Genomic DNA, 216,544 nt, shown 5'->3' on the forward strand with positions numbered 1-216,544 from the left:
CCTGAGGCAATTTTCAATGAGAAATTGTACAAGACAAATCTGTAACACAAAAAGACAAGAATGAGGTGCTCTTTTCCATAGGGCATAGTTATAAATCACATTTTGTATACAGACCTTGGATCTAAGAAAAAATGGGAAGGACTTCTCAGAAAAATTCAGAGTTGATAAAAATATGTAGGAACCAGGGGCGCCTGGGTGGTTCAGTCGGTTAAGCGTCTGCGTTCGGCTCAGGTCATAATCCCAGGGTGCTGGGATCAGCCCTACATCGCGCTCCCTGCTCAGCGGGAAGCCTGCTTCTCCCTCTCCCACTCCCCCTGCTTGTGTTCCCTCTCTCGCTGTGTCTCTTTCAGTCAAGTAAATAAATAAAAGTTAAAAAAAAAACACAAAAAACCAGAAACAAATAGAAACCAGAGTTCTCTCAGAAATAACTTAGAAAGAGTGATACTTTCCCGTGTACTTTGGGTACACATTTTAAAATACTGCCCATCGGTGGGCTAAAGTTATAATGCGTGGCCTAGTTTAAGAGCTAACATTTTGGGATCAGTGGTTACGTCTTTAAGCCTAGGATAAATTTCGGGGCCCCTCTGTTGGTCGTCTGACTCTTGATTTCGGTGCAGATCACGATCTCATGGTGGTGAGATACAGCCCCACATGGAGCCAACTTTGGGCTCCGTGCTCAGCGGGGAATGGGCTTGGGCTTCTCCCTCTCCCTCTTCTTCTGCCCCTGCCCCGCTCACGCTCTCTTTCCCTCTCTCAAAAAAATAAATATCAAAAAATAAATAAAACTAGGATAATTTTCAAAGTAGCCTACCTTATTAAAGTTTACCTGTTTTTTGTTTTTAAATTTTGTTTCCAGTTTTATTGAGCTGTAACTGATGTATAACATCTTATGAAACTTTATAAAGTATGAACGAAAACTTAAGAAAACCATTTCTTAAATGAAGAAGAATCTTAAAGTTGAGAAGCAGAGATTTTGGTGGGGTTGTGAGGGAAAACCCACACAGCTGGACAGAAAACGTATCTGTCTGTCTAAATTCAGTACCTTCTCACACATTGGTTTGCCTCATGCTGGCTCTCTCTGTGTGAGCTTGGGGAAGACCTGTCATCTTGCTAGGATGGTCTGGAATCTTTTGCTAGTTTCCATAAGATGTAGCAGAGGTGAAATAGTAGTTGAGTACTTTTCTAGATGAGCCACAATTCGCAGAGGAAGGCCAATGTGGTTGGAGCCATGGGGGCTCATATTGCCCAAGCCACCCAGGATGTGCCAGTGATGACCAGAGGAGCTGGCTGTTGTCGCCATTGTGTAGTGAGGAAACCTTGGCTTTGCCCAAGGTTACGAGTCCCTCAGGGATTAGGCTGAGAGTTGAACCTTGACTGGTGAAGCTCCAAAGCCCAGGTTCTTTCCTATCGTATCACATGACTCTTCTCTCTCTCGTTTAGTCAGTCTAGTGTTTAGTCTCCTGGAGGGGGAAGAAGTGACTCGACTGCTCCGAGTTTCCCGTTTAACGACACCCCTTCCCAGACCCCGCCAGAGTAGCCTAAAGAACTCTGCCACTCCACAGGGGCCTAATGAAAATGTGCACTTCACAAAGTTCCATCCGTCAGAGTTACTACTGCACATGTCCGGTTCAAAGTAGGGATTCTACCCCATGGGGGCAAAAATGAGAGCTCTCATTACCTTTTTTATCAAGTTGTCTTCCAATTCCAAGGTGCCGGAATCAGGTGGGTAAAGAACGCTTGGGGCTATACAAACGGATAAATTATAAGCTGTCATCTGATTGGATGAGGAATGTTGCTCAATGTTGTATAGCACTCCAAAAAGGTATCGCAGGAGAACAACATTTCCTCTTGGCAGCTGGGGTAAAAGCCTAAGGTCAGAAAAATACACATTTAAATTAGGCAAGTGATTCCACTTAGGAGGTTGAAAAAAAAGACAGGGAACAGGATACATCCTTGTATATCTAGCACACAACCCGCTGTAGCAGAGTTCCAGGCATGAATGTATACAAAATTGTTGCCCTGACTTCAGTTCCTGCGCCAGATAAAATCTTCTCTGGTTAGTTAAATGTTTGACAGACCTTTAAGCTCATAGCCCTGGCAATTGATGTTCTTGCATCTGTCTTGGACCAGGGGATTTCCCCTAACAGTTTCATGTATCCAAAAGATGTAAAACGGCCAAGGATTCCACATTAATAAGATAAGGAAAAGAACGATAATGGCCCTAAAGTGTGTCTCCATTATGAACCTGGCCCCCATGGGTGTGAAGAATGGAAACTCTTTGGCATTGGTCATGATTATAGTGAGCAAAGCTGCAAAACGTAAGCCAATGTTTTCCTAATAGTATGTTGGCTGTATTTTGGAGATGTGACCAGAGTAATTATTGCATCATTACCTCTGGGCTGCAGTTATCTTCTCCTCTTCGTTGCCTTGATCAATAACACCGAGCCATTTGTCATAGTGATCAGATAAAAATATACTTCCGTGTATATTTCTAAGAAAATCCTTAGGGAGATAAAAAAAAAAAAAAACTATGTATATATGTTATAGAAAATATGTAATGGAAATATTCCAGAGAAAATATGTAGTTAAAAAATTCAGTTCAGCCCCCACTTCCTTCACAGATACCCAAACTGTGACCCACACGGTGCTCGGCTCTGACTCTCCATTGACTTGCACACGCAGGAGCAGGTGCTTGGATTTTCTCCCACTAAAACTTAGAGGCATAAAGCAGAGCTTAGTCTGTGGTGGAAATGAAGATAAAGCTCCCTTCTATCATCTGGAACTTATTTTGTGTGTGTGCTTTTTTTGCAAAGTACCACAAACTGACAGGGTCTGGCTATAGACCATCCTAAATCCTATTAGCTTCCTGGACAGAAATACACATACTCATGTTGCTTGTTTTAGACACAGCGCCAGCTCTTAATTCTAGCAAGAAAAGGCCTGAAACAATCAAAACACAAACAGGTGGGCTCTTGCACACACATTAGGCAAGAAATAGGTCTTCTCATTCGGGGTATGTGTGCTCCCTGGAAGAAAGCTACTCTCACAATTGCTTCATTCTTCCTTTTCTTAACTGTCTAAAAGTCGAGAGTCTAAAGGCAGACTCACTGTGGTCCTGAGGATAGATTCATTTCTAGTTTAGGACAATTGTCCAGTTAGTTTGCCATGATATTATCAAGGCCAAGGTTGCAGAGTCTGATTCTCCACCAAGATCCGTCAACTTCAGGAAGAGAAAACTTTAGAAATGTCTAAGCACTATACCCAGAAGTGCTCACGCTCCTCCTTGTCAGTGCTTATAACACAGAATCAGGAAAGAACCTGCCAACTCTTGCTAGAAAATCGATTCCATGTGTGCACCTTACAGAGGGCAACACTCATCTTGCTACCTAGTGTATCATCATTCTTCTCCTGTCTCCTGATGCCTATATGTATATTACTACTGGATATCACTATGGCCCCAGTGTAGGAGTGGTTACCTAAGTCATTTATGGACTTTGCTATGGATCACATCTTCGAACATTAATGGGGGACAAGGGAAGACCAAATGTGACTGAGATTCTAAGACTGTAGTCAGTACTACATTAACATAGGGTTTGTCAGAGCTGTTCATAAGTGCCAAGCTGCATGGATTAAATTCTTTCCCTGTTCTATTTCTTCTTTTTTTTTTTTTTCTTATTCATTTGAGACACAGAGATAGAGAGGGAGAGAGCATGAGGAGGGAGAGAGGCAGAGGGAGAGGGAGAAGCAGGCTCCCCGCTGAGCAGGAAGCCCGATGCGGGGCTCGATCCCAGGACACTGGGATCATGACCTGAGCCGAAGGCAGACGCTTAACCATCTGAGCCACCCAGGCGCCCCTCCCTGTTCTATTTCTTTTGGAAAGTTTGCCTTCATTAGGAGGGTGGTGAGGATGTCTGCTTCGGTAAACAGTGTGTTTGTGTCAGTGCGTATTTTGAAATTTAGTATCATGACTGTAGTCATTTCAGTATTAGTATTTTGCATGGAGTCTTCAGGAGTGAAGGTGCGGAGGGCCGTGTGTGGTGAAAACAGAAAGTATTTCTAACACATGGGGCTTTTAACTCCTAAAGTAGCTTCCTTACATTTTGATTTTGTCAAGCGTTTTTTAGCTTGTCAGGTTCTTAATCTACTATGCCCGTTATGGTTCTTGAGCAGTCATGATGAAGGACACCCATCATCCCTTCAGTTACTCACATGTGGATAATGCTAGAACCTTCCCTACCTTTAAGACGGATGCGAACACATGAATAGATTCCCTGTACGGGTTCACTTTGATCCCAGAATTTAGTTTCTCCGTTAGGACTCTGCGGGATTTTATATTGGCTGAGTTTCTGAATATGCCTTCTGCGAGTGGCCGTTTTTGATTAATAAAGGAAAGCATACCGTGTAGGAAGAAAAGAAAAGTATATGGCATCTCATATACCATGCCTGCCTCCGTTTTGAAAGAAAAGGGGAATGTAATGGTACAATGTTTTAGAGCGGGAAGGACTAAAGTCAATTTAGATTGCTGTTTTTTCAGTGTCTCTCTATATACTTTCTACCCATATATCCATTTTACAGTCATACACTGAAACATTTTCAACACTTCTTTTAATCAGATTTTCCACTAAGTTTACACTTTTAAATCAAACTTCTCTGTCTCAAGGCCTTTGCGGAATCACCGTCTGTTTCCTAGTTTCCCATTCTTTTCACATTTTTCCCTTACATACATGCTTTTCCGCAAGTATGGAAGTCTATTTAGGAAATACTCATTTCCAATTTGTTTATTTCTCTTTAAGTGACTGTATATTCCATTCCTACTTGTTCTATTTCCTTCCCTCTTTTAAAGTCAGGCTCAGAAACTCTCTTCCCCTTCTCTGATTACCCTCCCTTCTCATGAGTCTTTCATTGTCTTTTGCTGTATCTTCATGTCCTCTCCCTGCTGTGTAGAAATTTAATAAGGGCTGGACTCAGGGAATCCAACGGATCTGAAGTCTATTATGCTACTTATCTATTGTGTGAGCTGGGTCACACACATCCTGTACTGAGGCTTTTCTGATTCGTTTAGGCAGTGCGGAGGATGATAATCCTAGCTAGCCCCTAAATTTCTGTGATGCAAGGAACTGGGGTAGTAGCTAGCAGGTAACATGCTAGCTAAGATGATACATTTCTTCATAGCTAGCGGAACGTTCCCTACATCCCGTACAGTACTTGCAGAGACACCGAATACTCAGTGAATGTCCACACTGACAATTCACTACAGCAGTTTGAGATAACACAGACCAAACTCTGTGGCTTTCATTTGACATATTCTGTTAGGATTAACAGATTCCTATTTGCCAGAGGATGAGTCTATGCTTGTGTCAGATGTTTACAATTGTTAGACTGAGTAGACTCCGCTGAAGGAGACTTGAGACTCATGTGAATTCAGGAAGGCAATGAAGGGAGAGTGTGAAGATGAGGTGGACTCTCAGAGACTCACATACACAGAGTCCATTTTGACTGATCTGAACAAGCCTCCGCATGTCTTTGTGGAAACAAGACCCAAGTGGAATGGAGAAGAATGACTTTTCCTGTTGTATTTGCCTCATGACTCTGCAGGACCGAAATCAGATTCTATTCTTTGAAATAACAGTAACAGAGCTTCTCAACCAAAGCCAGGAGCTGTCTAATGACATCTTCATTTGGGGATAGATTTGGATGAGGACGCTTGGCCTCTCAGAGTTTCCCCTTCTCAGGAGGGCTATTGAAGACCAAAATGAGATGACCTACCAGAATTGGGAAGGAGAAGTTGTCTTTATCACACACATCCATGAGGGGAACTCCAAAGAGCTGTCCTGGCTTTGCGGAAGATGGGGCTGTGCACTGGTTGTGCTGGGAAGTGCTGGAACCCCGACAAAACGCCCTATCTCTGAAAGAACGGGTTTTCACAGTCTTCAGGCTGGAGTCTAAGGAAGAAGTGAGAGTACTCGTAGTAGTAGTTGTTGTTTAATATGTTGAACCTTCTTTTTCCTTTTTTTTTTTTTTTTTACAGATTTTATTTATTTTTTGACAGAGAGAGAGAGACAGCAAGAGAGGGAACACAAGTAGGGGGCGGGGGAGAGGGAGAAGCAGGCTTCCCTTGGAGCAGGGAGCCCGACTCGGGGCTCGGTACCAGGACCCCAGTATCATGACCTGAGCTGAAGGCAGATGTTTAACGACTGAGCCACCCAGGTGCCTCAGACTCATCTTAATTCCTGATGACTTGTATTTTCCTAAAACTTTCCTCAAAGTATGTGGTACGTGTCATGAAAACAAGAAATGTCAAAAATATGGAGGGATTGATGATACGTGTCTCCAGGTTCTGAATCGAAAGTCTACCTTCTAAGGTGGACTGCTGCCAGTTAGGTCTGATTAGCTAGGCTCAAATCATACTACCTCTAGTGTCAGGGGCACTTCTCCTAGTGCTATTAATGGCTTTTTTTGAATTACATCCATCATCTTATTTATTCTACACCACAATTCTAAGATTTAGACATTATTTTTATCCACATTTTAGAGATGAATAAACTGATGCTTAGCTGCTATAACGGGCCAAAGATAATATAGCTGGTAAATGGGGGTACAGGAATTTACACTCTGGAGAGGTTGTTTGACATCAAGTCAAGTTCTTTTTTCTCAAAGATGCCAATTCTTTTCAACCCATTTCAAAGGGCACTGGAATCCTGTGGTGCCTCAAGAGCCCCTGAGCCAAAAGAGGAGGGAGGGGAAGAAAGGCCCCTTTCTCTGGCTTCAACCAGCGCACATGTAATATACATAAATATATACATTATGTTTATATATTTATATAGTATCAGTATATAATTATGTAATATATATAACTACATAGATATATATATAGCACCCATTTAAATTTTGTGAGAAAAAGTTCCCAAACACTGTGGCATACCATGATGAGTCCTAATTCTGTTATGATCTACACTAGAAACTTCTTGAAGTCAGAGACCTCATCTTATCCTTTCTTTGGTCTCACAACAGTGTGGAACCTCCCTTGACCTGTGAGCCAGCCTTCGGACGAAGGAGCCCATGGAAATCCTTGCCCTGGCGATGCTCTGGGCTCCAGAACAGCTCTGTCTAAGCATCTCCCATGACCCCTGGCAGCCTTGCTGTCTGCTTCTCACTAAAGCCAATAAAATTATTCCTGGTACCTGCAGCCTGCTCGCTGTTATCACGACTCATTGAGTTCTCTCCCAAGAGGGAAGTGATGTCTTCTCCAAATATTTTAAGGCAATTTTCAATGAGAAATTGTACAAGAGAAATCTGTAACACAAAAAGACAAGAATGGGGTGCTCTTTTCCATAGGGCATAGTTATAAATCACATTATGTATATAGACCTTGGATCTAAGAAAGAATGTGAAAGATTTCCCAGAAAAATTCAGAACTGATAAAAATACATAGAGACCAGGAGCGCCTGGGTGGCTCAATCGGTCAAGCGTCTGCCTTCAGCTCAGCTCATGATCCCAGGGTGATGCGATCAGCCCTACATTGGGCTCCCTGCTCAGCGGGAAGCCTGATTCTCCCTCTCCCACTCCCCCTGCTTGTGTTCCCTCTCTCGCTGTGTCTGCCTCTGTCAAGAAAATAAATATAATCTTAAAAAAAATAATAAAATAAAAAACAGAGACCAGAATTCTCTAAGAAATAACTTAGGAAGAGTGATACTTTTCCGGGTACTTTGGGTACACATTTTAAAATACTGCTAATCAGTAGGCTAAAGTTTTAATATGTGGCCTAGTTTAATAGCCAACATTTTGGTATCAGTGGTTACATCATTAAGCCTAGGATAATTTTTGGGGCCCCTCAGTTGAGAATCTGACTCTTGATTCTGGCTCAGATCACTATCTCATGATGGTGAGATCCTGCCCAACATGGAGCCAACTTTGGGCTCCGTGCTCAGCGGGGAATGGGCTTGGGCTTCTCCCTCTCCCTCTCCCTCTTCTTCTTCCCCTGACCCGCTCACGCTCTCTCTTTCCCTCTCTCAAATAAATACATATCAAAATATAAATAAAACAAGGATAATTTTCAAAGTAGCCTACCTTATTAAAGTTTACTTATTTTATGTTTTTAAATTTTGTTTCCAGTTTTACTGAGCTGTAACTGATGTATAACATCTTATGAAACTTTATATAAAGTATGAACAAAAACTTAAGAAAACCATTTCTTAAATGAAGAAGTATCTTAAAGTTGGGAAGCAGAGATTTTGGTGGGGTTGTGAGGGAAAACCCACACAGCTGGAGAGAAAACGTATCTGTCTGTCTAACTTCAGTCCCTTCTCACGCATTGCTTTGCCTCATGCTGGCTCTCTCTGTGTGAGCTTGGGGAAGACCTGTCATCTTATTAGGATATTCTGGAATCTCTTGCTAGTTTCCATATGACGTAGCAGAGGTGAAATAGTAGCTGAGTACTTTTCTAGATGAGCCACAATTGGCAGAGGAAGGCCAATGTGTTTGGAGCCATGGGGGCTCATATTGCCCAAGCCACCCAGGATGTGCCAGTGATGACCGGAGGAGCTGGCTGTTGTCGCCATTGTGTAGTGAGGAAACCATGGCTTTGCCCAAGGTTACGAGTCCCTCAGGGATTAGGCTGAGAGTTGAACCTTGACTGGTGAAGCTCCAAAGCCCAGGTTCTTTCCTATCGTATCACACGACTCTTCTCTCTCTCGTTTAGTCAGTCTAGTGTTTAGTCTCCTGGAGGGTGAAGAAGTGACTCGACTGCTCCGAGTTTCCCGTTTAACGACACCCCTTCCCAGACCCCGCCAGAGTAGCCTAAAGAACTCTGCCACTCCACAGGGGCCTAACGAAAATGTGCACTTCACAAGGTTCCATCCGTCAGAGTTACTACTGCACATGTCCGGTTCAAAGTAGGGTTTCTACCCCTTGGGGGACAAAAATGAGAGCTCTCATTACCTTTTTTATCAAGTTGTCTTCCAATTCCAAGGTGCCGGAATCAGGTGGGTAAAGAACGCTTGGGGCTATACAAACGGATAAATTATAAGCTGTCATCTGATTGGATGAGGAATGTTGCTCAATGTTGTATAGCACTCCAAAAAGGTATCGCAAGAGAACAATATTTGCTCTTGGCAGCTGGGCTAAAAGCCTAAGGTCAGAAAAACACACTTTAAATTAGGTAAATGATTCCACTTAAGAGGTTGGAAAAACAGAGACAGGGAAAAGGATACATCCTTGTATATCTAGCACACAACCCCTCTCTAGCAGAGTTCCAGGCATGAATGTAGACAAAATTGTTGCACTGAATTTAGTTCCTGAGCCAGATAAACACTTCTCTGGTTAGTTAAATGTTTGACAGACTTTTAAGGTCATAGCCCTGGCAGTTGATGCTCTTGCATGTGTCTTGAACCAGGGAATTTCGTCTACAAGGTTCATGGATCCAGAAGGTGTCAAACGGCCAAGGAGTCCACATTAATAAGATCAGGAGAAGAACAATAATAGCCCTAAAGCGTGCCTCTATTCTGAAGCTGACCCCCATGGCTTTGAAGAATTGAAACTCTTTGACATTCGTCATGATTATAGTGGGCAAAGCTGCAAAACGTAAGCCAATGTTTTCCTAATAGTATGTTGGGTGTATTTTGGAGATGTGACCAGAGTAGAGTAATTATTGCATCGTTACCTCCGCGCTGCAGTCATCTTCTCCTCTTCGTTCCCTTGATCAATAACACCGAGCCATTTGTCATAGAGATCAGACAAAAATATACATCCTGGGATATTTCTTAGGAAATACTTGTGGAGATAAAAATAAATATGTATATATATTACAGAAAATATGTATTGGAAATATTACAGAGAAAATATGTAGTTAAAAAATTCAGTTCAGCCCCCACTTCCTTCACAGATACCCAAACTGGGACCCACACGGAGCTTGGCTCTGACTCTCCATTGACTTGCACACGCAGCATCAAGTGCTTGGATATTCTCCCCCTAAATCTTAGAGGCATTAAAGCAGAGCTTAGGCTGTGGTAGAAATGAAGATAAAGCTCCCTTCTATCATCTAGAACTTATTTTCTTTGTGTGCTTTTTTTGCAAAGTACCACAAACTGACAGGGTCTGGCTATAGACCATCCTAAATCCTATTAGCTTCTTGGACAGAAATACGCTTACCCATGTTGCTTGTTTTAGACACAGTGCTAGCTCTTAACTCTAGCAAGAAAAGGCCTGAAACAATCGAAACAGAAACAGGTGGGCTCTTGCACACATATTAGGAAAGAACTAGGTCTTCTCACTCGGGGTATGTGTGCTCCCTGGAAGAAAGCTACTCGCACAATTGCTTCATTCTTCCTTTTCTTAACTGTCTAAAAGTCGAGAGTCTAATAGTAGACTCACTGAGGTCCTGAGGATAGATTCATTTCTAGATTAGGTCCATTCCCAGTTTTTTGACATGATATTATCAAGGCCAAAGTTGCAGAGTCTGTTTCTCCACCAAGATCCATCAACTTCAGGAAGAGAAAACTTTAGAAATGTCTAAGCACTATGCCCACATGTGCATACCCTCTTCCTAGTCGGTGCTTATAACACCGAATCAGGAAGGAACCTCCTAACTCTTTTTTTTTTTAATGATTTTTTTTTTAAAGATTTTATTTATTTATTTATTTAAAAGAGAGAGAGAGAGAAACAGCATGAGAGGGGATAGGGTCAGAGGGAGAATCAGGCTCCCTGCTGAGCCGGGAGCCCGATGTGGGACTCGATCCCAGGACTCCGGGATCATGACCTGAGCCGAAGGCAGTCGCTTAACCAACTGAGCCACCCAGGCACCCGGAACCTCCTAACTCTTGCTAGAAAATCGATTCCATGTGCTCACCTTACAGAGGGCAACACTCATCTTGCTACGTAATGTATCAGCATTCTTCTCCTGTCTCCTGATGCCTATATGTATATTACTACTGGATATCACTATGACCGCAGTGTAGGAGTGGTTACCTAAGTCATTTCTGGACTTTGCTATTGATCACATCTTCGAACATTAACGGGGGACAAGGGAAGACCAAATGTGACTGAGATTCTAAGACTGTAGTCATTACTACGTTAACATAGGGTTGTTCAGAGCTGTTCATAAGTGCCAAGGTGGATGGATTAAATTCTTTCCCTGTTCTATTTCTTTTGGAAACTTTGCCTTCACTAGGAGGGTGGTGAGAATGTTTGCATGGGTAAACAGTGTGTATGTGTCAGTGCGTATTTTGAAATTTATTATCATGACTAGTAGTCATTTCAGTATTAGTATTTTGCATGGCGACTTCAGGAGTGAAGGCAGGGTAGGCGGTGTGTGGTGAAAACAGAAAGAATTTCTAACATATGGGGCTTTTAACTCCTAAAGTAGCTTCCTTAAATTTTGATTTTGTCAAGCGTTTTTCAGCTTGTCAGGTTCTTAATCTATTATGCCCATTATGGTTCTTGAGCAGTCATGATGAAAGACACCAATCATAGCTTCAGTTACTCGTGTGTGGATAATGCTAGAACCTTCCCTACCTTTAAGACGGATGCGACCACATGAACAGATTCGCTGTACAGGTCCACTTTGACCCCAGAATTTAGTTTCTCCTTTAGGACCCTGGTTGATTTTATATTGGGTGATTTGCTGAAGATGCATTCTGTGAGGGACCCTTTTTGATTAATAAGGGAAAGCATATCCTGTAGGAAGAAAAGAAAATTATATCGCATCTCATACCCCAAACGCAGAGCTCAAGCTTGCCTCCGTTTTGAAAGAGGAGGGGAATGCAATGGTACACTGTTTTTGAGCTGAAAGGACTAAAGTCAATTTAGATTGTTTTTTTTTTCAGTGTCTCTCTATATACTTTCTACCCATATATCCATTTTACAGTCATACACTGAAACATTTTAAACACTTCTTTTAAGCAGATTTTCCTTTCCATTGAGTTTCCACTCTTAAATCAAAATTCTCTGCTTCAAGGCCTTTGCACAATCACCGTCCGTTTCCTACTTTACCATTCTTTTCTCATTATTGCCTTACATAGATGCTCTCCGCCAAGTATGGAAGTCTATTTAGGAAATACACATTTCCCATTTGTTTATTTCTCTTTAAGTGAGTGTATACTCCATTCCTACTTGTTCTATTTCTTTCCCTCTTTTAAAGTCAGGCTCAGAAACTCTCTTCCCCTTCTCTGATTACCCTCCCTTCTCATGAGTCTTTCATTGTCTTTTGCTGTATCTTCATGTCCTCTCCCTGCTGTGTAGAATCTTAATAAGGGCTGGACTCAGGGAATAAAATGGATCTGAAGTCTATTATGCTACTTATCTATTGTGTGAGCTGGGGCACATACATCCTGTACTGAGGCTTTTCCGATTCGTTTAAGAAGTGTGGAGGATGATAATCCTAGCTACCCTCTAAATTTGCTGTGATGCAAGGACCTGGGGTAGTAGCTAGCAGGTAACATGCTAGCTAAGATGATACATTTCTTCATAGCTAGCAGAACGTTCCCTACATCCCGTACAGTGCTTGCAGAGACACCGAATACTCAGTCAATGTCCACACTGACAATTCACTACAGCAGTTTGAGATAACACAGGCCAAACTCTGTGGCTTTCATTTGACATATTCTGTTAGGATTAACAGATTCCTATTTGCCAGAGGATGAGTCTATGCTCGTGTCAGATGTTTACAGTTGTTAGACTGAGTAGACTCTGCTGAAGGAGACTTGAGACTCATGTGAGTTCAGGAAGGCAATGAGGGGAGAGTGTGAAGATGAGGTGGACTCTCAGAGACTCACATACACAGAGTCCATTTTGACTGATCTGAACAAGCCTCCGCATGTCTTTGTGGAAACAAGACCCAAGTGGAATGGAGAATGTCTTTTCCTGTTGTATTTGCCTCATGACTCTGCAGGACCGAAATCAGATTCTATTCTTTGAAATAACAGTAACAGAGCTTCTCAGCCAAAGCCAGGGGCTGTCTAATGACTTCTCCATTTGGGAATAGATTTGGATGAGGACACGTGGCCTCTCAGAGTGTCCCCTCCTCAGAAGGGCTATAGAAGACCAAAAGGAGATGACCTACCAGGATTGGGAAGGGCAAGTTGTCTTTATTACACACATCCATGAGGGAAACTCCAAAGAGCTGTCCTGGCTTTGAAGAAGGTGGGGTTGTGCACTGGCTGTCCTGGCTAGTGCTGGAGCCCAGACAACAGGCCCAGTCTCTGAAAAAACCGCTTTTAACTGTCTTCTGCCTGTAATCTAAGGAAGAAGTGAGATTAGTAGTAGTAGTTGTTGTTTTATTCGCTTAACCTTCTTTTCTTTTTTTTTCTAAAGATTTTATTTATTTTTTGATAGAGAGCCAGTGAGAGATGGAACACAAGCAGGGGGAGCGGGAGAGGGAAAAGTAGGCTTCCCACCCAGCATGGAGCCTAATGCAGGGCTCAATCCCAGGACACGGGGATCATGACCTGAGCCCAAGGGAGACGCTTAACAACTGAGCCACCCAGCCATCCCGCTTAACCTTATTTTCACCATTCCCATTCTACGGTACATTCACTGCAATGGCTAGAAGAGGGAAACTGAGGCATTTTTTGTGTAGAATTTTCCATGTTTTGAAATTGGCCAATAGCATTCTTATGGTGTTAACAGTTGTTCCCCAGATCCTGCAAACTGATGGTTAAACCTAGAGACTTGATCAGACTTAGTGTCAATGCTTTCAATCCCATCTACTGCCCGTTGTGCTTTATCACGAGGCACTTCACTTGTTGTTTGTTTCCTATTGGTAAGTATGATTAGTGGATTCATCCAGTGTCAGATCTGATTTTAAAAGCTCAAAAGATCTGGTATTCAAATCAAGCTGAGTTTGTTAATCATCTGCTTTCACAGTGAGTCTCCTTCCAGTCTTAAGTTTCCTCTTTGGCTTTCTGAGTGCTCAACTTTTTTTTTTTTTTTTTAATTTTATTTATTTATTTGGCAGAGAGAGACAACGAGAGAGGGAACACAAGCAGGGGGGGATTGGGAGAGGGAGAAGCAGACTCCCACTGAGCAGGGAGCCTGATGCAGGGCTAGATCCCAGGACCCTGGGATCATGACCTGAGCTGAAGGCAGACGCTTAACGACTGAGCCACCCAGGTGCCCCTGAGTGCTCATCTTTCTATGATCAAAAGGATCTGCCTCTCATGACATGATCCGCCTGACCCCACTTCTCAGGTGGCCTCTGGTGTCTCTGCTCTGGGCCATCCCCAAGGATGACTCCCTGCATTCAGGGTTCTTGGGAAATAGTCATTACATGCTGGCTATGTGGTAAGATTCCAGGTGACTGTGTTTTCTTGTGATACCCCACCAAGCTACCCAGAGATGACTTTTTTTTTTGTAAATTATGTTTGATATTTACGGAAAAGAGTCTAATCCACAATGAATTGCACCCAATTCCTCACACATACTCAAACATACATGTATATACACCATACCAGTACAAGGCTTGAAAGAAAACATACAAAAAGAAAAACAATGAGAGATTATGAATGCCTGATTTATCCCCAATTTCCAGAGATGATTTTGAATTACCCAACATTCCCTATCAAAGGAATGCAGAAGAAGAGCTTTACAAAGAAAAGGTGATCTGCAGTGAAAAGCTGAGTTGAAAGTTTCTACTGCTCAGCTATGAATGTTTTCCTTATAAGATACCTTAACATTTGCTTATAAAATCTGCTTAAATAACTGAATTCTTTAAAAGTCCACAGAGGAGCCAAGCTGTAGAAGGATAAACAAATGAGCAACATTTCACCAAACACCCATAAACACCTGTCCACTGGGCTTTTCTGGGATGTAGTGAGTGCATCACCGTATCCACTCACGTGGGTGGCAACACTCATGGCACTTGACCAGAGAGACCAGGATCTAAGAACCAGAAGCATCCTGGTTCTGCCACCTAGTTAGATTACTCAAAAATTCTTAAGCTTTGGTTTGCTTAACTTTAACATAAATGCTGCTGCCTACAACTCGTTGAACTAAATGTAATGTACTACTCAGCACAAGGCATGGCTCGTGGCAGCCTTGATAAAAGTAATTTCCTTGCTCAGAAGGCCTCAGGCAGTCTAGACGTCAGTCTCTTCCCCCTCCAAAGCAGACATCACTCCCATTCTCTATTTGATTTTGCAACCTCTAGAAGGTAGGCAATCATGAAGGATGGCTACCACTTTACTTAACTAAGGCTCTTTCTTCCTGCTCTGAAATTGATACCGCTACCATTTTAAAAGGAGAGAAGAAAGAAAGCAAACACATTCTTAAATCCAGGAGGAGATTCCTGTACATCAAAATGTATGCATTTGCTGAAGATACGTGTTAATATGTAAGTTGAGTTGTTGTATGCAACCTGGGTTCCCTACTCTTCCCCTAGTTTTATTATTTCTAAAACTACCCAAATATATTCCATTCTTCAGCTTTAATAAGAAGAATGCTCTTAAGAAGAATGTTGTATCCCTTGGTACAAAGCTATATATCTAGCTACTCTATGAGTATACAGAAAATAAGTACACATTGAGTCCTATACTTTCTCCAAGGTATTTTCAGGCTTAGCTGGATGTTTCATAATGTACATTATTTGCTGTTAGAGGTCATGTTGCCTCTATTACTAATAAAAATATATGCTATAGCCATGAAAAATATAGGAATGATTAAACAAGCTAACTTTATGGAAACCTATTCTTTCTTAAACAGTCCTGGCAAGATTTGGGTTAATGTTTCCTAATGCTTGAATTAGGGTATGAATATTAAAAAATAAAATTTTTGAAACTTTGTGCTTATAGAATCACAATCATAACAATAAAATACTTTCTATTTTGGCCCAATACTTCTCAGATGAATAACACATTTTCATCAGAGAAAAAAATATCAATGGGAGAATACTGGAATGGTAGGGAAAAAAATAGCAAGAAGGAAGATGAAAAAGCCCTGACCATAAACATTCAGTCTAGCTCCAGCCTTGACCTGTGTCTGAAGCAGACATGGAAAGTGGGGGCAGAATTGAGACTTGAATTCTAACTGTAAGCCCAAGGCCACTTCAGCCTAAGCCCAGAATAAATCCAATTCAGTTCCATAACTCTTTACTCCACTGGAGTTCTTCCATTCCAGGTGCGTCTAAGCCATGCAGTCATTTGATTCCATCCTGTGATGGCCTGAGATACTAGATAAAACCCTGGAATAGGGAAGACCTGTTTCCAGGCCACAAACAGCTTGTGCTCTAAGAAGACACACAGATGTGTACTCACATAATTATATGTAGAAAGTGTTCTGGGGATACAGAGAAAGGAGCTAACAGTCTACCTAGGAGAATTAAAACAAGCACACAACCTTCCTCGAAGTGAGTTGGGTCCTAAGACCTTTGGGTTTCTCTAAGCTCGATTCTGTGCAGTTTTGGGGTTCTTGCCTCTACTGTTCCTCCCCACCCCCCACAGAGAGAGTGAGCTCTGTGTCCTCAATTTGTGGGCAAGAGTGGAGACATGAGCCAAGAGGAGACACCTGAAGAAAGGGAAGGGGCTCACCTCTCCCTTGCTCATTCTGCGCCGGGTGCCTGGGCTTCAGGATGAACCGGCCTTGCATCTCTGCGAACCCCTGCTCCAGAAGGAGGGACTCCTGGAGGGTGGAAGGAGAGATGGAGTCCTCTGGTGTCTGCGGCAGCAGTGTGGTAGATGGAAGATGGCTCATTTTAATTCCATAGGGATGTTTATGTCCTATATGGAAAAAATATAGATTCAGGCTGATGGTGATGGCTCTGATCAAATCCCCCTTCCCATGAGTGTATGCATCACACTGGTATATGCTGCTATTCTCCTGGGGCTTCTGGCACTCACTCTGTGCCTCCTGAGTGAGCATCATATTCGCTCTTGTTGGAGACACCCTGCAGAAAGCAGGTGCCCAAGGAAAAGATTTTAAAAAGAGAAAAAAAATGTAAAGCATGTTACTTTACTTGGAATACAAAGATTCATCAGTGCATTGCACAATGCTGACTTTCGCTGTGTTTCCATCTGAGAATATTTAAGGCCTTCTAGTTTCTGCCTTGACACTAACGAGATCTGCACATCTTAGGCAAATTACTTGACCCCTCTGAGCCTTACATTCATCCTTTGAAATGCTTGCCCTCACACAAACTTATAAGGATCAGAGTAAATATATTAATATGCATTGGTGGGTAATATTTTTTAAATAATTGAACATATATATTAAGAATTGCTATTCTCTCTCACATAATGTCAGTTGAGCAGATTTTTTTTTCATTTCCTTTTGTCAATTTCTAGAGGCAGAGCTACTCAAGGGCAGTGGGATGGGTTGCCTTTATGCTTTATACTTCCCTCCCACTGCTGCCCTTCCTCCAAGGGGAGTCCTGCCAGGTGATGATCAGAGGGAAGGCTGAACAGTGTTGGGAACCCAGAAGCAAAGTGCAAAACGATGTTTACAGAGTGGAAAACTGCACCCAGAGTCAGTGAGAGTTGCCTGCCAAGTGATTTGTTTTGTTCTTGTATGCTTTAAATTGTTTCCTCTCTATAGAATTCTCAAAGACCCTGTGCTATAGGATATGGATCTCATTTTTTAAGAACAGAATGGAAGTTCTCTTTCTGTCATTTCTGATTTATTATTGAATGTAACTTGGGGAGCTTTTGCTGTTCCTTCTCATCTGTCATAGATGCAGTGTCATTGATGTGTTCACAAGAATCACAGTGACTTCCCTCTTTTAAGGAAAAAGAAGCTTCTACGACAGCAATACAACCAAATCACAAAGATAACCAGGAGATAATCCGCAATTGAGAATTGAGAGCATTGGTAAAAAATGCATTTTGAATGCTGCCAATGGATCATCATGAATGACAGGCTCTCCGGATTCCTTAGAGCTGCCTTGGTGTGTGAAGCTGCTCAAAGTCTAAAAAGTTATCATCTATATTGTTTTACCTAAATTAATGCACTTTATTAAAATAAATATATTTAAGTATTTGACTTTTTTCCTTTTTGTGGTTGGCCGACTTTTACAGAGATGTCAATATTAATATGAAACATGAAATGGTGGGGGGGATTTTTTTCCTCAGCTATGCCCTTGGTGACTCTCTGTATTCTAAGACTGGGAATATACATTTCGTAGAAAGAAATTGGTTATTTAGATTTCTAGATCACTTGAAAATATTCTTTAGATAACTTGAAAAAGAGTAATAGCCTCACGGGATTATTTTCTTTTTAAGATTTTATTTATTTATTTGTCAGAGAGAGAGAGAGAGCACAAGCAGGGGGAGCGGCAGGCCAAGGGAGAAGCAGCTCCCCACTGAGCAAGGAGCCCAGGACCCTGGGATCATGACCTGAGCCAAAGGCAGACACTTAACTGAGCCACCCAGGCATCCCGCCTCACAGGATTATTAAAAAGATTTTGAAAAACGCATGTAAGAAGGAATGCTCTAAGATTTCTAGCAGAAATCATTGTCACCATTACCATACATTACTATACTTCAAGGTCTGCTACAGATCCTCTCTTTTTTCTCTTGTTTTTTAATCCTTCTATTTTTGGTAAGCACTGAACAATTTTGCTAATCCAAAGATTTTTTTTTAGAGGACTTGTGCTAATAACTATTTTAGGAGAGGTGTAATCTGTTTATCAATAACCTTAAGAACAGTGATGGAAAAAGCCTGAGAAACAACAAAGTGCAGGTAGTTTAGTCAGTGAAGACTTGAGGAGTTTAAATGTGATTATCTCATTCTCTTTATGATGCTGAGAAAACTTCTGGGCACAGAGCAGGTGTTAAATACATACCTATACCTGGATTCAGAGACATGATTGGATTTTAGCGGATTCTCACAAAATAGAGGCTATTTAGTTGTTAGGAACTGGAATTCAAGACTGGAATATGAAAAATAAATGTATGGGGAAAAAAAATTCCAATTCTATGCTTTCATACCTAAGTGAGTAAATAAGTAAGTAAACAATAAACAAAAAAATTTTTAAGACAGCTCCGTTTGTCAGGTAAAATGAAGTAGAAACGAAAAATTTACATTTCTCTCCCTAACTAGACCTTAAGCTGATGAATGAAGAGATGTCCTCAGTGCCTGGGAACAAGTAAGCACCTGGTAATTCTTTAATAAACGTGAGAGTGAATATTGCATGTGATTTTCACTTTTAAGGGTATTTAAGCTGAAGACAGAACAACCATTACTTTGAGATGTAGAGTTACAATTTTGAACCTAATCAATCCCATCTTAGATTTTCCCTGACACTTACCAGTGAGTGGGTGTGGGGACGCTTCCTTGCCAGCACTCACCCACAGCTGGTAGTCTTTCTCAGAGCCCTTGGAAACAAAAAGAACTATGCATCATAACAAATCTTTCACAGTACTTGAAGAACACATTTCCTTTGCATTTCTCTGTTTCCAGAAAGAAAGAATTGGGGCCAGTATAAATGCCATTTGGTCCATGGAGGTAGCTACAGTACTTGTTAACTTGTTCCCTCATAGCCTCCAGTGGACCGTCCCAGGTTCTTGTCATTTTTGATAAAGGCCAGGAAACCACAGTACAATCAGCCCCTCACGGTGTGGGTGGCCCATGGCCTAAGAAATCACAGTTGTGCCCCTTCGCTAAGGAGGAACCTTCTAATCTCAGAGTCCTGCCTTCCGCTGTCTCTAGATTCCTTGGATAATGCTGGCTTTTGCCGCCAAATGTCCCTGCCCTGACATGCATATTGTCCAGAGAGCCATATACCCTGCTATGACTATTCCTGAGCAAAGTAACTTGAAAGGCATCAATAGTTCCGCAGCCCTGGGCAAAAGGAGACAAACGCCCAAGAGGCCTTGAGGAGTTAGTGGACTGAAGTCAGCCACTGGCTTTGGTGCAGGCAAGCCCCACTTCAGGGAGAGAAAGAACAAGGACTCTAACCTAGACAACATATCAGATGCAGAAAACAATTACTCCCAGCAGAATTACCGCCCAGTAAACCTGGAAGTCCTACTTGAAACAAACACATCTAAATTATAAAGATCGCTGAACTATTTTAGAGAGTCTTCCAGGAGACTAAAGCAAAAAATGTTTGACATGGAGTTGTTGGTGATAGGTACTATGCTTGACCTGGACTCCTGATTAAAAATCATGGTCTTGCCCTTATGAAGAAAGGTCATAGGTATGGACACAGACACACACACAGACACACGCAGACACACAGACACACACACATAGCTAAATCTGCTCAAAATTGTATTGCAAATAACTCGTGAGAGCTAGTAAGGTAGGGTAGGGTTTGGAAATGCTATGCTGGAATCCCTTAAATCAGGCATACATAAAGCCAAATAACCCCAATTCTTCATTAAAACAGAAATTCTTTGTGTGGTGAGATTGATCACTTTATGCAAAGGAAAATCACAAACATGAAATAAAATGAGCTTCATCATTAATCAATCTCCTCAACTTCATCCCTAAAACCACTCACTCTCTGTCTAAGACTTAATTCCTATTTAGGGTATATATATCATACAGGTTAGAAATCAATGTAGATATGTGCTTTACTCAGTACATATAAATTCAATTTTATTTCAGATATATTATTAAATTTTGTTTGTACAGAAATCATTGATTTCTTATGCTAAATTCCAGTTGCCCTGAATTTTTAAGGGGCTTTATTATACCATTGGGTCAGACAGAATTTAAGTAAGAATCTTGTAATTATGTCATGTCATAATAGCAAGACATTTTTGCATTTATAGAGGATTTTATATAAGAAGCTGTGCTTTACAAGTGCTCCCTTCAGTTCTGTCCATCTGACTATCACTCTCCCTCTCTTTTCCCTTAGAAAACCTCATCCTCAAATATGTCCATGTCTTTCATCAAAAAAAAAAAAAAAATCCAGCAACTCACACCAGCGCCATCAAAACATAAAGGAACAGGCCGTTAAAACCAAAACAAGATGAAAGTGATATGTACGCAACTGCCCCCAGATCATGGTCTTATTCAGAACTTGTCCTCTTTACCAGTTCATAAGGGGTGTGAGCCGCCTCATCCCAAGGAACTGCATCAAGAGGAGGTAGCTTCTAGCCATGTGGTCTTTATGTCAAAATGTACAACAAAACATATAATTTAGGATTCATCTAACTGGGATTGAGTCCTTGGGTGATGACCAGGGTAAACAGGGATGGGGAGGAATCAGGAATGAAGACACAGAAAGAAGAGTCCAATAGAGGAGGAAATATTTAGAAACTTAGAAATATTTTATTGTCTGTGTATAAAATATATACAATAAACTGCATGTTGTTATTAGCACTCTAAAATTATAGCCCAATTTTATGCTATGATTTTGAATTCGCAGAAAATTTAAAATGGGAAGACAAGAAGAGCACCCATGTATAGGCTAATAATATAGCTTTGCTGCCTTCAATTTCTAAATCTGGGGGACAAAATATGACTATGATATGTATAATAATCAGCTGTCTTATAACGGGAGGTACACAACACACACACACACACACACAAATCTCAAAAGTCAAAGATGGTTTTTAAATTAAAAATAGTTTGCAAGGGTACTTACAGTTATTCCTAGCATTGGTAGTGACATGTTGATAATGTCATTCACTGTGTCTGAATTTGTTACTGTTACAGTTACAGACTGTAAAAAAGAAATGAGAAAAATTGCTATAAATTTTTAAAAATTTAAAGCAGGTGACCAAATAATTATTGTCAAATTATTATCCATACTCTAAAGGCAAAGCTTGTTTTCAGTTAATGACAAAGTAAAGCATATGTAGAGCACACACCCTTGATTATATTTTCATTTCTTTACATAACATGAAGCTAGTAGGAAACATTTCAGTGAAACATATATTTCCCTTCAAGGATTTGTGGCTTACAAAATATAGCAGCTTAAGCAAGAAAGAGAAAAACAGAATTCCACGAGGGGACATGAACTGACCCTCAGCTCCATAAGGCTATTCCCAAAATAGAGAGGGGAGATAGTTTAAAAAGGAGGAGCTAGATACTTTTCTCTCTTCGCAATTACATACTCAGTTTCAGCAAAATCAGAATAAGAACCGTCTGTGACAGACATTTAAAAAAAAAAAAACTATTTAGTCAATACTTTCTTTGTGTCATCATGGTTACTAAGATTTCCATTGTTGAAATCTGTTGAGACAAATAAAACCAATGAGTCTAGGAAATGAGACTGAAAATGTTAGAAGTTTATATTCCATTCGCAACTCTGACAGTGAGTAGTTACTTATAATATCTCTCTATCACACCTTATATTGAGAAACTGCTCCATACAACAAGGAAAACAGTTATTGAAAATTATCTGAAAGGGATGGATAGGAATCTGAGATGATATCGATAAAAGTACCCGAATTCCAAAAGACATTTTAAAAGAGGACAATATGTAACCAACCACGCATACACTTTTTATAACATTATTAGGCAATGAGGCCTGTGTTCTTTGAGAAACAGTGCATGAAGAAGACAAGCAACAGAAGTGGACACTCACAGTCCTTAAAAATATTAAAAACAAAGTTAAAAGAAACTTGTTCTTTCATTGTATTTTTCTTCTTATGAATTGAAATGCAATTGCTTGATATGACAGATGGCCCAAAAGTTGCTTGATAATCGAACTTGTATAAACAAAAGTGTTCATTGATTTCAAACTACTTGAGCTTTAAGGATTATAAAAAAAAGTGTTCAGAACCTAGCAGTAGGACTCAGAGCACCCAAACTCAAGGATATCCTATGTTAAATTGTCTAGGAGGGGCTTCCTATGTTAAATTGTCTAGAGGATTCAAGACTGGGTCTTAGCTTGAAATTTAGTTAGAAGTAATGGCTCTGCTATTTTTTTTAAGATGTCTGAAAGCCTTTCAGTACAACTTAAAAAGTTTCCCACAAATTTTTTTTTTTTTTAAGATTTTTGTTTATTTATTTGTCAGAGAGAGAGCACAAGCAGGGGGAGCCACAGGCAGAGAAGACAGAGGGAGAAGCAGGCTCCCCTTTGAGCAGGGAGCCTGATGCAAGACTCCATCCCAGGACCCTGGGATCATAACCTGAGTCGAAGGCAGATGCATAACTGACTGAGCCACCCAGGCATCCCTCCCATGAAATCTTTTTAAAGAAAAAAAAATCTCTTTTGAAATACTAATAATCACTTTTTAATTTATCTGGTCTGCAAGATAATGGTTTTCATGGTATAAGGAACATACTATGTTCAAAATAGTAATTCCAGAGATGTATGTATATTTTCCTGCATGTTGTAGGTTCTCCAAAACAGATAAATTCCAGTAGATAGAGCTCTCTGTAAACAAATGACTTCAGAAAAATAAGCTGCTTTTTGAAATAATTTAAAAGAAAAAGAAATGTTACTTTTTTTTATATGAGTCAAAGTGTTACTTAATATATGAAGAACAAGGAATATGTGATCAATTCTCAAGAGCTGAAGCCAACCCTGAGATGATCTAGATGTTCAGACTGTTAGCCAAAAACAGCTATTACAATAATGCTCAATGATACAAATGAAAATATGCTCACAATAAACGAAAGAGGCATCTTAGCATAGAAACTAAAAATATTTAAAAACAGAAATTTTTTATCTGAAAAATATCTTAAAGAAAAAATTTACTGACTAGGCTACATTGCATAATGGAGATGACAAAAAGAAGTCAGTGATTTGAAAATAGATAATAGAAATTATCCTGTCTGAAGAAGAAAAGGGGAAAAAAAGATTGAAAAAATTAAGAGTCTGAGGGATCTATGAACAATATGAAAGGGTCTAATATACATATAACTGGACTCTCAGGAGGAGAGGAGAGAGAAAATGGGGAAGAAAATATTTGAGGTAATCATGATCAAAATTTCCCAAATTTGGTGAAATTAAATTTATAAATTCAAGAAGTTCAGAATATGCCAAATAGGACAGATTCAAAGAAAACCATGCTTTGATACTTCATAGCCACACTGCTAAAAACCAAAAATAAAGAGAAACTCTTGAAAGCAGCTAGAGAAAAATGACAAATCACCTACAGGGGATTAACGTTTGATTGATCACAGACTACTCATCAGAAAGCACAAAGACAAAAAGACAGTGGAACATCTTTAAAGAGCTGAAAGGAAAAAGTTTGCGAACAAAATTCTACATCCCTCAAAATATCCTTCAAGAGTGAGTGTGAAATAAAGCCATATTCAGATAAGAGAAATTAAGAAAATCTGTTTGCACCAGGTCTGCACAAGAAATGCTAAGGATCATCTCTCTAGGATGAAATGAAAACAGTGTTAGAGGGAAACTTGGATGTTCAGGAACAAGTGAAGAACATTAGAAATGCTTATTTTGTGTAAATTATACATAAATAAAGTTGATTTTTAAAGATTTCAAGGTAATTTTCCATGGAAAATTCTGAGTGTAACCCACTGCCACAGCTGAAATCAAAGCAGGCAGAGACAAGAGTGTGCTCTGCTGCTAGAGAACCCTCTGGCCTTATCTCCTTCATGCAATGCATCTACCTGGTGCTTAGAAACCAATCAAAATATTTGCATGGCTTTTGCTTTGGCCAGGAATAACTACCCCTTTTTCCACCTTCAAATACTATTTTGTGTGACCTAGAGCTACTGTAAAGTATAACAGGAAAAAAAAAATGTCACTTAAAGATACCCAAAGTATCTTGTTCATCATTGCAAATGTCTTGGCTACTGCACTACAATTTCAGAAATCAAATTTTATACCAAGAATGGGCAACTGGTTTGATTTTTTTCCCCCCAACAGCCAAAAGAAAATGAGATAGAAATATGCTGATCCCTTAAAAGTGTCATCCCTCTGAGCTCAATTCAACCCTGATATTCCTTGGATCAAAAGACCTTTCAAAACCCCTCTGCAGTTGATATAACTACTAAGTGAAATACCTGACCCTTGAGTAGATCCTGTACTGGAAAGGAGACATTATTGAGGTCAACTGACAAAATGGGAACATGGAAGGCAGAGTAAAGTATTACACCGATGTTAAATTTACTAAAGGTGATAACTGTGTGATGGTGATATAAGAGGATATCTTTATTCTTGGGAAATACCTAGGTTTAAGGATAAAGGGCCATGGCATTTGTATGACCCTCAAAAATAAGTATAACATACACATAATAGGGACAGAGAAAGAAAATAAATGATAAAGCAAGTGGAGTAAAATGTTACTAATAGCTGAATCTAGGTAAAGGGTGCATGGGGTGTTTTTTGTTTTATTTTTATACCTACAACTTTTCTGTGAGTTTACAGTTATACCAAATAAAGCGTCAATGGGGGGAGGGTGGAGAACTGTGGAAACAATCCAAACCATTCTGTACATAAGTAGTAACCATTGGGAAAAAATGTTTACTTCTAGTAGGAAATACCTGCATGTGAAAATCACCTTATTACAAGCCAGTGTTGTTGCTATTAGAAAGAACCAGGGAAATATTATGGATATTTAACATGCAATATTCTTTTCATGCTTAAGTACTGTGGCATGGATTCCTCTCACTTCATATTACCTAGGATTCACTCTTTATGTATACAAAGACACGTGTAGACAGGAAAATACATTTTCCCACATGGTACTTTTCTAAATACTCTCTCTCTTCTTATCTCTTGCTCTCTCCTTCCTACCTCCCCATCTCTCCCTCCCTCCCTCTCTCTATCTCCATCTCCATCTCTTTCATTCTATCTGAATCAGGAACATGGAATTTAATTTTTGGTCTTAAAAACACTTACACAGGCACAGTTCTTGATGTCCTCAGTGAAGATTCTGAGAGGAATGCTTTTGGGCTGGTCCTTCTCTTTGGCCAGATTGATGTACCTAATCAAATTCAATAATAACCCCAAATAGAGTAGGATGAATTAGCTATTAGCTTACTTTCAAATTGATCTATGTGGCTAAAATTTTCAACATACTCTGTTATTTTTAAATGCATGTAAATAAACTCAGCAACATCAAATTATGGGTTGGAAGAAAACATGCAAAACTATTTCAGGAAAGTAAGACATGACTCAGAAAACAACAGGTTGCTCTTGTCATGTAAGATGTGAGTAGCGGATCCAGTCATCAAAGCTTTCCTGCCTAGACTGGAGGGCCCAGCACCTTCAAGGGTAGGAATGAGAAGGTGCTTTGAGCATCACTCAGGAGAGTAAATTGCACTTAAGAAAATTTAATATGTATCTTTTGAGAATAATGTTAGCTCCAATCATTAGGTCTGAGAGAAGGGGAAGATGAGAGTGATAACCAGAATTTCATCAAAAATAAGCAATATGTGCATGTAAATAAGAGCAGATTATTTGCAGTAGCAGCCAGGGTACATCTAAATAAGAAATTATTTGAGGATAGTCTAACAATTTCTACTAAGTAGGGGAAGCATAGTGTGTGGGGGCACTGCTTTGAAGAGATTTATTCTTTTCTCATGGGTTAAAGATGTATAATATGTATAGTGACAAGATACCTTTGAAGGAAAGAATGCCATTTTTCCTTTTGTTCCGAAGAACTGCAATTTAAAAAAAATGGGAAGAAAAAATTAAGATACATACAATACTTATACTAGCAAAATAAGATCACCATTCCAGAAAAAAAATAGCAGCAGCCAGTTGTTAAGGATGTGGATGCATGTGTTAATATCATACTGTCCTCATAGTTGCGCTTTGGAGGGACCCCACTCTTTTATGAGCGTATTAAAGCAATGGGAAGTAGATCCTAAAGTGGGAGAAAAGTTGGTTTTGAATCTGAACACTTAATTGTAACTATGTGATGCAAGCTATGTGATCATGGGCACTTTGCTTCACTGCGCTGATCTTCAGTTTCCAGAACTGGAAAAGGGTTAATTATACCCCGAGTGTTCCTGCAGCTGCAAGTGCTATTCAGATATAAAGAACATTATTATTCAAATTAAATCATACTTAAGGAATTTGGCATTTGGATGGAACTATCTTGGCCCAGAAACAAGAATAGCTTTTTAGGAAGAAACACCTGTAATATTTTTATTTCTTTATACACATAGCAGATTGGAATGTGTTAAATTAGTTTCTAGAAAACATTCTTCGTTACTGTGATCCTCTGAGCAAGATCGATCCAGCTAGTGCTAAACTACTAAAGGTTAGTCTTTTCTCAACTAAAGTTTTCACAGCATTTAGTACCCAAAGTTGCGAATGTTTTAAGCCTCATGCATACATGGCCTTACCACTTACTAGCGTTTTTTTACCGTGGTAAACTACACAAAATAAAATTGACCATTAGTGACCTTTAGTACATTCACAGTTTTGTGCAACTACCGTGACTGTTTAGTTCTGGAACATTTTTTCACCCAAAAGCAAACCTGTGTCCACGAAGCAGTCACTCTTCCTTCCTTCCTGTTTCTAGCTCCTGTACCATATTTTGTGTATTTGTTGATAAACACGTGGGTTGTTTCTACTTTTGTTTGTTTGTTTGCTTTTTGGCTATTGTCGACAATGCTGCTATGAACGTTTGTGTATCAATTTTTGTGTGGACCTACGTTTCTCTTGGGTATCTATCTGGGGGTGGCATTGCTGGGTCGTATAGTAATTCTGTTTGACTTACTGAGGAACCATCAAACTGTCCACAGTGGCTGCCACATTTTATACTCCTCCCAGCAACACTGCTCCCCAACCCCTCCATCGCTGTTTCAGGATTTGTCCCATCTGGAAAATGGAACGCCCACTTAGCGTCCCAGCCTGCCTATGCGCATGGACACAGCTTCTAGTTAGCCATGCTGATCTGCAGAACAGTAATAACCACAAATAGCAAAAGCACTAGGTGCCAGGAATTGTTATAAATGCCTTCTATATGTTTACACAGCTTTTTAACTAATATAACATGTATAAGCCTGGCTTCCACATTTTCCTGCTTGTTAGGGAAAAAAAGTCTCTTGGAAACTCCCCTGTCAAAGACTTTATACATTCCCAATTGAAACTGTTTCCTTCCATTTGCAACATGGAGAAGACAGGAAGCAAGAGGAACTGAGAATCTTTACAGAAATGCGTCGTGGAAAAGAAGACATGCGGAGAGCATATAAATACATATTTCTTCCCAATAAGCTTTGAAAATTTCTCCTTAAGTCAACGCTGCATTATAGGGCTTAATAAATTAACAACTTGTAAACATTTTCGTTGTCTTCCCTTTGTGATGACGTGGGACATTTTGGTGGAGTGGGGTGAGGAGAAGAAAGAAGGGTGTTAAGTGCATGTGATGAACACTCATTGTGCAAAACAAGAATGAGACTTGGGGTGTGGTTGTTTCAAACAGCAGATGTAAGTGTTGCACCACCCCTGTAAACTCAGGAGTGTCTGCTCAGGATGTCCGGGGTAGAGAGTCACATTCCCCATCCTCGTGTCAGCCTAAGAATGTGTCTTGCACAACTAACCTCTACTCAATGCAATCATACTTTTGTTTTAGATGGTCACCTCTCTAGAGACACCAACTAAGATAATCAGTACACAGCAATTCAGGCAACCTCATATTCAATGACATGATTAATTTATTTGTATAATTCCATACTATTTTTAAAGGAATGACCTTGGGAGTATAAGAGCAATTTTTCAAATTTAATTGGACTCTTTAATAGTACTTGCTCAAGAAAAATATGCCAGTGATTTAGAAACACACATACCCCCTGGGAATTAGGGGGCAGGATATTGGAGAGGGGTTCTAGAACCTCACTCTCTTGATTCTCCTTCCATATGCCTAAAACACCCAATTCCTCAAGTGGCTCCTAGAGCCCATGGGAAAAACCACTGATCAAAACCAAAAGAAATTACTCCAATAGTTCCCACTCTATGTTATCTACTTGCTCCCATTTGTACATACCTTTTGGGGGGAAGTACAAGGCAAATGAGTGTCATTATGGGAAGTCAAAAAGGGAGTCACTGGCTTGACATATAATCAGATTAAAATGTTTTTCTTTTTATCCCATGTAAATACAAGACCAAACGGTCGGTCTTACCCGAAGGTGGCCACAAAGGTCACCGTGGGCCAGCCCAGGATAAAGGACCTCCCAGCACAGATGTTGGCATCCTCCACTCTGTCCATACAGTTGGCAGTCCACATGGTGTTCAGTGGTATTTTCTTTTTTATCTTAAGTTTTTTCTTATACCTAGAAAGATACCCAAACAAGACCTCTGTTAGTTTGTTTCATAAATCTTATGGGAACAGCTGTGCTCATCAGAGACCAGTTCTCACTGCTCCAGGGCACAGCATGCCTCCCTTGTCTCTATTACCCTCTGTGCCCAGCACAGCAAATGGTGACATGACCTTTACAAAGTGTGTGTTGAGCGAAGTCTGGCCCTAGGAAGGCCCTGAAAACACTTCCTCAAATGGCAGCAAGTGGCCATTTTTCTGAATGTTGAGTGTTGAGTAAAGACTATATATTCCAGAGCTTTTTAAGAAAACCATTAATTCATTTATTATTGTTAGAATTTGTTTCTTATTATATATAGTTTTATGGTTATTATTATAGTTAATTATTCATTTATGACTTGCTTACTTCAAAAAGTATTTGAGGGGCTGAACAAAGCTACCTGATACACGATTTATAAAAATAGTCATACAATTTTTTGCTTAAGAGACACAAACCAGGGGGCGTGCCTGAGTGGCTCAGGCGGTTAAGCATCCAACTCTTGGTTTCGGCTCAGGTGGTGATCTCAGGGTCTTGAGATCGAGTCCCCATGTAAGGCTCCCCTCTCAGTGGGGAGTCTGCTTCCCCTCTCCCTTTGCCCCTCCCCCCGCTCACGCTCATTCTCTCTAAAATAAATAAATACATAAATAAATCTTCAAAAAAAAGAGAGAGAGAGAGACAAACCAAGAACAAAAAATAAACTTGGATCAGAAAGATTTTTTTGGGGGGGGGGGATCAGAAAGATTTAAAAGTTATTTTCAACCTTAATTTTAAAAAAAAATACTTTCTAGCCTTTAAAGCATAGGTTATTTTCAATTTCCCTTCTTAAAATTTTATCCATATCATTTTCCCTTAGATTATGGCTAAAACTGAAAAACTGTTAGCCTACAGATTGAGCCCAATTTAAAAATCATCAATCCATCCATCAATCAATCCCAGATCAGCGGTCAGGAGGTCTTATATGTGAGTGATGGATACTTCCCATTTCTCTGAGGAGTCAGAAGGTGATCAACTTTGTCAGTGGTGAAATTGCTTTTTGACAATTTCTGCCTAATCTTCTTTGATCTCTAACATGAAAACCACCATATTGATTGATTTGGTTAATTCACAACTTTAACTCTCAGGTGGGCTTGGGATTTAAATAGTTATAAGCCCTCTGAGGGATGCTTAGGGAACTTGGACACACCACTCTGGAACTCCTTACTATTCAGAAACACATGTGGAAACACTAAACTAAAATGAGATCAAAGACACCTCATGTGCAAAAATCCCTGTGACTCCAGTGATTCATGGAACAATTAAAGCTAAGACTCTCCAATGGGTTTTATGAAATAAAAATAATTTTGCTGGACGCACACTTGAAGGATAATCTAGATTCAAAGTTTATGACACAATGAATAAAGTCATCGGATAAAATCATTATCAGATATCAGATGTCTGATTATCAGATAAAATCATTTTTCTAGATAGTAACTCCAAAGGCATTGTCAGGGTAAAAATATATGGCTAATGGGAAAGATAGACATATATCTGTTGGTTTTTAAGATTTTTTTTTTTTTCTAATGTAGGTATCTGTGTGTATACAGACACCCAAGGTACTGTGTGGGAACTTCCAAATACATTGACCTGGAAAAAGGCATTTCAGTAATTCTCTCCTTAGTTCAAGAAAGCACCAAGATTATCTACTCCAAACCAAGGAGTTATCCCAAAGCCCAGAGCATGGTTTCGACTGTCCTATCACATTTGGAGCACTTATCATATGCCAAGCACTGTTCTAAATATTTTATAAATACAAATATAAAAAATGTAATCCTCAAACAACTACACTAGGTGGTCTTTATTAGCTCCATTTTACAAATAAGGAAACTCACAGAAAGGTCAACTAAATTGCCAAAGGCAAGAGAGTTTGAACCCAGACAGCCTAACTCATGAGCCCATGTTTGTAACCACTTGGCCTCTGTGGCTGCTGACCTATCGTTCCATGAACTACCCTTCTCATGTTTCCTACCCTCACTCAGCCTCACTTCGATCCCCAGAGCCATCAGGCTTTCTCATTGGATTATCTGGGGAGTGAGAGGATAAATCTCAAGACATTATATTAACAAAGCTGGTTACTAGCTTGGAAATATTTAAAGTTTATTACAACAAAGCTTCATACTTCAGTGGATTCTTCTAGGGTCTTACTGCATTTCTTCACTCTCAATCACTGACCCAACTGGATTATCTCAGTAGAAATTAGAAAGTATTAATCTAATGTAAACTGACTTGAGGAGAAGAAAGAGGAGGAGAAAGAACTGTGGTTTTTATTTCTAAAAATAGTCCTTTATTATATTTGTATTAACATGATGGATATCACTCTTGCTTTCTGCTACCTCAACCTTTATACCAGAAGGGAAGCCCCAGTGCACTGTGGAAATTTACAGGATTCTAGGGGGATTTCCCCTGTTCTAAGATAGGGGTATCCTTTTACAGATGTTGGGAGTGGGGGTCCTGTTATATTCTGTAAGTAATTCTTTGTAATTTCACGGATAATGAGTTAATAGTCATCTTCATCTTTTGACCTAATTTAAATTCATTTTTTGTTTCATTTTATATTCTTTAATAACTACATATGAGGGATGTGATGTCTAAAGAACTAAGTTCAGTCCCTTCCTTTTTGTAAATTCTTCATGGGCCTCTACTAGTATTAATATCTTAATATTTATCAAGCAGATACTGTTCTTAAAAATAAAGTAATAATTTTCTTTGAAAAATAACTTATTTAGTATTCTAATGAATATCAAAAGTAATAAGGAAGGTTCCATCTGACCTCAATTCTTGAGAAATTTCTGAAGGCGTATGAAAAGAATCCCCAAACAATTTTCACTATTATTAACATCTTGTACGACTAGAGAAATATAATTTCTTTGTGAAGAAACAAACATTTAAATTCCTTTTATTATTACACACAAACTAAAATTCACTAATTTTGACAGAATACAGAGGTAGCAATTAGTCAACTACTTACCCAATTTGTGTTAATTTCTATAGCGTCAACCTAAAGATGAGAGTTTCCAGCTGAAGCCTGCAGGTGAGCTGAGGTAAAACAGAACCTGGGTCACCCCAACCCCTTCTTATGGCTAATTGGAAAACGTAGGCCCTAAATTCAGATGATTAATTTGAACAGATTGATTCAGGACATAACACAATCCTCCAAGAACAAGGATGACAGGGATGAAACAAGGTTGTTAATGCAGGAGCTATTTCTTTTTAGTTGTTTCCTTCTAGAAAAAAAAAATGTAAACTTGTCCAATATTCACAGTGATCATAAATATACCCAAATGTTTACTATGGGAATGTTCTCATGGTCGTTTTCTAAAAACTGGCAAAAACTTGTACGCGGCCACAGCATGAAGTGCTGCTCGTGACTGCTAGGGACAGAATTGTGTCCCCTCCCCCACTGCTCCCCACAGTCTTACCGTGAAGCCCTCTCTGCCAATATGACCATGTTTGAAGAGAGAGCTTTTAAGCGGTAACTAAGTGTAAATGGGGCCATCAGGGTAAGGGCTTAATCCAGTAGGATTGGTGCCCTTGTAAGAAGAGGGAGAGAGAGCTCTGTGTGTGTGTGTGTACATGCAGGCGCTGAGGAAACCCCACAGGGCATAGGCGAGAGGGCAGCCATCTGCACGCAGAAAGACAGCTCTCGCGGGAACCTGACCCTGATGGTGTCCCGAACTTGGACTTCCAAAAATCTGTGTTCTCTCTCTGTCAAGGGCCTTGGTTTTAGAAGCCAAATTCAAGTGCCTGAGATCACTTACATTTTCTAATATTCCAAATGGATGTAAAAAGTATATAAGATAATCTTTCAGGAGCTGAGTCTCTTAAAGAGAACATTATTAAATACATTGATGTAGATTTTGTCACATCATAAAAACCCTTGCGTAGACACAAAGACCTATCTCAAAAGCAATATGTGAAGAGGAAAAATGTTGCACTTCTTTTGTAATAGTGAACCAATCAAAATAAAAAATTCAGCTCTTAAAAGGATGCAGTTCTCTCATGGGGAAAGAACACTGCCTTTATATAAAATCTTTTCAGCAGAACACCGTAGGTTCTGTAAAACCCGCTGAGAGGTAAGCAGTATCCAGGACAATAAATGGCTCTAGTAAGAAAAGAAAGGTCTTCTCCTCTCCCTAAGTGCTATAATAATTACAAAGATGAAAACAAAGTGAAGGACAACCTGTTCCCCTTATAAATCGAATGGGAGTGGTCTGCAAGGTCCCAAGGAGCAGGAAAGGAGTTTGCTGTTTGTTAGCGTGTCTCGGGCTGAGCATGCAAGAGTAGGTGTGGCATGGTGTGGCAGGAAGAGTGTGGCCTTGGGATGAAGGCAGGCCTGGCTTGGAGTCTCTCCCACCATTTCCCTGTGGATGACAGGTCCATTCCTGAGACTTCCTCCATCCCCACTTTCATTTCTGCAGTCGGTGGATGGTAACAATACTGGCCTTGGAGGGCTGTGGGGAAATTACACGAGGAATCTGTAATGCTCCTCGTGTGGTCCCCAGCATGCATCCCACACATTTTAGTCTCCTGTACTCACCTTGGTTAAATAAAGGGAATGGTAACTAGTCTGCTTTTTTAAAAATAATGATGTGGCCCTCTATCAGGAGGAGCAGAGTGCGTCATACGGACCTCATGCCAGGACCTGGACAGTCTTTTTCTCTCTGTCCTCCTCATGACATCACCACCTCCAAGGCTACATCTGTAGGCAATATCACTCATCTCAAATATATTTTACTATTTCTGTCTTTGCCTCTGATTTTTTTTTTTTTTTTTTTTTGGACAGCTACACTACCTTCATTTCTCAGTTCACTAAGCATTCTGACCTATTTCTTACCAGATACCAAGCAGATTGGAGTTGTTTACTCAACATAAAGGAAAGGTTGATTTCAATAATGAGAGAGAATCTAGGTGTTCATGGAATGTTGTATGAAATTCAGAAAAATAGAAATAATAGAAACAGCAGCACCACACGTAGAGTAAAAGCCTGTACTTTGAAAGAAACGGACCTAATTTCAAATGTAGACTCTACTCATCACTAATATGGTGACCTGGGCAAAACCTTCAGACCTCTGATTTTCAGAGGTCTTCTCTAAAATAAAAATAATCCCATCTCACAGGGTAGTTGTAAGGTTGGAGAAGATTGCATACATGAAGTTCTTAGCATAACACCTGTCATGTAGTAAGCCCCTGATAAATTATCATTAATGTCACTCAGATTGAGTACAGCATTTTGCCAAATTAGTACTTGCATGGCTTACTAATGGCATGGCATAACTGGGAGCTGGTGAGGGCAGCAAAATAAAGGGGGCGTAGTTTTTTTCTGGTGACTAAAAAGCTTCTTGATATTTGGTTGGTTGGAATAGTCTTTGTCTTTCATGATGTTTTGTGAATAATGAAAACAGAGACAGAGCAAGTAAACAGCTGACCTCCCATCCACCTGCTTTTGGACATTTATTGAGCAATCATCAGGTTCCAGGCTGGCTATCAGTTACCTTTGTGTTCAGGGTTGAGAGGAAAGTGCACGCAGTTAGTTCTGTCTCCAGCATATATTCCCAATCTGTCTGCTGCCTCCTTCCTTTTTACTGCACTCCTATCCTGGAGCCCTTGAGAGCAGGCATCAGGACTACTGCCTCCCCTCACCAGTCTCCCTGCTCCCACTCTTGCTCAACCATCCATCCATTACCTACCAACAGTCAGAAAAATTTGCGAGAGCTATAAATCAGATTCAGTCAGTCCTAGTTAAAAATGCTTTGGCAAAATATTTCCACTTTTCACCATGGCCTGTGAAGACCGTGTGTGACTGGACCCCGAGCGCAGTTTCACATCTGATCGCATGCCCCATGCTTTCGGCTCCCATCAAATCAGCCTTCCTGAGCCCCTCCCCCCAGGGGTCAGGTTGCACCCACGTAGCCTGCCGGTCCCTCAGCCTAGAAGGTTCAGGCACCTTGTCTAGGACTGTGGCTGCTTCTCATCCCATAGATCGAGTTTCAGTGCTGCCACCTAGGAGAGGCCCTCCTGGACTACCCCTCTCTCATACGTTCCCATCATCTCCACACGGCCCCCTGCCTACTTTCTATCAGAAGCACTAATCACAATCTATAATTACCCCTCTTATTTTTGTCATTTGTAAGTTCCAGGCAAGAGACACACTGCTTGTCACATTCTCTATTGTATTCTCTGCAGGCGGGGGGGTGGGGGGGAGGGGGGTATGGCACAAAACAAGACCTCCATAAGTACTTGTTGAATGAATGAAGGATCCAAACATGGGCAAAAACAAAAGAAAAAAAATGTCATGTCTTCTTATGGTAAGGGTTAATGGAAATGTAACTTCGTGATCATCACAAGGGCACGTTGCTTAGTATACATACTTGGTATCGGACACCAGCAAGAAATCGCTGAATAAGAAGAGGTGCCGCTTCTGCCTCCTCCAGCCTCTCTTGAGCTCGACGGGGCCGTGGATAAGCAGGGTATGGGCGGCACCCTCAGATGATGTAGTGCTTTTGCTGCAGGCATCCACCTCAACAGAAGAGCTCTTCCTGCAACCCACCAAACACCACGGAGCAGCTAGTTACTAGTCAAATATACAATAGAGTTTTATGCTAAATGTCAAGGTTCGCATAACACTAAAATTTAGTCTCAACCCCGAAAGCAGAGCTCCAGAGCTCACATTCAGGGATCGCTGAGTTATAGAAAGCTATTGAAAGACATGAGGTCGGACGTCTGGGTGGCTCAGTCGGTTAAGCGTCTGCCTTCAGCTCAGGTCATGATCCCAGGGTCCTGGGATCGAGTCCCACGTCGGGCTCCCTGCTCAGCGGGGAGCCTGCTTCTCCCTCTGCCTCTACCCCTCCACCCTGTTTGAGCTCTCTCTCTCTCTCTCTCACATGCTCTCTTTCTCAAATAAATAAACAAAATATTTTAAAAAAGGAGAGAGAGATGAGGTCACTTGGTGAATTGATGCAGATGGAGAACAGTTTCAAGGACAAAGCCCTTGGGCATGCCAACACTTAGACGTGGGGTGGAGAAAGCAGCAAAGCTAATCATGAGCTTTTAGGAAGGGGAGGATCAAGAGGTAGAGTGTATTACAAGAAGGCAAACAAACAACAACAACAAACAGGACAATTGGTGGCCTAATATAAAACAAAATGATACGGTGTGTGTGTGAAGAATTAATTACAATTTGCTTTCATGTTAAGATAAAAATGAAGACAACTGAAGATTCTGGAAATTTACTTATCTAAATCTACCTAAATCTTATCTAAATCAATATTCAAACTTGGGGGAAAAATTCTCAAAGATCGGCAAAAATACTGGAAACATCAAAAAGTTTCTAAACACAAGAGTTTAGCTATTACTTGGCTGAGCTCTGACTGAGCGCTGATAGGACTTTCTGGTCATCATAGGTAAAACAGCTAAATTGAACAGAATGCAAAAGTTCTTTCATAAATAGGACAGATATTTTCATAGACCTGGGAAAATTCTCTCTCGTGGAGCCAAGAAAGTGTCTCCTCCGAGAATGTAAACCCTGCTCTCTTCAGCTCAGCAGCACTGAATCTTACGAACCTGAGTAGCCTTTCACGAAGCTGGTGCTGAAGTTACTCATTAGTGTACACGTATTAGAAGAAACAAAAGAGAACAACACTTCCTGTTATTGTCAGTCTGTTTTGAGGCTCAAAAATAGTATATCAAAAGACTACCTTCTGCAGTGAAGCCTTGAATGACCACCTATAAGTTCTGCATACTTTCTGAATGATGTGAACATCCTTTTGTCTTCAGTTCTCAGGACTGAAAATCAAGTGAGTCTACAGCACTAGGCAGAGTACTGTAAAATGCTTGAAGCCTGAGGATTCCATAGTAACCTGAGATCACTACCATTATGATGTCACGGATCTAAGGCTCATGTCGTAACTGCCAAACTGACATACTTGTTTCCCTGATTTGGCCTGCACGTTTTGATTTTTTAAAAGTAATCTTTTTTATTTTGAGATAACTATAGATTCATATGTATCTGTAAGAAATAATACAGAGAGATTACATCAATTTTCTACAGATAGAGACTTCCAGACACTTCCATCACCACAAGGATCCTTCCTATTACCCTTTTACAACCACACAAACTTCCTTCCACCTCCCCCAACTCTTTAATCCCTGGCAATCACGAATCTGTTCTCCATGTGTATAATTTTGACATTTCAAGAATGGTATACAGAGGGGATCATATAGTATGTAACATTTTTGTGATTTGCTTTTTTCCACTCAACATAACGGGAGAGTCATCCGGATTGCCACAGGTGCTCACAGTTCATTTCTCTGTGTCTCTTAGTAGTATGCCAGGATATGGCTGTATCACAGTTTGCTTCACCACCTGCTGAAGGAATTCTGGATTGTCTGCAGGCTTGGGCGTTCACTAATAAAGCTGCTGTAAACATCTGTGTACAGGTTTTTGTGTCAGCGTCGGTCTTCTCTCCTCTGGGCTAAATGCCCAGGAGTCCAATTGCCAGGTCCTAGGGTAGCTGCTCTGTTTTGTTTTTTAAGACACTAACTGTTTTCCAGAATGGCTCTGCCATTTCACATTCTCACCAGTACTGTGGGAGTGATTCAGTTTCCCCACATCCACACTAGCATCCACACTGGCAACTAGTGTTGTCATTTTTTATTTTAGCTGTTCTGATAGCTGTGTCATGATATCTCACTGTGGATTTAACGTGCATTTCCCCAATGGTTAGTGATGCTAAACATCTATTTGCCGTGCGGACATCTTCTTCAGTGTGACGGAACCTACAGTAGTCTGTTAAAAACATTTTCCGTGGAGACGGTGTTCCCTGTCCACTAGAAAACTGACCATTTTACAGATGAGGAGGTGCTTCACGGACAGGTTAGACGCTTTCAATTCAAGCAGCTGCGACATAACATGAAGGATTCAAATCCAGCTGACTCAGGAGGTCACTCAGCTTCCTGTGAGGGCCCCCCACTCTTCTCACACGGACAGTGTCTTTCCTTTGACAACAGTGGAGGACTGAAATTTGATCCTACTAACAAAGTTCATGGTTTCCCTTATAGGCACCTCGAACAGGTATGTGAATCCCTCTCTTTTATTCCCCACTCGACTCTATGGGCCTCAAGGAAAGAGTCTATGTCTGATTTATCATTTTAATTCTCACAAACATTGGCACATTGGAGGAATTCAAAAATTCTCTTGAATGGGTGAATGAAATAGTTTTCTGGCATGGATGGATGGGGAAAAGGCATGACCTAAACTAGTCTCTCTCTCATTTACTTCATTCATTCAACAGATAGTGTTTGAACCTGTACTAGGAGAAAGACACTTGCTAGGTCTGGGCAACAGAGAGCCAGGCCCAACTCTCACAAAACCAGGATTTAAATGGGGGGGTGGGGGGCAGAAATTAAACAAAGAGTGTCATCAATAACTGTGTAACACCAGACTCTGGAAAGTACTGCAGAGAAAAATTAAAGAGTGAGATGAGAAATTAAAAGAGGGACCTGACACCTGATTTCAGTTGTGAAGAAGTCTCCTTTGAAGAGCTCCTTTAAAATGAGCTTTAAAGAATAATTAGGGATTGATTAGAGAGAGGAGAGAAAAGAGGAAGGCAGAGGGAAGGGACAAGAAGAGAAGTGTATTGGAAGGGAAGATACATTTTTCAGCTGAAGGGACAGAATGCGAATATGTGACGTTTCAGAGACATGGAAGAGTTTGCTAGTTTGGAGATACAGGCAGAAGGTACAGGAGCATGAAATATGCCTGAAAAAGTAGGTAGAGGCAAGAGCACAAGTCCTGGTAGACCTTTGAGACTTTACTGAGGCCTCTCATCTTAAAACCAAACTAGCACAGAAGTGACATGTAGATAGTGGCCTTCAGACTTTTCACCACTTTTATTTTTTTTAAGATTTTATTTATTTATTTGGGTGGGGGGTAGCAGAGGGAGAGGGACAAGCACAAACAGTGCTGAGAGTGGAGCCTGACCTGGGGCTCGATCTCACAGCCCTGAGATCATGACCTGAACCAAGATCACAACCTGAGCCGAGATCAAGAGTCAGAAGCTTAACCGACTGAGCCACCCAGATGCCCCTTCTCACCACTTTTAAAGGGACAAGTGCTAGTCTGGACATGTTTGATTGTATTAGAACCATGGAGGCTCATGGGGCAACACTTTCTGGCCTCCCCTCAAGCATCTGTCAACAGTTATTTAATGTAAAAATGTAGGCAAACTTATCTCTGCACCTTCCCCAATTCCCAGATTATGTCCCATTTCTCTGCCTCTCCCTTCAGAGAGGTTAGAGATTTAGAGACCAGGAAAACTCTCCTTCTAGAATCTAGTATCTGCTTATCAATACTGATATGCATCAGTCTCACTTGGGGGAGTTTTCAGGCACTCCCTCTCTAACCCCCAGAGGTTCTGATTCATCAGATCCAGAAAACCTGTATTTTGAAAAATTTTTTGAGTGATTCTTGTATGTAACCAGGATTGTGAGTTACTAATCTTCAGGAATTAATTGAGAAAGATGTAGTGTTCTGATTCTATCTTCCCCTTGTAGTAAAGCCAAGGAGAGAAAAGTTTTCTTAGAAAGATAAAGGGAGCTTTCCTTAGTCATGTAATAGTTACATTTACAGTAATAGCTAAAGCTTAATTTCTTCTAAAATACCATTGCTACTTATTTTAATTTGATGAATGAGCTCTAAATAGAATCACAGTGATAGGGTTTGTTTTCATCTATTTCATTGAACACTTAACTTTTCACCCTAAATATCAAATAGAAGAGATAGTATAAGGTAATCCTATGCCCATAATACCAATATTTTTAAGCATGTTGCAAAGACAAGACTATTTAAAAATTTTTTTTGAAGATTTTATTTATTTGAGAGAGAAGTGAGAGAGAGAGAGAGCATGAACAGGGAGGGGGGTCGGGGGGAGGGGGAGAAGCAGACTCCCCTATGAGCAGGGAGCCCGATGTGGGGCTTGATCCCAGGACCCTGAGATCACGACCTGAGCCGAAGGCAGATGCTTAACTGAATGAGCCATGCAGGTGCCCCTAGACTATTTTCTTAATTCAATTTCTTTCTTTTAATTTTTTTATATTTATTTTATTTCAATTCCAGTATAATTAAGTGTTATTATTAGTTTCAGGTGTACAATATAGTGATTCGATAATTCTATACATTACTCAGTGCTCATCATGATAAGTGTACTCTTAATCCCCATCACCTACCATCCATCCCCCCACCCACCTTCCTTCTGATAACTATCAGTTTGTTTTCTATAGCTAAGAGTCTGTCTTTTGGTTTATCTCTTTTTTATTTGTTTTGTTTCTTAAATTCCACATATAAGTGAAATCATATGGTATTTGTCTTTCTCTGACTTATTTCACTTAGCATTATACCCTCTAAATCCATCCATGTTGTTGCAAATGGCAAGATTTCATCCTTTTTATTGCTGAATAATATTCCATTGTGTGTGTGTGTGTGTGTGTGTGTATATCACATCTTCTTCATCCATTCATCTATCAGTGGACACTTGGGCTTGCTCCATAATTTGGCTACTGTAAATAATGTTGCAACAAACATAGGGGTGCATATATGTTTTTAAATTAGTGTTTTTCTCTTTTTAAAGATTTTATTTATTTATTTATTTATTTATTTATTTATTTATTTATTTATTTATTTGAGAATGAGAGAGGGTGAGCAGACAGGTGGGGGCAGGGGCAGAGGAAGAGGGAGAGGGAATCTCAAGCAGACTCTGTGCTGAGCGCAGAACCCAATGTGGGGTTCGACCCCATGATCCCGAGATTATGACCTGAGCTGAAACCATGTGCTAGATGCTTAACCGACTGAGCCACCCAGACACCCCACAAATTAGTGTTTTTCTATTTGGGGGGTAAATACTCAGTTATGGATCATATAGCAACTCTATCTTTAATTTTTTGAGGAACCTCCATATTGTTTTCCACAGGGGGCTGCACCAGTTGGCGTTCCCACCAACAGTGCACAAGAGTTCCTTTTTCTCCACAATCTTGCCAAAACCTGTTGTTTCTTGTGTTGTTGATTTTAGCCATTTGGACAGGTATGAGGTGATAGCTCATTGTGGTTTTCATTTGCATTTCCCTGATGATGAGTGATTTGAGCATCTTTTCGTGTCTGTTGGCCATCTGTGTCTTCTTTGGAGAAATGTCTGTTGATGTCTTCCGCCTATTTTTAAATTGGATCATTTGGTTTTTTGGTGTTGAGTTGTATAAGCTCTTTATATATTTTGGATACTAACCTTTTATATCATTTGCAAATATCTTCTCCCATTCAGTAACTTGTCCTCTCGTTTTATTGGTGGTTTTCTTTGCTGTGCAGAAGCCTTTTATTTTGATGTAGTCCCAATAATTTATTTTTGCTTTTGTCTCCCTTGCCTCAGGGGACATATCTAGGAAGATGTTGTTACAACCAGTGTCTGAGAAATTACTATCTGTGCTCTCTGCTCGGACTTTTTTGGTTTCAAGTCTTACATTTAGGTCTTTAATCCATTTTGAATTTTATTTTTGTGTATAGTGTAAGAGAGTGGTCCAGTTTCATTCTTTTGGATGTACCTGTCCAGTTTTCCCAACACCAGTTTTTGAAGAGACTATCTTTTCCCCATTGTATATTCTTGCCTCCCTGCTTGTACATAAAATCATGGGTTTATTTCTGGATTCTCTATTCTGTTCCGTTGATCTATTGTCTACTTTTCCGTCAGTACCATACTGTTTGGATTATTACAGCTTTGTGATATACCCTGAAATCTGGGATTGTGATACCTCCAATTTTGTTCTTTCTCAAGATTGCTTTGGCTATTTGGGGCCTTTTGTGGTACCATACATATTTTAGAATTATTTGTTCTAGTTCTGTGAAAAATGCTATTGGTGTTTTGATAGGGATTGCATTAAATCTGTAGATCATTTTGGGTATGGGACATTTAAAAATATTTGTTCTTCCATCAATAAGAATAGAATATTTTTCCATTCATGTTGTCTTCAATTTTTTTTCATCAGTGTTTTATAGTTTTCAGAATATAGGTCTTTCACTTCCTTGTTTAAGTTTATTCCTAGATAGTTTATTATTTTTGGTATAATTGTGAATGGGACTGTTTCTTAATTTCTCTTTCTGCTTCTTCATTAGTGTATAAAAATGCAGATTTCTGTATATTGATTTTGTATCCTGTGATTTTCCTGAACGCATTTATCAGTTCTAGTCTATTTTTGGTGGAGTCTGGAGGGTTTTCTGTATATATAGTATCATGTCACTTGCAAATAGTGAAAGTTTTACTTCTTCCTTACCCATTTGGATGCCACTTATTTCTTTTTCTTGTCTTATTCCCGGGGCTAGGACTTCCAGTACTATGTTGAATACAAGTAGTGAGAATGGACACCCCTGTCTTGCTCTTGATCTTGGGGAAAAGCTTTTAGTTTTTCACCATTGAGTATGATTTTAGCTGTAGGTTTTTATATGGTCTTTATTATATTGAAATATGTTCCCTCTAAATCTACTTCGTTGAGAGTTTTTATCATGAATGGATATTGTACTTTGTCAAATGCTTTTCTGCATCTATTAAAATAATCATGTGCTTTTTATCCTTTCTCTTGTTGACGTGATGTATGATGTTAATTGATTTGTGAATACTGAATCACGTTTGCATCCTAGGAATAAATCCCACTTGATCACGGTGAATGATTTTTTAATGTATTGTTGGATTGGGTTGGCTATTATTTTGTTGAGGATTTTTGCATCTGTGTTCATCAGAGATATTGGCCTGTAGTTCTCTCTTTTTTAAAAAAGATTTTATTTATTTGCGATAGAGCAAGAGTGAGAGAGCGAGAGCGCACAAGCAGGGGGAGTGGGAGAGGGAGAAGCAGGCTCCCCGCTGAGCCAGGAGCCCGATGGGGGACTCGATCCCAGGACTCTGGGATCATGACCAGAGCTGAAGGCAGACGCTTAACTGACTGAGCCACCCAGCCGTCCTCTTTTTTTTTTTTTTTTAAGTGTCTTTACCTGGTTTTGGTATCAGGGTAATGCTGGCCTCACAGAATGAATTTGTGATTTTGGAAGCTTTCCTTCTAACTCTTCTTTAAATGTTCGGTAAAATCCACCTGTGAAGCCATCTGCTCCTGGACTTTTGTTTGTTGGGAGTTTTCTGATTACTGATTCAATTTCATTCCTGGTAATCAGTCTGTTCAAGTTTTCTATTTCTTCCTGATTCAGTTTTGGGAGGTTATATGTTTCTAGGGATTTATCATTTCTTCTAGGTTGTTCAATTTGTTTGCATACAATTTTTCATAATATTCTTATAATCCTTCATATTTCTGTGGTGTTGGTTGTCCTTTCTCCTCTTTCCCTTCTGGTTTTGTTTATTTGAGTCCTCTCTCTCTCTCTCTCTCCTTTATGAGTCTGGCTAAAGGTTTATCAATTTGGTTGATCTTTTCAAAGAACCAGCTCCTGGTTTCATTGATCTGCTCTATTGGGTTTTTTTTTTAGTTTCTATTTCATTTATTTCTGCTCTAATCTTTATTATTTTCTTCCTTCTTTAGGTTTTGGGTTTTGTTTGTTCTTTTTCTAGCTTCTGTAGGTGTAAGTTTAGGTTGTTTCTTCAATGTTTTTCTTGCTTCTTGAGGTAGGCCTTGATTGCTATAAACTTGCCTCATAGAACAGCTTTTGCTGGATTCCAAAGTTTTTGGACCATGGTGTTTTCATTTTCATTTGTCTCCATGTATTTTTTAGTTTCTTCTCTGATTTATTCCCTTACAATTTTAAATCTTTGATTAAATGTGTATATTGGAAAACATTATGTAGTGTCGAGAGCATGAGCTCTGGAATCCAATTACCTAGTTTTAATCCTTCCTTATGATTTACTACCTACATGACACTGGGTAAACCAGTTATACTTCTAAAGCCTCAATGTCCTTATCTGCAAAATCAAAATGATGATAAAAGCATCTGCTTCATAGGGTTGTTGTGAGAATTAAATGAGATCATACTGCAGAAATGTTAGTATGGTACCTAACAGATTAATCCTTCAAATAATTTAGTTATGCTTACAGGAGACAATGAGACTTTTTATTCAAAAATAGCAACAATATAATGGGTATTCCCCCCATGAATAAAGACAGGGAGAGAGAACAGGTAGTAATGCCAATTGAGTAACTACAAATTGCCAAGTTCTTTGCCAGGCAGTTTATGGACATCATCTCATTTGCTTGCAGCAGATTTGTGAGGTAAGAATCATTATTTCCATTTTATAGATGGAGAAACTGAAGCTCAATAAAGTGAAGTAACTGAGAACCACATACCAAATAATCTGCAGAGTCAAGTTTGTCTAATTTCAAAGTCATATAGTTTTTCCTCACCTAAACAATGTTTTCCTTCTGGAGGAGGAAAGAAAATATATTTTAAGCCACATCCCATTTAGGTCGGCTCCCAAATTATTTAACTGACACATATGTGAGTGTTTTCATCAGCTGTCAGTGTTTGCCTATGGTGCCCCTATCCCACTCAGTCTCTCCTCCCTGAAATGGCTGGTTGAGGAACACTTAGCCACTGCTGGTACCATGTCCTAACTCTCAGTCAGGAAGTTTGCATCAGCTCCCAAGATGGACAGGAGACTCCTGTTATTTTACGGAGCCAGATCTGAGGTTTTAGACAGGCAGGGAGTAGGAGGCGTCAGGACTGGGAAAGTCGAATGATTCCCCTCCTGATGTCTAGTGGTTCACATCGCTAAGATAGATACCAGGCTGTGAATTGTGCCTCCTCAGCTGATCCCCATTCTGGATCAGTATCCCTATGAGTAATTTCTCTCCTGATTCTGGCACTCTGGACTTTCTACTACCACTGATGGGTTTTTATCTCTATAGAGGGGAAAAAAGGGATGCCCAGGCCTTGGCTGCGAGTGCTCACTCCACTACCCTTTGCTGCCCTCTACTGACCATACCTGGAAAGTACATTTAACCTTTCAGGCCCTTGGCCCAAATAGATACTACAGTGAGTGAAACCAGGCACACAAAATTTGAGGTGCACCAAAAAACTAAGTAAATAAGATATGATATTTTAATTTTAATATAGTATTTTAAAAAGTCAATTTGCAAAAAATACATGGTGAACAAAATATCTAAATGTACCCTAAAACAGTACTACTAGCTTATATGTACACAGAACCTGCCATCCATCTTTTCATTCAAGAAAGAGGTCTAATACTGCAGTGGCAAATCATGCTATCAATACTGGTCAACCTTTTTCATCACTCACATATATGGGGGGAAAAAACCCAGAAAATTTAGAGTAAGTGAAAAACAAAAATGAGAAGGTCTAAGTGGAACAGATATTGTAACAGTCGAATCCTAAAGAAAACAAGTAAGAGAACAGGGAAAAAAAAAAAAAAAACTGATTAAGAAAACAAAACCAACTAACATCTTCAGAGTCAAGAAGCCAAAGAATGGGTGGCTATAAAATAAGAACAAAGAAAAAAATTTTTTGGAAATTAAAGATATCATCGACCAAATTAAATGTACTAGAAAGTCTTGAAGATTGAGTTTAAGGAATCCCACTTGACTTTGACACTTGGAACATTCATCTTTCAGTTTTAATGACATAAGATTACCCTTTCTTTCTCAGTAAGTAGAGCTATTTGGTCCTTCGGTAAGGAGTAATTTAATCATTGGAATAATGGAAATGCTATTTGAATTTGTAGAATCAACGTATAAACAAAACTTGGAAGACAACAACTGTAAAAGAATCTGACTAATACTAACATTGATAATATAAAAAAAATGGAAGTCTGAATATTAAGGCAGCAGAGACGTGGAAGAGATAATGTCACAGATCTTTTTCACCTATTTATTTATATAGCAAAAAATCAAGATACACTGTCTAAAATTGATGTAACAAAATACAGACGTAAGCATACTCTTTAAAATGGTAATAACCAGAAAAACCAAAACAATGTAACTGGAAAACGTAGAAGCAGATGGATAAAAGAAATAAGTTTCTCATCTTTCAATAGATGCTATTTCAAGTTCATAAAACAAGAAATGAAAGTATTAACATAGGTTTCAGAGGTATTGTGATAACCACCAGCAGAACAGAAAATATTTAAAAATAGGGAGCTGGAAATGAGGAGTTGGGGAACAGGTTCAGGCAGGGAATTTACTTTTCATTTGGTACCACTCTGTACTGCTTGTTTTTTAAAATGTGTGTATGTATTAATTTTACACTATAAAAGTTAAAAAAAAAAAAAAAAACCCTCTTTGCAGCTGCAGCTCTTGGCATCATTTCCTTCCCAGCTGCAGTCTCTTTCCTTACACCAGTGGTCAGATCCTACTGAGACAGGAAGGAGTAAGAGAGAAAAGAAAAGTTTCTGCCCTTAATTTGAGTGTCTTGGAATCTTTTTTATTTGTTTGTGCTTGTGTTCTGTCTTTTCAAATGGTGCCACTTTTTGGAATACTAACTTTTGACTACTTTCATCTGTGATATCTAGAATCTTCTTAAAGTCTTGCTAAACTTTGGTATCCTTCTGTTCCTTCTTGACAAAGAGTAATCCTGACTCATTGGCTCTTACTGTGACCGTGGTATTTTATTTTCTTAGAATCTTGGTTCTGGTCAACTACTTCCTAGCCAGGTCCAACTCAGCCTGCCTAGGTAGGAATGAAAAGTCTATGGAAGAGTGATGACAATTACTACTATCAGAACAAGTAAGACGTGGCATATTAGGTAAGTTAAACATAGTGCTAAGGGAGCAGGGTGACGTTCATTACCCCATTCCTCATGCACTGACAGAGGAGAATGTGTTTCACTCCACTGTTCTGGAGAGAACACACTCGGAGGAATTTGGGAGTAGACGTTTTCTCTAGACCACAATCTTGCACCAAAGTGCCAAAAGCATGGGACACGAGACACAAGGAAATGAAACCAGAATATCTAAATTTTCGAAGAAGGCAATAATGTCTCAGGGTCACTCTCTAAATTTGAGAAACAAGGCAGAGGATCATAGGGGAAGGGAGAGAAAAATGAAACAAGATGAAACCAGACGCAGACAAACCATAAGAGACTCTCAATCTCAGGAAATAAACTGAGGGTTGCTGGAGTGGTGGGGGGGTGGGAGGGATGACGTGGCTGGGTGATAGACATTGGGGCGGGTATGTGCTATGGTGAGCGCTGTGAATTGTGGAAGACTGATGAATCACAGACCTGTACCCCTGAAACAAACAATACGTTATATGTTAATAGAAAGAAAAAAAAAAAAAAAGAAAAGGTCACTCCCTGAAAGTAGGCAATATATATGGGAGATAACTACACACGAGTCACCAAAACAAAACAGTAACAACAACAAACACAAAGAAATACACACACATATTAAACATAAGCCGTTGTGGAAGCACAACAGTTACTGGGCGCTGTGTGCTCAGTGAATACGGATTCACAGGCTGTGGACTCAAGGCGGGTGCCTCTGGCTGGCTTGCCGTGGGACTGAAACCCAACAGTTCCCAGGTCCTCGCTGTCTCCAATAGAGGGAGCACTAAGTTACCTGCCACGCCATGACCTAGTCACTTAATTGGGGGACCACAGTTTTGTTTGTGACAACTTTTTTTTTTTTTTAAAGATTTCATTTATTTATTTGAGAGAGAGAATGAAAGAGAGAGAGAACATGAGAGGGGGGAGGGTCAGAGGGAGAAGCAGACTCCCTGCCGAGCAGGGAGCCCAATGCGGGACTCGATCCCGGGACTCCAGGATCATGACCTGAGCCGAAGGCAGTCGCTTAACCAACTGAGCCACCCAGGCGCCCCTGTTTGTGACAACTTCTATAGGGGAGATGCAGTTTCTTTGGTGACTGCTGACCCCTTGGAGACTAGAACTAATTCGAGGTTCGAACCAACTTTGAAGAGGCTGAAGAAGCTACGCCCATTCCTGTGAAATCCCCGGACACCGCTACAGCTACCGGAACCCAGGCTCTGCGTAAAAGCCTCTGGCTGACACTGAGCCAACTGTATACGATTGAGAATGAAGGCACTTGGACTTTAATTTCTATGGGCTTTTGTGAGGGGATTTAGTTTGGGGGGAAGTGGAGTCATAAACAAAGAGTGTCCTAGTGTTCAAATCTGGGACATTTTCATGTGGATACAGTCTCTGTGCTCATTTCATCAAAGGCTGGTGAGCCCCTTTGGACAACATGACTGGACGTAATTAGTGATACGAAATGGAACGGCGAGTTAACTTTCAGCCTAGGGCGCTGCATGGCGTTCTACCGGACTCATGGGGCCGGAGTCTTTTGTGGGCAGAAAGCAAGATGCCCTTCAGCAGTTCCCGAAGGACTCTGTGGGGAGGAGGCGAGTTCAGGCGTGTGTGAGCGCAGCAGTAGCGGGAGCAGGCGCGGCTCCGCTAAGGGGACTGCTGCCCTGGCTCCCTTCGGAGGCTGGAGCACCATGGGCTACGACACTGCTTCGCAGCCTTCCATCATGAGTGCGCGGCCTTCTTCCCTTGTCTACATTTGCATCATCCATACAAAACACTGATCGGTTTTTCTTTAAATATTCAGAGTGGACTGTAGAATCTTCGCTCATGGTAACGTGTTAGAACATGTTATACGTTTTTCTGAATACAGACTAAAATACATAGCTACTAAAATTAAAAAAAAAATGCCCGTGAGCATGCTACCTAAAGCAACTCACAGGACGCCTGTGGAACGCACAGTGTAATACACTAAAAAGCTTAAAAAGCTGGCAAATATTCAACGAGAGGGATGCATGCTACTCCACTCTCCGGGTCTCCACTCCAATCCTGATGACAGAAGGTGGTGTTGGGCAGAGATTTGGGGCCCCTCTCTCCACTTTCTCTCTCACACCATCCCAAGCAACAGAGAAAAGACCTTTCTAAGACTTATAGGAGTTCGAGTCAAGTGCTTTCTTATTGTGCCCTTGGCGTTCAGGACGCAGGGCTTCTTGCTCCCACGTTGGAGTGGGCTTGCGCGAGGATGCCTGCAGTTGCCTGGCCATTCCCGGCTCATTTCTGGAGGTGTAGTAGCAAACCCTGTTTCTGCTTGAGATCTAAGCCTCACTCTACCCAGCTTTGCTAGGGAACCCCATGATTTGGATGATAACATACATCTCAATCGCCTTCTGTCTCCTCTTTCTCACTCGTTCAAATTCCAACACAGCATGTAGTTACAAAAACAAGTGAAAGAATGAGAGAAGAAACTGTTGATGGAAGAAGATGCATGCAGCTATCGTACAGCAAAATACTGTGTGTATATAAACATCTAATGATCGCTTGTTATGAAAAAGTGTTTTTTAAAAAATTAATGAAACTTGATACTCAAATACTGTTGAGTTCTCCTTCCCCAACTTGGGGTTAGAGTCATGTAGCAGTCTAGTCTTTTTGGCTGAGTCTGTGCACACTGGAGCAGGGGCACCCTCCTTTGTTCCCTAGTCTCTGAGAAGCAATGAGATATACTAGAAAGAATATTGGCCTTGGGGTCGGGCCTGGGGACAGATTCTGGATGTTTGAAGTTGGGCAAATTACCTAGGCTCCCTGAATCTCAGGCTTTACGTGTGTAAAATGGCAACAATAACCCTCCTAGGGTTGTTGTGAGGATTAAAGGAAATGAGTGTGAGTCAGTGAGACTGCCATTCAGAAAGAAATTCACATCCATGTCTAGGTATCCACTGGGCATGTCCATATCTAGATAGCTTTTAAAGAGGTTTGACATCTTTCCCCTGCATGGAAGTGGAGCCTGAGCGGTCGTGCTTATATTCAGAGGCCTTTTTCAGCACAGATAAAATGCCAAAACAATTAAGATTTTGATAGGATGTGTACCTTTGTGCAAACAAGCTTACATAACAAAATGGTGCAGATAAACGCAGATGACAATGGACTTTATACAAATAAATGAAATTATGTTTCTCTAGTATAAAAATAGATCAAATGGTAAGAGCACAAAAATAGGTGAAATGGTAACATAAACTGACTTGTGTAATCAGAGGGTCAACTCTTGACATTTTTCTCCCTAGGCCTTTTCTAATAGTTTTGTTGCTAAGGCTACAGTGTTTTTGCCAGATTGGAACAGCATTGTCCACTCTAATGAAGCTTAAGTAGCTTTCCCAACTAGATTTTTTTTAATAAGCATCAGTTAATACTGCTGGCTTTCAAAGCCATGTTCGTGATGAATGGAAAGATCTTTAAAGATCTGTTCTTAGAAAATGTAGCTCATAAAATTTGGAATTTAGCAGCATTTCTATTCCATAGTTATTCCAACACAAATTTTTATCACGGTTACACTGAACAAAATAACTTAAAATCTAATTTCACATATTTAATTAAAAAAAGAATAAGAAATTATTATTTACAACTTTAGCCAAAAATTAATTCCCTAAAGAGTAACTGAGGTTACTTAACGAACAATTCTTTTGACTAGTGGGTCAAGTGTCTCACAACTGCTCACAAATGCACACTTGATTTATTCTTTGCACAATATGGATAAGTTACAGGAAGTCATCTGAGGAAAGTGTAAATATAAATGCACCCAAAGAAACGTAGAGTTTTGTAAAGCGGAGTAAATGAAAACCAGTTTGCTCTGGACACTCAATTGCTAAGAGGATGTCAAAGGTAAGAGCCATTAGGAAACGGGTGAAGAAACACTCCTTTTGATGTGCTTGCTGAGGAGCCAGATGAGCTTCCTTGGTCATGGACAGAAGAGACCATCTAAACTCTAAAAAATGTAGTGCAGTTTGCATGCCCGCTGATTCCGCAATTCTACTTGTGCACTAAAGCATGAGAATTAAATTAAATAATTCATGTGAAGTGCTTAGCCAATTACAGATGCTGTATTTCCTTCCTTGGATGTCTATATTTTTGTAGCCAGAAATCCCACTGTTGATTTCCAATAAGAAAAGCTGAATATTACAGCCTTTAAAGTCAAAAGTTCACCTTAATTTGAATATTGCAGCATTAGTGACATCTGGTGGAAAATGAGTTACAATGCGGCATTATAGCTATTCTGATCTTTCCTGTCTAATAATAATATTATCACTTTCATCACATTTTCACATACCCCTTTCCCCAACTCCATGGGAGGAGTATACTTCCCTGCCCCACTGAAGTTTGGCTCAGCCACAAGACTTGGCCAAAATCAGTGGAATGTGGGCAAAAATGTCAGTGTCAAAGTTTGGAAACTAAGCTTTAAAAGTCCTGGCTAGCTATTGCCCCTTCAATGGTAGAATGAAACATGTGACCTGCAGATTTGCATGAGAATAAAACAAGCACCCCAGATAATCCACAGACTTACAGGAAAAAAAAAAAGTGCTTACGGTTATTCTATGGTTGTTTGCTATGAAGCAAAAGCCAACTAAAACATGAGATCGTTATACCTCTGTGTAAAATTCCCATCAAGGCTTGACTTCTCTGTCCAATTGATGACACCGGGAGAAGAGTCCTGAAGACCGGGTGTGGTTCAGTCCCATCTGGGGCTCTGTTTCAGACCTCGACAGGCCCAATCGGAACATGTTGTTTTCATTCCTGTACCTACGGTAAGCAAAACCGAGTCAGAGTCCAGGCCAGGCCTATCAGAGGCCTATCAGACTCTCTTGGAATCTTGGCTTCTCTGTTTAACATGGTATGGAAGTCACGCACGTTTTGTTTTTGTTTTTTGTTTTCCTTCCAAATCTTTATTTAAATTCTACTTCATTAACATATACTGTAATATTAGTTTCAGGAGAATTTAGTGATTCATCACTTACACGTAACACCCAGTACTCATCGGTCATTCACAATTCTTGAACCTGTTGGTTTAAATAGCTCCCTCCTAAGGTGAGCTTCAGGTATAGGAAAGAAGGCAGGACAAGTTTAGTTGGAGCCATAGGCCAAAGCTTTTCCAATTGAGCTTTACCAACAAAGCTCATAGCTTTGTATTTGTATTTCTTAAATGATACATAATCTATAAGGGGGGGAAATTAGCAATGTTAGAAATCACAAATTAAAAGTGATAATATTAGGGTCATTTAATTTGGTAAATAAAAACACAAATGACAGAAATTTAAGTATTACCAATGATATATTAAGAAAGTTGCTACCAGTGAGCTTTTGTGGGGGAAGAACCACATTATTTCCGGCCATTTAGCAGAGGCATTGTGTTTCCTAAAGCAGTTACTGCTTTCTGAAAAGAATTTCAAACTTTTGTCCCAAAAGTAGTTCCAGAATTTTCAACTCTCTCCATATTTTTACTGAACTTCCATTTCTGCTTTCTTTCTCAACGTAATGTGTCATGTTATGAAGGTTATGTACAGCCAAGAATTCAAATGTTTTAATCTTACTAGTGACCACTTTGTACTATATCTCATGTTGGAAAACCAGACTGTTGACCATACCTAATTCAAAATCATTTCCATTTCTGCATAACTACTTTTCTTATTCAGGCAAGAGTTGTGGGTGGACCTCTAAAATTAGATAGCTTCAACTCTCAAGGGAATGGGCTTTCGCAACAGCATTCACTACACCCATCATCAAATACGGGGACCTACACTTGTCTTGTAGTGAGAGAATTGCCCTTTATTCTTAACAAGCAGGCAACAGGATCAAACAGATCATTCAGGTGAAATAACAAAGACAAATACATATGTGATAAATCCGTGTAGTTACTTCTTGGAAGCTTGCCATGTATTTTCCTCTCCTTCATATCTCAAACTTCAGAAAGGCCAGGACCCTGTTTCATTCATCCCAATACTTGGCACGTTAACAGGTGTTCACTTTGTAATTTTTGAAGGAATGGATACAGGCTATGTGTTTTTACTTTATAGTGAAGATTAACGAGTTAATACATATAAAGAGCTTAGAACAGTGTCTGATACTAAGCACTTAATTATTACAAAATGAGATAAGATTTAGAACAGAGATTAGAAGAGACTTTTTAGAAGTCTGCCTTCAACTGACCTTGGCAAAATAAGGAAGACTAGGCTAGCAATAAGGCTAGGAGTATAGAAAAGTTCTACAGCCCAACATATGCTAAAATGAATTAATTCCAAATGACATGTATTATTTTATACAAAGAATGATGCTTATTTTAAGTCCACAGTTATAAGATTAAAGGGGTATAATCAAAGCTTGTCCATTAAATTGAAAGCACCTCCAGACTGACTCAAGTTTGTATTCTTAGGCCCTGGTAGGTACAAGATATTATTTGCTATACTGAATCCATCCTGCTATTTAACTGTGTTAATACCACACCAATATAAAAATATGTTAAGACAAATTAAAATATACATACTTAACTTTATTACATCATTTAAAGCTTGATTTTATAAAACATAAAAAAAATGTTTAAGTGTTCTGTATCACAGGAATTTAAACAGTGGCAATATACATAGCTTTGTAAGTTCAAGTTATATATATAAATTAAAATCAAATAATTGGAAATGCTTTTAATACGGAAAATATACAAATAAAATAAATGGCAAAAGGACCTAACAGGAGCAGTATTTCATTACTTACAGATTATCATTAGATAATTTCAGGATCTAAACAAAGACTCTGAATTTTCGGACTTCTTTTGCTGTATTTTATATTTAAATATCTCCCTACCTATATTCCGAATCAAGGTACTTGACCAAAAGGTTTAAGAAGGCATTTAGCTTTATGGCAAAAGCTTTCCATCTACAGTTACCACCTTTAAAGGAATTGACATTAACAATGCTGATGTAATCTGCTAGTTCCCTTCTGAACAATGTGCAATAATTTATACCAACCCTGTATAAAGTCATACGGGTACCAAAAAATGGAACAATTATGCACAGTTCAATAGAAGTATAATGTTAAGTTTTCCCCATCTAAAAATTAACCAGTGAAACAAAATGTATCAACTATAGTTGACTTGGTTTCAGGAAAACCACATCTGAGAGTTATAAGTACATCACTGTCCTTATCTTATCCTCAGTCATTGACAGGAATTTTGTAGGCCACCATGCTATTGACTTTGTGGATTGTAGTAGTAAATGAACGAAGGGACGGACTTCCTTAGATTTGGTAATAAACTGTGGTCCCGACTCTTCCCATTTTTCAGGTACAACCAAATCTTTGTCTGTATGTATCAGTAGATCAAATGAACCTAAATTGGGGATAAGATCATTAAAGTACAATTATTTTTTTCTAAAGTACAACCACCCTTCCTGTGTCTTTCACATTTGAACCATCTATAGTGTCAGAAAAGCTAGTTTACCTTGATCTCTAATCAATTATATTAACTAATTGCTTTTCCTCAATGGAAATTTTAGTACAGAAAATACTGTACTCCTTTTACTTTATGAAAAACTCAAGTTTTTTTTTTTAAAGAGAAAACCACTAAAAATATTTGCAGAAAGTATACAATTAATCATGAGACAGCATGAATCTAAGCCATAGAAAAGATAATACCTTGGTTCTGTGACAGCTGTATCCCAGTGCCCAGAACAGCATCTGGCATGTAGTAGGTATTTAGGATATATCTGATGAATGAAGGAGTAACTAAGAAAACAAAGACACAATTATAGCTATAAATCTTAATTATATACATAGAAATGTGTAGAAAATAAAAATAATGACAGAAATTACATCAAAATATTCAAGAGTGAGTACTGTAGAATACTTTCATTCCTTTCCTTTTCAGCACTTGTAAATAAAATGCAAATAGCATTACTTTAGCTTTATCACAGTTTTCTCATTCATATAACATGACATTTATAATTAAGAAAAAACTTAATGAGCGCATTAATTCTTAAAGTAGTAGCTTAGTCTTTTCCACAACAAATTTAAGCCAGTGTGAAGTTGTATAATACTTACAAGAAACTTCCAATAGTGGCAGAAATGTCACCGTAGCTGTGATCTGTCTGATCACTGAACGGATTTCATCTTGGATAGCTTTCTGAGACTTTTCTCTGGGTGCACTATCAAAGAAACCAATTAATTCATTTTAAGTTTTAACAAGTTATTTGAAACACAGGTAAGATTATTTATCTGATTAAATGCTTCCAAAATCAAATAAGTAATGCATTCAAAAGGAGGTTTTTTTTAAATGAAAATAAATATATGTCCTTAAGAAACTTAGTAGGCACAATATGTATCTCTATTATTTCATTTATCCTTCCAATCATTTTTTAGGGTTGTTCTTAGTATCAGGTCATTAAATAACAGATGACTAGAAAACCTGCCAAGTACTTCAAGTCAGGAAAGCTTCAGCATGTCTTAAAATAAAGATAACAAGCAGTATCTAAAATATTGAATCGGTATAATCATTTTGGCATTTTTAGTAATGCCTAAATGTCTAATTTCCTATTGCCTCAAATAAGATGTTACTCGTGTATGGCGTTAATAATTAAACATTTTCTAAAACAGACCAAAGGCTTCAGGAGCAAACTCCATCATTTCATTATGAGAGATAGTTCAGAGTTTACAGGTAAGCATGCCTAGGACAATGCTAGAAATTAGCATATAATGATGGGCATCTCCCATCCGGATAATCTAAAAACTTCAGTTTAATGTCTAAGGAGGGGCGCCTGGGTGGCTCAGTTAGTTAAGCGACTGCCTTTGGCTCAGGTCATGATTCCCGGGTCCTGGGATTGAGCCCCACATCGGGCTCCCTGCTTGGCGGGAAGCCTGCTTCTCCCTCTCCCACTCCCCGTTTATGTTCCCTCTCTCGCATGCTCTATTAAATAAATAAATAAAATCCTAAAAAAAAAAAAAAAAGGGAATGTCTAAGAAGTCTGTAGCATTAAATGAAATACAGTAGAGCTGCACAGTAAGCTGGGAGAAAGTCTAGGATAATACTTCATGGTTAAAAGTACCTTTCTACAATTCATGAAATGGCCCACCTAGGACGGACACCATGGTAGCTTTACATATAGCATCATAAACACTAAAGTTTGAAATTTATGGATTTAGCCTAAGCGCAATTATGTTAAAAGTCCGTGATAGGCAAAATTCTTTCGTGAGCACAATTTGTGAGCCCAATCCTTCTCCACAGGAGATTAAAGATCACATCTAACATACTTAGAAACAAACTACTTTATGTGAAACTAGTTCAATATAAGTAGAACTCATCTAGTAAAAGAAAACAGTTTTGGAAAAAGATCTGTAAAAATGGAAGCAATTTACTTCATACTTACCTGTCATCTTTTGCAGTCTTGTCACACTCGATATCAAATTGCCACCTTTCAAGGACCTCACCACTTTCAATATTTGAGATGACAACCACCAGTTTCTGAACTGAACACTTGTATAACCAATCTGCAATACATAACAAGGAATCTTTTTTGTTTCACTGCATTACAAAACAACTCTCTTCCCAGGTCTCACTTTCTATCCTCAGCAAATTCCTACCGCTAGTATTTCGGAACTCTGCCAACCTGTACAGAAAACCTGCCCCACAATAACCTAGCTCCTGTTTTCAAATTCTCAGTATTTGTACCAGATATAGTACTGAGTGCTGAAGACAGAGTAGAAAACATGAAGTACACCCTAATCCAAGTAAGATGCAGGAGATGGCCATTAATCTAATCACTGCACCGATAAATATAAGATTATAATTGTGATAAACGCTATGAAGGTGCAGTATGTGACGCAATGAGAGCATAATAGAGGAAAACTGGACTCACTCAGGGAGTTCTCACTTGACTTCAGTTCTACAAATAAATTATCATTAAATATGCAAAATGATACAGAAAAGGGTACAGGTCTTAAATATTGAAAAGGGAAGAGCATCTGACCAGAGGATTGAAAGAAGGGTAATACAACTGCAGTAAAGAAAGGGGAGAATGAACAAGGTCAGTTTGTGTACGATACACAGGGGTCAGACCATGCAAGGCCATATGGGCCAAATTAAAGAAGTTACACTTCAAGAACCAGGGAAGTCATTACTGTATTTGAAGTATGGTATGATGTAATTAAATTTGTATTTCAGAACTATCCTTCTGGCTGTGATGTGGAAAGTAGAGTAGAGGTAAAGAGGGGATCTAGAGACACCAATTAATTAGCAATTCAAGCAAGAGGTAATGAAGGCTTAGAGAAGGATAAGCTGGTAGAGATGGATCAGTAGATAGATTCAAGAGATTTCATGGTTCAAACTGTTAGGATTTATTGACTACTTATGAGTAAGCAAGAAGAAAGACTGAGATAGCTCCCAACTTCCTAGTTTATATCACTAGTTGGATGGCTGATCCATTCACTGAGAAAAAGAATGCAAATGGGAGATGATGCTTAAGTTTTAAGATTTTATTTTTAAGTAATCTCCACACCCAACATGGGGCTGCAACTTCATATCTCGAGATCAAGAGTTGCATGCTCCATTGACTGAGCCAGCCAGGAGCGCCTTAAGTTTAGTTTTCAGGTATCACTGCGATAGCCAGATGAAGATATCAACGGAGCCACGAAATATATGAGCACAATTAGGAGAATTGGGTTGGATGTACAGTTGTGAGTCAACTACACCAAGGTTGTTAGTGAAGCTATGTACATGTCAGAGATCATCCTAGAGAGAGATTATAGTGAGAAGAGGGCCTCAGGACAAGCCCTGAATTAATCTTGGAAATTGGGATAGTATACTCAGGAATCTGTAGTGGTTTTTTTTCTTTTTTTAAGAGACAAAACAATTTTGTAATATTTAGGGCTTGTGGGCCACCTAGGTCTCTGTTGCATAGTCTTTAAAAAACAGCCCTTTAAAAATCTGAAAACAGGGCACCTGGGTGGCTCAGTTGGTTAAGCGACTGCCTTCGGCTCAGGTCATGATCCTGGAGTCCCGGGATCGAGTCCCGCATCGGGCTCCCTGCTCAGCAGGGAGTCTGCTTCTCCCTCTGACCCTCCCCCCTCTCATGCTCTATCTCATTCTCTCTCTCAAATAAATAAAATCTTAAAAGAAAAAAAAAAATCTGAAAACATTCTTAGTTTGCAGGCAGTACAAAAATAGCCACTTGCTAGACACGGGCTGTCGTATGTATCAACTTTTTCTTGACATATATCGATTTTTCTCAATTTAGCTCTGAAAAGGAAGAAATTGGGTAGTAACTTAAGGATTTGGGGTGGGTGGAAATTTTTTTCTTTTAAAACTGAAGAGAGATCAAAACAAAGAAATCAAAAATACCAGAGAAGAACTAGGATAAAATCCTTAAGGCTAGAGGAATGGGGATTCAGATTGAACAATTTGCCTCTAAGAAGAGCAATTCCTCCATTTTAACTAAAATAAAAGGGAGAAATTAAATAGGAAGGTCTGCATACATCCGAGGTGAAGAAATATCCTCAGTGTAGTCTTAAAGGAGACAACCCAAAAACCAGTAGCTTAGGTGGGGCTTGCTTCTCCATCAAATTAAGAGGACATAGATTATTAGTTGCTTACTAATAATCTTACTTTTTAGCCCTGAATAAAAAAAAAAAAAAACAATTAATCTAATTTTAAAAATAAAGCTACTTGATACAAAGAAATATATATGACTCATGAATTAAGAAAAAAAGATGACTAGTGTTTTTTGGAACTAGTTTTGGAAGATCAAATGGGGAGCTAGGGAGAAACATCCTACAACAGAAAAATTAGAAGTGGGAATCCTAAGTAGAGAAAAATATGAGGGGAAAAAGGAATAGATGGAGAACAAGTATTGATTCAATATAGTAATTTCTTGAGCTAAAGAAAAACAGTGAGTGCTCAGATAGAAAAGGCTTACTGATTAAAGGCAGGATTTTAAAAAAGACAAATGGAAATATATAAAAAATAAAACTCTACTGGGTGCTCTATTACTTAGTAGTTCTTTTCTTTAAGTTTAGTTTCCAGGTTGGATCCAATTTTATTTTCCTTTAAGTAATGATGGCTTTAAACTCTAGGCAGTTACAGAAAATATATGTTAAAAATATACAGTGGATTTTTCTCCAATAGTGAACACCATCATAAGGACAGAAAATTCCAACTTGTTCCATCTGGCTACATGAACTGCAAAAATCATTTCTAAGGAAGTTGATGGAGACAGTTTTGTGAAGCCATATCAGATTCCTAATATCAAAATATTCAACCCACTCAAACTGCAGTATGGGAAGGGTGGACTTTCTTTCAATTTATATATTATTTGCTTCCTTCCAATTAAGAATCACTATATTTGAGGTTGTAGTGTTTTATACCTTTTTGTACAGAGCTGAAAAATGACCACCAAGATGCCAGAAAATATGGGTTCTACAAGGCCTGCAAAACTCAAAATGGTTTGCAACAATTAAATACCTTTCAGCTGTTCCACCACATCATTTAGGTATTTTATGAGCTCAGGATCAGTTGTTACAAGCAAGGTGAGTCCATATTTCTGCACTCTAGTAAAGGTTTCAGATGGATATATGCCACGCTGATATAAAATGCTGTTGATGCCAAATGCTGGAAACAAAAGGAATGTTAAAGAAAAGTCATTATCACTTTGTAACTCTGGAAAATAAAACATATTTAGATGTGGCTACGTTTCATTAATGGCATAAAACCATAAATGCCTTAACGTGTTTGTGGGTGTTTTGCTGAAAGCAGAGTAGGTAAAAAGTGGCATTAAACATTCTTAAAACCTTGCTTCTAATTAAGAGAGAACACGATACCTGCATTTCTGTGGCAAAAAAAGAGAAAAACGCCAAACTGCATTAATCTACTGTCAAAGTAGTACTACAACTCACTGTAATCCAAGTCCCAATTCAGATTATGTGGTTAGAGGGTGTCAAAATAGGCTTTTGCATCTCAGTTAGCAACTGATTAACTGTTCTCTGCAATGCTCTCAGCAAACCTTTCCCTCTTTTTCCTCCTTTTCTCCTCACAAGTCCTGCCAGATCCTATCAGAAGGCACAACTGTCCTGGTCCGGAATGGCGTTTCCTAACTCTAGTCCATCACCGCCAATACCAGAATCAAAGAGGGGCCGAGGGGTTGTTAAAAATATACGTGGCCCCCACCCCGGTCCTACTCCGTCTGAAGTCGCGGAGGCTGGGGGCGGGCGGAAAGTGCCTGGCTCTGTAGTTGAAAGCAACGCTGCAGGTGGAGGGGCTACATCGCGCCGCAGGCCTCAGCAGCACCTAGGCCTCAAGCTCCACCATTAGCAAGGAGCCCGGAGGCGGCGTCTGCATCCGCTTCTTCCTAGATTCTCCCGCCGGGCAGGAGGCTGGGGCAGAGAGAGCTTAATTCGCGGCCTCGCGGCCTCCCCTCCACCCCCTCCCGCTTCCCCCGCCTCCGCGGCTGAGCCCCGGGCCTACCGGGCGGCCTGGCCTCAGTTCACCCCGCCCTCCGGCCTGCGCGAGGACGACTTACAGAAGAACTCGGCCACGATTTCGGCGCTCCCGCGCAGGGTGATGCCTTGCTCCCGGGAGAGCTGCAGCGCCATGGCCAGTCCTACAGACGAAGGAGTGCGCTTCCCCCCGGCAGAGAGCGACAGCAGAGACGCCCACAGCAGTTCCCCGCCACTCGTTTCAAAAGTAACGGCGCAGCACGCCCTCGGGCCTCGGCGCAGGCGCGATGAGCCTCTAGGCCCCGCCCCGTGGGGCGGGGCCTGCAGGTCCTCTGGGCGCTTTTCGGAGCTGGCCTGTCCGCAGGCGCAGGGGGTAGGCGTGGTCGCCCAGTTCTGGGTGGTCAAGCTCCGCAGGGTCCCGGCTGGGCCTGTGTAGTTGTGGTCTACTAGACCGGCCTGAGGGAAGAAGACGCCAAAACCTGGTGTGTTTTTTTGTTTTTTTAAAGATTTTATTTATTGGGGCGCCTGGGTGGCTCAGTCGTTGGGCGTCTGCCTTCAGCTCAGGTCGTGGTCCCAGGGTCTTGGGATCGAGCCCCGCATCGGGCTCCCTGCTCTGCGGGGGGCCTGCTTCTCCCTGTCCCACTCCCCCTGCTTGTGTTTCCTCTCTCATTGTCTCTCTCTGTCAAATAAATGGATAAAAATCTTAAAAAAAAAAAAAAAGATTTTATTTATTTATTTGAGAGAGAGCACATGATAGGGGGGAGGGTCAGAGGGAGAAGCAGACTCCCCGCCCAGCAGGGAGCCCGATGAGGGACTCGATCCAGGGAGTCCAGGATCATGACCTGAGCCGAAGGCAGTCGCTTTAACCAACTGAGCCACCCAGGCGCCCCAAAACCTGGTTTTAATGGCCGCTCCGTAGGCGTGCGGAGTGAGCGACCAAGGAGCACAATTTGTCAGTTTCAGAGCTGTTTTCAAGGTGATATGAACTGTCCGTCAGCTGCATCTTAAGTGGCCCCAGTGATCCCTAGATTGAAACTAGCGATTGAAACTTTTCCTAGATGCTTTGGGAGTCAGTAAAGAAACCGCGTGCGCGGTAGCCAAGCCACAGCTTGAGAGAGCCTGATTACTCTATGGAATCGCGGCTTTTCTTGAGAAATTGGGTTAGGCTTAAAGGGATGAGCCGCGGCCTTTTTTGTCCTGTGTTTTTGTCTATCCTGGGCTCAGCCTATTTCCACCCAGTTCCGCTGTGAGGCAGTCTGGAGCGGCAGGGACTGCAGTCGAACTTAGGCCTGGTCTACCCCGCGCGTACGCTGCACCCACAGACGCCGATGAGGAATAAGATCTCATTCATCAAAAAGGCCCACGTACCCTGAAGAACTTTTCAGGGAATTTTGACTCACAAACTCATTGACTTCCTGTTAGGATGAGAAGTACTAAAGGGCACAATTACTGTTCATGTCAATTACGGAACAACTTTATTCTTAAAGCAGCTAGAAAAATTATTTGTAAAATGAAGTCTCAAAAACTATGTACCAGCTATACTATTGAATTATATGAGAAATGCATTCGTGTTTTATTTTTCTATTAACAAATTACCACAAATTAATGGTTTAAAATAACACCCATTCATTATCTTAGTCATGTAGATCAGGAGTTCCTATGATATAGCTGGATGCTCTGCTTAAGAGTCTCCCATGGTTGAAATAAAGGTGTCTGCAAGTGGAATCTCATCGAAGATCTGGGGTTCTCTTCCAAGCCCCTTGGTTGTTGGCAGAATTAATATCCTTGTTTCTTGGACTGAGGTGGTTTTGCTAGTTGTTGGCCAGAGGCAAATTTTGTGCCTTTGCCAGGTAGTTCTTCCATAGGCCTTCTCATACTTTCAGTCTCTCAGACTTGATGGAGATCCCTTTTAAGGATTCATCTGATTAGGTTAGACCTAGTCAGATAATTTCCTCTTTGATGAATTTAATCCGGGAAGTGATATCCCATCATATTCACAGGTTCTGGCCACACTCAAGCAGAGGAGATTATTTATATAAGATGTGCTCCTTAGAGGCCATGGATTTTGTGGCCATCTTAGAATGCTGCTTATGACAGTGTTACATATCAGATTTTGATCAGTTTGAAGAGTAAAACATAGGTAATAGGCCGAGTAATCCTAAAATATTTTCCTTACATCCTTTAGTCTCTTGTACCTGTGTGTTTGTGTGTTTGAATCACCATCTTTTCACTCCTTCCATCAGGAACTTAGCATCAGAATTCTGGCATCACACTGGTAGAGCATGATGCCCACCTTACTACAAATAAAAATTGTTTCTCTTTCTAAGGAACTTTATGTCAGTACAGAGCACTTCAGGAAAGACTTTCTTCAGTTTCATGGTAATATAGTTTTGAAATTACCTGAAGATACAAATAATTGTTAGTATAATTTTGGAGATTCTAGAGCTTAAAAGGCTGGCAAAATAGATGTTTTCCATATATAGAAGTATTAAATATTTTTTTTGTGCTCTGTGAGATGTAAGAAATAATTATGTTTAGAAGACCAAGTCTGTACTTTTTGAGGAGTTTGTAATCTAGTTTTGTTTAAATATGCATACTTGAGGGGCGCCTGGGTTGCTCAGTCTTCAGCGTCTGCCTTCGGCTCAGGTCATGATCCCAGGGTCCTGGGATGGGAACCCCATTGGGCTTCCTGCTCAGCGGGGGGCCTGCCTCTTCCTTTCCCACTCCCCCTGCTTGTGTTCCTGCTCTCACTCTCTCTCTGTCAAATAAATAAAATCTTTAAAAAAATAAATAAATATGCATACTTGAAAAAAAGAAAAATTGAAGTCTCATAATTTGGCCTTATCTGGCTTCTGCCTAACTCTTCGGCTGCCTTTCAGATTACTTTCCTAATCTGCCCGTTCCTTTAGTCATTTTTCCACCTCAGGGCTTTTCGTAATGTGCTTTTTTCTGCCTAGAAATTTCTATCCATTCAAATTGCTAATTATATTTATACTTTTTTTTTTTACTTAAATGTAACTGTATTCTAGAAATTTTCTTTGACCTCTCGGACTATAAAATCCTGCCCTATGCATTCTCATAGCATCTCAGAACACTATTTCAGAGCATTGTTTTCATTCTTACAATGAAAACAATGACATTGTAATAATTACGTCATGATTTGTGTTATATCTTCCTTGTCACCATGGAGGATCCATGATGACAGTGGCTAGTCCAACAATATTTGTTGAATGAATGATCATTTGAATACTTGCCTAGGAAAATTTCATGGAAGAACCCAAGACATTTTCAAATTGGAGAGCAGGTTGGATGGATGAGGTGAGGCCACATTTTGGGAGCTTTGAATATCCATCTGAAATAAGTTGGACGTACCAGGGATTTCTAGGCTCTTAGAATTGACATAATTAAAGGGGTATTTTTTTCAAGTGTAAATTCAGTAGTGGTTGTAGAATGGATCGTATATAGGACGGTCTCGAGTGGTGGTCCTCAAACTTGAGAGTGTGAAAGAATCACTTGGGTATTTTGCTATATGTAGATTCCTGACTTTTATTCTCCCTTCTCCAAATCTAATTCAGTCCAGTACCATAGCCACTAGCCACAGGTGGCTCTTAGGCACTTGAAATGTGCTTGTCTGAACTGAGATATGCTACAAGTATAAGAATACCAGATTTCAAAGACTTAGTATAAAAAAAAAAGAATGTAAAGTATCACAGTGATATGTCTTTCAATCGATTACATATTGAAATGATATTTTCACATGTATTGGATTTATTTCACTTGTTTCATTTTAGTTTTTTAATCTGACTACAAGAACATTTAAAATTACATGTGTGACTCATGTGAGATTTCTGTTGGACAGTGCTGGTCTACTTTATGGGGTCTAGGAGATGACATGTTTTAACCAGCATCCCAAATGATCCTTACATTACTTTTAGAAAAGCATTAGACCATAATGGATATTTTAGTATTGCAGGCCCAGGAGGGCCTAGGAGGTTGAGAACCTGGACTAGATGGATGCCAAAGAGTTGGAATAATGAATCATGGAACACTACATCAAAAACTAAAAAAAAAAAAAAAAGAAGGTATACATATACATATGTATATATATGAGAGCAAGCTATTTGGAGGCAAGAATTGAATCGATGACTTAAAAGGGAGAAGAATGTACTGGTAGTACAGATAAATCCAAGGTGGCAAGCCTGCACTACAGGCTAGTGTTGGTGAAGTCTATGGGTATGTTAGGAAGAACTGCCCAAACTCAGCCTATTTTATTTCTTACTTATCACATAAACACTTAAGTTTCCAGAAGCTTTGGAGAGATGTCTTTCCTATTAATTTTAATTGCTCCATTCGACATTGACCTATCTTATCTAAACCATCTTATCTTTATAGAATGTTTTTTAGAAACTTGTTTTCAGTTACTTGAGTTTAGATTTATTTATAATTCAGTGAAGTCCTTCTAATATTTGGGGGAAAGCTATTTGGACAGTGAGAAGTATAAATATAAATTAAGATTTATTTCTGAAGAAAATTCAAGCAGAGAGCATAACCAAACAAACCCATATCACCAAAAGAGATAACTATGAAAAAGTGTGTCATAAACAGGCTTAAATTCAATATTAGGATGCTAAAACCAGAAATGAAAATTTCTAAAGCTAGAATCAAATGGAATTTTAGACTGAAAGTAACTTAATTAATGACTTAGTAGAACAATCTTATAGTTGAGGAAACTGAGGTCCTGAGTGGATACATGGTTAGTCTAAGATTCAATATCTAGTTAGAAGATTTAATAGTAGAATCTAGAGTTTCTGACTTAGTCTCTTGTTGAATTTTATCAATTTGAAGACATGCTAATTAATGCTCTTGTTTTTAAAAAATCAACTGATTTTAGATTAAGGTTTTTTTTTTTTTTTAAGATTTATTTATTTATTTTAGAGAGAGAGAGAGGAGCATGAGTGGGAAGGGAAGAGGGAGAGGGACAGAGAATCTCAAGCAGACTCTATGCTGAGCGAGGAGCCCCACATGGGGCTCAGTCCCAGGATCCTAAGATCATGATCTGAGCCAAAACCAAGTGTTGGACCCCTAACTGACTAAGCTACCCAGGTGCCCCAAGATTAAGGGTTTTTATTCAATAAACTGTACATATAACTTGTCAAGAAAACGGCAGTTACAATCCATAATGCATTTTATGTTAATACACAAATTGTTTCAACTGCGCCAGAAGATGGCGCTATTTACACGTGAAATAATACCTTTCAAAAATTCAGTGCATATGTTTCAATTTGTGCTTCAGTTCAAAGTAAAATTAAGGGAAAATGTCTTTAGTGGCTTCTAAGGTATCGGTATATGTGAAATACATCAGAATGAAAGATTGTTCATGATATACTACAGAATTCATATATTATAAACATTTAGTATATGGATGCTCACTATATTTACACTTAATTTACATATTGTTTTTTACATGGAAAAAGGAAACATTTTAGGTAGTTGAATCATTATTCTTGCAGACTTACGAAAGTTTTCCTTCAGATCACTAGGTGTTATTTTATTCTTGAGGCCAACATCTTGACATAAAGCAGTTTGTTCTAAATCTGTTAAAGCAGAGGGATAGTTTATGATAATTTTAATAAGGTGCATTTACTAAATTTTGAAAAAAATTACTGTGCACATAGGTAATAAATTAATTATTAATTATGTCAGTTTGCAGAATTTGCTTTTTTCTTTTAAAAAAAAGGATGTTGTCATAAAGACCTATTTTCCTCACATACTTTCCCGCTAAGGACTTTCTTTGATTGTTGGTCCACATGTTCAAAAAGATAGCACAACACATTTGAATCATGACATTGTATTAATAAGCAATGGCTTAATAGAGTGAACAAATATAACCCCATACTGGTGTAATTTATAATTTTTAATGATCCAGTTGATATACAGGATATTATAATCTTTTCTTTAGTAAAAATTGAGAAAATATTATTGAGAACCAAATATTATTGAGAACATAGTAATAATTCCATAAGTTCTTATAATGAAAAATATGGGCTGTTTCTTATCAGAAAGTATTACTGTGTTTTGTTATGATTTTGTTTTGATATTATAATTCTCTTATGATAATGGCATATAATCACTTAGAAGTCTTTTCATGGCTCAACCAGGATTAGGTGTCAAAGGTATAATTTTAAAGGCAGGTGATAGTCTTATGCATAGTTAATCCCCAGACTGATGGAATGTGTGTGTGTGTGTGTGTGTGTGTGTAACATATATATGAAGAATGGGTTCTGCAATCAGTTGGATTTGACAGCACGGTGTATTTTGAAATGTAATTGAAGCTCAAAACAACTTAGAACAGTTTCAGGTACAGAAACTATCAACACAAAGCCTCTATGAAGAATGAAAAAGCCATGGTTGCTATGAAATTAATAAAAATAGATTGAATTTCTTAAATGATTTTATAATTATATATTAAATCTCATCAAACATTCTATGCCTATCATACATTTTTTGTTTGTTGTTTCTGAATATTCTGTATATAGGGTTATTTTTATTATTGCCCATATGTAAGTAAAGGTGAATTAGTTCTGCTAAATCTGTCAACTAATAATTAGACCAAAATTGTATCTGAGTGAATAGAAAGATATTTTTTGAGGAGTTCTACAGACAAAATAAAATAAACCATAAATTTGGGTCTTTCTCAAATATTTGTGAATACCAACTTATAAAACACTCATGAGAAGACAAAGCTTTGTGAAAACATGGAAAATCACTTTACTTTAAATTTATATTTTTCTATTTAGATAAACTTGGTTCTGTCAACTGGAACTGTTCTCTTATAAGCTGCCTTGTGTTTATAGCTCATTCAAACAATATAGTAGTCAAGCCATATTTATCAGGTTACAGATCAGTCATGCACGTTAATTCTATTATTTCTGCTGGGATTTCCCACTTAAAAATTGATGATGACAGTGGTTTTTATTCTTGAGTAATGTACATAGTCTGTTTAACATCAACTGACAACAAAACGTCTTACTGAACCCTAGAGTTTTTGGTTTAGTGTTGGAGATCAAGTGGATTAAAAAATAAATGGTATCTTTTTATTATTGCTTAGTTTCGGTATAGTTGTAAATAAAGATGCTAACTTTTCACACTGAAATAGATGGCAATTATCTGTTGTAAGGCTGTCTTTTGGATGATCCAGAATATACCTTTTTAAGCCCGTGTTACATTCATATCAAAAGGAGACTTGAAATGAAGTTTCATTAATTTGTTTATCTCCAAGAATATTCTTGCAGACCCTTGTCTGAGAAACAGCAGGCCGTAGCATTCAGATATTCAAAATGTATTCACAGAATTTGGATATTCTTAAAAGTGAGGTGTGGTTATGAGTTTGTATAATTAAGAGTTATTGATGAGATGGGTTCCTTTTGGGGTTTGGAATTTTACATTAAGATTCTTATTAAATTTGAGTTATCTTTAGTTTCCATTGAATTAATAAGAAATTATAATATTTAACTCCTAAAGGCAGCCGAATATACTACTGTAACACTGTTAAGCGTCTTAGGGACTTAAAAAGTTCTGTGCTGCTCTCAGATGGCTGCCTGCCTGAGGAAAAAGATCAGGAGTGTGGGAAGGGCAGGCCATTACTTAATGCCTCAGGTCCCCCTGGACCTTGACGGAAGGTTATTTGAAGGACCCTGGAAATGTGTATACACCTTCCTCTTTTCTTTCTCAAAGATCTTGTTTAAAATAGTGTATCCCATTAGGAATAGAAAAAATGATGAATATACACCAATATAGGTTTATTTATCTCTAAATTATAAACTTTTCCAGACTATTAGGTACATGTAGTATATACTATATATTTATATATATTTAAAATATATAGGTATTTCAAATGTTATATTTTATATATGTTATATTTAAACATAATAAATATGTATATATTTAAAACATACACAAGTTAGAAATTAAAGAAAGATGAGATGAATGTTTCTTTCGTTTTTTTTTTTTTTTAATTTATTTATTTGAGAGAGAGAGAATGAGAGAGAGCACATGAAAGGGGGGAGGGTCAGAGGGAGAAGCAGACTCCCGGCCGAGCAGGGAGCCCGATGCGGGGCTCGATCCAGGGACTCCAGGATCATGGCCTGAGCCGAAGGCAGTCGCCCAACCAACTGAGCCACCCAGGCGCCCGAGATGAATGTTTCTTTTAAAAATGATACTTGTTGGAGCACCTGGGTGGCCCAGTAGGCTAAGCGTCTGACTCTTGGTTTCAGTTCAGGTCATGATCTCAGGGTTGTGAGATCGAGCCCCCACCTCTGGCTCTGAGCTCAGCTCAGCTCTGAGTCTGCTCCAGATTCTCTCTCCCTCTCCAGTCTCTCCCACTCTGTTCCTCCCCCCCACTCAGGCTCGCTCTCTTTCTCTCTAGAATAAATAAATAAAATCTTTAAAAATGATTCTTGTTATATCACTAGAAAATAATTTATTTTTATGTTCACTAAATGTATTAATAACTATTAAAATTTATGTGGTTAATATGCCTCATTTTAAAAAAAATTTGGTTTAATTATTTGTAAATGATTTAAAAGTCTGATACTGAGTTCAGTTTATTTTAATACTTGGGAGTTTTTTGGTTTGTTTTTGAAGTTTTTGTTTTTAGGAGGATACAAATGGAAGAAGTCCATTAATGACTTATTTATTTATATTTATCTGTATTTTTATAGTTTTAACAAATGGATCTAAAACCAAAGATTTAAGCAGTTTTCGCCCATTTCTTAAAAATATGAAAACACATCTTTCTATTAGTTTGGAATTAATTGTTCCCATCTTTTAATTGCCTTTGGAACTAATTTGTAATTTAGAAAAATTACAAATGGATTAGAAAAATTTGTTTCCAAGGTTTGTTTTCAATTGTACAGATGAAGTTTTTTTTAAAAAAATAATCGATACAAACATGCTGTCTCAGCAGCATGACTGTCTTTTGAAAAACATTTGCTCATTCATTTAAAAAAGTCACTTTTCCTTTTTAAGAACATATTGAGTGTTAATTTTTCTGAAATTCTTCTTAGATAGCACAGTACCGAGTGTTGCCTACATAGAGAAAGGGTGAGTAAATTTGAAACAGTTGACCTTCATTTCCTCAATCTACCAACAGTGACCTGTAACTTTCTGATAGGGTGCTGGTGTCAATCTATTTGTTACATTTTAGTACAGTTTAGTGTATTTTCTTAGATTAAAAAATCAATATAAGTAGACATTCTAACAGTTCTTCTTATACCCCCAAGGGACTATTTTGTGCACATATTCCACTTTGGAAACCATTAGTTAAAAGTATGTTTACAGGAAGGATAAGGTACCCTGAGTTGGGGACAGTAGTGTTCCCTCCTTGCCCCCCCTCTCAGGTACACATGGAATAGACAAATGTAGCTTGGATGACTGACTTGCCTGTGTGGAATGTGAGCTCTCATTCTCCATGCCAGCTTCTGCCAGATCAATCCTGTGAGGAAAAGACATGATTTTTATTGGGAAAAGGTGCCCCAGACTTTTGAACACCATTCATTTTCCACTTAAACCTGCTGAAGGCACAGAATAAAAACCCTCTTCGGAGTTTCAACAGATTCTTATATGGTAAAAGTCCACTTGGAACACATGAAAGAACTTTACTACTTGTAGCATAGAGGTGGAAGGTCATGGCATTGTCTAAGGAAGCAACAATGTCCAACCAATCTACCAGAAGCAGAGTTCACAGGCACATGTGCAAGTAAAAGGTGTCAGCCTCGCATGTTCTAGAGAAATATTTTAGAGGTGGAATATCTGGACAATTTAAGAAGAATTCTGTAAGGATATTTTTTCCCTCACCTGTAAAATGGAGGTAACGATAATACTTGTGACAAAATTTTTGTGAGGATTACAGGAGATAATACAACTGAAGCTTTGGTTTATTGTTAATATATTATTCTTGTTATTGCTATATTCTTGTTATTATAAATTATTGTTATTATTATTTAGATAGCTTTTCTTCCACTTTCCCAAGTACCTTTCCTGAGTCTGATACATGTGTAGTCTAGGATAACTAGAGGAGTCCTCAGGTAACGCAACTTCAGGAAAAAGATGAGGACAGACCCTGTCTTACCACTATGGTAAACAAAATACAATTATAATAGCTAGCATTTATTGAGCACTTCCTTTCTGCCAGACACTCTTCCAAGTGCTTTATGTGAATCTACTGACTTAATCCTTTCACAAGCACACAAGTTACGTACTTTAATTACCTGTGTTTTATAGCTAAGAAAACTAACTTATAGAAGGAAGTTGAATCATTTATCCAAGATCACCCAACTCAGAGAACTGAAGTCAAGTCCAAGCAATCCAGATGGTAGCAGGATATGAATCCTGTAAGTATGAAAGGTCTGGCTATATTTTAGATAATCTATCATGAGGTGATGCATAGTGGGTCCTTATGTCCTGTCCCTCCCTCCATTCTTGATGTGAAATATTAAGTGAAGTGAGGAATCACCTTCAGTTTCTCAGTGGAGGAGGAGGCAAGATAGGGGAGCGGGGGAGGGCAAAGATACGCAGACAAGAAAAAAGGGTTGGAAAGATTCTGGGGGCAGCCATTGTGCGGAATGGGAAGAGAATTCAACCAAGAAGAAATAATAGTACAGAGCATTGTTCCTCGATAGATGTTTACTGAGTACTATTTATCTCATGATGTGGAGGTATATGGATGCAAAAAAACAGCCTTTCTTTTCCAGGCAAATGCAGCTGGGGACCCAATATACCAAAACAGCTGCAAAGAAGGAGGGATAAGATAACAGCCAAGTGAATGTATGCAGTAAATGCAAAATGAATTCAAAAACAACTATGGGAATGTGTCTTGGAGGACATTGCAGTACTTGAAGAGTGTTTAGAACTTTAGCAGGCAAAGATGGGTGGCTGTTAGGGAAGGTTAAATTGAGAACAATTAAGTCTGGTGTGGGTCATAAAGAAAAGGTAGGACAATAACCTTTTTGGATGTAGACATAAAGGTAGGACATTACAGGCACAGAACTTAACATCAATAGACCAAAAGTATGGAAGCACCAAACCAGATCACTTTTACCCACGACACAGTCTTGATGTAATTAGATCACATCTGGGTCCTTTTTCTAGAGAGCCTTTGTGTGGCAGGCTGAAAAGTTGGGACTTCTCCCAGGAGACATGAGGAAGCCATTGAAAGTTTGGGAACTTTGGAAGAATTTAATTATAGTGATGTTTTAGTAACATGATGGTAGCTGACATGAATTACAGGTTGGAAAGCTATGTAACAGTCCAGGCAAGAAGCACTCAAGACTGTTTCTTCACTGTTTAAATTGCAGCACGTGCTGTAATCATCAGGAGAATCCTTCCTTTGGCCTCATTATCATAGATTCATCAGTTTCCCCCCTTTTCTCCCTATCTTTGGTGTCTTTGATTTCTGGTTCTTTAATTCCTCCAAATTTTTACTCTTCTTCTTAGCTCCTACCCTTTCCTCTTGGCCTTGTTAACTTGTCTTCCACTGCTCTATGTGTCTGAGCTGTTCTGCTCTGATCTGACTCGATTCAGAGAGTAGGCCTGCACATTTCAGCCCCACCACAGAGATTTCAATCAACTGAGGCCCTAACTCACTCCATTCCTTATGTTACTGCCATATCCCATAATATTTGCTTAGCTGTAATGGTTACTAATGTTTGATGTCATTTTATTATTTAAATTCAGTAAAATATTTCTGCCTTTTTTTCATGGGATTATGACAGAGGAGCATGTTAAACTGTGTTTGTGAATAGAAGATAAGGATAGTAGCTCTAGTAACCCTGTATGTTTCTTATCATTAAGTTTTCACATAATTTTATTCAAATTTGAAAGTCTTTAAAATTAAAGACAGAAAATCATATACATTAACTTGATGTTCCCCTTAAAATACTAAAATATTGCCATTGGTTTCTATTGGTTACATTGTTTTTCTATTTAAGAAATTATCAGTTTCCGCCTTCTCTTACAGTGACTTAGTATCCAAAACATAGTGAACATTTAACTATATGAGGTGAAAATATATTAAAAAAAAAAAAAGAATGAAAATGAATAGAAAGAAGTCTTGAATCTAGAATATGGATATATCTACACACATACACAATATGTCCCTATGCCATTTGAATCCATAATAACCTTCCTTTAAAAGCATCATTGCAGGGGCGCCTGGGTGGCTCAGTTGGTTAAGCGACTGCCTTCGGCTCAGGTCATGATTCTGGAGTCCCGCATCGGGCTCCCTGCTGGGCAGGGAGTCTGCTTCTCCCTCTGATCCTCCCACCTCTCATGTGCTCTCTCTCTATCTCATTCACTCTCAAATAAATAAATAAAATCTTTAAAAAATAAAAATAAAAAAAATAAAAGCATCATTGCAGTAGTTTCTAAGTATCTCAAAATTATTTTTAAGTTAAGGCTTTAGGAAAGTAGTAATTTTGAGTAATTAATGCTTAATACAAATGTACCAAAGGCAATAAGATCAACTTTTTAATTATGAGATATTTTATAAATGATTCAGTCCTACACTTCTGCTTGCACAATTCCACATGAAACCTTTTTTCTTCTTTTTTTTTTTTTCAGTGGAAGAGGACAATCAAACTTGGTTTTATCTTGAGAGCTCAAGAAAGGGTAAAAAATGGGTAGCAAGAAGTCTTTTTTGTGGAAAATGAATCCATTTTGAAGTTCAATGGGAAGAAGCAATTTTTGAATTTTGTATAGAAAATTTATCTAACTTCATAATTAACTTGATTATTTGATTTATTATGTAAACAAAGTATAATGTTTCTTAAAGCCTACAAATAACCACTTTTTCTAACCATGAAAGATTAAGTGAAAACAAAGGGAGTGAACAAAAATGGGAGGGGGTCACAGATCTGTATCTGCATGGAGGAAGAGGGCAGTACTTTGGGGGAGTGCAATTTACATGAGCATCTGGGTCTTTTGTCATGTTTTGGATGGATGACCTGAGTCTGATATATTGGTGAATAGCATTAAGAAAGGTCTGGTTGTCAAAGGCTAGAAAGAAAAATGCAATTAGCCACAGCAATGAGGTGATGTCTGTGTTTGGGGGAAAAAACTGACACCTAACTGGCAATAGAAAACACTGAAATGATAACATCAGTAGAAGGCCAGATTGTGTGTGTGTGTGTGTGTGTGTGTATCTATTATATAATGATCTTAACTCAGTAGGATAGGACAAAATTGTCATTTTTTGGTACTATTTGGCTTATGTGATGAAAGTGAATGTGTACCTGTTACCAAAGAAATGACATGAACTCAATGCATTTCTCACTCATAACACACTGATTTCACCAACCTGACATTCGCAATACTGTTTGTTTCTATTAAAGAAAATTAGAAATAAATAAAAGTGCACTTGGAGTCTAAAAGAAGTTTGCTCTTTTTCGGTCTAATTTTTTTTTTCTTTATAAACCATGCCATCCATAGTAGAGAAGCATATCTAATCTCCCAATTAGGTCAGGCCCCAGGATAATCAATCTCTTTAACAGCAGATGCCTTGTTTTAGCAAATGAATGCTTGGTTTCAAAAGCAGTTTTGTGTTGAGAGAGGAGTGCAGTTGGCACGGGTGATTAGAACTCTTTTAAACCCTATAAAAAGCTTCTGTAGATTGTTTTATGCCCACACTTTGTGAACTGAAGTAAATGTTGTATATCTCCATCTTAAAATGAACATGGTGGGGACTTTATACAGTCTGTGAGAACATCTACATGCATATAAATGGAATTATTTGAAGTCCAACATTTTTATGGCCATTTGAATTAAACTGTGATTTCAATAACATCTAAAACTAGTGAATATGTTTTTAGTAAGTGCTCTTCATGTTAATTAAATATACTCCTTAACTAGTATAACTTAATTATTAGGTTAGCATTTTTTAAACTGAAAATACAATGGCAAGTTAACACGATTCTTACATTTATTGTTTGGCCTACATTTACATTAGTCTGTAAATGCCTTTCTTCGTGTCTGATGCCTTTTCAGTTCATAGTCACATCCATGTGTAAATGAGCAGTGTGCAAGCCAACTTTGAAATCAAGAAGAAATCATTTAACAGTAAAGTTTATAAACTGTATATTAAGTCAAAACTATAGATTGACTTTATTTTGCTCAAAACAACTCATTTAATATATGATAGACTGAAATATAGTGACATACCTTTCACTGTGGTATAACAAAAAAATCTCTAAGACTTCAGTAAATTATTTCAGATAATATTGTTCAAAATCTGATTGCTGGAACTCATCAGTAAGGCCTGAATGTGATACATAAAATAATTCAGAAGGCCACAGGAGTATGTATTTCCTTTTTTAAGAGAGTAGTCACATAATTAAAAGCATTGAGTTGAAACATTTGCAAGGTAGTTAAGAAAAAAAAGCATTCACCTGCATATTTGGGATGTTCTCATTTCAACTTTATTGTATAATGGTTTATTGTATAATGGTCAGTTCTACCAGTTTTTCTCCCCTCTTAAAAATTGTTTCAATCATGCCTAATCTGTGGAAAGTTAATATTTTCCATAGTGAAGGTGGATAGGACATCTGAGGAAAAATTAAAAGCAGATGGCCTTTAATTTAAGAAACATTTGATACTAATTACTTCCTACTTTCACATGACTTAAATGTCGGTGAGTGTATAGGATTACATTACTTTTTTAAGAAAGGTTTTAAGGCTAATTTTGGTAGATAAGGTAGAGATCCAGTGAGATGAGATTTTTAAAATACAGGCATTCTTTTTTTTTTTTTTTTTTTAAATACAGGCCTTCTTAATAATACCAAATACCAGAACAGAACTGTGACAATTTACTTGTGCTTATTCTAACTCATAATAGCATTTTAATATGATTAGTAGAATGGCTTCTGCGTATTAAGATCCCTAAAGTTTTTAACTGGAAAACAGTTTAATGACCAATCTGTTACTCAGCTATATTTTTTTATTTTTTAGAAGATTTTATTTATTTATTTGTCAGAGAGAGAGAAAATGAGTTCTTAGAGGGAGAAACAGGCTCCCGCTGAGCAGGGAGCCTGACGTGGGGCTTGATACCAGGACCCTGGGATTATGACTTTAGCCGAAAGCAGATGCTTAACCAACTGAGCCACCCAGTCATTTCAACTCAGCTATATTTTAGATTTAAAACTTCATTTTATTGCTGTAGCATGTAAAGCAGTTTACATTTGATTTAGTGGAATTAACACTTAGCTTTATATGATAGCTTTCTTAGACCCCAATGATTTTCAGAATCCAGAGATTTCCAAGCTGAAACTTTTTCTGATCATAGAGCTTTCGTAGCTAAGTGTATACATGGATTATTTCTTCCTTAGACATGCACACACATTCACGCGCACACACAAACACTATAATATAAAAAAAAAAAAACGTCAGAAAGAAAACATACCAAAATGTTAACACTATCTTTGGGTGATGGATAAATTTGGGGTTATTTATAGAATTGGCTTCCATTTTTAATGACTTTTTTTATACTTAGGAAGAAATGTAACTATTTTCAGTTTCAAATAACAGACATATTAGGATCCCAGCATAGGTAGTGTATAGTTTGACCATGATTTTCTCCGGTCCTCTGAAATCTCTGCAAGGGCAAATACCTGCAAGGGCAAGTACTCTGTTCTTTCCTTGGCACTACCACTTTGGCCGTGATGTTGAAGCAAACCACTCCGTGAAAGTTACAGTTTAATTCCAAAATGGAAGAAGTAGGTTGTGTTTAAAGCATCCCTGGAATGATCCAAAATAACAACTAGTAACCATGGTAAACAGGAATTGTACCTATTCAGGATCTCAGGAGCACTTTGCAGTTCTATTATTGAAGACCCCCAAAGACATTTTGTTGATATTATATCTATGGGTATTTATCACATTAGATATTAAATCTGAGCTATTTTTGAAATATGTATTAATTCATTTAAAATATCCATTTAATTCATTTAAAAATAACAGTGAATACGCGTTACATGTTAACACACATAATATAGTTTCTTGAAAACAAAGTAAAATATATTGAGAAGAACGGCACTATTTTCCATTTTTGTAAATGTCTTTTATGTATGTCTTAGCAGAAGACCGTTAGATTCTCTAACCCGCTTCTACATTCAATTTCTTAGAGTGTGGTATTTTGATTGAAGTATATGAAGAAAACTCGGCTTCATACAAATGTACAGGAGGAAAAGGGAGGGACATTTTACTAATTTTTTCAGATAAATGTGGGTATTCTTCTTTAATATTACTCCAAATCTCCACAAGTACTAGTTTGTTGAAGATCCCATGCAATGTGAAATCTGAAACTATATCAACAAACTTTTAATACCTTTGAAACTAGCCCCAAGAAGATTTCTAAAAGGAGTCTAATTTTTGCTTTAAAAAAATAAATTGTAATGTTGCAACAATAATAACACAACCCCAAGGTTAAGAGGGTAACATTTTAATATGCACCAAAGTTGTTTCCTAACAAACACTGCTCACATTTCTGAACCTGATTTCTTTTCTTTTTTTTTTTTTTTTAGATTCTATTTATTTGTCAGAGAGAGAGAGTGAGCACACAAGCAGGGGGAGCAGCAGACACAGAGAAGCAGGCTCCCCGCTGAGCAAGGAACCTGATTCAGGGCTCCATCCCAGGACCTTGGGATCATGACCAGAGCTAAAGGCAGACACTTGACCAACTGAGCCACACAGGCATCCCTGAACCTGATTTCTTAATTCTTTAGGTGAATCAACTTTCACGTTTACTTTTATTGCATGGATGAGGTCTTAATGCCTTCGCTTTTTATCTTTTTTTGAGATAACTTTATCTCTATGTATTAAACAGATATGAGCTGCATGGGAATATCAATAAATGTTTGATCAATGGTTGTTGGCATGGTGATCTACTTTCCCAGATTTCTGTCTTCACAGTCAGTATACAAGAAAATAATTTCCAAATAAAACCTTTGCTTGAGCCCTGAGAACCAAAATATTGATTTCCAAAAGAAAATATTTGTTTCAGTGGTGAATTTGTATTCCAGAAATCAAAGCCAAACTACACATTTCCTTTTATGGCACTCATATAATATGTCACATATTATTAAAAATAATTTAGAATGTTCCCACACATTGTTTTGATGATGTCTCTTTTCCTTGTAAACATTGGTACAAAATGTTCTAACAATGAACTAATTATAAAAAAAAAAAAATCTTTTTTTTCTTTAATCTTTAAAATCCCTTTTCTTTTAAAATTGATGTCTGTTTGTTTCCACTAGGAAATGCAGATGATACATTTTCATGTTTTGTTTTTTTTTTCAATGATGAAAACAGTAATGTCACTCTTTGCTTGTGAGTCCAATAGCCACGCTAGAGGATTTCTGCAGATGTGGCTATCAATATATTCAAGATCCAAGGAAACCATCTTTTACCTTTCATACTCTCCCAGAATAGATAAGGTTCCCCTATTGTGCAATCTCATTTCTACAGCCTTGGATTTCCACACACTGCGCTCATTGTAGTTGATAATTATTTATTTGTACAATCAGTTGATTTTTTTATGCCTAATTTTAGCTAGGTTTTTATTTTTTTATTTATTTTTATTTTTAATTTTTTATTATGTTCAGTTAGCCAACATATAATACATCATTAGTTTTTGATGTAGTATGCAAAGATTCATGAGTTGTGTATAACACCAGTGCTCATCACAACACGTGCCCCCCTTAATACCCATCACCCTGTTACCCCATTCCCCACCCCCCTCCCTTCTGTAACCCTCAGTTTGTTTCCTGGAGTCCAGAATCTTTCATGGTTTGTCTCTCTCTCTGATTTCTTCCCATTCAGTTTTCCCTCCCTTCCCCTATGGTCCTCTGCACTATTCCTTATGTTCCACATAGGAGTGAAACCATATGATAATTGACTTTCTCTGCTTGACTTATTTCACTTAGCATAATCCCCTCAGTTCCATCCATGAGGCAAATGGTACGTATTCACCCTTTCTGATGGCTGAGTAATATTCCATTGTATATATGCAATCAGTTGATTAATAACTGTTTCTTTCACTACACTGTAAGCTCCAAGAAAGAAGGGTCTGAGCTGGCTTTTCTATTTTCTGCCCAGGACAAGGGCACAGTGTTGGGCACAGGTTAAGAACTCTGGAAAAGCTGCTGAATATATGACTAAATCAATGCTGTTGAACATTTGATGCACTTTAGATTCCCCAGAATATTTTCTTGAACCTTGTATATTTTGAGATTAGCCATCCTTCTTGAATTAGATTTTGTCATAAATCTCAGTTGCTTCTTTCTCACCTCCTTGACTATTCCTTTCTTATCTTCTTTCATGGTTTTATTCCCCTTATGTATATATTTTATTCTCTTTATTTTTTAAGTTTTTACTTAAATTTCAGTTAGCTAACATTCCGTGAATTATTAGTTTCAGGTGTACAATATAGTGGTTCAGCAATTCCATACATCACCCGGTGCTCAGCACGAGTACACTCTTTTCTCCCCATCACCTATTCCCCCCATCCCCCTGCCCCTCTGGGAACCATCAGTTTGTTCTTTATTATCAAGAGTCTGTTCCTTGGTTTGCATGGCTTTTTGTTTTAATTTCTAGCTCCTTAAGGTAAGCAGGAAGTTCTGTATTGTTCCTTACTATTTTTCTCTTTTTACCTACTTTCTCTCAATTAGCCATAACCTCCGTGATTCCCATAGTTAAATGTCCAATCCCAGTCTCTCCCTCAGACTGTGTTTCTGCATTTTCCAGGTATTCTCTGTACATTTCCAACCAGATGTCCATCTTTTTGCAGCTCACAGGCCTAGGACATCTTCCATACTATATCAGTGATCTCTTGTGCTCGCTTTGTGTACCAGGGAAGCACTGCTTTTCCAACTTTTGTGCTGCTTCCATCCGTGCTCTCACCGAGTCCTCTCAGGTCCAAGTTTTCATCCCAAATACCATCACACTAGCTCACGCCTTGACCATCTCATGTCTGTCCTTGTGATAGCCTTTCCACTCCTCCTTCTACATGCTGGTTTTCTGGGCTTTAATATATCCTGCACACTAGTATGGGAGTAGTCTTTCTAAATCACATAATAATTCCTTTTTAAAAACTTTCAGTCTGGGGTGCCTGAATGGCTCTGTCGGTTAAGTGTCTGCCTTTGGCTCAGGTCATGATCCTGGGGTCCTGGGATCGAGTCCCATGTCGGGCTCCCTGCTCAGCGGGGAGTCTGCTTCTCCCTCTGCTCCTCCCCACTGCTCACACTCTCTTTCTCTCAAATAAATAAATAAATAAATAAATAAAATCTAAAAAACAAACAAACAAAAAAAAAAAACCTTTCAGTCTGACACTCTAGGTAGTCATAATTATCATCAAAGAACTCTCCATAACTTTTCCCTCTGTTTCGCTCACCTTCTTCATCATTTATTTGCTGTGTAGGCAACAGAAAGCTCCGGGATGCATTTGCATCTGCTGCTAAAGACTCTTTGACTGGAGTGGACCTTGTGAAAAGATGTAGCTTCCGCCACCCCCACGCATTCTGCAACCACATGGCTCTTATTCCAAGAAGAGTGACTATATACTTGAGTTCCCAGAGCTGGTGACACAGATCTCAGAACCAAACCAGGCCCAGTTAGCAGCCACATGTTAAGGCCATGCCACATGTCTGCCTTTGGACCTTAAAATGAAGGCCTGAAGACTTGACTCAAAAACACTACAAAAGCTGCAAATATTATTACACCCCAAAATGCCTGAAAACACCTAATCCCTGCCTCAGCCACACCTGCAGGGTCAGCCAGAACTGTCAAGAGTCTCAAGTTACCTGCCAGACTCCATGCCCCACCCAGGACCGAAAGCCCACATAGCCCAACACACTAAATCTCCAGCCCTGATCAAAACACTGTGATTTCCGGGGCAATTTTGTCCCCTCCCTCATCCATCTCTTATTTATTTCTCAAGGTCTCCTGCCCATTTACCAAGGTGTTGGAGTTTGACTGGATCACTAAGTACTACTCTTTTGTCCCTACCCTAAGTCTGGAACCAATCCAGAGACAGATGCAGGATTTTGAGAGAAGAAAATAATCACTTAATACATCACTTTTATTAAAGAGAAAGCTGCTTTCTAGAATCAGAGTATTCTAGCATAGTCCTTTTAAATTGAACTCTTAGCCTCTGGATTCCATATGTTCATTGAGTAGTATTTTTACTTTTCTTAACCCCCAAATTCAATGTGTTCTTCTCATAATATAAGCCTTCACTAATTGTTATTTATTCATTAATAAATTATTTATTCATTAATCCACTTTTACCTGGATACAATGACAATTTGGATTTCTTACAATCCATGGCCAAATAGGTATGTGCACCTCCAATTTAGACAGGGTTACCCTTTTGCCACTGGCACAACAAGCCTCCCTCTCAGGGCAGATCCCTTTCTCCATCACAGAGAGCTGACCCCAAGGCAGACTTTCCAAGGTCAGGTTGCCACTGAGAGAGGAATGGCCCATATTGAACCACCCGGTTTGTTCTAAAATTTCCAATCCGGTAAGTCACTCCTTACCTGGTTGGAACAGAAGTCAGAAAGGTTACTGCAGTGGATAAACTTCCATGTGGAACCTGAAACCAGGTAAGTGGAGCTCCCCTCCCAGTAGATATATTCTCTATCCATATGTGAGAGGTAATTTCAGCACCCATCCCCCAATCTTAACTCTGGGTAATTAGCAAAAAAGCAGCTAATTCAGTAGATTAAGCAGTCCGCAGAGGAAAGTACCAGGAACACATCTAGTCTCATCCCTGAACAGAAATGATAATAGATGATGAAGATAACCTACTAGTCAGTGGAAAGGTTCAAATTTAAATAACAGAAGGTTTAGTTAGAAAGGACCAATCAAATTATTGTTGTTTGACTTTCATTTTGTCTTCTCCAGTTTGAATTACTGAAAAAGAAATGGGAATGACCAGTTAGCATTCCTCATGCCACCAGGAAGCTTCCTGCCAAATTCTGTGGAAGCTAGGTATAACTTGGGGAAAATGTTCTTGTTTTGTTTTATGAGACATCAAGATATCTGTCTTCTATTATTTTTATTCTCTATAGAGATAATTTGAGAAGTGTTGAAGAATGAGAAACATGACAAAAAGAAGAATAACTGATTATATTTGGAAATAAATGTTGCAATTTAAAATACAGTGTGGTACATGATAAGATGTATTGATTTACATTTTTAAATAACTGACTGTGGGATTTGAAGTGATTGTAATATAGGAGGTAGAGAGAAAATTATATTATTGTGACTATAACCCAGTGCATTAAGAGCAAGAAATATCATAAAATTCCAAAATTAATTTGCCATATCGGATATATACAATATTCCTTCCCCCTCTTTTAAATTTGTGTTATTTAATAGATTGCTAATATGCTAGTTTAACTTAATGGGATTCCATTTTACTTCCTTTGTGAGTTTATTAGTTATAACTCTCTGCTATATTATTTTAGTGGTTATTTTAGGGTATATATTATACCTCTTTAACTTCTCACAGCCTACCTGTAAGTGATACTCTAATACTTTACATATAGAATAAGAACTTTAAAGTGTTCTTCCTTTATTTCCCTCTCTGTCTTTGTGGTATTGCTGTCATGCATTTTACTTATACATCCTTTTTTTTTTCCTTTCACTTATACATGTTATTAAGCCCCTTGGACCTTGTTATCATTTTTACTTTCAATAGTTGATTATATTTTTAAAATATTTAAGTAACAAGTTTAAACACTTGGGATGAGAGTGATCTAAGCAAAGCACAAGTGCAAAGTCCTGAAAGGGGAAAAAATCTTGGTGTTATTCAATGTACAGTGTGATGAATACAGTGATGGGGGAGTGTGTCACAAAATGAGATCTCAGATAGAGGCAGGGGCCAAATTATTATGGGCCTGTGGACTTGGGTTACAAAATTTACATTTTATTCTAATTTGGATGCTAAACAGAGGATTTCTATTTTTAAAAGATCATTTGGGGGGACGCTTGGCTGGCTCAGTCAGTAGAACTTGTGACTCTTGATCTCAGAGTTGTAAGTTTGAGGCCCACGTTGGGGATTATGGGAAGACTATACACAACACATATAAAATATAAATATAAATATAAAATATAAATACCATGATGTCCGGCATGTACTGGGCACTCAATAAATAGGAGTTATCATTCTTATCATGTTACTGTAGCCCATCACTGAACTTTCCATGTCCCATGCTCTCTTCACAAACATGTATCTCCACATGGCCACTAGAACTATCTTTATAAGTCACACATGACGTCAGTCCTTTGCTTAAGAAAACCCTCCAGTCCTTCTCATCGGTACACACTTCATGGCACATATGAAGGACATTATTTGTCTTTGCATAGTCATTTCTCACATCATTCTTCTCCCAGTTACGCTTGGCTCTAGAGTAGTACTTCTCAAGTTTTCATGTGCTTACAGCTTTCCAGGGGATCTTATTAAAATGCAAACCCTGATTCTGGGGATCTGGGTGAGGCTTGAGGTTTGGCATTTCTAATAAACTCCCAGGGATGCTTTTCTGCTGGTCTGTGGATCACACTTTGAGAATCATAGCACTAGAGTACATCAAGTTCGGGCAAGGTTATTTTGGGTTTCTTTAAAAAAAAAAAAGTTGTGGGGCTTTTTTGGCTTAAACTATTGACCTTACATTTCTTTATGTAAAATAATCCTACCCTTCTTAAATTTTCTTCAGTGTTGTAGCTGGGCACCCACAACAACTATATAGCCATAACCTATCTATTAATTATTAACAGAGCAATATACCTTTGCCAGGTTGGAAAGCCTCAGGCTTTCTCTTAGCTAATGCCATGATAAAAATTTATAAATATTATACATACTGTGACTTATAATTTCATGATTTCTTTTAACTGTGCTACCAGAGGGTAGCATGGTTAAAAAGTTTTTTGCCTGAAGCTGGTAAGGAATGAGAAAAAGAATGGAAATATAACTGCCTTTTTAACATTTAAATAAAATAAAGAATGGGAATGCTACTTAATTTATATTTTAGTATCTATAGCCAAATCCCCACAAAAAGTTCATTTCAAACTTTTAAAAAAATCCTATTTGTCTAATGGAAAAATTTAGGAATCACACGGATGAAAAGTGTCTTCAGGGCGTACATGTGTAATTACTTCCATTTCTCGAGAATACTTTAGCCTTTATGAAATTTTCTCAAAGAGAGAAATCAGGTTTGTCTTCTGCTTCTGGACAGATACAGCCTCACACCACCAGTTACCAACCAGGGAAAATCTCTTTGGAGTCAATTAGAACTCCTCGCTTACACTGTAACATAGAATGGGAGCAATTCCTAAAATGGCCAAGCTGGAGATAATGTAGAGCTCTCAGCAGATTGGACAGCTCTGTTCTTGGGACTGAGGAATTGTGTTTTCCATATGCACAACTCTTGGTGTTACTGAGTTACTGATTTCAGTTAAGTAGACTTTCAAATTTTAATTTACATAACATTAACACGTTTCCCTGAGAATCGACAGTTTTATGGAGACATTTCCTTGTCTGTTCTCATGAAGTTAAAAAAAAAAAAAAAATCCACAGGGCATTCATTAACACTTCTAAAAGTGACAGGCTGTGTCTTTATGCCATTTTCATTTGCGCTGCTTCTGATCTTGCCATCACTCATTAAAAAGGGAGTTTAGGGTAATATAAACAATGCTTTTTGGCCATACTAGAAGCTATTTCTTGTCTGATAAAGAAGAAAAGTGCACAAGGCCTCTTGGACAAAGGATAAGGATATGTTCTTTATGGCTTGGCTCTCAAAAGGCCTATAGTCTATGATGTTTGAGGTCCCTTCCTTGGGAAACTTTCTTCTAGTGTAGCTTCTATTACTTATCATTCTGTTCTTCTATCTCAGCCTGGGAGGATACCCTTAAACCAATCATTTGGGAGGGAAGGTAGGATTTAAATTTGGCCTTGAAATAGGAATATAATTTTAATACAAGGAAGGAAGGTAGTTAGTTATGCTTGCTCAAGGAAAAATTGTCAGCTGAAGCCCCAAAGGTGGGGAGAAGTCAAGAATATTTCAGGGACAGCTCAACGACCAGCTTTGTTGGATAGTAATAGATAATTGAAAAAGGAAACTTGAGACCAGATTGCTGAGAAACTTCAATTTGGAGCAAGTTGTTTGGACTTTATTCAGTATGTATTGATGTTAATAAAAAGTATTCCTAAATGGCAGGATGATCGTCATATTAAATTTGGATGGGCGTTAAGTTTGAGATATCCTGGGATGAGAGTGATGTTCCATCAGAAAGGAAAAGGAGGAAATAGTGTAGATGAAACAGCCTTGGCAAGCTGACTCCCATGTATATAGTTTGGTCCATGGAAAGGCATAAGCCTAAGTAACAAATGGGAAATTATAGTAACAGGAATCATTCTTTCTGCTGGAGAACAGCAATAAAGAATATTAAATAGCAATTTTGGAAGTCAGGAAAAACAGGGTGCATGTCTCCACAAATCTCCAGATCCCCTGCCATTGGTGGACAAATTCAGAGTATACTAATCAGGTAAAGAAAAGGGCTTATCATAATTGAGGCAAAAGACTAGGGACCTCTTGTTATTTATTGAGGTTCAAGGCAGAATCCCAATTCTACAGTTTGTGTGTGGGGTGGTATGAAATAGGGTAAACATGGGGGCTGGAATTCTAGGCCAGTTATTTTGGCAGAATGTAGAGAGGGAGATAGAGCCAGACACTCAATCTAATGGATTAGGCCAACAGGATCTGGCTACATGAACACCCCAGACTTATTCCTCACTCACTGGGCCCTGGGTTTGGTTGGTGATGAAGGAGGCTGTAGGTTGAGGAAATTCAGCTGTCAGTGATAGATCATTAGATCTGGAGAGGCCAGTCTGATAGCGGTATTGAGGTTTCAAACTGCTATGGGGCAGTCTTGTCAGACTGGTCAGGAAAAAAAAGAGAGGAGACACATATTGCAAGTGTCAGGAAAAAGAGAGGTGCCATCACCACAGATTATACAAATATTTAAAAAGATAATTAGGGAAGAAGACATGCAAATGGCCAACAGATACATGCAAAGGTGTTCAACATCATTAATAATGAGGGATGTGAACCAAAACCACAATGACCTCACACTTGTTAGAATGGCTGTTATCAAAAGGACATGAAATAACAAGTGCTAGCAAGGATGTGGAGAAAGGGAACCCTCATGCGCTCTTGGTGGGAATATAAATTAGTGCAGCCATTTTGGAAAACAGTGTGGAAGTTCTTCAAAATATTGAAAATAGAACTACTCTATGATCCAGCAATTCTACTTCTGGGTATATATCGAAAGGAAATGAAACACTAACTTGAAAAGATTGATGTACCTCCATGTTCATTGCAGCATTATTTACAATAGCTAAGACATGAACATTTCCTAAGTATCTATCGATGGGTGAATAAAGAAGATGTGGTATATATATGTACTTTACATTCATTATATTACACACACACACTATATATATAATGGAATATTACTGAACTATATAAAAGAATGAAATCTTGCCATCTGCAACAACATAGATGACCATGAGGGCATTATGCTAAATGAAATAAGTCCAACAGAGAAAGACATATACTGTATGATTTCACTTAGATGGGGAATTAAAAAAATAAAAAAATTAAATCCATAAGTACATAGAACAGATTGGTGGTTGTCAGATGTTGAGGGTGCAGGTGGGGTATAGAAAAAATGGTTGAAAGAGGTCAAAAGATCTAAACTTCCAGTTATAAGATAAATAAGCCCTGGGGATGTAATGTACAGGACGGTTACTATAGTTAACACTATTATACTGTATATTTGAAAGTTGCTAAGAGAGTAGTAAATCTTAAAAGTTTTCATCCTAAGAGAAAAATTGTACCTAGGTACAGTGATGAATGTTAATTAAACTTATTGTGGTGATCATTTTACAATATATACATATATCAAATCATTATGTTGTATACTTATTTATTTTTTTTAATTATTTTTTTTTCATTATGTTGTATACTTAGAACTAATACAATGTTATATGTCATTTTGATCTAAAAGAAGAAAGATAATAGGGGAATATTATGTATAATTTCATGTTAATAATTAAGGTAACTTAATTGGTATAGACAAATTTCTTGAAAGACATAAACTATCAAAGAAAATTTTTAAAAATCAATTACAGCAAACAATGAATCATGGAACACTACATCAAAAACTAATGATGTAATGTATGGTGATTAACATAATAAAAAAATCTATTACAGCAGTATACAGAAGTGATAATATGTCATGACCAAGATAAACCCAGGAATGCAAGGATAGTTTAATATTTGAAAAATCTATCAATTTAATACCCAATGATAAGCTCAAATATATGCAGAAAAAGCATTTGACAAAATCCAACATCCATTCCTTGTTAAAATCTTTCAGAAAGCTAGGATTAAAAGAGAACTTCCTGAGCCTGCTAAAGAATTATAAAAAACCTTATTTAAAATTATACTCCATGATGAAAGACTGAGTATTTTCCTCTCTAAGACCAGGAACAAGTGAAGGTTGTATGCTTTCACCACTTATATTCAATATTGTACTCCCTCAAAATCCAAAGGCCTACAGATTGGAAAGGAAGAAGTACAACTATCTTTATTGACAGATGGCAAGATCGTCTCTGTAGAAAATCCAATTGAATCTGCAAAAACTTATTCAAACTAATAAGTGAATTTTGCAAGTTTGTAAGACACAAAATCAACACACAAAAAATCAATTGTAAAATGGCCTTTACCAGTAGAGTTTTGCTAAATTGAATTGTTTTAGGATTAGTTGAAAATCAAGTGCCTCCCTATGAGTATATATCACTTTTTCGTGGATGCCAAGTTGTTAATACCCACATAGAAACCAAAATCTACTTTATTTTCTCTCTTGAGAAGTTTATTGCTCGTCCTCTGAAACAGCAGTGATTGGAGTTATACTTAGGATTCTTCAACTCTTCAACTTTGTTCCATTTATTTGTTCTGTTCTTTATTTGTTCTACCTAATGCTATTTTACTGGCAAGTATATCACCTCACAAAAATCAAGGATCTTATCTGATGTGGGGATTCATAATGTTCTTCAACCTTTTGTTTTGTCTAACTTGCTTACTTCACTCAAATATTCTAAATTGCAATATTCTAGGATTTTTTATGTCAAGTATTTAGACGTAGAATAGAATTCCAAGAAGTAAATAAAAATGTTATCTGCATCGCATGATCCTTACCTCTAGACCAATTTGACACAGGTGGGCCTTAAAAAGTTGGTCCATTTCCAAGCCATCTCCTACACAAACATTGACGAAGAAACTGGTTTCAGTGTCAGTTATGGTCCATACGAGTGATTATTCTTAACTGACATTAAAAATGTTCCTTTTTTGTATTTCCATCCAAGCGGTCCGTAAGTACGTGACAGCCTATCTATGCATTTGAGTGAGAATAACACTGATTGATTTGGGTGTATTTTTAGGATGAGAGAGGAGGGTTTTTTGGGGGGTTTTTTTGGTTTTTTTTTTTTTTGATGGAAATATTTCATATTGTGAAATGATGAAACATAGTAGAAAACATTGAGTCAAAGATATAAATACAAAATAAGCCATAAATCTACTTATTCTAAAATAGCTTTTTAGGTTCTTTGACACATGGGAAGTAAGAAACTAATGACAACCATTATTATATGGTAAAGTGTTATATAGTGAAGCAAAGATGTCCCATGTACTCCAGCTTTTTGATATTACCTACAGTTTTTTTCTATGTCCAAATGTAATAGATGAACTCCCATTTTAAGTATTGTGAGAGGCCTATTGCCTTACTCGGTATTTCTATTAATTCTTGGTTAGGGTGGGATGATTTCCAGCCTGCTCTAAATTACTACTCTTGTATATTTCTCAATTCCTATTTGTAATTTTCCTTAGGTTCTGTCCTTTTCCTACTCTGCTTCTTTCCTTTTTCTTTCTTTCTCTTTCTTTCTTCTTTCTTTCTTTCTTTCTTTCTTTCTTTCTTTCTTTCTTTCTTTCTTTCTCTTCTTTCTTAAGTATAGGACTCAGCCTTGGGTTTTTAGTTTCCCCAAGCTATACTACAACAAGGGTATTTATGTAAGTAGCATAGGTTTCATGGTTAATACAGGAGGATTAAACACAGAAAGAATTAAAAAAGCAAATTAAATCAGGACAGTAGTTCCTAAAAGTCCTCTCGCCATGTTGGCTACTAGAAATTTCTCATTAGCCATCTTTCTTCTCTGTTGTCATTTTTCTGAATTCCTTTTCTTCCCTCCCTCTGTTGGATGGTCCTGTCATCTCTAGTAATTCGAGTAACTGGCCACCATATCTCTATCATCTCTTGCCTATCAATGGAAAATGTGCACATTGTTTTCTAAACATTTTGCCCCACATTAACTGATCCAAGAAAATGCAAAAATCTTCTAGTAAGTAAAACAAACAAAAAGTAGTAGACATCTTGCATTTATTTCTCCCATATATTGGGATGTTGAGCAATTGGTGGAGCACATCACAGGCTGACTTGCTGGCTTGGTATCCAGTTGATAATATATATGGTTGTTCCGGCCATTGAGAGCAGTGCCATTCTCATTGATTGGTGTCTGTGCCCAGCACTTAAGATTTTGAATATCATCTCAAGCTAAATCTACTTTCCTATTTGAAATACAGGTACATGCTAATGTAATTTCATTTTTAGCGTTTCGTTGTTATATATATTTTTTCAGTTGACCCATTTTAGATTGCTTTTCTTTCATGCTTTTAACTAAAGATTGATAAAACTTATGTTTCTTAAAGAAGTAATAAACATACATGAAGAAAATGTCTAGTAAAACATATCGTTCGCTCTTTACTTTTTTTCCTAATCCCCCTTTCTCAGAATCTAGTTGCAAATTATGTGATTTTCCCAGTGGCAAACAGATCAGAATTTAGCATTTAAAAACATTTTACATTTAAATTCTAAAAAATATTTTGCTATTTCTGTGTTTTTACTTTCTGGGATATTTGGTAAGTTTGAAAAAAAAATATCAAAGCTGATCTGAGTCATTACCGCTATGAACGCTAAAAAACTAAAATTTCAGTGTACATAATATATTCCGGCATACTATTTGTTTAGATTCATCTTGTAGCTGATTTTCTCTGGTTTAAGTATAAACTTGCAAAAGTGAGCACAGCAATGCCTTAATCATATGTATCATACTAGTCTGACTTCTAGGATGTTTACTTCAAGAGTATTGCTTGGCTCGGTGTTTATAGCCTCAAAAAATTTGAATCTCATTTCTAGAAGTCAGTCTATAACTTGAAATAAGATGACAATGTTTTCTCAAAACAAACAAACAAACAAACAACCCCAACAGAAAACACCATTTCCCTTAGATTTACTTATAACCTCCGAGAAGCAAGGACTTTGCTTGTTTGTTTGTTTTAAAAATCTTGGGAATGTGGGGATAGGATGAGTTCAGTTCTACATAAATTTAACAGGTCCGAAGACGTAAGTCCAAATAGATGGTTTTGCCTTAGCTGGTGAGGATGCCGGGGCTGCTACCTTTGTTGGTGCTGACATCACTGAAGCAGTAGAAAGGCCACTGCTTTCCTTTTTAAAGTTCCAAATTCACCCTTTAGAGTAGGTTAACACTTTGCAAATGTCAGATTTACAGTTTCTGGTGAACAGCGAAGAAAGTCCAAGAGCCTGTAAGAAATTAGAGCTGAATGGTGAGCACAGCACCAGGTGTAGAGTCACTGAATCCCTGGGTCGTACACCTGAAACTAATGGAACCGTGTATCAACTCTACTTCCATGAGGGGAGGGGGTCAGAAATTAGAGCTGTAAATCAAATTTCTTTACTATATCTTAGCTCTTAAGATACATCATATTTCAAAGATTCTAACATTTACATTTCTTTTTACATTTTCACATTTCTGGAAACAGGTTGTGTCTTGTGGTTCTGATGTCCTTGTCATTGCTAGTCCACGTGCATAAAAACTTACAGTATGAATATCAGCAACTTGGAATAAAATTGCAGAGACGATACTGTAGGACCAGCACTCTTGATAGCATAGATGATAGTATTGTGTGGGAAACATGGTCATCCATGACTCTGAGTTGAACATGTTTGGAAATACTGGATTTGGGATGGGAGTAAGCTTTAGGAATACCCTAACCGATTTGTTTTGCTTATACTTTATTGTTTTTCTAAGATTTTATTTATTTATTTGAGAGAGCTCGAGCACACATGCACGTGAACAGGGAGCAGGGGGAGGGGCAAGGGTAGGGAGAGGGACAAGCAGACTCCTGCCTGAGCCTGGAGCTCAATCTGGGGCTGGATCCCATGAGCCCCAGACCATGACCTGAGCCCAAACCAAGAGTCCTCCGGATGCTTAACTGACTGAGCCACCCAGGCGCCCCTCTTACAGTTTCATTTTTATATAGATTCAAGCAGGGCATAAGATAAAAACCTATACCTCAGTAGGTATTATAAAGCTCTTTCAGTAAGTATGTAGTGAAAGTTCTGAGCTACAAAAAACACGTGTTATAACTTGTGTAGCTTTGTTTTTATTCCTTTCTTTGTGGTACATACAATAATGTCATCCTTGCAATCATTATGGTATTATGATTTTGAGGTGAACACAGATCATGAGATTTTAGAATTTTTGATTTGCTAATTTTAAAGAAGTTTTTACTGTTGCTATGTCTTTTAAAGTGGTGAAATGAGTCATATATCAAAGGAGGCATTGAAGCATTTCTTTGAAAAATAAAATTTTACAGGACTTAATCCATCCTTTCATTTTCGTAATTAACATTCTTTTGGAGAACTACTATCAAATACGTTCTTTAAAAGTGAACTTCAAAGTCTAACTTTGGGCCATAAGTAAACTACTCTGCCTTGTTTATTATAGACAATCATCGTTGAGGGTTTTGAAGTTTAGTTTGCAAGAGGATTTAGCACTCTGCAAGTTTATATTTAAGATTGCAATATTGACTGATTGTCTTTCTGAGAATGTAATAGACATAATAAATTGCTTGCAACACTTAATATTTTCAGAGTGTTTGCCATTACCGTACTTGATGATTATTATTAAAAAAAAAAATCTCTCTGATCCCCCCGTTCTGAAAAGGAAACCAAAATTACTTCTCAATCCCTTCACTGTCTACATATAATCTCTGATTTAATATCACTAACCCAATACAGCAACACCTCATTTTCCCAGCATTGCTCAAGAAAAGTTTGTTCCATGCCAGTACACTTCCCAGATATCCGAAGAATATGCATTTAAATGACAAGCCTATTTTTTTTTTACTATTTCTGATAGAAATATTTCTACAACACACTGTTATTCTTATATAGAGAATACTGAAAAAAATCTCTAAAATTTTGTGCTTCGTGGCAATCTCAAGAGACTGCTTTATTCGTTGATGGGTCTTCAGCACACAGTAAAGAATGGAATAAGAGGAAGCAGTTAGTGGACGTGGACTACACTCAAAACTCAATGAACTTCTTTTTCGTAGAACACGGGGACTCATTTTTGCGAATATCAGTCACAGCAGATGGCGTGCTCCACCTGGCCCAGCAGGCTATGTGCACAACCTCGGCGCCCCCCCACCCCCACACCCCCACCTCCCGGGTTCCGTCACGGTGTAGGCGCAGGACTGCATATACTTTTCTCCAGAGGGCCGGGTCCATAATCTCAATGCGCTATTTGAGAGTTCCAACGTATAATGAGTAATAATCGAATTAAGCATCACCTCACTCTAAGTTAGGAAACACGACTTTCTTCTTTCTAGTCATGGCACAACTATTCACTTAGCCATCCAATTTTGAAATCTTGGCATAGTCTCTGATTTTTTCTGTTTCCATCTTCCAGCTAGGTCAGTTGTACTGCTGCTTTTCTCTTTATGTCTCTACTATTAACACCCTTTTGACTTTTACTTTGTATTTCTTACCCTATTACTGCTTTTACCTAGAATATTCTAGTTTGTCATATGCTTGATCTTTAGGCCTCCAGTCTCTTCAATTTCCAGTGTATTAGGTACAGAACTGACTGATCTTTATCAATGAGAGGTGTTTCCCTGTTCAAAAATCTCCAGTGGTTCCCTATTTTTGTTAAAAAAAAATTTTTTAACCAAATAATGAAAGACAATTACCAGCAGAGGCTGAGTTCTGTTGGGTCACATATGGTTAAAAGGATATATAATTGTTTTGACATTAAGCACGACAATCCCTTCTGATCAATCACCTGTATGGCAATCTGCTCTAACATCTCCTTGGTCTTTAGGATTGAATGTATCGAATACATCAATTTTCATTTCCAGGATAAATTATTGGAAAATCTCTACACACTCTTCTGAAACCGTTCAAGAGATTCGTTGATGTTTTGAAATTTATCTACAAATACTGAGGACATACCTGGACATTTTTTGAGCAACTCGATATATCACTGAATTTTTTTGAAGTCCTTGATACTTTAAAAAATATATATTTAAAAAATTTTACCCCACTTTATTGAGAGGGAATTGACATATAACATTGTGTAAGTTTAAGGTATACAGGGTGTTGATTTAATAAACTTGTGTATTACAAAATGATTATGACTAAGTCATAATCCTATGGCTAACTCCTCTGTCCTGTCACATAATTACCATTTCTTTTTTGTAGTGAGAACATTTAAGAGTTACTCTTTTACCAACTTTAAAGTGTATTATTAGCTATAATAATATAAATATAAATAAACATATATAATACAAAGTATTATTAGCTGTAATCACCATGTTATACATTAGAGCCCCAGAACTTGTTAATCTTAGTTTTTTTCAAAATTTTATTTTTTTATTTGAGAGAGACAGAGATAGCGAGAGAGAGCAAGAGCGAGGAGGGAGGGAGAAGCAGGCTCCCTGGCAGGCTCCCCACTGAGCAGGGAGCCCAATGCCGGGACCCCGGGATCATGACCTGAGCCAAAGGCAAATGCTTAACCCACTGAGCCACTCAGGTGCCCCTGAACTTGCTAATCCTGTAACTGGAAGCTTATACCCTTTAATCAATTATCTTTGCATATCTCCCACTTCTAAGCTACTGATAACCACCATTTTGAATACTTCTCAGTGCGTATTCATTGTATTCATTCTTATACTTAGTTGTTTGTCACAAGTTTAACTGAGATGGTATTATGTGCCAATGTGCCCAGTGTCATAGATGTGATGGTACACAAACACAGGATTTTTATCTTTATCTAAACTATGGACTACTAGCTTTCTTCACCATTTGGTGTTGAAATTTACGTTTTCTTTGCATATTCTATTTGTAGAATTTGAAGATCATTTTCCTGGCTGGAGAAAAAGAAATTCTAATGTTTGTTAGCAAATTGCTCTCTTCCCCAAGCAGTACGGTTCTTTTCCTGCCTTGTCTTTTCTCATTGCCTAAAATATGATGGAAGAGTATTTTATATTGTCCTAAGTATTTTTCACAAGTCTCGGCTCATTTTGAACGTAGCACTTTTGACACTGATTTAAAACATACTATATATACGGCTGTGCATGTTTTTTAACTTTACAGTATCTGGTATTTTTCCATTTAATTAAATATATTTTGAAAACATAATATTTAATGTCTGTTTAATAGCCCATCTTATTTAACTATCCCATATTTTGGGCTATTTGGTTTGAGTCCAGGTTTTTTTTTTTGGTTGTTCTGCAACTTTAAATAATGCTTCTATGAACATCCTGGTACATAATTCTTTGCCTGTGCTTCTGATGATTTCCTTATGTTGTACTCTTGCCTCCAAATACTGTCCATGTCTTGGGCCCAGGGACTAAGCAGACTGGCTGTTTTTCCAATCTATGTCCAGTGAATATATTTTTTACTCAATGATCTTTAGAACTCTTTTGATGGCTGACCAGATGGAGTGTTGCCCAGTGTGCCGCAAGATCTTCCATAAACCCCTTTAACTTACCCCTTGCAGCAGGCTAGGACCCCTGTAAGGCCTGGAGAAGGAAGAGAGGGGCCTACACAGCTTCCCAGCTGCTGACGGTAGGACACATAAACTCTAGTCCCCTTTCCCGGGGCCGCGCCTTGTGAGTGCGTGCCTGCGCGAGAATGCGTGCGTGCGTGCGCGAGAATGCGTGCGTGCGCGAGAATGCGTGCGGGCGTGCGCGAGAATGCGTGCGTGCGTGCGCGTGTGCGTGAGTGCACGCCGCGGTGGGGAGAGCTGAACTATTGCTGCTTGCCATAGATTGAATTGTGTCTCCCTCCCACACCAATTCGTAGGTTAAAGTTACAGCCCCTGATGGGCTGTAATAAAAGTATTCCTAAAAAGTGGCATTAAACATTCTTAAAACCTTGCTTCTAATTAAGAGAGAACACGATACCTGCATTTCTGTGGCAAAAAAAGAGAAAAACGCCAAACTGCATTAATCTACTGTCAAAGTAGTACTACAACTCACTGTAATCCAAGTCCCAATTCAGATTATGTGGTTAGAGGCTGTCAAAATAGGCTTTTGCATCTCAGTTAGCAACTGATTAACTGTTCTCTGCAATGCTCTCAGCAAACCTTTCCCTCTTTTTCCTCCTTTTCTCCTCACAAGTCCTGCCAGATCCTATCAGAAGGCACAACTGTCCTGGTCCGGAATGGCGTTTCCTAACTCTAGTCCATCACCGCCAATACCAGAATCAAAGAGGGGCCGAGGGGTTGTTAAAAATATACGTGGCCCCCACCCCGGTCCTACTCCGTCTGAAGTCGCGGAGGCTGGGGGCGGGCGGAAAGTGCCTGGCTCTGTAGTTGAAAGCAACGCTGCAGGTGGAGGGGCTACATCGCGCCGCAGGCCTCAGCAGCACCTAGGCCTCAAGCTCCACCATTAGCAAGGAGCCCGGAGGCGGCGTCTGCATCCGCTTCTTCCTAGATTCTCCCGCCGGGCAGGAGGCTGGGGCAGAGAGAGCTTAATTCGCGGCCTCGCGGCCTCGCGGCCTCCCCTCCACCCCCTCCCGCTTCCCCCGCCTCCGCGGCTGAGCCCCGGGCCTACCGGGCGGCCTGGCCTCAGTTCACCCCGCCCTCCGGCCTGCGCGAGGACGACTTACAGAAGAACTCGGCCACGATTTCGGCGCTCCCGCGCAGGGTGATGCCTTGCTCCCGGGAGAGCTGCAGCGCCATGGCCAGTCCTACAGACGAAGGAGTGCGCTTCCCCCCGGCAGAGAGCGACAGCAGAGACGCCCACAGCAGTTCCCCGCCACTCGTTTCAAAAGTAACGGCGCAGCACGCCCTCGGGCCTCCGCGCAGGCGCGATGAGCCTCTAGGCCCCGCCCCGTGGGGCGGGGCCTGCAGGTCCTCTGGGCGCTTTTCGGAGCTGGCCTGTCCGCAGGCGCAGGGGGTAGGCGTGGTCGCCCAGTTCTGGGTGGTCAAGCTCCGCAGGGTCCCGGCTGGGCGTGTGTAGTTGTGGTCTACTAGACCGGCCTGAGGGAAGAAGACGCCAAAACCTGGTTTGGGTTTTTTTTTAAAGATTTTATTTATTGGGGCGCCTGGGTGGCTCAGTCGTTGGGCGTCTGCCTTCAGCTCAGGTCGTGGTCCCAGGGTCTTGGGATCGAGCCCCGCATCGGGCTCCCTGCTCCGCGGGGGGCCTGCTTCTCCCTGTCCCACTCCCCCTGCTTGTGTTTCCTCTCTCATTGTCTCTCTCTGTCAAATAAATGGATAAAAATCTTTAAAAAAAAAAAAGGAATTTATTTATTTGAGAGAGAGAGAGAATGAGAGAGAGCACATGAGAGGGGGGAGGGTCAGTTTCAGATATTTTAAATACTTAAATATTTAGGTGGAATTACTTTAAAAGAAAATTTTGTTGCACACCATATTCAAAATGCTAAAAATTGTACACCTTGAGGTGTTGAAAACATGATCTTATGAAAATATCAGCCATTTTCACAGATCTGAAAAAAAGCTACTGAATTGTACTATATGCCTACTTAAGTTTTTGTTAGCTAAGCAAATAGATTTATTTTGAGATATGCAACTATGAATAATTGCCACTGCATTAATTCTACCACATTGTTAGGAATCATGACCTTGCATTGCAGACTCTAAAATGGATCTGAATTTGAAACCCTGAGAACACTAGCGATAGAAGGGCAATGGGAAACATCATTATAAGGGCTCCTACAGCTTCTTTTAGGAGGAAAGAATCTGATACACATGAGTACTTTCAGGGCACTAAAAAAGCAGCTTAAAGCTGACCATATGAACCCTGTTTATAAACAATACAAAAAGAAAAGGTCATTCCTGCATCAGAATTACCATCATAAAAAATATTATAAATAATATTAAAGTCACACTGAGTCAATAACCACAGGGTTTTATTATCTTCAACACTACTGACAGCTTAATAAAATATGCTTAACAAATCATTTGTTTGAAAATTGAAAACTATATTCCTATGTAATTACAGAAACAGTGTTTTTAAAAAGTGGATGGCAATATTTATTTTATATCCATCATCTGATTTTAATACAAATATCTTGCCAATAAAAATGTTACAGCTTTTAGAGATAAGAAAAAAATATGAAAGAAAGAAAAGAGAAAAGAAAAAAGTCTCAAACACAGGACCCAGAATGTCAACTAATTCAGCACAGTTTTGCAGTGTCAAGTAAAAAGTCTCTCATAGAAAGTTACATGGAAGTGTAAAACTTCGGTTTCTGGACTTTGATCCAAGCGGTCATAAAAACTGGTCCTCATTAGTAACTCCTATTTCCATTATATGTCAAATATTCTCAAGCTTTTGCCTAGTACAAAACAAAGCAATAAGAAGTCAATCACGTTACCCCTACAATACTAAATGATCTAAAACATAACCCACAATGGCAGAAATGATTAGTAACTAATGAAAGGTAACATTATTTTAATATGCTGTCAAGAATAACAACAGCTGTTAAAGTGGCATTAGCACCCGGAAGCCTTCATTTGCAAAAGCATGAAGATTAGAGCCCTTAATTAACACAGTAGTATCTCAGGCGGGTAGAACTGCAAAGTTGTCTAGAATGGTGAGGGTGGGAGTTTCCGTATGTTGTAGTTTACTAGTCTCCAGTTAATTTTTATGCCAATAGATTATGTTATGAATTGTTCAACTGACACTCAAATTCACATCAACAGGCTGTGATTACTAAAAAGCATCTATGCTCCAAGCTTGTAGCTTTGAACTAGGTGCTTAGCTCTGTATTTGAAGATAGTTATAGGAAACAATGTAATATAGCAGCCGAACTGCTTTCAAGGTCAACCAAAATTCACAGGTATTTAAATGAGAATTTAGGGATGCCAGAAACCTTCATTCTGTTCAGTGACTACTACTGAGTACAGATCATTCAGTTTGGGAATAGGATAAAAAAGCATGCATGAATGTCATGCATGGAAGTAGTTCCATCAACATGCCTGTTTACCGGCACAGATGGCCAATCTAAGTGAATCCAAATTTATTTTAAATTTAAAAACATGTTAAATGTTTCTACAGAACTGTCTCATGGGGTCCTGAATCACACACAGTACTCATTTTACACTTACAGAGTGTAACAAAAAGGATAAAAGCAGAGTAACAGCTTCTAGTTAAAAGAAAAAAAAAAAAATCCTAGCTATAAAGTTAAAATGTCTGCAATAAGTTTTTACCACAACCATATGAATCACACTGGGTTTAGAAGTTTGGAATTTTTATAATCAACTACTGTCTAATCTCTCAATCTTAAATCTCTAGTTAATGCCACCAAATATAAGCCCAAACAGGAACCTCTGACTACACACAAGCTCTTAGGTCGTATTCTTTAAACTGACAACTTTCAGCACTTTATACTTAAGGAGGGCCTGTACTACTCTTAAATATTTTACACTTTCGTTTTCCACGTTTTACTCAACATAAACTCTTAGAAATATATAAGAATATATATACACATACATGTCATAGAAAGTGGTCAGCCTATTGTCAACATCAACTATAATATAAAAACCGTAACTAAAAAAGTCTTTATACAGAGTTTCAGATGATCTGAATTTTACACAGAAAAGTGTAACTTTGAGAAATGAGGACTGTAATCCTGTGCTACTTGGGAGAAAAAGTAATGTGAAAAGAAAATTAAATGTAACCCCTTCCATTTAACTTCCAATAAAATGTTACTTTCAAAGATTTGGCAGGCTCTGAGTGAAGTGTTCTTATGTATGACTACTTAAAAAGATCACCAAACTATCCTAAGTTTCTGTCTTTAAAGGGAGAGAAGGAAAAAAAGAAGAGGACACTGATGTTGACTTGTAAGACAAATCACTTTTTTCTTTCAACTACTAATAATCTGCCTACAGAACATCTCCAAAGAACAGCCTGACACACTGAAAAAAATCAGCCCAGCTCTCCTGCCCGCTCCCCATTCAATGGGGGCAGAAAAGTGGAAGTGCGCAAGGGTGAAAGGAAACTAGGGACAGATGGCCTCGGAGTAGCAGGTGACCTTTGAAAACTGGGGGCCCACAACAATCAATAGTTCCAGATCTAGATGGCCTTCGTGCCTCACCCCGAACTCGCAGGAAACTGTCCTTTGAAAAGAAACCACTTTTCTTTTCAGGGTTTATCCTCTGGTTGCTCCAGATTCAGATTTTGAAGGAAGACAGCCAAAGCGGGGAAAGAGGACTTTAAAAGGAGGGCGGAGTAATTAAACAGAAGAGATAAGATTTGCCCTAAGCTATCGCCTCGGTCCAAAACCCCCGAAAGGGATGAAATCGACACAAACTCGTTTAGGAGAAACTGCCTTAAAAAGAGCCCCTTCTAAAATCCCAAAGGAATACACCGTAAGAGCATAAAGGAAGACAAAAATATCAGACAGTCCATTTTCAATGAAGCATCCCTCTGCCCCCCCGCCCCCCGCTGGGCGCCCCCAAGGTAAAGTGGCAAGTGGGGGGAGGCTGAAGGGACTACCTTGTTTTGTCTCCAAAGGGCAACACAGCAAACATAGGAAGGTCGACGTGCAGACCACGCGGCCTCCGCAGACTCTGGACTCCGGGAGGCGCCGGGGGGCGACGACGTGCCCAGGGGAGGCGGTGACTCGACGCCTGCTCCCTTACCGACCCCGCCACCGGGCCGCCGCCCGCCGCAGCCCGCTCGCTCCGCGCTGCGCCGCCCCCTGGCGGGGAGCGCCCGGCAGAGCGGAGGCCGACCGCCGGCGGGGGGGAGCCCAGCGCCGGGCCTCGGCCGGCCGCTCCACCATCACCGCCTTGAGAGCGCTTTCCTGGCGGCCAAGGCAGCCCGCGCCAGCTGCCCGACGGCCGCTGCCTGGAGGCGGCGGCGGCGGCGGCGGCGGGTTCGGGACTCTTCTCCAAAGAGGCGCGTCCTGGAGGCAGTCGGAGTCCGCGTGCAGAAGCCTTTGCCCGCGCCAGCGGCTTCCCACCAACTCCTCAGGCTTCAGGGCATCCGCCCGCCTCCACTCTCCGCTCCGGCCCCTCCTTCCTCGGCTTCCACCTCAATTCCTCCCCAACTCTCCGGGAGCGTTTCCCACGCGCGCCCCAACTGCCCCCCGGGCAGCCACCTCCCAAAGGACAGGCACCCTCCGCCCCGCCCTCGGCAGCGGCCGCCCCGGCGCTTGGCTCTCGACCGGGAAGAGCTGGCCTCTGGGGTCGGCTGGGGCTGCGCGGGACCCGTCAGCGCCCCGCTGTCGGCTCCCGCCGCGCCTCCCCAGCGCCCTTTGTGTGCGCGCCGCGAACCCCTCTGCGGAGCCCTTCCAGCGGCGCCGCCTTGGGAGCAAGAGAGAGTGAAAGGAAGCGCCGGGCCAAGCAAGGGACTGGAAAGGGGCAAAAGGCGACAGCGCTTACTCTGGGAAGATTCCGGCATGTTGCTGCCTTTGGGCTCCTCGTGGTCTCGCCCCTACCCCGACTTCCCCGCCCCGCCAAGGGCCAGGGCGAGGGGGGACGGGGGAGGAGCGGAGCTGCTGGGACCGAGTTGGAAATGGTGCTTCCGGAGCCGCAGGGAAGGGGCTCAAAACTGTTTTGGTTTCGCTGAGGAGATTTAGGGGGACTGGGAGGCTAAAGAAGGGCTGGGGGAAGGCCCGTGAGCGCGGATGTATGTAAATAATCTTGCTCTCAGGGAATACCGGGGCAGCCGGGCTGTGTGTGTGTGGGGGGGGGGGGGGTCCGCATGTACATTTTTGCATTGAACTTTTTGAGCAAGTTGGATCGAATCCCACGCTTGGGCTTTTCGACTGTACTAGCCATAAAGTCGAGGTGTCTACACCCTAGCAGGACCAAAGACCTACTTCAAAAGCAAAGGGCCTGGGAACCGAGGTCGTTTAATGGTAAAGGAAGAGGAAAGTTCAGTAAGGGAGAGAGATGAGCCCCCAGGTCACTCTCAGCGCCCCGGGTGGGTCTTCCAGGGGCCCTCTTCTTACCTGGTGGCTTTCCTAACAAAGTAAGAGAAGGTAAAGTCCCAGTGATCATCCAGCCACGCTTCCACGGAATCCTGGTCCCGCTGCAGCTTCGACTCCCCGGAGCCGGGGCTGGCCCGCTCCATGATCCGCGCCCAGCGTCTGTGCAGCTGCTTTGTGCCCTTTTCCACCCCAGCTGGGGTCTCTCCCTCGGAGGAGCCGGCCTCTGCCCCGAGACCCTCCCCCTCCGCCTTGCGCCGGTCCGGCTGGCTTTTGGCGAAGCTGCTCCGGCGCCCGGCCAGCCTCTTGCCACGCCCCACCTCTCCTGGTGATCACCGCTCCCAGGTGCGGCGGCTGGGGCAGGCGCAGCAGCCGCGCGGCCTCCCCGGGGTCGGGCGGAGGCGGGGTCTCGCCGGCCGTCGGGGCCCCAGATTCCAAGGCGGCGGCGGAGGCAACTGGCGAGCTCGCCGGCAGCTACGTGGCCGCCGCTGGAAGGAGGCCGCTCGGCCGCTGGGGTGCGCTGTGGGCTGAGCGGGTTCCGGGGAGCGCGCAGAGGTGACTGGGGGTGTGTTCGCAGAGTGCCCCGCAGTAGGAAAGGGAGAGTCGCGATGTGTGCGCCCATCCCAAGTCCTGAAAGCTGGAGTCAGGGGAACCTTCCACCAAAAGTAAGAGGTGCGGCTACCCTGGCGACTTTTCTCAGGTCTGAGTGAACAGTGACCGACCGGCCTCGCTTTCCTCCCCAGGGCTGGGGTCTGGAAGGCGCAGGGATCGACCTTCCTCCGAGCCCAGGCAGCCCGGGGGTGTGTGCCACGGATTTGCGGCTCCTGGTGGGTAACTTCCAACAAAGGCATTTCCGTAATTACTATGTTGTTAATAACCACAAATAATTATAAATTAGGCGTCTTTGCATCAAACATTCCCTTTTTATGACTGCAACAAGATTTTCTGGGAAAAGGAAAAGGTAAAACTGAAATAATCATCATGGTTTGTGTATGAAGTCAGAAGACAAGGGAACCTCTGTACAATTAGGTTAGAGAGCATAGACGCTACCCGCGGATAGTACAGAGCAGACTGGTTAGCCCAAGTTTTATTAGTCATTTATATTTAAATGGAATTAACACACACCCCACAAAAAAGTATCCGTTTCAAAGGGCTCAGCTTTCCTACTCTATTTTGTCCTATCCCAATCATGCTTTCCAAAAAGGAATGGGTGTCTTCCTTTTGCTTTGTTCTCATCTCCATCTCCTTGTCCCGCAATTTGCAGTTTTAATAACGGTATTTTGCAATGACCTAATTTGGGGGCAGAATGAAATACGGAGTTGTATGTTTCACAACGTGTGAACGACACCATTAGCAGTGATATACCCATAGTGATTTAGCTGACATACTTTTAACAAAGTCCTTTCAAACTATTCTTGGCAAGAATGTTAGACATTACTCATAGAATGAGTATTACTACATAGAAATGCATAATTAAATTGATAATATAAGAACTTTAAAAAATGTCTTCCAACCCGCCAATGCAATGGTTTATCCTTCCTGCATTAAATAATTGTCCTTCTATAATTATAGTTTTTCTGAAACTTCACTGATGTATGCAAGTAACCACAAACCAACAAAAAGTAAGCAAAGCAGTAGAATGTGAAATAATGTGCAATAAATTATATCAGATTTTAAAATGCGAGTTCTGTGATCCTGATGTGTGATTACAGTGCTCGTGAACTCGAGACTTTGTCCTCAGTGCTCAGTTTTTCCCTGTGGAAATCCATGCCTTTCTCCTAACAGAGGGTCAGTTATAATTTAAAACTATACTTTCCTACAAAAAATGAAGTGAATTTTTGGCTTGAATTGTTTGCTTCAGCTGGCTGCCTTGATTAAATAAACAAGCACTATCTAACTGTCCATTTTTCTCTTAACCTGAAAGGGTTAAATTATCAGAAACCAGAGAGTTTTCTGAAAAGTTACTGCAAGAAAAACAATCCGTGGATTCTGCCATTAGCGAGTCTGAATTCTGTGTGGTATACATGGCAGATTGGGGGTTCTTGTGAAGGCTGGTTACTTGAAGTGAGCATATCACAGTGGTTTGGGGGATGAGTTATTTCAAACTGTTCTAGTCTCCAGAGATCTCAGATAAAATTTGTAACAAATCTCTGTAACTTTAAAGTTCTTAAAGGTGACCTCACCCTGACCTCTTGTTTCCCAGCTCCATTTTATTTTTTATCCCTATCTGATAGATTTTTTAATGTTTTAACTTACTGGTATGGATTGCCCTAAGCATCCCCAATCTTGTTTTAGAATGAGTTGAAGATTGAGTAAATAATAAACATTATCAGGAAATAACTTTAAAAATGCTGTTAATGCTATTTACAACAAACAAATGCACAATGGAGGCCTAACAGAAAGGCCTCCAATTCCCATCGTAGTAGAATAAAACCCAAACTCTCTAATGTGGCTTACAAAGTTCCGCATGATTTGACTTCTACCTACCTCTACTGTTGAGGTTTTGATCATACAACTAGAAAAAAATAAATCAATGATGATCAAATTCTCAAAAAAAGGAATGTAAATTACAGGAGTCATGAAATCTTTCCTGACCTGCTTTTTTTTTTTTTAAATTTTTTTATTCTTATGTTAATCCCCATACATTACATCATTAGTTTTAGACGTAGTGTTCCATGATTCATCGTTTGTTGCATAACACCCAGTGCTCCATGCAGAATGTGCCCTCCTCAATACCCATCACCAGGCTAACCCATCCTCCCACCCCTCTCCCCTCTAGAACCCTCAGTTTGTTTTTCAGAGTCCATCGTCTGGTTCGTCTACCCCTCCGATTTCCCCCCCTTCATTCTTCCCCTCCTGCTACCTTCTTCTTCTTCCTTTTTTTTTTTTTTCTTAACATATATTGCATTATTTGTTTCAGAGGTACAGATCTGAGATTCAACAGTCTTGCACAATTCACAGCGCTTACCAGAGCACATACCCTCCCCAGTGTCTATTACCCAGTCACCCCATCCCTCCCACCCCACCCCCCACTCCAGCAACCCTCAGTTTGTGTCCTGCGATTAAGAATTCCTCATATCAGTGACTGACCTGCTTTTTTTTTCATTCAAATCCCATACAGTATATTCTGTCCCCTTTGCAACCTTCCAGTGTATTCCAGGCTTGAGAAAATTAATATATTTGCACTTATAATGGGATCCAGTTTCCTCACTATTGAAGGGGGAAGACTAGAAGGTACATTGTGGTGTTGAAATGGAATTGGAGGTTAAAAATTAAATATGTGGGTTTGTGTGTGGGTGTGAGTTGTATCACGGGGAGAAATCCCACATGATGAAGAAATGCAGGCAGTTTCTAAGTGCTGTGGGTACCCTCCAGCTGACAGCCTACAAGGAGTTCCTGTCAGCAAGAGAATGGATCCCTCAGTCTTACAAATACAAGGAACCAAATTCTGCTAACAACCTGTGTGAGTGCAGAAGTCGATATTTCCCCATTCGAGCCCCAGATGTGACCACAATCCCAGCCAATATATAGACTTGCAGCTTTGTAAGATGCTAAGACATTTTCATAATTGACAACTTAATAATGATGAGTCTTATAATCCATGAACATAGTGGATTTATCCATCTATTCTAGTCTTTTAAAATTTCTCCCAGTAATGTAGTTTTTAGTATATTTGTCTTACACATATTTTGTTGGATATATCTCTGTATCTACTTCAGCCCTGTCACTGAGAAGTACTAGAAGCTATGACATTCCAGTAGCAATGAGTACAGTTAGTACCCAGATTTTGGTGTCTAAAAACCATTCTTCACTTTAAAAGGAATCAGAAGTCTGTGGAGAAAAAATTCCAGGTCTAGGACACAGAAAGTATTAGATAAGCCTGGAAAATCTTGTTTTGCTAGAAAATTAGAAAGGCTTGAAAAGATGGCAATATATCAGAAGGACAGAGGATATATCTGCAGGGAGCTTCCAATGGACAAATCTAGAGCAACTTAAATATCAAAATTGGGATACAGTAATAGTAACAGATTTTAACAGCTGACTAAAATAAGAAACTGTAATTTCACTCTGGTATAAATCAATCACTAGATAAGTAAGTAAATAGGAAAGAAGAGAATGTTCCTTACAGTAGAATGCTAACTAATGAATACAAAAGGAATTATGTAGTAAGAGGATCATGAATGGTTACTAAAACTAATCAGTGAGAGTTTGATGATGAATGGAGTATCTCCTCATAAGTTTTTTATTAGTCATCATGGGGAAATAGTATCTTTACAATGGAGAGAACTTATGGATACCTTTCTAACCAAGTGATCAATTTAATATCACTTATAGTGGGACAAACCAAGCATATAAACCTCTAAATAGGATATTCTGAGAAGGACACAACATCACTTCTATGTTATTCCTGAATCTAAATCTAATCCTGAGGATCGGATTGAGGGATTTCCAAACAAACACACCCAGTTTGAGGCACTTTGTACAAAATAGCTGGCCTGTATGCTTCCAAGACTTCAAGGTCAAGAAAGACAAAGAAAGACTGAGGACCTAGTTATTTACTACTTTGTAACAATATTACCACAATGTTAGTGGCTTGAAGCAACACACATTTGTCATCTCCCAGTTTTTGTGAATAAGGGGTCTAGGCTCCGCTAAACAGTGTCTTCTGCTCAGGGGAGGTCTCACAAGGCAACCGGGCGGGAAGCCAGAGCTGCCTCATCTGAGGGTCAGTGGGAGAAGGATCTGCTTCCAAGTGCACTCAGGCTGTTGGCAGAATCCAATTCTTTGTGGTGGTAGAACCGAGGGATTCTTTTTCTTGCTGAGTTCTGGCTGGAGACCCTAACAGGCTGTTGGCTGGGAGCCCCCCTTTGCCTCAAGAAGCCGCCTTCATTATCCCACCATGACTGCCTGCTTCCTTGGAGCTAGCAAGGGAGAGAGACCCCAGCGAGACGGGACTATAATCTTATGTACATAACCATGCAATCACATACACATAATTACATACATCCCATCACCTTTGCCATATTCTGTTTGTTGGGAACAAGTCAAGCTTCTGCCTTCACACAAGGGGAGGGGAATCACAACAGGGTGTGAACACCAGGAGAAGGATCCGTGGAGGCCACCTCAGGAATCCTTCTAGAATAACACTGTCATAAAGCATAGTGAGTGCGATGTAGCATGTGTCCAGTAGATATTTGTGGGGGCAATTTGAAAAAAAAAGTTTTCTTAAATTACTTCGGCAGTTCTTTTGTGTATTGTATGTAAATATGTTAGCAATTGATCTTTGAGGAAGGGTTATTTCTTTTCATGGTCTTTGGAAGTCTTATCACACTTAATAAAATCACCTTTTACTCTTAGCAGCCCTGGCCTCACGTGAAATAGTTTTCTGAGGACAGTGTTGGAATACACGCTTCAAGCTGTTGCACAGCAGGGATCCGCTTAATATCTTAAATGTGTGAATTTAAATTAGATCATAATTTTCCATTTCAAAGACTAAGCCAGCTTATGAATAATAAAGCTGTATAATGGTGCAATTATTCCCATCAGTACAGAGAATTTTCTTTCCCAAATCAAACGTAGGGTTTTCTACCCAAGTCTCTTGTGGCACCCCGGAATTCAGTTTGACATACAAAGTCTGATCCATGTAAAAAGACATTACATAGAAAATGGTGAACAGCTGTTTTTTGTATCAGCGAAGGTCACACACAGAGGAAACGGACGTCCACGAAAACAGGAGGGATTTTGGACAGATACTAGACACGCCTTCCTGACAGAGGGATGCGATACAGATGGATTTATGATATAGAGAATGTAAAGTAACCTAATATTCTACAAAATTAAAATCACATGGATACAAAATACAAACATTCTTAAATGCAGGTATAAATTAACCTTATGTAAGTATTTATATGTGGGAGAGAGATGATGTGACTGGGATGGTGCTGACAGAAATGTATATGCCTGCCTTATATTTAAGCTCTTAAAGAAGAGAAACCATACAGTGCATATTTATAATGACAGGGCAACGAAACTGAAAAGACTCTAAAGGTTTTAGATGTACAATTACTTCTTAATGCATATGCTGAAAAAGGAATTTAGGTTCTGCCTTCAGTTTGGTACTCTGCCCTCACAGCTAAGTACCAATGAGATGTTTGTTTAAAAAGGTATTTGTCATTGTACCATCCACAGGATCACCCCATTTGAGTGTTTAAGTGGCTCATACCTCAGTGTACCAGAAGAGAAATAAAATCATTTCAATACATTGAATAAAGTATGCCTAATCTTTCTAAACTTCTTGTGCCTGCTCCCTCAAAAACAAATGAAATAAAAAAAATTTTTTTCTTTATTTAAATTCAATTAGCCAACATATAATACATCATTAGTTTTTGATGTCATGTTCAATGATTCATTAGTTGCGTATAACACCCAGTTCTAAAAATTTTCTTTAAAAGTTCTTTCAAAAAGCAGCACACTTTTAAAAAGATCAAATCATTCTATTTTTACACTGACCTGCAGAAACCGTTGACAGAAAAATACGCAAATTGTATATATGAAACTTTCTGCCTATCAAAAAGAAAAAGAGAGCATTGAAAAGTGTGCAGAAGTCTTCTTTACAAATGGGAACAGATAGCATAGCCCAGCATTTTGCACAATATTAACTCTGATGAGTGTAGATAAGAGAAAATGGAACATAATACTTTGTTCAGTCCATTTACCATTTCACAGTACAGGCTAACCCATTTGTTTGTATGTGCTGTTAATATTTTAAGTTTCTGTGGTTACTTTTTATACTTTTTATGTGTTAGTTTTTCCCATAACTCATAAATATTTCTCCAAGAATAAAACTTTTAATATTTAATATTGTTTGTATCACTGTTACATTAGTAAAGAGCCTGCTTTTGATTAGCTAGCTTCTCTACATTCCATGTTGTAGGAGGAAAATTACACCCTTTTTAAAATGCTCTGTAGATTTAGTAAAAACTGTTTCTCAGCAACTCTTGAGAAATAGCAGCTGAGAGGTCCTAAATGTAAATTGAGTGAAATTAAAGCACCTTGTTGGTTTCATAATGCTTTATAATTCTAAATGGAATACTGTTTGGTCTTCTGAAATCTAAACTTCCAAGATTTAAGACAGTGATGAAAGGCAAATGGTAACTTGGCTGACTCCTTAGCTTTTTAGTGTAGAGTATGGTGTTTTTTGATGAGAACACACTAATAAAGAACTTTTATCAAGATTGGCTTTAACTGTTGGTGCAGCTGGAGGATGTGAGATGGAGAGGTGAGAACCCAAGGCACACATTTAGTGACACTCAGGTTCCTTTAGTGTATGTAGGATTAGGAAGTTCTGGAAGATGGAAGTACTAATCTTACTTTCAGAATTTTTGCAAGTGAGTCCACTTGCTTTGGCCTCCAGTTTTATGAGAAGTCATAAAAAATGTCAATAATTGCTATTAAATATGATAAAACGAAACTTGAAGCAAGGAATCAATAAAACAACGGTGAGCACCTGAAGTAGCTGAAGGGTGATTCACTTGGTAAGAAAATATGGAATTTAATAATAATTTTTACTCTTTGAAATTTAGAGAATTTTATTCTGCTTTTCTGAATCAAGAAATTCTCATTGTGGTTGTTACTACTAAGCCAGGAACTATGAAGAGTCAGTCTTTTGTGGACGCTGAATATCCTTTTACATGGCCTATCATTACAGATTAGGAGTGCAGTAATTATAAAGGATAGTATTATGCAATCCTAAAAGCCTACACTCCAAAAGCCAGCATTCATTTTGGGCGCTACCTAGCCCATTTCCCAGATTCCTGGCCAGAGACTGGTCCCATTGGTCTAAAGGAAATAAATAAATATTCATTTGACCAATACAGAAGCAGAGCGTGACCAAGAGTACATATTATCCTATAAAAGTTCACGCAAGACCACTTCTACAGAATCTTTCGAAAACATTTAGATGAGAAGCTGCAACTCTTTGCCTCGAATTCATGCTAAGATCACAACTATTTGCATGGGTGTCATCTTTCTCATGTCCTACAGAAACAGCAGATAACCACTGCTCAGTCTTTATCCACACAGCTCTTCAGGCAGCCAACTCCAATAAAACATGTAAAGTCAAGTCTGACTCTTTCTGATCCAGTCCAATGAATTTTATGCTGAAATTGTATGGCCCTAGGATCAACTTAATGTAAACTTACTGAGTGTACTTTGTAGGTTTACATGAGATCACAGTGAGGCATAAAATATGGTATATACCCTCAAGGAACTTTAAATCTAGAAGGAGAGACAAGACACAGATGATCATCCTGAGCTGTTAAGTGGCATTTGGGCAAGATGGCCAAGAGAGTTCAATAGGAAGTCTGGCTGAGAGGAGAGACCTGTATGTAAAAGATTTAAGGAGACAAAGAATAACCTTCAGGGAACTTGGCTGAGGTTAGGGATGAGTAAAAAAGGCCAGCTGTAGAGTAGAAGGGATAGGGGAATTGCTAGGAAGGACTCCAGGGCTGGTAGTGAGTGCTGATCCTGAAGAACAGGTGTTTATTCTCTGCTCCATTCTATGTTATCTAGAGGATATAGGTACCCACTAGCCCATGGTGACTGTCTATAGTTAGAAAGCAGGACTGTTGGGGCCACAGATGCTTCAGTGACTCTGTAATGCCTAATAATAGAAGGAACAATTTGGATTATTTGCAACTATCTCTTTCCTGGTTTTATGAAGAACAAACAGTGAAATCAGACCCATTCTTGAATATTAAGTTTTATAAGATTGAGGGACACTAAGGCATCTTGATAATATTGAATTATATGCTACACATAAAATGTACCTTTGTAAAATATGCCTTATATTTAATTAAGTATCTAATGAATAGCCTTCATGAGTGGATAGCCTTTCACAACTTAAACTAAATATTCTTACTGTATATTTATGAGAGGAAACTAATAGTTCTTTCTATAATTTGTAGAAATGACTTTTGCCATGGAACTCTTCGTGAAGTCATCTTCTAATTTTGTTCTCTAGTACATTCGGCTTGTGCTAGCTATATATTTGATAGTATGGCATAGACAGCCTTATTTCAGCTCTGGGATTAAATTTCCTGAAAGTAACTGTGTTAATTTATGTTAATTTTAAAGAACTAAAATTATCTAATATTATATCCAAAATTATATTATTTCTGTGAATATATCAAAATCTTCTATATTTGTTAAAATGACTTTTCATAATCCCTATTTATTAATTGATACCTTCAACTAATCTCGTATTTTTGCAGAAATGCACAATGTCAAATTGTATGCATCCAGATATCATCTTCAGAAGTGTTTACTTAGATCATTCTGCTTGAAAAGGAAACTTCTCCCAATATAACCAAGGTTTCCCTTTTATTTACTTTTTTTTTTTTTTTTTTAAGATTTTATTTATTTATTTGAGACAGAGAGAATGAGAGACAGAGAGCATGAGAGGGAGGAGGGTCAGAGGGAGAAGCAGACTCCCTGCCGAGCAGGGAGCCCGATGCGGGACTCGATCCCGGGACTCCAGGATCATGACCTGAGCCGAAGGCAGTCGCTTAACCAACTGAGCCACCCAGGCGCCCCCCTTTTATTTACTTTTAAAATAGTTGAAAACATGAAGCATTGGATGACCTGAGAAAGCACATTTAAACAGATTTCCTACTGGGATCTCATAGCTTAAATACTGTTACCAGGATTGCAGATGGTCAGTCTATATGACAAAGCCTATCAAATGACTGATTTCTTCTACAGACATATGGCGAAAGGGCCTAACGGAAGCTCGGTTTTCAAGTTGTAGGTGTGTGTGTGTGTATGAGTGTGTATCTGCTAAAGAACAAAGGTCTTTTACTCTGAAAGGCAAAAATAATTGTGTATGTTACCTAGGCTGTATTTGTCAGTACAATACTGACGACTAACTCTTGAGTTTTGAGTAAAGAATACTTTACCTAACCAAAGCAAAACAAAACAAAAAATTGTAAGGCTGTTGTTTGACCTAAACTATGATCTAAATTTTCCTATGAAGACCAAAAATAAAAAATAGTGAGCACCTGAAATAGCTGAAGGGTAATTCAATTGGTAAGTAAATTTGGAATTTAATATCAGTTTTTACTCTTTAAAAATTGGAGAATTATGTTCTTCATTAGTAAAAGGATAGTTTAGAATGAAAAAATGATAATTTATATCTTTCCATTTATAAGAATCTAAAATACTCCTTTTTATAATCTTTCATTCTCTATCTTTTAAAAAATACAATTCTTTATTCAATTTGAGCTCAACTTTTCTGAGAAATAAATGAAAGACGTCCACGGAATTGTTAGCTGCAGAGCAGCACTTGCATTAGTAGTGCTCCTTTGCTGTATCTGTGTAGGACACTCATTTCATTAACTTCTGGAGCTAGTGAATCTTCTGGAAAGACTCCATGTCAAAAATAACTGTTTAACTTAAAGTTCTTTTGCCATCTGACATAGCTCAATCACTTATCAAGTTGAGATACTGTTTCCTATGTTTCTTCTGACCTAAGATGTGGTGAGTAAGCAACAAATGTCCAGCTTAATTTCTGATGGAACCTGTCCCAGGGAGCAAGATCTTTTGAGAAGAAAATGAGTTGGCACTTGCCTGGAGGCTAGATGTGGATAAACCATCTATCTCCTCTGGAGATGGAAAATAGTTACACATTTGGCAGGGAATACTCAGTCAACTGATAGATCAGGCAATTGACAAAGCAGGAAAAGCACATCTGGTGCATTATTAAGTATCAAGATGACGAACAGAGGTCATAATTAAGCTTGTACTTACCAGCTCATTGACTTGAGTAATAATAACAATAACTTTATAAAAGCACCCTTCCTATCTTTTCTCTCATTGTCCTCACAAAGAAATTTAACAAGGTCTGTGTTGTCATCACCAGGAAAATCTGTCAGCCTTCTCCTTAATTAAAACCTTCCCTGTAGTCTTCACAGTAAAATTTTTATGTTTTCCATTTTTAAAAATTAATTCAACTGATCTTTGGAGACAAATCAGTGTATAAACCCCCACATACAAATAAATAAGTCAACTCAAGTTCATGTTATAAGGCAGTTACTTCATTTATATATGTCTGTTCATAAGGGGCAAAAAATTTATTCGAGAAACTCTATATGAATGCTATATTTTGATGGATGGAAACACTAAAATGAATTATTCAATAGAAATAACATACACAGTATTCTGTAAAATCTATATTATTTCATCAAATATCTTTACATAAAGATTGAGTTATTGTATGTCTCACTTGTCAAATGAGAGAAGAGAGAGGAATGTACTAGCAGATAATTACAAATAATATTTTATAAGACCAGTGTGTCCTAATTTATCAAAAAAAGGGTAAGATTTGAGTTAAGGTTAAATAATAAGGAATTAGAATTCCATATTCAGTGGAAATAAAATGTGTAAGTTTGACTAAATAAGAAACCAATACACATTAGAAAAAAATAGCTGACAGAGGGTGATTTTAATAAGGCAGTGAGTCCCGGACAAAATGGACAATAAAAAATTGGGTTCTGTGAATCTCACTGGATGTAAATTTCACACGAATTTTCAGGGAAAAGTTTTTGTTGTATACCACAGACCAAGCATTGGACAACAGACACATCAGAGTTGTGGATCTCACATTTCTGAACAATTAATAAGTGCACAAATCCATAGTTGTTAATATTGTTATTTTTTGCTCTTATTGTAGTTGTTTAGTTGAAATTCCAATATAACTGCTCCTTCTGTAGTCAAGTAATTTATTTGTCTGGAACAATGCCAGTCTAGTGAAGCATGTGATGCAGATTGAGTAGGTTCTTCTTCCCTGATTATCCTTAGTCCTCGTTGTGTGAGAGCAGGTGTTGGGAAGAATACTGGTTTTACTCGCTCAGGGTCTCTATCTTCACCAAGATTAAAGAGAGCTCTTAAGTGAAATGAATTTACCTAGACGTAGAGGGGAAACTATTCTCTACCATTTCCATTTTTAACTTCTAACTTTTGTTCTCTTCCTTTTTATTAAAAAAAATCTCCACCATTGTAGGAAAATTTTCCTGGTAGGTAAAAGAATCCCTAGAAGACCCCCAAAGATCTGAAATGGGGAATTTTTTGTTTAAGTATAATGGACTTGGATGAACATGTGAATGAGAAGGGAAAGCTAGAATAATCTTCCGTCTCACAATATTTATATCGGTTTCCTCTTGCTATCCACAGCCTATTTTTGTGTATGCATATGATACAGGTTAAGAGTAACGACTTTGGAAAAAGTTCTGGGTTTGAACATTGGCTCTTACTCTTATGGGCCATGTGGTTCTGGGCAGGTCAGTTATATTTTCTGGGCTTCAGTTACCTCATGTGCAAAAAAAAATAGGGTCATAACAATACCTACTTCATAGGCATATGGAGATGAATAAATGAGATAAAATATGTAAGAAATTTGGTGTGGTCTGACTTATATAAACACTTAATAAATGATGGTTATTATGCTTGGATAACATGAAGACTTTTCCATTACCAAGGAAAGGAAAATTATTTTTTTACAAAATCATTTACTCCACCAATTAACAAGGTATATGAAAAAGATGAAGTATTAATAATGGATCCTCATGGGCAAATGAGAGGAAAAAGAACTGCTTATTTTGGCACTCACAGAGAACAGTATTGTCAGTCACTCAGTCAAATATGCAGCTATGGGAACTCTTGTCCCAGCTTTGAGGACACACTATGGCCAGCCCAGATATTTTAGAAATTCAGCTCCCATTAAGCTATGGCAAGGTCCTTAACCTATCATGAAAACTTAAGGTTGTCCTGTGAGCCAGCAGGAGAGAACTCAATTCTCTGAGTTTGAGCTTCTTCTTCATTAGGATTGGGCTCTAAAATGGACCATTCTAACTCTATATTCAAAGTATATTTTGAATATAATTATTTCTCACCGTCTATTCAGCTGCCACTCTGGCTCAGTTCATAATCATTTTTCATCTGGACTACCTAACTTATCTCCCTGTTTCTACTCTTGGTTTTTCTGCAGTCTGTCCTCCACATATCAACCAGGGTGATCTTATTAAAAATTATATTGCCTCATGTTACTACTCTGCTTAAATCTTGGTTGGAATTGTATTCTAATTTCTTACCATGGTAAACAAGGCCCTATATGATCTTCTCCTTACCTCCTTAATGAACTTACCTGCTACTTCCTCCTTTTTTGTTACTCTGCTTCAGCCATACCAGATTTCTTGCTCTTCCCTTAACTTGTTGCTGCTTCAGAGATTCAGATTTGCTATTCCTTCTGCTTGGAATATACTTTGCCCAGGTCTTCACATAGATTGTCATCTCTCATTCTTTAAGTCTGTATTCAAAGGTTGCCACCTCAAAAAGTCTTTCTTAATGAAACCAGAAGCTGTTTTTGGTTTTTTTTAAAGATCAACAAAGTTATCAATTTTGTCGATAAACTTTTAACCAAATTCATCAAAAGAGAGAGAGGACTCAAATAAACAAGATCAGAATGAAAGTGGAGAAATAACAACCAACACCACAGAAATGCAAAGGATTATAAGAATATTATGAGAAATGACATACCAATATATTAGACAACCTAGAAGAAATGGATAAATTTCTAGAAACATATAATCTCCCAAACTGAATCAGGAAGAAATGGAAAATTTGAATAGACTGATTACCAGCAATGAAATTGAATCAGTAACCAAAAAAAACTCCCAACAAACAAACGTTCAGGGCCAGATGGCTTCACAGGCAAATCCTACCAAACATTTAAAGAGTTAATACCTATGCTTCTCAAACTGTTCCAAAAAATAGAGGAAGAAAAGCTTCCAAATTCACTCGATGAAGCCAGTATTACCCTGATACCAAAACCAGATAAAGACACTACCAAAAATGCAAAGAGAGCTACAAGCCAGTATCTCTGATGAACATAGATGCAAAGATCCTCAACAAAATATTAGCAAACAGAATCTAACAATACATTAAAAAAATCATTCACCACGATCAAATAGGATTTATTCCTGGGATGCAAGGGTAAATACTAAAGTATTCACAAATCAATCAACATCATACATCACAACCACAAAGGAAGGATAAAACCCATGCAATAATTTCAACTGATGCAGACAAAGTTGTGACAGAGTACAACATCCGTTCATGATAAAAACCCTCAACAAAGTAGGTCTAGAGGGAACATACCCCTCTTCTCTCACAGTTTGAGGATTTCTTTAGTGGATTACTTGGATTTCTTTCTCTTTATTTTTTGCATATATATTACCAGATTTTGATTTGTGGTTACCATTAGGTTTACATGTAACATCTATACACATATTGCAGTCTTTATTAAGTTGATGGTTCCCCTTAAGTTTGAACTCATTCTAAAAGCACTAAATTTTTACTCCTCTCTCCCCACATTTTAGGTGTATGGTGACATACTTTACATCTTTTTATTTTGTGACTCCTTTGACTAGTTTTTGTAGATATACTTGATTTTACTGCTTTTGTGCTTCTTATTCCTGCTTATGGTCTTTTCTTTTCACTCAAAGAATCTCCTTTAACATTCCTTGTAAGGCTGGTTTGGCTGTACTGAATTTCTCTAACTTTTTTTGTCTGGGAAACTATTTATCTTTCCATTTATTCTCAATGAGAGCCTTGCTGAATAGAGTATTTAGTTGCAGGTTTTTTTCTTTCAGCACTTTGAATATATCATGTCACTCCCTTCCGGCCTGCAAAGTTTTTGCTGAAAATCACCTGATAGCCTTATGGGGTTTCCCTCGTACGCAACTAGTTTCTCTTCTCTTGCTGCTTCAAGAATTCTCTTTCCCACTACTTTGTGCCATTTAAATTGCTCTGTGTCTTGGTGTGGACCTCCTTGGGTTGGTTTTGTTGGGGGCCCTCTGTTCCTCTTAAATCTGGATCTCTGTTTCCTTCCCCAGATTTGGGAAGTTTTCAGCTATTATATCTTTAACTACATTTTCTGCCCCCTCTTCTCTTTCTTCTGGGATCCTTATTATGCAATGTTATTATGCTTGATGGTGGTGTTGAGTTCCCTAAGTCTAGTTTCATTTTTTGTTATTCTTCTTTCTCCCTCTTTGTTCAGCTTGATCGCTTTCTGTTACTCTCCCCTCCAGGTCACTGACCCATTCTTCTGCTTCCTCCAGCGTGCTGCCTCTTTTCCATCCAGTGTATTTTTAATTTCAGTTATTGAGTTTTTCATCTCTGATTGGTTCTTTTTTATGTTCTCTATCTCTTTGTTGAGAGTCTCATTGAGGTTCTCCACTCTTTTCTCAAATTTAGTGAGTATCTCTATGACTACTACTTTAAATTCTCTATCAGGCATTTTACTTACCTCCATTTCATTTAGCTCTCTTGCTGTGATTTTGTGCTGTTCTTTTATTTGGGACATACTCCTCTATCTCTTTATTTTGTCTAATTCTCTGTTTCTTTGAGTTAGGAAAGTCAGCTACATATCCTGCTCTTGAAGGTAGTGGCCTTATGAAGAAGAGTTCCTGTTGTGCCCTGCAGTGCAATGTCCCCTGTTGCCCAGAACCTGATGCTTCAGAGGCGTCTCCTATGTGTGTTGTATGTGCCTTACTGTTGTGGCTGACCTGTGTTTGTCTTTAGTCCAGTCATCTGCAATGGCTCTCTTTGTCTGTTGTGGGCAGGGTTTGGTCTCTGTGCTGTTAATAGGCCAGCCTGAGGCCCTCCTGGGCTTGAGTTTACTCAGATCAGCAGTTTGCCAGAGCTTCAGTCTCACTGAACTGTAGGGTACTTTCCCTGTGTTGTCCCCCGAGGAGCTTTTGTTGGGGGGTGGGGCCTGCAGTCAGACCATATGTCTGCCCCCAGCCCACTGCTGGGGCTGCAGACAAACTGGTGTATGTGGTTTTCTTGCCCTCTCCCCAGGGCAGGAGTCACTGTGGAGTGGTGCTGGCCCCTGTTAGGGCTGCTTGCACACTGCCAGGCTTGTGATGCGGCTTTGGATGGACTCTGGCTGAGGGTGTGTTGAAGTGGGCAGGTCCGCAGGAGAATGCAGGGGTGAGGCATACGGTGTTAGCAAGCTAAGTGAAGAGTATTCATGCTGGATCCTGCAGTTGTCTAGATATTTAGACTGGGGGGCGGGGCGCGGGGGAGGGAAATTGCACCCACCAGCTCTTTTGTTCTTGGAGAAATCTCCTAAAGATCCCTATACCCCCAGCACAAGTTGCAAGATCAGGAAATCAGTCTCCTTCCAGGTGTCTTTCAAACTGCTGCTTCTGGGCTGTATTTTGAGTCCATTCCTTGAAGCGTCATTAGAGTGCCTGGTACAATCCTTTTCACGAGGCTCTGAAACTGTCCTTCCTTACAGAAGACAGTGTTTGGCCTCTCTGCCTAATGTCAGAGCTTTGGGGCAAGCAGGAAAGGAAATTTTTACCTGTGGAGGATAAGGATGAATGACTGTGGTTGATTATATCAGTAACCAACAACATCAGAATGGAGGAAAGTAAAATCCTCTTTTTGGGTAGAATATGCAAAGGTTACATAAGGATTACATCAGTTTCCCTTTAGGATAGTAACATATTATGTATGATATATGAGTGCTTTTCTATAAAGTATATAATCTCTGACATACATTAAATTGATAACACTTTTACCAGAATGTAACAACCAATGAGGGTGAAACTTGTCTGATTTCACAGTTCTTCCCTTGTAGCTTTTATGATACTATTGAGCTAATTGTGAAAGATGGAATATTAAATAAAGTTTATTTCTAGTAGTGTTTCCTTTGTAGGGTAAGAAAAAAAGAAAACAAAATAGTTTAAAAAGGCATCTTGAATTTGCTTATTCATTCACCTTTGATTTTCCTGAATTCTGTGGCTGGCTTTGAGAAGAGTCAAAAGCATTAGCAGAGGAGGTTGGTCACTTGATTTCTAACATGGATGCATAAGTACCTGAGAACAATGAATGGTTGTAGCTTGGTTTCTTGGTAATTGAAATGACGGCACAATATTTATAAATGAACATAAGCAGAAATTAGGGTAACTGTAAGCAATCCTAGCTGTCTCAGAAGTAAGGAACTTCTGGGTTTTATTTGTTTTAAGTAATTGGGAGAAAACACAGTAGCATAAGCACAGAAAGCTAATCTGGTGAGAAAGAATCCCACCTATCTTGGCAGATTGCACAAAAGGTATAAATTATATAATATATAATGTATAGGCATATAATATATATCAATCACACATTATATGTGTACATTATATATTAAGTGACATATAAGTATGAAATTATAGTCTAATATATAATTGAATATATCTTTCACATACATAAATCTAATATATATTTATGTATATATTAGATATATATCATTAGATCTTAAACTTCTTATATATTATTTACTTATATAGTCTAATGTATAATTTATATATTATATGTAATATATATAAAATATATAATATACATTTAAAATACAATATAAATATACAATATACATACAAATACAAATATAAAATATGTAATATATATTTAATATATGCATATTAATTATGTATAAATAAAGATATATGATAAACTTATGTCATTAATATATATCTTATTATATATTAGATTATATATTATATGTATCGTATATTACATATATATTGCATATATTAAATATTTATCATTAGAACTTAAACTTCTTCAGAAAATAATTCTACCTTAAGATATATTTTTCCTGATATTACTATAGCTAATATTAATATACTAATTATATTACATATTAATTAATACAGTAAAAAAGTAGATATTAATAAGAATATGTAAGACATAAGATTGATATTATATACTATAAATACTATTAATATATTAAGATATATATCTAATGATATCTAATATATAAATATATGTATACATACATGCATATGTGTATACACACATACATATACAAATCCAGAAAGACTATTGAATCTGTGTGAACCTAAGTTTTCACTCTAAGAAACTAGAAAAAAGGAAGCATGTACCCAAAGTGGAATGAAGGAAATGATTAAATTAGGAAAAGTTTAGTTAATCTAGTCCAACTTCACTTATAAACATTAGAAACAAAAGTGCTGAATAAGATGTCAAACCAAATCGAGTAATAGGTGTGTATGTATATAAGTATATAAATATAATGTGAAAATGCTAAGCGTTGGTAAGGTAGGGAACAACTGGAACTCTCACACACTGTTGCTTGGAATAGAAATTGATAAAACTACTTTGAAAAACTTTTGGCAAGCTTTAATAAAATCATAAATCGAAAAAATAGGTCTAAACCAGAAAAGGCCCTAGTACTATATTTAATAACATTTTAGTAATTCTCAAAACCATCACTCCAGGACCACCTGACACTTTCCTCACATTTTTCTGAACTGAAATTCCTTGTTGACAACAACAAACATGTACTAAATGTCAGTCATCAATGAGAAGTTGTCTAATGTGCTAGAAAGACACGATTATGAACGTGACCTAGTTTTTGCCATAAAGGGATTTACAGATAACTTGGGGTGACAGGCCTGAAATTACTAATAGAGCAGATATAAAAATGCTAGATGTTTTTACAAAGTGATATGACGAAAAATAAAAGGGAAGTAAAAAATTGCTTCTGCTCAGAGAGCTATAGACAGAAAGTGCAGAGAATACTTGCCCCGACGGTGATGTTTAAATCACGCCCTGCAGGATGATTAGAAGTTTTCCTTGCAAACTTAGTTAAGGGGGAGATGCAGAGACAAGAAAGTGCGTAGTATGTTGGAAGGGTATGTGTACATAGTCAAAGAAGAGCCTGAGGAAGGATGGTGGGACTAAATTTCCTAACATATACGTTACAAAAAGAAGTAAAGCAGCTACTGTGACTTCCCAGTCCCACAAATTGCTTAAAATCTGTTGCTACAATAAATGATACGCATTTGCAAAAGTATATCATATCACTACTTAAAATTCTAGAGTTGGCACATATTACTAATATCACAAGAATATTGAATATTGAGTATCATAAGAAACTCCTCTTGTTTTAATTCAAAAGATTTAGGTCATTTTAGCAAGAAGATAATTTTGGCGAGGGTAAAATGAAATCTGAAATGCTATGTACGTGTGTGTTTTATATTCCTCATTACTTTGAGAAATTCACTGAATAAGAGTGTTTTTCTTTCCTGATATTTTTAGAGGCAGTTAACCCTACCTGTTGGCTGTTGAAACAAGTCGATGAGCTTTTACAGTGAAAGAAAAATAAAAGCCCAATAGATTGCTGAGAAGCTTAATGTCCTTAAAATTTTTTTAATTTCAGTTTTAAATTTGAATTCTTATTATACATGGCAGATATCCACTTGTGCTCGCCTAAGCCCAAAGAGGTAATTTATAATAAGGGTACTCCGGTACGTTGAGAATCCGAGGAGATGTGAACACTCAAGCCTCAGGATGAGTAAAAGCAAGGACTGAGTAAGAGTTCTGTGGTGTCTTCGTTCCAGTTGGCTCTCAGAAAGCCAAACGGCTAAGCCAGCCTGGCAGGGCTTGAGAACCCAGCAGCGGGGGCCCACTGCCCACTCGGCAAACACTCCTGGAAATAGACCATTCGGGAATGATTCTTCCTCCAGATAGATATTCTGAAGAAGCAAACATTTTGTTCTAGACACAGGCGAAGGAGTCTAAGGGTCTTACACACTCTATCTCACTAAATGTACACGACGTCTTTATCGGAGCACTTGGCTATAAAGTGAAAGGCATGCAAAGATAGCACAGGCGGAGTTCAGGCACTTTCTTTGTGTTTTGTTTGGGCAAATGTCTGACATACTGTTTGTCAGAAGCAAAAGGTAGAAGTTTCCAGGGAGCTGCCGTCCAGTGGCTATAAAAAGATTAGCACAAGCACTGTATTCGATGTGAACTCTTAGCCAACTAAAGCGAGTGGCAAATGAGAAGAATGTTCCAGACTAGATTCTGCGGAGGTTATGGTGAAAGTCACCTCTCTGGAGAAACCAAAGTCCCTGTTTGAATTTTAATGCAGGCTTTCTCTTTGGTGGTGTAGCAGAAGGAGAGGGATTTGAGTCACTGAGGGAGGTAGGGCCTCCAGAGTCGCTCTTCTGGCCGGGGAGGTACAGGGGGAGAGAGAGAGGGGGGGAGAACTCGGAGGGGCTGAGGAAACAGCCAAAAGTTGCATGGGGGAAGCGGGCCTGAAGCGCTACCCTAAGGACCGACACAAGAGCGTCCGATGAAAAGGCTCGTGTTTCCCAAGGGCTCTGGAATGCCCAGAGGAGAGAACACTGTACTTCTAACACAGGCTAATAGTGGCTAATGATAACTGACGTTTCACTTATCATGTGCCCGGCCTCACCGAATACCCTCTTGCTTTATTTCACTTAATTTTCAAAGTCTCCTAATAAGATCCGTTCACTCAATTTGCAGTTGAAGACATTGAGGCCTCGAGAAATTAAGCAACTCGCTCAAATAAGCGGGAGAATCAGAATTTGGACGTGGAGTCTGTGCTGTCGGGTCCCTGCCCGCCCTGTCACCAGATAGCCTCTCCGGAGCTAGAGAGTGGCAGATGTCCTGGATTAGCTTATAGCTTCTGCCTTGGAAGCTGCTGGCAGAACAAGGAGCAAGCCACGGACAGGTGGCCTCACAGAAAGCCCCAGCTTTGGGACCATTTGAATGGACTCCGATACTCCCTACAAACAGATGTCAGCATAAAGACTAGAAGAGCAAATCCAGTCCCTTCATCGGGAGAGGTTTACGCAGAAGTGTACTAAGTGATGACAGTTTCTCGGGCAGCACCATACCTTGGTGGAGCCCTGATTTGGTACCGTGTTAAAGACGTGGCAGCTTTACCGGGGTTATGAATTCCGATTTCTTCTAAATGGTTGGCAGTTTCGCAGGTCCTGTTTGCCAAAGCCATCGAGGCTTTTCTTGCAGTTAGTTATAAGAAAGAGTGCCCAGCCCTTTTGCAAGTGGGAATATTCTGCATTTGTGTGCCATCTACAATGAGATTAAAGCTATTTGTTCTTATTTCTCCTTTTATACGATAGGCTTAGCAAGGATACTCATTATTCTGAGCATGCATGACAAAATTATTAATTGAAATTAAGTAAGTTAATTTATAATATTTATAGAATTTATGTATTATGACTTTAAACAAATATGTCATTACTGTAAATAATTATTAATTATAATTAACAAACTTAATGATAACAGAAGGTAATTAAAGGTAACTAACACCGTAGAGCTGTGATTTCTCACATCCACATGTATTTTTTTCTTCTTTTGGGCATTTTTTATTTCCCTACTTGTATTCTGGTTACTTATATATGTCCCCCACTGTATTTTTGGCACCATTAGTCAGGAACTATAACTTCACTGTACATCCAGAATTTGTATCTCAGTGGTATTTTCCCCAGTTATGTCGAGTTCGTTTTTTGTTCCTCAAGCACACCACTTCTAAAGAATTTTGGAGATACTTATTTTATGTGTCTGAGTTTCCCGATCATAGCAATGCCTTCTGTTGCTTGTTTCTATTTCAGGGCCTTGTAAATTTGCTTTAGAGCAGGGTTTCCTAAACCAGACACTGTGCCACCTCCACAATTTTTGCCAAATAGATCCCCTGTACCATTAATATTTTCCTTAAGTAAATTCAGGACTTTATTTTGTTAATATTTTATTTATTTATTTGACACAGAGAGACACAGCGAGAGAGGGAACACAAGCAGGGGGAGCGGGAGAGGGAGGAGCAGGGAGCCCGATGCAGGGCTCGATCCCGGAACCCTGGGATCATGACCAGAGCCGAAGGCGGACGCTTAACGACTGAGCCACCCAGGCGCCCCTAAATTCAGGACTTTTATCTAAAATTTCATTTCTGAAGGAACTATGTAACTATTGCAAATGGGAAACCAGAACCACTTGCTTTAAGTTGTAGAAAATTTATACACTGCCAACAAACTCTGGCTTTATAGACTTACCTGCCGCCCTTAAGTGAAATAAGGAGAGAGAGAGGGAGAGAGTAGCAATTACTGGGGAAGCATTAATCTGAGCACCAGATTAATGGCACTGGCACCAATCGGAGACTTTATCCTTGATGTAATAAAATTAATTACAAAGAAGTTTTAGAGGGAATACTTTTCTTATGGTCTAATGCTGTCATTACTTAATGCCACTTTGTTTACTACCCATAATCCTCTCACTTACAGCCATGGACCACTTTGGGAACATTCCTTATAACATGGACCCCAAACAGAACACACCATCAGACCTAAATTCCTAATTGTTTGATTTTTGACAAGTTAGTTAATTCCCTTAAGCTTGATTCCTCCGTGTGAAAAAGGGATAATACATTTATATTCAAGATCACTTTGAGAATTATATGAGGTAATGTTCACAATGTGTCTAATCCTGTGCCTGGAGTTTATTAAAAAACATTAATACCTTAGGGTGCCTGGGTGGCTCAATCAGTTAAGCGTCCAACTCTTGATTTTGGCTCAGGTCATGATCTCAGGGTCATGAGATCAAGCCCTGTGTCGGGCTCCATGCTGAACGTGGAGCCTACTTAAGATTTTCTCTCTCCCTCTCTCTGCCCCTTCCCCCCACGCACATGTGCTTTCTCTCTCTAAACAAAAACAAAAACAAACACAAACCAAAGCATAAATACCTACTGTGTGCCAAGCACACCTCTGGGGGCTCAGGATCTAGAAGAGCACATGACAGAGAAGGACTCTGCTTTCATGGAACTTACATTCTGGTGAGGGACAAATTAACCATGAACAACTGAACAAAAGAGCAAGGTCATTCGAGGCAATATTGAGGAAAGCTCTGAAGTAAATAAAATGAAGCACTATGAAGGACAGTGACTGGTGTTTAGGGAATACTAATTTCCTTCCTAATTCTCAACTCTATATGGTTGGAATTCCATATATGTGGAAAAAGAGGAAGGCTATTGAGAATATGCTTGTCAACTGAGATAAGCAAAGGGCAAAAGACGGAGAATGAATAACAATTGCAGTTTAAAACCTAATTAAATACATGGCCCAAATTTTGAATGTCTGTACTGCTCTAAAACTTGCCTTCTTAAATTATGTGCTATAGAACGTATGATCCTCTTAGAAACAGAGAACATTTCATTGTTCCATGACATTTCATTGTCATGGAAATGAAATGCAGTTGGGGCTTTATCACTTACTTTTGTCATGGTTGTGCTTTTAAAAAAAACACAACTTCAGGGGCGCCTGGGTGGCTCAGATGGTTGGGCGTCTGCCTTCGGCTCAGGTCGTGATCCCGGGGTCCTGGGATCGGGTCCCGCATCGGGCTCCCTGCTAGGCGGGGAGCCTGCTTCTCCCTCTGCCTCTGCCTCTCTCTCTCTCTCTCTGACTCTCATGAATAAATAAATAAAGCATTAAAAAAAAAAACAACACAACTTCAGAACTTAATGTATTGTGTGTGATGAGTTTGATTTTAGGGAAGTTAAGAACATTCTGCCACAAAGTTCAGGCCCCTAAATATACTTTCAGCCAGCAAATTCTGATTTGGGCACGGCTCGGAAGTCCGCGAGCTGATGATGACAGAATGGGAATAATTAGGTTTTGAACCTAAAACAAAGGATGGATTTATATGGAGAGAATCCGTTCTGAGATTTCTGAGACCTATTATCTAGCTTGTGAATGATAAATGAACTCATTTGAGGCATTGCAGATTGACTTTGGAGGGCCAGGAAGAAAGTTTTCCTCTTTTCCAATTCCTTCATCTCTTTGCTCCTCTAGTCATTTGCAATGACTTTGAATCCTGTTGCTCTTACTGGACTCTGTTAACATCCTTCCGATGTCTACATGACTTAATTACTGAAATTAAGAATTTGAAGAATCAGTTAAGAGTATCTAGTTGGAGACAGGATACCCAATTAGGAAGTACAGAAGGCAGCTACTCTGCTCCTAGCGTCCTTCATTTCAGTCCTAACTGAATTCTGCTTTTCCTTCTCAAGTAACAATAAATCTTTTGATCTCTGTGAAAGAAGCAAAGATCAAGCTGATCCTCAGAATGAATCTCCTCCTTCCTCCACTTCTTCAAAGATCTACTTAAATTTGAGTGGCACGTATTTTTTTTTAATGTTTTCCAATGCAATTACCAGTCACAAAAGAAAATTACTTCCTTTATTATCATAACTGAAAAACACCATTTCTTTTTTCTTCCAGCATTTTCATGTTACATTTTAAATCAATGAAATTCATGTAAACTTAACTTTTTTCTCTGATAATTCATAGTAAGGGGCTTTCACAGTAATGCCACAAGTAGTTGCTTTTTATTTTCCTGTGTAAGAACCCCTACCACTAAAACAAGTCGTTCAGTGCTGTTCATAATCTCCTTTAGAAACATAATGACTTTTATCTCCCAGAACAGCAATTAAGAATGTTTAACAGACTAGATGATGTAGTGGAAAAAGCTGTGGTCTATCTACTTCTGACCCCAGTATTTACTATTTGTCCTTCAGCAAGTGAAATCGGAATTCTGAATCCCAAATTCCATATCTGTAGAACAATATTTTATCCATCATTCTATTTGTTTTTTTTTTTTAAGATTTTATTTATTTATTTGACACAGAGAGAGAGAGAGAGAGAGCACAAGCAGGGGGAGCAGCAGAGGGAGAGGGAGAAGCAGGCTCCCCGCCGAGCAGGGAGCCCAATGCAGGACTCGATCCCAGGACCCCGAGATTATGACCTGAGCCGAAGGCTGATGCTTAACGACTGAGCCATCCAGGCGTTCCCCCCTCCCACCATCATGCTATTTGGAGGGAGACTCAAATGTGGAAATACAAATGTGCTGCTTTTAAACTGCCAAGACCTCTACAAGTAAGTTTTATTATTACCACGGTGCTAGAAGAAAAACATGCTTGGGCTCATAAAGCCTAGCAGTGGTTAATCTCATTTTTTAGTGCTTACTTTATACAGCTACTTGCATTCATTTGAATGCATTCAAATGTCATTTTGAGAGCTCGAAATGTGCTGTATCAGTTCTGCTCTAAACAAATCCAGGAGATGACCACTGAGATTCCAAATGCAGCAGGAAAGAGCAGTTCAGATCCACCTTTACTTACCCACACTTCATCAGTCTTGACATATGTACCAAGGTACTCCTTTAAAGACTTCATGAAAATTTACTTCTAGAAATAATGACACAAGTGATACACCATCCATAAGGTCAATTCAGGGACAAATCTGTGTTAACATTTTGAGCTCAACCTGCCTCACATAATCCACTTCTTTCACTCATTGTCTCTTCCACCAAACCTACCATGCGGGAAAACCTCTGACACACAAAGCTCCTGGAGATTTGGTCTTTGTGGCTGTGTCATCTAGACAGCTCTCTGAAATCTTGATTAGTTCGGGGATTTCAGGTCTTTAGCAAATTGGAGACCCTTACAAGGCTGAAATCATGTTGCATTTTATTTGGTGGATTAAGGTGAAACTAAGTAGAGCTGAGTGAAGAAAAGATGTCAGAAAACAGAGCCTAATAGGTAATGAGACACTGTGATGGTTAATTTTTTATGTTAACTTGGCTATGCTATGGTGCCCAATAGTTTGGCCAAACACTAGTCTAGATGTTGCTGTGAATGTATTTTTTAGGTGTGATTAACATTTAAATTAGTAGGCTTTGAGTAAAGCAGATTACATTCCTTAGTGTGTGGGGGCCCCATCGAATCAGTTGAAGGCTTTAAGAGCAAAGACCAGTTTTCCATAGGAGAAGAAATACAGCCTCAAGACTGCAAAATAGAAACCTTGCCTAAATTTCTCATTTATCTGACCAGCCTGGAATTTGGGCTCAAGATTGTAACATCAACTCTTACCTGAATTTCAAGCCTGCCAGCGTGCCCTACAGATTTCAGACTTGCAGCGTCCACAATTGTGTGAGCCCATTACTTTTTTAAGATTTTAATTAATTAATTAATTAATTAATTAATTAATTAATAGAACATGCAAGCAGGGGGAAGGGAGAGAATCTCAAGCAGACTCAACACTGAGCATGGAGCCTGATGTGGGGCTCAATCTCATGACCTGCACCGAAATCAAGAGTTGGATGCTAAACTGACTGAGCCATCCAGGCACCCCAAGTGAGCCAGTTTCTTACAATAAAGTGTATGCTTGTTTTCTCTCTCACCCCCCCCAAATAAAAGGAGGAAAGTAGATAATGTAAATTCATTCCCTGTGTAGTCTTTTCAAACTTCACCTACTTCTAGTTTTCCAACATTTGCTTCTTGCATCCAAACTAAGTATATAACTTGAAATTCTGCAGGAACAGAATTCTATGTTCGAGATAACAAGTTCCTAAATAAAAGTTGTGTTTTTTTCCTTCCAAATTCTAATATTATCTTAAGGGTAATACTTTCTGATCTTAAATTATAGCCATTTACAGATTTCCTTAAAACCCATGCATGTGTTTTGGAAAGAAATCTAAAACTTGCTGTGTATAAATACTAGAGCAATAATTCATGTTCATTCTGGGAGGCCTAAGACACCACTTTTTTAAGAAAATTAAGACACAGAAAGAAACTAACATTTAGGAGATTGGCACACAGTTGTTTGAAAAGATTAAGAGGAATGCTCACTGTGGATGTAGTCTGATGTTTGCACACAAACCGATCAAGAACAAGCTGACCCAATTATCTAGCTATAACTGTGCTAGTCCCTTTGGGTGCAGAAGCCTGTGTTCTAATGAGAGAGACAAATCTAAAACATACTACATATTTATACCAATATTTTCAGGTTCACAAAACCTTTTGCCTCAGACCCATAAATAAAATAATAAAGCCAAAAAGTACAAAAGAAAGAAAGAAAGAAAGAAAGAGGTGAGCTGCTTGTTCAAGGTTGTAAGAGTGACCAGAGCAGGGCTCCACTGGTTTACTTAACTTTCCCACTGCGTTAGCCCTGCTCTTGGTGGCTCTGGAAGGTGCCATGGAGGACCACCTGAGAACAATTGCGAAGTCAAGTTTCCTACTTCCTCATTTTCTAGAACCCATGGATTATGCATGTGTTATCCATTTAAAAGCATTTGAGGGCGGACAGAGAATTGCTGAAAAAAAAAACCCAAAACATATATACACAGACAGGGGGGGTACTTCAGTTTCAGAAAATGTAAAATTAAAAAAAAATAAAAAAAGATGTGCCTTAAAGACTACCTGTCACAAACATTACACGAAAATGATTACAAGGCTATAGAAATTCACAAGAGAAAATGCCAACATGACTGAACAAATCAAGACAGACTTTGTTGGGAAGCTGACACTCTATAGGTTGGATTTGGACAGGAAGAGAACAGGAGGAACCATCTAGGGGCAGCAACAGCATGAGCACCTGTGTTAGAGTAGAAATGACAAACTGATTTTGGAAAACTTGAGAATTTTCCACATCTTCAAGTCCTGATTTCCTTTTGCTTAATACCTGCCTCAACTCATTTCTCTCTTCTTGCATTTTACTATGAGCAATCAGGAAGAAACAAACTCCTTTAAAACTTCCCTGAGAAATCTCCTCAGGTAAATACCCAATCTTATAGCTTGCAAGTTCGACCTTCCAGAAAACACTAGAACACTAGGTAAGCCAAGTTCTTTGCTATTTCATAACAAGGATCTCCTTTCTTACAGTTTCCAACAGCATGTTCTTCATTTCCATCTGAGATCTCACCAGAAAGATGTTCAACATCCATATTTCTAACATTCTGTTTCTGATTAGTTACATACTCTCTAAGAAGATAGAGTCTATCCCTGAAGCTCTCGCTTTTATTTCTGAACACTTACCAGAATCACCTTCAACATCTATTATTTCTACCAACAGTCCCTTCACAGCAATGTGGACTTTTCCCAGCATGCCCCTCAAAACTCCTCCAACCTCTACCCCTTCCCCAATTCTAAAGCTGCTTTGACATTTTTAGGTATTTGTCACAGCAGCATCCTCCTTCTTGGTACCAAAATCAGAGAGGAAAATGAATGAAATGATGTTTATTTTTTTTTAAAGATTATTTATTTATTTATTTGAGAGAGAGAGCCCACGAGTGAGAGAGAGCAGGGAGGAGCAGAGGGAGAGAGAGAGAATCTCAAGCAGACTACCTGCTGAGCGGGGAGCCTCAGTCGGGGATACATCTCAGGATCCTGAGATCATGACCTGAGCCAAAATCAAGAATCGTATCCTCAGCCCGGTGAGCCACCCAGGCGCCCCTGAAATGATCTTTATTGAAAAAATATAAAATTATATGAATAGGAAAAAGATCTGATTAGTAATCCCAGAAAACATATAGGCGTGAAAAAAAGACATGAAACTAAAAGAATTAACTCTAGAATGTCCAAAGTTAAAGAATTAATAAACTGGAAGAAAGAACTGAGAATTTTACTCAGGATGCAGTATAAAGAGAAAAATTAAAAGAGTTGTTTATATGGAGTGTCCTTTGAGAATCACCGTTTCATAAAATTTTAGTGGATTCTAGTAAAAGATAATAGAGGGATATTGCAGCAAATTAGTCAAAGATATAATAGCTGAGAAATTTTAATATATATAAATAAAAATTGATAGAGAAAATACTAAACTTTAATTATCAATCCAACAAAAATTAGCCTGCATGAATAAACTAGGCAAGCCTCTAGAAAGTTTGATCAAGGTAGATGTGTACACACATAAAAATTAGGAAAGGAAGAAAAAAGAAACCAGGAGAAATCTCTGATGAAAGAAAAATACAAAATAAGGTGGTCAGTGTAACTCAAAGTACATTGTAACGACAATAAATGTAAATAGATTAAATCACTCTATTAAAAATCAGAAATTATCAGCATGGATATAAAAAAATCAGTTATATGCTGCTTATAAGGCACACTGCTATACACACATGCACACAAACACACTCTGAAACAGAAAATATAAAAAGGAAAAAAAAGAAATATACTAAGCATATATGAACCAAAAAAGAGCAGGTGCAACAATATCTGTCAAAATAGAATATGAAGTCAACACATTAATGTGAATAAAGCAAATAAGCTATACTTCATGAAAAGGCTATAGAAGTTATAAATTTGTATTTGCCTAACAATATAGAGTTAAACTATAAAACACCAAAAGCCAACAACTACAAAAATTCAGAATTACAAAATAAAATTGAAAAGCTCATGTAAGCATAATGGCAAAATTTAACACCTCTTTCAGAAACCACATATTTGGAGAATATACAGAGAATCTGAGGAACGCATAGGACATAATTGTGAATTTACATATGCCTGCACCCAAAAGACAACACAACAGAGGATACACATTCTCCTAAAGCATGCATGCAACACATTAGATATGTATAAAATTAACTGTATACTCTCAGTCACAAAAAGTCATAGTTATTCAAACCATATTATCTAATTACTATGTAATTTATTTAGAAATTAACTACTACCACTAGTAATTAAAATCCTATAGGTTAGAAAATCTGAAAAAAACAAAAGCTTAAACAATGAGTAAGTGAAAAAATACTTCACAAAGAGAATCATAAACTGTAATGGTTTTATCAACAAACTAAAATATGAAAAATTTGTGAGATATAAAGCAGTACTTAGAAGTTATGAATAGTCTTATTAAATATATTTACTAAATTTAAATGAGCTAGCATTTAATCCAAGAAGCTAGATGAAGAAGTGAAAACAGTAAGAAAGTTGAAGCAACAGAATGGTAAAAGCAAAACACAAATTAATAACCTAGGAAAAAACATTAATGGAGATGATTTTTAAAATCTATTTCTTTGAAAGCTAATAAACTAGGCAAGCCTCTAGAAAGTTTGATCAAGGTAGATGTGTACACACATAAATGCATTATCATATAATGGAATACTAGACGGAGTGAACCAGGTCATCCATACAGAGGAATCACAAAACCTATGGTAAAAAGATAAAATTGCTGAATGATAAGAATTTCTGTAGTTTACTTATTCATTTAACAATGTTTTGTATGTTTATATATACAAATTGTGTGTGTGTATGCATGGGTATGTTGTGGATATTTATGTAATAAAGTCACCTCTAACATTTTCTTAAGAAGTGTGAAGCACGTGGTGAAATGTTAGCATTTTTAAATCTTTCAAGAAATTAAATTAATATATGTGTGCTTGGAGTTTCTTTTTTCCCCCTTTACTCAATCCCATTCTTTCCTTCCACAGAGGTAATCACTATCCTGAAGACGGTGTTGTTTTGTTTTTTCTTTCCCAACTAGTTTTATATTTTTACATTTTGGAAAAACTCCCATTCTTACAAAGCAGTTTCTCTTTTTCCATTTTAGGAAATTATAACTTTCCTTTGACAGTTTGGTTTTCTAGTTGTTTCTTTTATTTGACAAAGGAATGATACCATTTTTTAAAGATTAAGCCAACTAAATTAATACTGACATTTAGGCCCAGGACCATAAGGAAGCCAATTTTTTCTTAGCACCAATTATGTTGTGGGTAAGTAAAACAAAACAAAACTGGAAAATAGAGTCACCATCCACTATAAATCTTCAGAGTATTACTGGCCCATTCGGCTTAAGCATAGAAAGAATTACAGAAAAATATAAAAGGCATCGTTCAGTGCTCTCTGAAAAGAAGTGGCTTCTTGTACTAATATATATTCCACTCACCAAATTCTTACATGTTGCTTTTGTGGAATAGACATTGAGTGATAATATATATATCCCACTTAATTTATCATGGTAATTAATCCCAACCATCCATGATATTAATTTGCTGATATTGGTAGCCTGTGAGTCGCTTTCTTTCTGGAATAAAATAGGAGAGTCATTCTAAGTACCTTTATTTTACTTCTGGAGATGTTTAACCTTAACTACATCACTAAGTGCAGATTGACTGATGACTACACACATCTTACTCCCAGGTACGGTAAAGGCCAATATCAGAATGTCTAATTGCCTTTTATTCATTCTAGATTAGGCAATTAAGTTCTTTTACAGTTTATCAGAGTTCCTAGGATCTTTTCCTCAAATTTAAGAAATAAATTGTTATTCTCAAGGAGACATTATGCTTGAGTCTCCTGAAGGAAATACTAACATTTATTAACCATTTTCCTAGGTCAGGAATCTCTTGAGTTGCCATTGACAAATAAGTTCAATTTCAGCTTTTCTTTACCTTCTGGTATTTCTAGCTCTTCTTTTCAATTTTTTTTTTTTAATATCTTCCTTGGCTTAAAAACTCACAGATGCATTGCCCAGCCATGTTTTTTTGCCCCTTTTATTCTGGATTGTTGATATTTAGAAGAAATTTAATACAAAAATGCAATTATTCCCAAATGCATCACACCGATATCAGATTTTTTACATAATGAATAAAAATAATATATCCCAGAACTTGTGAATAAGGCTGTGAAGTCATATCTAAAAAAATTGGTCAAACTGATGATGTCTTATTGCCACCCATTGAAATTCCATATGTGCTGTATTCTACCTCTTCAGTTTTAAAACTTGCAGTTGCTACCAATGTGTATAAAATCTCTACACCCTTCGAAAATTGAACATATTCATTCATATTTTTTTGAGTAGAAATTTAGCCAGGCATTAAAAGTAATATAAAACTAACACAAGATACAGTTGTTTACCACAGGAATTTGGATTTGCTGAATAATGTATGAACACACTGGCATAATTCCTGACGGTGCAAAGCAGCATACGAGCCAATGTCTAGTAGGGGCAAGCGCTCATGTAAAGAACAATTAATTTGAGATCAGGAAGGCTTTGTGAAATTCTGGGAGTGGAGAACCCAGATGGCTACCTAGTTAGTGGGTGGAAACGTAGAGACCAAGGAGAGGTGAGGATTATAGTTAGAAAAGTGAGTGTGACTTATTCAGGGACCAGTAACGTTTCTGACCTAGCTAAAGCAAAGGATCTACAATGGGAAAGAGTGAAGACAAAATTGATTACTAGAGCAGGTTGCATTGTGGAGGATCTAAAAAAGGACATTTTTTTCTGAAAAAAAAAAAATTCAAAGATCTATTGATGGCTTCTTAGCAGGTGAGTGAAATGGTAAAATCTGTGAGTTAAGAAGAAATAAATTCAGAGCGATGTTTATTAATGTATGTTCCCAGGATCATTAATTAATGGGGTTACTCCAAAAGGGCCAAGTAATGTCAAATAAGTATGGAAAAAACTGGAGCATTTGACTTCAAAAGGAAAATACAGAATTTCCCTAACCTATTTGACCAGGGAACCCTTTCTAGGAAAACTGTGCTTGGATCATATATTCTATATATATTGATACCAACCTCAATGTATACATTGACATATGTAATAAATGTCCAATTCTGTGTTTTTAAATAGCTCGCTTGGTGTCTAGTTTGATTCTCTGTTCCCAGATTGGTAGAAATTCAGGATCTCTTAATTTCCCCCAGGAGTGTGTCTATGTTCTGGAGTCTTCTAGTGCCAGGGAGTTAGAAGGCTATGAAATGGCGAGGTGGCACTTATCTGCTGCTTTGGGTCATTGATGTATACTAGCATCTGCTGAGATGTCCTAACTGTTCTCTGGTCCTGGGGAATTGGTCAGTACTACTGTTGTTGAGACATGTCTTTCAAACCTGGTGGCTCTCTGTAGTTCTTCCATACTATTCTGGAATTGATGGGAATACTTTTCTTACTGATCTGTTCCACACTGAGGTATAAGAAACTCTATGTGGACCCACAGGGGCCCCGTCTTTCTTAGACAAGTCAATTAGCTATTCTGTGAGATCTTCCTGCTTTCTTTTGGCTTCTATCCAGGAAAAGGGGCAGATGTCCCATGTACCTAATGATTTTGGGCTTTTCCCATGAGATTTCCACCTAAATCTTCTACTCTATGCCATGAGTAAGTTTTGTTTCCTAGAAAGCTAAATTTTTAAAACTCATAAGCAACAAAGGGCTCCCTTTTCCTCATATTCTCCTATAGCTTCTATTCCCTGAGGAAGTGATTTAGTTGTCCGTAAGACAGCTTAAGACCGGGACAAGGATAGAGGCAAAGAATACCTGAGGTAAAAAATCAGTTATTATTTCAAAGATACTTCCTACCACACTTTGAATGCCTTTTAGGAAATGCTGATTATAATCCACTGAGGATTAAAAGCCGATGAATAAAAGGATGTGTGTAGTAGTGGTGCTGCCTTGAGCTTTGATTATCATGTGTGGTCTTAATAAATAATGAATACCTCCTTGTCTTGTAAATCACTGTCTTTGGCATGGTGCTTTGCACAGTCCTCTCCCACATTAACTCTTGAAAAGCCTTTCTTGCTTCTGGCAACTCTTCCTCCACCATATGCAGAAGGACAGGCTAGCTCGTTGAAGACATGGGGACCAGCTGAGAGCCAACACCAATAAACAGACTCCTAGGTTAGCTCGAGATGAGCTGCCAGCTGACTGCAGGTGCTCAAGTGACCTCAGCTGAGACCAGAACTGCTCAGATGAGCCTCCACTGAAGTGTTGATATGAATCATAAACAAGTAAAATGGATGTCTAACCCACTGAGTGATGGAATTACTTTTATTGCATCAGTATAAAAATATGCAATACACTACAATGCAACAAAGTACATAATATGAGATGGTAGGTATTGAAGACAGAGGAGATACTTTGTGGGAAGATTTCCTCAATATGGGTAATATGAGATGAGGCAAAAGAAAAATTCTAATGGGATGAGCAAGTTCCTTGGAAGGGGCTCATTTTTCATTCATTGGAAAAACAGTTCATTTTATTTTCTATTTTATAGGAACTAAAGAAAACGGAAGAGTCAAGTGTCATTATGTAGATGGTAGTCTTCAGTGACTTAGAAAACTGTAGACAGGTAGCTGGGTGGAACCATGCCAGATGGGGTCTTCGTATCATTCTGCAGTTGTGCCTTTTTGTAAATCACTCTCACTCTCACTGGCTTGGATTCAAGAGGTTGATTTCCTGACACTACTGAAATGAAAAATAAACAGTTGTCTTATATAAGCATATTCTCAGACACTACACTAGATTTATCTTAATTCCTGATGACATGTATTTTCCTAAAGATTTCCTCAAAGCAATGACAAAAACGTCATAAAAGCAAGAAATGTCAAAAATATAGAGGGATTGATGAGATGTGTCTCCAAGTTCTGAATCGAAAGTCTATTATAAGGTGGACTGCTACGAGTTAGCTGTGATTAGCTAGGCTCAAATATACTAGCTCTAGTCTCAGGGGCACTTCTCCTAGTCCTATTAATGGCTTTTTTTTGAAATTTATTTTACATCCATCACCTTATTTAATCTTTACAACAATTCTAAGATTTAGACAATATTTTTATCCACAATTTTAGAGAGAAAGAACTGATGCCAGTTCTTTTCAACCCAGTTCAAAGGGCACTGGAATCCTGTGGTGCCTCAAGAGCCCCTGAGCCAAAAGAGGAGGGAGGGGAAGAAAGGCCACTTGCTCTGGCTTCAACCAGAGCACATCTAATATACATAAGTATATATATTCTGTTTAAAAATTAGATATTCTAAATTTCTAATTATATATTATACATATAACTAAACATATATGTATGATATGACATATATATATGTCACCCATTCAAATTTTGTTATAGAAATTCCCAAACACTGTAGCATACCATGATGAGTCCTAATGCCCTTATGATCTACACTAGAAACTTCTTGAAGTCAGAGACCTCATCTTATCCTTTCTTTGGTCTCACAACAGTGTGGAACCTCCCTTGACCTGTGAGCCAGCCTTCGGAAGAAGGAGCCCATGGAAATCCTTGCCCTGGCGATGCTCTGGGCTCCAGAACAGCTCTGTCTAAGCATCTCCCATGACCCCTGGCAACCTTGCTGTCTGCTTCTCACTAAAGCCAATTAAATTACTCCCAGTACCTGCAGCCTTCTCGCTGTTACCACGACTCATTGAATTCTCGTCCAAGAGGGAAGTGATGTCTTCTCCAAATATCCTGAGGCAATTTTCAATGAGAAATTGTACAAGACAAATCTGTAACACAAAAAGACAAGAATGGGGTGCTCTTTTCCATAGGGCATAGTTATAAATCACATTTTGTATACAGACCTTGGATCTAAGAAAAAATGGGAAGGACTTCCCAGTAAAATTCAGAGTTGATAAAAATATGTAGAAACCAGGGGCACCTGGGTGGCTCAGTCGGTAAAGCGTCTGCCTTCGGCTCAGGTCATGAAAGCATGGTGCTGGGATCAGCCCTACATCGCGTTCCCTGCTCAGCGGGAACCCTGCTTCTCCCTCTCCCACTCCCCCTGCTTGTGTTCCCTCTCTCGCTGTGTCTCTCTCAGTCAAGTAAATAAATAAAAGCTTAAGAAAAAACCAAAAAAACAAAAACACATAGAAACCAGAGTTCTCTCAGAAATAACTTAGAAAGAGTGATACTTGCCCGTGTACTTTGGGTACACATTTTAAAATACTGCCCATACGTGGGCTAAAGTTACAATGCGTGGCCTAGTTTAAGAGCTAACATTTTGGGATCAGTGGTTACGTCTTTACGCCTAGGATAAATTTCGGGGCCCCTCAGTTGAGCGTCTGACTCTTCATTTCGGCTCAGATCACGATCTCATGGTGGTGAGATCCAGCTCCACATGGAGCCTACTATGGGCTCCGTGCTCAGCGGGGAATCGGCTTGGGCTTCTCCCTCTCCCTCTTCTTCTACCCCTGCCCTGCTCACGCTCTCTCTTTCCCTCTCTCAAATAAATACATATCAAAAAAGTAAATAAAACTAGGATAATTTTCAAAGTAGCCTACCTTATTAAAGTTTACTTATTTTTTGCTTTTAAATTTTGTTTCCAGTTTTACTGAGCTGTAACTGATGTATACCATCTTATGAAACTTTATAAAGTATGAACAAAAAGTTAAGAAAACCATTTCTTAAATGAAGAAGTATCATAAAGTTGGGAAGCAGGGATTTTGGTGGGGTTGTGAGGGAAAACCCACACAGCTGGAGAGAAAACGTATCTGTCTGTCTAACTTCAGTCCCTTCTCACGCATTGCTTTGCCTCATGCTGGCTCTCTCTGGGTGAGCTTGGGGAAGACCTGTCATCTTATTAGGATATTCTGGAATCTCTTGCTAGTTTCCATATGACGTAGCAGAGGTGAAATAGTAGCTGAGTACTTTCCTAGATGAGCCACAATTGGCAGAGGAAGGCCAATGTGTTTGGAGGCATGGGGGCTCATATTGCCCAGGCCACCCAGGATGTGCCAGTGATGACCGGAGGAGCTGGCTGTTGTCGCCATTGTGTAGTGAGGAAACCATGGCTTTGCCCAAGGTTACGAGTCCCTCAGGGATTAGGCTGAGAGTTGAACCTTGACTGGTGAAGCTCCAAAGCCCAGGTTCTTTTCTATCGTATCACACGACTCTTCTCTCCCTCGTTTAGTCAGTCTAGTGTTTAGTCTCCTGGAGGGGGAAGAAGTGACTCGACTGCTCCGAGTTTCCCATTTAACGACACCCCTTCCCAGACCCCGCCAGAGTAGGATAAAGAACTCTGCCACTCCACAGGGGCCTAATGAAAATGTGCACTTCACAAAGTTCCATCCGTCAGAGTTACTACTGCACATGTCCGGTTCAAAGTAGGGATTCTACCCCCTGGGGGACAAAAATGAGAGCTCTCATTACCTTTCTTATCAAGTTGTCTTCCAATTCCAAGGTGCTGGAATCAGGTGGGTAAAGAACGCTTGGGGCTATACAAACGGATAAATTATAAGCTGTCATCTGATTGGATGAGGAATGTTGCTCAATGTTGTATAGCACTCCAAAAAGGTATCGCAAGAGAACAACATTTGCTCTTGGCAGCTGGGCTAAAAGCCTAAGGTCAGAAAAACACACTTTTAAATTAGGCAAGTGATTCCACTTAGGAGGTTGGAAAAACAGAGACAGGGAACAGGATACATCCTTGTATATCTAGCACACAACCCGCTCTAGCAGAGTTCCAGGCATGAATGTAGACAAAATTGTTGCACTGAATTCAGTCCCTGAGCCAGATAAACACTTCTCTGGTTAGTTAAATGTTTGACAGACTTTTAAGGCCATAGCCCTGGCAGTTGATGCTCTTGCATGTGTCTTGAACCAGGGAATTTCGTCTACAAGTTTCATGGATCCAGAAGGTGTCAAACGGCCAAGGAGTCCACATTAATAAGATCAGGAGAAGAACAATAATAGCCCTAAAGCGTGCCTCTATTCTGAAGCTGGGCCCCATGGGTGTGAAGACTTGAAACTCTTTGGCGTTGGTCATGATTATAGTGGGCAAAGCTGCAAAACGTAAGCCAATGTTTTCCTAATAGTATGTTGGCTGTATTTTGGAGATGTGACCAGAGTAGAGTAATTATGGCATCATTACCTCTGGGCTGCAGTTATCTTCTCCTCTTTGTTGCCTTGATCAATAACACCGAGCCATTTGTCATAGAGATCAGATAAAAATACACTTCCCGGGATATTTCTTAGAAAGTCCTTAGGGAGATAAAAAAATATGTGTATATATTATAGAAAATATGTATTGGAAATATTCCAGAGAAAATATGTAGTTAAAAAATTCAGTTCAGCCCCCACTTCCTTTACAGAGACCCAAACTGGGACCCACACGGAGCTCGGCTCTGACTCTCCATTGACTTGCACACGCAGGAGCAGGTGCTTGGATTTTCTCCCGCTAAAACTTAGAGGCATAAAAGCAGAGCTTAGCCTGTGGTGGCAATGAAGATAAAGCTCCCTTCTATCATCTGGAACTTATTTTGTGTGTGTGCTTTTTTTTTTCAAAGTACCACAAACTGACAGGGTCTGGCTATAGACCATCCTAAATCCTATTAGCTTCCTGGACAGAAATACACATATCCATGTTGCTTGTTTTAGACAAGGTGCTAGCTCTTAACTCTAGCAAGAAAAGGCCTGAAACCATCAAAACACAAACAGGTGGGCTCTTGCACACATATTAGGAAAGAACTAGGTCTTCTCACTCGGGGTATGTGTGCTCCCTGGAAGAAAGCTACTCGCACAATTGCTTCATTCTTCCTTTTCTTAACTGTCTAAAAGTCGAGAGTCTAAAGGCAGACTCACTGTGGTCCTGAGGATAGATTCATTTCTAGTTTAGGCCAATTGTCCAGTTAGTTTGCCATGATATTATCAAGGCCAAGGTCGCAGAGTCTGATTCTCCACCAAGATCCGTCAACTTCAGGAAGAGAAAACTTTAGAAATGTCTAAGCACTCTCCCCACAAGTGCTCACCCTCTTCCTAGTCGGTGCTTATAACACGGAATCAGGAAAGAACCTCCTAACTCTTGCTAGAAAATCGATTCCATGTGTGCACCTTACAGAGGGCAACACTCATCTTGCTACCTAGTGTATCATCATTCTTCTCCTGTCTCCTGATGCCTGTATGTATATTACTACTGGATATCACTATGGCCCCAGTGTAGGAGTGGTTACCTAAGACATTTCTGGACCTTGCTATTGATCCCATCTTCGAACATTAACGGGGGACAAGGGAAGACCAAATGTGACTGAGATTCTACGACTGTAGTCATTACTACGTTAACATAGGGTTGTTCAGAGCTGTTCATAAGTGCCAAGGTGGATGGATTAAATTCTTTCCCTGTTCTATTTCTTTGGGAAAGTTTGCCTTCATTAGGAGGGGGGTGAGGATGTTTTCATGGGTAAACTGTGTGTATGTATCGGTGCGTATTTCGAAATTTATTATCATGACTAGTAGTCATTTCAGTATTAGTATTTTGCATGGAGTCTTCAGGAGTGAAGGTGGGGAGGGCGGTGTGTAGTGAAAACAGAAAGTATTTCTAACACATGGGGCTTTTAACTCCTAAAGTAGCTTCCTTACATTTTGATTTTGTCAAGCGTTTTTCAGCTAGTCAGGTTCTTAATCTATTATGCCCGTTATGGTTCTTGAGCAGTCATGATGAAGGACACCAATCATAGCTTCAGTTACTCGTGTGTGGATAATGCTAGAACCTTCCCTACCTTTAAGACGGATGCGACCACATGAACAGATTCGCTGTACGGGTTCACTTTGACGCCAGAATTTAGTTTCTCCTTTAGCACATGGCAGGATTTTATATTGGCTGATTTTCTGAAGATGCCTTTTGTGAGTGGCCCTTTTTGATGAATAAAGGAAAGCATACCCTGTAGGAAGAAAAGAAAAGTATATGGTATCTCATATCCACAAACGCAGAGCACAAGCTTGCCTCCGTTTTGAAAGAGGAGGGGAATGTACTGGTACACTGTTTTAGAGCGGGAAGGACCAAAGTCAATTTAGATTGTTTTGGTTTTTTTTTTTTTTCCAGTGTCTCTGTCTATACTTTCTACCCAAATATCCATTTTACAGTCATACACTGAAACATTTCAAACACTTCTTTTAATCAGATTTTCCTTTCCATTGAGTTTCCACTCTTAAAGCAAACTTCTGTGCTCCAAGGCCTTTGCGGAATCACCGTCTGTTTCCTACTTTACCATTCTTTTCTCATTATTCCCCTACGTAGATGCTCTTCCCCAAGTATGGAAGTCTATTTAGGGAATACTCATTTCCCATTTGTTTATTTCTCTTTAAGTGACTGTATACTCCTTTCCTACTTGTTCTATTTCCTTCCCTCTTTTAAAGCCAGGCTCAGAAACTCTCTTGTCCTTCTCTGATTACCCTCCCTTCTCATGAGTCTTAAATTGTCTTTTGCTCTATCTTCATGTCCTCTCTCTGCTGTGTAGAATCTTAATAAGGGCTGGACTCAGGGAATCCAACGGATCTGAAGTCTATTATGCTACTTATCTATTGTGTGAGCTGGGGCACATACATCCTGTACTGAGGCTTCTCTGATTCGGTTAGGAAGTGTGGAGGATGATAATCCTAGCTAGCCCCTAAATTTGCTGTGATGCAAGGACCTGGGGTAGTAGCTAGCAGGTAACAAAGTAGCTAATAGGATACATTTCTTCATAGCTAGCAGAACGTTCCCTACATCCCGGACAGTGCTTGCAGAGACACCGAATACTCAGTGAATGTCCACACTGACAATTCACTACAGCAGCTTGAGATAACACAGGCCAAACTCTGTGGCTTTCATTTGACATATTCTGTGAGGATTAACAGATTCCTATTTGCCAGAGGATGAGTCTATGCTCGTGTCAGATGTTTGCAGTTGTTAGACTGAGTAGACTCCGTTGAAGGAGACTTGAGACTCATGTGAGTGCAGGAAGGCAATGAAGGGAGAGTGTGAAGATGAGGTGGACTCTCAGAGACTCACATACACAGAGTCATTTTGACTGATCTGAACAGGCCTCGGTGGGTCTTTGCGGAAACAAGACCCAAGTGGAATGGACAAGAATGTCTTTTCCTGTTGTATTTGCCTCATGACTCTGCTGGACCTAAGTCAGATTCTGTTCCTTGAAATAACAGTAACAGAGCTTCTCAGCCAAAGCCAGGGGCTGTCTAATGACTTCTCCATTTGGGGATAGATTTGGATGAGGACACGTGGCCTCTCAGAGTGTCCCCTCCTCAGGAGGGCTCTAGAAGACCAAAAGGAGATGACCTACCAGAATTGGGAAGGGCAGGTTGTCTTTATCACACACATCCATGAGGGGAACTCCAAAGAGCTGTCCTGGCTTTGCGGAAGGTGGGGCTGTGCACTGGTTGTGCTGACAAGTGCTGGAACCCTGACAAATGGCCCTGTCACTGAGAAAACGGCTTGTCACAGTCTTCCGGCCGGAGTCTAAGGAAGAAGAGAGAGTACTAGTAGTAGGAGTTGTTGTTTAATACGCTGAACCTTCCTTTTCCTTTTCCTTTTTTTTTTTTTTTTTTACAGATTTTATTTATATTTTGACAGAGGGAGAGAGACAGCGAGAGAGGGGACACAAGCAGGGGGAGGGGGAGAGGGAGAAGCAGGCTTCCCTCGGAGCAGGGAGCCCGATGCGGGGCTCGATCCCAGGACCCCGGGATCATGACCTGAGCTGAAGGCAGACGCTTAATGACTGAGCCACCCAGGCGCCCCAGACACATCTTAATTCCTGATGACTTGTATTTTCCTAAAGATTTCCTCAAAGCAATGTGGTAAGCATCATAAAACCAAGAAATGTCAGAAATATGGAGGGATTGATGATACGTGTCTCCAGGTTCTGAATCGAAAGTCTACCTTCTAAGGTGGACTGCTGCCAGGTAGCTGTGATTAGCTGGGCTCAAATCGTACTAGGTCTAGTCTCAGGGGCACTTCTCCTAGTCCTATTAATGGCTTTTTTTGGATTCCATCCATCATCGTATTTAGTGTTTACCACAATTCTAAGATTTAGACATTATTTTTATCCACATTTTAGAGATGAATAAACTGATGCTGAGCTAGAAAAACTGATCAAAGGTAATATAGCTGGTAAATGGGGGCACAGGACTTTACACTCTGGAGAGGTTTTTTGACATCAAGTCAAGTCCTTTTTTCTCAATGATGCCAGTTCTTTTCAACCTGTTTCAAAGGGCACTGGAATCCTGTGGTGCCTCAAGAGCCCCTGAGCCAAAAGAGGAGGGAGGGGAAGAAAGGCCCCTTGCTCTGGCTTCAACCAGAGCACATCTAATATACATAAATATATATACTATGGTTATATTTATATAGTATAAGTATCTAATTATATATATTATATATATATATATATATATAACTACATATATATGTATGATGTTGTATATATATATAGAGATATATAGCACCCACTTAGAATTTTGTTAGAAAAAATTCCCAAACACTGTAGCATACCATGATGAGTCCTAATGCCCTTATGATCTACACTAGAAACTTCTTGAAGTCAGAGACCTCATCTTATCCTTTCTTTGGTCTCACAACAGTGTGGAACCTCCCTTGACCTGTGAGCCAGCCTTCGGAAGAAGGAGCCCATGGAACTCCTTGCCCTGGCGATGCTCTGGGCTCCAGAACAGCTCTGTCTAAGCATCTCCCATGATCCCTGGCAACCTTGCTGTCTGCTTCTCACTAAAGCCAATTAAATTACTCCCGGTACCTGCAGCCTTCTCGCTGTTACCACGACTCATTGAGTTCTCGCCCAAGAGGAAAGTGATGTCTTCTCCAAATATCCTGAGGCAATTTTCAATGAGAAATTGTACAAGACAAATCTGTAACACAAAAAGACAAGAATGGGGTGCTCTTTTCCATAGGGCATAGTTATAAATCACATTTTGTATACAGACCTTGGATCTAAGAAAAAATGGGAAGGACTTCTCAGAAAAATTCAGAGTTGATAAAAATATGTAGAAACCAGGGGCGCCTGGGTGGCTCAGTCGGTTAAGCGTCTGCGTTCGGCTCAGGTCATAATCCCAGGGTGCTGGGATCAGCCATACATCGCGCTCCCTGCCAAGCGCGAAGCCTGCATCTCCCTCTCTCACTCCCCCTGCTTGTGTTCCCTCTCTCGCTGTGTCTCTCTCAGTCAAGTAGATAAATAAAAGTTTAAAAAAAACACACAAAAAAACAGAAACACATAGAAACCAGAGTTCGCTCAGAAATAACTTAGAAAGAGTGATACTTGCCCGTGTACTTTGGGTACACATTTTAAAATACGGCCCATCCGTGGGCTAAAGTCATAATGCGTGGCCTAGTTTAAGAGCTAACATTTTGGGATCAGTGGTTACGTCTTTAAGCCTAGGATAAATTTCGGGGCCCCTCTGTTGGGCGTCTGACTCTTGATTTCGGCGCAGATCACGATCTCAGGGTGGTGCGATGCAGCCCCACATGGAGCCAACTTTGGGCTCCGTGCTCAGCGGGGAATGGGCTTGGGCTTCTCCCTCTCCCTCTCCCTCTTCTTCTGCCCCTGCCCCGCTCACGCTCTCTCTTTCCCTCTCTCAAATAAATACATATCAAAAAATAAATAAAACAAGGATAATTTTCAAAGTAGCCTACCTTATTAAAGTTTACTTATTTTTTGCTTTTAAATTTTGTTTCCAGTTTTACTGAGCTGTAACTGATGTATACCATCTTATGAAACTTTATAAAGTATGAACAAAAACTTAAGAAAAGCATTTCTTAAATGAAGAAGTATCATAAAGTTGGGAAGCAGGGATTTTGGTGGGGTTGTGAGGGAAGACCCACACAGCTGGAGAGAAAACGTATCTGTCTGTCTAACTTCAGTCCCTTCTCACGCATTGCTTTGCCTCATGCTCGCTCTCTCTGGGTGAGCTTGGGGAAGACCTGTCATCTTATTAGGATATTCTGGAATCTCTTGCTAGTTTCCATATGACGTAGCGGAGGTGAAATAGTAGCTGAGTACTTTTCTAGATGAGCCACAATTGGCAGAGGAAGGCCAATGTGTTTGGAGGCATGGGGGCTCATATTGCCCAGGCCACCCAGGATGTGCCAGTGATGACCGGAGGAGCTGGCTGTTGTCGCCATTGTGTAGTGAGGAAACCATGGCTTTGCCCAAGGTTACGAGTCCCTCAGGGATTAGGCTGAGAGTTGAACCTTGACTGGTGAAGCTCCAAAGCCCAGGTTCTTTTCTATCGTATCACACGACTCTTCTCTCCCTCGTTTAGTCAGTCTAGTGTTTAGTCTCCTGGAGGGGGAAGAAGTGACTCGACTGCTCCGAGTTTCCCATTTAACGACACCCCTTCCCAGACCCCGCCAGAGTAGGATAAAGAACTCTGCCACTCCACAGGGGCCTAATGAAAATGTGCACTTCACAAAGTTCCATCCGTCAGAGTTACTACTGCACATGTCCGGTTCAAAGTAGGGATTCTACCCCCTGGGGGACAAAAATGAGAGCTCCCATTACCTTTCTTATCAAGTTGTCTTCCAATTCCAAGGTGCTGGAATCAGGTGGGTAAAGAACGCTTGGGGCTATACAAACGGATAAATTATAAGCTGTCATCTGATTGGATGAGGAATGTTGCTCAATGTTGTATAGCACTCCAAAAAGGTATCGCAAGAGAACAACATTTGCTCTTGGCAGCTGGGCTAAAAGCCTAAGGTCAGAAAAACACACTTTTAAATTAGGCAAGTGATTCCACTTAGGAGGTTGGAAAAACAGAGACAGGGAACAGGATACATCCTTGTATATCTAGCACACAACCCGCTCTAGCAGAGTTCCAGGCATGAATGTAGACAAAATTGTTGCACTGAATTCAGTCCCTGAGCCACATAAACACTTCTCTGGTTAGTTAAATGTTTGACAGACTTTTAAGGCCATAGCCCTGGCAGTTGATGCTCTTGCATGTGTCTTGAACCAGGGAATTTCGTCTACAAGTTTCATGGATCCAGAAGGTGTCAAACGGCCAAGGAGTCCACATTAATAAGATCAGGAGAAGAACAATAATAGCCCTAAAGCGTGCCTCTATTCTGAAGCTGGGCCCCATGGGTGTGAAGACTTGAAACTCTTTGGCGTTGGTCATGATTATAGTGGGCAAAGCTGCAAAACGTGAGCCAATGTTTTCCTAATAGTATGTTGGCTGTATTTTGGAGATGTGACCAGAGTAGAGTAATTATGGCATCATTACCTCTGGGCTGCAGTTATCTTCTCCTCTTTGTTGCCTTGATCAATAACACCGAGCCATTTGTCATAGAGATCAGATAAAAATACACTTCCCGGGATATTTCTTAGAAAGTCCTTAGGGAGATAAAAAAATATGTGTATATATTATAGAAAATATGTATTGGAAATATTCCAGAGAAAATATGTAGTTAAAAAATTCAGTTCAGCCCCCACTTCCTTTACAGAGACCCAAACTGGGACCCACACGGAGCTCGGCTCTGACTCTCCATTGACTTGCACACGCAGGAGCAGGTGCTTGGATTTTCTCCCGCTAAAACTTAGAGGCATAAAAGCAGAGCTTAGCCTGTGGTGGCAATGAAGATAAAGCTCCCTTCTATCATCTGGAACTTATTTTGTGTGTGTGCTTTTTTTTTTTGCAAAGTACCACAAACTGACAGGGTCTGGCTATAGACCATCCTAAATCCTATTAGCTTCCTGGACAGAAATACACATACCCATGTTGCTTGTTTTAGACAAGGTGCTAGCTCTTAGCTCTAGCAAGAAAAGGCCTGAAACAATTAAAACACAGGCAGGTGGGCTCTTGCACACATATTAGGAAAGAACTAGGTCTTCTCACTCGGGGTATGTGTGCTCCCTGGAAGAAAGCTACTCGCACAATTGCTTCATTCTTCCTTTTCTTAACTGTCTAAAAGTCGAGAGTCTAAAGGCAGACTCACTGTGGTCCTGAGGATAGATTCATTTCTAGTTTAGGCCAATTGTCCAGTTAGTTTGCCATGATATTATCAAGGCCAAGGTCGCAGAGTCTGATTCTCCACCAAGATCCGTCAACTTCAGGAAGAGAAAACTTTAGAAATGTCTAAGCACTCTCCCCACAAGTGCTCACCCTCTTCCTAGTCGGTGCTTATAACACGGAATCAGGAAAGAACCTCCTAACTCTTGCTAGAAAATCGATTCCATGTGTGCACCTTACAGAGGGCAACACTCATCTTGCTACCTAGTGTATCATCATTCTTCTCCTGTCTCCTGATGCCTGTATGTATATTACTACTGGATATCACTATGACCCCAGTGTAGGAGTGGTTACCTAAGACATTTCTGGACCTTGCTATTGATCCCATCTTCAAACATTAACGGGGGACAAGGGAAGACCAAATGTGACTGAGATTCTACGACTGTAGTCATTACTACGTTAACATAGGGTTGTTCAGAGCTGTTCATAAGTGCCAAGGTGGATGGATTAAATTCTTTCCCTGTTCTATTTCTTTGGGAAAGTTTGCCTTCATTAGGAGGGGGGTGAGGATGTTTTCATGGGTAAACTGTGTGTATGTATCGGTGCGTATTTCGAAATTTATTATCATGACTAGTAGTCATTTCAGTATTAGTATTTTGCATGGAGTCTTCAGGAGTGAAGGTGGGGAGGGCGGTGTGTAGTGAAAACAGAAAGTATTTCTAACACATGGGGCTTTTAACTCCTAAAGTAGCTTCCTTACATTTTGATTTTGTCAAGCGTTTTTCAGCTGGTCAGGTTCTTAATCTATTATGCCCGTTATGGTTCTTGAGCAGTCATGATGAAGGACACCAATCATAGCTTCAGTTACTCGTGTGTGGATAATGCTAGAACCTTCCCTACCTTTAAGACGGATGCGACCACATGAACAGATTCGCTGTACGGGTTCACTTTGACGCCAGAATTTAGTTTCTCCTTTAGCACATGGCAGGATTTTATATTGGCTGATTTTCTGAAGATGCCTTTTGTGAGTGGCCCTTTTTGATGAATAAAGGAAAGCATACCCTGTAGGAAGAAAAGAAAAGTATATGGTATCTCATATCCACAAACGCAGAGCACAAGCTTGCCTCCGTTTTGAAAGAGGAGGGGAATGTACTGGTACACTGTTTTAGAGCGGGAAGGACCAAAGTCAATTTAGATTGTTTTTTGTTTTTTTTTTTTTCCAGTGTCTCTGTCTATACTTTCTACCCAAATATCCATTTTACAGTCATACACTGAAACATTTTAAACACTTCTTTTAATCAGATTTTCCTTTCCATTGAGTTTCCACTCTTAAAGCAAACTTCTGTGCTCCAAGGCCTTTGCGGAATCACCGTCTGTTTCCTACTTTACCATTCTTTTCTCATTCTTCCCCTACGTAGATGCTCTTCCCCAAGTATGGAAGTCTATTTAGGGAATACTCATTTCCCATTTGTTTATTTCTCTTTAAGTGACTGTATACTCCTTTCCTACTTGTTCTATTTCCTTCCCTCTTTTAAAGCCAGGCTCAGAAACTCTCTTGTCCTTCTCTGATTACCCTCCCTTCTCATGAGTCTTAAATTGTCTTTTGCTCTATCTTCATGTCCTCTCTCTGCTGTGTAGAATCTTAATAAGGGCTGGACTCAGGGAATCCAACGGATCTGAAGTCTATTATGCTACTTATCTATTGTGTGAGCTGGGGCACATACATCCTGTACTGAGGCTTCTCTGATTCGGTTAGGAAGTGTGGAGGATGATAATCCTAGCTAGCCCCTAAATTTGCTGTGATGCAAGGACCTGGGGTAGTAGCTAGCAGGTAACAAAGTAGCTAATAGGATACATTTCTTCATAGCTAGCAGAACGTTCCCTACATCCCGGACAGTGCTTGCAGAGACACCGAATACTCAGTGAATGTCCACACTGACAATTCACTACAGCAGCTTGAGATAACACAGGCCAAACTCTGTGGCTTTCATTTGACATATTCTGTGAGGATTAACAGATTCCTATTTGCCAGAGGATGAGTCTATGCTCGTGTCAGATGTTTGCAGTTGTTAGACTGAGTAGACTCCGTTGAAGGAGACTTGAGACTCATGTGAGTGCAGGAAGGCAATGAAGGGAGAGTGTGAAGATGAGGTGGACTCTCAGAGACTCACATACACAGAGTCATTTTGACTGATCTGAACAGGCCTCGGTGGGTCTTTGCGGAAACAAGACCCAAGTGGAATGGACAAGAATGTCTTTTCCTGTTGTATTTGCCTCATGACTCTGCTGGACCTAAGTCAGATTCTGTTCCTTGAAATAACAGTAACAGAGCTTCTCAGCCAAAGCCAGGGGCTGTCTAATGACTTCTCCATTTGGGGATAGATTTGGATGAGGACACGTGGCCTCTCAGAGTGTCCCCTCCTCAGGAGGGCTCTAGAAGACCAAAAGGAGATGACCTACCAGAATTGGGAAGGGCAGGTTGTCTTTATCACACACATCCATGAGGGGAACTCCAAAGAGCTGTCCTGGCTTTGCGGAAGGTGGGGCTGTGCACTGGTTGTGCTGACAAGTGCTGGAACCCTGACAAATGGCCCTGTCACTGAGAAAACGGCTTGTCACAGTCTTCCGGCCGGAGTCTAAGGAAGAAGAGAGAGTACTAGTAGTAGTAGTTGTTGTTTAATACGCTGAACCTTCCTTTTCCTTTTTTTTTTTTTTTTTTTTTACAGATTTTATTTATATTTTGACAGAGGGAGAGAGACAGCGAGAGAGGGAACACAAGCAGGGGGAGGGGGAGAGGGAGAAGCAGGCTTCCCTCGGAGCAGGGAGCCCGATGCGGGGCTCGATCCCAGGACCCCGGGATCATGACCTGAGCTGAAGGCAGACGCTTAATGACTGAGCCACCCAGGCGCCCCAGACACATCTTAATTCCTGATGACTTGTATTTTCCTAAAGATTTCCTCAAAGCAATGTGGTAAGCATCATAAAACCAAGAAATGTCAGAAATATGGAGGGATTGATGATACGTGTCTCCAGGTTCTGAATCGAAAGTCTACCTTCTAAGGTGGACTGCTGCCAGGTAGCTGTGATTAGCTGGGCTCAAATCGTACTAGGTCTAGTCTCAGGGGCACTTCTCCTAGTCCTATTAATGGCTTTTTTTGGATTCCATCCATCATCGTATTTAGTGTTTACCACAATTCTAAGATTTAGACATTATTTTTATCCACATTTTAGAGATGAATAAACTGATGCTGAGCTAGAAAAACTGATCAAAGGTAATATAGCTGGTAAATGGGGGCACAGGACTTTACACTCTGGAGAGGTTTTTTGACATCAAGTCAAGTCCTTTTTTCTCAATGATGCCAGTTCTTTTCAACCTGTTTCAAAGGGCACTGGAATCCTGTGGTGCCTCAAGAGCCCCTGAGCCAAAAGAGGAGGGAGGGGAAGAAAGGCCCCTTGCTCTGGCTTCAACCAGAGCACATCTAATATACATAAATATATATACTATGGTTATATTTATATAGTATAAGTATCTAATTATATATATTATATATATATATATATATATATATATAACTACATATATATGTATGATGTTGTATATATATATAGAGATATATAGCACCCACTTAGAATTTTGTTAGAAAAAATTCCCAAACACTGTAGCATACCATGATGAGTCCTAATGCCCTTATGATCTACACTAGAAACTTCTTGAAGTCAGAGACCTCATCTTATCCTTTCTTTGGTCTCACAACAGTGTGGAACCTCCCTTGACCTGTGAGCCAGCCTTCGGAAGAAGGAGCCCATGGAACTCCTTGCCCTGGCGATGCTCTGGGCTCCAGAACAGCTCTGTCTAAGCATCTCCCATGATCCCTGGCAACCTTGCTGTCTGCTTCTCACTAAAGCCAATTAAATTACTCCCGGTACCTGCAGCCTTCTCGCTGTTACCACGACTCATTGAGTTCTCGCCCAAGAGGGAAGTGATGTCTTCTCCAAATATCCTGAGGCAATTTTCAATGAGAAATTGTACAAGACAAATCTGTAACACAAAAAGACAAGAATGGGGTGCTCTTTTCCATAGGGCATAGTTATAAATCACATTTTGTATACAGACCTTGGATCTAAGAAAAAATGGGAAGGACTTCTCAGAAAAATTCAGAGTTGATAAAAATATGTAGAAACCAGGGGCGCCTGGGTGGCTCAGTCGGTTAAGCGTCTGCGTTCGGCTCAGGTCATAATCCCAGGGTGCTGGGATCAGCCCTACATCGCGCTCCCTGCTAAGCGTGAAGCCTGCATCTCCCTCTCCCACTCCCCCTGCTTGTGTTCCCTCTCTCGCTGTGTCTCTCTCAGTCAAGTAAATAAATAAAAGTTTAAAAAAAACAGAAACACATAGAAACCAGAGTTCGCTCAGAAATAACTTAGAAAGAGTGATACTTGCCCGTGTACTTTGGGTACACATTTTAAAATACGGCCCATCCGTGGGCTAAAGTCATAATGCGTGGCCTAGTTTAAGAGCTAACATTTTGGGATCAGTGGTTACGTCTTTAAGCCTAGGATAAATTTCGGGGCCCCTCTGTTGGGCGTCTGACTCTTGATTTCGGCGCAGATCACGATCTCAGGGTGGTGCGATGCAGCCCCACATGGAGCCAACTTTGGGCTCCGTGCTCAGCGGGGAATGGGCTTGGGCTTCTCCCTCTCCCTCTCCCTCTTCTTCTGCCCCTGCCCCGCTCACGCTCTCTCTTTCCCTCTCTCAAATAAATACATATCAAAAAATAAATAAAACAAGGATAATTTTCAAAGTAGCCTACCTTATTAAAGTTTACTTATTTTTTGCTTTTAAATTTTGTTTCCAGTTTTACTGAGCTGTAACTGATGCATACCATCTTATGAAACTTTATAAAGTATGAACAAAAACTTAAGAAAACCATTTCTTAAATGAAGAAGTATCATAAAGTTGGGAAGCAGGGATTTTGGTGGGGTTGTGAGGGAAGACCCACACAGCTGGAGAGAAAACGTATCTGTCTGTCTAACTTCAGTCCCTTCTCACGCATTGCTTTGCCTCATGCTCGCTCTCTCTGGGTGAGCTTGGGGAAGACCTGTCATCTTATTAGGATATTCTGGAATCTCTTGCTAGTTTCCATATGACGTAGCAGAGGTGAAATAGTAGCTGAGTACTTTTCTAGATGAGCCACAATTGGCAGAGGAAGGCCAATGTGTTTGGAGGCATGGGGGCTCATATTGCCCAGGCCACCCAGGATGTGCCAGTGATGACCGGAGGAGCTGGCTGTTGTCGCCATTGTGTAGTGAGGAAACCATGGCTTTGCCCAAGGTTACGAGTCCCTCAGGGATTAGGCTGAGAGTTGAACCTTGACTGGTGAAGCTCCAAAGCCCAGGTTCTTTTCTATCGTATCACACGACTCTTCTCTCCCTCGTTTAGTCAGTCTAGTGTTTAGTCTCCTGGAGGGGGAAGAAGTGACTCGACTGCTCCGAGTTTCCCATTTAACGACACCCCTTCCCAGACCCCGCCAGAGTAGGATAAAGAACTCTGCCACTCCACAGGGGCCTAATGAAAATGTGCACTTCACAAAGTTCCATCCGTCAGAGTTACTACTGCACATGTCCGGTTCAAAGTAGGGATTCTACCCCCTGGGGGACAAAAATGAGAGCTCCCATTACCTTTCTTATCAAGTTGTCTTCCAATTCCAAGGTGCTGGAATCAGGTGGGTAAAGAACGCTTGGGGCTATACAAACGGATAAATTATAAGCTGTCATCTGATTGGATGAGGAATGTTGCTCAATGTTGTATAGCACTCCAAAAAGGTATCGCAAGAGAACAACATTTGCTCTTGGCAGCTGGGCTAAAAGCCTAAGGTCAGAAAAACACACTTTTAAATTAGGCAAGTGATTCCACTTAGGAGGTTGGAAAAACAGAGACAGGGAACAGGATACATCCTTGTATATCTAGCACACAACCCGCTCTAGCAGAGTTCCAGGCATGAATGTAGACAAAATTGTTGCACTGAATTCAGTCCCTGAGCCAGATAAACACTTCTCTGGTTAGTTAAATGTTTGACAGACTTTTAAGGCCATAGCCCTGGCAGTTGATGCTCTTGCATGTGTCTTGAACCAGGGAATTTCGTCTACAAGTTTCATGGATCCAGAAGGTGTCAAACGGCCAAGGAGTCCACATTAATAAGATCAGGAGAAGAACAATAATAGCCCTAAAGCGTGCCTCTATTCTGAAGCTGGGCCCCATGGGTGTGAAGACTTGAAACTCTTTGGCGTTGGTCATGATTATAGTGGGCAAAGCTGCAAAACGTGAGCCAATGTTTTCCTAATAGTATGTTGGCTGTATTTTGGAGATGTGACCAGAGTAGAGTAATTATGGCATCATTACCTCTGGGCTGCAGTTATCTTCTCCTCTTTGTTGCCTTGATCAATAACACCGAGCCATTTGTCATAGAGATCAGATAAAAATACACTTCCCGGGATATTTCTTAGAAAGTCCTTAGGGAGATAAAAAAATATGTGTATATATTATAGAAAATATGTATTGGAAATATTCCAGAGAAAATATGTAGTTAAAAAATTCAGTTCAGCCCCCACTTCCTTTACAGAGACCCAAACTGGGACCCACACGGAGCTCGGCTCTGACTCTCCATTGACTTGCACACGCAGGAGCAGGTGCTTGGATTTTCTCCCGCTAAAACTTAGAGGCATAAAAGCAGAGCTTAGCCTGTGGTGGCAATGAAGATAAAGCTCCCTTCTATCATCTGGAACTTATTTTGTGTGTGTGCTTTTTTTTTTTGCAAAGTACCACAAACTGACAGGGTCTGGCTATAGACCATCCTAAATCCTATTAGCTTCCTGGACAGAAATACACATACCCATGTTGCTTGTTTTAGACAAGGTGCTAGCTCTTAGCTCTAGCAAGAAAAGGCCTGAAACAATTAAAACACAGGCAGGTGGGCTCTTGCACACATATTAGGAAAGAACTAGGTCTTCTCACTCGGGGTATGTGTGCTCCCTGGAAGAAAGCTACTCGCACAATTGCTTCATTCTTCCTTTTCTTAACTGTCTAAAAGTCGAGAGTCTAAAGGCAGACTCACTGTGGTCCTGAGGATAGATTCATTTCTAGTTTAGGCCAATTGTCCAGTTAGTTTGCCATGATATTATCAAGGCCAAGGTCGCAGAGTCTGATTCTCCACCAAGATCCGTCAACTTCAGGAAGAGAAAACTTTAGAAATGTCTAAGCACTCTCCCCACAAGTGCTCACCCTCTTCCTAGTCGGTGCTTATAACACGGAATCAGGAAAGAACCTCCTAACTCTTGCTAGAAAATCGATTCCATGTGTGCACCTTACAGAGGGCAACACTCATCTTGCTACCTAGTGTATCATCATTCTTCTCCTGTCTCCTGATGCCTGTATGTATATTACTACTGGATATCACTATGACCCCAGTGTAGGAGTGGTTACCTAAGACATTTCTGGACCTTGCTATTGATCCCATCTTCAAACATTAACGGGGGACAAGGGAAGACCAAATGTGACTGAGATTCTACGACTGTAGTCATTACTACGTTAACATAGGGTTGTTCAGAGCTGTTCATAAGTGCCAAGGTGGATGGATTAAATTCTTTCCCTGTTCTATTTCTTTGGGAAAGTTTGCCTTCATTAGGAGGGGGGTGAGGATGTTTTCATGGGTAAACTGTGTGTATGTATCGGTGCGTATTTCGAAATTTATTATCATGACTAGTAGTCATTTCAGTATTAGTATTTTGCATGGAGTCTTCAGGAGTGAAGGTGGGGAGGGCGGTGTGTAGTGAAAACAGAAAGTATTTCTAACACATGGGGCTTTTAACTCCTAAAGTAGCTTCCTTACATTTTGATTTTGTCAAGCGTTTTTCAGCTGGTCAGGTTCTTAATCTATTATGCCCGTTATGGTTCTTGAGCAGTCATGATGAAGGACACCAATCATAGCTTCAGTTACTCGTGTGTGGATAATGCTAGAACCTTCCCTACCTTTAAGACGGATGCGACCACATGAACAGATTCGCTGTACGGGTTCACTTTGACGCCAGAATTTAGTTTCTCCTTTAGCACATGGCAGGATTTTATATTGGCTGATTTTCTGAAGATGCCTTTTGTGAGTGGCCCTTTTTGATGAATAAAGGAAAGCATACCCTGTAGGAAGAAAAGAAAAGTATATGGTATCTCATATCCACAAACGCAGAGCACAAGCTTGCCTCCGTTTTGAAAGAGGAGGGGAATGTACTGGTACACTGTTTTAGAGCGGGAAGGACCAAAGTCAATTTAGATTGTTTTTTGTTTTTTTTTTTTTTCCAGTGTCTCTGTCTATACTTTCTACCCAAATATCCATTTTACAGTCATACACTGAAACATTTTAAACACTTCTTTTAATCAGATTTTCCTTTCCATTGAGTTTCCACTCTTAAAGCAAACTTCTGTGCTCCAAGGCCTTTGCGGAATCACCGTCTGTTTCCTACTTTACCATTCTTTTCTCATTCTTCCCCTACGTAGATGCTCTTCCCCAAGTATGGAAGTCTATTTAGGGAATACTCATTTCCCATTTGTTTATTTCTCTTTAAGTGACTGTATACTCCTTTCCTACTTGTTCTATTTCCTTCCCTCTTTTAAAGCCAGGCTCAGAAACTCTCTTGTCCTTCTCTGATTACCCTCCCTTCTCATGAGTCTTAAATTGTCTTTTGCTCTATCTTCATGTCCTCTCTCTGCTGTGTAGAATCTTAATAAGGGCTGGACTCAGGGAATCCAACGGATCTGAAGTCTATTATGCTACTTATCTATTGTGTGAGCTGGGGCACATACATCCTGTACTGAGGCTTCTCTGATTCGGTTAGGAAGTGTGGAGGATGATAATCCTAGCTAGCCCCTAAATTTGCTGTGATGCAAGGACCTGGGGTAGTAGCTAGCAGGTAACAAAGTAGCTAATAGGATACATTTCTTCATAGCTAGCAGAACGTTCCCTACATCCCGGACAGTGCTTGCAGAGACACCGAATACTCAGTGAATGTCCACACTGACAATTCACTACAGCAGCTTGAGATAACACAGGCCAAACTCTGTGGCTTTCATTTGACATATTCTGTGAGGATTAACAGATTCCTATTTGCCAGAGGATGAGTCTATGCTCGTGTCAGATGTTTGCAGTTGTTAGACTGAGTAGACTCCGTTGAAGGAGACTTGAGACTCATGTGAGTGCAGGAAGGCAATGAAGGGAGAGTGTGAAGATGAGGTGGACTCTCAGAGACTCACATACACAGAGTCATTTTGACTGATCTGAACAGGCCTCGGTGGGTCTTTGCGGAAACAAGACCCAAGTGGAATGGACAAGAATGTCTTTTCCTGTTGTATTTGCCTCATGACTCTGCTGGACCTAAGTCAGATTCTGTTCCTTGAAATAACAGTAACAGAGCTTCTCAGCCAAAGCCAGGGGCTGTCTAATGACTTCTCCATTTGGGGATAGATTTGGATGAGGACACGTGGCCTCTCAGAGTGTCCCCTCCTCAGGAGGGCTCTAGAAGACCAAAAGGAGATGACCTACCAGAATTGGGAAGGGCAGGTTGTCTTTATCACACACATCCATGAGGGGAACTCCAAAGAGCTGTCCTGGCTTTGCGGAAGGTGGGGCTGTGCACTGGTTGTGCTGACAAGTGCTGGAACCCTGACAAATGGCCCTGTCACTGAGAAAACGGCTTGTCACAGTCTTCCGGCCGGAGTCTAAGGAAGAAGAGAGAGTACTAGTAGTAGTAGTTGTTGTTTAATACGCTGAACCTTCCTTTTCCTTTTTTTTTTTTTTTTTTTTTACAGATTTTATTTATATTTTGACAGAGGGAGAGAGACAGCGAGAGAGGGAACACAAGCAGGGGGAGGGGGAGAGGGAGAAGCAGGCTTCCCTCGGAGCAGGGAGCCCGATGCGGGGCTCGATCCCAGGACCCCGGGATCATGACCTGAGCTGAAGGCAGACGCTTAATGACTGAGCCACCCAGGCGCCCCAGACACATCTTAATTCCTGATGACTTGTATTTTCCTAAAGATTTCCTCAAAGCAATGTGGTAAGCATCATAAAACCAAGAAATGTCAGAAATATGGAGGGATTGATGATACGTGTCTCCAGGTTCTGAATCGAAAGTCTACCTTCTAAGGTGGACTGCTGCCAGGTAGCTGTGATTAGCTGGGCTCAAATCGTACTAGGTCTAGTCTCAGGGGCACTTCTCCTAGTCCTATTAATGGCTTTTTTTGGATTCCATCCATCATCGTATTTAGTGTTTACCACAATTCTAAGATTTAGACATTATTTTTATCCACATTTTAGAGATGAATAAACTGATGCTGAGCTAGAAAAACTGATCAAAGGTAATATAGCTGGTAAATGGGGGCACAGGACTTTACACTCTGGAGAGGTTTTTTGACATCAAGTCAAGTCCTTTTTTCTCAATGATGCCAGTTCTTTTCAACCTGTTTCAAAGGGCACTGGAATCCTGTGGTGCCTCAAGAGCCCCTGAGCCAAAAGAGGAGGGAGGGGAAGAAAGGCCCCTTGCTCTGGCTTCAACCAGAGCACATCTAATATACATAAATATATATACTATGGTTATATTTATATAGTATAAGTATCTAATTATATATATTATATATATATATATATATATAACTACATATATATGTATGATGTTGTATATATATATAGAGATATATAGCACCCACTTAGAATTTTGTTAGAAAAAATTCCCAAACACTGTAGCATACCATGATGAGTCCTAATGCCCTTATGATCTACACTAGAAACTTCTTGAAGTCAGAGACCTCATCTTATCCTTTCTTTGGTCTCACAACAGTGTGGAACCTCCCTTGACCTGTGAGCCAGCCTTCGGAAGAAGGAGCCCATGGAACTCCTTGCCCTGGCGATGCTCTGGGCTCCAGAACAGCTCTGTCTAAGCATCTCCCATGATCCCTGGCAACCTTGCTGTCTGCTTCTCACTAAAGCCAATTAAATTACTCCCGGTACCTGCAGCCTTCTCGCTGTTACCACGACTCATTGAGTTCTCGCCCAAGAGGGAAGTGATGTCTTCTCCAAATATCCTGAGGCAATTTTCAATGAGAAATTGTACAAGACAAATCTGTAACACAAAAAGACAAGAATGGGGTGCTCTTTTCCATAGGGCATAGTTATAAATCACATTTTGTATACAGACCTTGGATCTAAGAAAAAATGGGAAGGACTTCTCAGAAAAATTCAGAGTTGATAAAAATATGTAGAAACCAGGGGCGCCTGGGTGGCTCAGTCGGTTAAGCGTCTGCGTTCGGCTCAGGTCATAATCCCAGGGTGCTGGGATCAGCCCTACATCGCGCTCCCTGCTAAGCGTGAAGCCTGCATCTCCCTCTCCCACTCCCCCTGCTTGTGTTCCCTCTCTCGCTGTGTCTCTCTCAGTCAAGTAAATAAATAAAAGTTTAAAAAAAACAGAAACACATAGAAACCAGAGTTCGCTCAGAAATAACTTAGAAAGAGTGATACTTGCCCGTGTACTTTGGGTACACATTTTAAAATACGGCCCATCCGTGGGCTAAAGTCATAATGCGTGGCCTAGTTTAAGAGCTAACATTTTGGGATCAGTGGTTACGTCTTTAAGCCTAGGATAAATTTCGGGGCCCCTCTGTTGGGCGTCTGACTCTTGATTTCGGCGCAGATCACGATCTCAGGGTGGTGCGATGCAGCCCCACATGGAGCCAACTTTGGGCTCCGTGCTCAGCGGGGAATGGGCTTGGGCTTCTCCCTCTCCCTCTCCCTCTTCTTCTGCCCCTGCCCCGCTCACGCTCTCTCTTTCCCTCTCTCAAATAAATACATATCAAAAAATAAATAAAACAAGGATAATTTTCAAAGTAGCCTACCTTATTAAAGTTTACTTATTTTTTGCTTTTAAATTTTGTTTCCAGTTTTACTGAGCTGTAACTGATGCATACCATCTTATGAAACTTTATAAAGTATGAACAAAAACTTAAGAAAACCATTTCTTAAATGAAGAAGTATCATAAAGTTGGGAAGCAGGGATTTTGGTGGGGTTGTGAGGGAAGACCCACACAGCTGGAGAGAAAACGTATCTGTCTGTCTAACTTCAGTCCCTTCTCACGCATTGCTTTGCCTCATGCTCGCTCTCTCTGGGTGAGCTTGGGGAAGACCTGTCATCTTATTAGGATATTCTGGAATCTCTTGCTAGTTTCCATATGACGTAGCAGAGGTGAAATAGTAGCTGAGTACTTTTCTAGATGAGCCACAATTGGCAGAGGAAGGCCAATGTGTTTGGAGGCATGGGGGCTCATATTGCCCAGGCCACCCAGGATGTGCCAGTGATGACCGGAGGAGCTGGCTGTTGTCGCCATTGTGTAGTGAGGAAACCATGGCTTTGCCCAAGGTTACGAGTCCCTCAGGGATTAGGCTGAGAGTTGAACCTTGACTGGTGAAGCTCCAAAGCCCAGGTTCTTTTCTATCGTATCACACGACTCTTCTCTCCCTCGTTTAGTCAGTCTAGTGTTTAGTCTCCTGGAGGGGGAAGAAGTGACTCGACTGCTCCGAGTTTCCCATTTAACGACACCCCTTCCCAGACCCCGCCAGAGTAGGATAAAGAACTCTGCCACTCCACAGGGGCCTAATGAAAATGTGCACTTCACAAAGTTCCATCCGTCAGAGTTACTACTGCACATGTCCGGTTCAAAGTAGGGATTCTACCCCCTGGGGGACAAAAATGAGAGCTCCCATTACCTTTCTTATCAAGTTGTCTTCCAATTCCAAGGTGCTGGAATCAGGTGGGTAAAGAACGCTTGGGGCTATACAAACGGATAAATTATAAGCTGTCATCTGATTGGATGAGGAATGTTGCTCAATGTTGTATAGCACTCCAAAAAGGTATCGCAAGAGAACAACATTTGCTCTTGGCAGCTGGGCTAAAAGCCTAAGGTCAGAAAAACACACTTTTAAATTAGGCAAGTGATTCCACTTAGGAGGTTGGAAAAACAGAGACAGGGAACAGGATACATCCTTGTATATCTAGCACACAACCCGCTCTAGCAGAGTTCCAGGCATGAATGTAGACAAAATTGTTGCACTGAATTCAGTCCCTGAGCCAGATAAACACTTCTCTGGTTAGTTAAATGTTTGACAGACTTTTAAGGCCATAGCCCTGGCAGTTGATGCTCTTGCATGTGTCTTGAACCAGGGAATTTCGTCTACAAGTTTCATGGATCCAGAAGGTGTCAAACGGCCAAGGAGTCCACATTAATAAGATCAGGAGAAGAACAATAATAGCCCTAAAGCGTGCCTCTATTCTGAAGCTGGGCCCCATGGGTGTGAAGACTTGAAACTCTTTGGCGTTGGTCATGATTATAGTGGGCAAAGCTGCAAAACGTGAGCCAATGTTTTCCTAATAGTATGTTGGCTGTATTTTGGAGATGTGACCAGAGTAGAGTAATTATGGCATCATTACCTCTGGGCTGCAGTTATCTTCTCCTCTTTGTTGCCTTGATCAATAACACCGAGCCATTTGTCATAGAGATCAGATAAAAATACACTTCCCGGGATATTTCTTAGAAAGTCCTTAGGGAGATAAAAAAATATGTGTATATATTATAGAAAATATGTATTGGAAATATTCCAGAGAAAATATGTAGTTAAAAAATTCAGTTCAGCCCCCACTTCCTTTACAGAGACCCAAACTGGGACCCACACGGAGCTCGGCTCTGACTCTCCATTGACTTGCACACGCAGGAGCAGGTGCTTGGATTTTCTCCCGCTAAAACTTAGAGGCATAAAAGCAGAGCTTAGCCTGTGGTGGCAATGAAGATAAAGCTCCCTTCTATCATCTGGAACTTATTTTGTGTGTGTGCTTTTTTTTTTTGCAAAGTACCACAAACTGACAGGGTCTGGCTATAGACCATCCTAAATCCTATTAGCTTCCTGGACAGAAATACACATACCCATGTTGCTTGTTTTAGACAAGGTGCTAGCTCTTAGCTCTAGCAAGAAAAGGCCTGAAACAATTAAAACACAGGCAGGTGGGCTCTTGCACACATATTAGGAAAGAACTAGGTCTTCTCACTCGGGGTATGTGTGCTCCCTGGAAGAAAGCTACTCGCACAATTGCTTCATTCTTCCTTTTCTTAACTGTCTAAAAGTCGAGAGTCTAAAGGCAGACTCACTGTGGTCCTGAGGATAGATTCATTTCTAGTTTAGGCCAATTGTCCAGTTAGTTTGCCATGATATTATCAAGGCCAAGGTCGCAGAGTCTGATTCTCCACCAAGATCCGTCAACTTCAGGAAGAGAAAACTTTAGAAATGTCTAAGCACTCTCCCCACAAGTGCTCACCCTCTTCCTAGTCGGTGCTTATAACACGGAATCAGGAAAGAACCTCCTAACTCTTGCTAGAAAATCGATTCCATGTGTGCACCTTACAGAGGGCAACACTCATCTTGCTACCTAGTGTATCATCATTCTTCTCCTGTCTCCTGATGCCTGTATGTATATTACTACTGGATATCACTATGACCCCAGTGTAGGAGTGGTTACCTAAGACATTTCTGGACCTTGCTATTGATCCCATCTTCAAACATTAACGGGGGACAAGGGAAGACCAAATGTGACTGAGATTCTACGACTGTAGTCATTACTACGTTAACATAGGGTTGTTCAGAGCTGTTCATAAGTGCCAAGGTGGATGGATTAAATTCTTTCCCTGTTCTATTTCTTTGGGAAAGTTTGCCTTCATTAGGAGGGGGGTGAGGATGTTTTCATGGGTAAACTGTGTGTATGTATCGGTGCGTATTTCGAAATTTATTATCATGACTAGTAGTCATTTCAGTATTAGTATTTTGCATGGAGTCTTCAGGAGTGAAGGTGGGGAGGGCGGTGTGTAGTGAAAACAGAAAGTATTTCTAACACATGGGGCTTTTAACTCCTAAAGTAGCTTCCTTACATTTTGATTTTGTCAAGCGTTTTTCAGCTGGTCAGGTTCTTAATCTATTATGCCCGTTATGGTTCTTGAGCAGTCATGATGAAGGACACCAATCATAGCTTCAGTTACTCGTGTGTGGATAATGCTAGAACCTTCCCTACCTTTAAGACGGATGCGACCACATGAACAGATTCGCTGTACGGGTTCACTTTGACGCCAGAATTTAGTTTCTCCTTTAGCACATGGCAGGATTTTATATTGGCTGATTTTCTGAAGATGCCTTTTGTGAGTGGCCCTTTTTGATGAATAAAGGAAAGCATACCCTGTAGGAAGAAAAGAAAAGTATATGGTATCTCATATCCACAAACGCAGAGCACAAGCTTGCCTCCGTTTTGAAAGAGGAGGGGAATGTACTGGTACACTGTTTTAGAGCGGGAAGGACCAAAGTCAATTTAGATTGTTTTTTGTTTTTTTTTTTTTCCAGTGTCTCTGTCTATACTTTCTACCCAAATATCCATTTTACAGTCATACACTGAAACATTTTAAACACTTCTTTTAATCAGATTTTCCTTTCCATTGAGTTTCCACTCTTAAAGCAAACTTCTGTGCTCCAAGGCCTTTGCGGAATCACCGTCTGTTTCCTACTTTACCATTCTTTTCTCATTATTCCCCTACGTAGATGCTCTTCCCCAAGTATGGAAGTCTATTTAGGGAATACTCATTTCCCATTTGTTTATTTCTCTTTAAGTGACTGTATACTCCTTTCCTACTTGTTCTATTTCCTTCCCTCTTTTAAAGCCAGGCTCAGAAACTCTCTTGTCCTTCTCTGATTACCCTCCCTTCTCATGAGTCTTAAATTGTCTTTTGCTCTATCTTCATGTCCTCTCTCTGCTGTGTAGAATCTTAATAAGGGCTGGACTCAGGGAATCCAACGGATCTGAAGTCTATTATGCTACTTATCTATTGTGTGAGCTGGGGCACATACATCCTGTACTGAGGCTTCTCTGATTCGGTTAGGAAGTGTGGAGGATGATAATCCTAGCTAGCCCCTAAATTTGCTGTGATGCAAGGACCTGGGGTAGTAGCTAGCAGGTAACAAAGTAGCTAATAGGATACATTTCTTCATAGCTAGCAGAACGTTCCCTACATCCCGGACAGTGCTTGCAGAGACACCGAATACTCAGTGAATGTCCACACTGACAATTCACTACAGCAGCTTGAGATAACACAGGCCAAACTCTGTGGCTTTCATTTGACATATTCTGTGAGGATTAACAGATTCCTATTTGCCAGAGGATGAGTCTATGCTCGTGTCAGATGTTTGCAGTTGTTAGACTGAGTAGACTCCGTTGAAGGAGACTTGAGACTCATGTGAGTGCAGGAAGGCAATGAAGGGAGAGTGTGAAGATGAGGTGGACTCTCAGAGACTCACATACACAGAGTCATTTTGACTGATCTGAACAGGCCTCGGTGGGTCTTTGCGGAAACAAGACCCAAGTGGAATGGACAAGAATGTCTTTTCCTGTTGTATTTGCCTCATGACTCTGCTGGACCTAAGTCAGATTCTGTTCCTTGAAATAACAGTAACAGAGCTTCTCAGCCAAAGCCAGGGGCTGTCTAATGACTTCTCCATTTGGGGATAGATTTGGATGAGGACACGTGGCCTCTCAGAGTGTCCCCTCCTCAGGAGGGCTCTAGAAGACCAAAAGGAGATGACCTACCAGAATTGGGAAGGGCAGGTTGTCTTTATCACACACATCCATGAGGGGAACTCCAAAGAGCTGTCCTGGCTTTGCGGAAGGTGGGGCTGTGCACTGGTTGTGCTGACAAGTGCTGGAACCCTGACAAATGGCCCTGTCACTGAGAAAACGGCTTGTCACAGTCTTCCGGCCGGAGTCTAAGGAAGAAGAGAGAGTACTAGTAGTAGTAGTTGTTGTTTAATACGCTGAACCTTCCTTTTCCTTTTTTTTTTTTTTTTTTTTTACAGATTTTATTTATATTTTGACAGAGGGAGAGAGACAGCGAGAGAGGGAACACAAGCAGGGGGAGGGGGAGAGGGAGAAGCAGGCTTCCCTCGGAGCAGGGAGCCCGATGCGGGGCTCGATCCCAGGACCCCGGGATCATGACCTGAGCTGAAGGCAGACGCTTAATGACTGAGCCACCCAGGCGCCCCAGACACATCTTAATTCCTGATGACTTGTATTTTCCTAAAGATTTCCTCAAAGCAATGTGGTAAGCATCATAAAACCAAGAAATGTCAGAAATATGGAGGGATTGATGATACGTGTCTCCAGGTTCTGAATCGAAAGTCTACCTTCTAAGGTGGACTGCTGCCAGGTAGCTGTGATTAGCTGGGCTCAAATCGTACTAGGTCTAGTCTCAGGGGCACTTCTCCTAGTCCTATTAATGGCTTTTTTTGGATTCCATCCATCATCGTATTTAGTGTTTACCACAATTCTAAGATTTAGACATTATTTTTATCCACATTTTAGAGATGAATAAACTGATGCTGAGCTAGAAAAACTGATCAAAGGTAATATAGCTGGTAAATGGGGGCACAGGACTTTACACTCTGGAGAGGTTTTTTGACATCAAGTCAAGTCCTTTTTTCTCAATGATGCCAGTTCTTTTCAACCTGTTTCAAAGGGCACTGGAATCCTGTGGTGCCTCAAGAGCCCCTGAGCCAAAAGAGGAGGGAGGGGAAGAAAGGCCCCTTGCTCTGGCTTCAACCAGAGCACATCTAATATACATAAATATATATACTATGGTTATATTTATATAGTATAAGTATCTAATTATATATATTATATATATATATATATATAACTACATATATATGTATGATGTTGTATATATATATAGAGATATATAGCACCCACTTAGAATTTTGTTAGAAAAAATTCCCAAACACTGTAGCATACCATGATGAGTCCTAATGCCCTTATGATCTACACTAGAAACTTCTTGAAGTCAGAGACCTCATCTTATCCTTTCTTTGGTCTCACAACAGTGTGGAACCTCCCTTGACCTGTGAGCCAGCCTTCGGAAGAAGGAGCCCATGGAACTCCTTGCCCTGGCGATGCTCTGGGCTCCAGAACAGCTCTGTCTAAGCATCTCCCATGATCCCTGGCAACCTTGCTGTCTGCTTCTCACTAAAGCCAATTAAATTACTCCCGGTACCTGCAGCCTTCTCGCTGTTACCACGACTCATTGAGTTCTCGCCCAAGAGGGAAGTGATGTCTTCTCCAAATATCCTGAGGCAATTTTCAATGAGAAATTGTACAAGACAAATCTGTAACACAAAAAGACAAGAATGGGGTGCTCTTTTCCATAGGGCATAGTTATAAATCACATTTTGTATACAGACCTTGGATCTAAGAAAAAATGGGAAGGACTTCTCAGAAAAATTCAGAGTTGATAAAAATATGTAGAAACCAGGGGCGCCTGGGTGGCTCAGTCGGTTAAGCGTCTGCGTTCGGCTCAGGTCATAATCCCAGGGTGCTGGGATCAGCCCTACATCGCGCTCCCTGCTAAGCGTGAAGCCTGCATCTCCCTCTCCCACTCCCCCTGCTTGTGTTCCCTCTCTCGCTGTGTCTCTCTCAGTCAAGTAAATAAATAAAAGTTTAAAAAAAACAGAAACACATAGAAACCAGAGTTCGCTCAGAAATAACTTAGAAAGAGTGATACTTGCCCGTGTACTTTGGGTACACATTTTAAAATACGGCCCATCCGTGGGCTAAAGTCATAATGCGTGGCCTAGTTTAAGAGCTAACATTTTGGGATCAGTGGTTACGTCTTTAAGCCTAGGATAAATTTCGGGGCCCCTCTGTTGGGCGTCTGACTCTTGATTTCGGCGCAGATCACGATCTCAGGGTGGTGCGATGCAGCCCCACATGGAGCCAACTTTGGGCTCCGTGCTCAGCGGGGAATGGGCTTGGGCTTCTCCCTCTCCCTCTCCCTCTTCTTCTGCCCCTGCCCCGCTCACGCTCTCTCTTTCCCTCTCTCAAATAAATACATATCAAAAAATAAATAAAACAAGGATAATTTTCAAAGTAGCCTACCTTATTAAAGTTTACTTATTTTTTGCTTTTAAATTTTGTTTCCAGTTTTACTGAGCTGTAACTGATGCATACCATCTTATGAAACTTTATAAAGTATGAACAAAAACTTAAGAAAACCATTTCTTAAATGAAGAAGTATCATAAAGTTGGGAAGCAGGGATTTTGGTGGGGTTGTGAGGGAAGACCCACACAGCTGGAGAGAAAACGTATCTGTCTGTCTAACTTCAGTCCCTTCTCACGCATTGCTTTGCCTCATGCTCGCTCTCTCTGGGTGAGCTTGGGGAAGACCTGTCATCTTATTAGGATATTCTGGAATCTCTTGCTAGTTTCCATATGACGTAGCAGAGGTGAAATAGTAGCTGAGTACTTTTCTAGATGAGCCACAATTGGCAGAGGAAGGCCAATGTGTTTGGAGGCATGGGGGCTCATATTGCCCAGGCCACCCAGGATGTGCCAGTGATGACCGGAGGAGCTGGCTGTTGTCGCCATTGTGTAGTGAGGAAACCATGGCTTTGCCCAAGGTTACGAGTCCCTCAGGGATTAGGCTGAGAGTTGAACCTTGACTGGTGAAGCTCCAAAGCCCAGGTTCTTTTCTATCGTATCACACGACTCTTCTCTCCCTCGTTTAGTCAGTCTAGTGTTTAGTCTCCTGGAGGGGGAAGAAGTGACTCGACTGCTCCGAGTTTCCCATTTAACGACACCCCTTCCCAGACCCCGCCAGAGTAGGATAAAGAACTCTGCCACTCCACAGGGGCCTAATGAAAATGTGCACTTCACAAAGTTCCATCCGTCAGAGTTACTACTGCACATGTCCGGTTCAAAGTAGGGATTCTACCCCCTGGGGGACAAAAATGAGAGCTCCCATTACCTTTCTTATCAAGTTGTCTTCCAATTCCAAGGTGCTGGAATCAGGTGGGTAAAGAACGCTTGGGGCTATACAAACGGATAAATTATAAGCTGTCATCTGATTGGATGAGGAATGTTGCTCAATGTTGTATAGCACTCCAAAAAGGTATCGCAAGAGAACAACATTTGCTCTTGGCAGCTGGGCTAAAAGCCTAAGGTCAGAAAAACACACTTTTAAATTAGGCAAGTGATTCCACTTAGGAGGTTGGAAAAACAGAGACAGGGAACAGGATACATCCTTGTATATCTAGCACACAACCCGCTCTAGCAGAGTTCCAGGCATGAATGTAGACAAAATTGTTGCACTGAATTCAGTCCCTGAGCCAGATAAACACTTCTCTGGTTAGTTAAATGTTTGACAGACTTTTAAGGCCATAGCCCTGGCAGTTGATGCTCTTGCATGTGTCTTGAACCAGGGAATTTCGTCTACAAGTTTCATGGATCCAGAAGGTGTCAAACGGCCAAGGAGTCCACATTAATAAGATCAGGAGAAGAACAATAATAGCCCTAAAGCGTGCCTCTATTCTGAAGCTGGGCCCCATGGGTGTGAAGACTTGAAACTCTTTGGCGTTGGTCATGATTATAGTGGGCAAAGCTGCAAAACGTGAGCCAATGTTTTCCTAATAGTATGTTGGCTGTATTTTGGAGATGTGACCAGAGTAGAGTAATTATGGCATCATTACCTCTGGGCTGCAGTTATCTTCTCCTCTTTGTTGCCTTGATCAATAACACCGAGCCATTTGTCATAGAGATCAGATAAAAATACACTTCCCGGGATATTTCTTAGAAAGTCCTTAGGGAGATAAAAAAATATGTGTATATATTATAGAAAATATGTATTGGAAATATTCCAGAGAAAATATGTAGTTAAAAAATTCAGTTCAGCCCCCACTTCCTTTACAGAGACCCAAACTGGGACCCACACGGAGCTCGGCTCTGACTCTCCATTGACTTGCACATGCAGGAGCAGGTGCTTGGATTTTCTCCCGCTAAAACTTAGAGGCATAAAAGCAGAGCTTAGCCTGTGGTGGCAATGAAGATAAAGCTCCCTTCTATCATCTGGAACTTATTTTGTGTGTGTGCTTTTTTTTTTTGCAAAGTACCACAAACTGACAGGGTCTGGCTATAGACCATCCTAAATCCTATTAGCTTCCTGGACAGAAATACACATACCCATGTTGCTTGTTTTAGACAAGGTGCTAGCTCTTAGCTCTAGCAAGAAAAGGCCTGAAACAATTAAAACACAGGCAGGTGGGCTCTTGCACACATATTAGGAAAGAACTAGGTCTTCTCACTCGGGGTATGTGTGCTCCCTGGAAGAAAGCTACTCGCACAATTGCTTCATTCTTCCTTTTCTTAACTGTCTAAAAGTCGAGAGTCTAAAGGCAGACTCACTGTGGTCCTGAGGATAGATTCATTTCTAGTTTAGGCCAATTGTCCAGTTAGTTTGCCATGATATTATCAAGGCCAAGGTCGCAGAGTCTGATTCTCCACCAAGATCCGTCAACTTCAGGAAGAGAAAACTTTAGAAATGTCTAAGCACTCTCCCCACAAGTGCTCACCCTCTTCCTAGTCGGTGCTTATAACACGGAATCAGGAAAGAACCTCCTAACTCTTGCTAGAAAATCGATTCCATGTGTGCACCTTACAGAGGGCAACACTCATCTTGCTACCTAGTGTATCATCATTCTTCTCCTGTCTCCTGATGCCTGTATGTATATTACTACTGGATATCACTATGACCCCAGTGTAGGAGTGGTTACCTAAGACATTTCTGGACCTTGCTATTGATCCCATCTTCAAACATTAACGGGGGACAAGGGAAGACCAAATGTGACTGAGATTCTACGACTGTAGTCATTACTACGTTAACATAGGGTTGTTCAGAGCTGTTCATAAGTGCCAAGGTGGATGGATTAAATTCTTTCCCTGTTCTATTTCTTTGGGAAAGTTTGCCTTCATTAGGAGGGGGGTGAGGATGTTTTCATGGGTAAACTGTGTGTATGTATCGGTGCGTATTTCGAAATTTATTATCATGACTAGTAGTCATTTCAGTATTAGTATTTTGCATGGAGTCTTCAGGAGTGAAGGTGGGGAGGGCGGTGTGTAGTGAAAACAGAAAGTATTTCTAACACATGGGGCTTTTAACTCCTAAAGTAGCTTCCTTACATTTTGATTTTGTCAAGCGTTTTTCAGCTGGTCAGGTTCTTAATCTATTATGCCCGTTATGGTTCTTGAGCAGTCATGATGAAGGACACCAATCATAGCTTCAGTTACTCGTGTGTGGATAATGCTAGAACCTTCCCTACCTTTAAGACGGATGCGACCACATGAACAGATTCGCTGTACGGGTTCACTTTGACGCCAGAATTTAGTTTCTCCTTTAGCACATGGCAGGATTTTATATTGGCTGATTTTCTGAAGATGCCTTTTGTGAGTGGCCCTTTTTGATGAATAAAGGAAAGCATACCCTGTAGGAAGAAAAGAAAAGTATATGGTATCTCATATCCACAAACGCAGAGCACAAGCTTGCCTCCGTTTTGAAAGAGGAGGGGAATGTACTGGTACACTGTTTTAGAGCGGGAAGGACCAAAGTCAATTTAGATTGTTTTTTGTTTTTTTTTTTTTCCAGTGTCTCTGTCTATACTTTCTACCCAAATATCCATTTTACAGTCATACACTGAAACATTTTAAACACTTCTTTTAATCAGATTTTCCTTTCCATTGAGTTTCCACTCTTAAAGCAAACTTCTGTGCTCCAAGGCCTTTGCGGAATCACCGTCTGTTTCCTACTTTACCATTCTTTTCTCATTATTCCCCTACGTAGATGCTCTTCCCCAAGTATGGAAGTCTATTTAGGGAATACTCATTTCCCATTTGTTTATTTCTCTTTAAGTGACTGTATACTCCTTTCCTACTTGTTCTATTTCCTTCCCTCTTTTAAAGCCAGGCTCAGAAACTCTCTTGTCCTTCTCTGATTACCCTCCCTTCTCATGAGTCTTAAATTGTCTTTTGCTCTATCTTCATGTCCTCTCTCTGCTGTGTAGAATCTTAATAAGGGCTGGACTCAGGGAATCCAACGGATCTGAAGTCTATTATGCTACTTATCTATTGTGTGAGCTGGGGCACATACATCCTGTACTGAGGCTTCTCTGATTCGGTTAGGAAGTGTGGAGGATGATAATCCTAGCTAGCCCCTAAATTTGCTGTGATGCAAGGACCTGGGGTAGTAGCTAGCAGGTAACAAAGTAGCTAATAGGATACATTTCTTCATAGCTAGCAGAACGTTCCCTACATCCCGGACAGTGCTTGCAGAGACACCGAATACTCAGTGAATGTCCACACTGACAATTCACTACAGCAGCTTGAGATAACACAGGCCAAACTCTGTGGCTTTCATTTGACATATTCTGTGAGGATTAACAGATTCCTATTTGCCAGAGGATGAGTCTATGCTCGTGTCAGATGTTTGCAGTTGTTAGACTGAGTAGACTCCGTTGAAGGAGACTTGAGACTCATGTGAGTGCAGGAAGGCAATGAAGGGAGAGTGTGAAGATGAGGTGGACTCTCAGAGACTCACATACACAGAGTCATTTTGACTGATCTGAACAGGCCTCGGTGGGTCTTTGCGGAAACAAGACCCAAGTGGAATGGACAAGAATGTCTTTTCCTGTTGTATTTGCCTCATGACTCTGCTGGACCTAAGTCAGATTCTGTTCCTTGAAATAACAGTAACAGAGCTTCTCAGCCAAAGCCAGGGGCTGTCTAATGACTTCTCCATTTGGGGATAGATTTGGATGAGGACACGTGGCCTCTCAGAGTGTCCCCTCCTCAGGAGGGCTCTAGAAGACCAAAAGGAGATGACCTACCAGAATTGGGAAGGGCAGGTTGTCTTTATCACACACATCCATGAGGGGAACTCCAAAGAGCTGTCCTGGCTTTGCGGAAGGTGGGGCTGTGCACTGGTTGTGCTGACAAGTGCTGGAACCCTGACAAATGGCCCTGTCACTGAGAAAACGGCTTGTCACAGTCTTCCGGCCGGAGTCTAAGGAAGAAGAGAGAGTACTAGTAGTAGTAGTTGTTGTTTAATACGCTGAACCTTCCTTTTCCTTTTTTTTTTTTTTTTTTTTTACAGATTTTATTTATATTTTGACAGAGGGAGAGAGACAGCGAGAGAGGGAACACAAGCAGGGGGAGGGGGAGAGGGAGAAGCAGGCTTCCCTCGGAGCAGGGAGCCCGATGCGGGGCTCGATCCCAGGACCCCGGGATCATGACCTGAGCTGAAGGCAGACGCTTAATGACTGAGCCACCCAGGCGCCCCAGACACATCTTAATTCCTGATGACTTGTATTTTCCTAAAGATTTCCTCAAAGCAATGTGGTAAGCATCATAAAACCAAGAAATGTCAGAAATATGGAGGGATTGATGATACGTGTCTCCAGGTTCTGAATCGAAAGTCTACCTTCTAAGGTGGACTGCTGCCAGGTAGCTGTGATTAGCTGGGCTCAAATCGTACTAGGTCTAGTCTCAGGGGCACTTCTCCTAGTCCTATTAATGGCTTTTTTTGGATTCCATCCATCATCGTATTTAGTGTTTACCACAATTCTAAGATTTAGACATTATTTTTATCCACATTTTAGAGATGAATAAACTGATGCTGAGCTAGAAAAACTGATCAAAGGTAATATAGCTGGTAAATGGGGGCACAGGACTTTACACTCTGGAGAGGTTTTTTGACATCAAGTCAAGTCCTTTTTTCTCAATGATGCCAGTTCTTTTCAACCTGTTTCAAAGGGCACTGGAATCCTGTGGTGCCTCAAGAGCCCCTGAGCCAAAAGAGGAGGGAGGGGAAGAAAGGCCCCTTGCTCTGGCTTCAACCAGAGCACATCTAATATACATAAATATATATACTATGGTTATATTTATATAGTATAAGTATCTAATTATATATATTATATATATATATATATATATATATATATAACTACATATATATGTATGATGTTGTATATATATATAGAGATATATAGCACCCACTTAGAATTTTGTTAGAAAAAATTCCCAAACACTGTAGCATACCATGATGAGTCCTAATGCCCTTATGATCTACACTAGAAACTTCTTGAAGTCAGAGACCTCATCTTATCCTTTCTTTGGTCTCACAACAGTGTGGAACCTCCCTTGACCTGTGAGCCAGCCTTCGGAAGAAGGAGCCCATGGAACTCCTTGCCCTGGCGATGCTCTGGGCTCCAGAACAGCTCTGTCTAAGCATCTCCCATGATCCCTGGCAACCTTGCTGTCTGCTTCTCACTAAAGCCAATTAAATTACTCCCGGTACCTGCAGCCTTCTCGCTGTTACCACGACTCATTGAGTTCTCGCCCAAGAGGGAAGTGATGTCTTCTCCAAATATCCTGAGGCAATTTTCAATGAGAAATTGTACAAGACAAATCTGTAACACAAAAAGACAAGAATGGGGTGCTCTTTTCCATAGGGCATAGTTATAAATCACATTTTGTATACAGACCTTGGATCTAAGAAAAAATGGGAAGGACTTCTCAGAAAAATTCAGAGTTGATAAAAATATGTAGAAACCAGGGGCGCCTGGGTGGCTCAGTCGGTTAAGCGTCTGCGTTCGGCTCAGGTCATAATCCCAGGGTGCTGGGATCAGCCCTACATCGCGCTCCCTGCTAAGCGTGAAGCCTGCATCTCCCTCTCCCACTCCCCCTGCTTGTGTTCCCTCTCTCGCTGTGTCTCTCTCAGTCAAGTAAATAAATAAAAGTTTAAAAAAAACAGAAACACATAGAAACCAGAGTTCGCTCAGAAATAACTTAGAAAGAGTGATACTTGCCCGTGTACTTTGGGTACACATTTTAAAATACGGCCCATCCGTGGGCTAAAGTCATAATGCGTGGCCTAGTTTAAGAGCTAACATTTTGGGATCAGTGGTTACGTCTTTAAGCCTAGGATAAATTTCGGGGCCCCTCTGTTGGGCGTCTGACTCTTGATTTCGGCGCAGATCACGATCTCAGGGTGGTGCGATGCAGCCCCACATGGAGCCAACTTTGGGCTCCGTGCTCAGCGGGGAATGGGCTTGGGCTTCTCCCTCTCCCTCTCCCTCTTCTTCTGCCCCTGCCCCGCTCACGCTCTCTCTTTCCCTCTCTCAAATAAATACATATCAAAAAATAAATAAAACAAGGATAATTTTCAAAGTAGCCTACCTTATTAAAGTTTACTTATTTTTTGCTTTTAAATTTTGTTTCCAGTTTTACTGAGCTGTAACTGATGCATACCATCTTATGAAACTTTATAAAGTATGAACAAAAACTTAAGAAAACCATTTCTTAAATGAAGAAGTATCATAAAGTTGGGAAGCAGGGATTTTGGTGGGGTTGTGAGGGAAAACCCACACAGCTGGAGAGAAAACGTATCTGTCTGTCTAACTTCAGTCCCTTCTCACGCATTGCTTTGCCTCATGCTCGCTCTCTCTGGGTGAGCTTGGGGAAGACCTGTCATCTTATTAGGATATTCTGGAATCTCTTGCTAGTTTCCATATGACGTAGCAGAGGTGAAATAGTAGCTGAGTACTTTTCTAGATGAGCCACAATTGGCAGAGGAAGGCCAATGTGTTTGGAGGCATGGGGGCTCATATTGCCCAGGCCACCCAGGATGTGCCAGTGATGACCGGAGGAGCTGGCTGTTGTCGCCATTGTGTAGTGAGGAAACCATGGCTTTGCCCAAGGTTATGAGTCCCTCAGGGATTAGGCTGAGAGTTGAACCTTGACTGGTGAAGCTCCAAAGCCCAGGTTCTTTTCTATCGTATCACACGACTCTTCTCTCCCTCGTTTAGTCAGTCTAGTGTTTAGTCTCCTGGAGGGGGAAGAAGTGACTCGACTGCTCCGAGTTTCCCATTTAACGACACCCCTTCCCAGACCCCGCCAGAGTAGGATAAAGAACTCTGCCACTCCACAGGGGCCTAATGAAAATGTGCACTTCACAAAGTTCCATCCGTCAGAGTTACTACTGCACATGTCCGGTTCAAAGTAGGGATTCTACCCCCTGGGGGACAAAAATGAGAGCTCCCATTACCTTTCTTATCAAGTTGTCTTCCAATTCCAAGGTGCTGGAATCAGGTGGGTAAAGAACGCTTGGGGCTATACAAACGGATAAATTATAAGCTGTCATCTGATTGGATGAGGAATGTTTCTCAATGTTGTATAGCACTCCAAAAAGGTATCGCAAGAGAACAACATTTGCTCTTGGCAGCTGGGCTAAAAGCCTAAGGTCAGAAAAACACACTTTTAAATTAGGCAAGTGATTCCACTTAGGAGGTTGGAAAAACAGAGACAGGGAACAGGATACATCCTTGTATATCTAGCACACAACCCGCTCTAGCAGAGTTCCAGGCATGAATGTAGACAAAATTGTTGCACTGAATTCAGTCCCTGAGCCAGATAAACACTTCTCTGGTTAGTTAAATGTTTGACAGACTTTTAAGGCCATAGCCCTGGCAGTTGATGCTCTTGCATGTGTCTTGAACCAGGGAATTTCGTCTACAAGTTTCATGGATCCAGAAGGTGTCAAACGGCCAAGGAGTCCACATTAATAAGATCAGGAGAAGAACAATAATAGCCCTAAAGCGTGCCTCTATTCTGAAGCTGGGCCCCATGGGTGTGAAGACTTGAAACTCTTTGGCGTTGGTCATGATTATAGTGGGCAAAGCTGCAAAACGTAAGCCAATGTTTTCCTAATAGTATGTTGGCTGTATTTTGGAGATGTGACCAGAGTAGAGTAATTATGGCATCATTACCTCTGGGCTGCAGTTATCTTCTCCTCTTTGTTGCCTTGATCAATAACACCGAGCCATTTGTCATAGAGATCAGATAAAAATACACTTCCCGGGATATTTCTTAGAAAGTCCTTAGGGAGATAAAAAAATATGTGTATATATTATAGAAAATATGTATTGGAAATATTCCAGAGAAAATATGTAGTTAAAAAATTCAGTTCAGCCCCCACTTCCTTTACAGAGACCCAAACTGGGACCCACACGGAGCTCGGCTCTGACTCTCCATTGACTTGCACACGCAGGAGCAGGTGCTTGGATTTTCTCCCGCTAAAACTTAGAGGCATAAAAGCAGAGCTTAGCCTGTGGTGGCAATGAAGATAAAGCTCCCTTCTATCATCTGGAACTTATTTTGTGTGTGTGCTTTTTTTTTTTGCAAAGTACCACAAACTGACAGGGTCTGGCTATAGACCATCCTAAATCCTATTAGCTTCCTGGACAGAAATACACATACCCATGTTGCTTGTTTTAGACAAGGTGCTAGCTCTTAGCTCTAGCAAGAAAAGGCCTGAAACAATTAAAACACAGGCAGGTGGGCTCTTGCACACATATTAGGAAAGAACTAGGTCTTCTCACTCGGGGTATGTGTGCTCCCTGGAAGAAAGCTACTCGCACAATTGCTTCATTCTTCCTTTTCTTAACTGTCTAAAAGTCGAGAGTCTAAAGGCAGACTCACTGTGGTCCTGAGGATAGATTCATTTCTAGTTTAGGCCAATTGTCCAGTTAGTTTGCCATGATATTATCAAGGCCAAGGTCGCAGAGTCTGATTCTCCACCAAGATCCGTCAACTTCAGGAAGAGAAAACTTTAGAAATGTCTAAGCACTCTCCCCACAAGTGCTCACCCTCTTCCTAGTCGGTGCTTATAACACGGAATCAGGAAAGAACCTCCTAACTCTTGCTAGAAAATCGATTCCATGTGTGCACCTTACAGAGGGCAACACTCATCTTGCTACCTAGTGTATCATCATTCTTCTCCTGTCTCCTGATGCCTGTATGTATATTACTACTGGATATCACTATGACCCCAGTGTAGGAGTGGTTACCTAAGACATTTCTGGACCTTGCTATTGATCCCATCTTCAAACATTAACGGGGGACAAGGGAAGACCAAATGTGACTGAGATTCTACGACTGTAGTCATTACTACGTTAACATAGGGTTGTTCAGAGCTGTTCATAAGTGCCAAGGTGGATGGATTAAATTCTTTCCCTGTTCTATTTCTTTGGGAAAGTTTGCCTTCATTAGGAGGGGGGTGAGGATGTTTTCATGGGTAAACTGTGTGTATGTATCGGTGCGTATTTCGAAATTTATTATCATGACTAGTAGTCATTTCAGTATTAGTATTTTGCATGGAGTCTTCAGGAGTGAAGGTGGGGAGGGCGGTGTGTAGTGAAAACAGAAAGTATTTCTAACACATGGGGCTTTTAACTCCTAAAGTAGCTTCCTTACATTTTGATTTTGTCAAGCGTTTTTCAGCTGGTCAGGTTCTTAATCTATTATGCCCGTTATGGTTCTTGAGCAGTCATGATGAAGGACACCAATCATAGCTTCAGTTACTCGTGTGTGGATAATGCTAGAACCTTCCCTACCTTTAAGACGGATGCGACCACATGAACAGATTCGCTGTACGGGTTCACTTTGACGCCAGAATTTAGTTTCTCCTTTAGCACATGGCAGGATTTTATATTGGCTGATTTTCTGAAGATGCCTTTTGTGAGTGGCCCTTTTTGATGAATAAAGGAAAGCATACCCTGTAGGAAGAAAAGAAAAGTATATGGTATCTCATATCCACAAACGCAGAGCACAAGCTTGCCTCCGTTTTGAAAGAGGAGGGGAATGTACTGGTACACTGTTTTAGAGCGGGAAGGACCAAAGTCAATTTAGATTGTTTTTTGTTTTTTTTTTTTTCCAGTGTCTCTGTCTATACTTTCTACCCAAATATCCATTTTACAGTCATACACTGAAACATTTTAAACACTTCTTTTAATCAGATTTTCCTTTCCATTGAGTTTCCACTCTTAAAGCAAACTTCTGTGCTCCAAGGCCTTTGCGGAATCACCGTCTGTTTCCTACTTTACCATTCTTTTCTCATTCTTCCCCTACGTAGATGCTCTTCCCCAAGTATGGAAGTCTATTTAGGGAATACTCATTTCCCATTTGTTTATTTCTCTTTAAGTGACTGTATACTCCTTTCCTACTTGTTCTATTTCCTTCCCTCTTTTAAAGCCAGGCTCAGAAACTCTCTTGTCCTTCTCTGATTACCCTCCCTTCTCATGAGTCTTAAATTGTCTTTTGCTCTATCTTCATGTCCTCTCTCTGCTGTGTAGAATCTTAATAAGGGCTGGACTCAGGGAATCCAACGGATCTGAAGTCTATTATGCTACTTATCTATTGTGTGAGCTGGGGCACATACATCCTGTACTGAGGCTTCTCTGATTCGGTTAGGAAGTGTGGAGGATGATAATCCTAGCTAGCCCCTAAATTTGCTGTGATGCAAGGACCTGGGGTAGTAGCTAGCAGGTAACAAAGTAGCTAATAGGATACATTTCTTCATAGCTAGCAGAACGTTCCCTACATCCCGGACAGTGCTTGCAGAGACACCGAATACTCAGTGAATGTCCACACTGACAATTCACTACAGCAGCTTGAGATAACACAGGCCAAACTCTGTGGCTTTCATTTGACATATTCTGTGAGGATTAACAGATTCCTATTTGCCAGAGGATGAGTCTATGCTCGTGTCAGATGTTTGCAGTTGTTAGACTGAGTAGACTCCGTTGAAGGAGACTTGAGACTCATGTGAGTGCAGGAAGGCAATGAAGGGAGAGTGTGAAGATGAGGTGGACTCTCAGAGACTCACATACACAGAGTCATTTTGACTGATCTGAACAGGCCTCGGTGGGTCTTTGCGGAAACAAGACCCAAGTGGAATGGACAAGAATGTCTTTTCCTGTTGTATTTGCCTCATGACTCTGCTGGACCTAAGTCAGATTCTGTTCCTTGAAATAACAGTAACAGAGCTTCTCAGCCAAAGCCAGGGGCTGTCTAATGACTTCTCCATTTGGGGATAGATTTGGATGAGGACACGTGGCCTCTCAGAGTGTCCCCTCCTCAGGAGGGCTCTAGAAGACCAAAAGGAGATGACCTACCAGAATTGGGAAGGGCAGGTTGTCTTTATCACACACATCCATGAGGGGAACTCCAAAGAGCTGTCCTGGCTTTGCGGAAGGTGGGGCTGTGCACTGGTTGTGCTGACAAGTGCTGGAACCCTGACAAATGGCCCTGTCACTGAGAAAACGGCTTGTCACAGTCTTCCGGCCGGAGTCTAAGGAAGAAGAGAGAGTACTAGTAGTAGTAGTTGTTGTTTAATACGCTGAACCTTCCTTTTCCTTTTTTTTTTTTTTTTTTTTTACAGATTTTATTTATATTTTGACAGAGGGAGAGAGACAGCGAGAGAGGGAACACAAGCAGGGGGAGGGGGAGAGGGAGAAGCAGGCTTCCCTCGGAGCAGGGAGCCCGATGCGGGGCTCGATCCCAGGACCCCGGGATCATGACCTGAGCTGAAGGCAGACGCTTAATGACTGAGCCACCCAGGCGCCCCAGACACATCTTAATTCCTGATGACTTGTATTTTCCTAAAGATTTCCTCAAAGCAATGTGGTAAGCATCATAAAACCAAGAAATGTCAGAAATATGGAGGGATTGATGATACGTGTCTCCAGGTTCTGAATCGAAAGTCTACCTTCTAAGGTGGACTGCTGCCAGGTAGCTGTGATTAGCTGGGCTCAAATCGTACTAGGTCTAGTCTCAGGGGCACTTCTCCTAGTCCTATTAATGGCTTTTTTTGGATTCCATCCATCATCGTATTTAGTGTTTACCACAATTCTAAGATTTAGACATTATTTTTATCCACATTTTAGAGATGAATAAACTGATGCTGAGCTAGAAAAACTGATCAAAGGTAATATAGCTGGTAAATGGGGGCACAGGACTTTACACTCTGGAGAGGTTTTTTGACATCAAGTCAAGTCCTTTTTTCTCAATGATGCCAGTTCTTTTCAACCTGTTTCAAAGGGCACTGGAATCCTGTGGTGCCTCAAGAGCCCCTGAGCCAAAAGAGGAGGGAGGGGAAGAAAGGCCCCTTGCTCTGGCTTCAACCAGAGCACATCTAATATACATAAATATATATACTATGGTTATATTTATATAGTATAAGTATCTAATTATATATATTATATATATATATATATATATATATATATATAACTACATATATATGTATGATGTTGTATATATATATAGAGATATATAGCACCCACTTAGAATTTTGTTAGAAAAAATTCCCAAACACTGTAGCATACCATGATGAGTCCTAATGCCCTTATGATCTACACTAGAAACTTCTTGAAGTCAGAGACCTCATCTTATCCTTTCTTTGGTCTCACAACAGTGTGGAACCTCCCTTGACCTGTGAGCCAGCCTTCGGAAGAAGGAGCCCATGGAACTCCTTGCCCTGGCGATGCTCTGGGCTCCAGAACAGCTCTGTCTAAGCATCTCCCATGATCCCTGGCAACCTTGCTGTCTGCTTCTCACTAAAGCCAATTAAATTACTCCCGGTACCTGCAGCCTTCTCGCTGTTACCACGACTCATTGAGTTCTTGCCCAAGAGGGAAGTGATGTCTTCTCCAAATATCCTGAGGCAATTTTCAATGAGAAATTGTACAAGACAAATCTGTAACACAAAAAGACAAGAATGGGGTGCTCTTTTCCATAGGGCATAGTTATAAATCACATTTTGTATACAGACCTTGGATCTAAGAAAAAATGGGAAGGACTTCTCAGAAAAATTCAGAGTTGATAAAAATATGTAGAAACCAGGGGCGCCTGGGTGGCTCAGTCGGTTAAGCGTCTGCGTTCGGCTCAGGTCATAATCCCAGGGTGCTGGGATCAGCCCTACATCGCGCTCCCTGCTAAGCGTGAAGCCTGCATCTCCCTCTCCCACTCCCCCTGCTTGTGTTCCCTCTCTCGCTGTGTCTCTCTCAGTCAAGTAAATAAATAAAAGTTTAAAAAAAACAGAAACACATAGAAACCAGAGTTCGCTCAGAAATAACTTAGAAAGAGTGATACTTGCCCGTGTACTTTGGGTACACATTTTAAAATACGGCCCATCCGTGGGCTAAAGTCATAATGCGTGGCCTAGTTTAAGAGCTAACATTTTGGGATCAGTGGTTACGTCTTTAAGCCTAGGATAAATTTCGGGGCCCCTCTGTTGGGCGTCTGACTCTTGATTTCGGCGCAGATCACGATCTCAGGGTGGTGCGATGCAGCCCCACATGGAGCCAACTTTGGGCTCCGTGCTCAGCGGGGAATGGGCTTGGGCTTCTCCCTCTCCCTCTCCCTCTTCTTCTGCCCCTGCCCCGCTCACGCTCTCTCTTTCCCTCTCTCAAATAAATACATATCAAAAAATAAATAAAACAAGGATAATTTTCAAAGTAGCCTACCTTATTAAAGTTTACTTATTTTTTGCTTTTAAATTTTGTTTCCAGTTTTACTGAGCTGTAACTGATGCATACCATCTTATGAAACTTTATAAAGTATGAACAAAAACTTAAGAAAACCATTTCTTAAATGAAGAAGTATCATAAAGTTGGGAAGCAGGGATTTTGGTGGGGTTGTGAGGGAAAACCCACACAGCTGGAGAGAAAACGTATCTGTCTGTCTAACTTCAGTCCCTTCTCACGCATTGCTTTGCCTCATGCTCGCTCTCTCTGGGTGAGCTTGGGGAAGACCTGTCATCTTATTAGGATATTCTGGAATCTCTTGCTAGTTTCCATATGACGTAGCAGAGGTGAAATAGTAGCTGAGTACTTTTCTAGATGAGCCACAATTGGCAGAGGAAGGCCAATGTGTTTGGAGGCATGGGGGCTCATATTGCCCAGGCCACCCAGGATGTGCCAGTGATGACCGGAGGAGCTGGCTGTTGTCGCCATTGTGTAGTGAGGAAACCATGGCTTTGCCCAAGGTTACGAGTCCCTCAGGGATTAGGCTGAGAGTTGAACCTTGACTGGTGAAGCTCCAAAGCCCAGGTTCTTTTCTATCGTATCACACGACTCTTCTCTCCCTCGTTTAGTCAGTCTAGTGTTTAGTCTCCTGGAGGGGGAAGAAGTGACTCGACTGCTCCGAGTTTCCCATTTAACGACACCCCTTCCCAGACCCCGCCAGAGTAGGATAAAGAACTCTGCCACTCCACAGGGGCCTAATGAAAATGTGCACTTCACAAAGTTCCATCCGTCAGAGTTACTACTGCACATGTCCGGTTCAAAGTAGGGATTCTACCCCCTGGGGGACAAAAATGAGAGCTCCCATTACCTTTCTTATCAAGTTGTCTTCCAATTCCAAGGTGCTGGAATCAGGTGGGTAAAGAACGCTTGGGGCTATACAAACGGATAAATTATAAGCTGTCATCTGATTGGATGAGGAATGTTGCTCAATGTTGTATAGCACTCCAAAAAGGTATCGCAAGAGAACAACATTTGCTCTTGGCAGCTGGGCTAAAAGCCTAAGGTCAGAAAAACACACTTTTAAATTAGGCAAGTGATTCCACTTAGGAGGTTGGAAAAACAGAGACAGGGAACAGGATACATCCTTGTATATCTAGCACACAACCCGCTCTAGCAGAGTTCCAGGCATGAATGTAGACAAAATTGTTGCACTGAATTCAGTCCCTGAGCCAGATAAACACTTCTCTGGTTAGTTAAATGTTTGACAGACTTTTAAGGCCATAGCCCTGGCAGTTGATGCTCTTGCATGTGTCTTGAACCAGGGAATTTCGTCTACAAGTTTCATGGATCCAGAAGGTGTCAAACGGCCAAGGAGTCCACATTAATAAGATCAGGAGAAGAACAATAATAGCCCTAAAGCGTGCCTCTATTCTGAAGCTGGGCCCCATGGGTGTGAAGACTTGAAACTCTTTAGCGTTGGTCATGATTATAGTGGGCAAAGCTGCAAAACGTAAGCCAATGTTTTCCTAATAGTATGTTGGCTGTATTTTGGAGATGTGACCAGAGTAGAGTAATTATGGCATCATTACCTCTGGGCTGCAGTTATCTTCTCCTCTTTGTTGCCTTGATCAATAACACCGAGCCATTTGTCATAGAGATCAGATAAAAATACACTTCCCGGGATATTTCTTAGAAAGTCCTTAGGGAGATAAAAAAATATGTGTATATATTATAGAAAATATGTATTGGAAATATTCCAGAGAAAATATGTAGTTAAAAAATTCAGTTCAGCCCCCACTTCCTTTACAGAGACCCAAACTGGGACCCACACGGAGCTCGGCTCTGACTCTCCATTGACTTGCACACGCAGGAGCAGGTGCTTGGATTTTCTCCCGCTAAAACTTAGAGGCATAAAAGCAGAGCTTAGCCTGTGGTGGCAATGAAGATAAAGCTCCCTTCTATCATCTGGAACTTATTTTGTGTGTGTGCTTTTTTTTTTTGCAAAGTACCACAAACTGACAGGGTCTGGCTATAGACCATCCTAAATCCTATTAGCTTCCTGGACAGAAATACACATACCCATGTTGCTTGTTTTAGACAAGGTGCTAGCTCTTAGCTCTAGCAAGAAAAGGCCTGAAACAATTAAAACACAGGCAGGTGGGCTCTTGCACACATATTAGGAAAGAACTAGGTCTTCTCACTCGGGGTATGTGTGCTCCCTGGAAGAAAGCTACTCGCACAATTGCTTCATTCTTCCTTTTCTTAACTGTCTAAAAGTCGAGAGTCTAAAGGCAGACTCACTGTGGTCCTGAGGATAGATTCATTTCTAGTTTAGGCCAATTGTCCAGTTAGTTTGCCATGATATTATCAAGGCCAAGGTCGCAGAGTCTGATTCTCCACCAAGATCCGTCAACTTCAGGAAGAGAAAACTTTAGAAATGTCTAAGCACTCTCCCCACAAGTGCTCACCCTCTTCCTAGTCGGTGCTTATAACACGGAATCAGGAAAGAACCTCCTAACTCTTGCTAGAAAATCGATTCCATGTGTGCACCTTACAGAGGGCAACACTCATCTTGCTACCTAGTGTATCATCATTCTTCTCCTGTCTCCTGATGCCTGTATGTATATTACTACTGGATATCACTATGACCCCAGTGTAGGAGTGGTTACCTAAGACATTTCTGGACCTTGCTATTGATCCCATCTTCAAACATTAACGGGGGACAAGGGAAGACCAAATGTGACTGAGATTCTACGACTGTAGTCATTACTACGTTAACATAGGGTTGTTCAGAGCTGTTCATAAGTGCCAAGGTGGATGGATTAAATTCTTTCCCTGTTCTATTTCTTTGGGAAAGTTTGCCTTCATTAGGAGGGGGGTGAGGATGTTTTCATGGGTAAACTGTGTGTATGTATCGGTGCGTATTTCGAAATTTATTATCATGACTAGTAGTCATTTCAGTATTAGTATTTTGCATGGAGTCTTCAGGAGTGAAGGTGGGGAGGGCGGTGTGTAGTGAAAACAGAAAGTATTTCTAACACATGGGGCTTTTAACTCCTAAAGTAGCTTCCTTACATTTTGATTTTGTCAAGCGTTTTTCAGCTGGTCAGGTTCTTAATCTATTATGCCCGTTATGGTTCTTGAGCAGTCATGATGAAGGACACCAATCATAGCTTCAGTTACTCGTGTGTGGATAATGCTAGAACCTTCCCTACCTTTAAGACGGATGCGACCACATGAACAGATTCGCTGTACGGGTTCACTTTGACGCCAGAATTTAGTTTCTCCTTTAGCACATGGCAGGATTTTATATTGGCTGATTTTCTGAAGATGCCTTTTGTGAGTGGCCCTTTTTGATGAATAAAGGAAAGCATACCCTGTAGGAAGAAAAGAAAAGTATATGGTATCTCATATCCACAAACGCAGAGCACAAGCTTGCCTCCGTTTTGAAAGAGGAGGGGAATGTACTGGTACACTGTTTTAGAGCGGGAAGGACCAAAGTCAATTTAGATTGTTTTTTGTTTTTTTTTTTTTCCAGTGTCTCTGTCTATACTTTCTACCCAAATATCCATTTTACAGTCATACACTGAAACATTTTAAACACTTCTTTTAATCAGATTTTCCTTTCCATTGAGTTTCCACTCTTAAAGCAAACTTCTGTGCTCCAAGGCCTTTGCGGAATCACCGTCTGTTTCCTACTTTACCATTCTTTTCTCATTATTCCCCTACGTAGATGCTCTTCCCCAAGTATGGAAGTCTATTTAGGGAATACTCATTTCCCATTTGTTTATTTCTCTTTAAGTGACTGTATACTCCTTTCCTACTTGTTCTATTTCCTTCCCTCTTTTAAAGCCAGGCTCAGAAACTCTCTTGTCCTTCTCTGATTACCCTCCCTTCTCATGAGTCTTAAATTGTCTTTTGCTCTATCTTCATGTCCTCTCTCTGCTGTGTAGAATCTTAATAAGGGCTGGACTCAGGGAATCCAACGGATCTGAAGTCTATTATGCTACTTATCTATTGTGTGAGCTGGGGCACATACATCCTGTACTGAGGCTTCTCTGATTCGGTTAGGAAGTGTGGAGGATGATAATCCTAGCTAGCCCCTAAATTTGCTGTGATGCAAGGACCTGGGGTAGTAGCTAGCAGGTAACAAAGTAGCTAATAGGATACATTTCTTCATAGCTAGCAGAACGTTCCCTACATCCCGGACAGTGCTTGCAGAGACACCGAATACTCAGTGAATGTCCACACTGACAATTCACTACAGCAGCTTGAGATAACACAGGCCAAACTCTGTGGCTTTCATTTGACATATTCTGTGAGGATTAACAGATTCCTATTTGCCAGAGGATGAGTCTATGCTCGTGTCAGATGTTTGCAGTTGTTAGACTGAGTAGACTCCGTTGAAGGAGACTTGAGACTCATGTGAGTGCAGGAAGGCAATGAAGGGAGAGTGTGAAGATGAGGTGGACTCTCAGAGACTCACATACACAGAGTCATTTTGACTGATCTGAACAGGCCTCGGTGGGTCTTTGCGGAAACAAGACCCAAGTGGAATGGACAAGAATGTCTTTTCCTGTTGTATTTGCCTCATGACTCTGCTGGACCTAAGTCAGATTCTGTTCCTTGAAATAACAGTAACAGAGCTTCTCAGCCAAAGCCAGGGGCTGTCTAATGACTTCTCCATTTGGGGATAGATTTGGATGAGGACACGTGGCCTCTCAGAGTGTCCCCTCCTCAGGAGGGCTCTAGAAGACCAAAAGGAGATGACCTACCAGAATTGGGAAGGGCAGGTTGTCTTTATCACACACATCCATGAGGGGAACTCCAAAGAGCTGTCCTGGCTTTGCGGAAGGTGGGGCTGTGCACTGGTTGTGCTGACAAGTGCTGGAACCCTGACAAATGGCCCTGTCACTGAGAAAACGGCTTGTCACAGTCTTCCGGCCGGAGTCTAAGGAAGAAGAGAGAGTACTAGTAGTAGTAGTTGTTGTTTAATACGCTGAACCTTCCTTTTCCTTTTTTTTTTTTTTTTTTTTTACAGATTTTATTTATATTTTGACAGAGGGAGAGAGACAGCGAGAGAGGGAACACAAGCAGGGGGAGGGGGAGAGGGAGAAGCAGGCTTCCCTCGGAGCAGGGAGCCCGATGCGGGGCTCGATCCCAGGACCCCGGGATCATGACCTGAGCTGAAGGCAGACGCTTAATGACTGAGCCACCCAGGCGCCCCAGACACATCTTAATTCCTGATGACTTGTATTTTCCTAAAGATTTCCTCAAAGCAATGTGGTAAGCATCATAAAACCAAGAAATGTCAGAAATATGGAGGGATTGATGATACGTGTCTCCAGGTTCTGAATCGAAAGTCTACCTTCTAAGGTGGACTGCTGCCAGGTAGCTGTGATTAGCTGGGCTCAAATCGTACTAGGTCTAGTCTCAGGGGCACTTCTCCTAGTCCTATTAATGGCTTTTTTTGGATTCCATCCATCATCGTATTTAGTGTTTACCACAATTCTAAGATTTAGACATTATTTTTATCCACATTTTAGAGATGAATAAACTGATGCTGAGCTAGAAAAACTGATCAAAGGTAATATAGCTGGTAAATGGGGGCACAGGACTTTACACTCTGGAGAGGTTTTTTGACATCAAGTCAAGTCCTTTTTTCTCAATGATGCCAGTTCTTTTCAACCTGTTTCAAAGGGCACTGGAATCCTGTGGTGCCTCAAGAGCCCCTGAGCCAAAAGAGGAGGGAGGGGAAGAAAGGCCCCTTGCTCTGGCTTCAACCAGAGCACATCTAATATACATAAATATATATACTATGGTTATATTTATATAGTATAAGTATCTAATTATATATATTATATATATATATATATAACTACATATATATGTATGATGTTGTATATATATATATAGATATATAGCACCCACTTAGAATTTTGTTAGAAAAAATTCCCAAACACTGTAGCATACCATGATGAGTCCTAATGCCCTTATGATCTACACTAGAAACTTCTTGAAGTCAGAGACCTCATCTTATCCTTTCTTTGGTCTCACAACAGTGTGGAACCTCCCTTGACCTGTGAGCCAGCCTTCGGAAGAAGGAGCCCATGGAACTCCTTGCCCTGGCGATGCTCTGGGCTCCAGAACAGCTCTGTCTAAGCATCTCCCATGACCCCTGGCAACCTTGCTGTCTGCTTCTCACTAAAGCCAATTAAATTACTCCCGGTACCTGCAGCCTTCTCGCTGTTACCACGACTCATTGAGTTCTCGCCCAAGAGGGAAGTGATGTCTTCTCCAAATATCCTGAGGCAATTTTCAATGAGAAATTGTACAAGACAAATCTGTAACACAAAAAGACAAGAATGGGGTGCTCTTTTCCATAGGGCATAGTTATAAATCACATTTTGTATACAGACCTTGGATCTAAGAAAAAATGGGAAGGACTTCTCAGAAAAATTCAGAGTTGATAAAAATATGTAGAAACCAGGGGCGCCTGGGTGGCTCAGTCGGTTAAGCGTCTGCGTTCGGCTCAGGTCATAATCCCAGGGTGCTGGGATCAGCCCTACATCGCGCTCCCTGCTAAGCGCGAAGCCTGCATCTCCCTCTCCCACTCCCCCTGCTTGTGTTCCCTCTCTCGCTGTGTCTCTCTCAGTCAAGTAAATAAATAAAAGTTTAAAAAAAACAGAAACACATAGAAACCAGAGTTCGCTCAGAAATAACTTAGAAAGAGTGATACTTGCCCGTGTACTTTGGGTACACATTTTAAAATACGGCCCATCCGTGGGCTAAAGTCATAATGCGTGGCCTAGTTTAAGAGCTAACATTTTGGGATCAGTGGTTACGTCTTTAAGCCTAGGATAAATTTCGGGGCCCCTCTGTTGGGCGTCTGACTCTTGATTTCGGCGCAGATCACGATCTCAGGGTGGTGCGATGCAGCCCCACATGGAGCCAACTTTGGGCTCCGTGCTCAGCGGGGAATGGGCTTGGGCTTCTCCCTCTCCCTCTCCCTCTTCTTCTGCCCCTGCCCCGCTCACGCTCTCTCTTTCCCTCTCTCAAATAAATACATATCAAAAAATAAATAAAACAAGGATAATTTTCAAAGTAGCCTACCTTATTAAAGTTTACTTATTTTTTGCTTTTAAATTTTGTTTCCAGTTTTACTGAGCTGTAACTGATGTATACCATCTTATGAAACTTTATAAAGTATGAACAAAAACTTAAGAAAACCATTTCTTAAATGAAGAAGTATCATAAAGTTGGGAAGCAGGGATTTTGGTGGGGTTGTGAGGGAAGACCCACACAGCTGGAGAGAAAACGTATCTGTCTGTCTAACTTCAGTCCCTTCTCACGCATTGCTTTGCCTCATGCTCGCTCTCTCTGGGTGAGCTTGGGGAAGACCTGTCATCTTATTAGGATATTCTGGAATCTCTTGCTAGTTTCCATATGACGTAGCAGAGGTGAAATAGTAGCTGAGTACTTTTCTAGATGAGCCACAATTGGCAGAGGAAGGCCAATGTGTTTGGAGCCATGGGGGCTCATATTGCCCAGGCCACCCAGGATGTGCCAGTGATGACTGGAGGAGCTGGCTGTTGTCGCCATTGTGTAGTGAGGAAACCATGGCTTTGCCCAAGGTTACGAGTCCCTCAGGGATTAGGCTGAGAGTTGAACCTTGACTGGTGAAGCTCCAAAGCCCAGGTTCTTTCCTATCGTATCACACGACTCTTCTCTCCCTCCTTTAGTGAGTCTAGTGTTTAGTCTCCTGGAGGGGGAAGAAGTGACTCGACTGCTCCGAGTTTCCCGTTTAACGACACCCCTTCCCAGACCTCGCCAGAGTAGCATAAAGAACTCTGCCACTCCACAGGGGCCTAATGAAAATGTGCACTTCACAAAGTTCCTTCTGTCAGAGTTACTACTGCACATGTCCGGTTCTAAGTAGGGATTCTACCCCTTGGGGGACAAAAATGAGAGCTCTCATTACCTTTCTTATCAAGTTGTCTTCCAATTCCAAGGGGCCGGAATCAGGTGGGTAAAGAACGCTTGGGACTATACAAACGGATAAATTATAAGCTGTCATCTGATTGGATGAGGAATGTTGCTCAATGTTGTATAGCACTCCAAAAAGGTATCGCAAGAGAACAACATTTGCTCTTGGCAGCTGGGCTAAAAGCCTAAGGTCAAAAAAACACAGTTTTAAATTAGGCAAGTGATTCCACTTAGGAGGTTGGAAAAACAGAGACAGGGAACAGGATACATCCTTGTATATCTAGCACACAACCCGCTCTAGCAGAGTTCCAGGCATGAATGTAGACAAAATTGTTGCACTGAATTCAGTTCCTGAGCCAGATAAACACTTCTCTGGTTAGTTAAATGTCTGACAGACTTTTAAGGTCATAGCCCTGGCAGTTGTTGCTCTTGATCTGTCTTGGACCAGGGAATTTTGTCTACCAGTTTCAAGGATCCAGAAGGTGTAAAACGGCCAAGGAGTCCACATTAATAAGATCAGGAGAAGAACAATAATAGCCCTAAAGCGTGCCTCTATTCTGAAGCTGGGCCCCATGGGTGTGAAGACTTGAAACTCTTTGGCGTTGGTCATGATTATAGTGGGCAAAGCTGGAAAACGTAAGCCAATGTTTTCCTCATAGTATATTGGGTGTATTTTGGAGATGTTACCAGAGTAGAGTAATTATTGCATCGTTACCTCCGACCTGCAGTTATCATCTCCTCTTCGTTGCCTTGATCAATAACACCGAGCCATTTGTCATAGAGATCAGATAAAAATACACTTCCTGGGATATTTCTTAGAAAGTCCTTAGGGAGATAAAAAAATATGTGTATATATTATAGAAAATATGTATTGGAAATATTCCAGAGAAAATATGTAGTTAAAAAATTCAGTTCAGCCCCCACTTCCTTTACAGATACCCAAACTGGGACCCACACGGAGCTCGGCTCTGACTCTCCATTGACTTGCACACGCAGGAGCAGGTGCTTGGATTTTCTCCTGCTAAAACTTAGAGGCATAAAAGCAGAGCTTAGCCTGTGGTGGCAATGAAGATAAAGCTCCCTTCTATCATCTGGAACTTATTTTGTGTGTGTGCTTTTTTTTTTTTGCAAAGTACCACAAACTGACAGGGTCTGGCTATAGACCATCCTAAATCCTATTAGCTTCCTGGACAGAAATACACATACCCATGTTGCTTGTTTTAGACAAGGTGCTAGCTCTTAGCTCTAGCAAGAAAAGGCCTGAAACAATTAAAACACAGGCAGGTGGGCTCTTGCACACATATTAGGAAAGAACTAGGTCTTCTCACTCGGGGTATGTGTGCTCCCTGGAAGAAAGCTACTCGCACAATTGCTTCATTCTTCCTTTTCTTAACTGTCTAAAAGTCGAGAGTCTAAAGGCAGACTCACTGTGGTCCTGAGGATAGATTCATTTCTAGTTTAGGCCAATTGTCCAGTTAGTTTGCCATGATATTATCAAGGCCAAGGTCGCAGAGTCTGATTCTCCACCAAGATCCGTCAACTTCAGGAAGAGAAAACTTTAGAAATGTCTAAGCACTCTCCCCACAAGTGCTCACCCTCTTCCTAGTCGGTGCTTATAACACGGAATCAGGAAAGAACCTCCTAACTCTTGCTAGAAAATCGATTCCATGTGTGCACCTTACAGAGGGCAACACTCATCTTGCTACCTAGTGTATCATCATTCTTCTCCTGTCTCCTGATGCCTGTATGTATATTACTACTGGATATCACTATGACCCCAGTGTAGGAGTGGTTACCTAAGACATTTCTGGACCTTGCTATTGATCCCATCTTCAAACATTAACGGGGGACAAGGGAAGACCAAATGTGACTGAGATTCTACGACTGTAGTCATTACTACGTTAACATAGGGTTGTTCAGAGCTGTTCATAAGTGCCAAGGTGGATGGATTAAATTCTTTCCCTGTTCTATTTCTTTGGGAAAGTTTGCCTTCATTAGGAGGGGGGTGAGGATGTTTTCATGGGTAAACTGTGTGTATGTATCGGTGCGTATTTCGAAATTTATTATCATGACTAGTAGTCATTTCAGTATTAGTATTTTGCATGGAGTCTTCAGGAGTGAAGGTGGGGAGGGCGGTGTGTAGTGAAAACAGAAAGTATTTCTAACACATGGGGCTTTTAACTCCTAAAGTAGCTTCCTTACATTTTGATTTTGTCAAGCGTTTTTCAGCTGGTCAGGTTCTTAATCTATTATGCCCGTTATGGTTCTTGAGCAGTCATGATGAAGGACACCAATCATAGCTTCAGTTACTCGTGTGTGGATAATGCTAGAACCTTCCCTACCTTTAAGACGGATGCGACCACATGAACAGATTCGCTGTACGGGTTCACTTTGACGCCAGAATTTAGTTTCTCCTTTAGCACATGGCAGGATTTTATATTGGCTGATTTTCTGAAGATGCCTTTTGTGAGTGGCCCTTTTTGATGAATAAAGGAAAGCATACCCTGTAGGAAGAAAAGAAAAGTATATGGTATCTCATATCCACAAACGCAGAGCACAAGCTTGCCTCCGTTTTGAAAGAGGAGGGGAATGTACTGGTACACTGTTTTAGAGCGGGAAGGACCAAAGTCAATTTAGATTGTTTTTTTTTTTTTTTTTCAGTGTCTCTCTCTATACTTTCTACCCAAATATCCATTTTACAGTCATACACTGAAACATTTTAAACACTTCTTTTAATCAGATTTTCCTTTCCATTGAGTTTCCACTCTTAAATCAAACTTCTCTGCTTCAAGGCCTTTGCGGAATCACCGTCTGTTTCCTACTTTACCATTCTTTTCTCATTATTCCCCTACGTAGATGCTCTTCCCCAAGTATGGAAGTCTATTTAGGGAATACTCATTTCCCATTTGTTTATTTATCTTTAAGTGACTGTATACTCCTTTCCTACGTGTTCTATTTCCTTCCCTCTTTTAAAGTCAGGCTCAGAAACTCTCTTCTCCTTCTCTGATTACCCTCCCTTCTCATGAGTCTTTCATTGTCTTTTGCTCTATCTTCATGTCCTCTCTCTGCTGTGTAGAATCTTAATAAGGGCTGGACTCAGGGAATCCAACGGATCTGAAGTCTATTATGCTACTTATCTATTGTGTGAGCTGGGGCACAGACATCCTGTACTGAGGCTTTTCTGATTCGTTTAGGCAGTGCGGAGGATGATAATCCTAGCTAGCCCCTAAATTTCTGTGATGCAAGGAAGTGGGGTAGTAGCTACCAGGTAACATGCTAGCTAATACGATACATTTCTTCATAGCTAGCAGAACGTTCCCTACATCCCGTACAGTGCTTGCAGAGCCACCGAATACTCAGTGAATGTCCACACTGACAATTCACTACAGCATTTTGAGATAACACAGGCCAAACTCTGTGGCTATCATTTGACATATTCTGTTAGGATTAACAGATTCCTATTTGCCAGAGGATGAGTCTATGCTCGTGTCAGATGTTTGCAGTTGTTAGACTGAGTAGACTCCGCTGAAGGAGACTTGAGACTCATGTGAGTGCAGGAAGGCAATGAAGGGGGAGTGTGAAGATGAGGTGGACTCTCAGAGACTCATATACACAGAGTCCATTCTGACTGATCTGAACAAGCCTCCGCATGTCTTTGTGGAAACAAGACCCAAGTGGAATGGACAAGAATGTCTTTTCCTGTTGTATTTGCCTCATGACTCTGATGGACCTAAGTCAGATTCTGTTCCTTGAAATAACAGTAACAAGCTTCTGAGCCAAAGCCATGGGGTGTCTAATGACTTCTCCATTTGGAGATAGATTTGGATGAGGACACGTGGCCTCTCAGAGTTTCCCCACCTCAGAAGAGCTATAGAAGACCAAAATGAGATGACCTACCAGAATTGGGAAGGCCAGGTTGTCTTTATAACACACAACCATGAGGCAAACTCCAAAGAGCTGTGCTGGCTTTGCAGAATGCGGGGCTGTGCACTGGTTTTGCTGGCAAGTGCTGGAGCCCCACCAAAAGGCCCTGTCTCTGAAAGAACGGCTTTTCACAGTTTTTTGGCCGGAGTCTAAGGAAGAAGAGAGAGTACTAGTAGTAGTAGTTGTTGTTTAATACGCTGAAACTTCTTCTTCCTTTTTTTTTTTTTTTTACAGATTTTATTTATATTTTAATAGAGGGAGAGAGACAGCGAGAGAGGGAACAGAAGCAGGGGGACGGGGAGAGGGAGAAACAGGCTTCCCTCGTAGCAGGGAGCCCGATGCGGGGCTCGATCCCAGGACCTCGGGATCATGACCTGAGCTGAAGGCAGTTACTTAACGACTGAGCCACCCAGGTGCCCCAGACACATCTTAATTCCTGATGACTTGTATTTTCCTAAAGATTTCCTCAAATCAATGTGGTAAGCATCATAAAACCAAGAAATGTCAGAAATATGGAGGGATTGATGATATGTGTCTCCAGGTTCTGAATCGAAAGTCTACCTTCCAAGGTGGACTGCTGACAGCTGTTATTAGCTAGGCTCAAAAGATACTAGCTTTAGTCTCAGGGGCACTTCTCCTAGTCTTATTAATGGCTTTTTTTGGATTACATCCATCATCTTATTTATTCTACACAACAATTCTAAGATTTAGACATTATTTTTATCCATATTTAGAGATGAATTAACTGATGCTGATCTGGTATAACTGCCCAAAGATAATATAGGTGGTAAATGCGGGCACAGGAATTTACACTCTGGAGAGGTAGTTTGACATCAAGTCAAGTCCTTTTTTCTCAATGATGCCAGTTCTTTTCAACCCATTTTAAAGGCCACTGGAATCCTGTGGTGCCTCAAGAGCCCCTGAGCCAAAAGAGGACGGAGGGGAAGAAAGGCCCCTTGCTCTGGCTTCAACCAGAGCACTTCTAATATACATAAATATATATATTATGATAATATATTTATATAGTATAAGTATCTCATTATATATTAAATATAACTACATACATATGTATGATGTGTTTTACATATATATATATGTATATACAAATATATACATACATATACATACATCCTGTACTGAGGCTTTTCTGATTCGTTATTACATATATACATATATATACAAATATATATGTATATATATGTATAGCACGCTTTTAGAATTTTGTTAGAAAAAATTCCCAAACACTATAGCATACCATGATGAGTCGTAATGCCTTTATGATCTACACTAGAAACTTCTTGAAATCAGAGACCTCATCTTATCCTTTCTTTGGTCTCACAACAGTGTGGACCTCCCTTGACCTGTGAGCCAGCCTTTGGAAGAAGGAGCACATGGAAATCATTGCCCTGGTGATGCGCTGGGCTCCAGAACAGCACTGTCTATGCATCTCCCATGACCCTTGGCAGCCTTGCTGTCTGCATCTCACTAAAGCCAATTAAATTATTCCCAGTACCTGCAGTCTTCTCGCTCTTACCACGACTCATTGAGTTCTCTCCCAAGAAGGAAGTGATGTCTTCTCCAAATATCCTGAGGCAATTTTCAAGGAGAAATTGTACAAGAGAAATCTGTAACACAAAAAGACAAAAATGGGGTGTTCTTTTCCATAGGCCATAGTTAGAAAACACATTTTGCATATAGACCTTGGATCTTAGAAAAAACGTGAAGGACTTGTCAGAAAAATTCAGAGTTGATAAAAATACGTAGAAACCAGGGGCACCTGGGTGGCTCAGTCAGTTACGCGTCTCCCTTCAGCTCAGCTCATGATCCCAGGGTGCTGGGATCAGCCCTATATCTGGCTCCCTGCTCAGCGGGAAGCCTGCTCCCACTCTCCCTGCTTGTGTTCCCTCTCTGTCAAGTAAATAAATAAAATCTTAAAAAAAAAAACCCAAAAAACATAGAGACCAGAGTTCTCTAGGAAATAACTTAGAATGACTGATGCTTTCCCGTGTACTTTGGGTACACATTTTGAAATACTGCTCATCTGTGGGCTAAAGTTTTAATGCGTGGCCCAGTTTCATAGCTAACATTTTGGGATCAGTGGTTATATCTTTAAGCCTAGGATAAATTTCGGGGCCCCTCAGTTGAGCGTCTGACTCTTGATTTCGGCTCAGATCACAATCTCATGGTGGTGAGATCCAGCCCCACATGGAGCCAACTTTCGGCTCTGGGCTCAGCAGGGAATCGGCTCGGGCTTCTCCCTCTCCCTCTTCTTCTGCCCCTGCCCCGCTCACACTCTCTTTCCCTCTCTCAAAGAAATAAATATCAAAAAATAAATAAAACTAGGATAATTTTCAAAGTAGCCCACCTTATTAAAGTTTACCTATTTTTTGTTTTTAAATTTTGTTTCCAGTTCTATTGAGCTGTAACTGATGTATAACATCTTATGAAACTTTATAAAGTATAAACAAAAACTTAAAACGATTTCTTAAATGAAGAAGAATCTTAAAGTTGAGAAGCAGAGATTTTGGTGGGGTTGTGAGGGAAAACCCACATAGCTGGACAGAAAATGTATCTGTCTGTCTAAGTTCAGTACCTTCTCACGCATTGGTTTGCCTCATGCTGGCGCTCTCTGTGTGAGCTTGGGGAAGACCTGTCATCTTGTTAGGATGGTCTGGAATCTTTTGCTAGTTTCCATAAGATGCAGCAGAGGTGAAAAAGTAGTCGAGTACTTTTCTAGATGAGCCACAATTGGCAGAGGAAGGCCAATGTGTTTGGAGCCATGGGGGCTCATATTGCCCAAGCCACCCAGGATGTGCCAGTGATGACCGGAGGAGCTGGCTGTTGTCGCCATTGTGTAGTGAGGAAACCATGGCTTTGCCCAAGGTTACGAGTCCCTCAGGGATTAGGCTGAGAGTTGAACCTTGACTGGTGAAGCTCCAAAGCCCAAGTTCCTTTCTATCGTATCACAGAACTCTTTTCTCTCTCATTTAGTCAGTCTAGTGCTTAGTCTCCTGGAGGGGGAAGAAGTGACTCGACTGCTCCGAGTTTCCCATTTAACGACACCCCTTCCCAGACTCCGTGAGAGTAGGATAAAGAACTCTGCCACTCCACAGGGGCCTAATGAAAATGTGCACTTCACAAAGTTCCATCCGTCAGAGTTACTACTGCACATGTCCGGTTCAAAGTAGGGATTCTACCCCCTGGGGGACAAGAATGACACCTCTCATTACCTTTTTTATCAAGTTGTCTTCCAATTCCAAGGTGCCGGAATCAGGTGGGTAAAGAACGCTTGGGGCTATACAAACAGATAAATTATAAGCTGTCATCTGATTGGATGAGGAATGTTGCTCAATGTTGTATAGCACTCCAAAAAGGTATCGCAAGAGAACAACATTTGCTCTTGGCAGCTGGGGTAAAAGCCTAAGGTCAGAAAAATACACATTTAAATTAGGCAAGTGATTCCAGTTAGGAGGTTGGAAAAAAAAGACAGGGAACAGGATACATCCTTGTATATCTAGCACACAACCCGCTGTAGCAGAGTTCCAGGCATGAATGTATACAAAATTGTTGCCCTGAATTCAGTTCCTGCACCAGATAAAATCTTCTCTGGTTAGTGAAATGTTTGACAGACCTTTAAGGTCATAGCCCTGGCAATTGATGTTCTTGCATCTGTCTTGTACCAGGGGATTTCCACTAACAGTTTCATGTATCCAAAAGATGTAAAACGGCCAAGGATTCCACATTAATAAGATCAGGAGAAGAACGATAATAGCCCTAAAGTGTGTCTCCATTATGAACCTGGCCCCCATGGGTGTGAAGAATTGAAACTCTTTGGCATTGGTCATGATTATAGTGAGCAAAGCTGCAAAACGTAAGCCAATGTTTTCCTAATAGTATGTTGGCTGTATTTTGGAGATGTGACCAGAGTAGAGTAATTATTGCATCATTACCTCTGGGCTGCAGTTATATTCTCCTCTTCGTTGCCTTGATCAATAACACCGCGCCATTTGTCATAGAGATCAGATAAAAATATACTTCCGTGGGTATTTCTAAGAAAATCCTTAGGGAGATAAAAAAAAACTATGTATATATATTATAGAAAATATGTAATGGAAATATTCCAGAGAAAATATGTAGTTAAAAAATTCAGTTCAGCCCCCACTTCCTTCACAGATACCCAAACTGTGACCCACACGGTGCTCGGCTCTGACTCTCCATTGACTTGCACACGCAGCAGCAGATGCTTGGATTTTCCCCCACTAAAACTTAGAGGCATAAAAGCAGAGCTTAGCCTGTGGTGGCAATGAAGATAAAGCTCCCTTCTATCATCTGGAACTTATTTTTTGTGTGTGCTTTTTTTGCAAAGTACCACAAACTGACAGGGTCTGGCTATAGACCATCCTAAATCCTATTAGCTTCTTGGACAGAAATACACATACCCATGTTGCTTGTTTTAGGCACAGTGCTAGCTCTTAATTCTAGCAAGAAAAGCCCTGAAACAATCAAAACACAAACAGGTGGGCTCTTGCACACATATTAGGAAAGAACTAGGTCTTCTCACTCGGGGTATGCGTGCTCCCTGGAAGAAAGCTACTCTCACAATTGCTTCATTCTTCCTTTTCTTAACTGTCTAAAATTCGAGAGTCTAATGGCAGACTCACTGTGGTCCTGAGGATAGATTCATTTCTAGTTTAGGACAATTGTCCAGTTAGTTTGCCATGATATTATCAAGGCCAAGGTTGCAGAGTCTGATTCTCCACCAAGATCTGTCAACTTCAGGAGGAGAAAACTTTAGAAATGTCTAAGCACTATACCCAGAAGTGCTCACGCTCCTCCTAGTCAGTGCTTATAACACAGATCAGGAAAGAACCTACCAACTCTTGCTAGAAAATCGATTCCATGTGTGCACCTTACAGAGGGCAACACTCATCTTGCTACCTAGTGTATTATCATTCTTCTCCTGTCTCCTGATGCCTATATGTATATTACTACTGGATATCACTATGGCCCCAGTGTAGGAGTGGTTACCTAAGTCATTTCTGGACTTTGCTATTGATCACATCTTCGAACATTAATGGGGGACAAGGGAAGACCAAATGTGACTGAGATTCTAAGACTGTAGTCAGTACTACATTAACATAGGGTTGTTCAGAGCTGTTCATAAGTGCCAAGCTGCATGGATTAAATTCTTTCCCTGTTCTATTTCTTTTTTTTTTTTTTTCTTATTCATTTGAGACACAGAGATAGAGAGAGAGAGCATGAGGAGGGAGAGAGGCAGAGGGAGAGGGAAAAACAGGCTCCCCGCTGAGCAGGAAGCCCTATGCGGGGCTCGATCCCAGGACACTGGGATCATGACCTGAGCCGAAGGCAGACGCTTAACCATCTGAGCCACCCAGGCACCCCTCCCTGTTCTATTTCTTTTGGAAAGTTTGCCTTCATTAGGAGGGGGGTGAGGATGTCTGCTTCGGTAAACAGTGTGTTTGTGTCAGTGCGTATTTTGAAATTTATTATCATGACTGTAGTCATTTCACTATTAGTATTTTGCATGGAGTCTTCAGGAGTGAAGGTGCGGAGGGCCGTGTGTGGTGAAAACAGAAAGTATTTCTAACACATGGGGCTTTTAACTCCTAAAGTAGCTTCCTTAAATTTTGATTTTGTCAAGCGTTTTTCAGCTTGTCAGGTTCTTAATCTACTATGCCTGTTATGGTTCTTGAGCAGTCATGATGAAGGACACCAATCATCGCTTCAGTTACTCACGTGTGGATAATGCTAGAACCTTCCCTACCTTTAAGACGGATGTGAACACATGAATAGATTCCCTGTACGGGTTCACTTTGATCCCAGAATTTAGTTTCTCCGTTAGGACTCTGCGGGATTTTATATTGGCTGAGTTTCTGAAGACGCCTTCTGTGAGTGGCCCTTTTTGATTAATAAAGGAAAGCATACCGTGTAGGAAGAAAAGAAAAGTATATGGCATCTCATATCCACAAACGCAGAGCACAAGCTTGCCTCCGTTTTGAAAGAAAAGGGGAATGTAATGGTACAATGTTTTAGAGCGGGAAGGACTAAAGTCAATTTAGATTGCTGTTTTTTCAGTGTCTCTCTATATACTTTCTACCCATATATCCATTTTACAGTCATACACTGAAACATTTTAAACACTTCTTTTAATCAGATTTTCCACTAAGTTTACACTTTTAAATCAACCTTCTCTGTCTCAAGGCCTTTGGGCAATCACCGTCTCTTTCCTACTTTACCATTCTTTTCACATTTTTCCCTTACATACATGCTCTTCCGCAAGTTGGAAATCTATTTAGGAAATACTCATTTCCCATTTGTTTATTTCTCTTTAAGTGACTGTATACTCCTTTCCTACTTGTTCTATTTCCTTCCCTCTTTTAAAGCCAGGCTCAGAAACTCTCTTGTCCTTCTCTGATTACCCTCCCTTCTCATGAGTCTTAAATTGTCTTTTGCTCTATCTTCATGTCCTCTCTCTGCTGTGTAGAATCTTAATAAGGGCTGGACTCAGGGAATCCAACGGATCTGAAGTCTATTATGCTACTTATCTATTGTGTGAGCTGGGGCACATACATCCTGTACTGAGGCTTCTCTGATTCGGTTAGGAAGTGTGGAGGATGATAATCCTAGCTAGCCCCTAAATTTGCTGTGATGCAAGGACCTGGGGTATTAGCTAACAGGTAACATGCTAGCTAAGAAGATACATTTTTTCATAGCTAGCAGAACGTTCCCTACATCCCGGACAGTGCTTGCAGAGACACCGAATACTCAGTGAATGTCCACACTGACAATTCACTACAGCAGCTTGAGATAACACAGGCCAAACTCTGTGGCTTTCATTTGACATATTCTGTTAGGATTAACACATTCCTATTTGCCAGAGGATGAGTCTATGCTCGTGTCAGATGTTTACAATTGTTAGACTGAGTAGACTCCGCTGAAGGAGACATGAGACTCATGTGAGTGCAGGAAGGCAATGAAGGGAGAGTGTGAAGATGAGGTGGACTCTCAGAGACTCACATACACAGAGTTCATTTTGACTGATCTGAACAAGCCTCCACATGTCTTTGTGGAAACAAGACCCAAGTGGAATGGAGAAGAATGACTTTTCCTGTAGTATTTGCCTCATGACTCTGCAGGACCTAAATCAGATTCTATTCTTTGAAATAACAGTAACAGAGCTTCTCAGCCAAAGCCAGGGGCTGTCTAATGACTTCTTCATTTGGGGATAGATTTGGATGAGGACGCTTGGCCTCTCAGAGTTTCCCCTTCTCAGGAGGGCTATTGAAAACCAAAATGAGATGACCTACCAGAATTGGGAAGGACAAGTTGTCTTTATCACACACATCCATGAGGGAAACTCCAAAGAGCTGTCCTGGCTTTGCGGAAGGTGGGGCTGTGCACTGGTTGTGCTGGGAAGTGCTGGAACCCCGACAAAACGCCCTGTCTCTGAAAGAACGGGTTTTCACAGTCTTCAGGCTGGAGTCTAAGGAAGAAGTGAGAGTACTCGTAGTAGTAGTTGTTGTTTAATATGTTGAACCTTCTTTTTCCTTTTTTTTTTTTTTTACAGATTTTATTTATATTTTGACACAGAGAAAGAGACAGCAAGAGAGGGAACACAAGTAGGGGGAGGGGGAGAGGGAGAAGCAGGCTTCCCTTGGAGCAGGGAGCCCGATTCGGGGCTCGGTACCAGGACCCCAGGATCATGACCTGAGCTGAAGGCAGATGTTTAACGACTGAGCCACCCAGGTGCCTCAGATTCATCTTAATTCCTGATGACTTGTATTTTCCTAAAGATTTCCTCAAAGCATGTGGTACGTGTCATGAAAACAAGAAATGTCAAAAATATGGAGGGATTGATGATACGTGTCTCCAGGTTCTGAATCGAAAGTCTACCTTCTAAGGTGGACTGCTGCCAGGTAGCTGTGATTAGCTAGGCTCAAATCATACTACCTCTAGTGTCAGGGGCACTTCTCCTAGTCCTATTAATGGCTTTTTTTGGATTACATCCATCATCTTATTTATTCTACACAACAATTCTAAAATTTAGACATTATTTTTATCCACATTTTAGAGATGAATAAACTGATGCTGAGCTGGTATAACTGGCCAAAGATAATATAGCTGGTAAATGGGGGTAGAGGAATTTATACTCTGGAGAGGTTGTTTGACATCAAGTCAAGTTCTTTTTTCTCAAAGATGCCAATTCTTTTCAACCCGTTTCAAAGGGCACTGGAATCCTGTGGTGCCTCAAGAGCCCCTGAGCCAAAAGAGGAGGGAGGGGAAGAAAAGCCCCTTTCTCTGGCTTCAACCAGTGCACATGTAATATACATAAATATATACATTATGTTTATATATTTATATAGTATCAGTATATAATTATGTAATATATATAACTACATAGATATATATATAGCACCCATTTAAATTTTGTGAGAAAAAGTTCCCAAACACTGTGGCATACCATGATGAGTCCTAATTCCGTTATGATCTACACTAGAAACTTCTTGAAGTCAGAGACCTCATTTTATCCTTTCTTTGGTCTCACAACAGTGTGGAACCTCCCTTGACCTGTGAGCCAGCCTTCGGAAGAAGGAGCCCATGGAAATCCTTGCCCTGGCGATGCTCTGGGCTCCAGAACAGCTCTGTCTAAGCATCTCCCATGACCCCTGGCAGCCTGGCTGTCTGCTTCTCACTAAAGCCAATTAAATTATTCCCGGTACCTGCAGCCTGCTCGCTGTTACCACGACTCATTGAGTTCTCTCCCAAGAGGGAAGTGATGTCTTCTCCAAATATTTTAAGGCAATTTTCAATGAGAAATTGTACAAGAGAAATCTGTAACACAAAAAGACAAAAATGGGGTGCTCTTTTCCATAGGGCATAGTTATAAATCACATTATATATATAGACCTTGGATCTAAGAAAGAATGTGAAAGATTTCCCAGAAAAATTCAGAATTGATAAAAATACATAGAGACCAGGAGCGCCTGGGTGGCTCAATCGGTCAAGCGTCTGCCTTCAGCTCAGCTCATGATCCCAGGGTGCTGCGATCAGCCCTACATCGGGCTCCCTGTTCAGCGGGAGGCCTGATTCTCCCTCTCCCACTCCCCCTGCTTGTGTTCCCTCTCTCGCTGTGTCTGCCTCTGTCAAGAAAATAAATATAATCTTAAAAAATAATAATAAAATAAAAAACAGAGACCAGAATTCTCTAAGAAATAACTTAGGAAGAGTGATACTTTTCCGTGTACTTTGGGTACACATTTTAAAATACTGCTACTCAGTAGGCTAAAGTTTTAATATGTGGCCTAGTTTAATAGCTAACATTTTGGTATCAGTGGTTACATCATTAAGCCTAGGATAATTTTGGGGGCCCCTCAGTTGAGCATCTGACTCTTGATTTTGGTTCAGATCACTATCTCATGATGGTGAGATCCAGCCCCACATGGAGCCAACTTTGGGCTCTGTGCTCAGCAGGGAATCAGCTTGGGCTTCTCCCTCTCCCTCTCCCTCTTCTTCTGCCCCTGCCCCGCTCACGCTCTCTCTTTCCCTCTCTCAAATAAATACATATCAAAAAATAAATAAAACTAGGATAATTTTCAAAGTAGCCTACCTTATTAAAGTTTACTTATTTTTTGTTTTTAAATTTTGTTTCCAGTTTTACTGAGCTGTAACTGATGTATACCATCTTATGAAACTTTATAAAGTATGAACAAAAACTTAAGAAAACCATTTCTTAAATGAAGAAGTATCTTAAAGTTGAGAAGCAGGGATTTTGGTGGGGTTGTGAGGGAAAACCCACCCAGCTGGAGAGAAAATGTATCTGTCTGTCTAACTTCAGTCCCTTCTCACTCATTGCTTTGCCTCATGCTGGCTCTCTCTGTGTGAGCTTGGGGAAGACCTGTCATCTTATTAGGACATTCTGGAATCTCTTGCTAGTTTCCATATGACGTAGCAGAGGTGAAATAGTAGCTGAGTACTTTTCTAGATGAGCCACAATTGGCAGAGGAAGGCCAATGTGTTTGGAGCCATGGGGGCTCATATTGCCCAAGCCACCCAGGATGTGCCAGTGATGACCGGAGGAGCTGGCTGTTGTCGCCATTGTGTAGTGAGGAAACCATGGCTTTGCCCAAGGTTACGAGTCCCTCAGGGATTAGGCTGAGAGTTGAACCTTGACTGGTGAAGCTCCAAAGCCCAGGTTCTTTCCTATCGTATCACACGACATTTCTCTCTCTCGTTTAGGCACTCTAGTGTTTAGTCTCCTGGAGGGGGAAGAAGTGACTCGACTGCTCCGAGTTTCCTGTTTAACGACACCCCTTCCCAGACCATGCCAGAGTAGGATAAAGAACTCTGCCACTCCACAGGGGCCTAATGAAAATGTGCACTTCACAAAGTTCCATCCGTCAGAGTTACTACTGCACATGTCCGGTTCAAAGTAGGGATTCTACCCCCTGGGGGACAAAAATGAGAGCTCTCATTACCTTTTTTATCAAGTTGTCTTCCAATTCCAAGGTGCTGGAATCAGGTGGGTAAAGAACGTTTGGAGCTATACAAACGGATAAATTATAAGCTGTCATCTGATTGGATGAGGAATGTTGCTCAATGTTGTATAGCACTCCAAAAAGGTATCGCAAGAGAACAATATTTGCTCTTGGCAGCTGGGCTAAAAGCCTAAGGCAGAAAAACACACTTTAACTTAGGCAAATGATTCCACCTAGGAGGTTGGAAAAACAGAGACAGGGAAAAGGATACGTCCTTGTATATCTAGCACACAACCCGCTGTAGCAGAGTTCCAGGCATGAATGTAGACAAAATTGTTGCACTGAATTCAGTCCCTGAGACAGATAAACACTTCTCTGGTTAGTTAAATGTTTGACAGACTTTAAGGTGAGAGCCCTGGCAGTTGATGCTCTTGCATGTGTCTTGAACCAGGGAATTTCGTCTACCAGTTTCATGGATCCAGAAGGTGTCAAACGGCCAAGGAGTCCACATTAATAAGATCAGGAGAAGAACAATAATAGCCCTAAAGCATGCCTCTATTCTGAAGCTGACCCCCGTGGCTGTGAAGAATTGAAACTCTTTGACGTTGTTCATGATTATAGTGGGCAAAGCAGCAAAACGTAAGCCAATGTTTTCCTAATAGTATGTTGGCTGTATTTTGGAGATGTGACCAGAGTAGAGTAATTATTGCATCGTTACCTCCGCGCTGCAGTCATCTTCTCCTCTTCGTTCCCTTGATCAATAACACCGAGCCATTTGTCATAGAGATCAGACAAAAATATACTTCTTGGGATATTTCTTAGGAAATCCTTGTGGAGATAAAAATAAATATGTATATATATTACAGAAAATATGTATTGGAAATATTACAGAGAAAATATGTAGTTAAAAAATTCAGTTCAGCCCCCACTTCCTTCACAGATACCCAAACTGGGACCCACACGGAGCTTGGCTCTGACTCTCCATTGACTTGCACACGCAGCATCAGGTGCTTGGATTTTCTCCCCCTAAATCTTAGAGGCATAAAAGTAGAGCTTAGGCTGTGGTAGAAATGAAGATAAAGCTCCCTTCTATCATCTGGAACTTATTTTCTTTGTGTGCTTTTTTTGCAAAGTACCACAAAGTGACAGGGTCTGGCTATAGACCATCCTAAATCCTATTAGCTTATTGGACAGAAATACGCTTACCCATGTTGCTTGTTTTAGACAAGGTGCTAGCTCTTAACTCTAGCAAGAAAAGGCCTGAAACAATCAAAACACAAACAGGTGGGCTCTTGCACACATATTACGAAAGAACTAGGTCTTCTCACTCGGTGTATGTGTGCTCCTTGGAAGAAAACTACTCTCATAATTCCTTCATTCTTCCTTTTCTTAACTGTCTAAAAGTCGAGAGTCTAATGGCAGACACACTGTGGTCCTGAGGATAGATTCATTTCTAGTTTAGGCCAATTGTCCAGTTAGTTTGCCATGATATTATCAAGGCCAAGGTTGCAGAGTCTGATTCTCCACCAAGATCCGTCAACTTCAGGAAGAGAAAACTTTAGAAATGTCTAAGCACTCTCCCCACAAGTGCTCACCCTCTTCCTAGTCGGTGCTTATAACACCGAATCAGGCAGGAACCTCCTAACTCTTTTTTTTTTTTTTTTTAAGATTTTATTTATTTATTTATTTAAGAGAGAGAGGGAGAGAAACAGCATAAGAGGGGATAGGGTCAGAGGTAGAAGCAGGCTCCCTGTGAGCCAGGAGCCCGATGTGGGACTCGACCCAGGACTCCGGGATCATGACCTGAGCCGAAGGCAGTCGCTTAAGCAACTGAGCCACCCAGGCGCCCGGAACCTCCTAACTCTTGCTAGAAAATCGATTCCATGTGCTCACCTTACAGAGGGCAACACTCATCTTCCTACGTAATGTATTATCATTCTTCTCCTGTCTCCTGATGCCTATATGTATATTACTACTGGATATCCCTATGCCCCAGTGTAGGAGTGGTTACCTAAGTCATTTCTGGACTTTGCTATTGATCCCATCTTCGAACATTAATGGGGGACAAGGGAAGACCAAATGTGACTGAGATTCTAAGACTGTAGTCATTACTACGTTAACATAGGGTTGTTCAGAGCTGTTCATAAGTGCCAAGGTGGATGGATTAAATTCTTTCCCTGTTCTATTTCTTTTGGAAACTTTGCCTTCACTAGGAGGGTGGTGAGAATGTTTGCATGGGTAAACAGTGTGTATGTGTCAGTGCGTATTTTGAAATTCATTATCATGACTAGTAGTCATTTCAGTATTAGTATTTTGCATGGCGATTTCAGGAGTGAAGGCAGGGTAGGCGGTGTGTGGTGAAAACAGAAAGTATTTCTAACATATGGGGCTTTTAACTCCTAAAGTAGCTTCCTTAAATTTTGATTTTGTCAAGCGTTTTTCAGCTTGTCAGGTTCTTAATCTGTTATGCCCATTATGGTTCTTGAGCAGTCATGATGAAAGACACCAATCATAGCTTCACTTACTCGTGTGTGGATAATGCTAGAACCTTCCCTACCTTTAAGACGGATGCGACCACATGAACAGATTCGCTGGACAGGTCCACTTTGACCCCAGAATTTAGTTTCTCCTTTAGGACCCTGGTTGATTTTATATTGGGTGATTTGCTGAAGATGCATTCTGTGAGTGGCCCTTTTTGATTAATAAAGGAAAGCATATCCTGTAGGAAGAAAAGAAAATTATATTGCATCTCATACCCCAAACGCAGAGCTCAAGCTTGCCTCCGTTTTGAAAGAGGAGGGGAATGCAATGGTACACTGTTTTCGAGCTGAAAGGACTAAAGTCAATTTAGATTGTTTTTTTTTCAGTGTCTCTCTATATACTTTCTACCCATATATCCATTTTACAGTCATACACTGAAACATTTTAAACACTTCTTTTAAGCAGATTTTCCTTTCCATTGAGTTTCCACTCTTAAATCAAACTTCTCTGCTTCAAGGCCTTTGCACAATCACCGTGTTTCCTACTTTACCATTCTTTTCTCATTATTCCCCTACGTAGATGCTCTCCCCCAAGTATGGAAGTCTATTTAGGAAATACACATTTCCCATTTGTTTATTTCTCTTTAAGTGAGTGTATACTCCATTCCTACTTGTTCTATTTCTTTCCCTCTTTTAAAGTCAGGCTCAGAAACTCTCTTCTCTTTCTCTGATTACCCTCCCTTCTCATGAGTCTTTCATTGTCTTTTGCTGTATCTTCATGTCCTCTCCCTGCTGTGTAGAATCTTAATAAGGGCTGGACTCAGGGAATAAAATGGATCTGAAGTCTATTATGCTACTTATCTATTGTGTGAGCTGGGGCACAGACATCCTGTACTGAGGCTTTTCCGATTCGTTTAAGAAGTGTGGAGGATGATAATCCTAGCTAGCCCCTAAATTTGCTGTGATGCAAGGACCTGGGGTAGTAGCTAGCAGGTAACATGCTAGCTAATACGATACATTTCTTCATAGCTAGCAGAACGTTCCCTACATCCCGTACAGTGCTTGCAGAGACACCGAATACTCAGTGAATGTCCACACTGACAATTCACTAGAGCAGTTTGAGATAACACAGGCCAAACTCTGTGGCTTTCATTTGACATATTCTGTTAGGATTAATAGTTTCCTATTTGCCAGAGGATGAGTCTATGCTCGTGTCAGATGTTTACAGTTGTTAGACTGAGTAGACTCTGCTGAAGGAGACTTGAGACTCCTGTGAGTTCAGGAAGGCAATGAAGGGAGAGTGTGAAGATGAGGTGGACTCTCAGAGACTCACATACAAAGAGTCCATTTTGACTGATCTGAACAAGCCTCCGCATGTCTTTGTCGAAACCAGACCCAAGTGGAATGGAGAATGTCTTTTCCTGTTGTATTTGCCTCATGACTCTGCAGTACCTAAATCAGATTCTATTCTTTGAAATAACAGTAACAGAGCTTCTCAGCCAAAGCCAGGGGCTGTCTAATCACTTCTCCATTTGGGAATAGATTTGGATGAGGACACGTGGCCTCTCAGAGTGTCCCCTCCTCAGAAGGGCTATAGAAGACCAAAAGGAGATGACCTACCAGGATTGGGAAGGGCAAGTTGTCTTTATTACACACATCCATGAGGGAAACTCCAAAGAGCTGTCCTGGCTTTGAAGAAGGTGGGGTTGTGCACTGGCTGTCCTGGCTAGTGCTGGAGCCCAGACAACAGGCCCAGTCTCTGAAAAAACCGCTTTTAACTGTCTTCTGCCTGTAATCTAAGGAAGAAGTGAGATTAGTAGTAGTAGTTGTTGTTTTATTCGCTTAACCTTCTTTTCTTTTTTTTCTAAAGATTTTATTTATTTTTTGATAGAGAGCCAGTGAGAGATGGAACACAAGCAGGGGGAGCGGGAGAGGGAAAAGTAGGCTTCCCACCCAGCATGGAGCCTAATGCAGGGCTCAATCCCAGGACACAGGGATCATGACCTGAGCCCAAGGGAGACGCTTAACAACTGAGCCACCCAGCCATCCCGCTTAACCTTATTTTCACCATTCCCATTCTATGGTACATTCACTGCAATGGCTAGAAGAGGGAAACTGAGGCATTTTTTGTGTAGAATTTTCCATGTTTTGAAATTGGCCAATAGCATTCTTATGGTGTTAACAGTTGTTCCCCAGATCCTGCAAACTGATGGTTAAACCTAGAGACTTGATCAGACTTAGTGTCAATGCTTTCAATCCCATCTATTGCCCGTTGTGCTTTATCATGAGGCACTTAACTTGTTGTTTGTTTCCTATTGGTAAGTATGATTAGTGGATTCATCCAGTGTCAGATCTGATTTTAAAAGCTCAAAAGATCTGGTATTCAAATCAAGCTGAGTTTGTTAATCATCTGCTTTCACAGTGAGTCTCCTTCCAGTCTTAAGTTTCCTCTTTGGCTTTCTGAGTGCTCAACTTTTTTTTTTTAATTTTATTTATTTATTTGGCAGAGAGAGACAACGAGAGAGGGAACACAAGCAGGGGGGGATTGGGAGAGGGAGAAGCAGACTCCCACTGAGCAGGGAGCCCGATGCAGGGCTAGATCCCAGGACCCTGGGATCATGACCTGAGCTGAAGGCAGACGCTTAACGACTGAGCCACCCAGGTGCCCCTGAGTGCTCATCTTTCTATGATCAAAAGGATCTGCCTTTCATGACATGATCCGCCTGACCCCACTTCTCAGGCAGCCTCTGGTGTCTCTGCTCTGGGCCATCCCCAAGGATGACTCCCTGCAGTCAGGGTTCTTGGGAAATAGTCATTACATGCTGGCTATGTGGTAAGATTCCAGGTGACTGTGTTCTCTTGTGATACCCCACCAAGCTACCCAGAGATGACTTTTTTTTTTGTAAATTATGTTTGATATTTACGGAAAAGAGTCTGATCCACAATGAATTGCACCCAATTCCTCACACATACTCAAACATACATGTATATACACCATACCAGTATAAGGCTTGAAAGAAAACATACAAAAAGAAAAACAATGAGAGATTATGAATGCCTGATTTATCCCCAATTTCCAGAGATGATTTTGAATTACCCAACATTCCCTATGAAAGGAATGCAGAAGAAGAGCTTTACAAAGAAAAGGTGATCTGCAGTGAAAAGCTGAGTTGAAAGTTTCTACTGCTCAGCTATGAATGTTTTCCTTATAAGATACCTTAACATTTGCTTACAAAATCTGCTTAAATAACTGAATTCTTTAAAAGTCCACAGAGGAGCCAAGCTGTAGAAGGATAAACAAATGAGCAACATTTCACCAAACACCCATAAACACCTGTCCACTGGGCTTTTCTGGGATGTAGTGAGTGCATCACCGTATCCACTCACGTGGGTGGCAACACTCATGGCACTTGACCAGAGAGACCAGGATCTAAGAACCAGAAGCATCCTGGTTCTGCCACCTAGTTAGATTACTCAAAAATTCTTAAGCTTTGGTTTGCTTAACTTTAACATAAATGCTGCTGCCTACAACTCGTTGAACTAAATGTAATGTACTACTCAGCACAAGGCATGGCTCGTGGCAGCCTTGATAAAAGTAATTTCCTTGCTCAGAAGGCCTCAGGCAGTCTAGACATCAGTCTCTTCCCCCTCCAAAGCAGACATCACTCCCATTCTCTATTTGATTTTGCAACCTCTAGAAGGTAGGCAATCATGAAGGATGGCTACCACTTTACTTAACTAAGGCTCTTTCTTCCTGCTCTGAAATTGATACCGCTACCATTTTAAAAGGAGAGAAGAAAGAAAGCAAACACATTCTTAAATCCAGGAGGAGATTCCTGTACATCAAAATGTATGCATTTGCTGAAGATACGTGTTAATATGTAAGTTGAGTTGTTGTATGCAACCTGGGTTCCCTACTCTTCCCCTAGTTTTATTATTTCTAAAACTACCCAAATATATTCCATTCTTCAGCTTTAATAAGAAGAATGCTCTTAAGAAGAATGTTGTATCCCTTGGTACAAAGCTATATATCTAGCTACTCTATGAGTATACAGAAAATAAGTACACATTGAGTCCTATACTTTCTCCAAGGTATTTTCAGGCTTAGCTGGATGTTTCATAATGTACATTATTTGCTGTTAGAGGTCATGTTGCCTCTATTACTAATAAAAATATATGCTATAGCCATGAAAAATATAGGAATGATTAAACAAGCTAACTTTATGGAAACCTATTCTTTCTTAAACAGTCCTGGCAAGATTTGGGTTAATGTTTCCTAATGCTTGAATTAGGGTATGAATATTAAAAAATAAAATTTTTGAAACTTTGTGCTTATAGAATAACAATCATAACAATAAAATACTTTCTATTTTGGCCCAATACTTCTCAGATGAATAACACATTTTCATCAGAGAAAAAAATATCAATGGGAGAATACTGGAATGGTAGGGAAAAAAATAGCAAGAAGGAAGATGAAAAAGCCCTGACCATAAACATTCAGTCTAGCTCCAGCCTTGACCTGTGTCTGAAGCAGACATGGAAAGTGGGGGCAGAATTGAGACTTGAATTCTAACTGTAAGCCCAAGGCCACTTCAGCCTAAGCCCAGAATAAATCCAATTCAGTTCCATAACTCTTTACTCCACTGGAGTTCTTCCATTCCAGGTGCGTCTAAGCCATGCAGTCATTTGATTCCATCCTGTGATGGCCCGAGATACTAGATAAAACCCTGGAATAGGGAAGACCTGTTTCCAGGCCACAAACAGCTTGTGCTCTAAGAAGACACACAGATGTGTACTCACATAATTATATGTAGAAAGTGTTCTGGGGATACAGAGAAAGGAGCTAACAGTCTACCTAGGAGAATTAAAACAAGCACACAACCTTCCTCGAAGTGAGTTGGGTCCTAAGACCTTTGGGTTTCTCTAAGCTCGATTCTGTGCAGTTTTGGGGTTCTTGCCTCTACTGTTCCTCCCCACCCCCCACAGAGAGAGTGAGCTCTGTGTCCTCAATTTGTGGGCAAGAGTGGAGACATGAGCCAAGAGGAGACACCTGAAGAAAGGGAAGGGGCTCACCTCTTCCTTGCTCATTCTGCGCCGGGTGCCTGGGCTTCAGGATGAACCGGCCTTGCATCTCTGCGAACCCCTGCTCCAGAAGGAGGGACTCCTGGAGGGTGGAAGGAGAGATGGAGTCCTCTGGTGTCTGCGGCAGCAGTGTGGTAGATGGAAGATGGCTCATTTTAATTCCATAGGGATGTTTATGTCCTATATGGAAAAAATACAGATTCAGGCTGATGGTGATGGCTCTGATCAAATCCCCCTTCCCATGAGTGTATGCATCACACTGGTATATGCTGCTATTCTCCTGGGGCTTCTGGCACTCACTCTGTGCCTCCTGAGTGAGCATCATATTCGCTCTTGTTGGAGACACCCTGCAGAAAGCAGGTGCCCAAGGAAAAGATTTTAAAAAGAGAAAAAAAATGTAAAGCATGTTACTTTACTTGGAATACAAAGATTCATCAGTGCATTGCACAATGCTGACTTTTGCTGTGTTTCCATCTGAGAATATTTAAGGCCTTCTAGTTTCTGCCTTGACACTAACGAGATCTGCACATCTTAGGCAAATTACTTGACCCCTCTGAGCCTTACATTCATCCTTTGAAATGCTTGCCCTCACACAAACTTATAAGGATCAGAGTAAATATATTAATATGCATTGGTGGGTAATATTTTTTAAATAATTGAACATATATATTAAGAATTGCTATTCTCTCTCACATAATGTCAGTGGAGCAGATTTTTTTTTCATTTCCTTTTGTCAATTTCTAGAGGCAGAGCTACTCAAGGGCAGTGGGATGGGTTGCCTTTATGCTTTATACTTCCCTCCCACTGCTGCCCTTCCTCCAAGGGGAGTCCTGCCAGGTGATGATCAGAGGGAAGGCTGAACAGTGTTGGGAACCCAGAAGCAAAGTGCAAAACGATGTTTACAGAGTGGAAAACTGCACCCAGAGTCAGTGAGAGTTGCCTGCCAAGTGATTTGTTTTGTTCTTGTATGCTTTAAATTGTTTCCTCTCTATAGAATTCTCAAAGACCCTGTGCTATAGGATATGGATCTCATTTTTTAAGAACAGAATGGAAGTTCTCTTTCTGTCATTTCTGATTTATTATTGAATGTAACTTGGGGAGCTTTTGCTGTTCCTTCTCATCTGTCATAGATGCAGTGTCAGTGATGTGTTCACAAGAATCACAGTGACTTCCCTCTTTTAAGGAAAAAGAAGCTTCTACGACAGCAATACAACCAAATCACAAAGATAACCAGGAGATAATCCGCAATTGAGAATTGAGAGCATTGGTAAAAAATGCATTTTGAATGCTGCCAATGGATCATCATGAATGACAGGCTCTCCGGATTCCTTAGAGCTGCCTTGGTGTGTGAAGCTGCTCAAAGTCTAAAAAGTTATCATCTCTATTGTTTTACCTAAATTAATGCACTTTATTAAAATAAATATATTTAAGTATTTGACTTTTTTCCTTTTTGTGGTTGGCCGACTTTTACAGAGATGTCAATATTAATATGAAACATGAAATGGTGGGGGGGATTTTTTTCCTCAGCTATGCCCTTGGTGACTCTCTGTATTCTAAGACTGGGAATATACATTTTGTAGAAAGAAATTGGTTATTTAGATTTCTAGATCACTTGAAAATATTCTTTAGATAACTTGAAAAAGAGTAATAGCCTCACGGGATTATTTTCTTTTTAAGATTTTATTTATTTATTTGTCAGAGAGAGAGAGAGAGCACAAGCAGGGGGAGCGGCAGGCCAAGGGAGAAGCAGCTCCCCACTGAGCAAGGAGCCCAGGACCCTGGGATCATGACCTGAGCCAAAGGCAGACACTTAACTGAGCCACCCAGGCATCCCGCCTCACAGGATTATTAAAAAGATTTTGAAAAATGCATGTAAGAAGGAATGCTCTAAGATTTCTAGCAGAAATCATTGTCACCATTACCATACATTACTATACTTCAAGGTCTGCTACAGATCCTCTCTTTTTTCTCTGGTTTTTTAATCCTTCTATTTTTGGTAAGCACTGAACAATTTTGCTAATCCAAAGATTTTTTTTTAGAGGACTTGTGCTAATAACTATTTTAGGAGAGGTGTAATCTGTTTATCAATAACCTTAAGAACAGTGATGGAAAAAGCCTGAGAAACAACAAAGTGCAGGTAGTTTAGTCAGTGAAGACTTGAGGAGTTTAAATGTGATTATCTCATTCTCTTTATGATGCTGAGAAAACTTCTGGGCACAGAGCAGGTGTTAAATACATACCTATACCTGGATTCAGAGACATGATTGGATTTTAGCGGATTCTCACAAAATAGAGGCTATTTAGTTGTTAGGAACTGGAATTCAAGACTGGAATATGAAAAATAAATGTATGGGAAAAAGAAATTCCAATTCTATGCTTTCATACCTAAGTGAGTAAATAAGTAAGTAAACAATAAACAAAAAAAATTTTAAGACAGCTCTGTTTGTCAGGTAAAATGAAGTAGAAACGAAAAATTTACATTTCTCTCCCTAACTAGACCTTAAGCTGATGAATGAAGAGATGTCCTCAGTGCCTGGGAACAAGTAAGCACCTGGTAATTCTTTAATAAACGTGAGAGTGAATATTGCATGTGATTTTCACTTTTAAGGGTATTTAAGCTGAAGACAGAACAACCATTACTTTGAGATGTAGAGTTACAATTTTGAACCTAATCAATCCCATCTTAGATTTTCCCTGACACTTACCAGTGAGTGGGTGTGGGGACGCTTCCTTGCCAGCACTCACCCACAGCTGGTAGTCTTTCTCAGAGCCCTTGGAAACAAAAAGAACTATGCATCATAACAAATCTTTCACAGTACTTGAAGAACACATTTCCTTTGCATTTCTCTGTTTCCAGAAAGAAAGAATTGGGGCCAGAATAAATGCCATTTGGTCCATGGAGGTAGCTACAGTACTTGTTAACTTGTTCCCTCATAGCCTCCAGTGGACCGTCCCAGGTTCTTGTCATTTTTGATAAAGGCCAGGAAACCACAGTACAATCAGCCCCTCACGGTGTGGGTGGCCCATGGCCTAAGAAATCACAGTTGTGCCCCTTCGCTAAGGAGGAACCTTCTAATCTCAGAGTCCTGCCTTCCGCTGTCTCTAGATTCCTTGGATAATGCTGGCTTTTGCCGCCAAATGTCCCTGCCCTGACATGCATATTGTCCAGAGAGCCATATACCCTGCTATGACTATTCCTGAGCAAAGTAACTTGAAAGGCATCAATAGCTCAGCAGCCCTGGGCAAAAGGAGACAAACGCCCAAGAGGCCTTGAGGAGATAGTGGACTGAAGTCAGCCACTGGCTTTGGTGCAGGCAAGCCCCACTTCAGGGAGAGAAAGAACAAGGACTCTAACCTAGACAACATATCAGATGCAGAAAACAATTACTCCCAGCAGAATTACCGCCCAGTAAACCTGGAAGTCCTACTTGAAACAAACACATCTAAATTATAAAGACCGCTGAACTATTTTAGAGAGTCTTCCAGGAGACTAAAGCAAAAAATGTTTGACATGGAGTTGTTGGTGATAGGTACTATGCTTGACCTGGACTCCTGATTAAAAATCATGGTCTTGCCCTTATGAAGAAAGGTCATAGGTATGGACACAGACACACACACAGACACACGCAGACACACAGACACACACACATAGCTAAATCTGCTCAAAATTGTATTGCAAATAACTCGTGAGAGCTAGTAAGGTAGGGTAGGGTTTGGAAATGCTATGCTGGAATCCCTTAAATCAGGCATACATAAAGCCAAATAACCCCAATTCTTCATTAAAACAGAAATTCTTTGTGTGGTGAGATTGATCACTTTATGCAAAGGAAAATCACAAACATGAAATAAAATGAGCTTCATCATTAATCAATCTCCTCAACTTCATCCCTAAAACCACTCACTCTCTGTCTAAGACTTAATTCCTATTTAGGGTATATATATCATACAGGTTAGAAATCAATGCAGATATGTGCTTTACTCAGTACATATAAATTCAATTTTATTTCAGATATATTATTAAATTTTGTTTGTACAGAAATCATTGATTTCTTATGCTAAATTCCAGTTGCCCTGAATTTTTAAGGGGCTTTATTATACCATTGGGTCAGACAGAATTTAAGTAAGAATCTTGTAATTATGTCATGTCATAATAGCAAGACATTTTTGCATTTATAGAGGATTTTATATAAGAAGCTGTGCTTTACAAGTGCTCCCTTCAGTTCTGTCCATCTGACTATCACTCTCCCTCTCTTTTCCCTTAGAAAACCTCATCCTCAAATATGTCCATGTCTTTCATCAAAAAAAAAAAAAAAAAAAATCCAGCAACTCACACCAGCACCATCAAAACATAAAGGAACAGGCCGTTAAAACCAAAACAAGATGAAAGTGATATGTACGCAACTGCCCCCAGATCATGGTCTTATTCAGAACTTGTCCTCTTTACCAGTTCATAAGGGGTGTGAGCCGCCTCATCCCAAGGAACTGCATCAAGAGGAGGTAGCTTCTAGCCATGTGGTCTTTATGTCAAAATGTACAACAAAACATATAATTTAGGATTCATCTAACTGGGATTGAGTCCTTGGGTGATGACCAGGGTAAACAGGGATGGGGAGGAATCAGGAATGAAGACACAGACAGAAGAGTCCAATAGAGGAGGAAATATTTAGAAACTTAGAAATATTTTATTGTCTGTGTATAAAATATATACAATAAACTGCATGTTGTTATTAGCACTCTAAAATTATAGCCCAATTTTATGCTATGATTTTGAATTCGCAGAAAATTTAAAATGGGAAGACAAGAAGAGCACCCATGTATAGGCTAATAATATAGCTTTGCTGCCTTCAATTTCTAAATCTGGGGGACAAAATATGACTATGATATGTATAATAATCAGCTGTCTTATAACGGGAGGTACACAACACACACACACACACACACAAATCTCAAAAGTCAAAGATGGTTTTTAAATTAAAAATAGTTTGCAAGGGTACTTACAGTTATTCCTAGCATTGGTAGTGACATGTTGATAATGTCATTCACTGTGTCTGAATTTGTTACTGTTACAGTTACAGACTGTAAAAAAGAAATGAGAAAAATTGCTATAAATTTTTAAAAATTTAAAGCAGGTGACCAAATAATTATTGTCAAATTATTATCCATACTCTAAAGGCAAAGCTTGTTTTCAGTTAATGACAAAGTAAAGCATATGTAGAGCACACACCCTTGATTACAATATTTTCATTTCTTTACATAACATGAGGCTAGTAGGAAACATTTCAGTGAAACATATATTTCCCTTCAAGGATTTGTGGCTTACAAAATATAGCAGCTTAAGCAAGAAAGAGAAAAACAGAATTCCACGAGGGGACATGAATTGACCCTCAGCTCCATAAGGCTATTCCCAAAATAGAGAGGGGAGATAGTTTAAAAAGGAGGAGCTAGATACTTTTCTCTCTTCGCAATTACATACTCAGTTTCAGCAAAATCAGAATAAGAACCGTCTGTGACAGACATTTTTTTTTTTTAAACTACTATTTAGTCAGTACTGTCTTTGTGTCATCATGGTTACTAAGATTTCCATTCTTGAAATCTGTTGAGACAAATAAAACCAATGAGTCTAGGAAATGAGACTGAAAATTTTAGAAGTTTATATTCCATTCGCAACTCTGACAGTGAGTAGTTACTTATAATATCTCTCTATCACACCTTATATTGAGAAACTGCTCCATACAACAAGGAAAACAGTTATTGAAAATTATCTGAAAGGGATGGATAGGAATCTGAGATGATATCGATAAAAGTACCCGAATTCCAAAAGACATTTTAAAAGAGGACAATATGTAACCAACCACGCATACACTTTTTATAACATTATTAGGCAATGAGGCCTGTGTTCTTTGAGAAACAGTGCATGAAGAAGACAAGCAACAGAAGTGGACACTCACAGTCCTTAAAAATATTAAAAACAAAGTTAAAAGAAACTTGTTCTTTCATTGTATTTTTCTTCTTATGAATTGAAATGCAATTGCTTGATATGACAGATGGCCCAAAAGTTGCTTGATAATCGAACTTGTATAAACAAAAGTGTTCATTGATTTCAAACTACTTGAGCTTTAAGGATTATAAAAAAAAGTGTTCAGAACCTAGCAGTAGGACTCAGAGCACCCAAACTCAAGGATATCCTATGTTAAATTGTCTAGGAGGGGCTTCCTATGTTCAATTGTCTAGAGGATTCAAGACTGGGTCTTAGCTTGAAATTTAGTTAGAAGTAATGGCTCTGCTATTTTTTTTAAGATGTCTGAAATCCTTTCAGTACAACTTAAAAAGTTTCCCACAAATTTTTTTTTTTTTTTAAGATTTTTGTTTATTTATTTGTCAGAGAGAGAGCACAAGCAGGGGGAGCCACAGGCAGAGAAGGCAGAGGGAGAAGCAGGCTCCCCTCTGAGCAGGGAACCTGATGCAAGACTCCATCCCAGGACCCTGGGATCATAACCTGAGTCGAAGGCAGATGCATAACTGACTGAGCCACCCAGGCATCCCTCCCATGAAATCTTTTTAAAGAAAAAAAAATCTCTTTTGAAATACTAATAATCACTTTTTAATTTATCTGGTCTGCAAGATAATGGTTTTCATGGTATAAGGAACATACTATGTTCAAAATAGTAATTCCAGAGATGTATGTATATTTTCCTGCATGTTGTAGGTTCTCCAAAACAGATAAATTCCAGTAGATAGAGCTCTCTGTAAACAAATGACTTCAGAAAAATAAGCTGCTTTTTGAAATAATTTAAAAGAAAAAGAAATGTTACTTTTTTTTATATGAGTCAAAGTGTTACTTAATATATGAAGAACAAGGAATATGTGATCAATTCTCAAGAGCTGAAGCCAACCCTGAGATGATCTAGATGTTCAGACTGTTAGCCAAAAACGGCTATTACAATAATGCTCAATGATACAAATGAAAATATGCTCACAATAAACGAAAGAGGCATCTTAGCATAGAAACTAAAAATATTTAAAAACAGAAATTTTTTATCTGAAAAATATCTTAAAGAAAAAATTTACTGACTAGGCTACATTGCATAATGGAGATGACAAAAAGAAGTCAGTGATTTGAAAATAGATAATAGAAATTATCCTGTCTGAAGAAGAAAAGGGGAAAAAAAGATTGAAAAAATTAAGAGTCTGAGGGATCTATGAACAATATGAAAGGGTCTAATATACATATAACTGGACTCTTAGGAGGAGAGGAGAGAGAAAATGGGGAAGAAAATATTTGAGGTAATCATGATTAAAATTTCCCAAATTTGGTGAAATTAAATTTATAAATTCAAGAAGTTCAGAATATGCCAAAT

General features: G+C 40.2%; 2 protein-coding genes, 3 long non-coding RNA genes and 1 pseudogene across 6 annotated transcripts; all 6 read right to left on the reverse strand.

Moving 5' to 3' along the window:
- Positions 1 to 2,211: 2,211 nt before the first annotated feature.
- Positions 2,212 to 7,295, reverse strand: LOC135363137 (uncharacterized). The gene is made up of 3 exons (XR_010408824.1): positions 7,182 to 7,295; positions 5,767 to 5,942; positions 2,212 to 2,502 (listed from the first exon to the last, which is right to left on the reverse strand). It is a non-coding gene; the product is annotated as an uncharacterized LOC135363137 (long non-coding RNA).
- Positions 7,296 to 9,600: 2,305 nt separating this feature from the next.
- On the reverse strand, positions 9,601 to 209,511 carry LOC135363141 (rho GTPase-activating protein 20-like). Its single transcript, XM_064583824.1, has 12 exons — positions 209,229 to 209,511; positions 209,178 to 209,187; positions 35,505 to 35,672; positions 28,927 to 29,076; positions 26,416 to 26,457; positions 25,694 to 25,778; positions 21,518 to 21,595; positions 19,229 to 19,295; positions 16,515 to 16,703; positions 13,055 to 13,230; positions 11,509 to 11,670; positions 9,601 to 9,768 (listed from the first exon to the last, which is right to left on the reverse strand). The coding sequence occupies exons 1-12, from the start codon at positions 209,509 to 209,511 to the stop codon at positions 9,655 to 9,657; spliced, it is 1,524 nt and encodes a 507-aa protein (XP_064439894.1). The 3' UTR covers positions 9,601 to 9,654.
- LOC135363133 (mitotic spindle assembly checkpoint protein MAD2A-like) lies at positions 48,466 to 69,830 on the reverse strand (annotated as a pseudogene).
- Positions 92,697 to 101,246, reverse strand: LOC135363136 (uncharacterized). The gene is made up of 3 exons (XR_010408823.1): positions 100,793 to 101,246; positions 95,480 to 95,852; positions 92,697 to 95,325 (listed from the first exon to the last, which is right to left on the reverse strand). It is a non-coding gene; the product is annotated as an uncharacterized LOC135363136 (long non-coding RNA).
- On the reverse strand, positions 96,149 to 100,756 carry LOC135363138 (uncharacterized). Its single transcript, XR_010408825.1, has 2 exons — positions 99,331 to 100,756; positions 96,149 to 97,168 (listed from the first exon to the last, which is right to left on the reverse strand). It is a non-coding gene; the product is annotated as an uncharacterized LOC135363138 (long non-coding RNA).
- LOC135363134 (rho GTPase-activating protein 20-like) lies at positions 189,006 to 200,617 on the reverse strand. 2 transcript variants are annotated; one of them, XM_064583821.1, is made up of 7 exons: positions 199,870 to 200,617; positions 198,457 to 198,632; positions 195,079 to 195,188; positions 194,359 to 194,548; positions 192,663 to 192,753; positions 191,102 to 191,277; positions 189,006 to 189,708 (listed from the first exon to the last, which is right to left on the reverse strand). In XM_064583821.1, the coding sequence occupies exons 1-7, from the start codon at positions 199,898 to 199,900 to the stop codon at positions 189,511 to 189,513; spliced, it is 972 nt and encodes a 323-aa protein (XP_064439891.1). In that variant the 5' UTR covers positions 199,901 to 200,617; the 3' UTR covers positions 189,006 to 189,510. The 2 variants fall into 2 exon arrangements, with proteins under 2 accessions (XP_064439891.1, XP_064439890.1); XM_064583820.1 differs by having other exon boundaries at positions 192,642 to 192,753; positions 199,870 to 200,615.
- Positions 209,512 to 216,544: the final 7,033 nt, after the last annotated feature.

The sequence above is a fragment of the Mirounga angustirostris genome, unplaced genomic scaffold, assembly GCF_029215605.1.
Source record: "Mirounga angustirostris isolate CCGP_5_RB_7025 unplaced genomic scaffold, mMirAng1.0.hap1 SCAF_31, whole genome shotgun sequence".
NCBI classification, from domain to species: Eukaryota; Metazoa; Chordata; class Mammalia; order Carnivora; family Phocidae; genus Mirounga; species Mirounga angustirostris.

What these genes read in the sequence shown, in the direction of transcription:
- LOC135363134 (XM_064583820.1), bottom strand. Translation starts at nt 199,900, where the DNA reads ATGAGTCGTGGTAACAGCGAGCAGGCTGCAG. An exon ending in AAGACAACTTGATAAAAAAG is followed by an intron (nt 192,754 to 194,358) that starts GTAATGAGAGGT and finishes TTTGTGTTACAG; the next exon opens with ATTTCTCTTGTACAATTTCT. An exon ending in ACCTGGCCTTCCCAATTCTG is followed by an intron (nt 189,709 to 191,101) that starts GTAGGTCATCTC and finishes TTCTTCCTACAG; the next exon opens with GGTATGCTTTCCTTTATTCA.
- LOC135363141 (XM_064583824.1), bottom strand. Translation starts at nt 209,511, where the DNA reads ATGATGCTCACTCAGGAGGCACAGAGTGAGTGCCAGAAGCCCCAGGAG. An exon ending in ACCTTTGTGGCCACCTTCGG is followed by an intron (nt 26,458 to 28,926) that starts GTAAGACCGACC and finishes TTTAAATTGCAG; the next exon opens with TTCTTCGGAACAAAAGGAAA. An exon ending in GTCCCCACACCCACTCACTG is followed by an intron (nt 16,704 to 19,228) that starts GTAAGTGTCAGG and finishes TTTTCCATATAG; the next exon opens with GACATAAACATCCCTATGGA.